The sequence below is a fragment of the Panthera leo genome, chromosome C2 (genome assembly GCF_018350215.1).
Source record: "Panthera leo isolate Ple1 chromosome C2, P.leo_Ple1_pat1.1, whole genome shotgun sequence".
NCBI classification, from domain to species: Eukaryota; Metazoa; Chordata; class Mammalia; order Carnivora; family Felidae; genus Panthera; species Panthera leo.
The window spans coordinates 8,244,652-8,460,940 of NC_056687.1; the positions used below are offsets into that span (position 1 = coordinate 8,244,652).

A 216,289-nucleotide genomic window follows, 5' to 3' on the forward strand; every position below is an offset into this window, starting at 1 on the left:
GCCCTTTATGCTCACGTGGCATTAATAATTGTCTTTGATGATGTGTTTAGAGTATCAGAAGACAAAGAGGCCATACTTTCTGGGAAATTTCAAAAGCAGAAGTCATTTTGAGTGAAAAAAGAAAAAAGCTAAATAAGAATTTTGAGAAAAGGTTTGGGATGTATGTTGCTATAGAATTTCCTTAGCTAACCGGTTTTATGGATATAAATATGACGACTGCCCTTCTTAGGGGCTATTAACTCAAGACCTGCCAGCAGCCTGGCTGCTTTGATTTTCGTCTCATTGGATCCCGAGTGGCCCAGGCAAGGGCCTCAGGCTGGCCATGTCCTTCCCCTTCCTGGCCAGACACCTCCCGTGGCTGCTTTTTTTTTTTTTTTTTTTTTTTTGCCGCTACCCTCCCGTGGCTTTTTAAGGGAAACACAGATGTGTAGATATCTCGGACAGCGGCAACCGCCCGGCTACTGTCCTGGCTGGCTGGGGCCGGGGTATCCGCTGTCAGGTGCCCCGGGGCCGCCAAATTCGCCCATTAGAGCAAGAGCAGAGGAGGGGGGGGGGGGAAGGAAAGAGTCTGAACCGTGAGTGTCTACCTGTATTAATTTGGAAACGCCCCTCAAGGCAGGAACGCACTTCGGCTGTCAGAGATCGGCAGGCAAGGGGCCTGGCTCCAGTTCTCCGCCATGTTGTAAGTTCCGGCGTAAAGGTAAGAGGTAGATCAGAAATCAGGTGTGAAAAAGCCAAAGCGTTTGTGCCTGAATTCGTCCAGTTGATGTCCTGAGCCTACCTGCTCTGGTAGCTGGTGGGGAAGAACACCCTGGTGCCCCGTCTGCCCCCACCATTGGAATCTCATAATTCCCAGTCTGGGTCTGAATTCTCCTCTTAAAACTTCGGGGGTGGGTGGGTGGGGGGTGGCGCCTGGGTGGCTCCATCAGTTAAGGTAAACGTGGTTTCCCTGTTCATGAGTTCGAGTCCCACATCAGGCTGACGGCCTGCTTCAGATCCTCTGTCCCCCCCCCCCGCCCCTCCCCCACTTGTGTGCACCTGCGCATGTTCTCTCTCTCTCTCAAAAATAAACGTTTAAAAAAGTATTTAAAAAACTTTAGGGGAGAAGATTACCTCCACGTGCAGGCAGAGATGCGGGCTGTGGCAGATGGCTACACTCTGGGATCGCACGATCCCTTTCAGAATTTTTTTTCCGAAATAATGTGCTTCCGTGAACCCAAGGCCTCCTGAGTAGGGACTGACTTCCAACTCCTTTGCTGCTGGGTGTGGTTGTGTGATGAGGAGGCCGTGGGCCCAGGAGCAGCCTGCCGCCCAGCTCAGCCTAGCCGGAGCTCAGCGCCCTCCGGGATGGCGGAGAAGCGGGACACCCGTCCCCGAACGTGTAAGAACGGCTCACCTCCCCACCCTGTGTGGCCACGGGAGGAAGGAAGGGACACCTCTTCAGACCTCCAGATTGCCGGGAGGCTTGGCAGCCCAACCCCGCCCCAGAGCGGGTGGCGGGAAGGGCAGGAGCCCCACACCGGGGCCCGGGCCTGGTAGGGCCGGAGGTACCCACGCGTGTGCAACAAACATCTTCGTGACCCTCCGAGCTGAGAGATGGCTTCGAGGCTCTCAGGGGTCCAGAACCCTGCTGGGGTCGGCTGGCCAAGTGCCAGGGTGGGAGGAAGCCCAGTTCCCCTGGGAGCCGCCATCGCCACCCGTTGGGTGGCCACGCCCGGCCCCACCCAGGAAAACCTCCCTGACCCGAGTGGAAGGACCCAGGGCTGGTTTTCACGGTTAGTGCTCAGTCGATTAAAAGGACTAAGTTGCTGGTTTCCCCGGAGAGAAGGGCTGGCTTAGCACCAAGAGTGAACTCAGGGAAGACAGCTGCACGGCATCCTTGTATCCTCCGCTTTGGGGGGAGAGCTGCAGCGGGCTCGCGAGGGTGGGCTCGAGGGTCTTGAGCCGGCCCCGACCCGTCCTTGAACCTTGTCAGGAGGTGCTGCCTCCCGTGAGGCTCCTCCTTTCCCTCCAGAGGGTGCGCCTCGAGCTGCCTGCTCAGGGTGGGGGTGGGGGGTGCTCCACCCTGGCGGTTCCCAGTCACTGGATGTTGAGATACCAGCGGTGGGGGCGCCTGGGTGGCTCAGTCGGTCGAGCGACTGGCTCAATTTCGGCTCAGGTCAGGATCTCACAGTTGGTGGGTTCGGGTCCCGAGTCGGGCTCTGTGCTGACGGTGAGGAGCCTACTTGAGATTCTCTCTCTCCCTCTCACTCTGCCCCTCTCTCTCAAAATAAATAAACTTAAAAAATTAAAAAAAAAAAAAAAAAAAAAGACCAGCGGTGGTTCTGGGTCTAATGGGAGTAGGAGATACGTGAGCGTTTGTCGTCGTTTAGGATCTGGCCCCATCAACAGCGCTGTGCACGTATCATTTAGCCGAATGGTGATCCTCGGAGGAGGGAACGGTTACTCTCTGCGTGGCTGATGGAGGGATCAGAACTGACGGAGGCACCGCCCGCGCCTCCCCGCCTCCCGGGGGCGCTCTGTTTAACGAGGTCCAGTTTCACCTGCGCCAAACCCCAGGCCACCCTCACCTCGCTCGGTGCGGGCCTCACTGTGCCACGTCCGCGCCATGCTTTTCTGCCCTTTTCCTCCTGTTCCCCGTCCCACGTTGGCTGCGTCACCGTGTCGGCCGAGGGGAGCTCAGGGCTCTGCTGCCTTTGTTCTCAGTGGTGGCCTCCGTTTTGATGAGGTGAATCAAATGGAGATGAAATCAGGAGACAGGAAATCGTTTGCAGCTGGATGCCGTTAAGGAGTGAGGTGAGTGACAGAAGACCCACAAGTCCAAGACAAGTCGTACCCTCATCCTGATTTCCGTTCTGGAAAGTGAAAATGTCAGGGGATGTTCTCGACCAATTCAGCCCACTGTAGTGTCTTGTGGTAATGACCCCACAATGGCCTTGTTGAGGGGGTTCTGTTAGCCCCACTTCGCAGCTAAGCAAGCTGAGGCCCAGAGAAGCTGTGAGCTGCCCGAGCCACATCGCTCTATATGTTTCTTGGCCCGATCATCCGCCCCCACGGCCCCGACTTCCCACACCAAGAGAGAATTAGAATAGCCATTGCCAAAGGCGCACGTGATCTTGTTCGTGGGGGGCCACCTGTTCGTGCACCCCTGCTGTCAAAGCCACTCTTCGTAATTGCCACTGGTTGTCAAAGAGGCGGAAGAAAGTTTTGTGTGGAGAAACCTCTGTCCACGGTCAGGCTTATCCAAGCTAACGGATGTTGAGACCAGCGTAGAGCTGAAAAGTCACAAGGCAGGGCAACTGCTTGGGAAAATGCTCCGGGAAGAGAAGGCCACTTTTGGGCATGAACAATTCTGGAACGCCAAGGTGGGCAAAACTAGACACTCGGGCAGAAAAAAAGTGCGTGCATGTGGGCCCAAGAGGTGGAGGTGACAGTAAGTCTCCTGGGCCAGTGTCTTCACTCTGACCACCAAAACCTATTTGTACTCGAGACTGCCAAGAGGGGCTGGAATAGTCAAAGAACGTGACTTTACTAAGAAACCTAAGGGTACCTAGCTTACAGACTCAAAGCTGACCCATCTACACTTACACAAAATGCAGTGAAGTGACGGAGGGAGTAAAGGCAAACCGGAGTGATAGCTCAGTGAGGAGTCGTGACACACAATTCTGCTCTCCTGAGAATGTCGCTGGTAGAATGGGGCCACCTCGGCCCCCGCCGGGTTAGGCAGGATTCCAAGTGCTGCGGGGTTTTTCACATCCAAACCCAGCCAGGCCCTCTGAAACCTTGCATTAACATACAAGAAGCATACTCTGGAGGTTTTAAGTACTTAGAAAAGTACAAGACATCATTTGCACCTGTGTCTGCAAGACTGTTGTCAGATTTTGGGAGCACCCCCTTGACCGAGACCAAGGGGGCGGAAAAACCAAAATATTGGATTGCCTGTGATCGGCGTCAACTGTCACTTGCTCCAGCGATGCCTCTGTTTGGTTCCCTTGGCAACGTCCAGCAGGGGCAGGAGGCTGGGGTTCCCTGAGGTAGGGTTTGTTAAACAAGTGCTCCGTGAGATGGGATGTTGTTACTTCCTTTCTCAGGGGTCACCCATCTGGGGGACAAAGGACTAGGGCTTCAGAACCATCACTTCTGGGTCTTATGGGATGGGACCGGCTTTCCTGTTTTAGACCAGCAGCCACTGATCAGGCCCCCTGAGGGAGGCTGGGCCAGCAGCCCAGACGTATTGCTGCTTGATGCACCAAGAAAAGGGTACGTACAGACTTAGTTGACGAAAGGTTGTGGAAAAGAGCAGAAAACTAAAATCAAGTATTCATTTTAATTTTTTAAATGTTTATGTTTTAATTTTTTTAATGTTTATTTTTGAGAGAGAGAGAGAGAGAGAGTGTCAATGGGGGAGGGGCAGAGAGAGAGAGAGAGAGACAGAATCCGAAGCGGGCTCCAGGCTCTGAACTGTCAGCACAGAGCCCGACATGGGGCTCGAACTCATGAACCGTGAGATCATGACCTGAGCTGAAGTTGGACACTTAACCAACTGAGCCATCGAGGCACCCCTCGTTTTAGTTTTAAAATAGTTTTCAACATCAAAATGTATTAAAACACAAAACACAAAAACAGGTAAATTCAAGAGATGAGTATTGATTCCCTGAAGTGTTTACCACCATCTTTCTTTCTATCTTGCAGAAAATAAATATTTTTTTAATGCATGGAAAATTTGCAAAAATCAGGTATACATTCTTCCAAAAAAGAAAGAAAATCTCAATAAAATGTTAATAAGTAGAAATTGCCCAAGCCACACAGTCTACCATATTGCAATAAAATTAGAAATACCAAAAGAAAAATTCAGTATAACCATTTGTAAATTTTATAACATTCTTCAAAAAGAAAATCAGAACTTTATTTGCAGACCTTTTAAAATTTAATGAAAATGAGGGGCACTTGGGTGGCTCAGTAGGTTAAGCGTCTGACTTTGGCTCAGGTCACAATCTCATGGTTCATGGGTTTGAGCCCTTGAGTTGGGCTCTGTGCTGACAGCTCAGAGTCTGGAGCCTGCTTCAAATTCTGTATTTCCCTCTCTGCCTTTCCCCTGTTTGTGCTCTCTGTCTCAAAAATAGATAAGCATTTAAAAATTTTTTGGGGGGCGCCTGGGTGGCTCAGTTAAGCATCTGACTTCATCTCAGGTCATGATCTCGCGGTTCATGGGTTCGAGCCCCACATCGGGCTCTGTGCTGACAGCTCGGAGCCTGGAGCCTGCTTTGGATTCTGTGTCTCTCTCTCTCAAAAATAAATAAAAATATAAAAAAATTTTTTTTTTAATTTAATGAAAACGAATATACTATATGGCAAAGAGCTTTGCACAGTGACTAGTGCTGCAGTCAAAGGGTAATTCATAGTCTTTTTTTTTTTTTAAGGTTGTTTATTTTGAGAGAAAGAGCACTCACATGCGCAGGGGAGGGGCAGAGAGAGAAGGAGAGAGAGAATTCCAAGCAGGCTCCATGATGTCAGCGCAGAGCCCAATATGGGGCTTGATCTCACAAACTCGGAAATCAAGACCTGAGCTGAGATCAAGAATCGGATGCTTAACTGATTGAGCCATCCAGGCTCCCCTTAAGTGTTTTTATTATTACAATGGAGAGAATGAAAACTAATGAGTTAGGCACTCCTAAGTCTAGAAAAGCAAGAACAAAATAAGAATGACAATAAGGGGCACCTGGGTGGCTCAGTCAATTAAGCATCGGACTTCAGCTCAGGTCATGATCTCACGGTTTATGAGTTTGAGCCCCGCACTGTTTGATCTTGAACCCTGCTTCAGGGGAACCCCGCTTCTCCCTCTCTCCCTGTTCCTCCCTCTCCTTCTCTGTCCTTCGTGGGAATTCTCTTTCTCTCTCTCTCCCCCTCCCTCTCTGCCCTTTGCTCACTTGAGCCCCTCTCTCTCTCTCAAAAAAAAAAAAGTGATGATGAAAGCAGGAATTGATTGATATGAAAGCAAAAACACTGGAAAGTTTATAACTAAGTCCAGGAGTTGGTACTTGAAAAGACTGATTTGCTTAGCAGAGTTTCTTTTTTTTTTTTTCCAATATATGAAATTTATCGTCATATTGGTTTCCATACAACACCCAGTGCTCATCCCAACAGGTGCCCTCCTCAATACCCATCACCCACCCTCCCCTCCCTCCCACCCCCCATCAACCCTCAGTTCTCAGTTTTTAAGAGTCTCTTATGCTTTGGCTCTCTCCCACTCTAACCTCTTTTTTGCTTAGCAGAGTTTCAATAGGACAAACTAAACGCAACTCTTGATTTTGGCCCAGGTCATGATCTTGAGATTTGAGACTTTGAGCCCTGCTGGGCACTGACAGTGTAAAGCCTACTTGGGATTCTCTCTCTCCCTCTCTCTCTCTCTGCCCACCCCCTTCTCTCTCTCTCTCAAAATTAATAAATAAACTTTAAAAAAAGAAGCCAATGTATCATGACCAGGAAGGGGTATGTGTGTATGTTTACAATAGGAAAAGGCAGTTCAACACTAAGGAATCTGTTGACATGATTTATCACATTAATCAGTTAAAGGAAACCATCTTAATGGATGCCTTAGGGTATATATTCTTTAATGTTTTATTTTGTATTTTATTTTGTATATGTTATTCCAACATGTACAAAAGGAGAGAATCATATAGATCATGTCAGATCCAAAGGATATGTATTCTTTTTATTAACATCTTTATTGAGATATAATTTAGAAACCATAAAATTGACCCATTTACAGTGTATAATTTCATTGTTTTTTAGTGTTCTCACAGAATTGTGGAACACCACCACCATCTAAACTTAGAACATTTCTTCACCCCAAATAGAAACCCTGAACCTATTAGCAGTCAGTCACTTCCTGCCTTCAGCCCTGAGAAACCAGTAATTTACTGTCTCCATACTTTGCCTCTTCTGGACATTTCATATAAATAGAATCATACATTATGTGGCCTTTTGTGACTGACTTCTTTGACTTTGTATCGTGTATTTGAGGTTCATCCACATTGCAACGTGGGTCAGTAGATCATTATTTTTTTAAGTTTATTTATTTTGAATGAGAGAGAGAGTGGGGGAGGAGTGGTAGGGAGACAGGGAGAGAATCACAAGCAGGCTCTGCAGAGGCTATCAGCATAAAGCCCGATGCGGGGCTCAAACTCACGAACCGTGAGATCATGACGTGAGCCAAAATCAAGAGTCAGACACCTAACCGACCGAGCCACCCAGGCGCCCCTATAGCTTGTTACTTTTGATCGCCACATAACATTCCGTTGTATAGCTGTACGATATTGTGTGTATTCTCAGCTACAGGCATTTGAACCATTTCCACTTTTTTGGCAATTAAGAAAAATACTGCTCTGAACACTTATATGCATATAAGCCCTTTGTGGACATGTGTTTTTACTCCTCTTAACTCTCCATGTAGGAATAGAAGTTGAGGGTCATAGGACTCTTTGATCTTTTAAGGAACTGCCAGACTGTTTTCCACAGCAGCTGGACCATCTTACATTCCCGCCAGTAGTGCCCCAGGGTCCCCATTTCTCCACATCCTCATCACCGCTTGTTATGGCCCATCGTTTTATTGCAGCCATCCCAGCAGGTGTGAAGTGGTATCTCATCGTGATTTTGATTTTGATTTCTCTGAGGACTAATGATATTGAGCATCTTTGCATGTGCTTACTGGACGTTTGTGTGTCATCTTTGGAGAAATGTCTATTCAGATCTTCTGCCCTGTATTTAATTGGATTCTTTGTCTTTTTATTACTAAGTTGTGAGAGTTCTTTGTACATTCTGTTTACAAACCCCTTTTCAGATATATGATTTGCAGGTATTTTCCCCCATTCTGTGGGTTGCCTTCTCGCCATCCTGATACATAATTTAAGCACGAAAGTTTTAAAATTTGATTAGTCCAGTTGATTCATTTTTTCTTCTGTTGCTTGAGCTTTTGTTGTCATATCCAGGGACCTACTGCCTAATCCAAAGGCCGTGAGGATTTACTCCTGTGGCTTTTTTTCAAAGAGTTTTATAGTTTTAGATATCAGATTTATGTCTCTGATCAATTTGAGTTAATTTCTTGTATGTTGTGAAGTAGAGATCTAACCTCATTCTTCTCTATGTGGATATCCAGTTGTCCCAGCACCATTTGTCAAAAAAAAACATTATTTCTCCCCATTGAATTGTCTTGGCACCCTGGTAAAAAAATCAATTGATTATACACATACGGGTTTCTGGACCCTGGATTCCCTATTCCATTAATCAATGTGTCTATTCTTATGTCAGTACCATACTGTCTTGGTTACTGTAGCTTTGTAGGAAGTCTTGAAATTGTAAAGTATGAGTCCTATGACTTTAATTTAATTTATTTTTTATTTTAGAGAGAGAGAGCAGGCTCAGCAAGGAGCCCGACATGGGGGTCGATCCCACGACCCTGGGATCATGACCTGAGCTGAAATCAAGTCAGACATTCAACTGACTGAGCCGCCCTGGTGCCCCAAAATAGAGTTGATTTTTATATATTGTTTTGTATCCAGGATTCTTGCTGATATTAATCACTAATAGGTTAATTACTAATAATAGGTTAATTAATTACTAATAGGTTTTTTTTGGGGGGGGTATATTCCTTAGGATTTTCTATATACTAGATCATGTCATCTGCAAATAGAGTTAGTTTTACTTTTTTCTTTCCAACGTTGTCTTTTATTTCTATTTCTTACCTAATTGCCCTGGCTAGGTCCCCCAGTACAGTGTTGAATACAAGTGATGAGAGTAAGTGCCCCTAGGAATACTTCTTAAAATCAAGATAAATGTATGTTATTGCATATAGAAAAGCTCAATTGTAAAGATATCAGTTATCAAATTAATTGAAATTTTTTAATATTTAGGGATGCCTGGGGGCTCAGTTGGTTAAGCGTCCAACTTTTTTTTTTTTAATGTTTTTTTTTTTTTTTGAGAGAGAGAGAGAGAGACAGAGTGCAATTAGGGGGAGGGGCAGAGAGAGAGGGAGACACAGAATCTGAAGCAGGCTCCAGGCTCTGAATTGTCAGCACAGAGCCTGATGTAGGGCTTGAACCCGCAAACCATGAGGTCATGACCTGAGCTGAAGTCAGCCTCTCAACTGACTAAACCACCCAAGCTTAAATGTCCAACTTTTGGTCACGGCTCAGGTCATGATCTCACGGTTCATGGCTTCAAGCCTTGCATTGGTCTCTGGTGCTGATACCATGGAGCCTGCTTGAGATTCTCTCCCTCTCTCTCTCTCTGCCCCTCCCTGGCTCACGCTCTCTCTCTGTGTCTCTCTCAAAAATAAATAAAAATAAAAATTTTTAAATTTTTAATATTTAACTTTATTCTAATATAAATCTTTTTTTTTTTTTTAATTTTTTTTAACGTTTTATTTATTTTTGAGACAGAGAGAGACAGAGCATGAACGGGGGAGGGGCAGAGAGAGAGGGAGACACAGAATCCGAAGCAGGCTCCAGGCTCCGAGCCGTCAGCCCAGAGCCCGACGCGGGGCTCGAACTCACGGACCGCGAGATCGTGACCTGAGCTGAAGTCGGACGCTCAACCGACTGAGCCACCCAGGCGCCCCTAATATAAATCTTAATGTAATATTTTCTTTGGATCTAAAGTTCATATGGAAGAATAAGTATGTTATTTTTTAAAATTTTCTTAATATAATTTATTGTCAAATTGGCTTGCATTCAACACCCAATGCTCATCCCAACAAATGCCCCCCTCAATGCCCATCACACACTTGCCCCTTTCCCATATCCCCCATCAACCCTCAGTTTGTTCTTTGTATTTAGAATATTCAATAACATTTTAAAAATAAAGGAAAAAATGAAAGGTAATACCGAACCAGATTATTAGGTAGTATGAAAAAAAAAAAAAAAACCAAAAAATTAAAACAGTATGGTAGCTGTGCCAAAAGAGACAGGACAATTTACCAAATATAAAAGCCACAGTTGGACCCAGGTGTATAAATAAGAACTTAGTATTGAGACAAGCAAGGAATACGAAGTTAAAAACGTCATTCAACAGTTGCAGAAGAATTGAGAATATTATAAGTTGTGTTAAAAATTGTATTGCTGGGGCGCCTGGGTGGCTCAGTCGGTTGAGTGTCTGACTTCGGCTCAGGTCATGATCTCGCGGTTTGTGAGTTCGAGCCCCGCGTCGGGCTCTGTGCTGACAGCTCAGAGCCTGGAGCTGCTTCGGATTCTGTGTCTCCCTCTCTCTCTGCCCCTCCCCTGCTCATGCTCTGTCTCTCTCAAAAATAAATAAATATTAAAAAAAAAATTTTGTATTGCCAGTAACCACCTCAAAAGGAAGTAAATTTCAAAGGTATAACAATGTAAAAGTAAATAATGACATAACAATACCAGAGAAGATATATAGTAAGTTGATGAATCACTGAATTCTACACCTGAAACGATTACACTGTATGTTAACTAACTGGAATTGAAATAAAACTTAAAAAAAAAAAAAAGAAGATATAGATAATATATAACTTTTATATGGTGAAACTTTTAAAATATGACAGCAAGGACAAATGTCATCAAGAAGAATATTGATGGTAAAAACCTTCAATACATAAAAATGTTCTGGAAGTTAAAAGAGGAAAGACAAATTAGGAAAACTATGACATAATGACTTGCAAGGTATGAATATCATTAACATATAAGAATAGTCTTACAGATCAGTAAGAAAAGTATGAACGCCCCAAAAGAAAAATGGGTCAAGATATGAATAGACAATTCACCAGAGGAAAAACATGTAGCCAATGAACTCATGAAAAAAAAGGGTCAGCCTCACTAATTTCTTCATTTATGCAAACATGTATTAGGCAATACGATTTATCAGCCATTTTTCTGGGATACCCAGTGAACAGGGTAAAAAGCATGGTGTCTATGAAAGTTAAAGGTTCCTAAGTTCTCTTTATTAAGGGAGACGTGGGAACAAGATTATGTAAGCCCTTTCTTTGATTCAGAAACGTATGAAATCAGATACATGAATCTTTTCATTGAAAGAAAAATGGTAATGCCAATCACATGGCCTAATAATCCTCTGCTTGTTCAGGCTCTATGTTACAAATTTCTGTTCTTTCCTCACAGTAGAAACTAAGGATACAAAATAGTTATGACTCAGGGAGATAAACAAAGAACTTGTTGTCAATGAATCAGGTTGAAACTAGCAAGAAACACTAAATAAACCTAAAACCTGGCTCTGCTCCATCATAACTAAATTTTCTGTGGTGTGCCTTTTTGCTAAGCAGTATTGCAAAATCATAAATAATCATTAAATACCTGCAATGTATTATTTAACCTCTTGGCTAAAATCAATTGCTTGATATAATAAACATTTTTTTTTCAAATTTTAAATTTAAAAAATGTAAATAGTGTTCATTCGTGAATTATGTGTGCGTGATTTTCACCTAAATTGTAAATGAAATCACCCTTTTCTCTTGCTCTTTGTTCACCATCAGCTTCTAGTTTTTGTGATACAGCTTCCATGATTTATTATCTCCGTTTTGCAAAAGGTGTAACAGACATAAAGAAATTAAAGTGTTTTACACACTAAGGTTAAGTATATCCCGTATATCCCAGATCTTCGTTTACAGATCAATCTGTATGTTTTCATGGGGTTTAAGATGCACATTTTTAAAACAGTGTTTAGGAAATTCAGCTTCTACTCATGAAGGGGAAGCTGGTACCAGACTTGCCTTTCTTTCATAAACAAATAGCAAACTAGCTAAAATATAGAAAACACCTGTGTTTAAACATTAGGCTAGTCAGTGCAGGACTGACATCCCTGGAAAGAGGGAAGCACACACGAGGTGAGTCCTAAGAATGCCGAGGCTTTGCATGTGGGCTGTAGCACGTGGAGGGGGGACTGAGGAGGACATGTCATTGCAGAGTTGGGGAATCGGAGATCAGAGTTTGGGTAGACTGGAATGGCTGGAATTTAAGTTTCAGAACACTGGAGAGGAGAAAGATACATAGAGAAAAAGCTCCAGAAATCTGAAAGGAGTCCCCTTGAACCTGTGGCTGAAAACTTAGTCACATATGATGGGGTTTTGGAATGGGGGTGGGGGTTGGAGCCGATGGCCAAGAAAGAATTCTCAAGACATCTTTGGTGCAAGAAGGTGAATTTATTAAAGCACAGGGCAAGACCTGTGGGCAGAAAGGGCTGCACTGGGGTCATGAAGAGTGACTGGTTATATACTATGGAATTGGGAGAGGCAAAGGCAAGAGGGAGGCCTCCAGAAGGACTTTCATGTGCTAAAGAGGACTCCTAAGTTACCTGAGGCCTTGCTATTGACAAACTAAGGTTGTTCTTCCTCTAGTAAGGCACTAACATTAGGACAGTAGGGGTTCCTGGAGAAATGTATACTCTGTATTTCCCCAAGTATTTGTCGATAGCCTGCAGGTTATAAAGAACTTTAATTTTACCTGACATTTCCTTCTTGCCTTTGTTTCCCCACATTACTGTGAAGGGGGTTGATATTAGGGGCTCCAGGAAACTGAGTCTGTAGGTTTCTGGAGATTGGTAAGATTGATATCATAGATTGATAATCTATTGATAAGATTGCCTTTTTCTTATAATTTACTAAGATATTTGTAAACTGATGGAGACTCATGTCCTGTATGACTGTGATCTCTATCAGTTAACCATTTGTTTTCTTTCCTTTCCTTTGTTCTTGGGCAGCCAGGAGAGCCTGAGGAATGTCACACACATCCCACCTGGGGGAGGTGGATGTGTTAGCTTATATGTTGCCCCTTGCCCTGTGTTCCCTCATCAATATATATGTAAGGTGAATCTCCAAAAGTCAAGGAAATGCCAGGTGTCTGTAAGCCAAACTGTTTTCAGAGCTGACACAGTGCTGGGAGGCATGTGAATTCCAACCAGCGAGAGGGAATATTCCAGAAGGGTCATGCATAATTAGCAGGGCTGCTCTAAACCCATCCCACCAAAGCTTAAACACAAGTCTTAATGGGGTCAAGTTGATCTTCAAGAGTTTAACTATCAGCCAAAATGAACTCAACACTCTTTAAAAGAAGACAGATTCCAGACCCTCAGTTGGTATAATACACAATATCTAGTATCCAATCAAAATTACTAGACACGCCAAGAAGCAGAAGAATGTGATCCATAAACCAGAGAAAACTCAGTCAAAAGACATAGATCCAAAGTTGGCAGAGAAGGTCAAATTAGCAGATAAGCAACTTAAAACAGCTATTAAAAATATGCTTAAGGATTTGTGAAAAACATAACATGATGAGAAAAGAAATTAAAGGGGCATCTAGGTGGCTCAGTTGGTTAAGCATGTGACTTCTGCTCAGGTCATGATCTCATGGCTTGTGAGTTTGAACCCCACATCGGGCTCTGTGCTGACAGCTGGGAGCCTGGAGCCTGCTTCAGATTCTGAGTCTCCCTCTCTCTCTGTCCCTCCCCACCTCACCCTCTGTCTCTCTATCCTTCAAAAATAAATAAACTAAAAAAAAAAAAAGTTTTTAAACAGAAAGGAAACTAAAGACATAAAAAATAATCAAATGGGGAGCATTTACCTGTTTACTAGAAAGGATGCTGCCTGATTCCGGGATCATTGAATTAGGCCAATTGGATAAGGGAGAAAAGGAAAGGAAAAGGAAGAAACAAAGAGAGGGGAAGGAAAGGGAGAGGGATCCTCCCGAGCTGTGGGTTGATGTCAGGTGGTCTATTATCACTGAAGTCCTGGAAAAAAGTGTTAAGTGGGAGCAGAAAAGTATTTGCTTGAATAATGACCGAAAATTTTCCAAATGTGATGAAAATTGAAACAGTTAAATAGATTTCGTTACATCAATATTGACATAATGCTAGGAAGTTGTTAAATTGGATAAGGTAGATTTGCATGGAAAAATCATGTATTATAAAGTGAGAAAAGCAAGGTATAATGATAATAGGTATAGAATCATCCCATTTGTCTAATTTTGAAAAGGATACACATTATCTTATATGAAATGGGTATGGAAGTAGCCACAGTGAACTTTTGGAAGTAGATTCCTTTGGACAGAGGATTGGGGGTAGAGGGAGAGAAGGACAGATTCTTATTTATTTTTAGTTTTTTTACTTTGTGTCCATTTGAATGTTTACCTCATCCACGTATTTTTTCTATTCTTAAAACAAACACAATTTAAAATTGGTGATGTGTTCTCATGCACTGCTCATGGGACTGTAAATTGGTATACATATGTGCGTATGTATACACACAAATGCTAATACATATGTGACACAGATTAAGAAAAAAACTAGGGGCACCTGGGTGGCTCAGTCGGTTGAACGTCCGACTTCGGCTCAGGTCATGATCTCACAGTCTGTGAGTTCAAGCCCCACTCCGGACTCTGTGCTGATGGCTCAGAGCCTGGAGCCTGTTTTGGATTCTGTGTCTCCCTCTCTCTCTGCCCCTTCCCCGCTCATGCTCTGTCTCTATGTCAAAAATAAACATTAAAAAATATATATTAAAAAAAATAACTAATCTAGGCGCCTGGGTAGTTCAGTTGGTTAAGCGTCTGACTTTGGCTCAGGTCATGATCTTACTGTTTTTGAGTGTGAGCCCCGCATTGGGCACTGTGCTGACAGCTCAGATCCTGGAGTCTGCTTTGATTCTCTGTCTCCCTCTCTCTCTGCCCCTCCCCCGCTCTCTCTCTCTCTCCAAAATAAATAAATGTTAAAAAAAATATTTTTAAGGTAAAGAAAGTATGCTATGATAATTTTCACATTACACAAGGCATTAAATCTTTGCCAACATACAGTTCTTCTTGGGATGTGTATAAACCTGAAACACAAGAAAATGGAGTAAAGGCTCAGAGAGCACTTAAAAAAGCAAAGAGCTGGAAAAATGAGTGAGACCCGCGATGAAGAGACTATTCAACCCGGACCCCCCAGGAGGACTCCAGCGTAGCGCTCCAGTGTCGAGGCTCTGGCCATCACCCCCAGATCTGTGACAACGGTCCAGCCCACACCAGGCAGCAGAACCTGTGTCCACATGAAGCTCTCAGGCTAGCAGAGAAGATGAGAAAGGGCTGTTTCTTCTGCTTGGCTTGAAAGTCTTTGAAGGTAGGAGAGGCAGACTGGTGTCTGACTTGTTGTAACAGTAATAGCTCACACTTATCTAGCGCTATGTGCCAGCCACCGTTCTAGGTGCATTGACAGTACTCTTACGTCTCCAACTTAATAGAGTGGAAACTGAAGCATGGAGAGATCGGTGTAATTTGCCCTAGGTTACCTACTGGGGAGTGTTGGAGGTGATATTCTCAGCCAGTTAGGCTATAGGGAGTAGCCTAACTGGCTACTCCCCAGTTAGGGCCCTGACTGCAGGGTGGGAGGTAACCAGGGCACTTCCCAGGAAGCTCTTTCCAGGCCTGACTGGCATATGATTAATTCAGTTGTCCAACTGGCCAACGTCGATGATACGTTACCCCCAGGTACCCGCGTCTTCCACCTTGACTGCACGTTGGAAACAGGCCACAATGACTACTTACTCCAGCTACTGAGGAGAAAGCCCAGGCCCCCCACAAATGGTGACTCTCCACGCAGCCAGTTGGAGAGCCACGGCCAAGCTCATTGAGGATGGCATTTTCTAAAGCTCTGTAATTTCACCCTTTGTGAGGGCAGGAGATTGCCCTGCCCTGCCCCTGTGCCTCACACTTCAGAAACCCAACAGCTTCCGTAAGTTTCCCGGGCTTTGCATAGAGCAGGTAGGCAACAAATGTTTGCTGAATAAGGAGAATGAAAAGCAGGGCCTGGGGAGAGAACTGATGAGATCACCAACCTGTGGTTAGTAGGATTGAATTGGCCATTGTTTTGAAAAACAGAGGAGGTTAGAACTTAAATTAGCTCAACCCAGAACTGAGTAATTGCATGTAAATCCGCAGGCCTGCCTCCGTAGCAAATAGAAAGATAAATCTTTCATCTGTAAAATATGGACAATAACTCCTACCATGAAGGATTCAAACACTTGGCACAGAGCCTGGCCTGTTAAAAGTGCTGGGTAAATAGTGGCCTCAAAAAGTGGCCTGAGGAGGCAGGGACTAATCGAGCAACTTCATCAACGATGAATTTCCCGGGTATTGATCACCCTGGGCAAGCGGCTGCCCCTGTCTTCACAGCCCATGACATCACAGAGGGGAAGGGCCTGGGAATTTCTGAATTTGTGTTTGTAATCCTAAAAATAAATTACCATTTTGTCCTAGTCGTTACTACATTTATACTCATGAGTCCTGTTCTTTTATCATTACTGCCATTGAGAAAAACGCAAACGCTTCCAGTATCCTTTCCGAGGCAGCACGTATAGCAAGAGACTAAGTGGTTCCCGTGGTATGATTCTCTGGACCCTCAGAGGAACCACTAACTGCTCCACCGAATTGTAAGAGATCTGGAGGGAAAGTGTCCACAGGGGAAACTGGTAAGGTTTGATGGATGTAATTAAATTAAGACCAAGAAACAGGTTTCCATCTGTGAGGACAAAAGGAAGAGCTACTATCTTAACGCAAATATTTAGTATGGAAAAGTGGCATTTAAGAACTCATTCTTACACGGTGGGAGGTAATTTTCTGAGACGAGCTTTACCTTGTAAAACAATCTAAAGGCATCATCAAGGTTTCTGTAATCAGAGAGTTTTGGTGTGTCTTTCATAGAAAAAAGTGAATCAAGCAAGTAATCCGTCCTTTTCTCCAACCCTACAATTGAAACCAGTTTTAGTTCTCTTCTGCTTTCAGAGGGGGAGAGATTTAAAACCTAAATCAGGGACCCATCTCTGCTACAGGGTCCCAATATTCCTTTTTATAATTAGTATTTTTTTTTAATTTTTTTAATGTTTATTATTTTTTTTTTTTCAACGTTTTTTATTTTATTTTTGGGACAGAGAGAGACAGAGCATGAACGGGGGAGGGGCAGAGAGAGAGGGAGACACAGAATCGGAAACAGGCTCCAGGCTCCGAGCCATCAGCCCAGAGCCTGACACGGGGCTCGAACTCACGGACCGCGAGATCGTGACCTGGCTGAAGTCGGACGCTTAACCGACTGCGCCACCCAGGCGCCCCTAATGTTTATTATTTTTGAGAGAGAGACAGAGCATGAGTAGGGGAGGGGCAGAGAGAGAGAGGGAGACACAGAATCTGAAGCAGGCTCCGGGCTCCAAGCCGTCAGCACAAAGCCGGATGCAGGGCTCGAACCCACGAACTGTGAGATCATGACCTGAGGCGAAGTCGGATGCTTAACCGACTGAGCCACCCAGGCTCCCCCAATAATTAGTATTTTTTTAAGTTTACTTATTTACTTTGAAAGAGAGAGAGAGCGAGCAGGGGAGAAGCAGAGAAAGAATCCCAAGCAGGCTCCACACTGTCAGCACAGAGCCCCATGCGGGGCTTGAACCCACAACCCACAAACCGTGAGATCATGACCTGAGCAGAAAACAAAAGTCAGATGCTTAACCGACTGAGCCACCCAGGTGCCCTTATAATTAATATTTTTTATTCACAACCAATATTTTCATAATTAGCAATAGTTTAATACTGGTCAAATATGTTTAATATTTTTTTTTTAACGTTTATTTACTTTTGAGACAGAGAATGAATGGGGGAGGGGCAGAGAGAGAGGGAGACACAGAATCCGAAATAGGCTCCAGGCTCTGCACAGTCAGCACAGAGCCCGACTCGGGGCTCGAACTCACAGACAGCGAGATCATGACCTGAGCAGAAGTCGGCTGCCCAGCCGACTGAGCCACCCAGGCGCCCCTGGTCAAATATGTTTAAATAGCTCCTATGGTAACCCGATAGATCCATATATAAGCTGCCTATACACAATTTTAAAAAATCACTATAATGCTCAACTATAATACAAAGAAATAAATGTATCGTAAAATAATACATACTTCAATTAATCGCTTTGGCATAGAGAAACTAGAAGATATCAAGACAGGATACTGAAGTACCTAATGCCTGTAGGCACAGAATCCCCATGAATATGACAGCTACAAATGTAGCTGATTTGGGTATGTGCTGTGTTGGGGACTCAAACGCAAAACGGGAGTGTTGTTGGAGGATATCACTTTCCAAAACAGTAAACAACTTTTGGTAAAATTCTGGAAAAAAAAAAAAGTACAGTCAAACCCTCAAACCTCTATTTGCACAGTAATTGCATTCCTAGAAAATTCAAGTACATTAAAATTCAAAGGATACTTGGTATTCATGCATAAAGTTAGGGTCTCAACCTGTGCTGTCCAGTTCAGTAGCCACAAGCCTCTAGCTATGTGTGGCTACTGAGCATTTGAAATGTAATTACCCTGGGGCGCTGGGCAGCTCAGTGGGTTGAGCATCCGACTCCGGCTCAGGTCATGATGTTGCAGTTTGTGAATTTGAGCCCCACATTGGGCTTGCTGCTCTCAGTGCATAGCCCACCTCAGACCTTCTGTCTCCCTCTCTCTCGGTCTCTCCCTCACTTGCTCTCTCTTTCTCAAAAATAAATAAAACACTAAAAAAAATTGAAATGTGATTACTTTGGATGTTGAAGACTAAGAATAATTTCAAAAAGAATGTAATATATCTCCATATTAATGTTTATATTGATTATATGTTAAAATAATATTCTGGATAAATAAAAATGTAAAATTTTTAAATAAAAAAATATAAGATGTAGTACCAAAATTAATTTTACTTGTTTCCTTTTACTTTTTAAATGTAGCTATTAGAACATTTAAAATGTGATATGTGGCTTAGGGGCACCTGGGTGGCTCAGTTAAGCAACTGACTCTTGATTTTGGCCCAGATCATGATCTCACCATTGTGAGATCGAGTCCCGCACAGGGCTCTGTAGTGGGTGTGAAGCAGCTTGGGATTCTCTCTCTTCCTCTCTCTCTCTGCTCCTCCCCTGCTCATGTGCTCTCTCTAAAATGAAAGAAATAAAGAAGAAAGAAAGAAAGAAAGAAAGAAAGAAAGAAAGAAGTGAAAAGAACAGTAAAGAAAGTAAAGAACAAAAAAGCAAAGAAGGAATGGAAGGAAGGAAGGAAAGGAGGCAGGGAGGGAGGAAGGAAGAGAAAGGATATGTGACTTGCATTATGGGACAGCAGCACTAATATGTAGACTGAGTCTGGTGGGTCTTTGAAAAGTCCCACATCCTTGGCCCTCCCCAGCTGCCTCCCAGTCATTGAGACAACCAAATACATCCTCACGTATCTCTAAAATATCTACCTTGGACAGGGAATGTGGACTGTTCTCCCTATAGGATGAAGCTCCCAGCTATTCTCTCTGGGCCTCTCTGTGCCCCCACCCTCCTCACACAGCTCTGGCCTCATACTAAACACTCCAGCAGCCCTGAACTCCTTGGTCACCCCAAGTTTGCTACTAAATTCCATTTGGACAATATTTCAAATCCCCCTCTGGTCACAAATCTAGTATGTTTAAAGATAGTATGTTCACCAAGGTAATTTATCAACTGTGCCAATAAAACAAATCTCAATACATTTTAAAAGATCAAATGACATAAAACATATTCTCAGGACTAAATTATATTAGATCACAATAATTCAATATAATTAGATTCTATCAAAGTGAGATATTTAGAAAAACTTCAGATATTGGAAATTAAACACACTACTAAATAACCAATGGATCAAATAAAGCATCATCAGGGAATTTAGAAGATATTCTGAACTGAATGCAAAGGGAAACACAACACATCACAATTTGTAAGATGCAGCTAAAGCACTCTTTAGAGGGAAATTTATAATTTTATATATATATAATAGAAGAGACAGTACATTTAAAACCAATAATCTAAGAAGCCAGAAAAAGGAGAGCAATAAACAATAGAAAAAGTTAACAAAGCCAAAAGTTGGTTTCTCAAAAAGAGGAGTAAAATTCATAAGCTGTCAATACTAACGAAAAAAAAAATATGGAGCGCCTGGGTGGCTCAGTTGGTTGAGTGTCCGACCTCACCTCAGGTCATGATTTCACAGTTTGTGGGTTCGAGACCTGTGTCAGGCTCTATGCTGACAGCCCAGAGCCTGGAGCCTGCTTCAGATTCTGTGTCTCCCTCTCTCTCTGCCCCTCCCCTGCTCCTGCTCTCTCTGTGTCTCTCAAAAATAAATAAAAATGTTTAAAATTTTTTTTAAAAAAGGAGAGAGAGAAAATAGAAATAACCAATAGTAGGAATGAAGAAGTATCTATAGGTCCTTTAGATATTAAAGGGACAATGAAGAAATATTAAAAAAAAAACTTTATTCCAACAAATTCAATCTAGATGAACTGGAAAAATTACTTCAAAGACACAAATTAGTATAACTAACTCAAAAAGAAATGGAAAATCAGAATGTTCCTATATATATTAACTAGATTTTTTACCAAAAAGCCTTTCTGTAGAGGAAATTCCAAATTACCCAACATTTAACAAAGAAATAGTACCCATATTACATAAACTCTTTCAGAAAACAGAACACTTTGCCATTCATTTTATGAGGTCAATGAAACCCTGACACCACATCCTGACAAAGACATTCCAACTCAAGATTTACAGACTAATAATGCCTCATGAACATAGATGCAAAAATCTTCACGGTATTATCCAATATAATGCAGGAATATCAAAATATATACATAAATAAATAAATAAATAAGGTTTATCAGATGTGATTCACCACATTAACAGGAAAAAAAAGTTATGTGATCACTAAAAAAAATGGACAAAATTTTTTTAAATGAAAACTTTCTTTTTAATATTCAGTGTTAATAATTTATTACATTATGAAAATAATTCAAGGTCCTTAATGATTTTTAATAAAGTTTTTTTTTAATTTTATTTGTTTTGAGAGAGACAGAGACAGCATGAGCAGGGGAAGGGTAGAAAGAGGGAGAGAGAGAGAATCCCAAGCAGGCTCCGCACTGTCAGCACAGAGCCTGATGTGGGACTCAAAGTCACAAACTGTGAGATCATGACCCAAGCTGAAACCAAGAGTCGGACACTTAACCAACTGAGCCACCCAGGTTCTGCCCACCCCCCTTATTAATGATTTTTAAAACTCTCAACAAACTAGGAATATGAACTTCCTTAACTGGATAAAAGGCATCTATGGAAAACCCATAGCTAACATCATACTTAATAATGAGAAACTAAATTCTTCCCCCCTAAAACTGGGAACAAAGTGAGAATCTCTTATACTGGAAGTCCTAGCCAATGCAGTAATTCAAAAAATAAAATGTGTAAGATTGGAAGGGAAAGAGAAGAACTGCCTTTATTTGCAGACACAATTGTCTACATAGAAGATCTAAGGAATTAGAAAACAACACTAAGAGAATTAATAAGCACATTTGTCAAGGTTGCAGGATACAAGCCTATAAAAAACACTTGGACAAAGAAGTTTAAAAATAGCATTTCCAGTGTTAGTAAATATGCAGCATACTTAGGAATATTTTTAGTGAAAGATACGAAAGACCAGAGTGAAAACTTTAAAACATTGATGAGAGAAATTTAAAATGATCTAAATAAATGGAGAGAGATCCATTATGGTTATAAGTTGCAATAATCAACATTGTTAAGGTGTTTATTCTTCTAAAATTGATCTGTAGATTCAGTGCAAACCCCAAACTCCCATTGGCTTTATGTACTAAATACCTGCTTCTAAACTGTATTTGGAAATGCAAAAGACCTCGAATTGCCAAAGTTATTTTGAAAGACGAAAATGCTGATGCTGGATTATATTCATTTGCTCAGGCTGCCATAACAAAATACCACAGACTGGCTGGCTTAAACAACGGAGATTTATTTTCTCACAGTTCTGGAAGCTGGAAGTCTCAGATCCCAGATTAAGGTGTGGGCAGGCTGGGTTTCTCCTGAGGCCTCTCTCCTTGGCTTGCAAACAGCCGCCTTCTCACTCTGTCCTCACAAGGTCTCTTCTTAGTGTGTGCAACCCCAGGGGTCTCTTCCCTTTTTCATAAGGACACGGTTGTATGGGATTAGGGCTCCACTGTTATGACCTGCTTTTTTAACCTAAGCTATAGCCTGAAAGGCTCTATTTTCAAATGAAGTCACATTGGGGGTTAAGGCTTCACCATGTGAATTTAGGGGGAGACCCAATTCAGTCTATAGCATGGATCTCACCCCTTAAGAGTCTGATTTAGTTGTGCTGGGGATGCTGGTTATAGGCTGCTGAAATGCTCCCAGGGATTCTCATGAGTAGCCATGGCTGAGAACAAATGAGTGAGGACGAAGGTCTCAACCTGTGCAGGAGCTGAAGGCACAGAGGCTCTCCTGGGCCCTGTGAACTCTGATCGATGACATCAGGTAGACAAAGGATACTCTGTGAATAAGTGCCTGGTAGGACAGAGTTCTATTTCAGACACGTCCCCCCGCATCTTGTGTGATCCTGGGAAAGCCGTGTCACACACTCAGCCCAACGTCAGGCCTGGAGTGATGCTCGCTACATAGAAGTCATTAGCCGGGCACTAAACTTCACATTTACTCCACTTGAAGATCCAGACTCTTCCCACTATATCCTAGTGATGTCAAGGCTGTGAGGAAACCCAGCAGTAAAAGAGAGGAGGGAGCAGTAATATTCTCGTATCACATGGTCAGGAGCCCTAGTGTTTGGATGTTAGTGGGTTTTATTCATTGTAAGATTCCCGTGTTTGTATGCTGTCATCTGTTGGGGTGTGCTAAGCTGGAGCCATTCAGAGGGGGTCTAGCCACCTCTCACTACTCCCACCACAGGAACAAATGAAGATTTGCCAAAGAGAACCAGAGAGAACCACAGAGCACCTACTGCCAGTCCGCCATATACGGACGCCTTAGAAACAAACACAGTCCATTTCTCTAGTCGTTTCATCAGGATTAAGGGGGCTATTTTTAGTATTGGTGTGGCGACAACTGGCAAGAGGCACGGAAGAAGCTTCTAGCGTTTGCATCTACTTTATCTGAACTCCAGGCTCACCGCACCCCTTGTGCCCTCCGTCCCCTTCATCTTCGATATCAGTCAGGGCAGTGACGGGCCCCTGGCCCCTCACTCCAGCCCTGTCCCAGCCTGGGTCTCCCGCCTCCACCTAACAAGCTCTGGGGCTGCTCCCTTCACAGGCTCCACCACTGCCCACAGTTCCCGTCCTGGAGTCGTAGGCAGGGAGGAAGAAGGACACCGAGAAGCCAATGAGAAAGTCAGTGAGAAGAAAAGAAACCAGGGCAGACCACCAAGCACCAGGGCCAGCTCCCTAAGCCACAGGTTCCCCGCCTTCCCTCCCTCTTCGCCCTCCCCAGCTCAGGTCTCTGGCACCAGAAGTGGGCATGCCATTCTCACAGGGCTAGGTCCCCAGGTTGGCAGAGCCCCAAAGGGCTTTGGTTCGGAGCAGCAGAAAGTTGCAGACAAGCAGTAGATTCCATTCTGCACAGTCATTTTCCTTTCCTCTCCTCCCTGCCCCCTGAGGGCCTTTTCCACAAATGAAGGCTCACACCAGCTGCCCCGTCAAGAGAAGGCATGCTGGGATATCTCCCATCCTGTCAGGGGCAGCTGGCCTAGACTGCTTAATGACCGATCTCTGGGCGGTCAGGCTGACCTGATGTGCAGATGCTTCTTGAGACAGAAGGGCTTACCTCTTTCCAAGTGTGGCTTGGGGAAAAAGTGTTAGGATAAAAGAGAGTTTGACATTAGAACTTAAAACAAATCTAAAATCCTTTTGACTACTTGAGAAAAAAATTGCAGAAACATATAGGAAACTCTTCCCTTGTGCCTTTGACATAAGAACATAAACTTACTTGGGGCGCCTGGGTGGCTCAGTCGGTTAAGCGTCTGACTTCAGCTCAGGTCACGATCTCACGGTTTGCGAGTCCGAGCCCCGCATCGGGCTCTGTGCTGACAGCTCAGAGCCTGGAGCCTGCTTCCGATTCTGTGTCTCCTTCTCTCTCTGCCCCTCCCCTGCATGTGCTCTGTCTCTCAAAAATAAATAAATGTAAAAAAAAAAAAAGAAACTTACTTCATTTATTTATTCATTATGTTTCTGTGAAAACCTCTTACCATTTTTGAAGTAAGATGTGCTTTTAGGTGCTGTGAGGAGTGTAAGTGCAACCCAGCTCTCAGCAGGGTCTCTCAGATCTCTGATCTCTGAGTCAGGAAATCTCTTCTTCGCCTTATGTTGTGAAAATCCAACTTCCCCTCCAATATACTAGCAAGTTCCAGGGGACTTCTGTTCTTTACACCAGCTCATTCTCCAGATTTCTACTTCTCAGGTGCCTCAGTAGCTCAGTTGGTTAGGTGTCTGACTTGGGCTCAGGTCATGCTTACAGTTCGGTTCGTGTATTCAAGCCCCGTGTCAGGCTCTGTGCTGACGGCTTAGAGTCCAAAGACTGTTTTGGATTCTGTGTCTTCCTCTCTCTCTGTTCCTCCCCCACTCACACTCTCTCTCTCAAAAATACATAAACATTAAAAAAATTTTTTGATGGGGTGCCTGGGTGGCTCAGTCAGTTAAGTGTCCAATCTTGGCTCAGGTCATGATCTCGCGGTTTGTGAGTTCGAGCCCGCATCAGGCTCTGCGCTGACAGCTCAGAGCCGGAAGCCTGCTTTGGATTCTGTGTCTTCCTCTCTCTCTGCCCCTCCCTTGCTGTCTCTCTCTCTCTCTCAAAAATAAAATAAAAACATTAAAAAATTTTTCTTTAATGCTTTTTAAAGCAAAAAAAAAAAAAAAAATTCTGGTTCTCTGTTCCACATCTCGTGGAGTCATGAATCTTTTCTTCAATATGTACCTTCCACAAAAGCTTGACTAACACAGAATTTGTAAGTATGATAGATTTCATGAAAAAGTGGGAGCGTTGAGAAGGAGGCACTCATATTACAAAGAGACACACAACTTTAAATGGTATTTTAGACACCGTTTTTTACATGCCCTCCAGGACTTCCAGATGTGGTCAGAAGTTCAGGTATGGGACTTATTCTCTCACAATACCATACAACCGGACACATGTAAAGCAACTGCTTTCAGACATTGGATAAAAGCCGTTAGAGGACTACAGTCCCTAAGGAAAGTGAAACATTAGGTGAGCACCACATTCATTCTGGCTTTCTGCTTGGGGACTCTTTGCTTAACATCCTGTTCATTTAGTTGAGACCCTCCGAAGGGTGGAGCTCATGAGTAGGACTACTCTTGCTCCAGGGCAAGGGTCCCTCTAAACGCTTCCTCACAAACCTATTAGCAAGACTTGGAAGGTTAAGATCTATCAACAAATTCACTGCCTTTCAGAATAAAAGGACACATTATTTAAGGGAAGACAACAACATACAGGCATGCAACGAAGGAGCATCCACAATATCTAGCCTGTAACCCGAGGGCATTAGTGTTTAATGAGTACAGAGTTTCAGTCGGGGGGGGGGGGGAAGATGCAAAAGTTGTGGAGAAGGATGGCAGTGATGGTCGTACAACAATGTGAATGTACTTAATGCCACTGACCTGGACACTTAAAAATAGTTAAGATGGATGGGTACCTGGCTGGCTCAGTTGGTTAAGCTTCTGACTCTTGATTTCGGCTCAGGTCATGATCTCACAGTTCGTGAGATTGAACCCCATATTGGCCTCTGTGCTGACAGCTCAGAGCCAGCTTGGGATTCCCTTTCTCTCTCTCTCTCTCCCTCCCTCTCCCTCTCCCTGTCCACCCCTCTGCTGCTTGTGCTCTCTCTCAAAATAAATAAATAAGCATTAAAAAAGGAGTTAAGGGGCACCTGGGTGGCTCAGTCAGTTAAGCATCTGACTCTGGCTCAGGTCATGATCTCACAGTTTATGAGTTCTGGGACCCTCTCTATATATGATTTCCTTCTCTGTTCTGCCTTCTCAACTCTGGCATTGGATTCTGTGCTGACAGATTGTCTCTCTCTCTCTCTCTCTCTCTCTCTGCATGCCCCCTCCCATGTTTTCTCAGAATAAATAAAATAAAATAAAATAAAATAAAATAAAATAAAATAAAAATAAATAAATAAAAATACCTTCTAAGACTACTGCTTCCAGGAATAACAAGGACAATATGTGCCTTCCTGCTTGAAACACTAAAACACCAGAAAAAGAAAAAAAACAATGATATGCAAATAATGGGCATTAAGCAGCACAGGACAGTAACCCTTGAGAAAGGGAAAACAAAGGAGCCCTACAATGTCCCCAGTTTACTGTCTGGACACAGTTTCCAAACTACAGCATTGGGAAGGGAAACCCCAGTGGAGGCCCGCAGTCTCCCTGAATTGAGAAGATGGAGCTGGGAGTCAAAAGAGGCCAAGGCAGACAGAGTTGAGAAGGCAGAATTATCAGAGAAAAGAATCATATAGAGAGAGGGTCCCAGAGATTTGCAAAGGGTCCCCTTGAGTCTTTAGCTGATTACTGATCAGCGCATGCCTATGATGACACCAACAGATACTGGAGAAAGAGTCACTAAAGAGGACCAGATGAGATAATCCCTATGCTTTACTCAGGACCAGTAATGGTTCCATGTTATTTAGAATACAAAAGGTTATAACTTACAAGGCATCAGATAGAATACCCAGAAGGTATTGGTTCAGTAATGAAGGAAAAAATAGCCCAGATTCAAATCTACTCTAGTCTCAGCTAACAAAGTTAAAAAAAAATAATGAAAGCATCAAACTATTTCCAAGTAACTTAAATGTACTGCAGAACAAACTTAAATGTACTGCAGAATATTTATAGAGAAATATCTACCACATAAGATAAAAGTTACACTGTCTAGCATTCAACCAAAAATCACCAGGCATGCAAAGAAGTAGAGAAATATGACCTATAATAATGAGAAAAATCAATCAACAAAAACAGGAAAAAAAGGGAAATAGGTAATAGAATTAGTAGGAAAGTACATTAAAACAGTCCTTTTAACCATATACTATATGTTCAAGAAGGTAGAGGAAATAAGCATGTTCAAAACCACAGAAATATTGAAAAGACATAAAATGAACTTCTAGACTTGAAAATTACAATGTCTGAGATGAAAAATACACTTGGTGGGATTAATAACAGATCAGACACTGTAGAGACAAAAATGAGTAAACTTAAAAATATAACAATACTACCCAAAATGAAGCATAGTGTGTGTGGGGGAACTGAAAAAAAAAGTGAACAGAATATCACTGAGCTGTAAGAAAACAAAGTAGCCTAACATCTGTTATTGGACAGCACAGGAGAAATAAGAGGACAAGAAAAAGATGTGAATAAATAATGGCTAAGAATTTTCTTAAGTTTGATGAAACTCATAAGCCCACAAATCCAAGAAATTCAAACTATAAACTGTAACTATAAACACAAGAATCATGAATAAACTACATCAAGGCACATTATAATCAAATTGCTCAAAACCATTGACAAAGAGAAAATCTTAAAAAAGGAGCCAGAGAAAAAAGGCACATTACATACAGAGAAACAAAGATAAGAATTACATGAGACTTCATATTGGAAATGATGTGAACCCAAGGACAATGGAACAAATATAGAGCACTGAAAGTAAAAAGCTATCAACCTGGACTTCTATGGTCATCAAAAATATCTTTCACAAAAAAGTAAAGAGTTTCTCAGACATTGAAAAGGTGAATGAATTCATCACTAGGAGACCTGATCTATAAGAAATATTAAAGGAAATCCTCCAGGCAGAAGAAAAGTAATACCAGATGGAAATCTATATCTACATAGGTAAAGAAAGAGTACTGGAGATACTACATGTATTGATAAATATGAAAATGAGTTTTCTCCTCTATTCAGAAAATCTCCTTAATAAGTCATTGTTAGATCATAAAAGTTCTCACCACCAAAGAAAGAAAAAAGGTGGTGATGGATGTGTTAACTAAAATGTTTTGGTAATCACTTCACAATATATACATATATCAAGTCATTACACTGTACAACTTAAACTTACACAATGTCAGATGTTGATTATATCTCAATAAAATCAGGGCTGGGGGGAGAGTCACTGAGATGCACATCATCAGCCATTAGGAAAATACCAATTAAAACCACAATGAGATACCATTTCAGACACATTAAGATGGCTATAATAAAAAAGATGGGCAATAGCAAGTGCTGATGAGGATGTGGAGAAGCAGGAACATTTGTATACTGCTAGTGGGAATGCAAAACAGTGCAGCCACTACTTGAGAAAATAGTCTGGCTGTTCCTCAAAAAGTTAAGTATAGAGTTACTATATAACTGAGCAATTCCACTGCTAGGTATATGCCCAAGAGAAATGAAAACAAATGTCTACACAAAAACTTGAACATGAATGTTCATTCCAGCATTATTCATAAAAGTCAAGAAGTGGAAACAGGCAAAATTTCCATCAACTGAAGAATGGATGAATAAAATGAGGTATATTCATACAAAGGAATATATCCAGCAATAAAAATGAATTACTGGCACATGCTACAAAATAGATGAACTCTGAAGACATTATGCTAAGTTAGAGAAGGCAGTCACAAAAGACCACAGATTATATTATTCCATTCATATCAAATATCCAGAATACACAAATCTATAGAGAAAAAAAGTAGATTGGTGATTGTTGAGGATTTTGGAGGATGAAGGGTTACTGTTAAAATATATGAAATTTATTTTGGGGATGATGAAAATATTCTAAAAATTGATTATGGTGATAGTTGCACAACTGCATATACTAAAAACCATGGAATCATATACTTTATAATTGTATATAAATTATACAATTGTATAATTGTAAATTATCTCAATAAAGTTGCTATAAAAAGATAACCACTCATTCATTCATTCATTCATTCATTTATTTTAAATAGGCTTCATGCCCAGTGTGGAGTCTAACATGAGGCTTGAGTTCACGACCCTGAGATCAAGACCTGAGCTGAGATCAAGAGTGACGCTTAATGAAATGAGCCATCCAGGCACCCTGAATAACTGACTTTAAAATTTTTTTTTCTTTAATGTTTATTCATTTTTGAGAGACAGAGAGAAACAGAGTGTGAAGGGGGAGGGGCAGAGAGAGAGGGAGACACAGAATCCAAAGCAGGCTCCAGGGTCTGAGCTGTCAGCATAGAGCCCAATGTAGGGCTCAAACTCACAAACTGTGAGATCATGATCTGAGCCACCCAGGCACCCCTGACTGTTAAAAAAAAAAAATAATTGCAACATACTATAGGGTATATAACTTATAGCGTTCAAAATGTATGGCAAAAATAACACAAAGGTCAGGAGGGGAAAAGGAAAGAATACTGTTGTAAGATTCTTATACTATAAGTAAGCTGGAATAATTTACTTGAAGGAATTATATTATTATTTAATATACATAATATTACTTGATGGAAGTTAAAGGTGTAAATTATAAATAAGTCAACCACTAAAATTAAAAAAACAGGTAGCTAATAAACCAAAACCAAAATTTTTAAACACATAGTTACTCAAAAAGATGGCAAAAAAAGGAAAATAGGAATATTGCAAATAGAAAACAAACAGCAATATGGTAAATTTAAACTTAACTATACCAACAATTACATTAAATGTCAATGTGCAGACACCCCAAATAAAAGGCATAACTTGTCAGGTTGGTTAAAAATGTGATGCTTGATTGGCTGCTTATAAGAAACCTAGTTTGAATATAAAGACACAAGTAAGTTAAAAGCAAAGGGATGGGAAAAAATATACTTTTCCAACACTAATCAAAAGAAAGCTGTATCAATCTATATTAATATCAGATGATGTCGATTTCAGATAAAAAATATTACTGGAGATAAAAATTGGTCATTTCATAGTGATAAAGAGTCAATTCATCAAGAGAACATATAGAACATATACTAAATATTTATGCACCTAATAACACATCTTCAAAATACACAAAGTAAAATCTATTGTACTCCAAGAAGAGACAAATCCACAATTATAGTCAGAAGTTTCACACTGTAATTGAGAGAATGAATTGACAGAAAATCAGGAAGTATTATAGAAGGCTTGGAAAATACTACCAACTAATTCCATTTGTTGATTGACACTTTACCTACCAATAGCATAATACACATCCTGCATGTGGAACATTTGCCATGACAGACCACATTGTGGGCCATAAAAACTCTTAATACTTTAAAAGGATTCAAATCATATAAATTTTATTTTCTGACTCTTGGAAGTAAATTAGAAATCAATAATAGATATCTTTTAAAAGATATCCATCTTTTAATATACCATTTAGTTTCCAAATAAGATGGAATATCTTTTAAAAGATGGATATCTTTAAAAGATGGATATCTTTTAAAAGATATTCCATCTTATTTGGAAACTAAATGGTATATTTTTAAAGTAACCAATAGGTAAAAGAGAAAATAAAAATCAAAATGAATAAAATATTTTGAACTGAATAAAAACACAACATTACATTACAGGACTTAATGATGAATCCTACCAAACATTTATGAAAGAAATAGTGCCAATTCTATGCAAAGTCTTTCAGAAAATCAAAGGGAAAATACTCTTGAACTCATTATATGCGGCCAAAAATCATCCCATTATCACAAACAGGGAAAGACATTACCAAAAAAAGATATTATAGATTAATATTCCTCATGATCATAGATGAAAAAATTGTAAAACAAATTAGAAAATCGAATTCAACAATATTACAAAAAGGATGATCAAAGAGATTTATTCCAGGAAAATAAGATTTACTTAACATTTGAAAACAAAGCTATATAATTTACCATATTAACAGACTGAAAAAGGAACACTATATAATCATCAAAATTGATGCAAAGAAACATTTGACTGATTTCTTTAATTAATTTTAAATTGAAGTATAACTGACATACAATATCCTATTAATTGTAGGTGTACATCATAGTGATTAAATATTTTTATATCTTAAAAAAGTGATCCCTATGATAAATCTAGTTACCATCTGTCACTATACAAAGTTATTACAATATTATTGACTATATGCCCTATGCTGTACATTATATCCTCATGACTTACTTATTTTGTAACTGGAAGATTTTACCTCTTAATCTTCTTCACATATTTTGCCCACCCACCAACCTCTCTCCCCTCTGGTAACCAAAGGTTTGTTTCCTGTATCTATGAGTCTGTTTCTGTTTTGTTTGTTAATTTGTTTTTGTAGATTCCACATGTAAGCGAAATCATATGGTGTTTGTCTCAAAGCTTATTTTATTTATTTTTGAGAGAGACAGAGACAGCATAAGTGGGGAAGGGGTAGAGAGAGGGAGAGAGATAATTCCAAGCAGGCTCCATGCTGTCAGCACAGAGCTTACACAGGGCTTGATCTCACAAAACCACGAGATCACAACCTGAGCTGAAACGGAGTCAGACGCTTGACTGAGCCACCAAGGCACCCTCATATAGTATTTGTCTTTCTTTGTCTGAATTACTTCACTTAGTATAGTACCCTCTAGGTCCATTCATGTTGTCACAAATGGCAAAATTTCATTTTTATGGCTGAGTATATTCCATTGTGTGTACATATATACCACATCTTCTTTATCCATTTATTCATTAGTGGACACTTAGGTTGCTTCCATATCTTGACTATTGTAAATAATGCTGCAATGAACATAGGAGTGCATATATTTCTTCAAATTGGTGTTTTCATTTTCTTTAGATAAATACCCAGAAGTGGAATTGCTGGATCATGTGGTGGTTCTATTTTTAATTTTTTGAGGAACCTCCATACTGTTTTCCATAGTGGATGCATCAATTTACATTCCCACCAACAGTGTATGAGAGTCTCCTTTTCTCCACATTCTCCAACACTTATTTTTTGTCGTTTTGATAATAGCCAATCTGACAGGTGTGGGATGATATCTCATTTGGCTTCCTTTGATTTGCATTTGCCTGATGATTGGTGATGAGTATCTTTATGTGCCTGGTGGCCATCTGTATGTATTCTTGGGGGGAAAAATGTCTATTCAAGTAGACATTTTTAATCTTTTTAAATTTAAGTTGTGTAAATTCATTACATATTTTGGATATTAATTCCTTATCAGATGTATGATTTGCAAATATCTTCTCTTATTCAGTAGGTTGCTTTTCATTTTGTTGATGGTTTCCTTTGTTGTGCAAAAGCTTTTTAATTTGGAAAAAAAAAAAAGCTTTCTTGTTTGAAATAATTCCATTTGTTTTAGTTTTTGTTTCCCTTGCCTGAGGAGACCAGACCAAAAAAATATTGCTAAGACTGATGTCAGAGAGCTCACTGCTTATGTTTTCTTCTAGGAGTTTTATGAGTTTATGCAACTCATAATTTTAATCCATTTAATAACTTTAATCCATTTTGAATTTATTTTTGTATATGGTACAAGATAGTGGTCCAGTTTCATTCTTTTGCATATATCTGTCCTGTCTCCCCAACACCATTTATTGAGGAGACTGTCTTTTCCTGATTGTATACTCTTGCCTCCTTTGTCATAAATTAATTGATTATATAGGTATAAGTTTTTTTTCTGGGCTCTCTTTTCTATTCCATTGATCTGTATGTCTGTTTTCATGCCAGTACCATACTGTTTTGATTACTACAGCTTTATAGTATAGTTTGATGTAAGGGAGCATAACAGCTCCAGCTTTGTCCTTCCTACTCAAGATTGCTTTGGCTTTTCAGGGTCTTTTGAAGTTCCATATACATTTTAGGATTCTTTGCTCTACTTCTGTAAAAAATGCCATTGTTATTTTAACGGAGATTGCATTGAATGTGTAGATTTCTTTGGATAGTATGGATGTTAATATGAACAATATTAATCCTTCCAATCTTAAGCACAATATATATTTTCACTTATATGTGTCATCTTCAATTTCTTTCATTAGTATCTTATCATTTTAAGGGTATAGGTCTTTCACCTCCTTGGTTATATTTATTCATTTGTATTTTATTCTTTTTGGTGCAATTTTAAATGGGATTGTTTTCTTAATTTTTCTTTCTGATAGCTTGTTATTAGTGTACAGAAATGCATTCAACTTCTGTATGCTAATTTTGTATCCTCTGACTTTACTGAATTCATTTGTTAGTTCTGGTAGTTTTTTGGTGGAGTCTTTAAGGTTTCCTATATATAGTATTATGTCATCTGCAAGTAGTGGATTTTACTTCTTCCTTTTTGATTTGGATGCCGTTTATTTCTTTTTCTTGGGTAACTGCTGTGGCTAGGATTTCCAATACTCTATTGAATATAAGTGGAAAGAGTGGGTAACCTTGTCTTGTTCCTGATCTTAGAGGAAAAGCTTTCAGCCTTTCTCCATTAACTATGATGTTAGCTGTGGGTTTGTCATATATCACCTTCATTATGTTAAGGTATGTTCCTTCCATACTCACTTTATTCAGTTCTTATCATAAGTGGATGTTGAATTTTGTCAAATACTTTTTCTGCATCTATTGAGATATCATATAATTTTGATCTTTCATATTGCTAATTTGGTGTATCACATTGATTGATTTGTAGATATTGGACCATCCTTACATGACTGGATGCATAAATACTAAATGGGATCCACAAATCCCATTTAATTATGGTGCATGATCCTTTAAATGTATTGTTGAGTTTGGTTTACTAATATTTTATCGAGGATTTTTGCATCTATCTTCATCGGGGATATTGGCCTCAATTTTCTTTTTGTGTGGTATTTGCTTTTGGTTTTTCTTATTTTTGATTTTTTAAAAACTCAGCAAACTAGGGATATACATGAACTTTATCAATCTAATAAAGGATATCTATGAAAAAACTACAGTTAGCATTATAATTAGTGGTAAAATACTGAGTGTTCTCAGCATAAGATGAGGAATAGGTAAGGCTGCCTGTTCTCACCACTTGTTTTTTTTTTTATTTTTAATTTTTTAAAATGTTTATTCTTTTTTTTTTTTTTTGCAAATGTTGGTTTTTTTTAATTTAAAAAATTTTAATGTTTTCCCCCCTGTGCACAATCTTAAATTTATTTATTTATTTTTAATTTACATCCAAGTTAGTTAGCATATAGTGTAGCAGTGATTTCAGGAGTAGATTCCTTAATGCCCCTTACCCATTTAGCCCATCGCCCCTCCCACAACCACTCTAGCAACCCTTTGTTTATTCTCTATATTTAAGAGTCTCTTATATTTTGTCCTCCTCCCTGTTTTTATATTATTTTTGCTTCCCTTTTCTTATTTTAATCTGTTTTGTATCTTAAATTCCTCATATGAGTGAAGTCATATATTTGTCTTTCTCTAATTTCACTTAGCATAATATGCTCTAGTTCTATCCACTTAGTTGCAAATGGCAAGATTTCATTCTTTTTGATTGCTGAGTAATACTCCATTGTGTGTGTGTATATATGTGTGTGTATGTGTATATATATATATATATATATATATATATACACACACACATATATATATACACACATATATGTGTGTGTGTGTATATATATACACACACACACACACACACACATATATATATATATATATATATATATATATATATATATATATATACACACCACATCTTCTTTATCCATTCATCCGTTGAAAGACATTTGGGCTCTTCCCATGCTTTGGCTATTGTCTATAGTGCTGCAAGGGGTGCATGTGCCCCTTCAAAACAGCACACCTGTATCCCTTGGATAAATACCTAGTAGTGCAATTGCTGGGTCATAGGGTAGTTCTATTTTTAATTTTTTGAGGAACCTCCATACTGTTTTCCATTGGCTGCACCAGTTTGCATTCCCACCAGCAGTGCAAAAGAGATAATCTCTCTCTGCATCCTTGCCAACATCTGTTGTTGCCTGAGTTGTTAATGTTAGTCATTCTGACAGGTATGAGGTGGTATCTCACTGTGGTTTTGATTTATATTTCCCTGATGATGAGTGATGTTGAGCATCTTTTCATGTGTCTGTTAGCCACCTGGATGTCTTCTTTGGTAAGTGTCTATTCATGCCTTTTGCCCATTTCTTCACTGGATTATTTGTGTTTTAAGTGTTGAGTTATATCAGTTCTTCATAGATTTTGGATTCTAACACTTTATCTGATAATGTCATTTGCAAATATCTTCTCCCATTCCATAGGTTGTCTTTTAGTTTTGCTGATTGTTTCCTTTGCTGATTGTTTCCTTATTTTGATGAGGTCCCAATAGTTCATTTTTGCTTTTGTTTCCCTTGCCTCTGGAGACGTGTTAAGAAGTTGCTGAAATTATTCATTTATTTTTGAGAGAAAGAGTGCGTGAGTGGGGGAAGGACAGAGAGAGAGACACAGAATCTGAAGCAGACTCTGAGCTGTCAGCACAGAGCCCAATGTGGGGCTTGAATCCACAAACTGTGAGATCATGCCTGAACCGAAGTTGGATGCTTAGCCAACTGAGCCACCCAGGCACCCCTTCTCACCACTTCTATTCAGCATTGTGCTTTAGTGCATTGTATACAGTTCAATAAGACAAAACATCCAGAGTAGAAGGGAAGAATTAAAACTTTGTTCTCTAATGATATGATTATCTATGAAAATTCTTGAGTATATAAAAAAAAGCTACTAGAATAAGTGGGTTTAGCAAGTTTGCACAATGTAAAATAGATACACAAATATCGCTTATATATCAATATCCTAGTTGTAAACAATCAGAAATTGAAATTAAAATAAAAATCATTACCAACAGCACCAAAAATAGAAAATACTTGCATAAACTTGACATAATATGTGCAAGATCTCTACACTGAAAACTGCAAAACATTCCTGAGAGAAATTAAAGAAGACTCAAATAAATAAAGAGATGTACCATGTTCGTGGAATGGAATATTCAATATTGTGAAGATGCCAAGTCTCCCTATATTGATATATGGGTTTAATGCAATCCATGACAAAACCCAAGCAGGCTATTTTTGTAGAAATCAACAAATCGATCCTAAAAAGAGTTGTAAATCAAGGAGGAGAAAAACATGCATTGGGTAAGGTGTGGGTCCAATCCAAGATAGCAATAAAGGTAATTCTATGATGAAGCTGGACAAGAGCCTGAGAAAATAGGCTAACGGTGCATAATGGAAGAAGATAGGAGCAAAGAAAGAGGGAAAGAGAGGCAACCAAAAATTTCAGGAAAAAAAAGAGCCAATGTAGAACAGAAGTCAGTGGGCTCCAAGACAAACAGATAAGATGAGAATAGAATAGGAAGATATTGGGGATTCAGTGAAGTTCTTTTCCCAACAACATGAGTAGCACAAAGGTTGTAGCATTGTAACCATGGAGAAGGCCATTTAACCATGGGACACTACTTGCATGGTCTCCTGAGGTAAATGAAGGGGACCCCCCACTGCAGCTGTATGTGAGTGCATGCAGCAGGGGAACTGGGATTTCCAGGGGTTTCATAGTCTACATGGTTGGAGAAGGGTTTGTAGGGGTATGGGAAGCTGAGCTGTTTTGGCTGGAGGGGAAGTGGCCAGTAGATGAATGCCTTGAGCAGCGTCTTGGCCTAGGAGGTACAAATCCTGACTCAGACACTTTCCAGCCTTGTGACCTTGGTGAAGCTATTTAACTCTTTAGATTTGTTTCCTCTTCTGTACAAGGTGATAAAAGTAAGCTCTACTTTGTAGGGTACTTAGAGAAATTAAACGCTGTGATGTTTGTGATCAGTGCGGCAGCCAGAACATTTTACTACACTCAAGAAACAGTCATTTGTAAAAGGAATGTTGGGAGACAGTGGAGGTCAGAGCCTGTGTTGGGGGTTGTGAGGAAGGGGAGATTTGGAGGCCACCACAGCCCATTTGCGGTGTGTGGCTCTTATTCTGTGGCTTCACTGGTTTTAAAAAATGTTGATTGAGCAGCCACAATGTGCATGGCATGCTCATTTGATCCTGGCTGTATGAATATGAAAAACAAGGTTCCAGGAGGTTAAAAAATGTATCAAGGCCACAGTACTAGAGGCATTCAGGGAGCAGAGAGGTGGCAGAATGAAAGGGAGGTCTGGGTGTCTTAGCTTGCAGTGGCACACTGGAAGGGAGCTGGTGGCTAAAGGTCAGGGGCTGGTCTGGGCTACAGGAAGACAAGGTGTGAGAAGTGAGAATGACACTGATGACCTGGGGAGGGAGCTGGTGCTGAATGAACGGGCTCAGGCCCAGGATACGTGAGCCCACTGGTATGCCCACAGCTCTGCTGGGCAGATCCATTGAAGGTCTGTGGGGGTGTGACTGGGTCCAGAATTTCAAGTGACTAGAGGAGGGTGGGAGTGGGGCAGGGTGTTAGGGGTGGAAGCAGATGCTCAGTTAGGAGGCTGATAAAATACAGTTGAAATTGTATCAGAGGTGTCTGGTGGATTGGAAGAACAAATATTGTTAAAATCTCGATACTACTCAAAGCAATCTACACATTTAATGCAATCTCTATCAAAATACCACCAGCATTTTTCACAGATCTAGAATAAACAACCTTAAAATTTGTATGGAACCATAAAAGACCCTGAATAGCCAAAGCAATCCTGAAAAAGAAAATCACAGCTGGAAGCAACACAATCCCAGGCTTCAAGCTATATTACAAAACAGTAGTGATCAAGACAGTATGGTACTGGCACAAAATCAGACACATAGATCAATGGAACAGAATAGAGAACCCAGAAATGGACCCACAACTATATGGTCAACCAATCTTTGACAAAGCAGGAAAGCATCTCCAATGGAAAAATGTCTCTTCAACAAATGGTGTTGGGGAAACTGGACAGCAACATGCAAGAATGAAACTGGACCACTTTCTTACACCATGGACAAAAATAAACTCAAAATGGATGAAAGACCTAAATGTGAGGCAGGAAACCATCAAAATCCTGGAGGAGAACAGAGGCAGCAACTTCTTTGACCTCAGCCAGATCAACTTCTTACTAGACATGTCTCTGGAGGCAAGGGAAACGAAAGCAAAAATGAACTATTGGGACCTCATCAAAATAAAGAGTTTCTGCACAACAAAGGAAACAATCAACAAAACTGAGGGGCAACCTATGGAATGGGAGAAGCTTTTTGCAAATGACATATCTGATAAAGGGTTAGTATCCAAAATCTATAAAGAACTGATATAACTCAACACCCAAAAAACAAATAATCCAGTGAAGAAATGGACAGAAGACAGGAATAGACATTTTTCCAAAGAAGATGCACAGATGGCTAACAGACACATGAAAAGATGTTCAACATCTGTCATCATCGGGAAAACACAAATCAAAACCACAATAAGATACCACCTCACACCTGTCAGAATGGCTACAATTAACAACACAGGAAACAAGAGATGTTGGTGAGGATGTGGGGAAGGGGGGGACCCTCTTAAGCCACTGGTGGGGATGCAAACTGGTGCAGCCACTCTGGAAAACAATATGGAGGTTCCTCAAAAAGTTAAAAATAGAACTACCTTATGATCCAGCAATTGCACTACTACGTATTTGTCCAAAGGATACAAAAATACTAATTCAAACGAACACATGCACCCTGATGTTTACAGCAGCATTATCAACAATAGCCAAATTATGGAAAGAGCCCAAATGTTCACTGAATGATGAATGGATAAAGACGATGTGACACACACATACACCTCAGAATATTAGCCATCAAAAGAATGAAATCTTGCCATTTGCAACAACATGGATGGAGCTAGAGTGTTATGCTAAGCAAAACAAGTCAGAGAAAGACAAATACCATATGATTTCACTCATATGTGGAATTTAAGAAACAAAACAGGTGAACATACGGGAAGGAGGTAAAAAGAGAAGAGAGGGAAACAAACCACAAGAGACTCTTAATGATAGAGAACAAACAGCGTTGATGGACGGGTAGTGGATGGGGGGATGGGCTAAATGGGTGATGGGCATTAAGGAGGGCTCTTGTTGGGATGAGCCCTGGGAGTTAACATGTAAGTGTAACTTACTCCTGAAACTAGTATGACACTATATGTTAACTAAAATTTAAATTAAAAACTTGAAATGAAGGAAGGAAGGAAGGAAGGGAAGAAGGAAGGAAGGAAGGAAGGAAGGAAGGGAAGAAGGAAGGAAGGAAGGAAGGAAGGAAGGAAGGAAGGGAGGGAAGAAGGAAGGAAGGAAGGAAGGAAGGGAAGAAGGAAGGCAGGAAGGAAGGAAGGAAGGAAGGAAGGAAGGGAGGGAAGAAGGAAGGAAGGAAGGAAGGGAAGAAGGAAGGAAGGAAGGAAGGAAGGAAGGAAGGAAGGAAGGAAGGGAGGGAAGAAGGAAGGAAGGAAGGAAGGATAGAAGGAAGGAAAGAAGGAAGGAAGGAAGAGAGAGAGGGAGGGAGGGAGGGAGGGAGGGAGGAAGGAAGAAGAAATGCCTGTTGCATGCCTCAGAGTAAGTCCCTTGTTAGTCCAAGCCTACACTTAGGACTAACATTTAACGAGGGTCCATCAGCAAGCTGTACCGCCTGCCAGATGTTGAAATGCCTCCACATTGGTGGTCTCAAGCCCAAGTCCCAACTCCATCCCATGACCCCCAGTGTCCCATCTCTGCCCTGGGATCCTCCTGTCTCTGCACATTCCACCAGAACAAGGGATAACACTGACCTCCTTGCTCTCCTTAAACACCCATCAGGTGCTCCCTTGGCCAGCTCTGTTCTTGCTTTTGCTCTGCCTGTTCTGTCCGGCCCTTCTCCCTTTCCTCCACAGGTCCTTTGCCTGCACTCAAATGCTACTTTCCCTGGCTTAACATCTGTGAGCCCTGCCGTCCCATACACACTGCCTCATCCCTTCCCCAGCTCTACTTTTCTCTGGATTACCAGTGCCATACCATATATTTTACTATCGTACTTGAGGCCAGTCTCCTCTACTAGAATGTTGAAGACTGGAGATCAGGCCTCTCATGGCTTCTGTTCCCTGTAGTATCTCCCACACTCACAACACTGCCTGCACATGCTAGACTCTATTCCACGAAGATCTGATGAATGACTGCGTGACAAATGGACAGTGGATGTGCTGTAGTTCAGTAGCTCACCAAAGTGACCAGGGCCATGTGGCTTACTCCCAGAAAGCACAGCCACAAGGTACTGAAAATTCTTGGGAGAAGTGAAGGTGTCAGGGCAGACAAGGCCCTTGTCCTCCAGGAGGGGTCCCTAGGGGGACGAAGACAAGGGAAGGACGGACACATGGGCTGTGTCTCACAAAGGCCCCGGAAGCAGGGCTTGATGGCCATGTCTCTCACAGGGAAGGCTTGTAGCGAGTGCTGTGTCGTAGGCTCCAAAGGTCTGACCAGTTTCGAAGTTGTGGTAGTTTTGAAACTGGAAGCAAAAGCACCGTGGCCTCCAGTGAGGCCCCCGTCAAAGCCAGAGTCCTGCTTGGCGCGGGAGTTGCAGCCAGCGTCTGGAGGCACAGTGTCCATCTGTTCAACTGCTTTCTTTTTTCGGAGGCTGCTGGCTCACCCCGCTGGAATGGGGTGGCACTTCAGGACACGAAGCTTGGAGCTGGTGGCAGATTTCTTGGAACTGGTAGCAGGGAGATCTAAATTAAGACCTTTATATCACACCAAATAAATAGAAGCTGAAATAGAGGGCTGAAGGAATTAGGCAAAATGCCTTTATACATAACTTTTGAAAAATGGAGGGCGGGGGGGAGTTGGAAAACAGAATGGTATTTATTCACTCGCGTCCCAAGGTATTTGCTGAAAACAATGACACCTCTGTTTGACACAAAAGCACATGTTAGAAAGAGCAAGCCTTTCTCTTTGAAGTGTCCTGCCACAGAAGCCTGGGTAATAAATACCAACCACTTTGTTGGGAGGCCTCTGGGGGCAAGACTGAGGTCTGGCCCAATTTCAAGCTGCCTCCTGCCTCCAGGGAGGTAAGATGAGTCAGTCGCCTGTGGCTTGGGGTGGTCCACGTGGTTCTTTCTTGTCTGGCACCCCTGAAGGACACCTGCTTTGGATTTACCTGCGAGCTTCCTGAGGCAGGAGGGGTGTCTTTCTTTCTTTTCTTCGCACAGGACCCGCAGCCGTACCAGGTGTGATGCGGGCAAGTGGCTGCTGGAAGGAGCTGAGACTCTGCTGGGTCTCCGGGCCAGCATGCCCCAGCCACTGTGCTAAGCAGTGTTCTCTCCAGGATGGCAGTGAAAGGGGAGCAAACCCAGGACAGGGCCCAGGACGGGCACACAGAAGGCACTCTTGGCAGCGAGGGTGAGGACCTTCGCCTGATAGAGCCATGAGAAGGAGCTCGTTCGGCAAAAAATCATCTCGAAGGGCTGATGTGTTAAAATCCCCTAATCGCTGTGTCAAATGTGAAATGAGAAAGGCATAAAGGGCACCTCCAGTGCCATTAGACCAGCTGTTTCTACGACAGACAAAACTGCCTTCACGGCTTCTTCGGAGGTGGAGGGCAGTAGGGAGGCAAAGCCTTGGTAAGTCACATTTGCCAATTTCTGAATACTCCCAGCATTGAACAGAGTTGGGAGAATCCCGCTCTACGTTATTCCCACCGTACCGAAACTATATACATCAGTGACCCCAAAAGCATAATGATAAACTCTAGCAATCAGGAAGGAATTACCTTTGCTTTTTATAGAATTTAATTATAAGGTTATACATTCCAGTTTCAGCAATGGTTGTGTCGAACAGCCGGCTCCCAAAATTCCTGAAACTGAACGACTGGCTCTTGCTCCTGGGGCCAGTGTAACCCAACCCAGCATCCCAGACCTCCCCCGGCCAAGGAGTCTGGCTGAACTGGTCCTCGCAAAGAGAATGGTCTCACTTGCCAGTACGAGTGAACTCCAAGGCAACTTGCACTCCCTTCCTAACAAGGTGTGCTCTTTGGCTTTTTTTCTCTTCATTCAGCACCAGTTACAAGTTTGGCATCAGGCTCACGTTTTTTTACTACCCTACTGAGCAGCTTTCTGAAGAACCACTGGCTGGCTGAGGTCATTGCTGCGAGACTACAGGAGCAGGCAACCGAAGGAAAGGTTGTTCTGTTCTGTGCTGGGGCGTAGAGGTCAGCGCTGACTTCTGGTGGGAATTTGGTCTAACAGTCACGAGGGCCAGGTGTACAGGTGCGTGATGAGCCTTTCCAGGAGCTCTGCCTAAAAACCATAGTAATTACTAAGCTTCCCGAGCCCAGGCTTAGCATTTTGTTTTTTGTTCATTTAGCTTTGTTGAAAAGCACTACAGGAAAGTACACAAATTTTAAATTTACTGCTCCGTGGATTTTCCAAATGATCTCTTCAGGTAAGTGTAATACTCTGCCGAAGATACACATTTCCAGAGCCCTGGTGGACAACCTTGCACTCATTCCCTGTCAGCAGCATCACCTTGGAGGTAACCAGGACTCTGACTTCTCCCACTTTGGTTTCTCGTTCTTGAAATTCACACGTATGCAATTCAACTTTGGCTGCTTTTGCTCAGTATTCTGCTTGGGAGAGTCGCCAGTGTTGTTGTGTAGAGCGATGGTTCCCTTAATTTCATTTCTGAGACATTAAACCATTGTGTAGACATACCACAATTTGCCAGAACATTCTGTTCATGGACCTTGGGGTTGTTTCTAGTCTGAGGCCATTATGAACAAAACTAGCATAAAAATACTAAGTACTATTGCATGCATCTCTGGTAAGTGTACATGTGTGGGAGTGGGATCGTGTCAAAGGGTACTAGTGTAGTGTTAGCTTTGGTAAATACTGTTATCGTGGTCGTACCAATTTACTCCCAACTGCAGTGTATGAGAGTTCCAGTTGTTCCTCATCTTCACCAATGCTTGGTCTCGTCGGTCCTCTTTTTAGGTTAGCCATCCTGGTGGATTATCTAGTGGTATCTCATTCCAGTGTTTATATTTCCCTGATGATGAATACTGAATAACTTTGGCTATTAAAATGCACAATAACCTTCTGGATATTTGTGAAATGGCCAAAATTATTTGCTCATTTCTAAATATACAGTCTTTTTATTCATATGTAACATTTACATATTCTGGGTCCTTTGTTGGATTTTTTCTGCTTCATGGCTTGACTTCTTGCTCAATGATAATTTGATAATGAGTTAATTGTAATGACATCCAATTTATCATATTTTTTATTCTCATGGTGTTTTAAAAAAAATGTTTATTTTTGAGAGAGAGAGAGTACACGAGCAGGGAAGAGGCAGAGGGACAGAGGATCTAAAGCAAGCTCTGTGATGTCATGACAGCAGCGAGCTGGATGCAGGGCTTGAACTCACAAACCATGAGATCATGACTTGAGCTGAAGTTGCTTAACCTACTGAGCCACCTAGGTGCCTCCCTCATGGTGTTTTTTGTGTCCTAATAAATCTTTGCCTATTCCAAGGCCAGGAAGATTATCTGTTTTCTTTAGAAACTTTATTTCACTTTCTATACTTAGTTAGGACCATGATCCTTTTGGAGATCACGTTTGTGTGGTGTGAGGTCAAGGTTCATTTTTTTCCATATGTACATCTTAAATGATGACCTTTTCTGATTATTGATGGTTGTCTCATTAGGATTTTATAGTTTCTAAGTGTCATTTAATTTCTGCAGTTTTGCTGAATATTTTCCCTTTTCTTTCACTCTTAAAGGGGAAGTAGGAAGAGACAATATAACCTGGAGGCAATGACAAGAGTGAATGAGCACAGTTCCGACCCCAAAGCAGGGAGTTGGGATCACACACCTTCTCCACTAGGATTAGCCTGGCTCAGACCCTTCCCAGGCCCCAGTACAAATCTCCAAAGTGAGCCAACCATAGATCTTTGGTCCTAAATCTAAACTGACCAGAAAGATGGCCTCAAAACTGCTTGCGTGTGTTGAAAGCCACAGGTTAAATTATCCTTTGTTGTATCATCACAATGTCCACAGTTATCTTTAGGTAGATTTTGGAACAAAGCTGTTATTTTCCAAATGACTTTGAGGTGATTTGATTTCTTCTGCTTTCTTGTCCACTTGATCACATTCGGCAGTCTGGGCTACACTGAGAAATTCTACTTCTTAATCTAACAAGGCCTTTCTTATACAGGACCACCAAACTCTTTCCTTGTGCAATCTCCAGGACCTAATCTTAGTAACAGTTACTAATTTCCTTTTGTCAAGTATTTATGTGCTAGGCACCTTGCTAAACACTTTACAAGAATATTATTTTTTAATAAAGTTTATTTATTTATTTATTTAGAGAATCAGAACAGGGGAGAGGCAGAGAGAGAGGGAGAGAGTGAAATTCAAGTAGACTTCACACAGTCTGCACAGAGCCCAACATGGGGATCAATCTCACGAGCCATGAAGATTACGATCTGAGCCAAAATCAAGAGTCAGAAACTCAACTGACTGTGCCACCCAGGTGCCCTACAAGAATATCATTAATCTATATACCTACTTCTTCAAAGCCCTTCCTGCCACCAGAAATCACACACTTATTATCTCTTCGGCTGGAGGACAAATTTCAGAGTCCTGCTCTCTTGTTCACCGCTGTATCAAAACATCTAGTCCAGTGCTTAAGGTATATGGCTACATGAAGGCGGATGGCTCCTTTCAGACCATGGCAGAGTGAAGGAGAACATTAAAAATGGGATCAGACATGACTGATCAATTGTTTTCATAGCTATTCTTTTAATATAGTTTGATTAAAGTTTAGAATACCTAAATGTATTTCCTATTTCTTTTACAAAGGATCGTAGTGATGTTCTTGGTCCTTTTTCTGACAGACTTTACCACCTGCTTTTTATCAGTCTCATGTAATAAGAGGAGTTTCCTCACGTACCTCACGTAGTAAGTACCAAGTACCTCGTGTGATAAGAGGAGTTTCCACCTTTGCTACTGTCTCTTCTGTTTCCCTTAATCCATTTCTCCAGAGAGGGTCATGAGATTTAAAAACTACCTAAAATAAAATAGTTCCATTGCTTCCGTGTTGTAGTGTGGCCACTCTGCCCACCTACCTCCAGTCTTAGAAATTACCTTAGAAAACATAGTAACATTTGCATTGCTGGGGCACCATTTCAGTTTTATATGAGATTACCCAATATTTATAGCATAGACGAAGCTGCTCAGCAGGGAAAAGAATGGAAGCTCTTAGGAACAGTCACTGCTTTAAGTTACATTTTATTTTTAATTAAATGCTATCAGATTAAAAACACATAGTGGTATTTCCTCAATCACCCCTTAGTGCTCACCAGAATTCTCCAACAGAGACCTTACTGCTTGGCCTTAGTAGTCCATGAATCCACAAGCGCCTCAAGGGAAAACGGATACTGAGGATTGTAATGAGAGATCGACTTGCACATTCTTATTCGTAGTCACATGAAAAGCCTTACATTAGCTCAACAGTAAATTCTATCATCTGTGTATAAACCTTCCATTCACAAATTAAATAGCCAATCTTGTGAAACTGAGTTTAGCAACCTTTATGTAGGCACAGAGCCTCATAATTTCCTAAGATCCTTGGTTAGACTCTGGACATATCATGGCTCTTCTTTTCCAACCAAAGATAACATTTGTATGTGCCTTGAGTTTTCTGGTAGAATCCTTTTAAAAAATTGACAAACGATGGACAAGCATGACAGTAAACTGATGTTATTTTAGAATGCTCTTTATTTTGAAACTTACAACAGGACACGGGTAAGGCATGTTCGCAAGTATCTGTTTGATGTACAAAACGCATGTTCTCACCCTCTAGCTGCTCTTCCTTGCCTTTGTACCTGCTGCTACATACTGGTCCCCACATATCTTCCTATCTACCGTTCTCAGTTATTAAGGACATGCAGACGATGTTTCAGGGACCCACAAAGAGAATCTGCTTCAAAATACAGAGTGAGTGTCAGTGGACTAAGTCACCACGACATCAAAACTCACAGGGAACCAAGGCTGAAGAAGGTGATGAAATCAGCTCACGAACTTGGGACCGTGAGCTTCCAGGGGAACAAAGAACACAATGAAAAACACTTTTTGACGTCTGAGAGAAATGGAATGTATGTACAATTCGTGGTTCTGCATTTACCACTGTTTATAAGTCACTAAAGCTATCTAATATTTTAACAGATTCTAATGTAGAGTTTTGTTCTCACACCACAGTACAAGAGCGCATGCATTACTCCGCACAAATGTCACGCATGGAGCGAGCAAAACACGGGCGCCTCAGGCCTGTGTACTTACACAAGTATCTCTCTGTGGTGGTGGGACAGGGAGGGGAATGCCGGGGACTACTTCCCCACAGCGCCCGCTATGCATCAGACAGAGACACCCAAACACCTGTCGTCACGAAGAAGGACAAATGCTGCTCCTAAGAGTAAGGTATGGAAAGAAGACGCTCCAAGTGTAGGGTTGGGGGATGAACACGCAGCCTCAATTTTCAGGGCAAAAAAAGTCTTGGCTGACACTAATAAGAAAGTGTTTGTAACCAATTTTCAAAAATCAAATTATACCGTTAGGTGATGAAAACTAAGTCCTATTTATAAATCTACCAGGGATATAAAATAATGAAATGGAAAAGCAAAATCACATGGTGTTTCCATGAAAAGGAGATTTAAATCTTTTGGTTTAAATCAGCCGATATGTTACCATTTACTATAGATTATTAAAATGTGTTTGCTTACGCCCATTTAAGTGCAGAATTTCTGAGGAAAAATGTAGGCATTTTATAAGGAATACTGACTCGTAAAAATTTTAACTGGGGGCACTTTAACAGGTCAGAATACTTACAATTCAAGTACTGCTTTGAGGTGCTCACAACACTTTCCAAAAGAAGCCTTCAGTCTCAGAGAGTACCTCTGTAAGCAGCCCCAACAATTTAGGAATGTGGTTACCCATACTTTTATTAGCCACTATTTGCTATTATCAAAGTGTTTAATAAGAGCAGGGAAATTACTATCAACTATATTAAAGATTTCCATTTACCAGCGCTGTGACACACAGTGCAAAGGATCTCCAAATGTTTGCCTTTTATACCAGAAGTAATATATCGTTATTCTCCCAATTCAACAAACCAGTAAATGACTCTTCAGTGAACTGTGACTACCTACAAAAGCAGACTGGCCTCTTCCAGAAGGTGCCGGCTACTTTTCTTACAGGAGATCCTGATCAAGGCAGGCCGGGCAAGTGCTCTGCCCTTTCAGCCACTGCTTAAAGCACTGAAAATGAGAAAACAAAATCAGTCAGTGCCTTTAGGGGCACGTGGAGCCTGAGCTCTCCTGTGCTGCTCAAAGGACATGGTTAACTTCACTTCTAATTCTGATGGGGCCTGGAGCTCCCAACACTGAGGAACACAGAAGCCTACTCAAGCTAGGAGTGTGCCCCAAGCCTCAGGAACAAATAATCTCCCCTCAGGATCTGACCCATGCACTCTGGGCCTCCAACCTGACCTCAGGGGGACGGCCTTGCCCCTCGCCCCTCCACTTGCCCCACACTCCAGCTTCAGCCTTGGCATGTCAGTGCCCTGAGTTCCAGAGGTTGGCATTTTCTTGGCCCTGGGACTCACTCACCTAATAGTTAACCGATCCTCTCCTGCCTGGTCTTGGACCTTGTACACCCCACCAGCCTGCATACTGCAGCCTCGACTGGAGCCTGTCTACCCACTGTGGTCCCAAGTTGCTCGTGGACGGTGTGTTGCTGCTACCAAGCTGGGTGTGTGTGTTAAGTCTGGAAGTGCAGGCACAACACCCCTATGCCTGCAGGAGACAGGCCATGCAAGAGACTACAAGCTGTCTTGACCCCACCTAGTGAATATATTGTATTTATCCCTTTTCTGAAGGGATTAATAAACAGACATGGCAGAGACCTGATCTGTTCCAGCCAGCAGCAGGGGTGCAGAATGAATGCTCACAGCAACCAAGATAACTACCTGTAGATCCTGGAAGGGTACAAGCCAGAATCTCCTAGAATCAGGCACAATGGATCCAGTTAAACTTAGCTCTTCTCCTCTAAAATGTCAAACTTCCTATACTGCACGAAACTGACAAACTCTTGCACTGTGCACCTATTCAGTCATATACATAAGAAGCTACCTTCCAAGAAACTAGTATTATTTTGAATTTCAGCACCAACCAAGTTGATTGATGGAGCCGACTAGGATTGTTCTCCTCCACCCGTGATGTGATGGATGGAAAGGACAGTGTGCACACCCCAGGCCTCTCTCCCTCGCCACAGCAGCAATTTTTGGAAAGGGAGACAAGGAACACTGGCTTATAAAGAAAGTGCTTTGAAACCCCAAGAAGTATTGACACCTAGAAAAAAAAGTTCCCTTTTATTTTCAAAATACTTCATAGTCAAAATTCAAGAGGAGGATGGCCGAAGAGAATTCTTACCCCTTTGTGAAACTTGTGCCCACATTTTAGTACACGCACATTTTTGGATTTGAATACCTCATGGCATATTTCACAGGAAGCTGCACCCGGTGCCTGTGGGAACAAACGTATTCCAATAATAAAGAATAACTAAATTCCTTTTTACTATATGAGCTCTTCCTACAGCGTGATAATGGTTTCAGGAATAGAACTAAGTGATTCATCACTTACACATAACTCCCTGTGCTCATCCCAACAAAGTGCCTCCTTAATGCTCGTCACCATTTAGCCCATCCCCACACCCAATACCCCACCAGTAGCCTTCAGTTGGGAACAACTTATTTTTCAACAGCGTTGAAGAAAAAATATAGACGGGGTGGTGTCTGGGTGGTTCGGTCAGTTAAGTGTCCAACTTCGGCTCAGGTCACGATCTCACAGTTCGTCAGTTCAAGCCCCATGTCGGGCTCTGCGCTGACAGCGAGGAGCCTGCTTTGGATTCTCAGCGTCCCTCTCTCTCTGCCACTCCCTTGCGCACATGCAGATGCACGTGCTTTCTCTCTCTCAAAGATAAACGTTAAAAAAAGAAAAACAAAGACATACAAAAGAAAAAATATACTTCTGAAGTTCTAATTTTCTCAGAGAAGAAAATATTTTATACGGTTGATAGATTCCCAGGAAATTACTACAAATTTCTAATTATCCCACCTCACACCTAAACTATGGTATGAACACTATAAACCAATCATTCATCTAATTATCTAACAGCTGGAGATACAAACGTAAATGATGATCCACACCATGGACTCCTGTGGGGCTGACTGAAATCACTGAAGTCCACGATCCCTGACACAAAAAGCTGGTCACGACTAACATCTGAATAAAAGCAAGTTACAAAACAGTACATATCATATAATCACATACTTAATTTTTTAAAAATAAAGAGAATGGGTGTAGAGAGAGATACCCAGGAAAGAGGCTGGAAAGATACAGAATGTGGACAAATGGTTACTTTTCGTCCAGCGAGATTTAACTTTTTTTTCCTATTTTCTAAAGTTTCTATGAATGTAGATTACGTGTGCAAATCAAAACAAAACAATCTGATGGCTCATTCAGCAAACACCAAGGTCAGGGATTGTGTGGGGCGCGAGGGCGCAGAGTTGAATGGGAGAGTCTCCAGCAGGGGCACACAGTCTGGTGAGCACAGACGGCATTTCTGTGACAGCAGAGCCCGAGAGGCACCCGGGACACCAGGCACAAGTTCTCCATACGACTCACAGCACCTCCCCACACTGCACCAGTATTTTCCACTCCTCTTCCCCTCTAAACTCTGAGCACCCTGATGGCAGGAAGGAGCCTCATTCATCTACAACCTTAGCAACTGACAAGGAACCTGGCCCCAAACGGATTCTCCACCAACTGTCAGGCAAGTGCACGGAAGCAGCCCTGGCAGTGGGATTAAGGTCAGGGATGCAGAGGGGGGCAAAAGGCTCTGAAGACCCTGAACTGCTGAATGGGGTTTTCTGTCTCTCCTCTGACACTGACCGGGCAGATGCAGCAGAATGAGGTGTTCTAGCTCCTCTCTGTGGCCCCTGATGGGAGGGTCAGGGAAGCAACAGAGGGGTCAGTCCTGGGGAAAGGAATGGTAAGGCCTCTGCAGAGCTCAGAGCTAGATTTGGCTCAAAAACCCACAGTTAACTTGACTATTTCCTAGCATGGAAAGATCGCTACAATACATTTCTAAGTGGAAAAAAAAAAAAAAAGACACAAAAAGTATGACTAAATCCACACATACACACACATACAAAAGAGTTAGAAATACCAACCTCATAATACTGGTTACCTTAGAGACTGGATTTTGGGAGGCTTTAAATGCTTTTTATTTGTGTTTCCTACTATTAACACATATTGGTTTTGTAATTTAAAAACATAAAGCAAACTACTTTTAATCCTTAAAAAACTACCCACGATGATCAAACTAAGTCCCAATTTGAATATATTTTTTTCTTGTAAGTCAACTTTTACAACTTTATTACTATCAACATCAACTGTGAAGCAGAAAGCCATCTCTCTGCAGAAGGTGACTGCCGTCTGTCTGGGGGTGGGGCTGTCCGTGAAGATGCTCTGAGGACCTGGTTGGAGGACCACACAGCCTGTGGCCAGTCAGGGACAGCCTGGGGAGAGGGAGGCACTCCAGCCAGGCCTTGCAGGAATGTTCTGCATGCTCATAAACTTTCTCATTGGAGTTAGACACTCTGGGAACTGAGTGTATGAGGTCTGGAAAATCTCCAACGAATAGTGGAAAATGAAAATGTATGGGAGGAATAAAAACAAGTTCACAAAAAGATTCACTGCTTAGTTCGTCAGCAAACTAGTACTCTGTCCAATCATGCATCACTGACTCCACTACGGGGCCAAAATCTATTGCAATTTTGATTTCATCTAAATTCTGATACCACAGTTGGACAAAAGGGAAAAAACATGCTTTGCATCAGAATTCAATCTGAAGCCCGTGGCCTTGAGCCACGGAGGTGATGGCGTCTCTTTCAACCACACGTTTGGTCCCTGGTACGCAGTCCCGGTGTCGGCTGGGTCTGTGTGGTGAGGATTAGGGAATTAAATGCTGCACACCCAGATCAAATGAGGGAATGCTGGCAAGCTGCCATCTGTGCCTCAGTTTCCTCATTACAAAGACAATTACAATGTCTTCTCAATTGAGATCATCGATGCCACAGTACTTTATAAAAAGATCTATATAAATGTAACATTCTAGAACATTTATTGTTCTAAAAGAACAATAAACATTTAAAATCTGTGTATCAAATTAAAGGCAAGTTCAGCCCTTTCCAGTGTCCTACCCACCCACACCCCCTCCAGGCACTCAAGGGGAGAGGGAAGGGAAGCAGCCAGACCCTCCTGGACACACAGCTTGACCCTGGTAATTCTAATGTAGCACTTCATCCAGATAGCAACTTCAACAAGCAGGTAAGAGCTAAGCTCACAGTGTTACTAAGTGACAAAACCAAGTCTGTGTGATTCCAAAGCCCGTGGTGACACGGCATAAAATGATTCAAAAATCATTTTCCCGAACTACTCAAAATATCACATGTGATATAAAAAATTAACTTGTACTTGACTGTCTGAAGGCCCAGTTTCCACAATGTGGCTGGAACTTTCTTGGGGTAGGCGCTTCTCCCAACAGGAGCCCCAGGTTCCCATAAAGGCAGAGATGGCCTTACTGGTCACAGACTGTCCTAATGGGAAACTCAAGTACATCTAAATTTGGTTTCTAATTTTTTTTTTCAGTAGGCTCCACGCCCAACGTGGAGCTCAAACTCATGACCTTGAGATCAAGAGTTACACACTCCCCTGACTGAGCCAGCCAGGCGTCCCAGGTTTCTAATTTTAAGATCAAATAAATTAGGTCTAGAAATGAAGAGAATGGGGCTAAAATTGTTAAATTTTGTCTCCCTCTTCTTCTTCATTAAAAAAAGAAACTGAGGGGCGCCTCGGTGGCTCAGTCGGTTGGGCGTCCGACTTCAGCTCAGGTCATGACCTCACAGTCTATGAGTTCGAGCCCCACATCGGGCTCTGGGCTGACAGCTCAGAGCCTGGAGCCTGTTTCGGATTCTGTGTCTCCCTCTCTCTCTGACCCTCCCCTGCTCATGCTCTGTCTCTCTCTGTCTCAAAAATAAATAATGTTAAAAAAAAAACAAAACAAAAAAACCCCAAAAAAACACAAACTGACCACACATACAATACTCACAGGGATATCTTCTGCCTTCTGTCCCTTGGTTTTGGGCAACGGTCCAGCAGTCAGGGAGGATGGGCCCTGGGAGGCAGTGGTCACAGTAGCAGCAGAGCTGGGCTCAGACAACCTCTTGTCCTTTCCTGAAGTTGGCTGCAGAGACAATGCGGGGAGTGAAGCAAGTTCAGTAATCCAAAAGCTTGCCCGTCTTCTGTCTTTATTGAAGTGTTCTCCACATTTTGGCTGGATGCATTTTTTTTTTTATAAATTCTTATTTTATAAATAAAGTGGACCATTTTATTGTATCTGGATGAAACACTGACCTTTTTCTTTTTCTGTTCATCTAGAATATGTTCTGTCACTCTTTGGACAATTTCATCAATACTCAATCCTGACAGTGAGTTCTTGTTCTTGTTTCGCACTTTTTTAATAAAACCAGCAAGCTCAGTGCTAAAAAGAGAAAGTGGACACAAATGACAAGAGAAACTCAAGGTTTTCTACTGTAAAGAAACACTGTGTGCCGATATTAACAGCTAAAAGAAACAAACCAAATACATAAAAACAAAATAAATTTGTAAATAATAGCAACGGTATATAAAAGCAGGGGAATCACTCTTTCCAAGCAGTTATGAAAATTCCGGTATTTCTAACTATTTATTTAACTAGAATGTCAAAGTAACAGTGTATCACTAGATCTACTTGAGATACCCATCTCTACCTAGAAACCTGACTTCCTACAGCCTGGGTATATTGTAGCTTTATGCTAAATCACTGACTGAGCAGACAACATTGGTTCTGACTTGAAATCAACAAAATCTCTTTCTACCCAAGAGGAAATTAGATTTGCTGACTGCCTTCTTTAAAAAAATCTGACAAGGTTTTCCAAGCCTGAATTTTTCACAAGTAGCAGTGGATGGAATTAAACCATTAATCAACAGGAACTTGTTATTTGTAGCACTAATCCCTCAAATGTTTTAACTTTCAGAAAATTAGGATGCATTTCTACTTGGTGGTGTAAACGCTCCCAAATTTAGTCAGGATTGCAAACAATTTATTTCTAAGGTACTTTGGCTAATTACAACTTGAGTATTTTTACAATTGGCATGGGAACTGCTATTGAGAGAACTTAAAATGTTTCTCAAACTTGGGCAGGGCTAAATATGCCCATGTGCACATACCTGTTTTCAAATAAGAAGGGCTCTGCCAACAGATGCAAAACATTAATTCTGCTCAATCATAATTTAACCACTACTTTGCTTCAACTGTGTAATTTCAAAACCTGTAACTAATATCAAAGACAGAAATAACATGGAACAGGGCACAGAGGGTCATCCAGGGATGTGCATTCCTCTTTTCCTAGCTGTATCCCAGAGACACTGCCTTTCCTTCTCTCCTGGCTGAGACAAGGAATACTTCTCCTCCTTCATACCAACCCAGACAGCAAGGCCAGAGGCTGGAGGTGGAAACACTGGCTGAGATAAAGCAGCGCTCCCCACCCTCAGAGGACCCTCTGTAACACACCCACAACCCTGATTCACTATCAGATTACATCTAGTCTTTCGGACCTCACACCTCTAACAAATCAGAGGCGTCGAGCAAGGTCTAAGTTGCTGCCACTTTCCTGGCTATGTGGTATTTCTTTGCCTAAATGATATAAAACTAGTGTTTTGCAGTTTTTTGTTTTTGTTTTTTAATGTTTATTTTGAGAGAGTGAGAGAAAAGACAGCAGGGGAGGGGCAGAGAGAAAGGGTGACAGAGAATCCCAAGCAGGCTCTGCAGCTGTCAGCACAGAGCCCGACATGAGGCTTGGACTCACGAACCGTGAGATCATGACCTGAGCTGAAACCAAGAGTCGGATGCTTAAGCAACTGAGCCACCCAGGTGCTTCTACAGTTTTATTTTCATTTAGGGGTTCCATAACTAGGACTAGAGCATGTTAATGATCTCATCAAAATCTAAGCAAATTGCTCTGGGTTCTGATGAGTATGGAATAACCAGTGTTCAGTGTTTTCAATCTAGATATGTGCATCAAAAGGTTGGTTTGAAAATGCTCACCTCCATGTTTACAAAAAAGGGAAGAAATGTAGCACCTGTCTTTTTGAATAAAACGATTATGGAGTTGTTTCCACCTCAGCCCTTAACTGGCCAAAATGTTATCTGATCAGGAAACCTCAGTTCATTAAGATATTTAACAGAGTCACAGACAATTTATAGCTGTACCTGTTGTAACATGGGAATACCACTGACAGGTGCTCAATAATACTATTGAACGGCTTTTTTGGAGACTGGCTTGACCGAGTAGCACGTCCTGGTAGTTTCTGATCAGCCACAAGGCTTTGTTTTGACAGAGTTTCCTGGCCCGTGCTCTTACACTCTGGCAGCTGGGTGACTCCAGGCTGACAGGAGAGCGATCCCGACAATGGAGGAGAGGAAGCCCCCACTGGGCCATCGCTGGCGGAGACCAGACTTGAATCCTTGGGACCTGCTGTTTGGTTTCCAGTCCCACGATCTGCAGAAGTGCTGGCAGCGGCAGTTCCGTGATCGTCATGGCTTGAAGACTCGGGAAGTAACTTAGGAGGAATCTGGGAAGAACACACCACAGTCGTTGGATCACTAAGAGAAACATCTGTGGACAAACACTGACGAATAAGCACGACTATAATAAACCTGGGTGCTCAAGTGCATGGGGAACTTGACTCCAATGAATTAAATGTTTTTGTTTTTAAAAAACTGCTGGTCGCCTTCACTTTAAAATGAGCTTCTCTGGGCTCTGCACTGCTGGCCTCCCTCTCCCTCTCTGGAGCTCCTTCTCAGCTCTCCCTGCAGTGCTTACACCTGTTTGTGCCTTAATGTGGACGCTCAGTTCCTTATGCTGTTGGGGGAGGGGGGTGCATCTCCAGCCCCTGCTACACCCTCTCCCCAGGACATTTCACACTCTCTTATGCCTCAGAGACTACGTGCTAGGTACTAATAACGCCCGCTTTTTACAAGATCCTAGTCTAGAATATTTGCCTGAGATCCAAACCTGCAAATTCAAACTCCCTTATTAGGCAAATCCACTGGGTGATTCCAAGGACACTTAAACTCAGTGTCTCCAAAAGCAGGCTCAGCTCCGTCTCTGACCCTGCTCTCCCTCCAACCCCACAACCACTCTCTGATCCATGACATGGCTGGTGACAGTGAGCCCCTCTGCCACTTCATACTGTGGGCAAGCTGACAGCCATCAGGAACAGCGCCAAGTCGTCCCCTTACTTGAAACCTGCATTGGGTTCTTAGTGACCTCAGGAAAAGTCAAACTGCTGAACACACCTTACAGAACAAAGTTCCCTTCGTTCTGGCCCTTGGGTACTTTTATAATATTTCTCACCAAAGCCCCCCTCTGTCATACTAAACTTCTGTTATATCCATGAAAGAAGTGTTCCCTATTTTCCTAGCCTCCAAATATGCTGTTTCTTCCATTTGAACACTCTGACCCTCCAAATATCACATCATCCACCCCTCCTTAAACACACACCCATGTCCTCCTTTTGCCTGGTTAATTCCTATTCCAGATCTCTGACTCACTGAGACCTCCAACAGGGAATCTTCTGCTGAGGTCTGGACCTCTTCGTTAGGTTAGTGCCTCCTAATTTATGCTGCTATAGCATTTTATGCTCCTATGAAAAACCTTGGCACACTTTACTTGTAATTATGGGCTTAACATCTCTCTTTTCCCAAACCCATATGTCCTTTGAGGGAAGAGACTGCATCCAATCTTCATCACCACTAAATACCCAATGAATGAATGGGGGAGAAATGACACACAAAGTTAATGGTTTTTAGGGTAATATTTATTTACTCAAGTGCCTGGCACCCTACAAGTTCCCAAGGTTTTGGGTATTAAAATTTTTTTGTGTGTTTATAAAATTACATAAGCTAGAACTAAAAGTTAGTAGTGAATATGCTGTTGAGATCTCACATTTTTTCCCCTTCCATGTCTGCCATGAAAGCTTGGAAACACTATAAATGATACGTGAGCTTTAATTCTACATAAAACTCTACTTCTTACTCAGTTCAATGGAGAAAAAAATGTTTTTCTATGGAGAGAAGAAACTTTGGAACTCAATAGAATATTTTACTCAGTTCAAGGTGGCTGACTTTTAACATTTTAAACACAGTTTTGGCAGACGAAACCACAAGTTGAATGCTTACTGTGCAAAGTACTGGCAAGCCAAAGCCTTTCGAGATCAGGCTCCTGTGTGCAGGGAGCCTGTCACCTCAGTTCAGGAGACTGAGCGCATGTGACAGAAGGGCTACGGGGTGAGGGGCAAATGAGGGCCGCCTTGACCAGGCTTTCAGGTACAGACACAATGCCAAGAGTGAGGCTAGTGCTCCAGGCTGGAGGACAGCTTAGGCAAAGGTCTAGCAGTAGCAGGAAGGTGCAAATCAGGAGCTAAGGAAAATAGTCTCCTTACAGCAGACTACTTCACAAACAGGTTTTAATGTTGTGCCAAAATATTCTGAAACCACCTCTAATCAACTCTTGAATAGAGTCCTTCTTTAAATTCTTACAGTCTGATCTCCTTTGGGCTTCAGCCATTTTAGTATTGGCTGAGCGTCTGCTCTGTGTCTAAAGAAGCAGTATGCACCCCAGAAGACAATAAAGTCATACCTGGTATAGCCATTTTTAAAGTCCACAATATCAAATTCATGTTTTTCTTTACTGTGCTGCATAGTTTAAAATATAAAGACAGGTTTGGCAGTCACTATTATTCAAAAGATTTTTTAGCAAATACCTCAAAATAGCAGTAAACTATGACAGACCTAACCAACAAAACCTTTGTATGTCTCTGTGTTTGATGAGGACACAGATCTGAATTTTGGTCTTATGCCCACAAGTATCCAGGAATAAGACTAACTCTGAGGTGGTGTCAGTAGAGAGAGCTGGTCTAAACCACAGGCACCTGCTCCTCTTAGATTATTCGTTCAAATGCAGAGAACATGCCAGCATCCAGAAAAGAAAGCAGATGTACCAGCCCTGTGTTCACTTCAGTCCTGTCCTTAGACACTGATGTAGAAAGACTCCTCTTCCATTTATGTAAGAATGTTTACTATCCAGCTTGAAATGTTAACCAGTAGCACCAATAATGAAAACATTAAGGCAATCTCTCAGAATACAAACAATAAAAAATTACTTGGGCCCAAATAAGGAAGAAATTGTGGTGACAGAAGCTGTGACAGACTTACTGTGCTACAGACAGGAAGTGAAAGGTCAGGAATCTGCACTCTAGAAAGTTCACTGAGCCGAGAGCCATTTTTAATTGCTTGAATTTGTTCTTCAAATTGAGACTGTAGGTAGAAGGAAAAGTGTTAAGTTTTTCTAATAAATTCCCAGGGAAATATCACAATTGTCAATTAATACTTTTTTCCTTACTATATATTTACAAATGGTCAACAATTTTCCAGGAAATATAACAGAGATGCAAGGTATCAGAACAATTATTTCTTGTAAGGAAAGAAACTCAAAATGAGACCTCATTAATCAGAATGTTCTAAAGCCTTATCAAATGGAACTTCTCTAATCTTATCAATTAAGGGCAGAGTTTAAGACAGTTAATTAAGAAAACAGTATTACTTTCAGGAAAAACTCTTCTTAATAATTACAATAAAAAATATATATTATCTTTAACAGCTCAAAAAAGAAAGAGTTTCAATGACACTAGCCTCTCCTGAGAACTATAATTATCTAGGTTTTGACAGAAAATATTTTGTAACTTACCTTTGCTTTCTCAATTTCTTTTCCAACTTTACAAAGAAATGATTCCCATGAATGTACATCAGACTCCGTATCAGGATATGCTGCAGAATCACTGAAAAAGCAGAGAACCATGAAACCATTTAATGTTTACTTTAGAAATGTTTTAAAAGTTAAAAGCACTGAAGTGTAAATGACAACATTTAAACACGACAGAAAGATGTATTTCACATGACCACACACACACACACCAAAACTTATTTTTAAATTATTTTATTTTATTTTACATTTATTTATTTTTGAGAGACAGAGCACAAGTGGGGAGGAGCAGAGAGAGAAGGTGACAGAATCTGAAGCAGGCTCCAGGCTCTGAGCTGTCAGCACAGAGCCTGCGGCGGAGTTTAAACTCATAAACAGTGAGATCATGACCTGAACCGAGTCAGATGCTTAACTGACTGAGCCACCCAGGCGCCCCTCCAAAACCTATTTTTAAAGAATTATGTATCTTATAGACTCACCACTAGAAACAATTTAGGAAATATTAATTGTTTAACCCAAACCCCTAAGCTGGTGGACAGAGAGCAAACATTCTCCTTAATTTTAATTTCTTTCCCTAAATTTGAAGATTTGACCATTTTTCACTTATTTGTGTTTAACATCAAAGGGTGTTTTTACACTAAAAAAAATTATAAGGCAGCCTGGAACACTTGAAACATTCCAATAAAACCCACATCGTTATTGTAAAATAAAGAGTAGGGCCTGACACACTGGTAAGTTATACCTCCACACCTTTATTGAAAGTGACAAACAAGCTTTCCAACTCCTAACTGGGAAGATCAATAACACTATGAATTTGTGATTGTGTCAGCTCTCTTTACACATCTTTTTTTTTTTTGTTTATTTATTAATTTTGAGAGACTGAGAGTGAGCACACACACGTGAGTCGGGGAGGGGCAGAGAGAGAGGGAGAGAGAGAGAGAATGCCAAGCAGGATCTGTGCTGTTGATGGGGAGCCTGATGCGGGGCTCGATCTCACGAACCTTGAATCTTTTTAAAAAAAAATTTTTTTTTAACGTTTATTTATTTTTGAGACAGAGAGAGACAGAGCATGAACAGGGGAGGGTCAGAGAGAGAGGGAGACACAGAATCTGAAACAGGCTCCAGGCTCTGAGCTGTCAGCACAGAGCCCGACGTGGGGCTTGAACTCATGAACCGCGAGATCATGACCTGAGCCGAAGTTGGACGTTTAACCGACTGAGCCACCCAGGTGCCCCACAAACCTTGAATATTGACCTGAGTTGAAACCAAGAGCCAGACACTTAACTGACTGAGCACCCAGTTTTCTTTACACATCTTAAAGAAAACCCAGAACATTTCCTTTTACATCTTTTCTCTTTTGCTATCCTTTGGTGGAATGGGAGAGTTAGCAGGGCATCCCTAAGAAAGAAGCTACGTGTCCTATGAGATTTAATAAGGAAGTCGACACTGTCAGATGACAGGAGGTCTGAGATCTCTGTTTCTCAGAGGCACCACAGTGCACGAAGTCAAACACTGGCCTTTCAGAGCCCCTGGGCCTCCACTTCAGCTGCACTAGTCTTATAACCCGAATCAGCGTCTTAGTTTTCCTCTCATTAGAAAGGTTTTCTCATGTGAAAAAAACTAAATCTTGAAAAATGAAGAAATAACAACACATCCAAACTTTTCCCCGTGACCCACAGAACCTGTGGCTCAACACCGAGGGTTTGAAATGTAAGGCAAAAAGCACAGGGAAGGATGAAAAACCTGACTGTGGAATGATAAAAAGACCAGATGAAAAATAATCCCTTGTGTGAAAATCCACACAGAATAGTGCTAGAGACTAGACTGAGGAAGACCCTCTAGAATTCCCAGGTAAACCTTATTCCAAAATCAAAGCTAAACCAACAAAAACAGGTAAAGATTATGAGAGTTGAAAAAATGACCATAGGTGAGTATCTTCTGAAGTGACATTTCCATACTCTATCATTAAGACTGTTAAGTGATTGTTCTTACAGAAGGTAATTGTTTAAAAAGCTTGAAGATGTGATCTTCACTCCAGAAATTTATTGCATGGAAATGATTAATAACGTGCATAAAAATGCGGCTACAAGGAAACTCACTGAAATGCAGCTTTTCTTAACAGAGTGTGCAAAGAACCCAACTATGCACCACCACAGTGGGGTTTAATAAATCATGACACATTTGTATGCTAGAATACTATCCAACTTTTCAAAATTAGGTTAGAGAAATGTCATTATTGATACGAAAGGAAGTTTCCTTCACATCACTTAGTAAAAAAAAAAAAAAAAAAAATATATATATATATATACATATATATATATTTATAAAATTTTCTTTTTTTCAGATACTTAATGGTTTCTTCTAAAATACTAATTAGTTACACATTAATTAAGAATTATCGGGGCGCCTGGGTGGCTCAGTCAGTTAAGCGTCCGACTTCAGCTCAGGTCACGATCTCACGGTCCGTGAGTTCGAGCCCCGCGTCGGGCTCTGGGCTGATGGCTCAGAGCCTGGAGCCTGCCCCCGATTCTGTGTCTCCCTCTCTCTCTGCTCCTCCCCTGTTCATGCTCTGTCTCTCTCTGTCTCAAAAATAAATAAAAAAACGTTAAGAATTATGGGTAATCAGGGAGTTTGGGTGGCTCAACAGGTTAAGCATCCGACTCGATTTTGGCTCAGGTCATGATCTCATGGTTCGTGGGACTAAACCCTACATCAGGCTCTGTGCTGACAATGAGGAGCCTGCTTGGGGTTCTCTCTCTCCCTCTGTTCCTCCCCTACTCTGTCTCTCAAAAATAAATAAATAAACATTAAAAAAAGAATTATGGATAATCGTTATCAGTTTGGTTTGTATATTTTGATTTTTCTACAACTGAACATGTATTGATGTATAACTATTAAAAATAAAATGGTCCTGAATAATGTAATGACTTTTTTGTCAAATCAGCTCTAATGTGGATTTCCTACACGACATGCTGGGAAGCACACCCGTGACACCACACAGTACCTGCTCAGGAGCTTCAGGTACTTCAGATATGCTTCTGCTTGTGATTCCATGATCTGTAATTTGTACACTTCTGTCTCCTTCCAGTTTTCAAGCACAGATACCTACCATTAGATTAGATAACAATGAAGTATTTTCAAACAGTGAAACTGAAACTATCTTAAGGTTGTTAAAACATAAACATTCTAAGCCACTTTCAAGTTTCTCCTTAAATGACAGATGATGACAGAAGCACTAGAACTTGCTTATGTGGTAATTCACAAAAGTCAACATGAATTAATTCAAAGTTTTGGATTTGAAAACAGAATAACATAATGACAGGAAAATTATTTTACCTTACAGAGTACTTTTCTCAGATACTAAACTTTCCACATGGCTTACTGCTTAAGCCATGTACAAACACAGAGCCAGGTTCCCTGCATGTATATGCCTGATGAGCATTATCTGTGGTCCTGTCCCTGGTAAGCAGAGGGCCAGGGGCCTGCACAATTACCCCCAGGCTGCACGCTATCAAATTTAAAGGCCTCAGAGAAGCTGTTCTCAGTATGAGCTTCAAAAGCCTCTGGGGAATGTTTTTTGGTTTTCCCACAAGCCTATGGGCCATTTTTGTAAGAGGCACTGCGAGAAATATAGAACTGCTTTCTTTTAATACAGGTGTCAGTAACCTTCACAGGGCCCACCAGGCAGAAGGGCTGGCCAAATCGTGGTAAATGGGACCTGACCAAGCTCATAAATATACATGCAGGCATAGGACTCATAAAATATAGGCACTTGAGCTTTTCTTTCCCCATCCTTTCCTTAGGAGCAGCTGCATAGTCAATATTTAATCAGAAGTCCCATGTCTGTGGACTATATAAGCGAAGTCTTTTTTTTTTTTTAATTTCCCAGAATAATCATAGATATATATACCAACAAGTAGTATTTCTTCTCAATTGAGAAAACAAAGACAACCATGTTTTGGGAACTCAATAAAATACAGCCAGAGGTCATTATTTTGATTTTTGTCTCAGTAGTATCTCAAATAGTATGTGGACATTGGTATATATTCTTCTGAGGAAAGAAGAGAGCATATTCTTTTTTTTTTTGAGAGTATATTCTTAATGAGTGGATTATTTTCAAGTTCCTCTTCTAGTAGTGACTATTATGGTTGGCTACTTCATGGCACACCACTTGATTACAGATGATGAAGCCATTCTAAGGTACAGCATGGAAAACGACTGAATTATAAAAATAAGGAAAGCAGACTGCAAAATGTGGTGTTCACTTTGAGTACAGCTATGTAATATCATGTAAGCACAAGGGTAAAACATTAAAAAGTGACATGCATGGAAAAAAGTAGCTATTTCTGGGATGTAGGACTCTGGGTGAGAGGCTATCCGTCAGACTCCACACTTTTCAGCAATGTTGTTATGCCTCACATGCAGTTAAACACAAAGCAAACAATCTCGCCACATCTGTCCGTCACCAAGTGTCCCAGGCTCACCTCTGCAGCCACTGCTCTTTGAAGACTCTCTTCATAATTCTCTTTCCCTTTCTTTATGCACTCTTCTATTTTCATTTTCTCATTTGTAAATGTATCACTGCAAATGTTAATGAGAAAAAACTTCTTGAAAAAGAAAAAAACAGTGAGATAACTAAAGGCTTAAGCCAGGTTAGCTTTGAAATCATGACACAGAAAGACTCACATAACTTCTTAGTGTCTGACACACAGATTCACTCATATGTGCTTTTTGCACTTCACAAATGATCAAAGGAACATGTAAGATTTAAAAGTTGAGTGTTTGGTGGAAATGCTGAGAAGCTGGTTCATCACTTTTACCAGGGCAGGTGGACTACAACGTATCTGGCTACAGAACATCCCTCATGCTTCCAGTCAGGAAATTCTATTTTGACACACATTATATGACAAAGAAATCATCCAAAGGAAAAAAGTGATCTCTACAAAGTAATCACGGCAATATGTGTATAAGGGCTTAAAAAAAAAAAAGGCCATGAATCATGATGCGAATGGAAATGTCTATGCGAAACAATATTCAACGAAAAATGCAGAACACAACTGCTTCACTAATGAATATATTGACTACCCGTAGGTAAAAACATTATATCCATTAACAAAGCTTAAAACTTTTTATAGGTTCATAATAAAAATCTGTCATCTTTAATAAACTTAAAATTGTAGAACCACCACCATAATAAAGTTGAGATTGTTATCTTAAGTAACACAAAAGAAAAGTTTTAAAAACACATTTTTAGGGGCGCCTGGGTGGCTCAGTTGGTTAAGCATCTGACCCTTGATTTTGGCTCAGGTCATGATCTTGTTGTCCATGAGACTGAACCCCACGTCAGGCTCAGTGCAGAGTGAGGAGCCTATTGGGACTTTCTTTCTCTTTCTCTCTCTCCCCCTCTCCCTATCCCCCATCCCAACTCAGGAGCACGTGTGTTCTCTGTTAAAATAAATAAATAAACTTGAAAAATAAAATCTTAAAAAAAAATCCACATTTTTAGTTTCAGGAGACTTCAAAGGAAAAGAACAGTTAATCAACAATAATAAATTCAGGATTAAAAAAAAATTTTTTTTAATTGTTTATTTTTTGAGAGACACAGAGCATGAGTGGGGGAGGGGCAGAGAGCAGGAGACACAGAATCTGAAGCAGGCTCCAGGCTCTGAGCCATCAGCACAGAGCCCGACTCAAGGCTCGAACCCATGAACAGGTGTCCCAGTAGGACACCTAACTGACTGAGCCACCCAGGCACCCCGAATAAAATTCAGGATTTTTATACTGACAATGTAAAATAAAAGTAGTAGGAACATCATAAAATAAAAATACTCAAAGAATAATTTTATTTAAACCTTAATTTAAAGAATAAAATAGAAACAGAAATAAAAGAGACACATAATTATTTAAAAGAAACAGACAAGCCACAATAGATTTAGAAGCCTAGTGTGCTGGTGCCTCTGGGTATTAAAAGTATAAGATAATAGTAAAAGCAAACATAAACTTAATTTGCCTGATTTCGAGGGACTGATCCAGAAGTAATTCATGTTCCTTATCCTTTCCATCATTTTTCTGGGTATATCTATGGAAGAAAATCACCAAATTTTAATTAATTTTCAAGGATATTTAAAAACACAATCCCACATAGTAAATTCTACTTACTTTGATGCAAACATTTCTTGATTTTGTAAACTTCTACATTTTGATTTAATTTCTATTATCTTCTAAATAGGCAAAGAATCTGGGTCATTTTCCTTTTACACCTAAAGGACAGAAATCTTGTCTTCACCCTAGGTCATATGCTTGCAGTGTAGACAACACCTTATCTCCGTTCACTTCAAGGAGCACTTCCAGGTGATTCCACATGACCCAGAGGAGCATCGGTGTTGTCTATCATCATCAGTATAACCAGTGGCTCTCATTCAAAATGAAAACAGCCTTCTCATCTTTAAAATAGGACTTACAGGGGTGCCTGGGTGGCTCATTTGATTAAACATCCGACTTGCCGCTCGGGTCAAGATCTTGTAGTTCATGAGTTTGAGCCCTGTGTCAGGCTCTGCGCTGACAGCTCAGAACCTGGAGTCTGCTGTGGATTGTGAGTCTCCCTCTCTCTGCCCCTCCCCCACTTGCGCGAGCTCTCTCTCTCTCAAAAAGAAATACAGCCTAGTTAACACACACACATATCCAGTCTAACACCCTGCAAAACGAAGTGTATATATCTTTCTAAAACTTTTTAATTTTTTAAAAATGTTTACTTCTGAGACAGAGACACTGCACGAGTACGAGAGGGGCAGGGAGACAGGGAGATACAGAATCTGAAGGAGGCTCCAGGCTCTGAGCTCAGCACAGAGACTGATGCAGGGCTCAAACTCATGAACTGTGAGATCATCACCTGAACTGAAGCTGGACACCCAACTGACTGAGCCAGGCACCCCGAATTTTTTTTTAAAGCTTATTTTTGAGAGAGAGAGAGAGAATGAATGAACGAGTGGGGGAGGGGCAGAGAGAGGGAGACAAAGAATCCAAAGCAGGCTTCAGGCTCTGAGCTGTCAGCACAGAGCCCAACACAGGGCTCAAACTCATGAACTGGGAGAACGTGACTTGAGGCAAAGTCAGAGGCTTAACCTACTGAACCACCCACGTGCCCCAACCAACTTGAACTAAAATAATAACTAAAAAGTATCCCAGCAAGATCAAATTTCAAGGGTGGGTGCTTGGGGAGGGGATCTGCATATGAAAAGACCTGAACTGGCATGCCAGAATGTAAACCTAAGGTATTTTGATTACAAAACCATTTTCTTTTTAAATTTTAAAACTTCCTGCAAAACAGGAAGTACAGTTGGCCCTTGAACAACACAAGTCTGAACTGTGTAGTGCATATATACAGATTTTTTTTTTTTTGATACAGTATAATACTAAAAATGTACTTTCTCTTCTTTCTTTTTACTTAAAGTTTATTTATTTTCCAGAGACAGAGAGTGCAAGTGGGGGAGGGGCAGAGAGCAAGAGAATCCCAAGCAGGTTCTGAGCTGTCAGCTCAGAGCCCGATGTGGGGCCCAAACTCAAAAACTGTGAGATCATGACCTGAGCCAAAATCAAGAGTCTGATGCTTAACCAACTGAACCACCTAGGTGCCCCTTCCTTATGACTTTCTTAGTAAATTTGTTTTCTCTAGTTTACCAAGAATTATGGCATATAATACATATACAAAATATGTGTTAATTGTGTATCAGTGAGGCTTCCAGTTAACAGTAGGCTATTAGTAGCTAAGTTTTGGAGGAGTCAAAAGTTACTTGTTGGGGGTCAGCACCCCTAAACCCCCACATTGTTCTAGGGTCAACTGCTTAATTATACAATTATTCTCCTGCTCAGAGTTTTGCTTCAAAACTTAAGACTACATAAAACTTTTAATATAAAAAGAGGCTTTACTTTAAAATCCAGACATAAAATTTAGATTTATATCATTTACAAAGTGCAAAAAACCAAGCACATAAAGAAGCCTGTAGCTTATCTTTAAACTGGGACAGAAAAAAGGAAAACATGTATTAATAAAGTAGAAAAAATTAATAAAAACTTTATTCCTCAACAGAAATGGATTTTTATGCTAGCACACACAAAAAATTTTCTTATCATTATTAGCCTCATTTATTTTGTCTAGTTTAACAGTAAATCTGAATTGAGCATACAAAAATCTATGTTAAATACAAATATTCCTGAATTTTTGAATAACTTAACTACTGACATGCTCAAATATTGAGAGGGATATGTGCCAAGACCCCCACTGGATGCCTGAAACCATGGACTGTAACAAACCCAGGTTTTTTCCTATATATACATACCTACGATAAAGTTCAAGTTATAAATCAGGCACAGTAAGAGATTAACAGCAATAACTAATAATAAGTAAGAACAATTATACTGTAATGAATGTTATGTATGAGTGTGGTCTCTCTCTCAATGTATCTTATCTTACTACACTGTCCCCAGCCTTCCTTGATGATGTGAAATGACAAGATGCCTGTGTGATATGATGAGGTGAGGCAGGTGACGCAGGCGGGTGACACAGCACTAGGCGACTACTGACCCTCCGACAATATGTCAGAAGGGGAATCATCTGAGCTTGACTGCCGCTGATCACAGGTAACTGAAACCGTGAAAAATGAACCTATGGATGGGGTGGGGGGTACTGTACAGAGCTTTGCAGACGTTATCATTTCCACACATGTGTTCTGATGGAACTACTCTGAGCCTACTCAAAATGACAAGACATAGGCGGTGTTTTATAGTTCATCATTCTTGGAAGGATTACCTAAAAACCGTCCGAATTTAATGCCAGCAAGACTCACGATGAAGTCGTCGATCCTATGGCATGGCAAATGGATGTCCTGAAAGGTGAGAATGGTAGCGTGGCCCCCGTGAACCATGCCTCCCCTTCTTCATGCCCTTAAATCTCCAGTAGGCCTGCCGCTTGCTTTTCACAACAGAATGTGGTGGAAGTAATGCTCTGATGGTTCTGAGCCTGAACCTTCAAGAGGCATGGCAGCTTCTGCTCCCGTACCCTTGGGAGCCCTTTGCCACCACATATGAAGCCTGGCTACTGTGTTGGAGACCACCTGGATAGACCATACCGATAAAAGTCACATGAAGAGGCTACATGGAAAGGGAGCAGCCGTGAAACTACACGGAGAGAAAAAGCCAGGACATCCCAGCATCCATCCCAGCTGAGCCCAGCCCCAGCCAATTCCCTGCCACGTGAAGACCAGCAGAACAGCCCAGCGGAACTCAGACCAGGTTCCAAGATCATGATCACATAAAATGGCTGTTAATGTAAGCCACCAAGTTTGAGTGTTTTGTTACACAGTGGTAGGTAACAATTAAGCTGAGGAATCATGTGATATGTCACCAACTAGGGAAGAGAGGGGTTAGGAATGGATCACAGAGAATCTTAAACTTGGCCCATCTGACAACTGTATTACCTGTATGCATTACCAAATCCTTCATACCACAAGACCAAATTTTAGTAATTTAAAGGCTCAGGATGAAAGCAATTATAAATAATCATCACAGAATCTTAGTGCAGGAAAGAACCTTAGATCTAGACTAAGCCCCTCACTTTATAGACAAGGAAAAAAATGGGGCAAAGGTAATGTTCACAGTAAGGGGTGGTGTCCCGACTAGAAGGAAGTCAGCTCTTTGCTCATTCATAGTCCCACTTGATTGGCAAAAATGGTAGTTTTACGAAAAATTTCAGGTAAGTCCCCACAGAACGTTCTCTAAAATGAGATGAAAACAGTATTTAAATTTGTACTTTACCTGATAGTCTGAAACTGAATATCAAAAATGTTAAAATAACAACAAAAAAGCCCCAATAATAAAAAATCACTGCCTTTCAATTGTTAACTTACGTTTCGTTGGCATTTAGAACCTTTTTCATTTTCTTCTTCAGTGCTTTTAGATTTTCTTGGATTTCTTTTTTCTCTTGTTGCCATTTTTTAATTTCCTTTTCCAAATCTTCAAGGAACCAATCTAATTCTGTCTTTGATATCTGAAAACATTTTTAGAAAGCTCTTAAATAAACAGGAAGATTTACTTTAAAAAAAAAAAAAAAAAAAAAAAAAAAGCCCCAAAGACCAGAATTGTGGTGGTGCATTAGTTCAATCAATAACTCCAGTTTAGCAGAGCACACTTAGGACCTGGGCTGAGCCTGGGATACAGAATCATATGACACACAGCCTTGGGCCTCACTTGTCCTCACCGAATCAGGCTGGGGGGAGGCTGTCAAACAAAAAGGCACAGAGGCATGATAGACTATCTGGTATTTGGGAAGGGCTTCTTAAAAACAGTGATTTCTGATTTCTGTCTTTAAAGATGAGATGCCATGTGGAGAATAGATCCCAAACAGTAGGAATAGTGAGGCAGAAGGATAAAAGAGTAAGACACGTACAAATGAAAGCAAGAGGCACTACGTGGCTGGAGTACGAGGTGGACATATGGAAGGCAGGGCAGGGAGAATGGTACCCGAGATGACTTGGGTTCAAATTATAAAGGGGCTTGTGAGTAATGCTAAGGAGGGTGGACTTTAGCCGGTAGATAACACGGAGCCAGTGAAGACTCTTAAGCAAGGTAGTGAGATGAGTAGGTTCTGGTTTTAGAAAAATAAGCGAAAGACGCAGAGATGGATTAAGAATGGGTAAGAGGGAAAAAAAAAAAACCAAAAAAGAATAGGTAAGAGGCCATATGAAAGTGGTAGACCAAATCAGTGGCCTTCATATTTTCTTGACTGTGACCCCAAACAACAGTTACGTTTTAATAACAATCCATACCGTATGTATATATATATGCACACACACACAAACTGAAAGAGAACTGCCCTTTCGGAGATGCTTTCTGATATTTTTAATCTATTCAATTATTGAAAACAATTCCAGTCACCACCATTAAACTGATTTCATAGCCCATTATTATAACCCTTAATGTTAAAAACTACGTTAGACGAAGGTAGAATTTCTTAAAAATTTCACTGTAATAGTCCAAGTGAGAGACAATAAGGATTATGGTAGGGATGATAAAAAGAAATAAATGAAATTTTAAAAGAAGAGGACAGATAAGACCATATGTCTAAGTGGGATATAAGACCTAAAGCAGAAGTTGTGACCTAAAGAAGAGTTACGGGCACCTGCGTGGCTCAGTTGGTTAAGTGGCCAACTTTGGCTCAGGTCACAATCTCAGAGTTTGTGAGTTTGAGCCCCACGTTGGGCTCTGTGCTGACAGCTCAGAGCCTGGAGCCTGATTGAGATTCTGTGTCTTCCTCTCTCTCTGCCCCTCCCTCACTCATGCTCTGTCTCTCTCTCAAAAATAAACATTTTAAAAAATTGAAAAAAAAAAGCTGACAGAGTTAAAGATAGGTTTCTACCTTTGATGAACAGTTAAAAATCCCATTAACAAAAAAGAGCACAGAAGATGTACTAGGCTAGGAAGCATGAAAATAGACACATTAACCTAGATATGGATGTTTAAATAAATCTGTGAATAAATATGTGAGAACCCCATAATATTGACCCTGTAGTCATTTTTAAAAATCTTTTTACTTTTGAGTGAGAGAGAAAGAGGGAGTGCGAGTGAGCAGGGGAGAGGGATAGAGTGGGGGAGAGAGAGAATCTTAAGCAGGCTCCACACTCAGTGTGGAGTCTGACAGGGGGCTCGATCTCAGGACCCTGAGCTGGAAACTTAACCGACTGAGCCACCCAGGTACCCCAGGCCCTGCAGTCAGTTTGATGGGACAGAGCAGAAATTTCTAAGCGTTTGACAAAGACTAGAAATCAAAGGAATAAAGATACTGAATTCAAACAGCTTTTCAACATAACCATTTAGAAAGAAACAACATTCTTCTGAGTCTTATTTGTCTATACAACAGACACTTCTATTCTAACAGGCTGTTCTAGCACAAGAACAGCACACAATCAAGTCAGGTATGCTTTGTTCCCCAAAACAGCCTTTCCCAATATGGGCAAGTCCCACCCTATTCCAAATCCGCTGACCAGTTGGTTGGTTGTAACCTGGAATGCATTTCCCCATGAAAAGCCATGTTAGAAATGTCAGTTAAATGTCCACCAGTTCGTTCCAGGATGCACCTGGTTATACTGTGAACTGGATGCAAGGAGGTCTACAGGGTTCAGAGGGCAAGTCCTCAGACCATGAGAGTCTATTTATAGAAGACACGGTCTTATCCTGGGTGCTGGGAGCAGAGACGTGGTGCAGGGAAGGCAAAGGGGAAAGTGCAGAATCTCCCCTGAAACCTGCTCGAAAGAGTCCTGTCTGTAGTAGCCTCCGCCTTCCTTCTGACATTTGTTCCATCCTCCAAGGACCCTTCTGCAACACCCTCAAGTTTCACTGGACCCCTGATTTAAGTGCCCCTGACAGAGGGTATGTCAGCCTCCTAAGCACATACTTCAAACACCCTTTCCTTTCCTTCAGGTCTCTCAGCACTCAGAGCCCCTCACCGCACTCGGGGATTCTGAAGAACCCCTTCAGCTCACCTAGAAGTGTTCACACTTCATTCTCTAGCCTAAATGACTCTAACCTAGAGGCGGTCTACAAACATGCTTTATCTGGCAAGTTCAATGGTTTCTCCTTGCTTTTTAATGTTTGTTTGTTTTTTTAATGTTTATTTATTTTTGAGAGAGAGAGAGAGAGAGCATGAGCAGGGGAGGGACAGAGAAAGGGAGACAGAGAATCTAAAGCAGGCTCCAGTCTCCTAACCATCAGCACAGAGCCTGACACGGGGCTCAAACTCACAAACTGTGAGATCGTGACTTGAGACGAAGTCGGATGCTTAACCGACTGAGCCACCCAGGTGCTCCCAGGCTTTACTTTTACAAATGCTTCACATCTATTATCAAACTTCATCTTTCCTAACAGCCTGTGGGTAGCCGAGCGGGCAAGGCTGACTTTTTTATGGATAAGAAAATGGGAGGCGGAAGGGGTGCCTGGGTGGCTCAGTCGGTTAAGCGTCCAATGGTTTGTGGGACTGAGCCCTGAGTCGAGCTCTGTGCTGGCAACATGGAACCTGCATGGGATTCTGTCTCCTTCTCTGCCCCTCCCCCGCATGCTCTCTCAAAATAAATAATAAAAAAGACAAAATAAAAAGAATGCTAAGTAGGTAAAGAAAACAAAATAAAAAGATAAAAACGGTAATACAGAACCACAAGTGAGAGTAATATAAAAGTAAATGGCATGAGGCGTTAGCCATTCTTTAGAAAGAGCATTAAAACTTTTCTGGTAGACAAAATCCGAGGAAACAGAGTGAGCTATACCCACAAAATAAAAACAAGTTTGCTGCACAAAGAAGCCCAGGTAGTGAAAGCAGAGCGAAACAACTTCTTAGGGCCTCATAAAGAGGACGCTGCAGAAAAGTCCCGAAAGACCAGCAGAGCCTGCTTATACTGAAGGGAGCATCCAATACATTTTGTCAGATGAAACAATGGATAATATCCTCAACCACATATTAGCAAATATTCAAGCAACAATCTTCACGGAAGTGCAGGCCTGATGTTCTCTGATGTAGGCGGACACAGAATATGCAGCCACAATTCACTAAACCCAGTTAACCCAGTTCTTTGGTGCTCAAATGCACATTGTTTGATAACATCAGCAGAACTATTCTGTACATTGAGATTCAAAGATGACAACAGTTTAAGGGTGCCTGGGTGGCTCAGTTGGTTGGGCGGCCGACTACAGCTCAGATCATGATCTCACAGTCTGTGAGTTCGAGCCCTGCATCGGGCTCTGTGCTGACAGCACAGAGCCTGGAGCCTGCTTCTGATTCTGTGTCTCCCTCTCTCTGCCCCTTCCCTGCTTGCTCTCTGTCTCTCTCTCTCTCAAAAATAAACATTAAAAAAAAAATTAAAAGATGACAACAGTTTGGTGGGGGAAGTATGCATAAATGATAATTACTACACCACACACAAAAATTAACTCAAAATAGTCATAGACCTAAATGGAGGAGCTAAAATTATACAACTCTTAGAAGAAAATACAGAAGTAAATCTTGATGACCCTAGATTACGAGGTTTCTAAAATATGACATCAAAAATAAACAACAAAAGAAAAAAGTGGACGATACTGAAATAAAAAACTGTGCTGCAAATCATGCCATCAGGAAGCTGAAATGACAACCCGCAAAATGGAGATCGGACAAATATATTTTCAAGTATGGAAGATGGGAGAAAATATTTAGAAGTCATATATTTAACTAGCAATTTGCACCCAGATTAAACATATATGAAATGCTTAAGACAAATAATCCAATTAATAAACAGACAAAAAATTGGACAGACATTTCTCCAAAGAAGATATATAAATAGACAATAAGCACATGAAAAGATGCTCCACACCACTGGCCTTTAGGGAAATGCAGATCAAAAGCACAATGAGAAATGACTTCATACCCATTAGGATGGCTACAATCAAAAAGATGGTTGATACTAAGCATTAATGAGAATGTGGAGAAGCTGGAACCCTCATACACTCTACTCGTGGGGATGTTAGCTTCTACAACTATTTTCGAACAGTCTGGCAGTTTCTCAAGCAGTTAAATATGGAGTCAGTGTATGACCCAGCAGTTCTGCTCCTAAGCATATTCCCTCAAGAAATGAAAACATATGGTGGTGCCTGGGTGTCTCAGTTGGTTAAGTGTCTGGCTCTTGGTTTCGGCTCAGGTCATGATCTCACGGTTCGTGAGTTTGAGCCCCGCGTTAGGCTCCGTGCTGACAGTGCAGACCCTGCTTGGAATGCTCTCTCTCCCTCTCAAAATAAATAAATAAACTTAAAAAAAAAAAAAAGAAATGAAAACATATGCCCACAGATATTCATGGCAGATATTCACAGCAGCATTATTCATACAGTCGAAAAGTAGAAAAAAAACCCCATCAACTGATGAGTGGATAAATAAAATGTGGCACTGCCATTCAATAGAATATTACTCAGCAGTAAAATGGAATGAAGTACTGACATGTGTTACATGGGTGGATGTACATGGATGTACCTTGAAAACATTATGCTAAGTGAAAGCAAGCAGTCACAAAAGACCACACAGAGTGTGACTCCATTTATATAAAATGCCCAGAATAGGCAGATCCATACAGTATATGAGTGGTTGCCTAGGGCGGTGGGAGGGAGGAGAATGGAGAGTTACTGACAGTGGGTATGAGATTTCTTCTGAAGGTGATGAAAACGTTCTGAACTTAGACTGTGGTGATGGCTGTGCAACTGTGTACGTGTACCACAAACACAGAACTGTATACTTTAAATGGGTGAGTTTTATGGTAAATGAATTATAGCTCAACAAAAATGTTAACAAAAATAGTCACTGGATAATATAGTGAGGTATTTATTATTACCATTGCATTAATAAGGACCTTGAACCAAAGCTGAGGTTACCATCAGCAACTGCTCCCTTAAGAAAGTGATGCCTGAGCTAGGTGGACCCAAAAAATGAGAAGTGAGCCAGGCTTGGAGAGAAAGAAGGCCACTTGAGGCAGAAGAAACAGTGCTAGGAAAAGAGCCAAAAGTGAAAAAAATCACAGGACAAATGCTATCCAGTAAGTATAGAGGATAATGCAGAGAACTAACTAGTAAAGGAGAAGGTGGATGATGGAGGGTCGGCACCAATCATGGAAGGGTTTTTAAGCTCTTGGTTAACTACTGAATGTTAGTGAATTTTGGTGCTGACCTACTATGGCAGAGGGATAGCATTCACAGTCCCATCCTTATCTACACCCTTTGTCATGGGACCGTCCAGGTTCCTTCCATAAAGAGCAGTCTCTTTTCTCTACCCCTGAATCTGGGCTGGCTATGTGACTTGCTTTATCTAATGGGATGTTAGCAGACCTGACGTCAGCAGAGGCCTGAAAATTTCTTGTGTGACCATCCCTGCTTGTCCTTGCACTTACTGGAAGAAGAAAGACACATAGAGCAGAGCTGGTTGCCCCAATCATCCCAGCTGAGGCCATTCTAGATCATTCCATAGCCAGGTGACCCCACGTATATGAGCAAGTAAGCCAAGAACAACAGAACTTCAGCTGATCCAAAGGTGAAACAGTCCAGCCCAGCCTAACTGGGATAAACCAATCCACAGACTCACACACTTAACATTTACTATTATAGGTCACTAAGGTTTTGTGGGTGGTGGTTAGTCAGCATTATTATGGCAGCAATTAACTGACACATCCATACTGCTTGTGAAGTGCTGAGAAATATTTTTCAAACGGTTATGGAACTGACATTCTCTTAGGGGAGGACAAAAGCAAGGGATCTAGAGCTTGACACTTACTAACTGTTCTGCCACTTAGTACTGGTATGACTTTCAGCAAGTTGCATTAGCTGCTCCTGCCTCCATATCCTAACAGTAAAATGGAGAAAATACTAGTGTACTATGTAACATTAGTATATTATGATTGTTTGAGATTAAATAATCCATGTAAAAAATTTACAATTGAGTCTGGCACATAATGAGCTACATAAAGGTTAGATCATAAACGCTGAACTCAGGGTGCCTACATGGTTCAGTTAGTTAAGCGTCTGACTCTTGATCTCGGCTCAGGTCATGATCTCACGATTCGTGGGATCAAATCCCACGTCAGACTTCATGCTGACAGCGCAGAGCCTGCTTGGGATTCTTTCCCTCTCTCTCTGCTCCTCCCCTGCTTACTTCCCCCCAAAATAAATAGATAAACTTAAAAAAAAAAAAAAGGCCGAGGGGCACCTGGGTGGCTCAGTCAGTTAAGTGTGTCCGACTGTCGATTTTAGCTCAGGTCACGATCCCATGGTTTGTGGGATCAAGCCCCATTCAGGCAGCATGCTGACAGTGAGGAGCCTGCTTGTGCTCTTGCTCTCTCTCTCAAAATAAATAAATAAACTTAAAAAAAAAAGGCTGAAGTTGGCAAAGATCATGACTGAACGAACAGGAGAACCCCACCTCTACACAGATGTGGGCTGAGGAATTTTTGGCAGGCAGGGCCCAAGATTCTGTTTTGATGTAAAAATAGGACAAAGTTTTAAAATTCTACTCCATTAACTTATTCTAGGTCAAAATTATTTTGATTATGTTTTAAGAGCCAAAGTCAACTTAAATACCCATCTTAGCTATATGAAAATCTCATTAAAGTACCTTAAGAACAGGGGAGACGAGCAATGATTGCTTAATGGGTACAACAGGGTTTCTTTTTGGCGTTATGACAATGGTTCTGGAATTAGATAGTGTTAATGGTCATATAACATTGTGAGTATACTGAAAACCACTGAATTACATACTTTGTAATGAATAAAATGATGAATTTTATCTTAATAAATTAAAAAGAACATAAACCCGTGAGCAATACTGCAGTCAGTTATGATCTGCCAACTGCAAGTTAGAGGTAAAACCAACAGGAGATTCTGGCTTTAGAACAGGTATTTTCCTCCGACATAACAGATAACTGGCCTAAATAACTATTAAGGCCATCCTAGCTCATGATAATAAAACCCCATCAGCTATATACAATAGCTAGCTCAGATTTTTATTGATGCTTTTTATATGCCAAGCACTCTTTAACTGCTTTGTAAACAATTTTTCTGAGTAGGGGCATGAGTGGCATTTTGGGTGGGACAACTCTTCCTTCTAACTATACTTAGTATGTCTGGACAACCCACCCTCGTCCAACCACCCCTGTGAGTCCTCAAAAACCTACGAAGTACAGATTGTATTACTAACAAGGAAGCTGAGGGTCAAAGAGGTTAAGTAAACTAAGGTAACAGAGGTATCAGATGGTAGTGCTGGAGTTCAACCTAGGCAGCCTTCCTGATGCCTGAGCTCGGAAACATGATTTGCTATCGCTTGTCTAGAGTGCAAAGGGTGGTTGTACCTAGTATGTGGTATCAACCAACTTTCAAGTAGAAATATTAGCTGATGACCTCAGTGATCTAAAGAGTCCAAGACCATGGGAAAGATCAATAAAAGCCACACATTTCTTTTTATGTTTATAAAAGATTTCTCCACAAGCTAATTATGAACACAATCATGATTAATAAAGAAATGGCCACAGCTACATCGCATCGGCTCCTGTATAGACAACAACCTAAAAACTCAGATGAGCAATTTATTCTGACAGGACACGGGCCTACATTTTACATGGGAAATCTAACAACCCAACAGGCCTAAAACTGGGGGACTAAATAATGGCTTTTTTAAAAAACAGACCGACTACACTCTTAGGACCCCCCCCCCCAACTTGAAAGCAGACCTGAGCCTCAGTGAAGTTAAAAAAGCACATTAAAAGCCCAGTCCCAGTCAGAGCTGCGGCTCCCTAGCAGCCCTCCACCCGAGGTGACTGAGTCACTGTGAATCTCTTGGTCAAGTATAGAAAGAAAGGAAGATGCCTTGAGAAACTGCACAAATACAGGACCCAGTCAGACCAGCAGTTTATAAAGCTGGACAAGCCTCTGCCAGAGAGAAGCAAAGCTCGCTCACCGGAAGCCCAAGTGGCAGAGTCTGAAAATCTGCTCTCATCACTTAATCAGGTGGCCATAAGCATTCTCATATGGATTTAGTAAAACTGAATTTTACTGAGGTAATAGAAAGCTTATAAAAATATTTTATTTTGTTAAGCCCCCAGACAGTCTACTCAAATTAGTGTTCTATGAGTGACTACTGTGCAGGGTTTTATTTTTGCTCCTTTTCTCCTCTCCCAATCAGAAGATCTCATTCAACCAGGCAACTGACCAGAAAGTCTGGTTTCTTCAATTGCTCTCACCCTTCAAATCTCCCCTGTCTCACCCCAAGTGAAGACAAGTTATAACAGGAACGTGGTAACCATTACAACAGCAGTATTTTAACAGCTACCTTTACAAACTGACCCTTTTGTTCTGGGTGTGCTTAAATACCGATAATACCCTGATTAAAATCCCACTAAGCTAATTTTCTTCTTTGTAATATGCTACCACAGTTACTGATCCAGACTTCTGGAACAAATTCTTACCTTTTTTGTGTTTAATTGAAGTATACTTGACATACCATGTTGAATTTGTTTCAGGTGTGTAAGACAGTGAATTGACAATTCTAAAAATTAGGCAATGCTTACCATGATAAGTGTAAATCCTTCCTTTCTTAAATTAACTAACATCCACTTGTTATGCCTGTACAGAAGACCTCAGGTTTTAAAAAGAAACACGCTAAGATTCCTTTACATCTATAATTCATTTCCCCACCAATTCCGTGTGCCTTGCCACTAATTAATTCCAATAGCCAGTTACCTGTAACTGTAATCCATCTTAGCTGATGGAATTCAAGGTCAATTCAAGATGGTCTAGGTGATTTTGCAGATCGAATATGCCTAAGCTTCATGTGTCAGTCTTACATTTCCTTCAGAGTAAGGTGATGACAATAGTAGTAGTAATAACAGTGGCAGAGGCAATACTTACAGAGCCCTTACACAATACACAGCTGTAAGTACTTTACAAGTATTAATCTACCCCTGTGAAATGGGAGCTATTGTCACCCAAAATTTCCAGATACGAAACTAAAGCACAAAGAAGTTAAGTGACTTGCCCAAGATGAGAACTGGTACGGAATCAAGCTTGAATCTGAACCCAGTTGGTCGGACCCCAAGGCTCACACTATGAATCACTAATGCTACACTGCCTCTCAATATAAACAAGGATTAACTTAGAACTTAGTCACCAGAAAAATTAAAACTAGAACTACCCTACAACCCAGCAATTACACTATAGGTATTTATCCAACGGATACAGGTGTGCTGTTTCAAAGGGACACATGCACCCCAGTGTTTATAGCAGCACTATTAACAACAGCCAAAGCATGGAAAAAGCCCAAATGTCCATCAATGGATGGATGGATGAAGATGTGAGATATATATATATATCTATATATAGATATATATAGATATATATATACATATGGAATATTACTTGACAATCAAAAAGAATGCAATCTTGCCACTTGCGACTAAGTGGATGGAACTAGAGGGTATTATGCTAAGTGAAATTAGTCAGAGAAAGACAAATATCATAGGACTTTGCTGATATGAAGACTTTAAGAGACAAAACAGATGAACCTAAGGGAAGTGAAGCAAAAATAATAAAAAATAGGGAGGGGAACAAAACATAAAAGACTCTTAAATATGGAGAACAAACAGAGGGTTACTGGAGGGGCTGTGGGAGGGGGGATGGGCTAAATGGGTAAAGGGCTTTAAGGAATCTACTCCTGAAATCATTGTTGCACCATATGCTAACTTGGATGTAAATTAAAAAACAAACAAACAAAAATCTCAGTCACCAGAAAACAGATTTATTAAAGAAGCAACTGAGTATAAATAAACGAAAACCCAGATTCACAGCCCTTTTCTTACAAGGCAACATATAGCACAGGTTCTAAAACACTGCAAAAACACTGCTACTTTAATGTCATACAGAAATTTAAAAAAGCATTATTAAGAAAAAATCCGTTGTTCAGCCAACAATGCTGCTGACTCAGCTAACTGAGGCTACTAAAGTACAGACCTCCTGATCATGCCACATGCTACTAAAGAGAAGTTTCGGACAGAATTACCTTGTTTTCTTCTGAGTTCCTTTTCAACTTTTCTTCCATGTCCTTGGTCTCTTCCAAGACCTTGAGTTTAATCTGCTCATAATTTTCACATGCTTCCTTAAGCTGCTCTTGTAAAACCTGGTACTCCTTCTCAATCTGTGAAAGATCTCCCTAAAAGTTACAAAATTATCTGTTAAAATAGTTTAAAATACCCTTTTCTCATCTTGTTCCAAACAGTCTCTTAAAATAAACAGAAGAGAAAAAGAGGCAGATGAAAATTTACAAGGGAAATGTCATGATAATTCAAGAATTAAAACCTCCTAAACAGTGGTTAGCAAAGCCAACTCTTTTTAAAGTACAATTATTCATATTACTGTAACTCATAATGAAACATTTCAATCTGTCCTATAATTAGTTCTGAATATTTGTCTTAAAAGGGTTCAGTATTACTAAATCAATAGTGTGATGTGAATATCATTCTCCATGATTAACATCAAGAACTATTTATTAGGTTTAAAAAGCTGTATGTACATATGCATTTTAGATATGAACAAAACATATTAACTTTGACCCTACTTTTAAGTGTTTCAAATGGACAGTTGTAAAAATGACAAGTTAAAATATTATCAATGGTTTCCAGTTATGTAACTATCTCTTGGACCAGCTTAAAAAGCAAAAGCAAAAACAGAAGCATATTGAATGTGAAATATTGTCCAACAAGAAATGTTATTTACGTGTTTTTAAAAACCTTTCATTCTGAAAAAAATAAATAAAAATAAAAACCTTTCATTCTGAAGGGAGACTGGGCGGCTTAGTCGGTTAAACCTTGGATTTGAGCTGAGGTCATGATCTGGCAGTCTGTTGAGTTTGAGCTCTGGACTGGGCTCTGTGTCTCAGCCTGGAGCCTGCTTTGGATTCTGTCTCCCTTTCTCTCTCTGTCCCGCCCCCACTCGTGCTCTTTGTTTCACTCTCTCCCAAAAATAAACAAACATCTAAAAAAATTAAAAAAACCTTTCATTCTGCTGAGACAGTCAGCAATCACACCTGTGTGTCTGAAAGGCGTCTGGGTGGGCTGGCAAGTCCGCCCAGTCGCGGCTGACTGCTCTCCCCAGGGCCTTAGTGGCCAAGCCTGGAACTCTATCCCAGGGGCACAAACCTAGGTCTATCTTCCCCCACCTCCTGCACCTCAGCATCTTCCAAGTTTAAAAAAAAAGCAGAGAATCAAGGTTTTGAAATTCAGTGATTTATCAGTTAGAGAACTATGAGCTGTGACCAGAGTGACCACACATGTCAGTCTGTTTTGAGTGTCCCAATTTTTATTTGTCCAGACTAAAAGTTTGGCAGCATGAATAGAGAGTCCACGTTTAAATAATAAATTAAATGGTCAACCCCACTACGACCCAGGAGAAAGACTTTATGGTTTTAGACCTTAGTTACCTCTGTGTTCATTCTCAATTCAGCAAAAGAATCACAATGAATGAACAACTTATTATTATGTATCAATTTATACGCCCAAGTCACCAAAGGAACAAGAAATTATAGCCATCTCTATGTTATCACATACAAACTTCACCACAATTCTGTAAGAACATTATTCACACCTTTTAGAGATCAGAAAACCAAAGTTGAGAGAAATCAGGCAACTTCTTAAAGCCCCTGAGGAAAAGCAACAGTGCTGGGGATTAACTGCAAGTCTCACTGGTGGAGAAGCCAACACTCAGCCACACTGATGATAAGGTCCTGAAACTAACTGCTAATTTAACAAGGGTTTTTGAATTCTCCCAATACTGATGAAAAAATGTGAGGGTGAAGAGCATACCTGGTTTAGAACTCAGTATGCTATAAGAACTCAACACCAGATATTCTATACGCAAAAATGTTCACTACAGCACTGTTCGTATGCCTGAAAAGCTGACACAATCTAAATGTTCAACAGTAAGAAACTAATCAAATAAACTATCATATTCATACAATAGAATACCAAGTCTGCGTTAAACATGATGGTAAAAATCTATATTTACTGACATGGAAAAAATCCATAACATATAAATACCGAAAATTTTAAACACAACATATAAGCTACAATCCTATCTTTTAAAAAGAATTGTTATCGCTTCTCGGCCTTTTGGCTAAGATCAAGTGTAAAAAGAATTGCTTACTTAAATGTAAATGTTAAAATAAGGCCTAAGGGCTGCACATCAAAATGTAAATAAGGGAGAAGGCAACATAGATGATTTTTAATTTCTCCTCCATAATTTTCAGTATTGTTCATTAAAAAAATTAAGAGTTCTACATTTTTTTTTAAATGTCATTTTTGAGACAGAGAGAGAGAGAGAGAGAGAGAGAGAGAGAGAGTGTGTGTGTGTGTGTGTGTGTGTGTGTGAGTGAGTGAGTGTGGGGGAGGGGCAGAGAGAGAGGGAGACACAGAATCCAAAGCAGGCCCCAGGCTCTGAGCTGTCATCAGACACTTAACTGACTGAGCCACCCAGGCACCCCATTACATTACTTTTTTAATTGGCCAAAACTATAAAGCTATTTGTACCAAGCATAGCAACACAATCTAACCTTACTTCTTCCTACTTAATTATCTATCTGGTCTTGTAAACCATTCCATATCAGTAATAATAAAATTGCTGGACTATAATTCACTTAATGAGTCTAATACTGATGGATATTTAGGTTGTATTCAATTTTTTGCTGACACTAACGCAGATGAAACAAATATGCAAATACCCTTGTTCACTGGTCTCTATACATATATAGGAGTGCAGGTAAATTCCCAATTGCCATCCCCAGAAATTTACATTTTTACATTCTTTCAACAGTGCATAAATGACTTTCTTATTTCAGGTGGAGCTGGGCATCTTTTTATATGTTTAAAAAATCATCCTTATTTTATTGTGGATTGTCTATTCACATCCATTCCCATTTTTGCATTAATCTTTCCCTGATTAATTTACAGAAACTTTGTACATTAAACAAGGCAATTAGTTCTCTATCTGTCCCTATACCGCAAATAATTTTCCTAGTTTGTCATTAGTGTTTTGACATCATGTGTCTATTTGTCCATATACAAATACATGCTATGCATATGTACACACAGATTATATATGTGTATATATAAACAGATACTCTTTGTTATACTGTTTATTAATCTCATGAAAAAAATTTCCCTTTTTTTTCTAGGTAAATTGTGGATCTGCTTTTTAATACTGAAATCTTTGATCTGTCTGGAATTTACTTTGGTATGTGGAAATAAGGTGGGGACCCAAATTAATTTCTTCTAGACAGGCAACCCGTTTCTCCTAATACCACATATTTAATAAACTACTTTCTGTTCACTAATACCATTTTTATTTATTATACCTTAAGTTTCTATTTTCTTTTGTTCTATTGTCTCTTATTTTAACGTCCTATTTATGTGCTAAAATAGATTCATATTGTATTTCGCTATCTAGATGCACAACTCCCTTTCTTGTAATTTCTTCTCCTTGGGCATTCCTGATGCTTACTTTTCTATGTGAAGTTCAGAATCAATTTGTCCAGTTTCAGATAAACCCTGTGCAGGAGGCAGCCACCAAGGTGGCCCTCAAGATCCTCACCTCTTGGTATTTATACCCTTGTACAATCCTCCTCTACAATGTATCAGGGTTTTTGGGTTGGTCTGTGTGACTAAGAGAATACATAAGAAGTGATAGAAAGTGGCTTTCTAAAGTAGGTCATGAATGCTATTGCTACTTCTACCTTGGATCAACCACTCTGGGGAAAGCCAAGCCCCATGAGGACATGAGGACACTCAAGTGGTCCTACATGGAGGTCCACAGGCAAGGAACTGAAGCCCCCACCAATAGTCAGCAGCAACTTGTTAGCTGTGTGAGTGAGCCATCTTGGAAACAGAACCTCCAACCCCAGTTACTCCTTGCAGATGGCCAGATGAGCCCTGGTCTATATCTTGGCTGCAAGTCCTCAGCAATCTCCAGAACCATCAGCTGAACCGCTCAATTGCTGACTCAGAAGCTGTGAGATCATAAATGTTTATTGTCGTTTTAAGGCACTAGGTTTTAAGGTAATTTGTTATGTAGCAACAGGTAACTAATACATGTTGTTCATGATTGTACTGGAACTGTGTTAAAAGCTTTAGGGACAACCAGTCTCTTCACAATAATGGACCTTCCTATTCAATACTTTTCATTTACGTAAGTCTTTTGTGCGTTTCTCAGTAGCATTTTAAAGTTTTCTTTCATAGATTTAACTATTTTATCTTTTGGTTACTATTAAAAATGGAATTTTATCTTCTAGTATACTTTGCAACAGATTGTTGTTTATGTATGGAAAAGTATTCTATCCAATCACCTTTCTGAATTCTCTTAGAGTTTGGTATTGCATTTTCACTTGATTGTTTTTTAATCTTCCAGATACACAATGTTAGCCTCCGTAAGAAAGAATACTACACCTCCTCTTTTACAATCTTACTTCTCTTAATTTTGTCAGTTGCTATCTCCAGGATAATAAAATACTAATGGTCATGTTTCACCTAAAAGTGAGATGAAGGCTTTGGCTTGAGAAAAAGATATTAGCATGTGGAGAAGTATTCATCTTTCCCCATATTATTATGAGTTTTAGATGAGAAGGGGAATTGAATTTATCTAATACCTTTCAGGAACTATGGAGTTGGCCAAATAACTTTTCTTAAGATACATTAACACAATATATTATATTAATAGCTTTTCTAACTGAATCATTCTTATAATGGTGAAGGTTTTTATTATAAAACTTTCTGTATCATTCACATGAATAAGCTCTTATATATAAATTAATAGAGGCTCATTATACCAGTTAAAACAATAAAGCCATTATACTTTGAAATAAATAAGCTAGGGAAAAAACACTTTTGCTTCTGCCTCTTTCCCAAATTCAATAAAAACAATTTTTTTTTGTCATGTTCTAAAGCTTATTGCATGGTAACATTTTATATGGAATTAGCAGATTCCAAAATAGTTCTAGTTCATCATTGCCATCTAGTTATAATAATGAAAACTAAAAAACCTTTAAATAGTCTAATACAATTCTGACTCACCTGTTGTGCCTCAAAAGGATCATATGGCTCAGTATTGACCTCTTGATGTGTTATATTCCAGGACACCTTTGGGGAAAAACAAATAATTCCATTAAGCTCAATTCCTGTGGTAAAATAAATCCATTATGTAATGACATTTTAAGACATGCTCACAATTTTTTCGAGGTGTGTTTTATTTATTTTTCTCCAATTTCAATAACTCACACTTTCTACAAATTCTTGTATTAGGAAAGAGCTATCATGTAGAATTGGTAAAAATGAAAATGATTTTGGTTTATTACTCTAACATGTGCTTTCAGAGCTTTCTAGAAAACAGAAAACATAATGAGGAGGGGGATAATCCAACAAGGGTCTAATGAATTCATGCCCGATAAAGTGAACTACAGAACATAAACTTATTCTCATGCTTGTTAGTAACTTTTATTCACATCTCTTTTGTTTCTCTCCACCTGGTTGTCTTTTTAGAGAAACTGGTTTTCGTAAAAGAAACTGGTCACATGTAGCCCAGACTCTGTTTTTTGGGGCCACCTGTGCCAAAAGCATATTTCCTTTCATTCTCCATACAGTAAGTCTATGGGGGCAAGCACCCCACGTTGTGAGGTTTCCTGGTCTAGCTCTAACTGGGTAGGTAGGCTGGTGTGTCAGGGCTTCAATACCAGGATGTGCAAGTGCTACAGAAGTAACTACATCATCCTCAATGGTGCCATTATTAATCATTAACGTGATGGCTCCATCTGCTGATTCCTCTATCTCATTTCTCAACTGGTACAAAACTTGGTTAGGGAAGAAGGGTATTATTTACTAGACCCAAAAATTCTTTCTGAATTACTGATCATGCCCTACAAACGGGTTCATATTTTTAAAACATTTCCAGGCAAAAGCTTTCATAACCATTATAAAGTCAATAATTTAAAAGAATTTTAGTAAATGGCAAAGAAAGATGAAAAGGAAAATTTAACTTCAGTATTGAGATTACTTTTTTCTATTTAGGTCTTACCTGTATAGCAGCCATTTGTCTATGTGGAATATTTGTTATTTCGTCGGTACTTTCTAGATTTACTTCCCACTTGTTGGCAGAATTTCCACAGTGACCTTCATGGCTGTTAGACCCACTGAGGGCTGTACCGTCACCATTTGTGCTGCACTGTGTCTTTACTGATACTTCCAAAGATTCCTGAAGGATCTGTGTTTTAGGGGCAATCTCGTTACCAGGAGGAGTATTCTCAGCATTCAAATGAGGACCCTCAAAATATACAGCAGCACTTTCATCTGGTCTGTCACTGGCTACAAACGATGGCGCCACTGGTACTGATCTTTGCAGCTGATATTCAGAAGGAACGTTGGCTAGAGGTGTATAAATGTTAGTGTACTGGGGCAAACTGGGTAACACGTTCATATATGTTGGTGGTGTCTGGGTAATGTCAAATCCCCGAAAGGGGAGGTATGTACAGTATCCTGTAACCAAATGGGGTTGAGACCAGTAGGTTGGTTTCACATCCTCAGAGGCTGGTTTGGGAGAATTACAGGATACTTGCTTGTGACTGGCATCCTCAGACACTGATGTGGGAGAATCAAAAGAGACCTCCTTGGGCTTCTCATCCTCAGAAGCTGATCTAGAAGAATTATCAGACACTGGTTTCGGCTTCACAGCTTCACAGGTTGGTTGGGGAGAATTAGCAGATACAGGTTTGGGCTTCACGTCCTCAGAAGCTGGTGCCGAAGATAACTCAGACACTGGTTTGGACTTTACATCTGGTTTAAATTCCCTCGCGGTTGGATTCAGTGGTAGTTTAACTCGTAAATACTCCCCTGTTTTTGAAATTTCTTCCACTTTTGTCTTAATGTTTTTCTTCTTTCTCTTTTTCTTAAGCCGTAATGCAACTTTCTTCAATGCAATACAGTTGTCAATCACAACAAAACGAGGACATCCCAAGAGAAAAGATTTCAAACCTCCGGCTTTTTCTAGTATTTGCCGAGTTTCTTCTGGGAAGAATTCATATTCTTCAGAGAACATTTTATTATTCATGTCCAAGGGACCATGCTCTTCCAACAACTGAGAGAAATAACTTGGAAAAAATTTATGTTTACATGTTATTACAAGGAAGTACTTAAACATGTTCTTTTGAAAAAAGTGTTTCCCCCAAAATTCTCCCAAAGAAAAATACTATTTCACTTCCAACTGATCTCAACACCTCCCCAACAAACATATTATACTCATATTAAATCTGACAAAAGCTATATGCAATCAGTGATACTCTAGAAGCAAAATTTTGTTTACCCTTGGAGAATAATCCTTAAAAAATTTGTTGGGAAAAAAACCAAAAAGGGATTAAAAAGTTATTTCATAAATTTCAATTACATAATTATACAATCTATTTTAAAAGTAATGAAAAGAAAATTTATTCAAGAAAAATAACAAGAGTATCAGTAACAAGAATGTCAAATGAGAAGAAATCAAATTTCATTAAAATCCTATTGGAATTTACATACAGTAAAACTCAACATTTTTCTGTTTAGGAATATGCAATGATTCAGAAGTACTGAAACTAATCATGTCTGATCAATAAACCAATACAAACAAAACAAAAAATCAAATACATCAATATAGCAGAGGATCAGACACACATAATGGGGTGATCCCTTAATCTACATCCAGTCCTAGACTGGGGTGCACTCCAGTTAAGGGGCTATTTTCTTTTCCCATTCTTGTGTCAGGCTCCAAGAGCCTTCCTCTTCCATTAGAATCTGGTATTCAGTCTATAACAATGGCATAACTAGCAACCAAGACACATACTATGCAATTTCAAAGAAATAGAGCCTCCACATTTTTTCCACTGCCTAAGTAGCAATGAATTTTTCAAACATTGAGGCAGGACAAAATTTAACAAGGGTCCCCAGCCCAAAGGGAAAGCGTGTTATAAACCATATTGTGAATAAAATTTTTATAGTTGCTATTATTTGAAACGCAACACAAAAATGAACTTTAACTCTATTTATACATCTTTCTAGCCCTGAAAAATCATCTCTGTAAGGGAAACACTGGGTCCAAAATAGCATAAATATGACTTCTTTATAACCAGTGTCTTACAGGGGTTAGCAACCATCCATTGACGCACAGAACAGTGGTACTGGTATGGCTGTTCGGCAGACATGAAAGAGGCCAAAGCTCTAATGAAAGATGCTAGATACAACTGAAACAAGGAGGCTGACTCCACTTCTGCCAAGTTAAACAAGATGCATCTCTCTCATCATTGCTCCTGTTCAAAGTCTCAGACTCTAAAAGGGATAGTGTTCCTGCACTTCAGAACCAGAGGTAAAAACGGCACACTACATGAGACAGCAGTTTAAACAAACAAAAACCTAACTATACCAGAAAGATTAATAGTTCTTATGTTGTTATCTCATATATGCAAGTACATGTTTACTCGCGTACATATATTTTCACACTTGGATAGGGACCATCAGGGTCTGAAATGGTCATGGCTGGCCTTCCATAGTGCCATTACAGGCCACTGAAGGCACAGGGGCACGGGACAGGATGAAGAAAACATTTGGGAAAGCATTCCCACCCTAGTATGCTGGCAGTGGTCCTTTGACAAATCACTGTTTTGTAGAAGCTCATGATTCTTCCCTCACAAAGCCATTCTCTTTACAACACAGTGTGATCAGACCAATGATGCAGCTCTCTTGCTACTTGCAAGCTGTGCGAAAGGACTGTGTCTTCTACTTTGTCTGCAATCTTCCACAGTGCTTAACCCTAAGTGGTTAAATAAATCATGGCTGACTAATTAATACCACGAAAGAGGTGGTAGGAAAAGCTAAGTGCAGAACGCTACCCAGTGAAATACAATTCCCTTCAACTATCTAAAATCATAAATTGTTAGAACTAGAAGAGGGTCAAGTCAATTATACACCAATCAGTCTAATCCCCAGCTTCACAGTGGAATACGTGAGTCAGGATAAAATTAACAGCAGTTATCCCAATATTCTGGATTCCTTGCGTAATATTTTTTTTTCTACTCTAACACTCTTGTCATACACAAAATTTTAGTTTCATTTTTCTTTCTTTTACCCACTGGCCACTAAAAGAAATCATTCTTTTTTTTTTTTTTTAAGTTTTATTCATTTATTCATTTATTCATTTAAGTAATCTCTGCACCCAACATGAGGATCGAACTCACGACCTCGAGATCAAGAACCACACGCTCCTCCGACTGAGCCAGACAGGCACCCCTAAAAGAAATCGTTCTTAAGCTCATCATCACATGTCTACTTTTGAAAATTCAGAGAAAGAATTGTTTTGAGGTGTAATTTCCTGTAAGTTTTTGACTTTAAAGTTTTATCTCAAAATACATCAGCCTATTTTCTTCCTCATAAAGTTGTTTAATTTCCTCCCACTTGTAACAGTAATAAATTCTTTAAGAAGCAAGGTCCTGACAATGACACAGTTTAGCTTCAGTTTCAGATGCTTGAAGCAAAGCCTACCATATTTTAAGAAATACTATGTAGTTTTATAGCTGTTTCCATGGGGTCATCCAGGAGTTTTCTGGAAATATGATATGCTCAGCATTTCAACTCTAAAGAAAAACCATAGGGGCGCCTGGGTGGCTCAGCCGGTTGGGTATCTGACTTTGGCTCAGGTCATGATCTCATGGTCAGTGAGTTCGAGCCCCGCATCGGGCTCTGTGCTGACGGCTCGGAGCCTAGAGCCTGCTTTGGATTCTGTGTCTCCCTCTCTCTCTGCCCCTCCCCCACTCACGCTCTGTCTCTGTCAAAAAATGAATAAACATTAAAAAAAAATTTAAAGGGGCGCCTGGGTGGCGCAGTCGGTTAAGCCTCCGACTTCAGCCAGGTTACGATCTCGCGGTCCGTGAGTTCGAGCCCCGCGTCAGGCTCTGGGCCAATGGCTCGGAGCCTGGAGCCTGTTTCCGATTCTGTGTCTCCCTCTCTCTCTGCCCCTCCCCCGTTCATGCTCTGTCTCTCTCTGTCCCAAAAAATAAATAAAAAACGTTGAAAAAAAAAAAAATAAAAAAATAAAAAAAAATTTAAAGAAAAACCATAAAGAAGGGCCTGGGAGCAAACCAGACTGAAAAGGAAAGAAGCAACTGGGGAAAACAGAAGCAAGGACTAAACTATGGATGAGTAACAGGTTTTCTGCGAGAATAACCAGGTCTTAAATTAATTTCCTATTGCAGATCTTAACCCTCAATTTCTCTTCTTAAGGAAGGTAGCATGCACTACTTAGTAATACCAAGCTCAAAATGGTAACTGCTTGCTAGATTTTCCTGAACCCTTTACTCCATTATTTCATCTACCCTACTCAGACTCGTTGATTTCATATTCACATTTCAATCCCAAAGTAACAGCCAAAGTTATTTAAAAAGAAAAGTCTGTTTCTCTTGTATCATGTCAATGTCAGGAAGACAAGTCTCCCGTACAATACAGAGATACAAGGTCCTGTTACCTTTACTATCATTCCAGCAGAACACCTGTCACCTCAGCAGAAGTAATAATGGGATCCTGGTATCCTCATTACCCAATAAAAGGGCAACACTTTGACAAGCTACATTACTTGTCACTGGACTTAGGAGATGCTAAACAACAGCATCCATCAGCAAAAGAACAATGAGATCAAATAATAATAGGACTCCTTGTCAAATGTAGAACTCCCCCCTTATCCACAAGAGAGATGTTCCACAACCCCGGGATGCCTGAAACCACAGATAGTACTGAGCCCTATACTATTTTTTCCTACACATATATACCTATGATAAAGTTTAAGTTATAAATTAGGTGCAATAAGAAATTAACAGCAATAACTAAAAATAAAATAGAACAGTTACAATAATATACTGTAATATAAGTTACGTGAATGTGGTCTCTCTCTCAAAATTTTATTGCACTATCCTCACTCAATTCTTGCAATGATAGGAGATAAAATGCCTCTGTGATGAGATGAAGTGAGGTGAGTGACACAGGCACTGTGACGTAACATTAGGCTACTACTGACCTTCTGACAACACGTCAGAAGGAGTATCATCTGCTTCCGGACTGCGGATGACCACAGGTAAGTGAAACCTCAGAAAGCGAAACCAAGGATAAGGGAGGAGTACTGTATACCCTGGAATTCATGATGAAAGATATGGCTGGAAACTTTTACAGTCCTATCAGCACATACCAGGGTCAGTTTCAGAGACAGAAAATATCTATATTAGCAGCTCAAACTGACAAAACCAATTATTAGTAGTATTCTGAATTTATTTATTTATTTTACTTACTTTACTTATCTATCTATCTATCTATCTATCTATCTATCTATCTATCTACTTATAAAAGGTCCTGGCTGCCCTCAAGTACCAGAGCCTGGGTCCAGCCAGACCACTGTGGTTATTTTGTTTTTTAAATGTTTATTTATTTATTTTGAGAAGAGGGAGGGTGGGAGGGAGAGAAAGGGGGAGAGAGAGGGAGTGAGAGAGGGCGAGAGAGTGGGGGGAGAGAGAATCTCAGACAGACTCTGTGCTGTCAGTGTAGAGCCCGATGTGGGGCTCCAATCATCTCAAGAATGGTGAGATCATGACCTGAGCTGAAACCAAGAGTTGGGACACTCAACCAACAGAGCCACGCAGGTGCTCCAGGATTCTAAATTTAAAATTAAAAACCCTCAGTTAACTTTGTGCACTACACGACAAAAGCCATAAAAATACTTTCCTTCCCCACTTTGTAAGCCAATAAATGATTCCTTTAATAAGCAAAAGGGACACAAATTAAACAACCTGCAATCTTTAACTGGCAGCTTCAGTATGAAATAATACTAGTAGGAATGTTAAACTACTTACTCATACAGAGTTGAACATTTTTGTTTTGGGTTAATGTCCCACAGCTTCTTATTACGGACAACATATTCACTGCTGTGCTGTTCATAGATAGCTTCAAATTCTTCTACATCTTGCCGAAGGTGGTCAGGTACCACAAATGGGCCTGCAGAATTTGGATTGCGTCTGCTGATTAAAAAAAGAAATTTTTTTTGTGAGTCCTAAACTTTGAGATGACCCAGAATATTTAAATTAAAACAAAGATAGTAACATACGACTCAGCCTTACAATGCAAAAAAACACTACCAGATAATTAAATGCAGAAAAGTTACCCGTGTGTGTGTGTGTGTGTGTGTGTGTGTGTGTGCGTGTGTAGACATTTATAAACCGTGTGTGTGTGTGTGTGTGTGTGTGTGTGTGTGTATACATTTATAAACCTCCAAGGAAGCACTTTTAACTAACTACTTACTCTTGATCCCAAGAACAAATTTTTTGAAACTCCTGGTTTTAAAAGTATCAATGTTATATTAATTGTAACTTGTTAAAGATTTTGTTATAACTGCTATTAATTTAAGCTAAAGTGAGATTGGAACCAGTAAAACACTTAACAAAAAGATTCTTTTGCTAAAGTGTACGATTTTGCATTCTAAAAAGATGTAGCAGTTTGTGAGTTCTAAAACAAGACTACCAGGTTTAATCCTGGCTCAGACATGTACAAGCTTCAGGTTCTTAGGCACTCAACTACACTGTGCATGAATCCCCTTATCTGTAAAATGTACATAATAACAGTACTTATCTCCCAGGGTGAAGAGTATATTCAATGAATTTGTATATGTAAAGCCCTGAGAATAGTACCTGGTACATAAGTTCTGTCTAAGTATGGACTATTACTATTTGAACTTAAAATAATTCCTCCATTTAAAGAATCCATGAAAATGTGCAAAAGCAGCTCTTATGACAACTCCTTTAAGAAATGTGGGGGCGCCTGGGTGGCTCAGTCGGTTGAGCGTCTGACTTCAGCTCGGGTCACGATCTCACAGTCTGTGAGTTCGAGCCCCGCGCTGACGGCTCAGAGCCTGGAGCCTGTTTCAGATTCTGTGTCTCCCTCTCTCTCTGACCCTCCCCCATTCATGCTCTGTCTCTCTCTGTCTCAAAAATAAATAAACATTAAAAAAAAAAAAATTAAAAAAAAAAAGAAATGTGAAAAAAAATGGGTTTCTGGTTCATAAAAGAATATGACAAAAAGGTCATTGCTACTCACTACTTTTACTTTTTCTTATGTCTACTTGTTTTCTGAAAACTCAGTTTCAACAACTAGATGCCACTGAAAATCATTCACATCTAAGATTGAACATCTAAAACATCTTCCTCTCTATTATAGCAAATATGCTAGTAATTATCAGTAGGAAATTCTCTTCACTGAACATTTTAAAGACTATTTCCTAAATCTTTCCCATAGTATCTTGCATATAGTAAGTTCCCAAACTTATCTGATGAATGTCATTAGCCCAATGATTTTAATGTTGTTTGCAGGAATTCTTAATGCTGACAAGCCATATTATAAAATCAACCAAGATGGATCACACTAGGCTGTCATAACAGATGCACATATTTAGATAGTGAAGTTAGAGAAATAAAACACAAGTTTAAATTATGTTAAATTAATACCACTTGCTAAGTTAATACACTTGAGTTAAAATTTGAAGCACACATTTTCAATTTTACTTACTTGTGGTCTTCACCTGAAGTGATAGTCTCATTATTTGGGGTTACTGAAGATGTTCCAGACCCCACTAACATAGGCTAGTTTAAAACACACAAAAATGAAAACAATTTTCTACCTTAAAATTCCATGAAAAAAAATTAGCATTAAAACAAATGAATGCTTATATAAATATGCATGCAAATTGCCAATATGTAAGACTTATCTAAATTTCCTTGTGAACAGGAACACATAGTAATAAAGTTTCAACACCCATAAATAGGCCCAACTTAACATTCAGGTAGCTTCCAATGCTCAAAAAAAACTCAAATGTCAAGGATAAAAAGCCAAGTTTTAGCAGAACTTACAGAGAGCTGCTCTAATCCTCTAGTATCTATCTGTTCACTGTCTCAACTCCTGCCCTCCTGAGCTCCCACATACATGACAGCCATGAAGAACCCCCCAGAAGATAAATAATGCCCATATGGCTCATGGGCTTGGAGCAAATCTTTAAATCCTAAAAAAAGTCTTTCTCTATAAAGTACTTCAAAATATCCCCAAGAACTTGTTAATTCTAATTTATAAATTCAATTAACTATTTTAGACAAGAATTAATACCAAAATACTCCATACCTTTGAATCTTTTGGCTTCTTTTTCTTGCCTTTATTTTTTATCTTGGCAGAATTAAACTGGAAAAATGGGGGAAAAAAACAAAGAACACTCAAATAACAGCATGATGAAGCTCTGTATAAAGTATATACTGGTTTTAGCCACAAAATGAATATACACAAAATGCTGAACAAAAATAACACTTCATATGTTAGCCCTAGTGTTATGATTTATAATAGAAAATAAGAGAAAGCCTAATAATGACTGTTATAACTAAAATTGCTTCCAAAAATTTTTTAATGTTTTATTTCTCAGAGAGAGTGTGTGTGTGTGTGTGCACATGCAAAGGAGGGGCAGAGAGAGAGGGAGAGACAGAATCCCAAGCAGGCTCTGCACTGTCAGCCCAGAGCCCGATGCAGAGCTTGATCTCATGAACTGTGAGATCATAACCTGGGATGAAATTAAGAGTCGGATGCTTAACCGACTGAACCACCTCTTGGTCCAACATTTTAATAAGGTGTATGTTATTTCAAGTAATTAATCAGTCTTTTAGAGTAATTCCGATTATATGCTACCACCATTTCAATGACATTCCTTTTCTTTTTTTTCTTTTTTTTTTTTTTATGTTTTATTATTTATTTTTGAGACAGAGAGAGACAGAGCATGAACAGGGGAGGGTCAGAGAGAGGGAGACACAGAATCTGAAACAGGCTCCAGGCTCTGAGCTGTCAGCACAGAGCCTGACGCGGGGCTTGAACTCACGGACCGTGAGATCATGACCTGAGCCGAAGTCGGCCGCTTAACCGACTGAGCCACCCAGGTGCCCCAACATTCCTTTTCTTAAGGTAAACTGGACACTCTACGCCTAGCCAACTCTGAGGCACAGTGGACTTAGAAGACGTTTAACTTCCCACTGGGTGTGTTAGTTGTGTTTCCATACTTAGCTGGGCAGTATTTCACAGGCAGATTAAGAAAAGTTTCAAGTACAGATGACCTGATCCTAAAAATCAGTAAATATGCATCTTTCTGTTTGAAAACTGCCACAACCTACTAAGAAAAACGACTCTGGAATTATTTTAACTTAACTTAGTTTGGAGCCATTCAAAACAAAGTCTCTTTGTTTTCCTTACAGAACAAAACATTAGAATTTTAATCATTACAGATAACTTTTCATTTTTAGGCAGGAGATGACTCAACTCCTTCCCTATTTCTGAGACTAACAATTATTAGTTGCGAAACTTTATGGACATTGTCTAATTTAAGCCTCTTGAATTTGCTGATTGCTGACTGTCACTCTAATTCCAAGAGGAAGACTGGCATTAACATTCTATAAATGAGTATATGTTAGCCAGAAATCCTCCATGTTTGGTTCTAGAATGCCACCTGTGATGTAAATAAACACTGGCCTGGGTACTCCTCTCTTCCTTTGGCTAACACAAATTAACACGTTGAAAGCAATCAAATAACCTACCGGCACATCACCACTGTCTTGTTTCCTTAATACAGTACAGCGGCTGTCTGTAGGAAAATACCAATAATTTGTGAGAAAATGAAATTTTTACACTGACAGCACACTAAAGCCTTAAAGAAAATCACCGCAGACACTACTATCATCAACTATATTTTGCTCCTTATTTTGCTTTGACACAAGTTTAGTTTAGAAACCAAGAGCAAATGGCCAATTAAATGGAAACCAACTACAAAGAATCACAAAATGTCAATCTAGTTCAGCATAATTTGAGTGCCTTCTAGATATCAAACTCCGTGCTAGGTGCTGTGAATACAAAGATGCAGAGAATAATCCCTGTCATAGATACGCTTGTATTCTAAGCTTATGTTGTACAAATACACAAGCAAGCAAATACGGGCAACCCAGAGTGCCAAGTGCCCCAATAAATACAATGGAAACAAAGCTGATGGAATAATACAGTTTTCAAGGATAAAGGCCCAATGACAGGCCAGGGAGGGCTCAGAGAGGGATGCAATATCAAAATGAGACTTGAAATAAACAAGCAAAGGGGCAGGAGGTACCTGGAGCAAATGCAGGAGCAAAGACATGAGGCAGGAAAAGTACGAGGAGGGTTTGTACACCTTCAAGAAGTGGGGTGTATGTACACAGGGCACATGGGGAGAGTGATGATAAATCACACAGATGTGAATTTAATGTGTAGGCAAAACTAAGCAAGTGTTTAACAGAATTGTTACAGTTGTATGAAAGAGATGTTCCAGAAGAGTCACTAGTGGCAATATAAGAGGAAGATCTGTAGTGGGAAGATCTAAAGAACAGACACCAGTTTGGAGGCTACCAGCGTGGTCTAATCATGGAACGCTTATTAAGGTTCTGACCTAGGGAAGTGGAGATGGACAGGAGAGGAGAGATCAAAGATAAAGCTTACTGGAACGGGTGACAGACTAGATATGGGGTAATAGGGAAAAGGAAGAATCAAGACTTTTTTCAGGGTTTCCTGCGTATATACAAGATATACAACAATGTTACTGAGATAAATTTAGGAAAAACAGGTCTCTGGGGATACAGTAAGTGGGTTCAGGCACACTGCTCTTAAGGGACCTTTTAGTTGTCTACAAAGAACTACCAACAGTAAAACAGTATGCAGAGTTCAGGAGACAGGCTGAAACTCTGAATTAGTGATAGGATTGGATGTTTTTATGTACAAGATCAGTGGATTCTGAAAAGTTTTAAGAAATATAATCATCCCTTTAAATGAAAAGAGACAAAATTGAAAATGTCTGGAGTAAGGGTGAGAAGCACAGCTCTTGGAGAGAAAATCTGTTGGGATGGCTAGTCATTTGGTTGGTGGCTCCTGACTCTATGACTAAAAGCAGAGGAACAGTCATAGTATATCTGGGGTACAGAACACAAGAATCAGAAAAAATGCACACAAAGAAAGAATTGTGTCCTTTTTAGTTATTTTGTTGTGTGATCCAAACATGCATCGGGTTTTGTAAGCTCAGTCCCCAGACAGTATTTTACTACCAGCAGCAGCAAACTGACGGCAATAAATTCAGGCTATCAAGAAGCACGTCACCTCCAGCCATGAAGCTGTGTCCTGGAAAAATAAGCCATCTATATTTGAATGTGCTCCTTCCTAAGACCCAGAACAAAAGCAAGCTTTTCAGTTCCTTATACGTATGAAATTTGTAATGTGTGATACTTCTGTACAAGGCTGGACTTTTTAATGCGCTCTTTAAAACAAAGCATGAAATTTTAGGTCTAACTGCTGACAACATGTAAAGCAAATACTAAGGAATGCTGAGGGATTGGGGTGGGGTGGGAGATTATCATAAGACATACATGTAGTACCAAAGATAAGTTAAAATTAATATAGAATCTAAGAATATTAGAATTTTGAAGCAAAATGGGACCACACAGATGAATGGCTCTAAATCCTATCACTTCAATGATGAAGAAACTAAGATCCAAGGGAAACTAAGGAATTAACTACTAGTCCTCCTATTCTACCAAACTGGACTCCATGCCACTACCCAAACAGGTGACCTGACTCCCTCCTCAACCCCATGTCTCTAATCCCAGGTGTCAACTTGGGAGGTGTCCAACTACCTCCCCGTTCACAGCTTGGACTCCAGTGCTGCACCAAGGGTTCGCCCTCCCCAGGAAGAGCACAAGGGCTTGATCCTCCATTTGAACCCCCAGCACTCTTTCTGATCCTCTCTTATTGAGCTTACGGCCATATTATAGTTATTTGTATCTTCATCTTACTCCCTTTTCGACAACATAAGGTCTTGAGGGCAGGGACTAGTATAAACATTTCTGAGTTCCTGGTTAACACCCAGCTCAGGCAGGGGCCTTGAAGAAGTAGTAAAAACAAAGTTTTTAATGAACTGAATTAGAGAAGAAGCTGGGCCATAACCTACTTTTCCTAACTCCCAATTCTAAGTTCTTCCCACTACAACAGATGTGCTATTTATAGATTCTGCAAACATCACCTCCTCTGCAGGGCAATGTTTTCTTGAATGTTAAACATCAAACCATTTACTAATAAATTCTGTCCACTTAATATGCAACCTTTGCCCTGATACTGTTAAAGTACCTAAAATGAGAACAGTATGGTACGTAGTCAGTATAATATACCCATCTGAGTATCTCTATAACACTTGGCTCAACAGAGTAAAAAGATTCTATGACAAAAAAAAAAAATCATTATTCTTAATCACTAATTTGCCCACATAAGCTGCCTGTACCATAATTCTCACTATTTTTTTAAGTATTAAATAAGCTAGGTCCTTCGGAGATATTTTTCCTCCTTAGATATAACATAAACTAAAACTCAGTCTACATACCCATTATATCAAAGAATTCATCTAAAGCATTATGCAACGCTGGGAACTTGTCTCTGTGTTCTTCTAGCAGCCATATTAAACATCGTGCTTCCTTCAATGATGTTGGCTCACAGAAATAATCCAGTTGCTTTCCTTCTATAGAGGCTAGTTTATGACCGTATTTCTCATTCCAGAGAAAAGTCATGATGCTAAAATCAAGCTCCTTAAGAGATGCTCCATAACGAGAAAAAAAAGGTCCCGTGGCATCTAGACCTGTAATAAAAACAAAACCCAAATCAGAAAAAGGGAAAATCATTTACAGTAAAATCACACTCAGTCTTACTGAAAGCAGTTCAATTATAATTTGCTTACATTTTCAGTGAAAAATACATATTTGAACATAAACTTGTTCAAGCTATTTTGCATTTTAGAATATGACTTAACACTGATAGGCTAATGACAATCATTCTTCTCTATTAGTTGAATAAGATGGACCAAAAGCTTCTTACAAAATAGCTCGTATATTAAAAGTTTATAAAGTTATTTTTACTAGACTTAGGCAATGAAAGCAGGCATTAAATTCCTTTAAAAATATAACAACTTTTTCACTAATTCAAAATGATGTTCATCCTAATTAGTGCAAGCTAGCAAGATTTTACAGTGCTTTTCTATATATCTTTCACAGGAACAAAAAATCAGTAATATGCAAAAGCTTCCCAAATGCCTTTAAAACAGGACATGGGTAACCACCCCCACCCAATCCCTCCATCAATGGCTCCTTACCCTCCTCCAAAATCAGGATAGTCACTATTCCCACTGTTACTCCACTTGCTACCCAATCAGAGAAAGAAGTAGCTGCAAACTCGTACTGCTACTGAGGGAGGGGCGGTGAGCCCTGACCCTACCAACAGCCACCAAAAGGCAAAGGTTGGCTCTGTTCTGTCTTCCCACTCGCCTCTGATACAGCATGATCACCTCGTGTTGGCCATGGTTTATCAGTCAGCAAATGAAGCAGACTGCTGAGACAAAATTACCTTGGATGGCGGTTTCTTCCAGATGAAATAGTTACCTTGCAGTGGTCATGATGCATGAAAAATGTGCTCACTGAAGGGAAGGCAAGAGATGGCTTCTAGTATTAAAATGTTAACCTCTTCCCACACCCTGCATGTGACCTGACCTCTCATGTTAAATATGCACATGATGTGACTCCACAGTATAGACTTTTGTTGAGAAGTAAAATTCCAAGAATTGGAAATTACTTGCCTTAAATATATATGAGTTTTACATCAGGATTATAGTACAGCCTTACTTTAATTAACATGCCTGAAGTAATTTAAATAGAAACAATTTTAAATACTATGCATACATACTTATTAAAATGATACTTTAATCTACAGAATAAATGTGAATTATATCAAAAGGCCACATTAACATTTCCATCAGTGAACTATAAGGCTCAAATGTTCTAGTTTACCCAAAGCAACAATGGCAGGCACTCTTGCCCAGGTAAACATAACCAGAAAGCCTACTTCTCCTGAGCCTATCTTCCAAAGCAGATTAAAGTGAGAATAACATTGTAATTTATTATTTGATTGTTAGTAGATGCTAATGACAACCTGATCACTTAAGAGTGACTTTCTGGGACCAGAAACCCATGCAGACCTATGCTCAAAGTAGCAACACTTAGCTATCAACTATGTTGAGCTTGCTTCTATCCTACTTTGTTTCCACTGACAGAAATTTATCAATACACTCCCCAAACTCTAGAATTCTAACAGCTCCCTGTCCCTAAAAACTCCAGCAGATCCGTGTGACTTGCAGAGGCCTGGCAGGCTCACTCTTCGGACTGCCCTGCTACGGCTCCTACTGGCCTTGTATCCAACTGCTGCCAACGGAGTCATCTACCATTTGAGGCCAGTTGCCATCACGGTCACCAAGGTAAACAGTGCCCTGGTAGGTACCCAGAAAACTCTCAATCTAGTGTTAGACAACAACTCTATCTGCAGCTGCTTTCTGAGGTCCCCGCATGGCCTTGGGCTGCTTGGGGGGAGGAGAGGGTCTTCCTCAACCAAATTAGGAAAATCAGGAACAGTAGTAGCAGAGTTTTATAATCCTATGATTCAACCTCAGAGAATTTTTCTCATGATCTTTAGATACGGATTGCCCTCTGTGATCCTAAGCAATTAGTTCCATCCATTCTTTCCTCTAAGTTTTCTAAGGAATCTGTCTACAGAACTGCACGGTCCCAGAGGGCACTCGGACAGCTGCCTGGGGGGGGTGGGGGGTGGGGTGCTATTTACCCATGACTGTGCCTACTATTCACGTAGTTTACACATTTACAAATAGTAGCAAAATATAGGACTGGATTTTCTAAGTGACTGAACTTTCTTGTGTTTACACCTTTTGAAAAGGTAACTTATCTATAACCGTAATCTATCTATAAAATAACCTAAATTGTGAATTGGGAGGAAACAGTACTTTTAACCAGACAAATTTGTGGTCCTACATTTAAAAAAATCATATATGATGACAGAAAAAAAGAGGGTTCAGAGGCAGATATATCCAGCCTTCCTACTAATAAACAGCAGCCCTCGAGTTCAGTGGCATTACCAAAGCTGTTCAGTTTCTGGATCCAGGCAGCTAATTTGGGCTCCACTTCTTTAAGCTCGCTCAAAACATGCAGAAATATCCTGGTCTTTACTCTATTCTTCTCTTGAATCAAGTGACGAATGACATAGTCCACCGCTTCATTTAGAAAATTTCTGCTAGAAAAACAGGTTGTGTAGTCTTCTGTGCTTAAAACCTTCCAAGAAAGCAATTCTTTGAGAAGCTTTGAAGTGTTCAGAATACCAGATTTTATCTTGTCAGCATACTGCTTTATGCACTGCAGAATTCTGTCATCAAGGAACTGGCAACTCTGAACATTGTCTACAGTTTCTAAGGATAAAGAAAAGTGGTCAGTTAAAGTAAGCAACGGGGCCAATTTGCAAAGATATAAACTGAGAAAGAAATAATATAACATTACATAATAACGTAAAGTACGGTTCAGAGGAATTCTTAATGTTTTAAATAAACTCAAGAAATTTGGAAAATAATTGCTTAGCAATATGTTTGAAAACACAGTCACATTAAACCAAACACATCAGAAGTTAAGTACTCCTTCACTCTGTACCACTCATGTAACATCGAAAAACTCAGTTCCTCCAAAATAGGGTTACTTTCCTCAACAATCCTAACCCAGCCTCATCAACATTTACATTCAATAACTATGTTTAATCACTAAGAATGCAAAGAGTGTTTTCTGGAGTTGAAGGGATCATTTATTCAGTTGAATTCAATTAATATTTGGTAGTTACTATTAGGTTTTTCATCTTATTATTGGATCCTAAATCACAGGATCCCATGGAGCTGTTGATTCCAAGCTGGAAAATTTCTCAGAAAATTTCTCAGAAGTTCATGTTCCCAACCCAGGCATCTCCCTTACAGAGGGCCATTTAGCCCCTTGAAGCATGCAAAATTAAAACACATTCACCAAAGACTTTTACAGTAGAAAAGATAATTTTGATTGGTGAAACATTAATGGAATACTAAATAAAACATAAAAACAAGAGGAAATATTTCATTTTGGGAACAGCCATCACAGTAGAAAACAAGAAAGATTAACTTCCTTCAGCTGAAAACTGAAAGTAGTCCTGGGGATGTAATGTACAGCATGGTGATTACAGTTAATAAGACTGGATTGCACATTTGAAAGTAGCTACTAGAAGAGTGGATCTTGAAAGTTCTAGTCATGAGAAAAAAATTTCTGTAACTATGTATGGTGATGGAAGTTAATAGGTCTATGGTGATCATTTTGCAATATATACAAATATGCCATATATACATCATGTTGTACACCTAAATACACCTAATACAATGTACACCTAATACAATGTTACATTATCTATTCCTCAATTTAAAAAAAAAAACCTTAATTAAGAAAAAAACTTGGTGCCTGGGTGGCTCAGTTGGTTAAGCCTCAGACTCTTGGTTTCGGCTCCGGTCATAATCTCACAGTTTTATGAGCTCAAGTCCCACATTGGGTTCTGCGCTGACAGCACAGAGCCTGCTTGGGATTCTTCTTGTCTCCCTCCCTCTCTGTCCCACCCCCACTCGTGTTGTCTCTGTCTCTCTCAAAATAAATAAATCAACTTAAAAAAGTGTTTAAAAAGAAAAAAGTCTGAAAGTAAATATACTCACAGGAACAGTATAACAACTGAGACATTCCCATGTAGATCAGGGAATAATGACAAGATGAACGTAAAACAGAAGGCTGGGTTAGGTTATCTCTATCGATCTTTTATGAACAGTTTCTTTATTTGAACTCAACATTATTTCACATTCAACTAATTCCACATTCAGCTAATTCACATTCAACATTCACATATATCTGCACAGTGGGGTTCAGAGCATTGCTAAACACAGAATATGCATGTCAGCTATTATTTCCACCGTCACTTTGGAGATGATGACATGGACACAGATTCTGCCCCATGTTAGTGTACCGCTATCCCTGCGTACTAGGATTTTGAATCCCTATGTACTGCTTCCAAATTCAGTGCTCTTTACACCAACTTCTCCCCATCCAGAGCAACACAAGAAAGTGACGGTATTAACATACTAACTGAACTCTTAATTTCGATTCGGTAGCAACACAATGCCCAGTAAGACGGACATATTAAGCAAGAATATATTATTCTCATCATGCCTTGGACTTCAGCATACCTTTCTGCTCTTCAGTTTTGGGCAGATTACTTTCCCTTAAGTCCTCTTCCATCCTTTCTTGTGCTAATTTTTTTGCTTCTTTTTTTTGGAGCTTTCTCTTCAATTTTTTGTCTTCTTTCAGTCTTAGCTTCTCTAGGCTGATAAGCATTTACAGTTAGTGGTAATCCACCTTTGTTATAAACTCAATTAACTATTTCCTTTGCCTATTACAGAAACCATTCTCCAAGCAGTAAGTTAGAATTTGCCCTCTGAATTTAGAACTTGGCCTGCATCTTCTGTTCAATACCAAAAACTGTTGACACATGTTCAGTTAAAATTAGGGTACTTGTGTCATGAAAACAAGAATTCAATGACTGAGTGATTTATAATTAAGGCTGGCATGTATAGGTTATACAAATGTTGTTACCATGTATATAAGTTACTGCTTAGGGTAAACAGAAATAGTAAAAATTACTCGGTAAGAGAATGCATATGTACATTCATTTCAAAGAAAGATTCCACAGTAAAATATTATTTTCACATCCTAATGATAGCCCACAACATTGGAATTTGGTTGATATGGTTTACAAAGAATTCTCTTCAACAAATATTTCTGTTCATCTTTTCTTTTGCTTTTTCTTGGTCACAAACGATGAAAAAAAATCACTTCTTAGAATGGAAAACAAGAAGCAGGACCAAAAAGAAAAAGAGAAAGAAAAAGCATTGGAATTATTTGATCTAAACAACATATATATAGAGAAGTGAATAATTCTGACAGTATATTGAGTTTTTTCGGGTGAGAAATAGTCATTGGTTCAAAAATATTTGCTGAAGAGAGATAAAAAAAGAAAAATGCTTTTGGAATTAAAGTTTAAACAACTGAGAGCTAAGTGTATAATTTTTATCTAAATGCCAAATCTACTAATCAAACGTCATTTCACAGCATCAAATGTCATAATTTTACTTAAAATTCAAATAATGTTTCTTACTCAAGCTTTTGATATTTAACCATTCTAGGCTAGTTCTCTTTTCAAGTTTTAAATATCCACAAAATTCATTTAAACACCACTTACTTGGGTGTGTGTACACAGCCAATTTAAAACACAGCGTAATTCAGAAATCTGCATTTAACAGAATTACATTCTAATAGACATCATTAAACTACCAATTGATTGTTAAAAATCTTACCTAGAACATTTCTGTTTCAGAATAGGTCTTGGAGGAACCTTTTCTTTTATGACCTTGTGTTCAAACTTTAAATAAAACAAAGACATCCAAAATTTGTCTCATACTCCCATGACATAAAGCACAAAACCACAAGCAACAAGCATTTCAGAAGCACCCGCAATGTTCAATTTGATAGAGAACAGTGGTGATGCTCTGACCCAGACAAAAGCCCAGAAAATTTTAGCAAAACAATTTACTGAAAAGAGGAACAAAAGAGTAGACACACCTTAGGAAGCTTAAAAAAAATTAAGAGTGAGCAGATCAAATAAACTACAAATACCATTAGAACAACCCATAACCCTCCATATTGTGAAGTGAAAGGTAATCCTTCGAAACTCTTCCCCCTCCCTAAGAACCCCACCCTCGTTAATACCCAAAAGTTTACTGAGGATTAAGGAAACAAGATTATCAAAGAGTTCAAACTGTAAAACTGAAATGTCAAAAGTCTCCTCTTTTAGGAAATTAAAGAACGTGAGAATCCTTCATTGCAAAGGTATATTCTCACATCCTAAAATTTCCTATATTTTCTTAAATTAAATAACTTTTTTTTCCTGGAAAACACAAGACTGTACAACTTCTACAAACTTAAATCATATTTTAAAAGGTGTAAATGTTTTGATTAACAATTTGGTAATATTTTCCCTTTATTAGATACTTACTTCACATTTAACTTGACCACCACTGCTGAAAATGATAATCTTAGAAATGATTCCTTCACAGTCAGGGGTAAGACAAATTCCTTGCAGAAAATCCTATTTGATTAAAAAAACAAGTGCTATATCTCTGCATAAATCTATAGATGCATACCATTTTAATCATCAGAAATAGTCAAGATACATCAGAAACTTCCTTTAGGGAGGCACTGAAAGTCCCTGCCCATTGTCTTCCGACTTTCGGAGCCTCCCTTATAGAAGGAATATACTTCCAGCTGTAGGGCTGACCACATGACTTGCTTTGGTCAATGCAAGATGAGCTGACATAACGTACACTACGTCCACGAGAAAGCTTTAAGAAACACCAAATGGACTAGCTATTCCTCTTCACCCTCTGCCACAAGAACACGTTCCAGTCACTCTTCAACCGCATCTTAGAAACAATACAGCTACGTAGACTGGAGATGCTACAGCCCAACCCTGGCAACAGTTTGCACAACTTTAGGACAATCAATGTCAGCAAGAAATGAACTCTTCTTATTGTAAATTACGAGATATTTGCATTGTGTATTACTTTAATACCTCCTAGTGAAAGAGGACTAATTGACAGAGTGTATTTCAACCCACAGGCATGGTTAAGACCACTAAGGGAGCATTGTGTAACTAGAGAAACTCAGTTAATGTAAGACACAGCAAAAGTGATTCAACGCCAACAGTTATTTGTTCATATCATTGTATCGTTACTTAACTATGTGAAACTGCATAAAATGTGAGCATTTATTTCTACCAAACTTGAATAATTCCTCTTGCTAAGAAGACACCGCACAAGCACCTTACTCTTTTCCCCAACAAGAACAGGGGATTACATGAGGCTAAGCAGTGTAGAAAATGTTTTTTTTTTAAGTCAATAGCTTATACGAATCAGAAACAAATTCTATGAATGCAAATTAGATTACAAAACTGTGCCTTCTTTCAAAGTACACCTAGCTAGGGGCGCCTGGGTGGCGCAGTCGGTTAAGCCTCCGACTTCAGCCAGGTCACGATCTTGCGGTCCGTGAGTTCGAGCCCCGCGTCGGGCTCTGGGCTGATGGCTCAGAGCCTGGAGCCTGTTTCCGATTCTGTGTCTCCCTCTCTCTCTGCCCCTCCCCCTTTCATGCTCTGTCTCTCTCTGTCCCAAAAATAAATAAAAAAAAAAAAAAAACATTGAAAAAAAAAAATTTAAAAAAAAAAAAAAATAAATAAAAAAAAAAAACAAAGTACACCTAGCTAATGGTAATTAACATTATAACCTTGCTAATTAAGAAAAAACACAAAAAGAAGTGGGAGTACCAAATTTAAGTTAATTGCTTAGTACAAATTATCTCATTACATTTTGGTAGAAAATAAAAAATCTGAAACCCCAATTCTACATCAGAATGTTAACATTAGACATTTAAATTTTTATTTTTAACCATAACATTCCCAATGTAAAAACTGGTTAAACAGTTTATTAAAGGTCTCTATGGTTATTGCCTTTATACCAGTATAAAGTAACAACAAAAACTGATTTTCTACTTTATCATTCAAATAATAATTTAAAACTTTTAGTTATGTTTAGAATGCACAGAAAGGGGTTGCCTGGATGGCTCAGTCAGTTAGGTGCCCGACTTCGGCTCAGGTCATGATCTCACGGCTCTTGAGTTCAAGCCCTGCACTGGGCTCTATGCTCACAGCTCAGAGCCCCGAGCCTGCTTCGGATTCTGTCTCTCTTTATCTCTGTCCCTCTCCCCCTCGCACGCACGCATGCTCTCTCTCTCAAAAATAAATATTTTAAGAAATTAAAAAAAACAACAACACAGAAAGGAATTTATATTCACTTAAAGCTTTTTCTGAATATTCTCAGGGGAAAAAAATCAACATACAATAGACATACTAAAAGTTCCAAGCTATTTTGTGAACTTACCTTGTCAATTTTATCATTAAAAGTTGTTGTTTTCAATTTCTTCCAACAGTTCATGTGAAATTCTATTTTACAGTACTGGCAGCAGCTGATTCGTATAAAACCCTATGGGTTTAAAACAATTTTTAATATACATTTTAAAGATGTCTACACACACACACACTCTCCCTCACAACCACAACACACATATTAAGATAAAAGAGAGCTGTCTGCATTCACCTGGCAAACATAACTAGACATCACATTCTCTCCTAGGGAAATACAATCTTTTTATACCCCAAAATGCCTAGTGCTAGAGACAGAGAACTTGACTGACATATTCATTTCCATAGCATATAGCTGCATTATTCTTTATAATACCAAATATTGTATAAACAGTATTCACCTGATCTACCAACCAGGAACAGTGGGCAGCTACTGTCTTGAATAAAGTAAGGCCAAGTAACCTTAAGTGCCAGATCTGGTTTCAGATTTAGGTCTCTAGGAGTGAATTCAGTGGTCACAATGGCCCTTAGATTCTTAGGCTCAAATTTTGTAAGAAATTAGAATTGCAACAAATCAGAGGTAACAACCTCATTTTCTTTCCAGTGTTCCTAAAGAACATAAACAGTGGCTAGAAAGCTGAAATAGACTTAGCTAGCCTGCCTTCTCAGGTCACTCCCTGCCCTCAGAGTTTCTTTAGTGACTGGCTCTGGGTCCCTATGTGAGATGATATAGACCTAAGAAGTCCAGGGGATGGGGTAAAGACAAGAGACAAGACATAAAACTGCTGACAAGCCAGAGAACTTAGGTACCTCCAATTACAGAATCTGTTTTGAATCCACTTTAAGGCACAATTCTGCAAGTTACTGTCCTACCGTATGTTCATTATGTACCTTAAAGTCTGGATCAGTTATATATATCTGGATTTTAGAATATCCACGGCACTTCTGATAGCAACAAATGGCATCTGGCACTGGAGGGAACCTGCATTCTTCAATAAACTTCTCTAACAGCATCTAAAACAAAAATAAACAAAAATAATATTATAACAACACTATATATTATATTATATTATATTATATTATATTATATTATATTATATTATATATATTATATTATAACAACACATATATTATAACAACACTAATTTCTCAGTCCTTATGATTTCAATAACCTCTTGCCATCAAAACATTTTCAGCATAGGAATGACTAAATGTTTTTTAGCAAAGAATAAACTACATATAACTTTTAAAGTTTCTCCTTTCAGAAGGAGGCTGAGACATACCCAGAGATAGAGTCAGAAAAAAAAAAAAAGAAAAAGACTGAACAAAAGTTTCAGAATTTCAATGTCAGAATCAAAATCTTATCCTGTGTTATTATCATCAAGGCTCATTTTACAAGGTTAGCTCTTCAAGTGTCCTTTAGGCATTCAGAGGGGGTCAGAGGAGGCAGAGTAACCCTGAGGAATCTCCCCTGCTCCTCCTTGCCAGAGGCACATCACCTGGGATCCTATCACCCTCAAGCATCTTGTGCATTCCCTGGAGAATTACCCCACTGCCACTGACGCCCCCAAGAGACCTGGGCCATGCTTCCAGTGTTGGCTTTCGTTATCAATAGCTCCTCTGTCTCCATCCCAATTTACTACAAAGAGAACATTCGATGATTTTTTTTTCAACAGTTTCGTTGAGATATAATTCACATAGCATACAATCCACACGTTTAAAATGTATATGGCTCAGTGGCTTTCAGTATGTCCACAGGGTTGCACAACCACTGCCTCAGTCTAAAGTTAGAACGGATTTATCACCCAACCAAAAACCCCATCCCTCCCCATTTCCCCCTACTCCCCCAGCCCCTGGAACTACTGATCTACTTGCTGTCTCTAAATATAGATTTGCCTATTCTGGAATATTCCTATTCCACATAGGAAACAGTTAACAGATGTTAGTGATTCTCACTAGTCTTTAAAGGGGAAATACATGTGGGGATGCTGAGGACAGGGTGTCCCTACCTTTTTGTCTCCTGATACCTGGGTCAGTCAGTGCAAATTAGTTTTTGCAGTTAGAAGCTCTTTAGAGTTAGTTAGAAGTTCTCTGCAAAAATCAATGGTTACCTTTATTTTCCCTGGCTGAGTCTCTTCAATAATCACATTACTTGTGGGCCAAGTTAACACTCCAGGAAGGCGACAAATCAAGGTTCTTGCTTTCTCAAAATGATTAAGAGCTTCTAGAAATCTAAAGTCAGAATTATGAAGAAAGAAGATATTAAAGCTGTGATAAGAATTTTCATTCCCCACAATAAAAGTCACAGAGATTTCAAGTTTACTAAGAATACATCTGATAAATCACTGTAGAGAAATATTCAATACAACCTATATTTTCTTTAAAAAACACAGGCATGTTGAATCACTATTATTGTACACCTGAAACTAATATAATACTATAGGTTAACTAACTGGAATTAAAATAAAAACTTTTTAAAAAAGCATTATCATTGCTTACTATAAAAGTAATATAAATTAAAACACAAATCTGCCTGGACACTGGCTTTATTGTGGTAGGTGCACACTAGTCCTTTTAAAGTTGTAATTTATTATTTAAAGTTTCCAACAATTAGGAGTGCCTGGGTGGCTCAGTCGGTTAAGTGTCCAACTTCAGCTCAGGTCATGATCGCACAGTTCGTGAGTTCAAGCACCATGCTGGGCTCTGTGCTGACAGCTCAGAGTCTGGAGCCTGCTTTGGATTCTGTGTCTCTCTCTCTCTCTCAAAAATGAATAAGCATTAAAAAAAAATTTTTTTTAAGTTTCCAACAATTAAAACAGAAAACTGAACAATTTGGTTGTTCCATTTTTATTTGTTTTATTTACTAATAAGTTAGATTCCTGTAGAGAAATGGCAACCCTTCAATTAAATTAATCAATCATACTTTTTTTTTAACTCTATTAGGACATCTATAGTAAAAATCGCTCTTCTGAAAAAATTCTAAAGAGACTGTGTATGCTAGACATCTTCAACCATAAAGCAGTATTTTAAAAGAACAAATGTGTATGTAAACTTTTAACTATATGAAATGTTTTAGTTATGGTTTATGTTTTTAAAAAATGTCAATCGATTTCCATAGTCCATTCAGCAAAAGAATACTAAAATACTGGATTATAAAGTTAACCAAGTCTTTATAATTCTCTTGAGACTAGAGAAGAAAGTTTTCCTGCTTTCTCAAATCTTGAAATGATTGCCCAATTTAAGAACCTTTTTTTTGCCTATGGGGAAGAAAAATTCACCTGCAGAAAATTCACCATCCACCGTAAGACAGTTCACAGAACTTTTACCAGAAACTGCATATCACAACAGCAAACAACCAGCATATTAGACATTGAACCCCACACCAGATTATTTTGAAATCAAAATGTAAATGCTTTTCAAATAGCAAAGACTTTATCATTTATCATAATTCCCATGATATTACACATTACGATCTATTCCTAGATCTTGTGAATAACTGCATATGACCGCTGCATTAAAAAGGGTATATCCTAAAGGCACCTGGGTGGCTCAGTTGGTTAAGTGTCTGACTCTTGATTTTGGCTTCAGGTCCTGATCTCACGGTTTGTGAGATCTAGACCCGTGTCAGGCTCTATGCTGCCAGCACAGAGCCTGCTAGGGATTTCTCTCTCCCTCTCTCTGCCCCTCCCCTGCTCATGTTCTCTCTCTCTCAAAAAAAAAAAAAAATAACTAAATAAACAAACTTAAAAAATAAAAATAAAAAGGGTATATCCTAAACAATTTATGCTAAACTTTGAAATTAATTTCACTTGCTATTACTACACAGATGATTGCTAAACCCTCACTTCCCCTCCCTCTACCTGATTCTTAATATAAATCGGCCTGGTCACAGGAACTTAACTTTGGGAAGTTAAAGAACTTTCTTTAATCTTTAAAAATATATAAAAGAAGTCCTAAGCACACTCCCAGAGTGGGCTTCCAAGAGTACCAAAGGCCTGATAAAATTTCCCCTAAAAAGACAGATTAAAATTTAAGAATTAAAAGCTATGAATGATATCCAATTAGTCAACAATTATTTCTTCATAAAGTAATCTAACATACCTACGATTATATTGAGTGCAAGTGTAGAACAGGAGATTTTGGGTTTTCTTTTTGTTACTGTTATTTTACAGTTAATTATACTGCTTTATTGTGCCAAAAATATGGAACACTTCACAAATTTGTGTGCATCCTTGTGCAGGGGCCATGCTAATCTTCTCTGTATCATTCCAATTTTAGCCTATGTGCTGTGCAAGCAAGTACTGAACAGAGAGCTTTTTTAAAGCCCAATGCATAATCCTATTCCCAAAGGGTCATATAGCAATTTGGGAAGATAAGATATGAAACATCTGGAGAACAACTACATATTAAACTTTGAGTATGGATTCCAACTATAGGGACAGCTGGGTGGCTCAGTTGGTTGAGCGTCCAAAGACTTGGTTCCAGTTCAGGTCACGATCTCACAGTTTGTGGGTTCGAGTCCCCAGTCAGGCTCTGAGCTGACAGCATGGAGCCTGCTTGGGATTCTCTCTCTCCCTCTCTCCCCCACTCACACTCTATCTCTCTCAAAATAAATAAACTTAAAACAAAAAAATGATTCCAACTATAGAGTAAGTTCAGAGAACAAATTTTTATTTCTAACTCATGATGTCTTTGAACAGATGTATATCTCATATTAAAACCATATTTATACGGGTTTTTGGTGGAAGTAGGTATTTTGGTAACCAAAAAGTCATATAATCAGACTTACATAGCATTAACTTATATCAATTCAGTCACCATTTGTAAGTGACATATACTAACAGAAAAAATATACAATCTTTTGTGTCACAATACCTTATTCCAAACGTTCTTATAAGATTCAAAAAAAGGAAGCATTAGGTGAACTGACTGGTCATACTCAATTAATAATTAATATTGATATAGAAATGCTGCTCCTCCAAGCAAACACAATTATGATAGTATGCCACAGAGAAAATAACAATGTAATTCCAGAAAAGGGACCACCACCACCTTAGACTTCAAATGAGTTATCCACCCTGAGCACAAAAAAGTACAATTCCTACTAACCTGTTCTTTTTCAAATATACTTTTCCAATTCCACAGTAGGCCAAGCAATCAAGTCCCTCATTGGGATAGTGTTCAATCATCCTCTTAAACTGGTTTTCAGCTTCAGATAATTCCTTCAGTAGCAATAAAAATAATGATCATTTAACACTACAAAAGAAAGACTAGAACAGATTTTATCTGAAGGTTGATTCTTTTTGTGTAGTATTACAAACTGTATATCCAAAAATTTCTATGGCAAAATCACGCCTTCGGCATTTTATTTTCTTAGCAAACATATAAATTTTGATCATAGGATACTCAGAGACACAACCAAAGTGATCCAGCTTCAGAATGAAACATGGGTGCGGGACACATCAGACAACCAACCAAATGAGCATGTACTAACACACACACAGAGGGCCCAGTATGTGCTGGCTAAAACTAAAAGGTATGAATTCATGGTATAAAGACTGACTAGATGCAAACACACCATGACCCATCTCCTAGTAAGTGCTGCTCCGTTGGCACTCCAATGATGTTACCACAATGTTTTGTGGCATAAGAAAGATAAATACTCAGTCTTAAAAATAGCAAAAGCTTTACAGAACTTAGAGTACATTCTTCTGAAAATTCCCAACAATGGAAAACTTCTATGCTTTGAATTTTGTTTTTGAAAAAATCCAAAAGACACTTAGCTCAAGGCAGTCCTGGTAACCCCATTGTGGGTGAAAAAGGAAATGTCACTACAAAATGGGATTTCATTAAAGCTTTGAGGCCAGTTCCAAAGGAGGCATTCCAAAAATGTTTTAAGCAAGAGCTCTCCTGGAGTAAATACGCTGCTTACTTCTGGGGCTACCCTGAGTGATGATATTCTTTTAAATGTCCAAGTTCTACCATGTCTGGTTTGTTTTTTTAAATCAGTCTCATTAATTCAAAGTAAAGCACAAATGTAGTGAACTATTTCTTCAATTTTGATAAAGCAAAACATGGTTAGGATATCATCACTCTGCCAAGAATAGAAGAACTGAGATCATAAAGTCCTATCTCCAACAATCTATTAGAAAATAGAATTAGACAGGCCTTAACAGAAGATATTCATCTATCACATCAAGAACAAGGAAAGAAGGCAGGGTGCCTGGATGTCCGACTCTTGATTTCAGCTCAGGTCATGATCTGTCTGTGAGTTCGAGCTCCACGTCAGGCTCTGAGCTGACAGTGTAGAGCCTGCTTGAAAGTCTCTCTGCCCCTCCCCCACCCTCAATCAATCTCTCTCTCAAAAATAAACATTAAAAACAAAACAAAAATAATAAGGAAACAAGCATGTAACAAGGAAAATGAACCTCAGACGGTGGACCACTGTGAGAGTGGAACATAAAAGATGACTTGATCCTTATTAGGTAGCAGGCAGGGCTTCACTCAGCCAAGGAAGCTTGGAAACCAAGTTGATAGAAAGGATATATTATACCTGAGGTAATTCTACAGCAATTTTGAAATTTTGGCTTTTATTGAAAACTAAAAACCATGGAAAGCAAAGTACAGTTGACTCTTGAAAAATGCAGAGGTCATAAGTGTCCCATGCAATTGAAAATCCAAGTGTAACTTTTGATTCCCCAAAAACCTAATTACTAAGTCTACTGTTGACTGGAAGCCTTGCCTATAACATAAACCACTGATCAACATGTATTTTGTATGTTATATGTGTTATATACTGCATCCTTATAATAAAGTAAGCTACAGAAAAGAAAATCATAAGAGAAAATATATTCACAGTACTATACTATATTTTTCAAAAAAATCCACGTGTAAGTGGACCCATGCAGTTCAAACCCATGTTGTTCAAGAGTCAACTGTATAATGCTGTGTGCACTGCAGTTAAGGAAACTTTGCAGGAGAGCACTGAAGGACCATGAGTAATGAAAACCATGTGTGCTCACACCTATACACTGATTCTATGTGCTTAAGGGAAGCTTGTGCTCCAGAAGATAATAAAATACCCAAATACTTAGTAGCCAGAACTAAAAGAACTTAACACAAAGTTGAACTCTCCTTTCTTAATCTCCCCAAGGCCATTCCTTCCTTCCATCACTAAATGCAACCATTATCTCAAACTTGATGTAGGGCTAGCCAGTGTTTTTTTACCTTTACAAAAGGCAGAGATAGTCATAAACAATATCTACTATTGTTGCACAAGTTTTCCAAACTGTACATAAGTGGTTATCACAATGTTTGTCATGTTCTCTAACTTGTCTTTTTCACTCAACATGTTTCTTAAATCTGTAACGATATAGTAGGTGCTTTACTTTTTATACAAGTAAAAAGTAAATTTCTACTGGTCGTCTGGCATAGCTTTTTTCTAACGGGATCACAAACTAATTTTTCTTAAAAAAAACAAAAACCACAAACAGGTATTTCAGAAAAAAAATATCAAGCAAGTACACAGAAAGAAATAAACCAAAGTGGCAAAACTATTTTTCACATATCTTCTAAAATGGCATATTTTAACTGTTTATCATCTCTGTTACAAATCTTACCTCTGGCTGTCCTATCCCAAGGAGAGAAATAGCAAGTCCGTAGACTACTAAGACATAGTTAATCATGGCCAGGTTCAATTGCTGTCAAGAAAAATGCTCCAGTTAAAAATTTGAACATAATTTTGCCTAATCTGCACAAACCTGGTAGCCACAATAGAAAAAAAATGTAATAAAATCTCACTAACTGCTATGATTGGGATAAGACCAAACAGAAATAGAAAATATATTTTGCAAAGATGTGCAGTTATACTGAAATCAAGTATTTAAGACGCAGAACCATTATCTCAGAGTTCCTTGAAGGCATGGTTTGTGACAGATTAGAATAACTGAAACCATACTGTTTTGCATATAAATGGGTACTAGTGACAGATTAAGACATTTTCCTCTCTTATAATCTTGCATAAACTATTCATCTAGCTAATTCTTTCTGGATGAAAAGATGTGACTAACGTGAGTCCAAAACCTGGATTTAGTGCTTTTGCAGGAGGAGAAGCCAAGCGTTCTAATGAGCACCAAGTAGAGAGCAAGGAGAGAGTCTAAACCCAGGTGGTATGATGTGTGCAACCATAATGGCTGAATCGGAGCATGACCGGCTTCTCACAACCTGGAGCAGATTCAGGCAATCTCAGGTGGGTCTAAGGTACAGTAATACAATGACCTTAAAGCCTTCGTTCTCATCTACATTCACTTGAAATGCTCCTGCATTGATGAGCCAGTTATAAGACAGAAATTTTACCTTTATCTTTTGAGGATCTAGACCATTGAGCAACTCCGTGAAGGCCTGTGCGGCACTGCGACAGCGCTGCTCGAGCAAAGCCGTGTAACCATCCTGGATTAAGCTTCTCAGCATTTTCATTATATTAGCAAAATCCTGCAAAAGAAGACATTCTACTTCAGTAATCCAGAGCTATATGTGTTCCGTCTGAAACTTAAGATGCCAAAGTTCATCATGGGGCATTTATATTTTACAACTGATCATAAACCCCCAAAGTTATGCTTTATGCATTATACTTTCTCTACATGGCACCTTTAAAGCAAAAACCTAAAGGTACTACTTCACCATCTTATTTTCAATACTCCTACTGCTGCTGACAGGAAAGGGTGGTTCATTTTACACTGTATGGTTCTAAGCCTTGCTCACTTCTCCAGACCAAACAGACAGCATTCAGAAGTTTTAACAGCACAAATGGAGAATACCAGCCACCAATTTAAGTAACTGTTTGGATGGAACTAGAATTAGACAAATAAGAACAAGAAATCAATTTTCTGATCACTATCAGACTTTAACAACTGCCCTTGTGCTCTGGAATTAAACCTTAATTCTTAGCAAGAAATGGCTATTTCAATCTTTGGCTCTGCTTCTGCCTAACATGTGCCTGAACAGAACTCAATAAAATTATCAGGAGAGATTTGGTTAAATGCAAAGGGAAGAGCATAAGAATTAAAAAAATAAAAGTACTATAAATATAAATGTACCTTGAAATAAAGTGAGAAAAAATGGTACCTTTAGATATATATGTGAACATACATCATAGAAGCTGAATTCAAGTTTTAGTTACATGGCAATAGCTGTCACAAAAGTTCCATAAAAACTAGAGAGACAAGACTACAAGGTTAAGCCTAGACTTCCTCACTCCTTGACATACACGTGCACACCACTGAGGAAAGCAGAAGATGCAACTACGTGTGCAATATTCCTCACTGTTCCTAACAGTAAAGATCCAAAAGGAGGCCCACTGCACAAAGCACAAAGGGAAGAGCAGTTTGGTCACAATTAACAAAAGCTGCCTACTGGCTTTCGTCCAAGGAGAACTTTCCCCCAGAATACACACGGAACAGAGAAGCTCTCACATAAACTTCGTATTTGCTACAGTATTTAATAAAAGCTCGAGGACAGCTACATTTATGTTGATATGAATTTTATTATTTTTTTAATGTTTACTTATTTTTGAGAGAGAGAGAGAGAGAGAAAGTACAAGAGGGGGAGGGGCAGAGAGAGAGGGAGACACAGAATCTGAAGCAGGCTCCAGGCTCTGAGCTGTCAGCACAGCTTGAACCCACGAACCACGAGATCATGACCTGAACCAAAGTCGGATGCTCAGTCGACTGAGCCACCCAGGTGCCCCAAGATATGAGTTTTAAAAGTTATAGATGATGATGTGCTATCCCCACAAATTAGTTATTAGCCCTGAATGTACTGATTCCATTTTAATCTCTTTCACATTCTAGAAAAGAGTCCCTTTTAACTCATGCTTCTGTTAAAAATTGTTTCAGTAAATACAATAAACGACCATGGAGTACTAAAAGCTCCATGAGAGCAGGCTGGGTTGCAATGCCATATACCCAATGTCTCTCATTCTTCAGGACAGACAGGGAGGGGCCTAACCTAAAGTGTGTTGAATGAACAATGGAAGGCTCAAAAATAACTACCACATTTTATTTAAATCACCTTTGATCTTTCACAGGCTGTCTCTTCTATTTAAGTCTTTCATAGTTTCTAGAGTCAGTAAATCAACATAAAAAACCATAATTTTAACATCTCTGTCAGAAATTCTAATTTTTTTAAATGTTTTATTTACTTTTAAAAGAGAGAGACAGACAGATCATGAGTGTAGGAGGGACAGAGAGAAAGGGAGACACAGAATCCAAAGCAGGCTCCAGGCTCTGAGCTGTTAGCACAGAGCCCGACGTGGGGCTCGAACTCATGGATGATGAGATCATGACTTGAGCCAAAAGCTGGACACCCAACCGACTGAGCCACCCAGGTGCCCCTAACTGCCAGAAATTCTAAAGATGCTTCTATGCAACTGGTTAGAAATGTTTTCATAAACTGCTTGAAACATGCTTCATTCCTTCAGTCTTTTGTAAGATATTTGTCATATATACCTAAAATAGTTAATTGAATTTTTAAATGACCCCCATATTGGGACAAGTATTATATTCCATGTTAATACACATTTTTAAGAGTGAAATTTAAATCCAATATTCTATTTTAGAAGAAATAAAACTATGTCTACATAAAGAACTGGATGACCAGAGCAGATGCATATGAATCACATTTACCCAAAAAAGATCATCTTTCATTTAGTACTACATAATGTGTAAGTGTTCAGTAACTGGAATAGTCACCGGCCAAGGTTTCATGAATTCTGGATTGCATCAAGGTTTTTATCTCTTCTTGAATCAGTTTTTGTAAGTTGGGATTTTTCTAGGAATTTATCCATTTCATCTATATACGCTTTCAAATTTCTTGGTATGATGTCATTTATAATAGTATTTTGATGTATTTGTAATATTCAAGGATCTGTAGTAATGTATCCTTGCTCATTCTTGAAATTGTCTTATGATGTCTTCTTTTCTTCTTCCTTAATCAGTTTCAATACCAGTGTATAAATTTTATTTATACTGACAAAGAATCTATGGTTATCTCTGTGAATCCTTCCATTACATGTCTTTCCATTTCATTCTTTTTTTTTTTTATATGAAATTTATTGTCAAATTGGTTTCCATACAACACCCAGTGCTCACCCCAAAAGGTGCCCTCCTCAATACCCATCACCCACCCTCCCCTCCCTCCCACCCCCCATCAACCCTCAGTTTGTTCTCAGTTTTTAAGAGTCTCTTATGCTTTGGCTCTCTCCCACTCTAACCTCTTTTTTTTTTTTTTTTCCTTCCCCTCCCCCATGGGTTTCTGTTACGTTTCTCAGGATCCACATAAGAGTGAAAACATATGGTATCTGTCTTTCTCTGTATGGCTTATTTCACTTAGCATCACACTCTCCAGTTCCATCCACGTTGCTACAAAAGGCCATATTTCATTTTTTCTCATTGCCACGTAGTATTCCATTGTGTATATAAACCACAATTTCTTTATCTATTCATCAGTTGATGGACATTTAGGCTCTTTCCATAATTTGGCTATTGTTGAGAGTGCTGCTATAAACATTGGGGTACAAGTGCCCCTATGCATCAGTACTCCTGTATACCTTGGATAAATTCCTAGCAGTGCTATTGCTGGGTCATAGGGTAGGTCTATTTTTAATTTTCTGAGGAACCTCCACACTGCTTTCCAGAGTGGCTGCACCAGTTTGCATTCCCACCAACAGTGCAAGAGGGTTCCCGTTTCTCCACATCCTCTCCAGCATCTATAGTCTCCTGATTTGTTCATTTTGGCCACTCTGACTGGCGTGAGGTGATATCCGAGTGTGGTTTTGATTTGTATTTCCCTGATAAGGAGCGACGTTGAGCATCTTTTCATGTGCCTGTTGGCCATCCGGATGTCTTCTTTAGAGAAGTGTCTATTCATGTTTTCTGCCCATTTCTTCACTGGGTTATTTGTTTTTCAGGTGTGGAGTTTGGTGAGCTCTTTATAGATTTTGGATACTAGCCCTTTGTCCGATATGTCATTTGCAAATATCTTTTCCCATTCCGTTGGTTGCCTTTTAGTTTTGTTGGTTGTTTCCTTTGCTGTGCAGAAGCTTTTTATCTTCATGAGGTCCCAGTAATTCACTTTTGCTTTTAATTCCCTTGCCTTTGGGGATGTGTCGAGTAAGAGATTGCTACGGCTGAGGTCAGAGAGGTCTTTTCCTGCTTTCTCCTCTAAGGTTTTGATGGTTTCCTGTCTCACATTCAGGTCCTTTATCCATTTTGAGTTGTGAATGGTGTGAGAAAGTGGTCTAGTTTCAACCTTCTGCATGTTGCTGTCCAGTTCTCCCAGCACCATTTGTTAAAGAGACTGTCTTTTTTCCATTGGATGTTCTTTCCTGTTTTGTCAAAGATGAGTTGGCCATACGTTTGTGGGTCTATTTCTGGGGTTTCTATTCTATTCCATTGGTCTATGTGTCTGTTTTTGTGCCACATTTCATTATTTTCTACTTCAATCTTTATTATTTCCTTCCTTCTCCTTTCTTTGGGTTTATTTGCTGTCTTTCTTTTTTCCTAGCTCCTGGAATAACTGCTTCATTAATTTAAAAGTTTTTGGGGGTGCCTGGGTGGCTCAGTCGGTTAAGCGTCCGACTTCAGCTCAGGTCACGATCTCGCGGTCCGCGAGTTCGAGCCCCGCGTTGGGCTCTGGGCTGATGGCTCAGAGCCTGGAGCTTGCTTCCGATTCTGTGTCTCCCTCTCTCTCTGCCCCTCCCCCGTTCATGCTGTGTCTCTCTCTGTCTCAAAAATAAACTTAAAAAAAAAAAATTAAAAAAAAAATAAATAAAAGTTTTTGTTCTTTTCATACATACGTTTAGCTTGATAAATTTCCTTCAAAGTTATCTTTTAGCTATACCCCTTGCATTTTTTTAGAAGACTTTTTCTCTTAGTTTTAGGTTTACAACAAAACTGAGGAGGTACAGAAATGTCCATTATACCCCTTGCCTCCTCAAATGTACACCCTACTATCACTCATCAGAATGGTGTATTTTACATATCTATTTTTTTATTGAAGTATAATAAGCATATGTTATACTAAATTCAGGGATACAACACAGTGATTCCACAATGCTTAACATTATGCAGTGCTCACCACAATAAGTGTAGTTACCATCTGTCACAATCCAGTTATTACAATATTATTGATTATATTCTCTATGCTATACTTTTCATCACATGGTTATTTATTTCATAACTGGTAGTTTGAACTTCTTAATCCCCTTCACATAGTTCACCCATCCTCCCACCCTCTCCCCTCTGGCAACCACCAGTTTCTTCTCCGGATTTATGGGACTGTTTCTGTTTTTGTATGTTGAGTGTGTGTTTGTTCACTTGTTTTGTTTTTAGATTCCACACAGAAGTGAAATCACACGGTATTTAACTTTCTCTTTTTCACTTAATGAAATCTGGTCTAGGTCCATCCATGTTTTAAGAATGGCAAGATTTTATGCTTTTTTTAAGAATACTCCACTGTATGTATACCATATCTTCTTTAACTCAGAATAGTATATTTTTCACCAAACACGAACTACACTCACACATCTTAATCACCCAAAGTCTATAGTTTACCACAGGATACACTCCTCATGTTGTACATTCTATGGGTTTGGACAAATGTATAAGGACATATAACTATCATTATGATATCATACAGAAAATTCTCACTGCCCTAAAAATCCTCTGTGTTCTGCCTATTCATTTTTCCCCCTTAATGTTTATTTTTTTATTATTTTTTAAATTTCTTAAAAGTGTTTATTTTTGAGAGAGAGAGAGACAGAGTGCGAGTGGGGGAAGGGCAGAGAGACAGAGAGGGAAACACAGAATCTGGAACAGTCTCCAGGCTCCAAGCTGTCAGCACAGAGCTCAATGCAAGGCTTGAACTCATGAACTATGAGATCATGACCCGAGCCAAAGTCGGACACTTAACCGAATGAGCCACCCAGGGGCCCCATCTTAATGTATATTTTAAAATTACTTACTAAATACCATAGAAAGAATTTTATACATAAAGTTATCTGATTATGGTTAAATCATTCAACGAATAAAAAGTTCGCTCTTTGACAGCTTTCAGGTAGGCATAATAAAACTGCAAGCACTTAAACCTTTCAAAATAATTTAAATCTTAAAATATTATCTTAAAAGTTAAAACTTTGGAAAGCAAAGAATCCCAAATCTTTAAATCTTTGGGAACCAAACAATTTTTCAGTGTCAACCATTAGTTGACAATTTCTGGTTAAAGTAATTATCAAGTTTGGGTGCCTGAGTGGCTCAGTCAGTTAAGTATCAGACTTTTGATTTTGGCTCAGGTCATAATCTCATAGTTCATGAGGTCGAACCCTGTGTCGGACTCTGTGCTGACAGCACGGTGCCTGCTTGATTCTGTCCCTCCCCTTTGCTCTCTCTCCCAAAATAAATAAACATTAAAAAAAATCTGCTTTAGCAAGTTAATATCTAAATTAGTGATAGTTTTGTTTCTTAGCAGTCATATAGAAAATTGTATGTCCATAACTTAAATTATAAAAAATAAATCTTAGAGATGTACGTTAGACTTAATTTATACGAAAATATTTTGTTCAAAGACTTTGCTTTTTTAAAATAGAAATAAGCCTTTTCCTTTACCTGGTGTGCAGCTCTGGAAGACTTAGAAAACTGTTTTTCCAAGATGTTTTTCAAATCTACTGGTAAACTCCCCTGTGAAGTAGAACTAAAAGAGAAAAGTGTTTTGAGTTATTTTAAAATAAAACACTCCTGCTTGTAGAAAGAAAAGAGTATTTACTAAAAGTCATTTTTTAAAAACTGAAGTAAAAGTGATATACAATGTTATATTAGTTTCAGGCATACAACATGGTGATTTAACAATTCTATACATTACACAATGCTCACCACGGTAAGTGTGCTTACCACTTGTCACCATACAACATGATTACAGCATTATTGATTATATTCCCTATCCTATCCTTCTCATCTCCATGTGAAGGTCATTTCAAACACTGAATAAATGGAAAGTCACAAATTCCTACATAGAAATATTATTACCAAGAGGGCAATTCTCCCCAAATTAATCTCTAAATACAATGACATCTCAATAAAATCCCTATAAAACTGGAGGTGGAGGGGGACCAGAAGAATTGATTATAAAGATGACATGTGAGAACTTAAAAAAAAAAAGAAATTGGGGGGATTTATGATCATCAAAAGTTATTACAAATCTATAGTCGTCAATAACAACACAGCTTGAAACAAGAAATGTGCCCATTAAACATTGTAAAGATGTTTCATCTCATAGGAAAATCTAATAATATGACAACTGTTTCAGAAAGTCTGATTTCAAATGCTGCTGAGGGTAAAGAAGATTCAGGTACTCTGGATAGTGTTTTCTGACACTAAATAGTTGTCATTTTTCCATACCAATTCTCCAACACGGAGTGTTCAGTAATTCAATTCCATTTTGACACAAACTCTGGAGTTAACACAGGCCCCACAGGTCAAAGGCTCAGTCCCACAAAACTGATCCCACTTCAGACACGATGCCCTTCCCCATACTGTCAGCCACAAGGAGGCGCTCAGGCTACCCTCTACTGCCTGGCAGATTACAAACTCAAGAGGTTTCTGTGACCCTCCCTCAGCTTCAACAATTCCCTAGAATGACTCACAGAACTCAGAAAAGTGCTTTACTTATCATTACTAGCTTATCACAAAGGCTGTAACTCACAATGGCCAACAGAAGAGATGCACAGGAAGGTACGCCACCCCATGCCACCTTCTCAGCATCTCCATGTATTCAGCAACCCAGAAGAAGCTCCCTGAGCCCCAGTGGTTTTAAAGGCTTCTATTAAGGCTATTATTACATAAGTATGAATGATTATATTACTAGTCATTGGTGACTGAACTCAATTTCCCACTCTCATCCCCTTCTTGGAGATCAGGGGGTAGAGCAGAGAGTTCCAACCCTCCAATCACATTCTTGCTCTTTCTCATGACCAACCCCAATCCTGCAGGTAGGGGCCCAGCCTTAAGTCATCTCAGTTTAAACTCAGGTAAGGTAGAGAGGAGCCTGTTAGGAATAACGAAAGATACTCTTTTCACTCCAAAAGTTCCAAGGATCCTAGGTGCTCTAAGCCAAGAACGGAGGACAAAGACTATATATATATACACATATACATATACACACACACACACACACATACACACACACACCCTCCCACAGCTCAGTAGGAATGCTGAACAGTACTCATTTTCTAGGACAATTTGGCAGTATCTATCTAAGTTAAAATTACACATTCCCTATGACAAAGCAATTCCACTCTAGAAATTTCTTCTTCAAATAGACATCTATACTGTGAAATATCCTGCAGCCATAAAAATGAAGGATGTAGATCTCCATGATCTGATGTGTGAAGATATGCAAGATATTTGAAAGAGATAAAAAAGCAAGATATAGGCCAGAATGGTCTTAACAACAATGAAAATGATGGTAATAACAATAATGATAGTTAAGGTAAACTGAGCATTTACCATGTTCCAGGGCTCTAAATGTTTCATGTGGCTATCCTACTTAATCATTAAATAACCCCATGAAATGGACATAATCAAACAAGAAGACTTCAATTTGAAAACAAAAACAAACTATAAAAAAAAAAACATTTTATCTTTAGCAGAACAGTTTAAATTATAACCATGCATTCAAAGAATGTCCCTGTATGTTTTTGGTTTCTTTTGAGGGTTGGGGAAGGGGGGAGGGAGGACTCAGGATTTTCTTACAGAATAAGAGAATAACATAGTATCTATGCCCTTGCTTTAAATTAAATTTTGTAGCAGCATTAAAAAATGATCACCTTTTTTTAATGGGGCTTTACTAATTTCTCTATTAGCTCAACAGAGATTGAGCCAATAGAAAAGATTCTCTTGCTTTGATATTCAAATCCTTCTTGAGACATCTGTCAAGGAATCAGCCTTAAATGAAGAGAAAGCCAACAGCTGGTGTACCTTTGGCAGAAATGCTTTTGCAGGGTCTCCAGCATCATTTTCACTGACTTCATGAACTTCTGTATCCATTGCAAGATTTACAAGTTCACTCACTCTGCAATCAATCTGTATCTTTGCAGGCAATGGTGGGTTAATTGTAAAGATAGGTGGCAAGAGTTCCTATTGTTAATTCCGGGAAGGGGATGTTTGGTAGAACTCACTTTATATGTAGTCACTTTATTAGTGAACACTTTCCTCTAATGACAGCTGCTTAAAAGGGCCCCTGAATATAGACACACCCATGCCTGTATATGCAGAGTAAGCTTCAGGTGGCCAAGAACTTGTTAACAGTGAGTACCTAAAGGAAGCCACAAGAGAAGCAATTGTGGGAAAGGTGAAATAAGGTGAGCAGGGAGAAGGGGTAATTTTCACTTCATACTTCTTTTTTCTTCTCATGAGCATGTATTTTGAGATTTCTAAGAATTAACACTGCTATATCTCATATTATATGCCTTTCAGACATTACTAACATTCAGAATTAATAATATTTTAGCCAAATATGGCACTCTCCTAAAGACATGCCTTTGATATTTGAAAGGAATTTTAGTACTCATCATAGCTACTACTTGAAAGAGACATACTCCCCTCCCCTTTTTCTTTTTTCTTAAGAGGAGGATATTTAAGGGGGAAAAAAACCTAGATAAACAACATACCTGAACTTCTCCAATTCATTGTTTCGAGATTTTTGTTTTCCTTTATATTTTGGAGGCTGACCTGTGAATACAAAGTATTTGTTCCCGAAATCTGTACACAACAATCAACAAGCCTGAAAGCAAATCAACTAAAACTATGTACATTGGAATAAGAAAGCAAAGCAAGCAATGTTTTATGTGAGTGAAACTACAAACAAGTAAAGAAACAGCTATAATGTTTGTCTGTATATGCTATAAAATTATTGTGAACATAAATTACAATGATATTATTTAGGCCTACAGTAGATACAGAGAGATAAAGGCCACAGTTCCTCTTCTCAGGTAGTTTACAATCAGATGGGAAGAAAAGACAGTCACCAGGATTACACGACAATCACTTTTAGAAAAGAAGATATGGCATGTTGCTATTGACATATTAATTCCATGTTAACTGGTCTTATAACTCATAGAAGTGGAAATCACTTCAGGTTGAGTGTCTGGGAAAAGTGTTAGTGGGAATGCAGCATTCATATTTAGCTTTAAGAAGCAAGCAGGATTTGGATAGGATGGGCCAAACTCAAGAATGACATTCACTTTAAGAGACACTAAGTAAACCTGTGTGATCTGGGGAGTTGGATAAGAAGAGAAGGTTGGAAAGGGGCTGCGAAGGCTGGCTGGAGTGAGCGATCACAGGTCCTTTGCTTCCGATACTCGAGCTGTGTGAGTCCAGACTTTGACTCACAGGCTGGAGAGTAGGAACCACTATGTACTTCGGAGCAGGGAGGCAAATGCACAAAGTTGTGTGGAAGAGAGCACGGCAATACGGACAGGGTGTATGTGATGGGAGCTTTGGGGAGAGACAGCAGAGGCAAGTCAGAACCTATGAATTAAGGAGGGGATGAGAGCCGAAGTGGTTTGAGTGGCCTCAGAAAACAAGAGAGGCTTCCAGAAAGGCAGAAGAGTTCTAGTTTGATTCCTGCTGTCCGATTTAGGGCAAATCTATGTAGGCTTAACTAGGACCTCAATTTCTTTGACTGAATACAGATGCTGAAGGTGGTATTTAAATTATTTACTTAAAAATGTGCTGATAATAACAGCCTAAGAAACATCAATAAATTAAAAGGTGTTTTCCAAAAGAAAAGTTTTGTCCTCAAAGATTTTTCATGCACTATTAGAGTCACATCAGGTAAGATAATCACCTGAGTCGCCCTCTTTATCATTCTCCAATGAGCTAACCAAATGGGAATGGCTAATGGTAAATAGCTGGGTATATGGCACCAGAGTCTAAGAAAAGACAGAACTGCAGGGAAAAAAGACAGAAATGGCTGCCAGAAGCAGAAAACAAATGAACTAACAAACAAGAAAAAGGAAAAGAGGGCAGCAGGATCACTAACTACGTCACTAATCTCACCACAATAATTCTGGAAGGAGCACATGAAAGTCTGAGACAAAATCTGTATCTAACAAGCAACCTTGCATCATCAAGAATATCTGTATTTTCCTAAGCTCTATTTTAAAAGGCAGGGAAGCATATGATCTACTGTATAATAATTTTCAACAAAATCTGGTCATATAAAGGGAGACTGAGAAATAAGTGAAGCATCAATGTTTGCTTCTCTGGACCCATCATTTCCCAATGATGTCGAGTAAATGGAGTCCTGTTGGGTGTATGTGTATTTACTAGATGCATAAATAAACATATACATTAAGCACATGCAAGTTAAAATAATAAAATAAAATAAGCCTAAAGCATCCATTCTCAGCATCACTCCTAACAGGGTGAAAATTAGTTATTAGGAGATGAGAAAAATTTTTTTATATATATAAAGCACAGATGTACATACAGGACATAAAAAGATAAACAGTATCCGTGGCAGGAGGGCAAATAGGAAAAAAAAAGTCTAAAAAGCCCCCTGGGTTGGGGGGTGGTGGTGGTTAATTAAAGTTGAAAGACACTACCGGCCTAATAGGAATTAGGTAGCAGATGAAGAAGAGTTTTATCCTTCCTTTCTGTGCTTCTTATATGAATTTCCAAAATTAAATTTATTAAATATATGAAAATACTGAGCATTGACTTCAAGTAAATATTCAATGTTTTCTTAACATAGAAATATTATAAAGTAGAAAAGAACAAAAGCAAATACAAGTGAGGCTTGTACAAATGTTGGGCCATGGAAGTTTAGGAACGCTACATTAATTCAGCAACAAATAAGGAAAAAACTTACTTGATGGTGGTAGAAATTCAGGATGACAGTCACAATCATCTACCTTCAAAGCTTCATCTACCACCTAGCCATGAAAATAAAATTAGTGAGATTAAAAAAAAAAAAAAATACAGCCATAAAGAATTCAATAGCTAAATAATAAAATAGAACAGAATTTACCCAAGTGCCTAAAATAACCAGCTGGTTATTAGGCCTAAATGAATAAACAAACAAGAAGACCATTCTATTTCCAACACCTGGCATGATGCCTAACAAGTCTGTTCAATAAGTGTACTTAATAAATACTATCATATCTTTCCTTATGCTTCTTTCCCTGAGTACAGCTTCTGAGATATTCATTATTAACAATAAAAGGACTATACAGGGACTTGGCAAAGCTCCCTTCAATGCCTCCTAGCCACCTACTCCAAAACACTATTTTCCTTTTTTCCTCTCAAATCCTAGAAAGAAATATGAATGTGTACTTGGTGATACCTGCTGAATTTTTAATATACTACTGTTCAGAAGAAAATGGAGATATAGACGCTGATCACAGAGGCAGACTGGAAGGCCTAGAGGCGCCCTCACAAACCATCAGACCTGGGTGCTGGTGCACACAGCAGGGAATAAAGCCTGGGGACCACTGCTGGGAAGCACCACAGAGGCTGCAGAAATATTTCGGGCAGAGATGGGGATGGCAGGCCTCCCAGGCCCAATGCAACACAAGCCGGTGGGCAGGCTGGTGTGGTGCCAAAGGCCAAGTAGATACAAAAGGGGAAAGGGAGGAAAAGAAAAATCCAAAGCATTGTAAGCAGTGGGGTGACATGGCCACCAGACCCCATTGTCACTCATTCCTAAGTGGCTGTTTGATTGAGAGACATGTAAAGCAGGAAAAGCATACAAAAAGAACTTATCCAAGAGGAAAAATGAAATTTAGAAAAAAAGATTTTTGAAAACACACAAATGTGATTTCAAAAGAAACTGTGACTATCATCTTCATGTAGTTGAAGGAGGTAGTTGGAATATTTACTAAAAAAGAAAATGAAAAAAAAAGAAAAGAAAATCATTCTCTTGGTATCAATAGGCAAAAAGGGATTTGTATCACCAAAATATTTAGCTTCCATTATCACCAAAATATTGTAAAAACATGAGACTTTCTAAACTTGAAATAATTTTAATTTTAGTTTTTAACTAAACCTACCTTTAGATTCTGATTACCACCGTTTGCCATTTCGTGGTTAGTTTTTCTGGAATCTTTTTCAGTTTCCACGAAGTTAAGTGAAGTACTAAATGCAGGTGCTGATAAACTAGGTATGTAGGCCCTGAAATGGGGAATAAAAGAAATACTAAATTTTTTTATACTGATTAGTATGCATTTTTTAAAATAATTTTTAAAAATATTTATTTATTTTGGGGAGAGCACAAGAGGGGGAGGGGCAGAGAAGGAGACAGAGGATGGGAAACTGGCTCTGTGCTGACAGGTCGACAACAGTGAAGTGAGCCCAATGTGGGGCTCAAACTCACAAACCACAAGATCATGACCTGAGCCATAGTCGGATGCTCAACCAACTGAGCCACCCAGGTGCCCCTGATTAGCATGAATTTTAAAAAAGTTATCCTTCAAAGAAACAAGTTTTAGCAACTATCACCTTTTTTCCCTTGAAAGCACGGTAATACTGTTTTAGAAAGAATCTACCTCTGAGATTGGGCTTTATACATAAATGTTATTTTCAATTTGGTAGTGAAAAGTCAAAACAGATTAAGAACAGTTTAATAATATATTCTGGTTTCTAATATTCAAGTAAGTCTCCCTGTTTCAAATTTAACAGCTTTAGGGGCACCCGGGTGGCTCAGTCAGTTAAGCATCCGACTTCGGCTCAGGTCATGATCTCATGGTCCGTGGGTTCGAGCCCCGCGTCGGGCTCTGTGCTGACAGCTCAGAGCCTGGAGCCTGCTTCAGATTCTGTGTCTCCCTCTCTCTCTGACCCTCCCCTGTTCATGCTCTGTCTCTCTCTGTCTCAAAAATAAATAAAACATTAAAAAAGTTTTAAAAATAAAAAATAAAAAATAAATAAATTTAACAGCTTCGATATCTTAGATATCTAAAGCATGGAGGAAAAGGCATAATCTCTTTTAATTGCCCAGTAACAAACGTAGGACCCAGGCTGCTATTTGTTTGTGAGCATATTAAAATCTGCCTGTTGCTTATTTCTAACAGAAAGTGTCTTAGCCTTTCAAAAGATACTGGGAGGCTGGAGACAGATGTTTCCAGGATAGCAGCTAAGACTTAAAGGTACAGACTGTCCCTATTCTCTGCTGCCAGGATCGTCACTACAAAAACTGTTCCCATACGAGTAGAGTGAAATGAAAGTAATATTACACAGCTCTTTTCCCCTAGGCTTAGGCTACAGATCTCCCATAAATACATACGAAATGGTTCAGTAAAAACAGTCCACAAAACAAATGTGACAATTCATGGGTCACCTGATCTTAAGGCACAAACCCGGGTCCTTCCCCTCCCCAACTTTACCGTGGTTGCCATTAGCTACAAAGCATCATACATAGTGATTCTTAAACTTACAAGGCAAAGCCATCCCAAGTAACAGCTACAGACCTGAGAGATGTTAACTCACCTGCTTTCATAAAAAGCTTTAATTGTATTCCTAGTTGGTGTTCGACCTATAAAAATCAATCACACACACGCATAGTAATCAGAGGATTAGCAACACATACTTTAAAGAGATTTAAACTTTCCTTTAAGCTGACAGAGCATCAAATTTACAGAACTGGAAAAATAAACCTGAATAATTTTGTATTTCCAGATGTTTTTAGTTTTAGGATGGCTTCACCAAATTGTTATACAGCCTGATTTGACATCCCGTTACATGTGATCATTGACTAGCTGCAGCAGTATATAAATCTGAACCAGAGATGGTATCTGTCTTCAAGGAGCTCACAATCTTACAATCACGTTAAGTTGGATGATAACATCTCAGCTCAGCTTCCTAAGACAGTAAATACCCAAAGAAGAAAAAACAGCAAAGACCTATATGGTGAAAGTATAGAGTAAGGAAATTTCGGGCATTGGAGAAAACAAAATCACTTAGGAGAGAAAACGAGAGAATGAAAATCTTGAATTCCTAGCCCACACAGCCGATTTCTGGTATGTGTACATATCCATACACAGATGTATATATGCATATGTGGTCAGCATGCTATAGAATGAGCCACACACTTGGTGTGAACATCAAACAACTCTACTGAAGGGTTCTTTCTTTAGGAAGTAACTATAACCATAGAAGAAAAAATTTTAAACAATTTTATTTCAAAAGGCTTCACTTTATTCAAAATCTACAGAAGAACAAATTATAATTTGTTGTTGTCTGTTTCAACTAAAAGATACAAATCATTTGTAATTACCTAATGGAATAGAACACTAATGTACTTCTACACAGATAGAAATGGAAAACTTAAGTGACTTGACCAAGAAAGCAAAACAAAGTAAGTACAAATCACCTGAGAATTGATTTATGGTCCTCCATTAATCCAAGAAACCCACCTTCAAAAGTTTTAAAGGGAATTCGACCGTAACCAAAGAATCTTAGGTGAAATACCTTGCAGGTCTTCTATTTGTTTTTGTAACTTTACATGCTGCTGAATTAGATCCTTGATTCCCTCAGGGTCATTTTTACAGAGTTTTTGAGCTTTTATGTTTGCTTGCAGGGCCCAGTCATATTCCCCCAGCATAGAAAGAGCAGCACAATAACGATAATGACCCTGTTCCAAAAGATAAATTTAATTTTTTCTCAAAAATATGCTTAAGTTAAAGAAAATAGATAAGGAAAAATATTTTGCTTAAAAACTAATTACTTAAAATGTTAGATTAGGACCCTATCAATGAAAATTTTTTTTAAATGTTAATACCTCTCAGGAAATAAAATTACTTAAATGAGCTAAAATGAAAAGTAATGAATAGTATTTATAATAATTTTAACTAGAGATCAGTATTTTTGCTTAAGAGATTTTTATGCCCACAAAGAAAATAATTCAACCTTTATTATATTTTACTAGTAAAGAATGCAATATATTATTTTGTGCCAAATAAAGTACAAAAAAACATTCATTACATAGGAGTAACTTAATTTTTTTGAAAATATTTTAAGGCAGTAATAGTCTCTAAGTCATTACACTCTCTACACTTTGGAAATCACACAGATTTTAGAGCTGGAAGGAAAATCAGCTTATACAGAAGTTTTGCAACCCCTCTGAGAGCATGGCTACAGATAAGGGGTACACCTAGGCTAGACCTTCCATCCACCTCTCTCAATCAGCTTTTCATTTTTTATCTCTAGGTGTAGTTCTTGGCTTGAAGAAAAGGTCCAAAAACCATAGATCTACTCAATTCCAACGATCGGGGCTTCCTGTTTTGTTTTGTTTGCTATAGAACCACAGTCCTGGCTGGCCCCATTTACGCACTCTGGGAAATCTTCTATATCAAGGATGAACATTTTAATCTAGAAAGCTAGTATCACCAAACTTGGGGCTAACTCAACCACCCCCTCTTCTACCTACTCACAAACTGAGCTCCTGTTGTAGGTACAGTATCTCCACTTGGGAACTGACGTACCTGTGAAAGAGGCTAGAAACTGCCCTAATGGCACATTTGTGTAGAGGCAAACCAAAGAATCCTGACCTATTGACTCTGGGCCCACAGCTCTTTCCTCCTTACTCCACATTTTACAAAGAACATTCTCATTCTATAAGAAACTACTAAATCAGAGATAAATGACCCTTTTAAGAAAGATGAACTTTTCACTAAAACAGGCTGTAAACAACCATGAGGACCTTTGTTTATGCAGGTTCGGTGCATATATATAATCCTACTCTGGTGCACCAACCCAATCTGTGAGTTCTGAAGCATTTTTATAGCCAGACTATTTAGGCTCAGATTAAAGATCCCAATTCTGATTCCATTTGCTTAAACTCTGCTTTTCCTCAGAAGGCATATGAAGATAGATCTCTCAGATATGCTACAAAACCAAAATCCTATCCCCTAGGAATATTCCAACTTTGAAATTTAGGTAACTGCATAAAAATTCATAGCATTAGAAATTATGAGATTATAAACCATACCTGCTAAATTTGTAGAAAGCGCCTTTTCTTTCTCTTATCCGCACCCCCCCTCCCCCTGCCCCCGGCAACTGTCCTCATCTGCTGCTGGGTCCTCTTCCCAAACTCTATAAAACCTACTATAATGTCTATCATTTGAGAAAGGAGCTTATTCAGGTATCGCTGCTGAAGTTATGTGAAGGAAGCTTAAATTAAAGGTATCTCAGAGCTTCCTGAACCCAATTGCAATACAAAGCTTTGCTCTTCTTTGACACTACCTCATTGTGTAGCACATATATAGAAACTCCCTGTTGTCCATCTGCCGAGCAGCCCCTCTTTTCGGGTGCCACCACGTCCCTACTCTGTATTGTAATGGCAGGGCTGGGACTAGCGCTCCATCTCCACAATAAACAGGGAAGAGTGCAGCTGTGATCCAGGAGCCTGGCCAATCGAAATGCACCGTTTTCCAGGTTGTAGGATCAATCTGCTGGTGGGCACACGGCTCAATCGGGATCAGTCTGAGGCATCCCTCAGGTGCTCTATACAGATATTAAGAGGTTCTCTTTGCACTAGAATTAACAGCTATTAAGGATATCAGTTTGGGGCTCCCACTACATGGTAAAAGTCCTTTTCAAAATGAAGCCAGGAGAGCCTACGCTCTACCACTTCTGCTCAAGCTGCAGTAACAGAGATTTGGATTTATGCTCTTGCCTAAAACAAACAAGGACAAAATATATGGAATAAAGGTTTGTAGACGTCGAATACCAAGCATCAAAAGAGAGTGATCCTCGAGACATAAGAAACACACAAAATAAACCCTATGACTGCTCCACCTTGCTGAATGGAATTTCTATGCCATGGCACAGGGCAAAGGAACCCAGACAGGGCCCGCAGTCTCAGTTCAAGAGACAGCACCAGCAGTCCAGGAAAGCCAAGGCAGTGCAAATTCACAGGGCAGAAGACCAGAGAGGAGACTGCTCCACAGAGAACTCCAGAGATCCTCACACAGTCCACCTGCATTGAGACTTCAACTGAGTACTAGTCAGTATGTGCATGCAAGGCAACCACCCAAAACCCAAATCAAGGAAAGAGCCACTTGAAAGCCAACAGTCAGCATTCTCACAGGGCCAGGAATAATTCCTGTTTCCACCAACCAAAGTGGAAAACATCATAATTCATAGAACAACAGGTAGAGTACTCAGAAGAATTTTGCCCCAGCTGTGAAGAAAAAGATAGCCCTTGACCAAATACCACTATGGTCCCACCTAACAAAGCTTAAACCAAGACTCGGAAGAATTACACTGTTTCCAAGTAACTTCACTGTATCCTAAAACAAACCTCAAAAATATTTACAGATACACAAAAACATCAGTAACAAACAAGGTAAAATTCACAATGTCTTATGTCCAATAAAAAATTACTAGGTATGCAAATAAGGAAAATGTGATCTACAAGGAAGAGAAAAAAAAGTCAACTGAAAATAACTCAGAAATGACACAGGTGATAGTGTTAGTAGTTAAGAACATTAGAACAGTTATTATAAACATATTCTATATGCTTAAGGAGCTAAAAGACTGAACATATTAAGATGTGAAATAAGTAAGAAATACTCAAAATGAAACTCCAAAGTTAAAGCATTTAAGATGAAAAATACATGGGATGAAAACTGGGGCAGATTAGACACTACAGACGCTACTACCCAAAAAGAAACACAGAATGAAAACAGAGGAAAAAAAGACTGAAAATGAAAAAAACACATGAAAGCAAAACTGAGAACAGGAAGAAAATGGATGCAGACCTGGATCAGGCCATGCCTGAAGCTGATCCCTAGACTTTTCAATTACATGAACCAACTACTTAGGCCAAATCGGAGTTAGGTTTGGTCACTCACAAAATACACCCCCTCGATATTAAAAGGTTCTTGTGGGCATCTGTGAGGCTACTGGTTTGTATGCTATATGACAATATCAAAAGACAATGCACGGGGATTACTGACAAATGTCTGTTGACTATAAACATTCCCACTCTTTGTGATACAATGATATACCCTCTCTTAAGCTTGAAAGCATGTGTAGGACAGTTGACATTGTACCGGTCTTCTCTATCTGGAAAGAAGGGGGAACAATGGCTCACCTTCACAGAATCTAAAGAATACCTTCTATACAGGTTTATACCCTAGAGGCATGACTCAACAGACTCAGGCTCATAGTTAATCTAAAGTAGAAGTACAGAATGCACCTTGTACAGTCTACCTTTGCTTTTGCAGTTTAGGCTACCCTTCAATGAGCACTCCTTTCTGGTAAAATAAAAGAAAAAATGACCTAGCTGTACTTACCAAATTTTTTTAATACTTACTAGGATTTGTGTTTAGCATCTATATAAATATTTTTGCCATCATCACAAAATAACCCTATTTAAATAAAATGAATGAACCCACATAATTATAGTCAACTGATCTTTGACGAAGCAACAAAGGCAATACAATGAAGAGAGCCTTTTCAACAAATGATGGTGGGACATCCACATGCAAAAAAAAAAAAAAAAAAAAAAAAAAATGAATCTAGACCTTACACTCTCCACAAAAATTAACTAAAAATGAATCACACACCTAAATGTAAAATGCAAAAAACGGTGATAACTTTTTCATGGATCATGAAAGAAATAACTGATAAGCTGGACTTAATTAAAATTAAAAACTTCTGCTCTCTGAAAACTGCTGTCAAGAAAATGAGAGGCCACAGTCCAGAAGCAAATATTTAGCAAAGACACATCTGATAAGGGCTGTTACTCAAGAATATACAAAGAACTCTTAAAAATTCAACCATAAGAAAACCCACTTAAACATGGGCCAAAGATCTTAACAGACACCTCATCCAGGAAGGTATACAGTGGCAAATAAGCACATGAAAAGATGATGTCATTAGGGAAATGCAAATTGGAACGAGATTCCACTGCACACCTATTAGGAAGGCCAAAATTCAGGACACTGACACCACCAAATGCTGAGGATACGGACAGGCAGGAACTCTCATTTGTGGCGTAGGAATGCAAAAGGTTACAGCCACTTTGAAAAACAGTTTGGCATTTCCTTAAAAAACTAAACACATTCTTGTCATGTGATCCAGCAATCATACTCCTTGGCATTTACCCAAAGGAGCTGAAAACGTGTCCGCAAAAAAACCTGCGCATAGATATTTACAGCAGCTTTATTCCTAATGGCCAAAACTTGAAAGCAACAAAAATGTCCTTCAGTAGGTGAATGGATAAATAAACTGGTGCATCCAGGCAGGTAGTATTATTCAGCACTAAAAAAAAAGCATCATCAAGCCATGAAAAGACATGGCAGAAACTTAAAGGAGTATTATTAAGTGAAAGAAGCCAATATGAGAAAAGCTACATACTGTATGATCCCAACTCTGTGTTCTGGAAAAGGTAAATCTATGGAGACAGTAAAAGGATCAGCGGTTGCCAGGGACTGGGTCAGGGAAAGGAGGATGGACAGGCAGATCGGGAGGATACTGGGGAGAGTGAAAATACTCTGTATAAACCATAATGATGGATAAATGTCATTACACCTATGTCCAAATCCACAGAATGCCTAACATTTAGGGAATGAACACTAAGAGAAACTAGGGACTTGGGGTGATTATAATGTACCCGTGTAGATTTATCAATTCTCAAATTGCACCAGTCAGCCGGAGGATGCTGATAACGGGGGAGGCTGACAATGGGGAAGGCTATGCATGTGTGTGGACTTATAGGAAATTACCTTCCTGTTTATTTTGCTGTGAACCCAAATCTGCTCTAAAAAAATAGTCTTAATAAATAGAAAAAAAATTAAAAAATAAAGTCTTTTTTTAAAAAGTATTTTCTGCTCAATAAATTAATCCAGAAATAAACACACTACAATGTAACTGTTATAATGTAACAGTCTTCAACGTAATTCAGAAAGTTGTAGTACTCTTTTTTCAATCGATACTAGACTGAAATAGCAAAAGGTAACTCCAGAAAACCAACTTCAGGGTCTGGGTTTCGGTGTTAAGAATTCTATCATCCATACATTCTGTAAGTGTTTACAGAGCACATGCCAAATGCAGGTTCAGTGATCAACAAATTTCTGTATCAAGTACAACAATGACTGGAAATAAAAATAGCGACAAACTGATCACTCTAAAACAGAAGCAAATCCAATGCTGGATTCTCAATCCAGTTTTGTCTTTACGTGCAAAAGTCCCTTTGCCTTTCTGGAATTCAATATCTTCATCTGTAAAATGAGGCATTTAAAAACAGACTCCAAAATTTGGATGCAGAAGTCCACCTGGGGAATTTCACAGTCCCCAGACTCTGATACAAACTCCTTGGCCACATGAATCACAACTTAGGGGACTCTAAAATTCTATGATTATATTCACTCTGGTTTAAAAACAAAAAGCCAAGAATGAAGTCTGAAACACATGTCTTTCTGTGTCTTATCTGAAGCTCCACTTAAAAAAAAAGTCAGGGGGCGCCTGGGTGGCTCAGTTGGTTGAGTGGCTGACTTCGGCTTAGGTCATCATCCCATGGCTTTTGAGTTTGAACCCCACATCGGGCTCTGTGCTGACAGCTCGGAGCCTGGAGTCTGCTTTGGACTCTTGTGTCTCCTTGCTCTCTGCCCCTCCCCTGCTCATGCTCTCTCTCTCTCTCTCTCTCTCTCTCTCTCTCAAAAATAAACATTCAAAAAAAATTTTTTTTAAAAGTCAGGTATTTTTATGATTTAGGAAAATACAGTGATCAATATAACACCCAGAAATAAATGCTAAGATTTTGTTGTATTTGTTTTGCATTTTTTTTTAATTAAAGAAATAAAACCATACAGATATGGCTGAAATCTTCTTTGGACCCTCTCTCATTGTTCCCTCTCTAACTGCCCAGAAGCAAACATTATCATGAGTTTGATAGATATCTTTCTGGCCTACATTATGCTTTTACTGCTTTTTTTCATTCAACACTGTTTTTTAATTTTTTATGTTTTGAGACAGAGAGAGCAAGGGCAAGAGGGGGAAGGGGGGAGGCCAGCGGGGCGGGGGGCGGGGGGGGGGGGAGAGAGAGAGAGAGAGAGAGAGAGAGAGAGAGAGAGAATGAGAATCTCAAGCAGGCTCCATGCCCAGCGCAAAGCCTGATGTGGGGCTCGATCTCACAACCATGAGACCATGACCTGAGCCAAAATCAAGCGTCAGATGCTTAACCCACTGAGTCACACAGGCACCCCTCAACACTGTTTTTTAAATCTATAAATGTCGGTAAGCCAGTTAACTTATTCCAACTGCAAACTAGTATTTGGTTCGTTCATTCACTAAGTCAACAAATATTTACTATTTACTAGTAAGTGCTTACTATGTGCCAGGCAGCTTGTCAGGCAGTCTAGATTCAAGAGTGAACCAAACAAACAAAAAAACCTGTCCTCATTGAGCTCACGTTGTATAGGAGGACACACAGTAAGCACAGTTGAAATAACACACAGAGTTGTTCAATAATGATAAATGCCAAGAAGAAAAAAAGTAAAGCAGGGAAAGAGGGCAGCAAATGTCTAGGCAGGGGCAGGCTTGCCATTTTAGTAGTACAGCCAGAAGTTTTCACTAAGAAGACAATTTTCAGTAAAAAATGAAAGGAAATAAGAGAGCTAACTCTGGGGAAAGGCATTCTAATTCTAGGCAGAGGGAAGAACAAGTACAAACTGGGAGTGCCTGGCATATGTAAGGAACAGCGAGGAGACCAACAGGTCAACACAGTGAACAAGGGAGAGAGGGGTAGGAGTGACATAATGGGTGTTTAAGAAGAGGGCCAGATCAGATGAGAGTTACAACTCGGATCAAGTGAAAATACCACATCCATCACTGCTTCATCAATGGATATGTAGGTATCTGCAGTTCTGTGCCATTAAAAACACCACCACAATGACCACTCTGTATATCTCCCCATGTGCACATATTGCAAGAATGTTTGTGAGGCACACACACTTAGAATCAAATAATCACAACAGCATAAGCATATGATCGTGCTCTCCAAGTTGGCTGCAACCAATTCTCACCCACCAGTTTACGGAGGGTTCCTGTTAGTACACACATGCACCAGCACTTGGGACTGTGGGTCTCTTTAATTTGCCAATCTAAAGTACCTAATAATACCACATTGTTTTATTTACTCATGTATATGAAGGTCTGTTTGGAAGCTCTCTGCTCTCTTGGTTTCATTTTTCTAACTGTACAATTTTAATTTCTAGGAAACAAAACATAACTTATTTCTATTGTCCATTCAGGATTTCTCTTCTGCAAAGTGCCTATCTATTTCGCTGGCCCATTTTCTACTGGGTTTCTTATTTATTGTAGTTCTTTGCATATTCTGGACATAAATCCTATCAGTTATATATGTTATCTATATGACAAATTATCTTCTCCCAGACTATGATTTCATTCATGGTGTCTTTTGACATACAGTAGTTTTTAAGTTTGATATATTCAAATTTACTAGATTTCCCCCACCCCAGATTTGTGCATTGTGTATTATTTAAGAAATCCTTTCTCACCTCAAGGTCATAAAGACAGTCTCCTATAATTCATTCTAGGTTTTAAGTTTCATTTTTCATAGGAAGGTCTTTGACCAATCCAGAAAACGCAGATACTGACATCTCAATCACTCAAGTACCCTCCAGACCCTCAACACTCCTATGGGCTACCTGTCCTCCTCAGACATGCAGGACCTCACTGTTGTGTGAAGTATCCTTTCTGATCATGGAACTGAAGATTTCCCTCTCACATTCTTGAGCTCTGCATTAATTTTATCCAGCATTTTTACATATAAATTCACATCCTGTACACAGATTTCTCACAAAATTATATGGCATTACTTGCTGAATGTAAATATAAAAGAAATCTACCTTTGTCCAATTGCTCTTTAGAATAATGGCTCTCTTTCCATCACCAAGTGCATTTCTGAAAAGAAAAATAAATATTCATTTTTATGTATTTAATAAAGGCATTATATATTGTGTATCTATTTGTACTTCTTGACTTTTCCAAAAATAACCTAGTTTAAAATAATTTTTTAACTTTTAAAAATCCATATATGTCCATTATAGGAAATTTGGAAAATACAGAAAAGCAAAACAAAAGGAAAAAGTCACCCAGAGTCACAATCGCAACTACCCAGGAATAACTACTTTTCTTATTTCTGGAGTTATTTCCTGCACATATCTTATCTACATCTATGCCAAACTTGTTATTATTTGCCTGGTTTTTCTGCACTATTTTTGCGTGTCAGCCAGACTTCTGATCTCCAAAAATATAATTCCCAGATCTTTCACACATCAGCTAAGCTGCAGCGGACAGAGCCTGAAAACTGAAACACAGATGGAAGTTAAATTCAGTACAATCGCTAACTCAATTTGGGATTATTTAGGAAGTTCTTAACCTCTCTGGCCCGCTTTCTCACATGTAAAACGAGGGTGATAATTATAATTATTGTAAGCCAATCACAGCAATCTCACTCTCCTTTGCACTGACTAGTTTTGAGGTAGTCCTATAACCCAGAGCTGGCCAATGAGAGCTCAGAGGGCTCATCACTCTTAAAAAGAGATTACAAGGAAGAATAAAGCTAGGTAACTTACATTGCCAGATAGCAGTAGCTTCTACCAGACTATATACAGTTAAAAAAAAAAAAAAAGTCTATCTAAAGACAGATGACCTGACCAACAGATTAGTACAAACAAATCAGAAACAGATGCTTACATATAGTCACCTGATCTACTTGACAAAGATGAGCACTGCCGTGCATGGAGAAAACATACATTCTTAAGAAACAGTGATGAGTCAATTAGACATCCATGTCCATCCTGAACCCTACCTCACACTAAATACAAAAACCAACTCCAGGTGGACTATACGTCTAAGTGTGAAAGTTAAAAAATCAAGCTTTTGAAAGAAACAAAACATTCTGGTGATGTTAGAGAAAGCAAAGGTTATAAACAGAACCCAAAAAGTGCTTATCATAAAGGAAAAAACTGATACATGGCACTATATTGAAGTTAGTGTCATCTGTTTGTGAAAACAAAACATCAAAAGTGAAAAGGCAAGCCACAGAATGTGAGAAGCTATTTGTAATACATATATTTGATCAATGACTCATATCCAAAATAAATTTTTTTAAAACCTAATGAATAAGACATTCAACTCAAAAGAAAAGAAAATATCCAAACAGGCACTTCACAAAAGAGAATATCCAAATGGTCGATAAGCGTATGAAAAGATGCTCAACTTAAATATCCTTGATCAACTTAAGGAAATGCAAATTAAAATCACAGCAATGTGTCATTACATACCCATCAGAATGTCTAAATGAAATGACACAAAATAGTAAGTGTCAGTGAGGACGTGGAACTGAAACTCTCATATACTGCTGGCAGGAGTATAAAATGATACAACCAGACAGGAAATTATGTAGGAAAGCTGCATATAAGCATACTTTCGTCCCAGCAACTCCACTCCTTAATTATATTCTCAACAGAAATGAATACGTATGTTCACAATGATACTATCTGTAAAAGCCAAATACTAGAAACTACCCAAATGCCCATCAACATTAGAATGGATTAAATGTGGTATATTCATGCAATAGATGAACACTTTACAACTACATGCAACAATATGGATCTCAAAAACAATGCTGAATGCCAAACATAAAAGAGCACATACCATATGATTATTTACATTGCACAAAAACAGGCAAAACTAACCCGTAGCGTTGGAAGCTGGGATAGTAGTTATCCTGGGGGAGGAGGTGGGCAGACTGGGAAGAGGAAAAAAGCAGACTTCTGGGGCTGTGATCTGGGTGCCGATCTTACCCATGTAAGGTGCCGGGACCTTACACATGTAAGGTTCCTGAAAATTCAACCTATATACTTATGAATCATATGCTTCGCAGTATGTGTACTTTTCTTTTTTCTGAAGATTGCATGAGCCATTCTTTTGCTGGAGACTAGAATGTCCAGTTTAACGTCTGAAATACAGTAGCCAGACTAAGGTCCAAGTCACATAGTGGGGCTAAAAAAATCCTAGGTCTTTGAGGACATTGTTGAGCAACTAAATACACAACCCTAGAGCCACGTTCTTCTGGATTTTTTGAACGAGGTTAAGTTTTCTTCACCATTTAAACTGGGTTTTGTACTATTTGCAACCAAACACATCATGACAGAATGGCATATCTCGTCTCATTACTTCTCTCCCTAGATACTTTTAACAGCTGCCTATACTGTTACATTTCCTCTTATCTCAACCCACTCCAACCCAGCATCCATTCCAAGCTTCCCACAGACAGATCTCCCTATGGGAACTAGAAGATGTTCATATTGCTCAATCTAAATTCCGTTTGGCTTCTCAGCAACAGGCACTACTGGCCACTCTCTCCCTCTTGCTTTCATGACATCACGCTTCCAGTTTTCCTCTTACCTCTCTGGCTACCTCTTAACAGTCTCCACGCAGGTTCATCTTCCCTTAGTTGGCCACTATTTGTGTCCCTCAAGGCTCAGTCCTAGTTCTCAGCTCATCCTCACTCTAGACCAGTGGGTCTCAGCCTTGGTTACACATGAGTACTATATGGGGGGTGCTGCTAGAAGCCCAATTAATCAAAAATCTCTGGGTTGGGGGTATTTCTTCCAAGCTCAATTCCAGGGCGCAATAAAAGTTGAGAACCGTCTCCCCAAGCAACCTCACCCACATCTACAACTTCAAATCATCTAGGTTAACTATCCCAGTATTTGTCTCCTGCCCAAACCTCTCCCTGGAGTGGCAGACCCACCTAACTCATTGCCGATGTGACATTCCAACTGGAATCCTTCAAGGACACTTTAAATCAGAATGTCCAAGAGTGAAGTCAAGTTCTATTTCCTACAAATGTATCTCTTCTAGTGAGCTCAGTATTACAGAGTAAGCCTATAATCTATGAAGTGGCTGAAGGCAGAAACTTCATAATAGTTCCAAACACCAAACCATAAGCAACCTCTGTCCCTTCTACTTTCAAAGTATGTCAAATCCTTCCGCTTCTCCATTTCCACTACCATTACCCTGCTCCAAGCTACCATCATCTCTGGCCTAGAGTACTGCAATAGCCTCCTAACCCACATTCTTTCTGCATCCCCTCCAAACCCATTCTCCTCACTACAACTAGACTGATCTTTTTAAGGTATTAATCGTGCCATCTCCCCTCAATTTAAAATCTTTTACTCACTTCTTGATGTTCTTAAAGGCCAACAGTCTTAATGAAGCCTACAAGACCCTCCCTGGTCTCGCCCCTGACCACCACTCCCCTCCTCCTCTGTATTCAGGCCACCCGGCACACTACTAATAACATGAATACAACATCCTCCCTCCCACCATTGGCCCACCGTCTAGAATACAGTGGGAACTATGTCCGTTTTTGCCCATTTCTGACAGAGCTAAAAGCAGAACTCCCATCATACTGGCTGAATCAATGTTGAATGTTACTGTTATTATAATTAATATAATATACAATACTACAACCATAGTACTATATTACAATCACGTTGTAAATACTATATTCATTAGTGCCTGTGTATATAAATATATAAAAACACTAACATTTTCACATTTACTAGCACATGACCACATCCTCCTACTAAAACAAACTGGGCATAGTAAATTACATGGGGTTACTGCTCATCCAACCCAGTACAGCCTGAAACCTAAACACTCTGGAGAGCAGGTATGCCTTTAGGAACAGCAATACCCTGAACAATACATCTCTGAAAACAGGAAACAAGAAATGCAAATGGCTACTTACTCTTAAAGACTGTGTGACATGGTGAGAGTACTGAACACAGGGTAAGGTAAGAGAGAGTTCTAGCCTAGATGATCCAACTGAATACCTGTTACATGGCAAAGTGTTCTCTCTCCAGCCCCTTCACCTATTTCTTCATATATGACGTACTACATTTTGCCTTAAAATGTTAGGAATGAATACGTATTGTCCCCTCCTCTAGCTTCCATGTGGATTTGCTAGATGAACCATTTCTGAGCTATCTCCTTCCCCACCCCTAACTTTTCCCCGGAGGATGAATAATAACTACCTAGTGGAGGGGGAGGGGCACAAATCATAGTGGCGTAGCCTCTTCTTTTTCTCTTTGGAATCTTCTACTGAACACCATCATAACACCAGATTCCCTTTTCCTCCAAGCTTAAAGTTCATAAAGGTCGCTGTAGCCAGTTCTGTCTGTGATCATGGATGAATAAGTCACTTAGCTATGAGACTATCCTGATAAAGCTCTGTTCTCTAAAAACTGGATCAGCATTAGAGGTAAGACTGGATCACCATTTGCCTGTCTTCTGTTTCCATCTCTTAACTGATTCTGGACTTGGGAGGAACAGGGGATGCTATTTATTGACTCTCTCAAATCACAATATATGTAAGGACTTTGCAAGACATAAAAGGATTATCACTTTTTTCATTCCCTATTATAAGTCATCACTATCAGGGACTGACCAGACCAACAAAGAAATAGTAATACTCCTCCTCAAGTTCACAGATCTTACAACGAAGCGACAAAAGCAGGATTCAGATGTAATGGTCATTCACTGCCAAATAAGCAGTGACTGATAACCATCAACTGAATAAACACATACACTATAATATCAAAAGTTATCATCTGGAATTAAAATTATATAAACTCTTTCATCCAAGTAAAAGCAATCAGCAATTTCTCTACAGATATACTTGTACCTGAGTGCAGAATATAAGTAAAAGGATAATCATTACAGAGCTGTAATATTTTTAACTAGAAATAATTTATATTCTAATACAAACTAACCAAAGCATGAGTAATCCATTTTGTAAAAGGCTATGGAGCCATGAACATAAACAAGGGTGTATCTCTATATACACTGACATGCAACAAGCTCCAAGATTTAAGCATTAGGTGGAAAAAAGTGCAACAGTGTGTAGAGCATGCTCCTATGTTAAAATATATATATTTTAACACACACACAAGGAATATATTTTAACACACACACACACACACACACACATTTATGAACATTACATTGAACCAAACGAAACTGCCTATATTCTGACTTATAAAAATGGCAACTGCATTTGATTCAACATAATAAGCGCTTATATAGGCATAAGACGTTATGGAAACACATAAGGATCTGAAAAGATGAATTAGGGCAGGGGTCTGAGCTTGGCAAGAGTTTTCAGTTCATTCTTTTGTACTCTTAACTTCTTATGATGTGCATTACTGCTTTTTAAAAGCACAAAGAAGACTGAAAAAATAAATTCAAAAGCTTCAAAAGTAAATTCAGCAGCTTGTAAAAATAAAGAGCCCGCAAAAGAAAGAGAGCAGCATGAGCAAAAATTCACCAAACCAAAACACTCACAGTGACATTCCCCACACACACTAGGATTTTTTTAAACAGGCTCTAGGCCCAATGTGAGGCTCAAACTCATGACCCCAAGATCAAGAGTTCAAGAGTCACACATGCTCTACTGACTGAGCCAGTCAAGCACCACACACTAGGATTTTTTTAAGTTCTCGCAGGAACATACAATTGACTTGATTTATACCTCTGGCCTCAGAGAAATTCAGAAAGACACCAAAGAAACAAAAACAAAAAAACAGAAGTCATTTAAAGTCTATCTTCCTGCTATTAATCACAAGTTGGATCTAAAAGAAGAGAACGTATTATGATGGGTAATTAAATAGTGAAGGTCAAAGTAAATACCAAGTTTAAAGCTCGATAATTTTCCAAAGTAAATTAAAAAAAAACATCCAAGGCTAAACTTTCCCTTTCTCCAATTACATTTCCCCTTACACAGTTTATCACATCCCATCAAAGAATGCAGATTTCCACATGTGAGTACCAGAAGGAATGAAACAGTAGGGAGGCACAGCCTAATCACATACCTCGCTTAAGTACCATAACTACAGAAGCCATAGATATGTCTAATTGCTTTTTCTAGATTCTCCTTTAAACTAAAAACAGCTGATTACTTCAATTAAAACTACCACTCTAGGGGCACCTGGGTGGCTCAGTTGGTTAAGCATCCGACTTCAGCCCAGGTCATGATCTCACAGTCTGTGAGTTCGAGCCCCGCGTTGGGCTCTGTGCTGACAGCTCAGAGCCCGGAGCCTGCTTCAGATTCTGTGTCTCCCTCTCTCCGTGCCCCTCCCCTGCTCATGCTCTCTCTCTCTCAAAAATAAAAACATTTAAAAAAAAACTATCACTCTATTATGCTCTGTAACTGCCAAATCATATTTGAAAAGTAAACTTCTGGAAGACATGAATAAAAGGACATCTCAGCCACACCAGGCATTTTGGGGTACACTGCACAGTCCTGAGCCTGAAGTATTCAGCAGATGCTGTAGCAGGAAACAGAGTATTTCCACACACACCACCCCCCTCACCCCAATCCCGTTCCAAGGATTCCCCAAGTGCGACATCTGCAGACCTGGAGGTGCACGTGTCTGATGAATGGGAAGAGTTCAGGTGGGCTCTTGGCCTCACCTACACTCACCCAAAGGTGCCCGGATTTACAAACTGTGACTATCTGGCATTAAAACCACACCACCACCACTCTGACCATTTCTGAATGAAGCATTTTCCCCACACACCTCACATCCGGCTCCCCACCTTTGGTCTTAAAATACTTATTATTTCTCTTCTTTCAAGATTACTTTTCACTTATTTTATCCCTGATGTTTAGGGAATGCTGCTTTTTTCTTTTTTCATCTTATCATGTGCATTTTCAATTTCACTGTATCACTTTTTATCACATATTTCAAGTATACATAAAAATACAAAGAATAACATTAATATAGTCAACACCCATGTACCAGCTTAGCAAGATCTTAACATTTTGCCACATTCACTTCAGATCTTTTTGCAGAACTTTGTTACAGTTGACATCCACTGTGTATCATCTTTCTTATCTCCGATCCTTTTCCCTCCTTCCCTCCCCAGGAGACAGCCACTCCCCTAGTGTTTAACATGCCCATGCATTTTAAAAAGTTTTAATACACACTATGTATTAATTGTGGATATGTAAGTCATTTTGCATATTTTGAACATTATATAAATGGCATCAGACCATACAAATCATTCTGCAACTTGCTTTTTCACTCAGCATTGTCATCATTTTAACTGCTACATAAGATTCCATTGTATGAATATACCATCATTTGTTTATCCATTCCCCCACTGATGGACATTTGAGTTGTTTCCATTCCTTTACTCTTACAAACAATGCTATCGTGAAGGCTTGCACGTATCTTCTTGGGGACACGTCTGAGTTTGGAGGATATGAGCCTAGAAGTGGGCTGCAGAGTATGCACATCTTCACCTTGCCAAATTGCTGTCCAAAGTGATTGCACCAATTTATATTTTCTCCGGCGGAGTACGCAAGTTTCCTTTGTTCCACATCCTCTCAAACACTTGGTATTATGAAGCTTTAAAAATTTTTGCCAATCTGATGGACATGAAAAAAAGACTCACGGTTTGTAATCAGCATGTCCTATAAGGATATTAATGTTTATTGACTATTTGAAGCATTTATTTTTAATTTTCTTTTCAGCTTTCACATTACCCTTTGATTCTACCATCACCCGTCCATGGGGATTAGTAGTAGAGACCCTGCATCCAGGCTGTCTGGGTTTAAATTCTGGCTCCATCACACCCACCTAGTATCTGAGAACACTTTACTCGACCTCCCCATTCCTGTTTCCTCATCTAAAAAGAGTCAGGAGCAACCACCTCACGGGGTCGTGGAGGGTTGTTGAGCTTGTGTGTGTAAAGTGCTCAGAACAGTGCCGGGGGCGGGGGGGGGGGGGTGGCTGGAGGCTTTACCCTCAGGTGTCCCACAGCTGCTCAGCCAGATTCCCATGACAGATCTACCAAACCTCAGATGTGAGACCTTCAAAACATCTCAACCACGGTAACTCAGCTAAAGGGCATGGGTCTTTCTGCTGTCAATGACACGAGTGAATCACTGGCAACGTGTTCCTTCCTGAAGTCACACTATCTACACTATCTATTCACTTAATCAGGAATGAAACGTACTGTGGACTCAGAAAACATCCCTAGGTTACTGAGCAAGTCATGTAAACAATGTGTGAGAAGGTGGGAAACACCAACAAACCCGTGTGGCACAATATTTCTGACATTACATTGGCATCCAATACATATTGGTGATCACCTAAGAAGGAAATGCTGCTGACCTGCCTCTAGTGAAAACTTCGATGGTGTCGAACCACAAGCTAGACCATCAGGAAGTCAGTACAAGGATGGACACACAACCCTGCTTTTAACCTTTACCTCACCAGGCTACCTGGCTTCTGTATTTCTACTTTGATGCACCTCGTTTGCAGCACAGTTTTAAGAGGATCCTCCTTGAATGTCTAGCATTCAACACTCGTGAAAGAGGGCAGAAACCCCCTGGCTGGCCTCTCAGCTCTCGGAGCTCCCCTATGCAGAGCGGATGACCTTTTGCCCAATCAACATTTCGATTTTCACAAGAGGCTAGCCAAGTTGCCAACCTATTCATCTTGAAAGCACACAGATTCACCATCAAACAGCATAGGATATCTGCAATTCTGGACCTAGCCAGACGCAATAACTAAGGACATTTGTAGCTCATTTCTTGTCAGAACCAGTTGAGGACAGTGGTATTGATGGAAGACTGTGTCAAGCCCATCCATTCCTCTAGTCTAGATAGCCTCGGTTTATCCACGGCTTAAGCCATCTAAAAGCTGCATAACGTTAATACAGCGGTATTCTCCGAGGTGGTTGGATTACTGGTGATTTTTATTTTCTTCTTTTTAAACTCTCGTATTTTCCAAATTTTCTACCATGAGAATGTGTTCTGTTTATAATAAAAGAAAAACACATGTTATTTTTAAAAGCTACATACTTGGAACATACTCTCTTCCCCACTCCCACCCTCCCGCATCCCAATGTAAGCACTTTAACTAAAAAATCAGTGGTATCAAACTTTCTGCTTTCATCAGAAAACGCCACAAAAAAATTGTGAAACCCAAAACTGCACTTTCAGAGTTTTCTGCTTTCACAGAAAAGTTGTGGAGGTTCTTTCTTGTCCATCACTCAATTCAAGTTACTTGTAAGCCATCTAAGACATTTCTTCCAGAACTAAACATCAGGAAAATTGTTTCACCCGAACAACTTCTGTCCTCCTTCTTCATGAACAGTGAAAAATCTCATGTAACTTGTCAGGTTTTCTCCTTTTATTTTGGCAATAGAAAGGTCAAACACAAATATGAATTATAACTAATAACTTCACAGGACTTTATGCCTATGCAGCTTTACTCTGAGGATCCCCAGCTCTAAACTGGCTTTTTAGTTTGTCTTGTTGTGCTTGTAATATTCTTCTACTGAGTGCATATATTCCTGCAGCCACTCTAAGCCCATCTTAGATATAACAGGGCAGGATATAACTAAACGTAATAGCATATACTGTTCACTACTAATGCTTGTGATATTATCCTAAAAATTTTTAATTGAGGAACAACAAAATCATGGCACAGTGTCAACAATCTTTCTCAACTAATACATAAAATCTCAATGCAACATAAGAAACTAAGACTGAATTACATAAATCATAATTCAAGTCTCATAGCTAAACCAGTAAATATCTTTTCTTTCTTTCACTTATAAGTGAGATTTACTTAATTTTTTATATCAAGATATAGGAAAGAAACAGCAAAAATTCTTCCAGAATTATAAAGATCAATTAAAGGAGCAAAAGGAGGTAACACAGGAACACCTGGGATTCTCTCTCACTCTCTCTGCCCCTCTCCCACTTGTGCTTTCTCTCTCAAAATAAATAAACTTTAAAAAAAGGGGGGGAGTAACATAGATATTATAAACACAAACTTTGATACCATCAGATAAGATCTGTGTTCAAATCCTGACATCACTACTTACTAATAGTAGGAGCCCCCCCAAATTTCAACGTGGAGAATAACATTACCTATTAAGTGTGTTATGAGAATTAAGAAACACATGTAAAAGTACTGAAAAAAGCATACATGTTATCCATTCAATCAACAGCTGCTGCTGTCATGGTTGTTCTACATAAAGCCTATAGAGCCCCTTTAACCATTTAACTATTTCTGCCAAAACTACTGAAGGATTTTCTTGTCTACCTGCAAAACAGAAATATTTCTCAAAAATGGGTAGTTTAGCATAATAGCTCAGTGACCGGGGTACTCTAACCAACTTACCTAAACTGTCCAGTGCGAAGAAAACAAAGAGCTCGGTTACCATAAAGAAGGTGATTTTCAGGTCTTTAAAAGAAATAATGTTTAGTCAGGAAAGTACATTACATACAAAACAAATGAAAAGCACACAGAAAACATAAGGCATGAAAAACTTCTCAAAACCTTTACATCTATGTGGCAGAGCAGAAGGAATATAGGATTTGGAGACCTAATTGGCTAAGTCCTGGTTCCTTCACTTCCTACCATAGTAACTTTATTCAAATCAATCTATATTTCCCTGTATTCAAAATGTTCTACTATTTCTGCCTAGCTCATAGGGATGCCGTGAAGATAAAATAAGGCATAATAAAAAGTTAGCAAACGACAAGTGTGGCATAGGTACAAAGGACAGAATTATACTCACATAAGTCAGGACTATACCGCTCTGACAAAGAATTCTGAAAGTCTTTAAACTACAACAATACTTTAAACAGCTTCATTTCACATTTTATCCTTTCTAGTTTTATCTGTTTCTTTCCTCAGAGCAGAGCAGCCGCCTTCCAGGTGTGGTGTGCTACCTTGAGTCACTCATTCCCCATGGAGATGGGCAAGGCACGAAAGAGAGTAGCTGTCTACAACACATCCTCCAAAGGCTGCTACAATACTAGGTGGCCCAGCTAATATGTCAGTAGGAACCAAATATGAGTTACACATGCAGGAATGCTACAAAATTCTAGCAGCTGAGCAAACAGAAGATGAGGTAGAAAAATACACACCTTCTCTCAACAATCCCAACTATTATCCTTTAAAAGTTCCCTCTTAAGAAGCAAAACTTCCCAAATGGGAATTTTTAATGGGAATCTTAAGTATTAGTAACTAACCCTTTTTGATCAGTTAACAATCTGGAAGATATCAGCTAAAGGCAAAATGAGAACAAGAAAAAAACAGATGACCCTATACTGGAAAGCTTGAGAGAAAATGGGGTAGGGTAGAAGTAATATTCACAATCCTGCCTGACTTGCTTGAATTCTACTGCTCGGTTAAGTTCATCGACCCAGGCCATCCCTAATACTTCTGGTGCCTAAGGGCGAGAACATCTATTCCACTTGGCAAACTGAAATTACTCTCTAATTCCTTGCCTTGTTTTTATTTCTCCTGACTAGCATTCTAACTTGATCTGCCACACAAAAAGGATCTCGTTCTATTTTGCTCTTACCTATATTCAATGGCTCTGGTGTAATAGATAATAGCTATATCAAATCTTTGTTTTGAAAACTCTTCATTTCCTTTCATTTTCATTAGTTCTCCTTGCTGAGAAACCAAGGTGAAAGAAGACTCATAAATTAAATGCAAAGGCAATCAAGAACCCAATATCTAGGAAAAATAGTTCTAGGTTTTTGTCATTGACAACAGAAATAACCTGGGGTATTATTTATGTGGAAAAGGGGAACGCAATACCCAATATGTTGGTATATATACTTAAAGAAACCAGTCTCTGACGATTCAATGCTAACTTTGTTAAAGGAATATTAAAAAGTAAAACCACATTATGAATAACTACTAATAATTAATCCCCTTGTGTATAGTATTTGGCAGGCCCACTTTTAAATATACCTACTGAGCCTGCCACACAGCAGGGAAAAAAGTAGATGCAAGAGTTAGAAAATGTGATATTATTTAGGGGCACCTGGGCAGCTCAGTCAGTTGAGTATCCAACTCTTGATTTCAGCTCAAGTCATGATCTCACAATTCCGTGAGTTCAAGCTCCATGTAAGGCTCTGTGCTGACAGTACAGAGCCTGCTTGCAATTCTCTTTCTCCCTCTCTCTGCCCCTCCCCTGCTTGTGTGCTAGCGTGCACGCACTCTTTCTCTCTCAAAATAAATAAACTTAAAAAAAAAGAAAATGTGGTATTATTCAATAACCTAAGTGCCAAAAAAAACCCCAATATATAAATCAGTAACATATAGGCAATGTTGAATAGATTAATTGCCAAAAAACAAAGCAGCAAAATTAGTAAGAATGTGAAATCGAAGATGCTACAGATGCAACTGAAACTTTTCACTTCAAATACTTACAGTTTCAGAATAAACAGAGTAAAATAAACTGGATCACATAAATGGCTTTAATTAGTGAATTAAATAGAACATTAAATATTTTCCTAAATCCTTCTTTAAAAATTTAGTTGAATCTTATTTAACTTGAGCACCCAGCTGGCTCAGTTGGTACAGCATGTGACTCTTGATTTCAGGGTTTAAGTTTGAGCCCCACACTGGGTGCAGAGATTACTTAAAAATAAAATCTTTAAATAAAAAAAAAATTGTATTTCCTATGATTAAATTCTATGGCATGTGAATTACATCTTAATAAAGCTATACCAGAGAAAATCATACTTCCTCAGCTAAGTAAAAGCCTTTCAATTTAAAAAAAATCAAATTTCAGTTTATAATTAACTCTTAAAATATGTACAATTTGATGTTTATGTTATTCAACATTATGTGAATTTAATTTAATAATATATAAATGTATATTTTAAAAATATATGTGTAACATTAGAAAATTCTGATCAAGATGTTGTTTGCCTGTTCCAAAAAAATAAATATTCCAATTAAAATTTATTAAAAATTTCCCTCAAACCTGTTTATGAATTTTATAGTTCGTTGTGTGCTGACAGTTTTTTTGAACTTCCTTTGAATGTTAATAAAAGTTCTAACAGATAAATCTTAAAATATACTTACAAGTAAATATTTATTCTCACCTCTATACACTCCACACAATTTTGAGTTTTAAATTCTTCAAGCAAATTGCAGTTTTCTGTTATGACTTTAGTTATGTGATACTTGTCTAAATTTTATTTTTAGGAGAGAGTGAGAAAACAAATTGGTACTGTTAATGTTCTAAAACTTAGGTTATGTAAGTCAATCCATAAAGTCAATTAATTATTATACCTTCTAAATAACATGTCTGTTGTAATCTTTTACATGTACCAAATAATACAACTGAAAATACACAACTGAAAATGTTTTAGAACACATTATTAGATTCACTGCTTGCTGTGAGTCTCATCTGTTTTATGTCTAGCATTAAAAAAAAGCACTTACTATTACATTAGTTCTAATTGTAGTTTAAATAAATGTTCAGTCATGATATTCCAAACAGGTCTCATAATTACTCAAGTCAGTTCCATAATTACTCAAGTTACTGAGCATGTATGGTGAACCTGGCACAATATTCAATAAAAATGTCTAATAACAAAAACATGGAAAACTCTCTAAAATGTATTTAATGTAACAAATAATTTTAAATATCTTAATTTAACATTCTGACTCTCATGAATGAAATGTTAAAATGTTATTTGAAATACCATTCTTTTAAAAATTTAATAAACTAATTAAAACACAGTAGGTAATAACCAAAACTTATATTAAAAGTATACCAAGACTTCATTTTCTATATTTTTAGCTATTCTATAAAAAATATTTTTTAACGGATAGTAATTTTATCCCAACAAAATCGTAGTTAAAGCCTCTACCAAACACATACATTTCCAAGGTGAAAAAAGTATCTAAAATCGAAGATTTAAGAAAGAATTCTGAAAGGTCACCAAATAAAGTAATTAATAAGGGATAAAGTAAGATTACAGGATAAAAACCTAGGCTTTGAAATTAGGGAATCTTGACCTCTCACCTAGGCCGTACTACTCACTAGATTGCAGAAATATCACTTAACCTCCCAAAGCCTTAGTTTGCTTACTTCTAAAATAAGGATAACAGCAGCTACCATAAGACAGCTATTGTAAAGAAGAGAACAGAGAAAGAGCGTTGGAACCGAGTCCACATGGGTGCCCGATGTGATACTGCTCCTCCACTTTTACCATAAAATCTACCCTGTAATTAAAGGCCTCCAGAACAATGAGGAGAACCACCTCTATCAACCCAGCCTTCATGTTTAAGCTTAATTTCTCTCTACCACTTACATTAAACAGCATAAGACTTGACCTCTTCTCAGTAGGGATGGCAAATTACCAGTCATCATCAACTAAGGAGCCAAATATTTTCTGCTTCAAGATCCCTATAGCTAGGGGCACCTGGGTGGCTCAGTCAGTAAGTGCCCAACTTCAGCTCAGGTCAGGACCTCGCAGTTCGGGAGTTCCAGCCCCGCACTGGGCTCTGTGCTGACAGCTCAGAGCCCGGAGCCTGCTTCAGATTCTGCGTCTCCCTCTCTCACTACCCCACCCCTGCTCACGTGCACACGCACACACTCTCTCTCTCTCAAAAATAAACATTAAAAAAATTTTTTTAATTAAAAAAAAAAGATATGCTACAAAAAAACTGCTAACATTCAAATTATTTAGAGAAATATATTTCACAAAGTAAATAAATATATAAAGCAGTTTCATCATACAAAAGATTAACAGTCATCAGGGAAATGAAAATTACAATCTCAGCTCTTATTTCTCTTTTTTTTAATCTTTATTTTTGAGAGAGAGAGACAGAGCATGAGCAAGGGAGAGGCAGAGAGAGAGGGAGACAAAGAATTCGAAGCAGGCTCCAGGTTCTGAGCTGTCAGCACAGAGCCCCATGTGGGGCTTGAACTCAGGAACCGTGAGATCATGACCTGAGCCGAAGTCAGATGCTTAACCGACTAAGCCACCCAAGTGCCCCCTTATTTCTCTTTTGAATGAGAATACATAAAGTGCCAGTTGTGGTCTCTTTTTCTGGGTATTATATATAATAACATGACATTCATTAGGTAGGATTTTTAGAAGTATGATGCCATAAAAAACATTAAGACAGGAAGTACAGAACAATAAAACTATAAGCTTAAAGTTCTCTTATTCAGGCTTTTCTCTTATTCACAAGAGAAAAACATTTTTTTAAATCCTAAGATAGGGATGCCTGGGTGGCTCAGTCGGTTGAGGACCTAACGTGGCTCAGGTCATTATCTCACGGTTCATGAGTTCAAGCTCCATGTTGGGCTCTGTGCTGACAGCTGAGCCTGGAGTCTTGCTTTGGATTCTGTGTCTCCCTCTCTCTCTGCCCCTCCCCTGCTTGTGCTCTGTGTTTCTCTCTCTCTCTTAAAAATAAACAAACATTAAAAAAAGTCCTAAGATAAATAACCACACATTCCATTTCCCGAATAATTCCTTTAAAAACTGAGTCAAGAAACAATTTAATGCATGTATACTTACATTCAGTGAAGAAAATACTTAACATAGGCCAACAATTGTCAACCGCTCCTAATTTAGGTAGAATTGTTACATCACCTGTGTATTTCACCCAATTCAAAGCTTCTTCCATTGCCAAGATTTTCTGTATCAAAAAGATGGATAAAGAATGTGATTTGGGTATTAACTCTAAATTTACATGCGACACCATATATGTAACATATAGCATTTTAGATTCTTGATAAAAACTTACACGATCTCCTACTTTCATTACACTAGCATGCAACTTAGAACAGCTGGACCCCAATTTGTAAGTTAACAGATACCATGGACTCACATGTTACATCTTTAAGTAACCTCAGGCCACCCTCAGAGAACAGGATGCTGCTTCAATGATTACAGACCTGGAAGCTGAGGTTTACAACCTGGCCAGAGGATGCTCTGTGTAGCACTAAAGTACAATAACAAAAGGTGAGTGAGGGGTCTCAGATCTCATCTAAACTAGGACTTCCACCCTTACCACAAAGTGAAAGGTATAGAGATTAAGGTTCATGAAAGGGACTGTGTATTTTAAAAACATTTTTGGAGGGCACCTGGGTGGCTCAGTCGGTTAAGCACCCAACTTCAGCTCAGGTCATGATCTCGCGGTTTGTGAGTTCGAGCCCCACACTGGGTTCTGTGCTGACAGCTCAGAGCCTGGAGCCTGCTTCAGATTCTGTGTCTCCCTCTCTCTCTGCCCCTACCCCGCTCATGCTCTGTCTCTCAAAAGTAAACATTCAAAAAAATTTTTAGTTTTTTAAGTTTATTTTGAGAGAGAGAGAACACGCACAGTGGGGGAGGGGTACAAAGAAGGAGAAACAGAATCCCAAGCAGGTTCCGTACGATCAGCACAGAGCCCAACGTGGGGCTCGAGCTCACGAACTGTGAGATCGTGACCTGAGCCGAGATCAAGAGTTGGACGCTTAACTGACAGAGTCCCCCAGCACCACAGGACTGGGTATTTTAAATGGTCTGTGGCAAACAGAGAAGAGTAAGCAGATAAACAACAGGAGAAAAGCACAACTGCTCAAATGAGCATTCAGTGCAAAGATCTTCATGAAGAGTCAGGAGTTCACAAGAATGTTATTCATACTTCTGGTCTAAAATGACTTCAGGGATGCCTGGGTAGCTCAGTCAGCTAAGCGTCTGACTTCGGCTCAGGTCATGATTTCATGGTTCGTGAATTCAAGCCCCACATCAGGCTCTGTGCTGACAGCTCAGAGCCTGGAGCCTACTTCAGATTCTGTATTTCCCTCTCTCTCTGCCCTCCTCCACTTGCACTCTGTCTCTCTTTCAAAATTAAATTAAAAAAAATAAAAGTAAAAACAAACTATATATACATATATATACACACATATATATACACATATATATACACACACATATATATATACACATATATATACACACACACATATATAATATATACACACACACACACACACACATATATATATATGGGCGCCTGGGTGGCTCAGTCAGTTGAGCGTCCAACTTTAGCTTAGGTCACGATCTCACAGCTCGTGGGTTCGAGCCCCGAATTGGCTCTGTGTTGACAGCTTGAAGCCTGGAGCCTGAAGCCTGGAGTCTGCTTCAGATTCTGTGGCTCCCTCTCTCTCTCTGCCCCTTCCCCGCTCATGCTCTCTTTCTGCCTCTCAAAAATAAATAAAAACATTAAAAAAATACATATATATGAAATGACTTCAGAAGTAGTGGAGTTATCGATGCTGGCATCAGGCTTAAGGGAAACAGGCAGATGTTTATTATGTTACCAGTAGCATTAAAAATTGGATTATTGTACCTGGAGATTATCTAGTAATTACATATCCAAAATGTTCATACTAGAGACCTAGTAATTTCATTTGGGAGAATATATGCAAGGTAAATAATCTAAAAAAGAAAAAAGAATCAACTTGTAAAAGAAGCTCAAAATTATACTACTTACACAGGAGGGAGAAGAAAATGATGCAAACCTCCAGAGTAAGGAGATTTTTTAAGCAAAATATAGAAATCGATACTACCAAATACTACATGTAAAACACTAAACATGTGAACTCGACCCATGGGCAATGACCAGTGAGATGACTGCCAGTTACTGGCAGTTGTTGTGCCTGCTTCCCATATCTAACACTTACATTTTCTATTTTATAACCAATTCTCAATAAGCCTCCAATAAAGAATGAATCGTTCTGCAAAACAAAACAAAACAAAAAAAACACAGTTATTTCCTTATTCAATGAATTACACTTGAATTTTCCAGTGGACAAAAAAAAACAAAAAAAACAAAAAAAAAAAATCCTACATTTCATGAATACTGCTATGTGTTCAGAGTCCACTTCCTACAAGTACTTTCATGCCCCATTTACCTCCTAAGAACCCTGAAACAAGAATTAAGAAATAGTCTTAAATTGGCTTCTAATAATAAAATGACTCAGTGTACCTTTTAGATGTATGGATTTTAAAGTTCATTCCAAGAGAGACAGACTGCATGAGTGGTGTAGGGGCAGAGAGCAAGAGGAAGAGAGAATTCCAAGCAGGCTCTGAGCTGGTGGAACCCATGAAACCAGGAGATCATGACCTGAGCCGAAACTAAGAGTCAGACGCTTAACCAACTGAGCCACCCAGGCACCCCACACCAAATTTTTTATAAAACTACATTGGCTGGCGCACCTGGGTGGCTCAGTTAAGTGTCCGACTTCAGCTCAGGTCATGATCTCAGTTTGTGAGTTTGAGCCCTTCATCAGGGTTTCTGCTGTCAGCGTAAAGCCCACTTGGGATCCTCTGCCCCCTTCTCTCTGCCCTTCTGCTCATGTTCTCTCGCTCTCAAAAATAAACATTAAAAAAAAAGAAGCAACTACACTGGCTGACAGAAGTTATAGCAAAGGATTATCAGCAGGAAATAAATATCAGAATGTCTTTTATTTAAGTTTGCAATCAGAATAATACCAAGAAAAACACTTGGTTCCATAACCAACTGAAGTAAGAAAAATTACTAAATGGCTTTCACAGGGAAAAAAAATAACCCTCAGTGCAGTACAGGGATACTACCTCAAATACGGCATAATAAAAGTTTACCACAAAGTAGTAGTATTTATTGTGGTGATAGTGACAGTGGCATGATTTTATAAGAGAGAACCTTGTCACTTTCAGCGACAAAAGTTCCTGTGAACCAGGAGCATACTTTCATCTGTGCCAAATTCCAGTTTCTATTCTTTACTGACAAGGAATAGTCCTGGATCTCATCATTCATGTCAGAGCCATGAAAATAGCAGTCCATCTAATCTCTCAAATACACAGCAAACTCATGGGTAGCAGAATAATGTCATGTTAAACTAAACTGAAACCATAACCTGTTAGCCACTATAAGTTACTAACGTGGCCCTGACACCCTATGAGTATTTATATTCTTTAGATATGGGGGATTCTATCACTTACCACAACTTTCTTTGCCAAATCCACAATATCTTCCATCAATTCTAGATGTTGTAATTTCTTCAAACTTATCTCAGAAGCATGAGAATTGCTTAAATACAAATTCATTTTTAAAACATCAGGTTCTTATATATAAAAATCCATTGACTTTTATACTTTACATTATACCTCAATTTAAACTATTTGGAAAAAAATTCTCTCTTCACTCTAGGTAACAGTAAGTTATTTATTAAATGGACAAAATTCTGTACTTTTTTCTCTCTTCTGTATAACAATACTCTTATTTATAAACAAGCATATTAATTTTCCCTAGGTAGGTTTCAAACCTACCATCTATGCTCTTCAGATATTCATTCATTACGTTACCATGATTAGTCAATCATATCTAAATCCAAAGCATTAACTTTTTCCACCTTATTACATTACAGTGAAGGTGAACAATATATAAGAATAAGACATAAGAATAAGAATAGGGCTTCCATTGTACTTGGTGTTCCTTAATAATGGGCAACATGCTTACAACTGTTTACACAAAACAAATAACATGTAGTAACTTACCCAGCCTCCACACAAGGATGCAACCTTGATATTACAGAACTGTGCTGACGTTGAAACAGAAGTGGCCAGAAGATGTGTATTTTAATGGCATCACAGTAATCTTGCAGGACAGAAACTGGTTTACTACACCACATATTGCAGATATCAAATTCTTAATTAGAAAAAAGTACCCAATTAATATTTTGTGCCTCGTTTTGAAATAAATCAACACTGTTAATAAAGGAAAGGCTACAACAGATATGGAAAGGTAAAAAAGAAGGGGTGAGCAGGATAGGTGAAGGGCATTAGGAGGTAAAACTTCCGGTTATAAAACAAATCACAGGGCTGTAAAGTATAGACAGGATGAGGGATATCATCATCAGCAAGGTAATAACTCTGTATGGTAACATATGGTAACTATTATGGTGAGCATTTCCTAATATATATAAATGTTGTACACCTGAAACTAATAGAATACTGTATACCAACTATACTTCAACTAAAAATATATAAATCGGGGCACCTGGGTGGCTCAGTTGGTTAAATGTCTGACATGATTTCAGATCAGGTCCTGATCTAAGGGTCATGAGTTCAAGACCCACAGTGGGCTCTGTGCTGGGCATGGAGCCAAATTAAAAAACAAATGAGCAAAAAACAAACAAACAAACAAACAAAAACATAAACCAAGGTGCCTGGGTGGCTCAGTCAGTTAAGTGTCCGACTTTGGTTCAGGTCACAATCTCACGGCTTGTGGGTTCGAGCCCTGCATCGGGCTCTGTTCTGACAGCTTGGAGCCTGGAGCCTGCTTCAGATTCTGTGTCTCTCTCTCTCTGCCCCTCCCCTTTTTGCACTCTCTCTCTGTCTCTCAAAAATAAATAAACGTTAAAAATGTTTTAAAAAGACATAGATCAAAAAATAAAAATGACAGATATGTAGGACTGGTATGTTGATGCGAATGGATGAACCTCCCATTACAGTCTTTTAACAAATTAAAATACCAAGTTACTCACCTAAGTTTCTCTCGCTTTGGGTAAAATCTTTATACTGCATCCCCTAAATAGAAAAAAATTCTTTTGACTTGTATCTGGTGAAATGCAAAAATACAGCTTTCAATTTTTAATGTAAGGATTATCAGTACTAAAGTAACAAATTTCAGTGCCCATTTACTTATACACTTTGATTACACTATCTTTACTCAGTGGTGAGCCTTTAAGCCTTTTTTCAAAGCGTTTCATTTCCCCTGAGTCTGTATCTACGGCTCTCTCTTGAGAACCATTCTAATCTCCAGTCAGAAAACCATATTTCCTCATCACTCATTCTCTGGTATTGTACATTCTTGTTGAGGCACTGCTTACTTTCCCTTCTGAAATCACATTTGTACCTCCTGTAAAACTTGTGTACCACAGGGGCACCTGGGTGGCTCAGTCGATTGAGCGTCCAACTTCAGCTCAGGTCATGATCTCACTGTCTTAAACTCACTGTGAGTTTGAGCCCTGCATGGGGCTCTATGCTGAGAGCTCAAAGCCTGGAGCCTGTTTCAGATTCTGTGTCTCCCTCTCTCTCTGTCCCTTCCCCATTTATATGTGCGCACGTGCGCTCTCTCTCTCTCTCTCTCTCTCTGTCAAAAATAAACATTAAAAAAATTTTTTTAAAAACTTGTGTACCACAAAAACATCTTTACTCCCATAGCTCTAAATCCAAACACCTTTAAAAAGTAGACATTAAAAGTTCTCAGAATAAAAAAAGATCTTTAACTACGAACAGTAATGAATGTAGTTTTAACTAAACTTACTGTGGTGATAATTTCACGACACGTACGTATTTCAAGTCATTATATTGTACACATGGGAAACTAATACAATGTTTTAGGTCAATTATACCTCAATAAAATGATAAACCTTTAAGAAGACACAATGTTAGGGGGACCTCGGTGGCTTAGTTGGTTAACTGTCCGACTCTTGATTTCACCCCAGGCCATGATCTCACGGTTCCTGAGATCCAGCCCCACATCGGGCCCAGGCTGTTATCACTGAGCCTGCTTGGGATTCTCTTTTTCCCTCTCTCTCTGCCCCTCCTCTCACTCTCTCTCTCTCTCTCAAAATAAAGAAATAAACATTTAAAAAAAAAAAAAAAGAAGAAGAAGACACAATGTTAAAGAATCAACAAATCTTACCACCCCATTGCAGTAAAGTTGAGTCACGCGAACACAATCATTGGACATAAATTCAGGAGCAAGGACACAATCGTCCACATAAGGGCAATCTTCTAACAAGGCATCATCTACTACAGTGAAATCTCCCGGGGCAAAATCATCCATGCTGTACCATCCTAAGGAAATAACACAAACCCAAATTAGTAATTAAATCATCTGAGATAATATGAGAAGCAGTTTTCCTGGCTTCTATGGTATATTAGAAAAATCCTTGGACCTTAGGCCTCCTCAAAATAATCAATAAGGACACTGAGCTCTGGAAGATTCTCATCCTCAGTCTGCTATTCTTTCCCCAACTCTCCTCAAGTGATCAGTTTATCTTTCTTTTCTTCCTTAGACTCACATAGTCACCATCTCTACTCTGAATTTATCTGTTTGCATGTCTCCCTTAGCTGGGAGATAATTAAGGGCATTTTACTCACTTTTGTATGTGCCTGGCACATGGTAAGCCCTCAAATAATTGTTTGCTGAATGAACAAAAGACATCTTTCCACCGCTGCCCTTCTACACCATCTGCTTTTACTGCATCCTATAAAATATGCCATTTCATCACACACAAACTCTACCATATTCTCAACCTCCTGGCCAGAAGTAAATCCTGACTCCACTGGCTGTTCATATTCTGCTATCCATCCCTCCATGTGCGTTCCTGTCTTGGACAAAGAGGCAGAGCTGGGGTGGTTCTGGGTGAGACTGTCAATCTCCCAACTTCCCACAGCCGCATCCAGACTTCCATCCTCCTAACAATCACTGCATCTCTCACTCTCACAACTACCACACCACAGAGCACTGCTAGATTGCAACGGTAGGCAAAAACCCTCATATTATCAACAGCCTCGTATTTTCAAACATATTAACTATGTTTTAAAAAGAAGCATTTCAATGGGGGGAGAGGGAAATTAGGGCTGGAGTTTCAGACTAAGGCTTTTTTCCAGAAGAAAGTTCAATAATAAAGATTTATAGCTATCAGAGATTAGCTACAAAACCTAAGTATCACTGAAAAATGCAGCATGGTAGTACTTCTAACTCTCGCCCATGTAACGGCCGTCTTTCCCTCTCCTCACCAGCACCATCATGAACACCGTTTCTTACACCTTTCCACTTCACCACTATCACCCCGCTCCTGTTAGGACAAACAAAGCTTCTTTTTTCCTAAGCAAGACCACCGTCAGTCCTTGAAATACAAACCTGTTCTTTTAATTCTTCTTGTGTCCAATTCGCTGTACGAAAACCTCACAGTAGCAGAAGTGAAGAACAAGAACCATCTTCCTAGCAAACTATTCATGCTATTTGTCACACGTTGTACCAAACATTTTCACATACACCATCCCATTCATCCTCGCAGCAATTCTCAGGCCCGATCATCACCTCCAGTGTGCAGATAAGAAATATGCTTAGCACAATTAAGTAATTTGCTCAAGGTCACCAAGCTAGAAGGATTTAAACTTAGGTCCTCTAATTCCATAGTCTCTCCTCTCACACACTCTTCCTTGTCACTGCCACCTGGCCAGTTCTTGCTTGTTGCCATGTTTAAGAACACCGGCAATCATCACAGTGTTCCCCTCTCTCCTCCAAACTCTCACCAACCCAGCCACACCAAGGCCTGTATACACGATCCCTTCAGGACCCCAGCCTTACCATTCACCTCCTTGACTAAAATGATCTTCACCACCTGTGACACCAAGGCTCTCCCTTCCCAAGGCTACACCCCAGATCACTGTGCAGGTTTAAGCCAGTTTTTAAACCTTTAACTTTGATTAGCTCCTTTCTGACCACAACCAAGAGTCATACAGCTCTTGTGTCCCCTGCCTCCTACAACAGACATTCTTCATCAAGAATTCTTCCTCCCTTTTCTCCCATTCGAATCCTTTCAGCTTTCTGCAACTGGCTTTCCACCTCTGTTATTCAAGGAAAACTGCTTACAACAAGGTCATTAATGACCTTCTACAAGAGACTGATTATCTATTATGTCTGGAACCTGAACTGTCTGTATGAACAAGGTTTCCAGAGTTTGGAGAATTTAACTCCAAAAGCAAATGACTGGAAAAAATAGACATTTTAGCACCCAAGGTATGGCACATAAAGTGGGACATATGCTATCCTGGAAAATATATACACTTTTTAATTCATTTGCCTTACAAACATTCTGTGTGTGTAGAGCCAAGAACTCTCTGTCATAGCCCACACATCGCCATCACGGCATCGGTTATAATCCAATTAATGTGCTCATACCCAGGAGACTGAGCCACTGTGACAGCATGCTGGTCATTCACAGCCTGGCAGATCTCACTGACATCACACCTGACTCACCACACCCTATACCAACTATTCTATGATTAGACACTGGTGTACTTTTTATTTTCTATCTTGTTTTAACCAAAGAGGCAATATGGCACAGTGGTTAATTAAGAGCATGGACTCTGGAACCAGACTGCCTGGGCTTGAATCCTGGCTCCCTCATTTCCTGAGTGTGTGATCTTGGGCGAGTCACTTAACCTCTCCGTACTTGGCTTTCCTCACACTTCCAATGGGGATAGCAATACTACCTGTTTGATTGACCAGTAACACATTTATAGTGCTTAGAATAGTACATGGCATATAGGAAATATTATAAATATCAGCTATTGTTAACATTAGTATTAGATGCATATTTTAAAAAATCCACTGTTTGGATGCTTCCAGCTAAACGGTCTACCTTAACTGCTAAGTCCAAAGAGCACTTTTCAGCTTACAACTTACTTGACACTGTTGACCACTTCCTCCTTCTCAGAACTCTTCATATGGACTCCAAAGACCATCTTCTCCTGGTTTTCCTCCTATTCTTCTGGCTGCTTTTCCTCAGTTTCCATGGGCTCTTCTTCTCCATTCCCCGCCACCCAAATGTCACCTCTCTTTTTTTTTCAGGCTTACTCTCTCCTCGGTGACCTCATCCACCACACCCAGGGCTTCAAAATAGTACTTTCTGCACTTCCATCATTTGCACAGCTTCACCATGATTTTTGCCATTTCCACATATCACATGTATTTTTATTTATTTAGTAGTTCTCTTTTATTGGGCTCACTTGGCCTAAGTGGTAATATCCATGATATCATAGATTTGACATACAGTTTACATTTTTCATACACATTAAGTTCTTAACTATTACAGAATCCATGTGCCACTTTAAATTATCTCAAACTGCACTGAAACAAACAACGGCCGAAACGGCCAGAGGCTGAAGTCTCTAATTCCTCCAGGCTGCACTGCATCTCTATAGTCCCCGTCAACAAGATGTCCCACAAATTTCTCAGATTAAGTTCAAAAATAAACTTATCTTTTTCTTCAAAAACAAACAAATGAAACGAAGTTCTCTCCTCTTTCCGTATGTTACCAGTCAACTGTTCTACATGCCACATGGTTAAGCAAACCAGCGATCCGGAGGCAATCTGGACTCCCCAGTCTCTCTCAACATTCCTCTCCATCTGACCACAAAGTCCTGTCGTTTCTACCCACCTATGAAATCTAAAATTAGCACCCGTACACCTGTTCATGCCAATGACACTACCTTCATTTTCGCTTCATCTTTTCTTCTCTGAACTAACTTAACAAGCAGACTCCCAGCTGGTGATGTGCCTTCAAACCTGGCACTCTCTAACCTGGCACTCTCTAAAACTCTGATCGTAACATTTTACTGCTTAAAATCATTCAATAGCTTCCCTTCACCTTCAGAATAAAGTCCAAACTTCGTACTGCAGCTTGGAAGGTCTTTCATAATCCTGTTTCTGCTTTTATTTCCAGTCACTCCACAACATGCAACACAGAAGACATTCATACTCAACTGCCTCCGATTCATAAACAAACCTTGTTCTACAACCACCTAAGGCCTACCAGTCTGGGAAGCATTTCCTGATCTTCTCACTACTACTACCAAGTTCCTTTCTGCACCTCTTCTCCATAAGCCCAGAGCGCCCTGCCCACATCTTTTTGACAGCAGTTCTCACACTGGTCATCACAGGCTTATCTTTGTAGGCTGAGAGGGTATGCTGTGCGCTATTCATCTTGATTCCCTAGCTCAGTACTTGCCAAATTTTTTATTCACGCTCCCCAAGTAGAAAACTTTGCTAAATCCACTTGCTACCTCTACTACTGTTATTCAGTATTTTTTTGAGAATAACTCAACTTTTAACTCAGATCTAAGCTTGTTTTAATAGAAAATTTGATACCACAAGAAACCTTACACTTGGAAGGACTTTTTTTTTTCTAATACACTCAAGTAAGAATGTAAAGGACTTCTAAACCCATCAGTTACAATGAACTAATAGGGGACTCTCACTGCAAAACAAAGTAGATCCTCGATTCTAAAATTTTTTAAATTTTGCTGAGCTTATAGAACTAGGAATGTCTAAAACCACCCTTCCCCGCAAAAGCAACAAACCTCTGGCTAAAAACTAAAGCTGAGAGTCAAGAGCTACAAGTAGTATTGCCAAGAGCAGCAACGGACACAGCCCTGGGCCAGAAGCAAAGTGAAGACACCGAAAGTGGTCCAATGTAAACTCCCTGGCTCCCAACCAAACATGATACAAATCCTATCAGAAGAAAAGGACCTCCAAATCAAACTTTCAAGATCCCACGGAGAAAGATCAATCAAAGAGTTCATAACCAAAGATCATCAAGCATAGGAGGTGACAACCCAACATGAGAGATAGACAACAGAAAAAAACAAGGAATAAATTTAGATCCCTAAAGACATCAGACATTGGGACTGCCAGATACAGTCCACAGAATACCCATGGGTTCAGAAAAACGAGGAAGCAACATGAAAGAAAGACTTGATGTATCTGAAAAAAGAACCAAGTGGAACTTTTACAAATAAAAAATATAACGGTTAAGAGTAAAAGGAAAAAAATGGACGCATTATAGAGAAGACTAAGCACAGATGAAGAGAAATTGATGAACTAGAAGATATGGCTGATAAAATTACCCAGCACTGTAAATTCTGATAGGGAAACAAGGAAATGAAAACTATGAAAGATGAAAAATACCTAACCTGGAAACAGTTCAATACATACACATTCAACTAAATTTCCAAAGAGACAATATTTATTACAAGGCTCAGAATCTTCTAGACCTCTTGAAAGACAAAATTCAGAATCCAGCAAAATTCAGAATCAAGAAGCGTGTGTATCCAAAAGAGGATAAACAAAAAGTAATCTCCATTAGACTTAAAAAGGAAATGACATAGCACCAAAGATAGAATATCCAATGCAACCAAAAGAAAAAGAAGTTTCTTCAAAGTAGCAAAAATAAACGCACAGGAGGCTTTCCATGTAGATAATATCTTCACCATGTGGACAGAAAATAATCCATCAACCTAGAATGTGTATACCCATCAAACCTCTCTCAAGAACAAGGATAAAATCAAAATAATTTTATATAAAAATTGAGCTACCAAGAGACTTGAACTAACTTCTTAAAAAATACCAACTAAAAGACATAAACTGACTGGATTGAAAGAAAAATCCAGTAATATATGCTCTGTAACAGACACCTAAAATGTCAGGGCATAAAAAAAGTGACAGCAAAATAAAGGAAAAGGATATTCCAGGTAAATTACCACCAAAAGGAAGGTGAGATAGACTAAATAGATACTAACACAAAAAGCTAAATTAAGCATGGAGAGGATCACAGCATAATAGAAAAGATTCAATCCATCAAGAAAATAATGTTAAACTTTTACATCCCTAATCAAATAATCTCACCACACATCAGAAAAGTTGTTAGAACTATAGGAAGTCAGTTAGAAAGTAATAGCAGGAGATTGCACATATCTCTCTCAATTAATGACCAATGAAACAAAAATTAATAAAGACAGTCTGAACAACACAATTTGCAAGTTTGATCTAACAGATACATAGCAATTAGAAAGCACATACTTGTCACAAGTACACACTTAACAGTTATTATTCACTATGTACAAGGCCACAGATTGAGAGCAAGCAAACATTTTTTGGAAGACAAAATACTACATTCTCTGATAACACAATTTAGGAGTGAATAACAAAAAGAAAAATGTTAATGTAGATACTTTTGAAAATTAAAAAAACATGTTACATGTTTCAAAGAAAATTTTAAAACGTGTACATCAAAGAAGAAATCAAAATGAAAATTTTAAAGTACTTAGATTTGAAAGTTAATGAAAACATTGTAAGTTAAACAATGTTAGCTAAGGCAAAAATAAATTTTGAGTTAAGTTTACAGCCTAACACACTTATACTAGGTAATAACAATGGCTGGAAATTACTAAGTTAAACATGGAATTTAAGTTAAAAAAGTAATATAAGCCCAAAGAAAGAAAAAGGAAGTAAATAAACGAAAAGGAGTCAATGAACAACAACAAAAATTTAATAGAACTAATTATGCCAAAAATTAATCCATTTCCAAGATTAGTAAAATAGACAAATTTTTGGCAAGATTAACCTAGAAAAAAGAAAAGTCACACACAAATACTCAAAATGAGAAAAGGGGGTTGGGGCGCCTGGATGGCTCAGTCAGGTAAGCACCAACTCTTGATTTTGTCTCAGGTCATGATCTCAAGGTGAGTGGGATTGAACCCCACATCGACACTCTGTAATGACAGTATGGGGCCTCCTTGGGATTCTCTCTCTCCCTCTCTCTCTGCTCCTCCCCTGCACTCTCTTTCTCTCTCTTCCAAAATAAAAAATAATAATAAATAAAAACAAATGAGAAAGGGAACATAACTACAGATAAAGCATAAATTAAAAAGGGAATTAAGAGGGGCACCTGAGTGGCTCAGTTGGCTGAGCGTCTGACTTCAGCACAGGCGCAGGTCATGATCTCGCGGTTTGTGAGTTCAAGCCCCATGTTGGGCTCTGTGCTGAAAGCTCAGAGCCTGGAGCCTGCTTTGGATTGTGTCTCCCTCTCTCTCTGCCCCTCCCCTGCTCATGCTCTGTCTCTCCCTCTCTCTCAAAAATAAATAAACATTAAAAAAAAAGGGGGGGGGGGAGAAATTAAGACAATACCATGAACTTGATGCCAATCAACTTAAAGTTTTTGTTGAAAAGACAAATTTCTTAAACTTACCAAAACTGATTAAAAGCAATGGAAAACTTGAAGTCCTACTATTATTCCATTGCTAATTACTACCAAATTATCAACCATTTACAATCTTTCTACAAAGAAAACATTAGATCCAAATGATCTTAGAGGTAAATTCCACCAAACATTTAAGAAACAAATCACCCCAATCCAAACTGTCCTAGGGAACAGAAAAAAAAAAAGAACTATTCTTTAATTGTATAAGGGTGGCATAACATTAATGCCAAAATCAGACAAGATAGTCAATAAAGAATAATGATATGTGATTTCACTCATAAACAGATAAAAAAAATCCTAATATTAGCAAACTCAATCCAGTAGTTCATAAAAAAAAAAAAAAACAACAAAAAAAAAAAACAATTCACTAAGATCAATTTGGGTTTATCTCAGTAAAGAATACAAAAGAGAATTAAGAATTTTAAAATGTATTAACTGAAATCCACTACATTTAACAGATTAAAAAAGAAAAACTACAAGATACTCTCTCTCAAGTTTTTCTGTCCCATGCAGAAAAGCATGTGACAAAACCGCAAAGACTTCCCTAACTTATAAAGAGTTATTTACGAGAACTTAAATATTTTTAATGCAGAAACATTCCCTTTAAAATCGGGAATGAGACATGTATATGTCCACTACAATCACTTTTAATGAACAATCATCATCATCACTTCCATTGAACATAGATGTAAAAGTATGCCAGCATATTAAGACAAGAAAAAAATTTTTAAGGAAAATAATTGAAAGGAAGAACAAAAAGTGTATTTGCAATGACATAATTATTCAATAATTCATTCATAGAAAACTCAAAAGAATTACAGAAAATATATTAGAAACAATAAAAGTTTATCAATTGGGTGGCTAAAGACTAATATAAAAATCCATTAAATTTCTATTTGCTAACAGTAAACACAGAAAATAGAATCTTAAAAAATAGCACCATTTATAATTGAAACAAAACTAATAGAAACATTAGAATGAATATTTTAAGGTTTAATGTTCTCTCTGTATAAAGTTACAAAACCAAATTAAAAGACATTAAAAACCTAAATAAATAGAAATACATACCATTTTCTCAGACAGGAAGGCCCAAAATCTTAAAGATTTCAATTCTCCCTCAAAGTGATCCAATAATTCCAATTAATTCCCAAAGAGTTTTTCATGTCATGTGACAAGTTGATTCTTAAAACAAGAACAGAGGTCCAAGAACAGCTGAGACTCAAGACCCCCTGCCCCAAATAGCAAGATTTCTGGTAAAGCTATAGGATTAATAATTATAACAGTGTGGTATAACACAGAGATGGACAAGGAAACAAGTGGCAAAGAAAAAGGGAGCCAGAAACAAACCCATTCTGGTGAACAGAGGGACAATTCCACCTATGGTATGAGGACAGCTGTAGCCACATGGAGGAAAAAAAAATGAATGTGGATCAGTGCCTCACACTATACACAAAAATCAATACCAGATGGATTATGAATTTAAATGTGAAAGACATCATTTTAAAACTTCTAAAAAGAAACATAGGAGAACGTCTTTATAATTCCAAGGCCAGGTAAAGTTTCCAATTAGATTACATTAAAATTAAGAACTTCTGTTCACCAAAATACACCATAAAGAGTAAAAAGACAAGCCATGAACTGGAAGAAGATATTTACAATGCATACAATCAATAAAGGATCACTGTTACCCATTTGTTAGTTTTAAAAGACAACAGAAAAATGGGTAAAAGATACGAGCAGGCATGTCACAAAAGGAAAACCGTTCATAAACATATGAAAAGATGCTCAAACTCATTAACAAAGAAATGCAAGTTAAAATCACAATGACACATCATTTCATACCCATTTGATCAGCAAATATAAAGAAATCTGATGATGATAATAAGTGTTGGAGTGGATACAGATCAACCATAACTCTTACACACTGCTCATCCAAGTATATAAATTGACAAAACTGCTAGTCGAAGTACAAGGTGGTACAACCACTTCAGAAAACGATTTGGTAAAGTTGAACATTCATACCCCATAATCCAGCAATTTCACTTCTAGCAAATAGCTCACCACAGTGGTATTCCAACCTTTTTTTACTCACAAACCACAAAAAATACTTCTAATCATTTCACACTAAGATGACACCTAAAATGCTCAGTCTAAGTTTAAATAATTGCAAAGGATGAATTTCTTGTGACATTTAAAAATAAAGCTGACACATCACTGGCTTAAATTGTTATAAGTATTACTGCATACGACTGATCACCAATAACTATATACACTGATAATTGAAGATAAGTGTTAAAATGTACTGCAAATGCAGTCTTGAGGAAATGGGAAGTGCCTGGATTTAAAAAGGCTTTCTCTAACAACATACACTAGATTTTAAATTATCTCTTTGTTTTCCATGGAGTTTTTCCACTTGGAACAATGCCTTCGTCAGACTCCACGTGGATGAGTGGTATGCCTTCCTTATCTAAGGTAGAAGTGCTACTAGGAAAGGTAAGGTGAAAGTGGAAGCAACAGGAGGCCTCTATTACAGGCCTCAGGCATTACCAACGTCAGGAAAGAGTACACATGGAATTTAATCATCTAGAAATGGAGGCATTAATATCCGTGGTGCCCAAGTACTCCCTAGAAATACCTTCATTACTCCCCTGAGGGTCATATACCCCAGCATGAAAATTAGAGAAATTCTTGCAACTGTGTACCAGAAGATATGTATGAAAATTTCGTAATAGCAACACCTAGAAAGAGCCAAAATGTTCATCAAAGAAGAATGCATACACTGTGTTATATTTGCTGTGGAATATTACACAGCCTTAAAAAATGACTTACATCTATACTCAGTATCGGTGATTCTTAGAAACAACATTGAGTGAAACAACCAAGTCTCAGAAAACTGTATCCAGAATTCCTTTTTTTTTAACTCAAAAACCACACAATACATTGTTGAGGGATATACACATATCTGGCAAAATTATATTTAAAAAGCAAGAAATGACACCATTCAGGATAGTAGTCACTCTGGAGTTGAGTACATTCGATATTGGTCATTTTGATTCTTGGATTGGGTGTATTGATTGGTGTTCATTTTATTATTTTGCTTCATAACCTGCATATATATTACATATATTTTGTTTTTTATTATCTTTATTTTGTTACATATATTTTGATTGTATCAAATATTACATTAAAAAGGAAAAAAGATTTTTCAAAACCATTCATCGTATTTTAAAAAGCAATTAAATCGCCTCAACTGCCACTAGAGAGGTACATATACATATCACAGAAATTACTAACTTTACATCAACCATAGGTGCAAAATAAATTTTTACTGGAATTGAACTTATGAGGACCACATGAGATAAAGACTGAGCAAATTAGCTGTGAGAGATGAACCCATCTGACACAGAGCTGGAGCAGTAGCCAAGGTGGCTGCAAGCAAATTTAGCCATACACTAAAGTACAAGGAAGCTGGTCAGTAAAGAGAAGACAAAAAAAGTTAAAAGTCTAATAACATAAAATATTAGCAAGGATGTGAGGAAATAAATGGGTGTCCTCACTCAAAACCAGTGAGTGAAAATTAGTACAACCACCTTGAGAGCTTGTGTGATATTTAGTAAATTGAAAATGCACACAACCTATCTAGCAACTCTGCTACAGGTGCATTTCCTAGACAAACTTCCAAATGTGTGCACAAGCAGGCAAGTACAAAGAGGTTTATTGCAGGACTGTTTTAGAGTCAAAAACCAGAAACAACTTCAAAATCCATCAATAAGGAAATGGATAGATTATGGTATATTCATACAATTGAATTCTTTACCAGTAATTAAAATGAACCAAAGGTAACACAATCATCCAATTTATTTGTATATAAATCTCAAAATATTATGCTGATCAAAAAAAGCAAGTTGCAAAAGACACTTATCATTTAACACCGTTAAAATTTAAAACACATACCACTACATATTGTTTACGGATTCACTGTGAATCAAGCATAAAATAGGAACACGGTGGCTGCCTCTAGAGGAGGCGGAGGAGCTCGGAGCACCTCCAATATCTGCAATTTTACTTCTTAAAAAAAAAAAAAGGATCTGAAGTAAATCTGGCAAAATAATTACATTTGTAAATCTGGGTCATGGACTGGTTAGATCCCCCTACGTATATTATGTGTGAATTATTCCAGAAGTTAAAAAGAAAAAGGGAGATTAGGCAAAGGTAAGAAAACTGAACAAATGAACAGAAATAAACAGACACCAAAACACAGCTTTTGAGCGCAGAGCACGAACCTTTGAGCAAGAGGAGGCGTAGAAGGGTAGGGTCTTTAACGGGTTTGAAGTCTCTTTCCCTGGGTATCCTTGTAATAAATCCCATCTCGCTCGGGATAAAATGCAAATTTCTTGCAATAAAAAAATGTCCTAACTGAAGCTGTAACTATAAGGAAACTGCTCCCAAGGGAGGAGTAAAATCTGTAAGAGGTCTACCTTGACTCCCCTCGCCAGGGTGTTGGGCAGAATCAAGTGACGATTTACGTGAACGCCATAAAACACTACACGAACCGTTAAGTATGATCAAGAATGCCCAGGAACAGCTAAAATATATTTACCCAGCTGGCGTGTACGTATATTTTGGAAGCAGTCTGCAGTTGAAGGGCTTTGGGTGTCTAGGGCGCTTCTGGAAAAGGCACTCTGCACGGGTACCAGCCAAAATTCGCCTACGCCTAGGCTCGATTTCGGGCCCTTGGCTCCCCCCTTATTCCATCCCCAGAACAGGAGGGTTCGACAGGCCACACTTGTCGTCAACACTATAGAGCAGCTGGCCAGACCCGCTGCCGTCTCCCCTCTTCCCACCAGCGTTGGGGGCGGGAGGATGCTTCCAAAAGAAGGGAGGGGGGAGCGTTTCCCTTCCCTGGTCCCTTCCGGGGAAGGAGGCCACCACCCCCGGACTCGACTGCCATTCTCACGAAAGCAGGTGGCGCAGACGTAAGGCACACAAAACACAGAGGATGGAGCGTGCACGAACGTTCACGAACACTCGCGAACGAAAACGCGCACAAGGGGGAATCATACATTCGACAGGATCCGGGCGCGACACGCGGGCGGGTACACGCTAAGACGCACACCTGGGCGGGAGATGCCCCCAGGACAGGGTCACGACTGCAGAACGCGCGGCCACGCGAGGAGTGGACGCGCACCCCCCGGCGAGGGACGGTGACACAACGAGGGGCCACCCACACGGGCCACAGGCGCCCACGCCAAGAAGAACGGTCGCGACACAAAGAAGCCGAGAGTGGACACACAGGCGCGTGCTCGCACGCCCGGGCCGAAGGACCCCTCGCCTATCAGGGTTGTCACCCTCCAGACGAGAGTGCGCGGGCGGCAGGGGGATGCGCACACAAAGGGGCTACTCCCACCCTCGCACAGACGCCCGGAGGGGCCCAAGCTTGCAGAAGGGGACCTTAAGACAAAGGGGACACACCCACTGGGGCCGAAAAAGGCGGCCACACCCCCAGCGCACCGGCACCCCGACCCACGCAGACACACCTCGGGCACCACAGCTAGCGACGCGGGGCGACGCACACACACCCACACTCACCACACACCCACGGGGGGGGTGTGGAGGGCCCCTCTCCCCGGGCATCTCGGCTGCAGCGCGACAAGGTGACACATCCGGGAGCCCCGCCGCGCGCCAGATGTGCACTCACCGGGGCCCGCCGCCCGCGAGCCTCGGACGCGGGCCGCCGCCGACGCCGCCGCCTCGGGCCCTCCACGTCAGCCGGCGGGCGGGCGGGAGCGGGAGGCAGCGCAGGCGGCGGGCGTATCACGTGGGCAGCAGCGCGCATGCGTAACCGTGCCCCCCCGCCCCCCCCTTCCGCGGCGGCGAGCGGAGCGATGTAGCTTTCCCCAGTGCTGGCTTGCTGCAAGCCGGCAAGGGTCGCGGTGCGCCTGCGCCTGGGGTGGGGGGAGGCGTGGGGGGAGCGCCATCGCGACCCGGCCTTTCCTTCAGTTTTTCTTCTCTCGCACCCCCCCCCGCCCCCCGAGGCTTCCCGGACAGCGCTTGCGCAGGGGACTCGAAGCTGAGGTGGTCGAGCTGTCGGGAGGGGCCTGAGTGGACGCTTCAAGGACCCAAGGTCGAGGGCCAACCCCCACCCCTAGCCTCGAATAAGAAACAAGAAGCTCCTCCGAGAGGGCAGGGTCCGGTCCCGGGTGCCGGGGCCCAAACCTGGGGAGGAGCCCGGCCCGGCCCTGCCCTGCCCTTCCGCAGGGAAGCGAAGCCTGCAGGGCTGGAGCGGCGTCTGTCCCTCCTCTGCGCTCCCTTCCCCTCAGCTGCAGGGTGTGCGCGCGCACGCGAGGTCCGGGGGTTTGTGCGCGCGTGCAAGCGGTGTGTGTTGGGAGGTGTGTCCGCAGGTTGGCCGCGTGCAGTGGTTTAGGCTAGGGGAAAAAACTGCAGAGGCTGTGCCCATAGCAAAGCAATGAGGCTACGACAGACCAGTGACGAGGGGGAGGAAATCACTGACGATGATTGTGTTTCTTTCCCACAGATTGTCCAAAGCCACAGGGAAAATGGTGGAAAATTCACCGTCGCCATTACCAGAAAGAGCGATTTATGGCTTTGTTCTTTTCTTAAGCTCCCAGTTTGGCTTCAGTAAGTACTTTGATGGCCAGGGCCTTTTTCTGGTGTTCAAGGACAAGGAAATTACTGCATTTGTTCTTAGAATGGGCCCATCTGAACTGTGATTCTTTCTACCTATGTCTTTAAGAAAACCCGAAGGGAAGTTGTGTTTGGTGTTGTGTATGCCAGGCACCAGCGTAAATAGTTTAACTCAACAAATATTTAGATAGCACCAGACAGGACTGCAAAGTGGATAAAACCTGGTCCCAGTGGTCATAGTCTTCTGGACAAGGCAGACGAGTAAATTTACAATTAAGAGTGTGAAAAGAGGGGGCGCCTGGGTGGCGCAGTCGGTTAAGCGTCCGACTTCAGCCAGGTCACGATCTCGCGGTCCGTGAGTTCGAGCCCCTCGTCGGGCTCTGGGCTGATGGCTCAGAGCCTGGAGCCTGTTTCCGATTCTGTGTCTCCCTCTCTCTCTGCCCCTCCCCCGTTCATGCTCTGTCTCTCTCTGTCCCAAAAATAAAAATAAAAAACGTTGAAAAAAAAAAAAAAAGAGTGTGAAAAGAGCCATGGGAACCCAGTAGAGCGACATGAAATCAACCTGGGAAATCAGGGTTAGCTTTCTCCCCGACAATAACCAATAAGAAGCAAGACGTGGGAAGGTTTACTTTTTGTTTTTTGGTTTTTTTTTTTTAACGTTAATTTATTATTGAGAGAGACAGAGCATGAGTAGGGGAGGGGCAGAGAGGGAGACACAGAATCCCAAGCAGGCTCCAGGCTCTGAGCTGTCAGCACAGAGCCTGATGCGGGGCTCGAACTCACAAACCGCAAGATCATGACCTGAGCCAAAGTGGGACGCTTAACCCACTGAGCCACTCAGGCGCCCCTAGACGTGGGAAGGTTTTGAATGAAGGGTGTAGAGTGAGTAATTTGGTGCGGGTGCAGCCTGTGGGAGCTAGGAAGTGAAGAGAATTAGGCCTGAGAAGCCATGGGTGCTTCACATCCTGGATCTGGCTCAGTCCCTGGGGAGGATCCGGTTTTCCAGATAAGAAAACTGATGCTCATTGAGACACTAATGTGCCCACGTCACACAGCAGGACCCACATCTCTCCTCTAAAGGATGTGGGGGGATGCCTCGGTGGCTCAGACAGTAAAGCATCTGACTCTTGGTTTTGGCTCGGGTCATGATCTAGTAGCGGTTTCCTGGGTTTGAGCTCCGCCTCCGCCTCTGCGCTGACAGAACCGGCTTGGGATTCTCTCTCTCTCTCTCTCTCTCTCTCTCTCTCTCTCTCTCTCTCTCCCTCCCCCTCCCTCTCTCTCCCTCCCTCCCCCTCCCTCTCTCTCCCTCCCTCCCCCTCCCTCTCTCTCCCTCCCTCCCCCTCCCTCTCTCTCCCTCCCTCCCCCTCCCTCTCTCTCCCTCCCTCCCCCTCCCTCTCTCTCCCTCCCTCTCTCTCCCTCCCTCCCCCTCCCTCTCTCCCTCTCTCCCTCTCTCCCCCTCTCCCCCTCTCTCCCCACCCCCTCTCCCCCTCCCCCCTCCCCCTCTCCCTCTCCCTCTCCCTCTCCCCCTCTCCCTCTCCCCCTGTCTCCCACTTGTGCTGTCTCAAACTTAAAAAAAAATTTTTTTAATAAAAAAAAGGATGCGGGAATTGTGAGGAAAACCTGAGAGAAAATTGGGTGTCCCCATCCAGCATCTTGGAATTGTGTAGAAACCAGGGAGGTGAGGGAGTGGTGGTGTTTCTGAACCTTAACTGCATCAGTACAGCCAGCCATGCTTTTGGCTAGGGTAGCGTATGGAGTAAAGATGTTCTAACTTGAGTTCAAATCGTGACTCCTCTAGAGACGAGCTGTGTCACCTGAGACCATTTGCTTAACCTCTTGAACTTCCAGATTCTTCATCTGTGAAAAGGTGGTGGTCAAGTTTACTGAATGTTTATTGCATGCAAGACAGTCCTGTGAAGTAGATATTACTATTACTGTCCCCATTTTAGAACGACAGTCCTGAGGCACAGGGTTTTAGTAATGTGTTCAAGCTAATATACCCTGTAAATGATACAGCTTGGAATTTGAACCCAGACACTGGGTTGACTTCACCCTGCTGCCTCTCACGGGTCTCGTGAGGATTAATTGCTGTGATTTATGCAAAGCAGTTAACATATAGGAACATAATTACTTAAGTGTTAGCTGCTGTTACTATTATCATCAACAACATCATTTTTAAAAATCCCTGTTTTAGTATTAGAAAGATTACAAACTATACAAATAAATAAAGGCAATGACTTTAAGACCTAAATCCAATAATACCCACTACTTTTAATTTTTTGAGAAACCTCCATACGGGTTTTTCAGAGTGGCTGCACCAGGTTGCATTCCCAACAGTATAAGGGCCACACCCTCGCCAGTATTGCTTGTTTTCTTTAATTCATTTTAGCCATTCTGACCGTGTGAGGTGGTATCTCATTTTAGTTTTGATTTGTATTTCCTTGATGATGGGCCACGTTGGACATCTTTTCATGCATCTGTTAGCCATCTGTATGTCTTCTTTGGAAAAATGTCCATTCTTCTGCCCGTTTTTTTGACTGGATTGTTTGTTTTATGGGTGTTGAGTTTGATAAGTTCTTTATATATTTTCACTACTAACCCATTATCAGATACGTCATTTGTGATTATCTTCTCCCATTTCATAGACTGCGTTATGAGTTTTGTTGATTGTTTCCTTCGCTGTGCAAAAGCTTTTTATCTTGACGAGGTCCCGGTACTTTATTTTTGCTTTTGTTTCTCTTGCCTCAGGAGACCTATCTAGTAAGAAATTGCTACAGCCCACGACCAAAAAGTAATGCTACAAATTTTTGAGTACTTACCAGATGCCAGGCACTGTGATAGGCAAAGGAGGAGCAAAACATTCAAAACTTACCTGCTCTCCTAGGGTTTTCATTCTAGTATGGGGAGATAGCCAGTGGACAAATTAAGTAAGTACCACATATATGATGTCAGATGATAACATGTACCATGGGGAAAAATGAAGCAAGAAAGGAGGCTAAGGTTAATGGGAGGAGGTTGTTGTTTTAAATACAGCAATCTGGAAGCACCTCCCTGAGAGATGTGATTTAAGCACAGACGTGAAAAGTGCGAGTTAGCTGTGGGGCAGTCAGGGGAAAAAGTCAGACAGAGAACAGCCAGTACCAGAAGCATTTAGAAGAACGTGCCTATGAGTTTGAGGAACCAATGGAGGTGTAGGCTTGAAGCCTGAGAAAATGAGGTAGAAAGTAATAGGACAGAGGTCAGAGGCTGTACCCAGCAGTTATGATAAAAGAAGGTATTGGGTACAAAGGGATTACATGATTCTCTCTACATTTAAATATTTACTGAATTGAAAACAAGCAATTTTCTTAGTCTGCTTAGGCCACTGTAACAATTCCATAGACTGGAGGCTTAAACAATCAACATTTCTTCCGGTTCTGGAAGCTGGGAGGTGTAAGATCAGGGTAACAGCATGGGTGGTTCTTGGTGAAGGCCCTCCTCCTGGCTTACAGACAGCCACCTTCTTGATGTGTCCTCACAGAGTGGCGAGAGAGCAAGTGGAAGCTCTGGTCTCTTACTTTCCTTACAAGGACACTAATCCCAGCATGGGGCCCCACCCTCATGACCTTTTCTAAACCTAACTACCTCCCAAAGGCCCTGCCTCCAAATACCTCCACATTGGGGATTCTAGCTTCAACATACGAATTTGAGGGAGATATAAACCTTGGTTCCATAACAATAATTATAGATTTTGATAGTAACTTAGAAGGAAATAAAGGGAAATGATAGGAGTCAGGAGGGGGTGGTGGGTGGCACACAGCTGGAACAGCAAGTGATGGAAAATGCCTCATTGGAAAAGAGGGTATTTGAGCCAAGAAATGAATGGAAGAGAAGGAATCATCCATTGAAAGAATCAAATGAAGAACATTCCAGGCAGACAGTAATCACTGCACTCACTGTCAGTGCAAGGGCCCTGAGACTCCACCTAGAGCAGGAGCATTGCGCAGCAGGACTAGACATTGGAGAAGTGAGCAGAATGTTGAAGTCCTTGCAAGAAAGGAGTTTGAATTTTATTCTAAAGGCACTTAATTTATTCTAAGGGTTTGAGCAGGCAAGCAGTATAGTCAGATTTATATCTTTGGAAGATCACTCATTGCTGTGTGGAGAATGACTGCTCACGTGTTCTCAGCCTTGAAATTACTAGACACCCACTCGAAAAACCCGGAGTCGTTCTTCACTTACACTTTTTCTTCTCCCAACTCATTCATCTGCTCCTGCCGCTGAATCTGGTGGGGCTTTCTACTGCCTCTGCTCTTCCACAGATAGATCCCACACACACAACCATCACAGTGACTCATTTGGGACGCAGACCCAACTCCTCTACTTAAAACCTCTGGTTGGAGTGTAAATGGTTATTTGTCTTCATAGTTTGCTAGATCTTGAAAGCAAAAAATATATATATATACACATATATATACATATATGTGTATATATGTGTGTATATATATGTATCTCCGGCTGTCCTCATTGCCTAGAGCATAAAGTCCCAAGTTCCTTGTACAACATATTTCATGATCTGGGACCTGTTCACTTTTCCGGCTTTATCTCTCAGCACTCACAGCCTTATGCTTTATGCCGCACGTACTCTAAACTCCTTAGTTTCCCCCAGAAGCATCACATTCCTCTTCACTTCCGTTTTAACCAATGCTCTTGCTGCTGCCTGAAAGCATAGTATGAACACACTGCATGGGTTCACAGTCCAGCTTAGGCAAGTTACTTAAATTCCCTGTGCTTTGATTTTTCTGTCTGTGGCTTATGAATAATAATAGCATGCACCTCAAAGGATTTGGAAAGGGTCAGACAAGATACTGTATGGGAAGTTCCTGCCATTACATTTGACTCATTTCTGTCTCACACACTAGTTTGTTTTTTTGTTTTGTTTTTAATTTTTTTTTTACATGTATTTATTTTTGAGAGACAGAGCACAAGTTGGGGAGGGGCAGAGAGAGAGAAGGAGACACAGAATCCAAAGCAGGCTCCAGGCTGTCAGCACAGAGCCAGACGCCAGGCTCGAACTCACAAACCATGAGATCATGACCTGAGCTGCAGTCAGATGCTTAACCGACTGAACCACCCAGGCGCCTCTGCATTTCTTTAGTCTTAAAAGCCATCACAAGCTTCAAGCTGGTCCCTTGCCATCTTTTCCTTCTACCATCCAGCCACACTAAATGCCTCACCAGATCCTTCATGCTCTCTCTGTGGATCATGGCAGGGAACATCGTTTTCTCATATTTCCTTCCTTCCTCATCTGCAGGCCCCAATTATATGCATCTTTAATCTGGCGAATCTGCTACTCATTATTTAGGCCCCAGTTTAGTCATTTCTTCCAGGAAATCTTTCCTGACCACTAACATCACCTCCATCCGCACTAGTGTGGGCTAAGGTCCTCATATGTTCTTATGTCGTCTTTTATTACTCATACCACTTAGTCATAGTGCAGTGAAAATATCAATTTACTTCTCTCCGTCCCCCTCCCCTAAGTTTTATGCTCGGGGAGGACAGAGGCCATGTCTTTTGGGTTCACCACCGTTTCTCATGCTCCTGATGTAGAATATGACTCATCATCATTGATACCAATAGTTCGAATTTTATCTCTGCCCCTTACCTTGGGCAGATGATGTAACATTTCTAAGATTTCATTTACTCAGCTGTAACAATGACATACACACATAGGATTGTTTTAAGGATTAAATTAAATACTGCATGTGAAATGCTTAGCCAACAGTGAGCGCTTGGAGGTTGACTATTGTTTTTACATATTAACAACAGTAAAGGGTGCCACAAAGACTCCACTTGAGGGAAATAAGATTGTATTCTGGGAGATGGGGCAGAAGCCCAACAGGTAGTGGGTCCAAACAAGGGTAGTAGATACGTTCACCTTTGAGCAACAAGTGTCTGTAATCATTTCAACCCTGTGGGGACGAAGTGTTGAACAGCTACTGTATATAAGGCAAATTGCTAGGTTCTGTAAGGATCACAGTAACAGCTAAGATGTGATTTATATCCTGGGGAGCCTGGGTGGCTCAGTCAGTTAAGCAACTGACTCTTGATTTCAGCTCATCAACTGACTCTTGATGTCACTGTTGATGGATGGGACTAAGCCCAACATTGGGCTCTGCGTTGGGCTCTGTGCTGACCCCATGGAGCCTGCTTAGGATTATCTTTCTCCTCTCTCTCTGCCCCTCCCTCCCTCAGACACATGTGCTCTCTCTCAGAATAAATAAACATTTTTTTAAAAAGTGATTTCTGACCTTACATTGCTTAAAATATAGTATAAGACTTAAGACATGTTTTAAAACAAAAAAGACTAATGGTGGGGGAAGAGTAGCTTAATGAGTATAGAGTTTTAGATTTGCAAGATGGTAAAGTTCTAGAGATCCATTTCACAGCAATGGAAATATACTACTTTAACTTGTTGTAAGTATCATAGGAATGATACAGATAAGGAGCTAGAAGACTGAAGGGAAAGAAAAGTCATTTTTGAGGTGATCAGGGAACCTTCAAAGGAGGTTTTGTGTTATCTAAACCTTGATAGATTAGATACATGCCTTACTAACTTCTCTTTTTTCTTTTTGTTCCCCTTTTCTGCAGTACTATATCTTGTGTGGGCTTTTATTCCTGAAACTTGGCTAAACTCCTTAGGCTTAACCTACTGGCCTCAAAAGTAAGTTTAATGATTTTCTTAAATAAAAATGTATTAATGCTGTTTCTCAGGATCATAGTTTTTCCTTTAGACTTCCCAAATCTTAAATATTTATTCTTTTAAGATCCATAAAAAGCCGTATAGAAATCTAAAGCTTTTTAAAGGACATCACTGATACACCTTTAGTTAAAAATGGTGAGGTGGACACAACATCATTATCTCCATTTCCTCCTGACATCTTGCTCAGGTAACACTACAGAAAAAAACATTTTAAGGTATAAACCCTTGGGAACAAATAATGGGATAGCAGGTAAGAAGTATCAACAGAATTTAAGGAAATGGATTGCAGGTAGGTGAGTGGTAACTGACTTAGTTTCCACTTTTTCCATGTTGCTATGGTATGGAATGATACAGGATTGCAGCTTTTCATCATGAGACCTTGTAGAACGATTTGTCTAATCAAAAATAAAATTAAATTCAAAAAGCATGTTACCTTGGTGATGGACTCTTGAGAATGATGACTTTTTAGGCAGTTACCTACTTTAATATTTTCTTCTGCAGGTATTGGGCGATTGCATTGCCCGTCTACCTCCTCATTACTATAGTAATCGGTTATGTACTCTTGTTTGGAATAAACATGATGAGTACCTCTCCACTCAACTCCATTCATACGATCACAGGTAAATGTACCTCAGAGGGAAGTGTGGGGGAATGGAAGAGAAAGAGTCAGCAGTTTTATCAAGAAAAGCAACCGAGAATAGGCTACAGTAGGTGACACACACTGGCCCAGTAAAAAGAACCTGGGAGAAATAAATACAAAGTTATACCAGAGGAGATGTGTACATGGCAGAAATAAATTCTAAATCTGCTGTTTATAGCATGTGTATTTTCCCATAAAGACCACAAGTACATAATATATTCCTTCGCAACTGTTCATGAGAAAAACAAATTTTATCCTAAACAGGCAGTGTTGATCAAGGCAGGCAAATCGTTCCATGTAGACCTTGTCTAGGAGAGCAATGTGACAGTGTGCCCCCTCCTCAGGACCCTTGTGTCCATCTGACCCCAGTTCTGTAGATAAAGAGCCACAGCATGTTTCTGTAGTTTTTTTAAATTCCCTTAAGTCTAACGATCAAAGTAAATTCCTGAGCTTGCTCAGATTGTAAGAAGTGAAGTATTTTTTATTATACTTATGGTATTAATCACACCATATTGCTTGGTATGATTTTTTTTAACTTTTCAAAGCTTTTGTTTCATGAGTCTCTACAATATATTTTGAACCAGTTACAGTATTTTTATATTTCTTTTCTGAGAACCTACTGTATTTCCTGAATTCTTGCCTGGAATTACCGCAAATAGACAATTTGTACAAAGGGGATGTCGTTAAGTTTGCATGAATGATTTAATAGTTTGGGGATATTGGGTTAAATCTGTTTTCCAAGCCTCAGTCTAATTCTGTCCCTATGAGAAGTGTGCAAGTGGGACTTTAACCATCACTGTACAGTTGAATGAAATATTAATTTCTTACCCTAGTTAGATATAGAAAGGACTTTCCTGATTTTTATTCCAGTTGGGACATTTCTTTTAAAGAGAGCATTCAAGTAGTCTTAATTATGTTAACACGGTGTTTATTATTATGCAGATATTAGCTCAGTAAACTATGTGGTGGATCTCCATAAACCACAGAAACCGTAGAAGAAATTACTTAGGTAAGCATAGCTTTTTGTCCTCTTCTTACAGATAACTATGCTAAAAATCAACAGCGGAAGAATTACCAAGAAGAGGCCATCCCGGCATTAAGAGATATTCCTATTAGTGAAGTAAACCAAATGTTCTTTCTTGCAGCCAAAGAACATCACACCCAAAACTAAATTGTATGTAGACTAACAACAAGCATTTATTATAAAAGTTTTTGATGTAATAATTTTGACCATAATTATTTTGACTCTCTTGTTAAAACATGATATTGAAATGTAAAAAAATAAGTTGAGCCTGTTTTAGATAAAGTTCCGTTAATATTGTAAATATTCTTGGGGCGCCTGGGTAGCTCAGTCGGTTAAGCATCTGAGTTCAGCTCAGGTCATGATCTCACAGTTCGTGAGTTCGAGCCCCACATTGGGCTGTCTGCTACCAGCACAGAGCCCACTTCAGATCCTCTTTCTCCCCCTCTCTCTGCCCCTCCCCGTCTTATGCGTGCACACACGCTCTCTCTCTCTCTCAAAAATAAACATTAAAAAAATGTAGATGTTCTCAAGTATTAGTTATTAATGGACAAAATAAATACTGCATTACCACATGCCAGACTTTTTGAAACATAAGTATCTGTAAAATCAAGAAATCCCTCCAGAGAGACATTTATGCTGTAATTCTTTTTTAATTTTTTTTTAACGTTTATTTATTTTTGAGAGCGAGATAGAGACTGCAAGCAGGGCAGGGGCCGAGAGAGAGGAGACACAGGATCAAAAGCAGGCTCCGGGCTCCAAGCTGTCAGCAGAGAGCCCGATGTGGGGCTCAAACTCACGAACCGTGAGATCATGACACGATCCAAAGTCGGCCAGTTAACCAACTGAGCCACACAGGCGCCCCTCATGCTGCAATTTTTAAATGGCAATTATGTCCTTCCTGCCGTTTGTTCTTGGAGGCCCAGAATTCGAACTCTGATTTGGGAGAAGGGTACATTTAATTTGTATGTTCTTGCCATCACATTTGTGTCTAAGACACAAGCAACATTTGTGGAGTACTTCCAACATACCAGGTATTTTTCTAGACGTAGCGATGAAAAGATTCTCTCTGAAAGAGCCTACATTTTAGAGGCAGATTGAGACAGACTAAGCAAATAAAATATTTGTGATGAGTGCTATGCAGAGAATTGAAATAATGTTCTAGAAAGTAAAGGGATGACTACTTTAGATTGGGTCAGGGAAGGCTGCTCAGAGAGAGGCAGTTGGGACTGAAATTTGATTAGCAAAAACAGGAGCCCAACAGAAGGATCAGAGACAAGGGAGACCTTGCAGGTGTGAAGCAGCCAGGGCAGAGGCCTCCAGGTGAGAAGGAGCTCAGGGTGTCCTGAGGACGGAAGGCCAGCAGGGGGCCTAGAGTGCTCTGTGCCAGGGGGTGTGGTAGGGGGAGCCCGGAGAGGCCAGCGACACGGCAGTGGGCTTTGTGGGCCAGTGTAGGAAGTCTGGACTTAAGGGTCTGTGTGAGGAGTTGGAACCCTTTAGACACTGAGCGATCGGGAGGCTTTAAGGGAAGGCATGACATGGCCTGATGTCAGGCTCAGGCTGGTGGATAGAGGATGGATTCAGGAGGGAGAGTCCGGGATGGGGCAAGAGTATGGAGCAGAATGGTGGCGGTGGAGCTGGGGAGGAGTCACTCTGCAGCCTTTGTCGGAGACGCAGCTGACTGTGCGGGGGAGGCAAGCTGCTGAGACAAGTTGTGATCAAGGGCCCCTCATGGGTTCTTTTGGATCAATGAGTAGATGGTTCTACCTTTTGCCGAATCAGACAGTATTTGGGGGAAGTGTAGGTGAGGAGGTTGGAGAATTTGGTATATGAGTTACTTGGACTGATGCCACCTTGTGAACATCTGTTTGCGTCCACGTGAGATTAAGAAGCTTAAAGTTTAAAAAACAAACCATGTATAACTTTGTAAGAGTATACTCACAGTTGGCCAGTCTTAGCAAGCATTCAAGGCCTTCTAACTTTGAACACACTAAATTTCTACATAGAGGTGGAGCTACCCATTTCTGTGCAGATTTAACTATACCTTCTGTAAAATGAAAAAAAAAGAAACTATTAATTTTAAATAGTTGAGAAAACTAGGACTTCCATTTCAAGGACAGTATCCCTGCCCAATGAGCACGAGATGGATAACAGGAATCTGCTATTTCTGTTCTGTTGTTTGTCCCATTTCCTGTATTTTTATGGTAAGAGCGTCTCACCACATTTAAGAGCAGTTTAAGAGGACCAGTCAGGTCCATCCAGGATAGAATGGTAAATACATGGTGATCTCTTTATACATTGAAAAACCCTACAGCCGTACAAACAATGAATCACTGCTTTATCTAACAACAGGAATGAATATCACAGATATATGTTGGGGGGAAAAAACAGACGTAAAAGAATATATACTATATGTTCTCATTTACATGAAATTCAAAATCAGGAAAAACTACTCTGGTGATAAATACTGGAATGGTGATATTAACTAGCAGAGCCATGAGGGAACCTGCGGGGGGGGGGGGGGGGTGTTGAAAATGCCCCGCACCTTGATATGGGTTGTAGTTACTTGGGTATAACAATCATTGTGTTAATATCATTTGACTTAACTTAATGCTTTTTAAAATTGAATTATGGTTTATATACAATGTTGTATTCGTTTCAAGTGTACAAGTTAGTAATTGGATAGTTTTGTACATTACAAAATGCCCACCACAGTAGGTCACCATATAAAGTTATTACAGTGTTATCGACCATATTCCCTATGCTGTATATTACATCCCTGTGGCTTATTTTATGAGAAGTTTGTAAGTTAGAAGTTCCTTCCATCCCCTACACCTGTTTCACCCGTCCCTTCAACCAAGAAGTAACTCACACATCAATCACAGGACCCCCTGTGATCAAATAAACATCACACATGCCGATGCCTCATCCCCAGAAATTTTAATTCATTGGTCTGGAGTGGGACCCAAGCAGGGGTAGTTTTTAATGACAACCTGACACTTAAAACATGCAGCCAGGATTGAGAACTTCCTGCCTTAATTCATTGGATTTAACTGAGCCTGCGGTCAACCAGGGAGTGGTGTTAGCTTTGAAAGAACAGGCAGTGTTGGAGCAGCCCTCCCACCTTTGTGAGACTCCTGCCCGGATCAGCATCACTCCTTTGCATTCCCCTCAGGCCAATGATAGGCCTATGAAGGTGTTGAAATGGGTGAGAAAAGGCCCTTCATTAACTGCAGTACCCCACCTCGCCTCCAGCCCCCTATTAACTTTTCATTCTGTTTCCCAGCCCTGCTGTTCTTACACTTTATAAGACATTTTGTCCGTATGTCGCTTTTTCTTAGATTATGGGATGCAGTTCTTTCCAGGGTCTTGGTTTAGTGCAGCAGTTCTCACCATTTTTTTTAAACCTCAGGACCCCTTTATATTCATAAAGAGTGTTCCCAAAGAGCTTTTGTGTAGGTGGATTATATTTAGAAATTAACATAGGAATTTTTAAAATATTTGTTTATAAATAATATACCCATTACATTTTGACATGTTTAAATAACATTTTATGAAAAACAACTATATTTTCCTAAAAGAAACCTAGTGAAATGAGTGGAATTGTTTTACATTTTTGCAAATCACTTTAAATATCTGGCTTAATGGAAGACAGCTGGGTTCTCCTGTCTGCTTCTGTATTCAGTCTGTTCCAATACCACATGTCACAGAGCTTCTGGAAAACCACTGCACACTTGTGAGAGAATGAGAGTGGAAAAGACAAATAGCATCTTAATGGTTTTATGAAATTGGTTTTGACCTCATGGACCCCCTGAAACAGTCTCCAGACCACACTTGGAGAACTACTGGTTAGTGGGCCTCAACTAGAAAGAGAGAGAGAGAGAGAGACTGTGTGTGTGTGTGTGTGTGTGTGTGTGTGTGTGTGTGTGTAGGATACGGTATTGCACTTAGGAAGGATAAGTATCTTAATTGAATACCTCTAATGGCCACTTCAGATCTGCTTGGTTCCACGCCTTATTCCAGCCACTGATGCCCCTTTGATCAGCCACAGGTGCCCCTTGACAATGCACCCTGGAGAGAGGGGAAGTCAACCCCCAGAGGATGCCATGGAGCTCCATGTGGGGCAGGCGTCCCTCCCCCAAAGAAGCAATTGTGAGCTTCATTTTCGGGAGCTCCTCAGGAGGCCCTGGGAGATTGAGCTGTGGTCACCATGGCAATGGTGAGCTCAGTAGCGCATGCCTGAATTGGCTCTTCTCAGTTTTGCTCCATTGCTGCCCACTCTTCCCTAGTGTCACTTTCCAAATAGACTGCCTATGCACAAGCCTTTGTCACAGGCTCTGCTTTCATGAGAACCCCAGGCTGAGATGTGGCTTTTCTGTAAAAATTTTGCTTCAGTTGCAGGGCCATGATATGTAATGCATTTCCCTGCTGCATGCTGTAGTTTAAGAAAAAGATTTGAGGAGTGCCTGGGTGGCTCAGTTGGTTAAGAGTCAGACTTCACCTCAGGTCGTGATCTCACGGCCCACTCCGTGGCTTCGAGCCCCGCTTTGGACTCTGTGCTGACATCTCAGAGCCTGGAGCCTGCTTCTGATTCTGTGTCTCCCTCTCTCTCTGCCCCTCCCTGGCTCATGATATCTCTCTCTCTCTCTTTCTCTCTCAAAAATAAACACTGAAACAATTTTAAAAAGAAAGAGGTTTGAAAGACACCATGTTTTACAATAAGCCTAAATAATAGCATAAAATACTCCCCAAATGTCAGCAATATAAACATTTTCTGATTTTGGCAAAACCCCCTCTAGTAATTAAATTATCAACTAGAATTATATTATAGAAGTCCAGATATGAAATCACCTAAATGAAAAGCCAACAATTCAAATCCAAAATTCTTCCCTCCCTAATTTCTTGACCTTACCTGTCTTACTGAGAAGTATCTCAATCAGGAGGCTGGGTTTTCTACAGAAGCCGATGCCTCGGGGCTCATTAGATCTGGTGTTACTCCTTAAGCAAATTGATCCAGCCCATAATTTCTTCTATGTGCCACTATTTCAAAGAGCCGATGGGACAAGCAGTATCATATTACCAGGCCCATGCCCACAGAACTTGGAAAACTCAAGTAAATCCAGTGCTACTGCAGTTATCCCAGACCCAGTACATTGGACAATACACACCCCCCGTCCTAGGCAATCACTTCAGCACAGACTGGATGGGATGTGGGGAAAGGGAGGCAGAAACGAGATTCTTTTTGGTTTGTCTTCCCAAGGTGCAGGTCAGGCTGTGGCCGTTGTCAAGATTCTCCTCGTTCAGGGTAAAACTCAGGTGGATTAACCGTAGCACTATATATATACTATTTCAGAATGGGCAGACGTACTTACCCCACCTTTCCAATCGGTCTAGACACAACAAAAGTTCAGCACTTGGAGATAACCACCAAATCAGAATGGAGCCATGTAGACAGAGACCGTGGATGTCTCAGTGGTCACCTGTGTGGACTTATGACCAGGGACCAAATGTTCCCTACCCCTCCATTCCTCACCACCACATAAGTCCCAGTGTTCCAGAAATGCAACGGAAACCTCAGGGACCGAAGGAGCCACGGAGTTCGAAATAATGGCGTTACAGAAACTGAGTTATAATTGGTGAGCAGATGCTTTTGTGGATCTGAGTTTTCCCCCTGTGAATCTGTTTCACGTGATGCAGGGGAAAAACTCCAGTAACTCAATACCTGTCTCATCAGGCTCTTTCTGCAAATCCAGTGTCCAAGCTCTGCTTGTATAGGTCAGTCACAGAGGGCCATATGGCCAGGGCTGGATGATGCCAGTTAAAGCATCAAATGGCACCCTCCAATTGCACCATAGTTGGCCAGGCTGGCCCACTTGTGTTATAAAGCCTGTTCACCCTGCTCCTGTGGCCGCTTCTAAAGGCCCCATCCTGCCTTCTGACACTATAGTTTCCAGGACCCCCTCTTTTGACACCTCTCAGTGAACCACAGGTTGACATGCACACCACTGGGGTGAACACAACACTCGTCGTCACTGTTCTGTGAAGGACAAGTGCCTGATGGGAATTCAAATACATTGTCCATTGGGGCACCTGGGTGGCTCAGTCGATTAAGCCTCCAACTTAAGCTCAGGTCATGATCTCACCTTTTGTGAGTTTGAGCCCTGCATTAGGCTCTGTGCTGACAGTCAAGAGCCTGCAGCCTGCTTTGGATTCTGTGTCTCCCTCTCTCTCTCTGCCCCTCCCCAACTTGTGCTCTGTCTCTCTCAAAAATAAACATTAAAAAAAATTGTTTTAAATACATTGTCCACCTTAATACTGATGGAGCCAGATGTTCAAGTGCTGCATAAAAATGAAGCCAAAACCCAGCTTTCTTCCTTAAATCTGATGTGAGGAGGGCTGGCCTGCAGAGTTAGACACGGCCCAGCCATCTGCATGCACAAGACAGCGTGGTGCACTGCGTCCTGTGTGGTCCTGGCAGATAGCAGGCAACTCCTGTGCAGTCAGTGTGGCCATTTCTCACCCATCAGATAAGTCACACACCTGTGAGTGTTGAGTGTGGAATATAGTGCAGGAGTGTGTTCCCCCAATGCTTTCCCAAGAAGGCAGACTGTTTTAGTCACTGAGGCAGAAATATGAGCAGAAGGATGATGGTTTCCCTACTCTGGCCACTTAGGTTGTCTCCTGTTTTCCCCTATTAGGAACAATCAGTGGAAATCTTTGTGGATAAGCTTTGTGAAATTGTGCCCTTGGGCTAGGTTCCTGACATTGGAATTGTTACAGGATCAAAGGGCTTGAACATCTTGAAGATACTTAAAGGGAGGAATAAGCCCACCAACCCAATCAATCAAAGGAGGGAGGCGGAGCACAGTGAAGCGAGGCTTTAATCAACGTTCTGGCAAGAGCAGGTGTCTGACGGATAGGCACACTTGGGGCAGTTACAGCAAATAATTTATCTCCTACTGTGTAAGTCCCTCCCCTGGTTCCTCATTGGCTGAGCACCACAGAGGTAAGTCCCTCCCCTGGTTCCTCATTGGCTGAGCACTACAGAAGTTATAGCCTTACCTGGAAGTCGCCTATGCCCATGGAAGGCAAAAAATAGTTTGACTGAGGGGCGCCTGGGTGGCTCAGTCTGTTAAGCGGCCGACTTCAGCTCAGGTCACCATCTCGTGGTCTGAGTTCAAGCCCTGCGTCGTGCTCTGTGCCAACAGCTGAGAGCTTGGAGCCTGTTTCAGATTCTGTGTCTCCCTCTCTCTCTGCCACTCCCCTGCTCATGCTCTCTGTCAAAAATAAATAAATATTGGGGCGCCTGGGTGGCTTGGTCGGTTAAGCGTCCGACTTCAGCTCAGGTCATGATCTCACGGTCTGTGAGTTCGAGCCCCGCATCGGGCTCTGTGCTGACAGCTCAGAGCCTGGAGCCTGTTTCAGATTCTGTGTTTCCCTCTCTCTCTGCTCCTCCCCCGTTCATGCTCTGTCTCTCTCTGTCTCAAAAATAAAATAAAACGTTAAAAAAAAAATTAAAAAAAAAAATAAATATTAAAAAAAAAATTTTTAATAAATAAAACGTGAAAAAAAATCTTTAAAAAATGAAATAAAGAGACCCCAGAGAGCTCCTTTTCTCCTTCTTCCATGTGAGCACACAGTGAGAAGATGATCATTATTTTAATGTTTATTTTTGAGAGAGAGAGAGGGGGACAGAGGATCTGAAGCAGGCTCCCGTGTTGACAGCAGAGAGTCGGAGGCAGGGTCAGAACCCATGAACGGTGAAATCATGACCCGAGCCGAAGTCAGGAGCCACACAGGTGCCACCCAGATGCCCCGAGAAGATGATCACTTATGAACCAGGGAGAAGGTGCTCACCAGACCCAGAACGTGCAGGCACTTTGACCTTGGACTCCCAGCCTCCAGAACAGTGCGAAATAAGTGTTTGTTGTTAAAGCCGCCCAGCCAGGGTACTCTGTGACAGCAGCCCGAGCTGGCCAAGATACATGGTATTCTCTCCTGCATGTATCAAATCTCCCTCAGCCTCTCTCATGAGGACACGTGCGGGGCGCCTGGGTGGCTCTGTCAATTGAGTGTCCGACCTCCGCTCAGGTCATGATCTCGCAGTTTGTGAGTTCGAGCCCCGCATCAAGCTCTCTGCTGTCAGCACAGAGCCTGCTTTGGGTCCTCTGTCCCCCTTCTCTCTGCCCCTCCTCAACTCGCATGTGCACGTGCACGTGTTCTCTCTCTCTCTCTCAAAAATAAATAAACATTAAAAATAAATAAGGACACTTGTGATTGGATTTAGGACCCACCTAGATAATCAAAGTTCGTCTCCCCATGTCAAGATCCTTAATTTGTCTGCTCCCAAACACCACCTGCATCACCATCACAGATATAAACCATGTGCGGGGTCACCAAGGCACTGGGCAGGACTGGTTCTCGGGGACAGTGCATGCAGGTGCGCATAGAATTCAGAAATGACACAAGCAACTCCACATCCTCAGCGAGAAAGGCCCAGTGCATGAGTGCAACGTGCTCACCCCAACAGAGTCAGAGCAAGAGGTGAGTGCTGGGCTTGCTGCTGGGTCCTGAGCATCTGGGTTGACCACTGGCCCATAGGGCTGACCTGTCACTGTTTATTTATTTTTGAGAGAGAGAGAGAAAGAGAGTGTGAGTGTGAGTGGGGAAGGGGCAGAGAGAGAGGGAGACACAGAATCCAAAGCAGGCTCCAGGCTCCGAGCTGTCAGCACAGAGCCCGACACGGGGCTCGAACTGGTGAACTGTGAGATCAAAGTCAGATGCTTAACCAACTGAACCACCCAGGCGCCCCGCTGGTCTGCTGCTTTTAATAAAGTGTTTATATAGCAAAACAAGACAAGGCTTAACTTTGTCACATCTTCAGAGACTGTTCTTCCCTTATAGGATGACATTTAAAGAGTCCAGGAACTGGCACCTGCCAATGTCTTTGGGGGCCATTATTCAGGCTACCCCAATCATATATCAAGGTTGGCTTAAAATCCATGTCAGGAAACAGAAGAGAAAGTATTCCCTCAAGCCTGAGGATGAAAACCCAAGTGCTAAGGTTGGCACAGCACGACGAAGAAAACCCTTTATCTTTGATGGCAAAGTGTGCCACAGAATACCCCAAACCCAGAGAGAGCCGATGCCATAAGTGGACTGTGTTAGATAATAAATCCCTCTTGTGACTCAGAGAGAGAGATCAACATGCCCATACACAGTATTACTCTTCTCTCTCTCCTCTGCTGTCTCTCTCTACCCCCACCTGTCCCATCCCCTCACCCCCACTTGGCTGGACCACCACACTCATAGAAACCCTTTCCGATTTTGCCCCTGTCCTCAGGAAGAGAGCCTGCAAAGTTAAGAGTTTGGGTTTTGGATGAGAACACAAGCTCTCGAGTCCTCACATCACCTCCTGGGTGGAATGGGAGGCCTTGGAGAGATTTCCCCTCCCCCCACCCTGAAAGCTCCATTTTCTCACGTGCTAGAGGGATACACCTACCTTGAGATAATCTTGAGGGTTGAATCAGGTAAAGCGGACGAAAACCCTGGAATCACAGATCCTGGCCCACATCTGTCCCTGCTGCTCCCTGTCCACACCCCACACCCCGTCCACACTGTGTCTATCTCTCTCCGAACGTCCTCTGTGCTACACACAAGGGGCCACGCACATACTTGGTTTTTACTTCACTTCCTGAGAATTTGGCTGATTCATCTTGGGTCCTGGGTTTCTAGCACAGACAACAAAGTATATGGTTATGGAGTGAAAAAGGAAAAATTCAGAGGCTCCTAGCTGGAATCATCAGAAGCATTATAATTAAATGGTTTGAAGGTGGAATGAGGGAGATATAAACTTTTCTCATATTTTAAGGAGTCAAATCATTTAAGGCCCTAAATATTTAGAATGATCAATGTGGAGATCTTGTAACGACCCGAAATGTCCAGAAAGCCATCATTATTTGTCTTCTACTTTCAAATTATGGTGCCTTTTAAGATTTTTTTTCCCCCTGAATTTACTAAATTTATGAAATCAGTTTGAAAGCTACTTCAGACTGAATTCACTGTCATCTCTGAACGAGAAGATTAAATTTAATGTACGTGAAAGACAGATGAACTGCCGTGGGACAAAAAGGCAATCAGAAATAATGGCCTCTGACCACAAAGGGCCACAAATTAAAGAATTGTCAACCCAAGATAGAGATTCTATCAGTGACGAATCTGTCATTTCACTTGCCTACCGATCTAGCACAATTATGGGAAAACTAACAGAAGTGACCTGAGTGAACAGACAGACTGGGGCCATTTGTTTCTTAAGTGAAATTTCCAGGCACCTAGCCCCAGCCTGTGCTTTTCCATCACTGCTGACTGGCAGTTGGCAGAGAGAGATGACCTTTACTTAACCTTGAGAATAACTCTATTCCTTCCTGGCCAGAATAAGGAATGGGTGTCAAGGCCTATTGACAATCCATTTGCAGGAGTTACTGAATGTTTGGTCTAAGTGGATGATATCTCTGCCTTTCTGAACTTTATTTTACAAAATAAATATCTCTCCTAGGCCATCTTGGAAGTTAGAGAAGGCCACACACCATGTACGGATGCCTGACAAATTTAAGAGGTAACTTTTACCTGTTTTGTTTTGGTTTCAGGTTGTTTCTTGGGTTTTTTTCTCGCTCAAACATTCATCTGAATGAATATAGAGAAATAACCAACTTTCATCTGCCACTTCTTATGGGAAGACAATCTACTTTCGTTCTTTTGGGCATTTAGAAAATGTTTGTTGCTGTCAGCAACCCAAAAGGTAAGTGATTCCAAAACAAATGCTAAATCAAGCACTGCTTCTCGACTTAACTCCTTTTCCCCCAAAATCCCTGTGTAATGATTTGTTCAAAGATCTGAAGTAAACGAAATCGGATCAGATATCCCATCCCTCAAAGAAAATGGTTTCAGTGAAGTTAAATCCCCAAACTTGCCCTCTTTTTCACCTCTCCAAGCCATCCTTATCAGAAGCTTCTTGTCACCAATAAGATTAGTGGTAGTTGGTGCATTGGGCTAAATCAGATTTTTCATGTTGGATTAATCATGAAAATGCCAAGAACCAAATAACTTATGTGATTGAAAGGTGCTGAAGAGCCCATCAGCCACACAGTCTATGGATCAACAGACCATATCAGAAATGCCCTTGATTAAAGTTCGTAAGATTTTGGCTAAGATCATTTCATGATTATAGCATTTTAAATCTACATAAGTAATGAATGTGGAATGGTATCTAATGACGGATACTTTAAATATTTGCATTGTTTTTAATCAGTATCATTTATTTTAAAAGTAATACACATGCATCATAGAGATTTATTTATTTATTTTTATTCTTTATTTATTTTTGAGACAAAGACAGAGAGACAGGGTGCGAGCAGGGGAGGAACAGAGAGAGAGGGAAACACAGAATCCGAAGGAGGCTCCAGGCCCTAAGCTGTTAGCACGGAGCCTGATGCGGGGCTCGAACCCACAAACTGCAAGTTCATGACCTGAGCTGAAGTCGGACGCTTAGCTGACCGAGCCACCCAGGCACCCCGAGAATTTTTAAATTATAGAAAACAAATAAAACTAAATCAACCATAACCCATCACTCAAAGATATTCTTAATTGTCTTCTATAAGCCCTTCTACATGTGTGTGCAAACAAACAAAAAACAAAAAAATACTGTGAATATAATTTTGTGTGCCTCATTTTTCAAATAACATTACATTATGAGCAGTTAATAATTGCATAATATTGTAGCATATGGATGCACCATAATTTCACAAATTCTCTATTAACGGACTCTAAGGATGGTTCTGATTTTCATTTTTATAAATGTCAGTGTAACAAATATCCCTGTATAGAAATCTTTGTTCTTATCTCTGATTATATCTCTTGGAAATGTATTTGAAGGGTAAGCGATATGAAATTTCTTAAAGCTCTTATTACCTATCGCCAAATTGCCAGGAAGCTAACCTCCGTTTTTACATTTCCACCAGCAAAGCGTGACTGTTCATTTGTCAACATCATGTATTGATAACCTATTTATTTATTTAATATGCATTTTAAGCTTTAACTATTCAAGAAAATGATAGTAGATCTTCTATGATCATTTTCAGAATAACTAAATAAGTTCAAAGAAATTTGAAAGCAATGATCTCTTAGGAATTTAGCGAGACTTATTTAACATGTAAACCAGAGCTAAGAGCTTCCTGGCAGGTCTAGGAGGTAGAAATGACTTATCTGTAGGGCATAACTTAAAGTTTCACCAAACTCATGCAGGAAATCCCCTTCACATACAAAGTAATTGTTTTACAATAATGAAAAAGGTTATGGGGCTGTTTCAAACTTTGAACCCACCTAAGTTATCTTTTGCAAACAATGTGCAATAACTCTCTGGAATATACAAAGACCTTCACCTGCAGTGAAAAGAGCCTAGCAAAGTCTGTTAAAGTAACAGAATGCAAGGAGACGACAATGATCTCATTTTAGACACAAGCCAGTCGTTAAAGACGTATAGACCATCCTGTTCAATAGATCTCAGTTACATTTTTTTTTAAAGTTTATTTTGAGAGAGACTGTGTGCATGCACATGCAGGGAAAAGGCAGAGAGAAAGGGAGAGAGAGAATCTCAAGCAGGCTCCATGCTGTCAGTGCAGAGCCCAACACAAATGGCAAAATCATGACCTGAGCCAAGATCAAGAGTTAGATGCTCCACCGACTGAGCCACCCAGGCACCACATTTCTTTTTAAAGAATACAGAAACCACAATTCTAGAATTACGCTTAAATTATATAATTTTCCTTTGGGGGACTTACAAGATACTTTAGAAATATTTAGAACCTTAGCATCATTGTCGTTATGAACAGTTGTTGAAGCACAGACCGGTTGATAGAAGGCCAGATCAACCAACCATATTACCCAGTCCCTATTCTAATTTAAAAAAGGAGTGCACACCTGTGATGAGCACCAGGTGTTGTATGGAAGTGTTGATTCACTATATTGTGCAACTGAAACTAATATACTGTATGTTAACTAACTGAAATTTAAATGAAAACTTTAAAAAAGGAAAAATGATGGATTGGAATCCTCTTTTCCATTCTTTAGTTTTTTTCCCTAGTTGCAAAATACAGTATCTTTTTAAAAAATATTTATTTATTTTTGAGAGAGAGAGGAGTGAGCAGGGGAGGGGCAGAAAGAGGGGGACATAGGATCCAAAGTGGGCTCTGTGCTGACAGCAGACAGCCCAATGCGGGGCTTGAACTCAGAAACCAGGAGATCACGACCTGAGCCAAAGTCAGATGTTTAACCGACAGAGCCACCAGGCACCCTGCAAAGTGTAGCATCTTTGAGAAAATTCTTCTTTATTTCTTTTAAAGATTTTGTTTTTGTTTTTTAAGTAAACTCTATGCCCAATGTGGGGCTCTAGCTTATGACCTTGAGATCAAGAGTCTCATCCTCTAACGACTGAGCCAGCCAGGTGCCCTGAAAATCCTTCTTTAAATCAAATTTCATCCTGGCAACATTTTGTCTCAACCAGTAAGTGCCCAAGGTACAAGAAGTGTCTTTTTTTTTCTTTAATGTTATTTATTTTGAGGGAAAGAGATGGAGGAGGGGCAGACAGAGAGGAAGACAGAAAGAATCCCAAGCAGGCTCAGCACTGTCAGCACAGAGCTCAACGCGGGGCTCGAACTCATGAACCATGAGATCGTGACCTGAGCCAGTATCAAGAATCTGACACTTTTAACTGACTGAGCCACCCAGGTGCCCCACAAGAAGTTCCTTTAAAAAAGGTTTGCAGACCTTTACAAGAAAGCTGTTTTTTTTTTTAACTTTTTTGTTAATGTTTATTTATTTTTGAGACAGAGAGAGACAGAACATGAACAGGGGAGGGTCAGAGAAAGAGGGAGACACAGAATCTGAAACAGGCTCCAGACTCTGAGCTGTCAGCACAGAGCCAGACACGGGGCTTGAACTCACGGACCTTGAGATAATGACCTGAGCCCAACTCGGGCGCTTAACTGACTGAGCCACCCAGCTGCCCCAAGAAAGCTGTTATGAAAATCCCTGTTTCAGGACTGGACTTTAGTGGAGATACTGCCATCACGATGTCCTGGATCCAGAAAATAAACCCTCCCGATGGAGTCCAGGATGAAGCGGTCCCTTTTTGGCTGTGCATGTGTTATCGGAAAGGGCAGGTAGGAAGCCCTGACGTGACACTTAAAGCACTTCAATAGCTTCTCCTTACCCTTCAAATGCACTCCTGGGATGGGGGCCTCTGCCTGCCCACCCCACCTGCCCCACCTGTCCCCCTTGCTCCGCCCACCCCACCTGCCCCACCTGTCCCCCTTGCTCCGCCCACCCCACCTGCCCCACCTGTCCCCCTTGCTCCGCCCACCCCACCTGCCCCACCTATCTCCCTTGCTCCGCCCACCCCACCTGCCCCGCCTGTCCCCCTTGCTCCGCCCACCCCACCTGCCCCACCTGTCCCCCTTGCTCCGCCCACCCCACCTGCCCCGCCTATCTCCCTTGCTCCGCCCACCCCACCTGCCCCGCCTGTCCCCCTTGCTCCGCCCACCCCACCTGCCCCACCTGTCCCCCTTGCTCCGCCCACCCCACCTGCCCCACCTATCTCCCTTGCTCTGCCCACCCCACCTGCCCCGCCTGTCCCCCTTGCTCCGCCCACCCCACCTGCCCCGCCTGTCCCCCTTGCTCCGCCCACCCCACCTGCCCCACCTGTCTCCCCTTGCTCCTCCCACCCCACCTGCCCCACCTGTGTCCCCTTACTTCTGCCTCCACCTCCGCTAGGTTCTTTTCTGTTTTAGCCCTCCAGGTTCTCACTCCCCTCAGGGCCTTTGTATTGGCTGTTCCTTTGCCTGGAAAGCTCCATCCCCAGCTCTGCCTGGTTCTCTTCCTCCTCACCCTTTAGGTCACATCACACACCACCCTTCTTAGACCAAGTTTTTCCCGTTATTCTCCATCATGTTTTTCATGGCACAAATTGCAATTTGTAATTTAGAGCAATGCTTCTCAAAATTTCTGGAGTATAGGATGAATTTTTCTAAATTTCCAGCCCATTGCAGATCTATATTTTTGTAAAATATATTAGAAATGAATTACTAGAAAAATAAAATGAAAAAAAGACAAACAATAGAAGCCAGATTTTTTTTTTTTTTTTACTAGACTCAATGAACATAAGATTACTCTATCAAATCACTATAGAAGTTTCTAGGGGTGCCTGAGTGGCTCAGTTGGTTAAACGTCTGACTTTGGCCCAGGTCATGATCTCACAGCTTGTGAGTTCAAGCCTCTTGTCAGGCTCTGTGCTGACAGCTCAGAGCCTGGAGCCTGCTTCAGATTCTGTGTCTCCCTCTGTTTCTGCCCCTCCCCGCCCCTCTCTCTCTCAAAAATAAACATTAAAAAAATAAAAATAAATAAAAAAGAAGTTTCTAAACACTTCTCTCAACTTCTGTGTTACCTCATCTCAAGCTGGTAACACAAATCTGTGGCCCAGCTCTGGTCCACAGACCCTACTAGCCCATGCAGCTGGATAATCATTGGTTTGTCCCCATTGGACTATTAACTCCATAGGGGAAGGGACCTCATCTGTCTTATTCACCACATGTCCCTAAGGCCTAAAATGGTACCTGGCAGGTGCTAGGTGTTCAACACATTTCTATTGAATGGCGTGAGTGGTTGAATGAACAACCGGTCACTATAAAAGAGGGTGTGTAGAAAAGAGGGGTCCGATGGGTGCATTGGCTGGGTTGGTCACTGTTGGCCAAGTGGCTGGGTGCTGGTGGTGAAGTCTGCAGGCATCATGGGGGACCAGCAGGGGCCCAGGAATGACTCAGCAGTGCTCTCCCTGCCCAGGCTCATGAGAGGCCCCAGGAGCGGGCTTTGCCAACGTAGCAGCCTGGTTTTATCCCAGAGTAGCTCTGCTCGGCCTGTGCCCCGTGTTCCGGCTGGTAACCCTCTGATCTCTGATCAGATTCCCTCCGAGGACCCCGAGTAGAAATTCCACTCAAGATCCATTGCCGTGCACTGGGAGGGGGCAACGGGCTACCTGAGGGGAGTTTCAGAGAGTGAGTCTGGGGAGTCAGGTTTGGGTGGAGTCAGCTGGCGGTCAGCAGCCCTCTGCTCCGGAGTGGGCCATGCAGCCTCGACACTGGGCCCCAGAGGGAGGCCAGCAGGGACTCGGGCCCGAAACAGAGACAGAATCTGCAGGGTGGGGGTGGGGGAAGCCGCTGGTGGGCTTGCAAAGGTGGCCCCTGCTGTGTAGGGAAACATGAATTGAGGAGAGAGCTGGCTCAGATAGAAACCCACAGCGGAGATAAGGCAACTAAACTTTTCTGGACTTAGCAGCCTGGCCAGGAGAAATGTTGTGGGCAAAACACACAGTACAGAGAGAAACAGGCAAGGGGGGGCGGGGGGCTGGCCCCAGGGGCCTCCAGGACAGGACGGGGAGGTAACGGCGAGGTCACACAGGCCTGAGCAGCCAGGCCTCCTTCTCACGGGGGTTGGGAGACAGCCTGGGACCAAGAGGCGGCTGCAGAAGAAAAGCCTGCAGGAAGGAGAGAAGAGGGAAGCGGAGATGTGAGGACGAGGATAGGAGGGTGGGGCGCGGCCACCGTCTGAGCAGAGCCACCAGGTCCGACATTCAGGTCAGGCCATGAGGTAACCTTGGGAGACGTCCTCAAAACTCCCTGTTTAAAAGGCCCCTGGGAAAGGCAGACAGGCTGGGAAAACGATCTTGTACAGTCTCCAGGGAGACTGTCGTGTGCCCAGATTTCCTACTTTGTTTCTTTCTGTGTATTTTCCTGCACAGTGAGCAGCAAGATGTTTCAAATAAAAAAGGCCTACTGTTTGGGGCGCCTGGGTGGCTCAGTCAGTTGAGCGTCTGACTTCCCCTCAAGTGATGATCTCACGGTTGGCGAGTTCCGGCCCCACATCGGGCTCTCTGCCGTCAGGGCAGGGCCCGCTTCGGATCCGCTGTCCCCCTTTCTCTGCCTCTCCCCCTGCTTGTGCTCTCCCATAAATAAAAAAATTAAAAGGCCTACGTTTAAGTTGACCTATGAGAACGTATGATTTCTGTAGGTAAATGAGAACAGCCGTTTCACATGGCTCTACCTAAGGTATTGAGTCCAGGACAGAAAGCAGAGGGGAGTCAGGAAGACACATTCCATCGTCACTCAGCCCAGGGTGGGCGGTGGAACCTGGTGCCACAGGCCACAGAAAGCAGTGGAGCTTGGAAGAGGCACGGTGGCTGCATCGCCCAGTGCAGAGGGAGGGAGGGACAGGACAAAGGGGCAGGCCTAGAACGACAAGGAAGACAGGGGCTTCTCTGGCAAGAGGATGGGCTCCGGGCGGTCGGCACCCTGGGCCAGGCCCTTCCAGGGCGTCACGTCGGCCCATGCACCTGGCTTGTGGACACAACGGTGTAACCTTAGCCACAGTGCCGTGTCTGTGATGTAAGAAGCGTAAGCCTGCAATGCTCTTAACTGTGTGGCCGTGGGCAGCCCTGGGCTAAACGTCCACCCCCGAGTGTTGAGGATGCCTGTCCCGGCCACCGCGCAAATAGAGTCACCCACTCTCGGAACCCCCAGAAGTGCTGGTGAAAGGGGCCAGCTTTCCGAAAGACAGACCTGAGGCCCCCATGTCTATGCCAGTGGTCCTCCCCCTCTCTGAGGTGCGAGAAACTATAACCTCACCTTCCATTGTCACCCCAGATCTTCCCTTTCTTCCTCACTGATGTCAGGCTGGTAGGCAGCAGAGGCAGAGAACAGGGTCACTTACTTGCTGCAATGCTCATTCACCTGGAGCTGGACAGACACTCTCTTGTTCTACTCTTGAGGTCCTTCCTCAGGCCAACCCGTGGCTGTGGGTTCCTTGCTCCTCCCTCAGCACTCTCTGACAGGGCCACCCCTCCTGCGTGCCACCAGCAGAGTCCCGGGGTCTTGGGCACTGCCCCCAAGTGTCTCCAGCAAGGGTTGAACGGTTTTCTCATCTGTCAAGCGGGCACCATAACAGTCATGACATCATAGGGTCTCGTGAGACTGTCACAACAGAAGTCCTTAGAACAGCATCTGGCACATGGTAGGTATTCTATCGGTGTCATATGAGTATGTATTACTCTTGTTGAAAAAAACATAACATCTCAGGGCAGGAACCGTGAGATCATGACCTGAGCCAAAATCAAGAGTTGGACACTCAACTGACTGAGCCACCCGGATGCCCTATTCCAAGTTTTTATTTAAGTTCCAGCTAATTAACATACACTACAGTATTAGTTTCGGCTTCTATAGGTCTCCTTATTTTAAACTTTTGTGTGGAGGGAACATCTACAGGGCAGGAATGCAGCCAGGTGTCAGGAGTGCAGCAGAACCAGGAATTGACCAACCAACAGGTTTCTTGGCTGCTCATCTCTGTTCCTGCAAGCACGTCTGTTTCATTTCTCATCTCTCTACAGATCAACCTTGTCTACTGCGGGGCCAGACGTGTCCAGTCACAACTCCGAAATGCTCATGGTATAGACCCACCCACGTTCCTAGGTTGGCTTCCCTGGTGAACTGAGGGATGGTCCCCAAAGAAGAGGGAAATGATTGTGAGTTGGACATACCCCCCCCAAAAGATGTCTACTAGAGGACAAAAGAGAGCATCAGTAGGAATTCATCGCATGCCGATATCAAAATGACAGTCGGAATTTCTGTCCTTTCTGAAATGAAAAAGCAAAAAACTAAAACATTAGATGTCACTATCGGTAGAATTAAATCAAGATATCTCTTGGATTAATGCAAAACGATATTTTCTTTTATTTGGACCTGAAGTTGGAAGCCATTGCACTCCAAATAACAACCAAGGCACAATGGCATAAAGAAAAGGCACAGTCCTGATCTCAAGGGCTTGGACTATTCAGAAGCTATTTTAAAATTTCTGAAGTTATTTTTATTGCATCTACTGTTACCTTCTTGTTGCATTTTAAATATTTCATTGGATGTATGAGGTGAAGAAGATTTCTTTTTTGTGTGTGTGGGGGTTTTTTTTTGTTTTGTTTTGTTTTGTTTTTGTTTTTGTTTTTTTTTGAGACAGAGAGAGACAGAGCATGAGCAGGGAAGGGACAGAGAGAGAGAGACACACACACAGAATCCGAAGCAGGCTCCAGACTCTGAGCTGTTAGCACAGAGCCCAACGTGGGGCTCAAACTCGTGAACCCGTGAGATCAAGACCTGAGCAGAAATCGGACGCTTAACCTACTTGAGCCACCCAGGCATCCCAGAAGATAGCTTTTCTGAGTGATGCACTTGGAAATGGTCTAACCATACTGAAAAGTACTCAGGGTGATCAAAGTAACTGACAAATAAAACCGCTATTCCAGTGAGCTTTGTGGCTTCCCTTGTGCACAGAATAATTGTGCTCATTTTCCTGGTTAATTGAGGAAATCCTTCGTGTATCTCCTATTTTTATTTTAGTTTTATTTGAAAGAGTCAGCAGAGAAGCAAATGGAAGAGTAAGAAAGAGCAATTCATTAAACTTGGGATTCTCAGGGCACCTGGGTGGCTCAGTCTGTTAAGTGTTTGACATCAGTTCAAGTCATGTTCTCACAGTTCATGAGTTTGAGCCCCGCGTCGGGCTCTGTGCTGACAGCTCAGCCGGGAGCCTCCTTCGGAATCTGTGTCTCCTCTGTCTCTCTCTCTGCCTCTCCCCCGCTCACACCCTGTCTCTGTCTCTCAAAAATAAATAAATGATTTAAAATTTTTTAATATAAATAAATAAATAAATAAAATTAAAACTTGGGGGGAAGAATATAAATCTACAGAAACCAAAAGCAGATTTGTGGTTGCTCGGGGCTGGGGTGGGAGAGGAAGGAGCTGATAACTAAAGACTGTGGGGTTTCTTTTCGAGATGATGAAATGTTCTAAAATTTACTGTGGTGAGAGTTGCACATATTTGTGAATGTACTAAAAAAACCACTGAGTTGTACAATTTAAATGAATGAATTACAGTATATGTGAATTCCATCTCAATAAGGCTGCTAAAAAATTAATGGTTGGATGGTTGGATGGGAGAAAACTGGTTTTAAAACAAAAAGCTATCTGGAACACCTGGGTGGCTCAGTTGGTTAAGCATCCGACTCTTGATTTTGGCTCAGGTGGTGATCTCATAGTTTGTGGGATCGAGCCCCATATTGGGCTCTGTGCTGACAGCATGGAGCCTGCTTGGAATTCTCTGTCTCTCCCTCTCTCTGCTCCTGCCCCACTCCTCTCTCTCTCTCTCTCTCTGGATTAATAAGTAAACTTAAAAAAAAAAAAAAGCAATTTAAGTCAGCCACATCTATATCGTCTTAAACATGGAAAACTAGGAAGGGCTGGTTGACTAACTTGGTCTCTCTCTCTCTCTCTCTTTTTTTTTTAAATTTTTTTTTTTAGATGAGCTCCCTGCCCGATATGGGGCTTGAACTCATGACCTCGAGATCAAGAGTCATATGCTGTACTGACTGAGCCAACCAAGCACCCCTCACCTGTTCTCTTGATAAAGACTTCTCCTCTTGTATTGACAAACCAGCTTTCTAATGGTGAGTGAATTTATATTCATTGCATTCTTATATGTTATAAGGATGTATACTTCTTTTTAAGTTTATTTTTATTTATTTTGAGAGAGAGCGAGTAAGCAGGGAAGGGGGCCTGGAAAGAGGGAGAGGGAGAGAATCCCAAGCAGGCTCCACACTGTCAGCGCAGAGCCTGACGTGGCTCAAACTCATGAACTGTGAGATCATGACCTGAGCCAAAGTCAAGAGTCAGACGCTTAACCGACTGAGCCACCCAGGTGCCCCTAAGAATATATATTCTTATGCAATAAATAATTATTTTAAAATGTTAAGTTAGCCCAAAATATGGGATCCTAAATAATTACTTTCCATTTCATAAACCTAAGCAAGTAGGTCATTATAGCTGTCCTATATGTCTTTGTATTAAATATTTGCCATTTTACAAATAACAAGTTTTCCACAAAACATGTTCTGGGCAGAGCTTTAGAACACGGCCATGGTTTATCAAAACATGAAAAGTGTGACCAAATTCAGGGAGCCCATCTGACTCAGAGAACATAATTTCTGTTCAGCCACTGGCAAATGAGAACGTCAAACATTGTGGCAATTTTTAAAGCAAACCAAAGCGGACAGTTAAGAGTGTGTGGTAACTTCTCTTAAAGCTGAAGCCCGTCTCTTTGGGACACTAGGGTGTTGTAAAAAAGAAAGAAGATGTAGTCATCGCTTCCCGTCTAAACACTAAGACATAATGGACACTATTCCAAAAGCCGCTCCTTCTAGGGACTAAGTACCTTGGAGACCTCAGAAAGAACAGGCAGCAACAGGAGGAATCCAAATAGAAAGAAAATAAAACTGGGGCGCCTGGGTGGCTCAGTCGGTTAAGCGGTCGACTTCAGCTCAGGTCATGATCTCGCGGTCCGTGAGTTCGAGCCCCGCGTCGGGCTCTGTGCTGACAGCTCAGAGCCTGGAGCCTGTTTCAGATTCTGTGTCTCCCTCTCTCTGACCCTCCCCTGTTCATGCTCTGTCTCTCTCTGCCTCAAAAATAAATAAATAAATGTTAAAAAAAAAAATTTAATAAAAAAAAAAAGAGAAGAAAACTGAGACCCCCGCCCCCTCCTGCCACAACCTGGTCTATTAAGGGTTGTAAAAACCCCAAGGCCCAGGAATTCTGGTGAGCCCCTCAAATTCCCAAAGGCAGGCAGGAAGCTAGAAGTTTCCTTGTTTTGAGAGAAAGTTTTCTCCAAATCCCAGTGGAAAACCAGTCCAGAGACCAGGAAGTGAAACTGATGTAGATGCATTGTTTGTTGGGGCAAATCCTCTGAATTTCTGAAATTAACCTGTGCCACAAAAACATCCTGCTGGAAGGCTGTGGGTTGAATCAGGGTTCCCTTGGCTTAAGTTCAAATCTCAAGGTGTCAGGTCAGGGATAGGCTATGACACAGGGTAGTTGATGAGCCCAAGGCCACCCCAGAAGAACTGGTTGTAGACAAGTCCTGCAGGCCCTCCTGGGAAACAGCCACGGAGCTCGAGAAGACAGCCAGGAACAGAGAGCCTCAGCCTGGTATCCTGTGCAAATAACTACCTTAGACTTTTTACTAACCCCAAAATAAATTTATTTCCAGATTGTAGGGGGAAATGGAACAAACATAATGCTTTCTCTGAGATCCAAGCCAAGGCAGGGATACAATTCTTGCTCATTTAGACTCCCGCCCAGGCGCAGACAGGAATGCCAGAGAGCTCACAGCGGCCTCATTTCCTGAGGGCTGAAACTCACAGGAGATGGTGTCTTCAGAAGTTATGTTTGTGAGACATCACACTCCAGTAACTTCGTGACTGATATTCAATTGTCCTGCCTATGACAGTGTTTGTTCAGGCCAACTCTGACGAAGAATGAACGTGTGTTTATATTTAGAAAATTTCTGCATTTGAGTGTGTTTACTCTTAAATCACTTCAAGTGGCTTTCTTGATTTTAGCAAACTAAAATGATTTATACTAAAGCTAACCATACACATACCCTATGACCCAGAGACTGCTCCTAGATACGTACTCAATAGAAATGCACACACATATGCACAAAAGGCATATTCAGAAGAATTCATAGCGGAATTATCCATAATAGCCAAAACCCTGGAAGCAATCCAAACATCCATCGACAATAGAATGGGTAAATAGTGATATACTCCTACAATAGAATACCCTAGAACAATGAGTGACTCTTAGGTACACAATCTTGAGTAAAAGAAACCAGACACAAATAAGCACACACTGTATGGTAAATTTCAAAATTGGGCAAGAAAAATCAGTGGTATTAGAAGTCAGAATAGTGGCTATCCTTGGGGAAGGGAGTGAGTGTGTTAGCCAGGGGAACACATAAAAGGAGCTTCTGGGGTGATGATAATCTATTTCTTAACCTGGCTTGTATTTAAAAAAAAATTTTAGCGTTGTATTTATTTTTGAGAGAGAGAGAAAGAGAGAGAGAGAGAGAGAGTGTGTGCACGCACAAGCGGGGAAGGGGCAGAGAGAGGGACAGAAGATCCAAATCGGGCTCCATGCTGACAGCAGTTAGCCCAATATGGGGCTTGAATTCATGAACTCCTGAGCCAAGTCAGGATCACCACCTGAGCCAAAGTCAGACGCTCAACTGACTGAGCCACTCAAGGCATCCCCCTGGCTTGTATTTTAAAGGCTGTGTTCTATTTTAAAATTCATCAAGTACCGGGAAACCCAGTTAGCTTAGTTGGTAGAGCGTGGGACCCTTGATCTAGGGATTGTGAGTTCAAGGCCCATGTTGGGTTGAGACACTACTTAAAAACAAAATCTTTAATAAAAAAAAAATAAAATTCATCAAGCACTTATGATTTGTTCACTTTTCTGTATCTGTTGTATGCTGATAAATGTATTTTTAAAAATATCTTTTAACCATCTATATGGTAGGTGTAACTATTGAATCAGTATATTGTTTGTGGAAAACTATGTAAAACTTTTGCATTTGCAGGTGTAGTGGATGTACTTGGAGAGACCCCCAAGTTATGACAGCTGGTGACCATTATTTTTTGGTATTGTTAGTAATGAGCCCCAAGTCTTACACCTAACTTAAATCTGGGTCATAACCCTACCACATTGTTCAAAAATGTAATCTTGGAGTTTAAAGTAACTTAAGATACTCACAGAAAGATCTAACTTCCTGATGGCCTGGATCTCAGCAAATGATCTTCCATTCGTGTCTTACTTTGGAACTGAAGTCATCATCCTGAACATACACCTGAGACCTCTTCACCTTTTTGTGATGGATGGCTCAGAGGTCACTGCAAGTGTGCAGAAGACAAGGCCTTGAGAAACCCAAAGAGTCAAATGGAGGGTGTCAGGGAAGAAACCAAATGATTTCTTTAGAGCTTTCTCCTTTGAGTTGATTTTTTTTTTTTAATATGGGGTTTTTTTTTTTCATGCCAAAAAAAGATTGCATTATTTGTTTAGTGGCTTAATGGCCAAAGAAAAGATACAAATACTGTTTTAGTAGTTGAGCCTCAGCTCTTTAAACAGCTTTATTGGGGTGTAGCTTATATACCATATATTTACCCAATCATGGCACTGCACAATTCAATAATTTTAGGAAATTTATAGAATTGTGCAACAATCACCATAATCCAGTTTTAGAACATTTCCATCACCCCAAAAATTTCTTTGCACCCATTGTCAGTCAATCCCTGTTGTAGGAGGGCACTCACTCCCAGCGCTAAGCAAGCATTCTGCATTATACACATATATATAATGTATAATGCATGTTATATAGCCATATATAATATATAATTATATATTATGCATTGTGATTAAAGACTTGCCTTTTCTCTTTTTTTTCTTTTGTTTTTTCTTGCTTACTTAGATTTATGGTCAGGGCCTATTAATAAGAAACAAGCATGCCTTTCAATCTGCTGAGGAGCTCAGCACAGTGGGACAGAAGGCAGAGGGGAAATCACATGCTTAAGACAAAGCTTTTGATTTTCTTTACCCATAATCAGAGAGTACAATCTCCTTCATGGAGCAGTTTATACGAAATCTCATTATAGGAAGACAGAGGAATGGAGAATAGCTGGGGTGTCCTAAAGCAATCGCCTGTGTAAGTTGGCCAGCATGAATTTGGGGGAGCTACGGCAGTTGTCTAGTCAGCAGGAGTATCTTCTACGAGTCAGCAACCCCAACAACAAGTGCTCAGAAATGTGCATACGGAAATGTACATCCTCAAACAGGTGTCCTCCTCTCTGGTCTTCCTCCCGGGGTCCCAGCCACTGTGACAGCCTCCCACCTGACTTTCCTGTGCCCAGTCTTGGGTCTCTACAGAAAGAATGCTCAGAACACAAACCTGATCCTATCACTTTCCCGTTCAAAGCTCTACAAGGCTCTTCTCCAAAGCCCTCTGTGGATCGGCCGGGCCCCTGAGCTTGCTGCACAAGACCCTTCGACCTGGTTCCTGAACAATGCCTCTCTTTCCGAGCACGCTGCAAGCCTTCTCTTGACATTTCATGTAATGGAACCACGCAGGGTAGTCTGTGGTATCTGGATTCTTTCACTTGGCACAATGTTGTCACGGTCCATTCATGTGTCAGCATGTTTTACTATTGCATTTCATCTCTTTTTATTACTGAATTATATCCCATTGCATGGATAGACCACATTTTATTGATCCATTCACCAGTTGATCTACATCTGGATTGGTTTCAGTTTGGGATTCTTGCAAATAAAGCTGCTGTGGACATTGGTGTCCGTGTCTTTGTGTGGACAAATGTTTTCACTTCTCCTGGGTAGACACCTGCGAGTGGTAGTGTTGGGTTGTGTGGTAAATTTATGTTTAACTTTTTTTTTTCTATTTGGATTTTTTATTTATTGCAGTAATAGTGATAGACCAGTTAAATAAAGCATGAGCCTCCAAGCATTGCATATGCTCATTTTATACCTTTATAAATCTCTCCATTTAAAAATATTTACTGAGTGTTATAATGTTCTAAGTTTTGTACTAGAGAGAAGACTCAACTTGAAAAGAAGCGAATGATGTGACACATATAATGAAACTTAAGCAAGAATTCTTTTTTTGGGGGGGGGGGATATTTTTCATTTTATTCTGTTTTATCAGTTTTTTTTTTCATTTACATCCAAGTTAGTTAGCATATAATGTTATAATGATTATAGTATAGCATATAGTGTTATAATGATTTCAGGAGTAGATTCCAGTGATTCATCCCCTACGTATAACACCCAGTGCTCATCCCAACAAGTGTCCTCCTTAATGTCCCTTGCCCATTTAACGCATCCCCCCCACCCACCTCCCCTCCAGCAACAGTTTGTTCTCTGTGTTTAAGAGTCTCTTATGTCTTGTCCCCCTCTCTGTTTTTATATTATTTTTACTTCTCTTATGTTCTTCTGTTTTGTAGCTTAAATTCCATATATGAGTGAAATCATATGATATCTGTCTTTCTCTGACTGACTTATTTCGCTTAGCATAATACCCTCTAGTTCCCATCCATGTTGTTGCAAATGGCAAGATTTCATTCTTTTTGATGACACAGTAATACTCCATTGTATATATATCTAGACCACATCTTCTTTATCCACTCATCCATTGGTAGACATTTGGTCTTTTTCTGTAATTTGGCTATTGTCCATAGCACTGCTATAAACATTGGGGTGTACGTGCTCCTTCAAAACAGCACACCTGTATCCCTTGGATAAATGCCCAGTAGTGCAGTTGCTGGGTTGTAGGATAGTTCTATTTTTAATTTTTTGAGGAACCTCCATATTGTTTTCCAGAGTGGCCGCACCAGCTTGCTTTCCCACCAACAGTGCAAAAGGGATCCTCTTTCTCCGCATCCTCGCCAACATCTGTTGTTGCTGGAGTCGTCAGTGTTCGCCATTCTGACAGGCGTGAGGTGGTATCTCATTGTGGTTTTGATTTGTATTTCTCTGATGGTGAGTGATGTATGTTTAACTTTTTAATGAAATTGCCAAACTGTTTTCCAAACCGTTAACCGTTTTACGTTCCCACCAGTGATGTATGAGGCTTCCAATTACTACTGCACATCCCCACCAATACTTGTTATTATCTGTCTCTTAAAAATTGTAATCATTCTAGGGACGCCTGGGCAGCTCAGTTGGTTGAGCGTCCGACTCTTGATTTCGGCTCAGGCCATGATCTCATGGTTCGTGGGTTCCAGACTCGCGTTGGGCTTTTCCCTGACAGCACAGAGTCAGCTTGGAATTCTCTCTCCTCTCTCTCTGCCCCTCCCCCTCTTGTGCACACACTTTCAATCTCTCTCTCTCTCGAAATAAATAAATAAGCATAAAGAAAATTTTTTAATGTAATCATTCTAGTAGGCGCGTGACAGTATCTGTGGTTTTAATTTTCATTTATGTCATAGCTAGTTGTGTTAAGCATCTTTTTTAAATATTTCAAACTATAAAATAAAATCTGCTTGTAAAGGTTACTGTGTAATGATATAATGGAATATTACAATACTATCATATTCTAGATTTGCCCAGCAAACTCCAAGGCAGTTGAAGTTATTTTTATAAATACCCATAATTTTCGTAATCATCATAAAAAGTTAACCTATTTATACGCTGGTGTTTCACCAGCAATTCTACAAAAATGAGTCACACAGACAGAGAAAACCAGGTAGTTTTTCCTTTTGCTTGGGTATATTATCTTGCTATCATGGGGTGGGGAGTGGGGGGAGAGATGATAAAAATAAGTTGCCCAAACAAACAAACAAACAACCCCTCTGATTTCAGTTGGTTGTTCAGGGTCTAAAATAAAATAATGGAAAACTCTTAGTAGAGTCTATATAATTAGCATGGCAGGGATGAGCTACAGAAACAGCTAGAAAAAGCATCATGTGACCCGTGGTTGGCGTACAAAGCTGCCCCATCACGGGGAAGTGGGGACGGAGCTGGGCCTCATTGCTGGAAAGGGGACATGTTGCCGGATGCGGGTTCTGTTCTCAAACTTGACTCTTGTTGTAACTGAATTTCCTCTGTATGTAAAGGCATCAGATGAGTTCAAGAGCTTGGTTGAAACCTTACCAAATTCCTGGAAACTTCTTGGAACTTGCAGAGAAGAGTTCTTAGACTTTCTCCTCCGGGATAGAATGTTCCAGATCTCTTTTCACATTTCCATTTCACAACCCGTTTCATTGCTAATGAGGTAAGCTCCTAAATCCTTTTACAAAATCTCGACTCAAGAAAAATGAAGAGCCCACTGCCCATGGTCACTCACTGGGCACCTCAGCACTCCTGAGCTCTAGCCCATTCATAAAGATCTAAAGAGGGGCCTCTGGGTGGCTCAGCTGGGTAACATCTGACTTCAGCTCAGGTCATGATCTCATGGTTCATGGGTTCAAACCTCATTTTGAGCCCCACATTGGGCTCTGCTCCGACAGTGTTGAGCCTGCTTGGGATCCTCTCTCTGCCCCTCCTGCACTCGTACACACTCGCACTTTCTCCTTCTCTCAAAAATTAAATTAATTAATTAAAAAAAAAAAGGTCTCAAAGAAAAGATTGGCCTTGTTGGTAATGTTCTTTTCCTCTGGAACTTCCTGGTCTGTGCACCTTCACCCAACTCCTTATTTTCTGGCTGGAGGAGACCAGACATGTTCAGGACAGGCTTCTAAAAACTGTGCTCTTGTTCCTGCTCCTACATGTACACACAATGGAATCGGGCCCCTGTCCACCAGTAGACGGGTATGGAAACAGTTGAAGAAGTGTTATTTCTCATAGCCCCAAGCTGGAAACAAACCACATACACACCACAAGGAGAGGGGATGGACACATGTACAGCCACGCAGTGGGGGTCTCTTCAGCAGAGAATGAGACCCCTACAACTGCCCACACAGTTGGAAAGAATCTCACAAACAAATGTCAAGGAAAGAAGCCAGACAGGAAAGAGCACATGTCCTGTGATCCTACTGATCCCAAGTTCAAAACCTGTCAAATGGAGTCTGTAGTGTAAGAGGGGGTCATGACTGGAAGGGAGCACTTATCCTAGGTGGCTAGTTGTGTTTCCTTTTTTTAAAAAAAATGTGTTTTTTAATGTTTATTTATTTTTCAGAGAGAGACTGGGAGACAGAGCATGAGTCGGAGAGGGGCAGAGAGAGAGGGAGACACAGAATCCAAAGCAGGCTGCAGGCTCTGAGCTGTCAGCACAGAGCCCGACGTGGGGCTCGAACTCATGAACCGGGAGATGAAGACCTGAGCTGAGCGAAGGTGGACACTTAACTGAGCAACCCAGGCACCCCTAAAACTTTTTTGAGGTTTTTTTTTTTTTCAATTTACTTATTTTGAGAGAGACAAAGAGAGAATGAACAGGGGCAGAGAGAGAGGGGCACAGAGGACCCGAAGCAGGCTCTGTGCTGACAGCAGAGAGCCCGATACAGGGCTCAAACTCACAAACTGTGATATCATGACCTAAGCTGAGGTCAGACCCTTAACAGACTGAGCCACCCACGTGCCCCTACTTGTGTTTTCTATTTGATCTGGAGTGCTGTTTGCATGATCATATTAACCTTGCAAATACATATCAAGCTTATGCCATATGTTTTCACAGGTGTCATTCTTCAATAAAAAATTTACAATGAAAAATTAGCCTGGAGGGAAGAAAGGATGCTTTATTTCTTAATGTTAGTATTTATAATAAAATTGCTATGAAATTTCCCCTAAAAAATGTATTTTTCAATATATTATTCAAATAGACCTCTGGAATATAAAGAGAAATAATAATCTTTTATATAATTTCAGAGAGAGTTTTATACCTTACTTTAAAATCTACCTAAAATGTGGGCCCCTGGGTGGCTCAGTCGGTTAAGCATCCGACTTCGGCTCAGGTCATGATCTCACAGTTCTTGAGTTCGAGCCCCGCATCGGGCTCTGTGCTGACAGCTCAGAGCCTGGAGTCTGCTTCAGATTCTGTGTCTCCCTCTCTCTCTGCCCCTCCCCTGCTCATGCTCTGTCTCTCTCTGTCTCAAAAATAAGTAAAAACATTTAAAAAAAATTCTAAAATCTACCTAAAATAAAATCTCCACTTCCTTTGTAGAAAGCCCACCAGAATTTACTCCAAAGTCCCAAAAAGTAAAAATCTGTGAGCCTACTGGCTGGTCAGTGGTACATATTTTATTTCGTTGCAGCCTTCTTCGAGGACTAATGTTGTTTCCCCTGAGGGAAGATAATGTTATTGAAGATGGACTGTAAACCAGGTGGTGGAACATTCCACTGGGGAGCAATGGGTCAGGTGCAGCAAGGCCCTGCAGCCTTATCTGTCTCTCTCCAGGCCAATAACAGGAATTTGCAGAACAAGGATTTGCTTATTTCCTGATTCAGAATGAAATTTTCTCTGAGCTAGTGTAACTGGATCGTATAGGAATCAAATCTGAGTTGGTGAAGCCATTGGCACCGTGCCTTAACCAAGTCGGGGCGTCTGCACCGTGGGTGCACACAGCCCAGGGGAAGGCGCAAAGAAATCCATAAGGAATATTGGGAGTTCTGGAGTCTTAGAAGTCTAAAAAAATTTTTAAATAATTTAATTTAACCTCTATTAATTTATTTTATTTAAAAAAATTTTTTTAACGCTTATTATTTTTGAGAGACAGAGTGTAAGTGGGGGAGGGGCAGAGAGAGAGGAAGACAGAGTCCAAAGCAGGCTCCAGGCTCCGAGCTGTCCGCACAGAGCCTGACGTGGGCTTAAATCCATGAACCGTGAGCTCATGACCTGAGCTCAAGTTGGACACCCAGCCGACTGAGCCACCCAGGTGCCCCTCACCCTTGTTAATTTAATGCACAGATCGACACTGTACCTTTGCTTGGCACCTGGTCATGGATCATACAAGGTCTCGTGAGACAGGAAGAGGGTTTGCATAACAGCAGGTGATGGAGTCACCTGTACTTACTGGGCCCAGTATATTGGCGTATATACATGTGTGATGACGTAGATTTATAGGTTGTGTTAACCAATTGTAACTAAATTAACACACACCACAAAGACAAAGCATTTTAAAAATAATTCTGCCCAATTATCACAATTCAACAAGAAAAAGACAACCCAGTTAGAAAATGCACAAAGACTGGAATCGACATTTCATCAAAGAAGATATACAAATTGCCAGGAAGCACATGAAAAGTGCCCATCATTAGTCATTAGGGAACTGCAAATCAAAACCACAGTGAAGTATCCATTCAGACCCACTAGGCTGGCTGTAATCAGAAAAACAGACAGTCACAAGCATAACCAAGGATGCAGACAGATTGGAACATGCATGTGCTGCTGATGGGAATGGACAATGGTGCAATTGCTTTGAAAACTTCTGGCAGTTTCTCAGGTAAAAAGAGCTATCATTTGGGGGCGCCTGGGTGGCTCAGTCAGTTAAGCGTCTGACTTCAGCTCAGGTCATGATCTCACAGTTTGTGGGTTCGAGCCCTGTGTCAGGCTCTGTGCTGACAGCTCAGAGCCTGGAGCCTGTTTCAGATTCTGTGTCTCCCTCTCTCTGACCCTCCCCCGTTCATGCTCTGTCTCTCCCTGTCTCAAAAATAAATTAAAAAAAAAAAACGTCAAAAAAAAAATTTTTTTTTAAATTAAAAAAAAATAAAATAAAATAGCAAACAGAAAACAATATGGCCACACATTGAAATGCGTTCTTTTGTCGGCAAATCCGCTGGAAGGCTCATAGAAAATGCACTGGAGACGTGAAGAAACAAATATTACAGCAAATTACCCAGCGTGGGAGGCTTGTCACACAGCTGGGTGAAAGTACAAATGCTTCCAGCGGGCTTCAGCCCCTGGTATTTGCAAGACTCTGTTTCCATAATCACATTCATTAGGAGCTATTTTTTTGTGAGCCGCTAAAAGATGTCTCATAGAAGTCAGCCGGAACCACAGATTACTTATTCAAAATAACACATTTAATGGAAACCTGGCTAATTGTAACCATTGTTGGAGTGGCTGACTTGATTCGAATTTTTTAAAGATTCCAGAGAAAAAGTGTATAGATGGTACCACATGTGATCTCTGTTTTCTACATCATTATCAGGCAAGCTGTTGCAGAAAATGAAGGAGAAATGTAGGTTTTAGAAAACGCCATCGGGGCGCCTGGGTGGCTCGGTCGGTTAAGCGTCCAACTTCGGCTCAGGTCACGATCTCGCGGTCCATGGGTTCGAGCCCCGCGTCGGGCTCTGTGCTGACAGCTCAGAGCCTGGAGCCTGTTTCGGATTCTGTGTCTCCCTCTCTCTGTGACCCTCCCCCGTTCATGCTCTGTCTCTCTCTGTCTCAAAAATAAACGTTAAAAAAAAAATTTTTTTTTTAAAAGAAAACGCCATCAAGGTGATTTTTTTTTTCTTTTTTGTAAACGAATGGAAATGGAGGTCAAAACAGCCAAACATCAGCAATTTCAAATGGTTCCATATAATGTATAGTTTATAAGTGAATATATGGCAGACCAAGTTTGTTTTCTTGATGGGAAACGGGCAACTGGGCCAGATCTTTTTTTCTCAGTAAAACTGATTTATTGAGAAAACTAAACAAAGCCAAATGTGATGACCGAAGCTTCATCTCAAGCATCCGATGAAGGGACAGTAAGGGTAAGACTTCTAATGTTTTTCTGTTACAACCTGGCAAAGTAGGATGCCATCTGAAATCCTTTCTGAAATAACCCCAGGTAGAATTGTTTTAAAGTTTGAAAAAAGGCACTTCAAACAAGTAAAATAATCATATTAACAAAAAAAAATTTTGAAGAAAAAATCTGAAAAGAGGAAAAAAAACGCCAAAAAAAAAAAAATCAAACAATCCGATTAAAAAATGAGCAGAGGCAGAGGATCTAAATAGACATTTTTCCAAAGAAGACATTCATTCAGATGGCCAACAGGCACACGCAACGATGCTCAGTGTCACTCACCATCAGGGAAATGAAATCAAACCACAAGGAGATACCACCTCACACCTATCAGAACGGCTAGTATCAAAGAGACAAGGGGCGCCTGGGTGGCTCAGTTCGTTGAGCGTCCGACTTCGGCTCAGGTCATGATCTCACGGTCTGTGGGTTCGAGCCCCGCGTCTGGCTCTGTGCTGACAGCTCAGAGCCTGGAACCTGCTTCGGATTCTGTGTCTCCCTCTCTCTCTGCCCCTCCCCTGTTCATGCTCTGTCTCTGTGTCTCAAAAATAAAAAAATAAAAAAAATAATAAGACATTAAATTTTAAAAAAGACAAGAAATAGGGGCGACTGGCTGGCTCAGTCAGTAGAGCGTGTGACTCAATCTCAGGGTTGTAAGCTCGAGTCCCACGATGGGTGTAGAGATTACTTAAAAATAAAATCTTTTAAAAAAAGACAAGAAATAACAAGCGTCAGGGAGGATGTGAAAAAAAAAAAAAAGGAACTCTTGTGCACTACAGGCGGGAATGAAAATTGGTGCAGCCACTGTGGAAAACAGTTATGGAGGATCCTCAAAAACTTAAAAATAGAATCCAGTAATTCCACAGCTCCGTATTTACCCAAAGAGAGCAAAAACACGAATTTGAAAAGACAGATGCACCTCTGTGTTTCCTGCAGCATTATTTACAACAGCCAAGACATAGAAGCAGCCCAAGTGTCTGTGAAGAGATAAATGGATAAAGATGTGAGATAGAGATAGAGATAGAGATAGATAGAGATAGATAATGGGATATTACTCAGCCATAAAAAAGAATGAGATCTTGCCATTTGCAACACTATGGATGGACAAATACCATATGATTTCACTTATATGTGGAGTCTCAAAAACAAAGCAAATGGCCAGACAAAACAGACTTTTAAATACTCTTCAATGGTGGTGATTGCCAGAGGCAAAGTGGATGGGGGATGGGTGAAATAAAGGGGATTAAGAGCTACAAATTTCCAGTTATTAAGAAAGAAAGAAAGTAATTTTTATTTTTATTTTATTTTAGAAAGAGAGAAAGCATGGGACCATGGGTGCGGGACAGGGGCAGAGGGAGAGAGAGAGAATCTCAAGCAGGCTCCACACACAGCATGGAGCCCTATGCGGGGCTTGATCCCATGACCCTGGGATCATGACCTGAGCCAAAATCAAGAGTTGGATGCTCAACCGACTAAGCCACCCAGGTGCCCTACAAACAGCAATTTTTAAAGAGGTAGACAAAAAACAATTGATGTTGGGTATTTTGCACAGAGAAAGAGCACAACAGGAGAGGGTGACTTACTATGCAAATGTATACTTTTCTATACTGTTTGGATTGTTAAAATATTTGCATATATTACTCCAATTCTTTTTTCTTTTTTGATAGACCAAGCACAAGGGGAAGGGCAGAGAGAAGAGGGAGACACAGAATCTGAAGCAGGCTCCAGGCTCTAAGCCGTCAGCACAGAGCCCGATGCGGGGCTCAAACCCATGAACCACAAGATCACGACCTGAGCTGAAGTTGGACATTTAACCAACTGAACCACCCAGGTGCCCCTAGCTCCATTTTTTTTAATATTAATGGACTTTTTGAGCATCGAGGTTACAATCCTGTCTACATTCTTTTTACACTTTTATATTCTTAAACACAATTAATATCATTTAAAGAGTTAAATATGAAAACACTCTGACAAACTTTTAAAAACTTTAAAGCAGGCACTAATTAAAATCTAAAATTGTCTTAAACATGGAGTGCCCGGATGGCTCAGTGGGCGAAGCGTGCAACTCTTGATCTCAGGGTTCTGAGTCTGAGTCCCACATGGGTGTAGAGATTACTTAAAAAAAAAATACAATATAAATAAATAAATAAATAAATAAAATTATTTTACACAAAAAAGGTGATTATCAAACATTTTTTCTTTCAAAATATTTATTTCAAGTATAAATTTATATAATGTACTATATATAGGAAAACAACCACATGTAAGATAGTTAAGTGATAAACTTGTGGAGTACACTCATTTAATCATCAAAATATTTAAAAAATGGAAATAATTTTATATTAGATAATTTGATTGAAAACAGTGTTATTCTATTCAAGTAATAAGCCCAAACCAGTCCCCAACTAAGAGTTAAAGCTCTTCTCTCCATTTATTCATACACTCAGCCCTTAGACAAGAATCACAAATTTTTATCCAGAATTGTCCCCTAAAAATCCACATTTAAAATTTCTGTTACTCTTATGGAAATTATTCAGTTTTATTTATTTTTCATAAATATTTTGGGAATGCCAGTAAGCAAATACATCAACCCTGGGACAACAGCTTCATCATTTTTACAAAAATAGAAATCGCTAAATAAAGAGTCCGAGGTTAAGTGAGAGGCACAGGTGGGGTAGTAACCTATACTGGAATAATCTGTCACTTGATGGCACAGTGACAATGGTAAATGGTGCTTTGAAAGTTGGTCCCAACTAATAACAACCCATGTCAACACAAACCTTCTCCTGGTCCTGGAATCCTTTCTCAACAGTGTGCATGAGTGCCCTGAAGAGAATCACCAGGAGAAGGAAAAGTTAAAAGCTAAGTTCTGGCTGTGAGTGGCGTCCTGGCCAGAGGTAGTCCCCGACCCCTAAACACCAAGGGAAATGCAAGGTGTCCTGGCACGGCTGTCCCCA

At 40.3% G+C, this 216,289-nt stretch overlaps 3 protein-coding genes, 2 long non-coding RNA genes and 1 other non-coding gene across 17 annotated transcripts in view; 3 read left to right on the forward strand and 3 right to left on the reverse strand.

The window, feature by feature from the left end:
- Nucleotides 1-45,483: 45,483 nt before the first annotated feature.
- Nucleotides 45,484-171,807, reverse strand: TTC3 (tetratricopeptide repeat domain 3). Of its 8 annotated transcripts, none has more exons than XM_042954454.1 (46): nt 171,780-171,807; nt 158,950-159,104; nt 157,787-157,829; nt 156,798-156,948; nt 156,243-156,330; nt 154,943-154,996; nt 152,793-152,913; nt 150,360-150,445; nt 148,820-148,914; nt 147,628-147,690; nt 137,257-137,311; nt 128,849-129,011; nt 127,868-127,913; nt 126,436-126,556; nt 125,256-125,319; nt 123,052-123,112; nt 119,993-120,077; nt 113,688-113,822; nt 112,952-113,032; nt 110,442-110,554; nt 107,444-107,564; nt 106,224-106,346; nt 105,352-105,453; nt 103,416-103,508; nt 102,718-102,782; nt 101,551-101,687; nt 99,397-99,723; nt 96,808-97,059; nt 93,959-94,005; nt 92,511-92,567; nt 91,905-91,978; nt 90,200-90,364; nt 84,361-85,429; nt 83,364-83,429; nt 78,308-78,457; nt 67,611-67,750; nt 63,719-63,787; nt 62,193-62,289; nt 60,713-60,813; nt 57,694-57,784; nt 57,162-57,263; nt 54,156-54,517; nt 52,259-52,385; nt 51,954-52,088; nt 48,212-48,304; nt 45,484-47,038 (listed from the first exon to the last, which is right to left on the reverse strand). In XM_042954454.1, the coding sequence occupies exons 2-46, from the start codon at nt 159,091-159,093 to the stop codon at nt 46,973-46,975; spliced, it is 6,000 nt and encodes a 1,999-aa protein (XP_042810388.1). In that variant the 5' UTR covers nt 159,094-159,104; nt 171,780-171,807; the 3' UTR covers nt 45,484-46,972. The 8 variants fall into 8 exon arrangements, with proteins under 8 accessions (XP_042810388.1, XP_042810387.1, XP_042810386.1 ...); XM_042954453.1 differs by lacking the exon at nt 171,780-171,807 and adding an exon at nt 171,671-171,752; XM_042954452.1 differs by lacking the exon at nt 171,780-171,807 and adding an exon at nt 161,728-164,990.
- Nucleotides 51,051-54,631, forward strand: LOC122229401. The gene is made up of 3 exons (XR_006206977.1): nt 51,051-51,172; nt 52,283-52,332; nt 54,284-54,631. It is a non-coding gene; the product is annotated as an uncharacterized LOC122229401 (long non-coding RNA).
- Nucleotides 88,911-114,285, forward strand: LOC122229400. Of its 2 annotated transcripts, none has more exons than XR_006206975.1 (4): nt 88,911-89,430; nt 98,588-98,739; nt 113,425-113,580; nt 113,702-114,285. It is a non-coding gene; the product is annotated as an uncharacterized LOC122229400 (long non-coding RNA). The 2 variants fall into 2 exon arrangements; XR_006206976.1 differs by lacking the exon at nt 88,911-89,430 and adding an exon at nt 90,307-90,389.
- LOC122198957 lies at nt 109,529-109,634 on the reverse strand. The gene has a single exon (XR_006193245.1). It is a non-coding gene; the product is annotated as a U6 spliceosomal RNA (small nuclear RNA).
- On the forward strand, nt 171,191-181,332 carry LOC122229399 (phosphatidylinositol glycan anchor biosynthesis class P). 4 transcript variants are annotated; one of them, XM_042954469.1, is made up of 5 exons: nt 171,191-171,376; nt 172,617-172,720; nt 179,357-179,429; nt 179,970-180,088; nt 181,149-181,332. In XM_042954469.1, the coding sequence occupies exons 2-5, from the start codon at nt 172,639-172,641 to the stop codon at nt 181,277-181,279; spliced, it is 405 nt and encodes a 134-aa protein (XP_042810403.1). In that variant the 5' UTR covers nt 171,191-171,376; nt 172,617-172,638; the 3' UTR covers nt 181,280-181,332. The 4 variants fall into 4 exon arrangements, with proteins under 4 accessions (XP_042810403.1, XP_042810402.1, XP_042810401.1 ...); XM_042954468.1 differs by lacking the exon at nt 171,191-171,376 and adding an exon at nt 171,452-171,735; XM_042954467.1 differs by lacking the exon at nt 171,191-171,376 and adding an exon at nt 171,949-172,014.
- Nucleotides 181,333-215,738: 34,406 nt separating this feature from the next.
- Nucleotides 215,739-216,289, reverse strand: part of RIPPLY3 (ripply transcriptional repressor 3) — an 11,032-nt gene continuing 10,481 nt past the window's right edge. The window contains exon 4 of the mRNA XM_042954465.1: nt 215,739-216,289. This exon is cut by the window's right edge and continues 368 nt beyond it. The gene's annotated coding sequence lies outside the window, so the exon portion shown is untranslated.

Coding starts and splice junctions, on each gene's coding strand:
- TTC3 (XM_042954454.1), bottom strand. CDS start 159,093: ATGGATGATTTTGCCCCGGGAGATTTCACTGTAGTAGATGATGCCTTG. Junction 125,320..126,435: donor GTGGTAATCAGAATCTAAAG/GTAGGTTTAGTT, acceptor TTTCATGGCTAG/GTGGTAGATGAAGCTTTGAA. Junction 52,386..54,155: donor GTATTCCCATGTTACAACAG/GTACAGCTATAA, acceptor TTCTCTTTTTAG/CACTGAGCTTGCTGGTTTTA.
- LOC122229399 (XM_042954469.1), top strand. CDS start 172,639: ATGGTGGAAAATTCACCGTCGCCATTACCAGAAAGAGCGATTTATGGC. Junction 172,721..179,356: donor AAGCTCCCAGTTTGGCTTCA/GTAAGTACTTTG, acceptor CCTTTTCTGCAG/TACTATATCTTGTGTGGGCT. Junction 180,089..181,148: donor CTCCATTCATACGATCACAG/GTAAATGTACCT, acceptor CTCTTCTTACAG/ATAACTATGCTAAAAATCAA.